Source organism: Harpia harpyja, chromosome 3 (genome assembly GCF_026419915.1).
Source record: "Harpia harpyja isolate bHarHar1 chromosome 3, bHarHar1 primary haplotype, whole genome shotgun sequence".
Lineage (NCBI taxonomy): Eukaryota > Metazoa > Chordata > Aves > Accipitriformes > Accipitridae > Harpia > Harpia harpyja.
Window position 1 is genome coordinate 51,725,786 of NC_068942.1, and position 288,358 is coordinate 52,014,143.

The following is a 288,358-nucleotide window of genomic DNA, read 5'->3' on the forward strand; positions in this document are numbered from 1 at the left end:
TTTTGCCTTTCAATACAGTTTGCACTGAAAAAAAGGAAATAATTAAAATATTAAAGAAGGTAGAATGATTGATTTTTTAAAAATATGTTGCAAATTATGTTTTTTTCTAGTTGAGTGCAAGTTTAAGTACTAACTAGTATTTTGAATACTTACCATGAGATATCAAACAGCATGTGCTTTCTATTTATATTGGTTACCAATCTCAATATTCAGAGGAAGAGAGTATAAAGTTAACAAGCAATTATTTGGCAAATTAGTACTCAACAACCCTGAGTAAATAGGAAGTTTGAAACCTATCTGTTATACAGCTACTTTAATTTGCATAGCACACTGGTGTGTTTGCTTTGCAAATACTTTGCAATGAATCATCATTTGTACTATACAGTCCAAAGAAAAGCAATCAAAATTCACAGCAAGACAATGAAATTAATTATAACTGTTGAATTCTGTGGTGGTAATTCCTCCTCATGCAGGAAGATTAATTGCATTGCACTTTCCTTGCACTCCACTAAATGATCTGATGAATGTATAATCATTTACAGATTTCTCAAATGCTGAAAATTGATTACCTTTGATTAGCTCTGATCTGCACAAAGAGCTCTGACAGAGTATCAGTGAAACATTACAACATTACAGACAAAGTAACAAATGATTTAATTACCAGTGTGCTTATTAATGTTAGATTCCCTGCAGTGATCCTGGCAAATCAGGGGCCTGTAATAGACCTGTGGGTTTCACTGAATTCCATTAGGGTTTAAATAATATTTCTCACTATTTCTCAAATCTTTCTTTTCATGGCTTCTTAATAACTCTAATTAATTCTAATTTGCACAAAAATCCATTGCATCTCCATAAACTTTTAATTAGATGTAAAGTAAGATAAGTCATTGCTTTCAGAGACTGGGGAAAATGCAAACTGCAGCTTTATATGCTTCCAAATAAGTTTTTCATTAACAAAATATATTTCTCCATAAAGCTACTTAATGAAAGTTTAGAACTAATTTTGAATTAGGCACGTGGTCCAGCTATACACTTTTAGTTGCAAACATGATAATAGTTGCTTATACATGAAGCGAGTGAAAAAACAGGATGGTAAAATGTTTAGCTAACTAAATGGTAAACATAATTTTAATACTTTTTTATGTATTGCCAATATATACATTCACTCATTTTGTTAATTGTGGTAAATAAAACACTCTGATTAAGCAGCTACACTGTACACTGAAAGACTATTTGAAAATGAAATAACAAGGGAACACTAGCCCAGTTACAGACCACGCTGAATGTTGTTGGCACAAACAAATCAGGCTTTTCTATGCTTATACTTGTGAACACTTAGATCAGTTCAGATTGGCAGCTTCTTTGGTTTTCCCTGGTTTTATGTCATTATATATGACATTAAATTATTATGAAGCAATGACAATGAAAACCCAGATGATCAGAGAAGTCAAACAGAGCTCAAATTAAGCTCTGTTTCTGCAAGTGATTCTTAGAGAAAAAAATAAATGTAGGTAATTAAAAGCTTATTTAGCACTGAAGTACTAATACATAGACAACTTATAATAATATTTTTGTATTTCAGTTGTGTAGGAAAGGAGTGACTGTAATACTGCAGGTGTTACTTTGTCATTCGTAATGTACAAGACGGAAAACTTAAAAAATAGAAATATTCAGCCCCCAGTGTGGATGATTACATTTATTACATTCACTGCTGTCAGCAGCTGAAAAGCTATCCATCACACTGAAACAGCGATGAGAGTCAGAAGTCTCTTTTTGTGGAGAAATATTGAAGTCAGATTGTTGATGTCAAAAGTCAAACTCTAGTTCAGCTATCTGTTTTATGAATCTGACTGAGACACATTGTGCCTGTGTTCAAACTGATATCTAGCAGAGCTCATTTTAGCAAATGTGTGATTTAGAAGTCAGAAAAACATTCATACCAGCAAAATATTAAGAGGAAACTGATAGGGCACTCAACTGCTTTTATATTTAAATATCACATCATTCAATAATAATGTATCATTTATTTTTCACTGATTGTTAAAAACTTACTGTCTATAATACAATGACATTATCGTACTCACACACAGTAGTCACAAAAATATTTTATAAATGCACAAAAGCATTTGAAATATGACCACTTTTACCATGCTAATGTAGACTTTTCTGTTGGTGTCGGAATATTCATTTTTCAGTTTATTTTGGATGCACATACACACGCGCGCACACACACACACACGTATATATGAGGAATGATACATTCAACTAGTTTCAAAAGGCAAGTAGAAGACTTACATGGAGGTATAATGACATAAGGATGAAGCAGTGCACATACAATAGCTGAGTGAGAAAATCCAGTGTAGACATGATGAGAAAAAAAGAATGTTTTAAGCCCTGAAAGACTGATTACACGTTCACCATTGGTATTATCTATCTTTACCGACCGCAGCTACCATTCGCTGTACTTCGATAGCATAAGTAGGATTCTTAGAAAAGCAGTACTGAATAAAAATGTCTAGGACAGTGTATTTTCAACTCTGCCTAATACTTCAGGTCTGACATCTGAAAAAGTGCAATAAATCAACTGCCTTTTTTCATTTCATTAGAATTTTTAAAACAGAATTTTACAAACAATTGGGAGGAAAACAGGTTCCGGAGAGTAAATTGTACTCCATTGAAAAACACTAAAAATAAATCAAGAAATGTACTCACAGCTTGGGGAGTACTACTTAATATGAGTATCTTCAATAGTTTACATTGAATATTTTAAAAGCATTTCTTAAGGAAGGTGCTTTGTAGCTGAGAGAAAAACGTATGCACTACACGTTATTGAACTTGCTACCGTCACTGCAGATTTTGTTCTGTTTAACAAAAACAAGCACAGTTTGTGAATTCAAGTCAGGGAGTTCCTTTTATTTTTGCTAATTTCACCATCCTTTCTCTTTTTAAGCACAGCCCTCAGGGTACATGATGTAATGGTCACCATTATAGTACAGAACAGGAAAAAAGGGTATCATGAAATGCAGAATTGAATGGTATTCTTAGAAAAGAAAAATGTATGCCAGATTTTTTCCACGGGAGCTCTACTCAAAAACAAACAAATATGCAGATAGTGTACAAAGCTTCTTGAATCATCATTAGTGGTTAGAAAAAAAAATTGGCAGAAAGAAAGTGGACGATTAAAAAAAAAAAAAAAAGCCAAAATGGAAGGACTAATTCAATGATACCAGATGTAACACATGACTGTGGGGATTGAAGGGTCATGAGTTTGAGTCAAAACTCAGCTTCAAGTTAATTGGTTGGCAGTGGGGCTGCACAAATTGCGGAGATAGAGTACTTGTTTCCTAGTGCAGGAGGTCAGCCTTCTTATGCATTTGCACTCTTTGCATGGCATCCAAGAACTAACACTTGTATTTGCTAGAAAAGAGTTTACTTGCTTGTCATCTTTTTAAGTAGAAGAAAAAGAACTGGCTGAGCATAAAACAGAATGACATGTTTAAAATGATTCAAAAGCTGCTCTGTCTTGAACTACATGTATTTCCTTCCTCAATTTTTTGTCTCTACAAACAATCCAGAAAACAAATGGTATACAATAGTTTCAGGGAATATTTTAGCCCAGCGCTATGAATTCATTGATATGAAAACCATATATAAAATACGTAATCCTAACATATTTTCCCTCTGAAAAGACCAATATAGTTCTTTCCACCTTATCCAAGTTGAAATGTTATTATGTTTAAAAGAGGAAAATAATTGCGGTTACTGACTTTGCTGGGGAAAAAAAAATATAAATGTCCCTTAAAACATTTAAACAGGCAAGTGGGAAGAAATTTTTTTTTAAAAAGCTTCTAGCTGTGTGCGTGGAAACTCTGGCTATGTGCCCGAGACGTACAGCAAAAAACAACATATGGAACTCACCAGTTCCTAAAATCCCTTTCGACAAAATTCATGCCACTCCTCACCACAATAAAATGACTCACAGAGGGGTGTGTTTTATGCCTCCCAGGCAGAACTCCATAGTCCACAATTAGTCTATCTATTGAAAGGCCAAAATACCTTATTGTTTTACTTGCTGTATAATTATCTGTTATGATGAACTGTGATTCTAAGGACTATTGTCCCTAGGCTTGTATCTGTGTGTGGAGCGTTCCCTGGCTGAGACCCAGGAGTGGACCTTCCATTTAGAATCCATGCCTGAGTGATTTCTCCAGTCTCTCCCTGGCTGGCTGAAACAGGGACTGTTTCTGCATGATTTCTTGGGTTGATGAGAAGCAATTATGTTTTAAATGAAGTCATTCATGTCTGCCATTTTGTTTGCATATTTTTCAGCATTCACCTGTTATTAGACCTGTTTTTAAACTGTAAACTAGTTTCAAGTAGACTTTTGTGTCTAATGTGGTTTGGTAATCAGAAAAAAATATATATGTAATGTTTTCTTCACAAATCACTCAAGCAGGAAATCTAATAGAGTGATTTAGAAGTAAAATAGCATTTAAGAATGTCCCAGGCATTTCATTTCTGAAGTGATAATGTATAAAGATAATCATCTTGAGATATTAACTAAGATTTTTAATGTGAATTCTTTAAATATAACCTCATATGGAGGAAAATATTGCCAAAACAGTTACTTTACACCATTTAAAGCTGGAATCTAGTATTACTGGTAGTGTAAACAAAATACTATTTTAATATTTAAGAATGTATTTGCATGTAAGGCAAGCTATTGTGTGTCACTTTTCATGATTCCTTTTGAAATGTATAAACACTTTAAACAGCCAGATTTTTTCCAAAGCATTTCTTCCTGATGGGTCTTAAATGATTACAAAAATTCCTTCACTATGTATAGAATCTTCTAAGTATTTATCGAATAATTTTCTACTTTCGTTCTCAGTGTCTGGTAGAGCTTTTCCACAAAGCAGTTTCCAAGGTGATGTTAGGTACAATGCTGATAAAAGGTAGCCATGTCATGAAAACAAATACTGTAGAAAGAGCTTTGTCAATTTTTATTAAGCTGGATATATTTTATGCTAATTTACCAAATCTTTTGTTGATTTGTCAGGCTTCTGAATGCTTTTTTTTTTTAATGAAGATGAGTGAATTTTGATAGGTGCAATTTATGTCTGAGAATCTCCTCCCAAGAAACAAATTACTTTGTCACATTTTTCCCCATGGTAAATATAAAAGACAAAAAAATATGTAGGCCTGACAGATCTTTATATAATTGTAAAGCTTAAAACACAAACCGATTTTCAGATATTTGAATGACTTGTATGTGCAGATCACTGATTAAAACTGTAAATGTACTTTGAAAAAAAATCCTCTTTTCATACTGAATAATCCCCATAACTAAATATAATGAAATTAAACCAACAATACACTTTAGTTTTTTTAAAAAATTTATATAAAATATTGGGAGGAAGTTGTGAGTACTTTTGAAGTGCATAATTTATCTGGGTGGAAAAGGGTTTTTTATTGTTGTTGTGGACTGTTTTTTTAGAAGAGACTTGTACTAAGGTGACCTCTACTGTTTAAAAAAAAGGCTTGCAAAAGCAGCCCTCTCCTAAATCATCCAACAATCCTAAATTGCCAAGACAGACATGGATACTGCTGTCCTTAAAACTATTTGCTTAATTCACTGCTGTTTGGATTACTACAAATGATTTTAAGGTTTCTTTCTCATGCATTGGAAAGTTCCCCTGCCATTTACTTCCTAGCCATTTGCGTGCAAATTCTGCCTGTACTGGGATCTCTGCCATTAAATTTTCTTCACACTGAAGGGTTTTCTCTGCTCCTGGCGGGGCAAAGTCATGACCCAGAAAAAAATTGATTCATGAATTCTCAGGGTGCAACTAAAGAAGAGAGGAAATATGCCTTGGCTGAGCTCCTACTAGTGACAATTTAAAACCTGTAATTAGTTTGGATTCAAGCTGCAAAAGGAATCTGAATTTAAAATGCATTAATTCAAACTGATATATTAACTTTAACAAAGTAGATCCCTTATTATGTGGAATCATTATTACAGTCTGTTTTGCTAACTGTTGGATTCCATACTTCACTAACTTAAATTTTATTAGAAAATGCAAGTAATTGCTGGTGAACACTTTATCTATGTGGTGGTTTTCCTGGTGAAACAGAACTTTTTATTGGGGTTAGTTAGCTTTAACACCTCAGTTATGGATTCTATTTTTGTAAATTTCCATCATCCACATGCTGCACAATGGCTGAGGCCACTTACCCCCCGCTGATATCAGGACCCCATATCCCCTTTAGCTAACTCCCTGACATTTCTATGAACTACACAGCTGAAATGTTATACAGTAATTAATGTTGATCCTAGCACACACACAGCCTCCAGTACAAATTAGGATAGAAAAGGTTATCATAATATTTTGCTAGTCTGTTTGGTAGACTTGAATTGCTCCCTGTGGGGGACAAACAAAAAAGGTATTTTTAAGATTTGCATGATGAAGGAGTATCCAGGTATTTTTATTCAAATACAGTAAAAACTATTTTGAACAGTTCGACTAGGAATAATTAGCCTTGCTATTTGCACGTTTTGATACCTGCAAGGTTGCGGGTCCATTAGGAGTAGTTTGTTTGTGGTATGTGTTTTTGCAGATGAAGCAATGTATGGTGACTGAAACTCTTAACTAAAGCTCTGTTATCTTGCGGAGTTCAAATCCAGGTACAACTAGCAGCTGGATCCTCTCGGACTGTCAGTGGTGTCTGAAAAACACCCAGAGACTAAATAATTTAGATTACACCATTCTGACCTGTATAATTGTTTAAATGAGTAATGCAGCCACTAACTGAAAGAGGTCAACCATCTGTAGAGGAAACATAGAATTTGGTTTCATTTCCAAACAAACTTTTGAAGCACAATACTGTGGGAGGTAGGAAAAAGTCTGCTGACAGATCAACTGCTTATCTGCTACACCAGGGTTAAAACTTCTATCACTTGCAGAAAGCAATGTTAATAGAAAATGCTCCTGAGAGAGTAGGTTTAGCACAAATAAAGTTTGATCCACTCAATATGCCATTAATTGTCTTTTTTATTTTCTGTGGTTTATCATGAATGTGCCTTAAACAGCTATGATTAGTATTGATAGATTCTCATTACTCATTAAGAAAGACCACAATCTTATTTAAAGATTTTTTGAAGAAGTTAGATTCATCATGGAATTGCTGAGAAGTATGGCTTGTCAGTTTTCTGACAAAAAAAACCTACAAAAATTGCTGTTAGGTTAGGAATTACAATCCCACAACCCTTCTGAAATTGCAAAGAGAACAGGTTCCTCATCCTGAAGGAGGCATTTGTGCATACGTGCCCTGAATTTTTATTATTTAGCACATGTAAATACATAATATTTGCCTTCCCACTCACATGTTAATATGCCCATTTTCATAACTAATGAAGGATTTTGCATGAGTAAGGGTTTTTTTCTGTTTTTCAATTTAAATCCCAAGGTACAATTCTTCTCACCAGTTTGTGCACAGTAAACTCAATGTGAAACGACATTCCCAATGATTAATGTCCTGTCAGTAATTTTGATAGCATATATAGCCACATCAAAGTTTTTCCCTGTCATTTTCTCTTACTTTTTTTTATTAGAGAATATATTTTATATGCAGACTGAACCTCGCTTAACACTGTGCTTAACACTGCACAAGATTGCAACTTGACAAACATATATTATTGAATGATGCCATTCATCACATTCAGAAACAGAAGTGAAGGCCAATTCCATTTAACAGACAGTGTGAGGACTGCTGCTGAATGCACAAATGGTGCTCTGTAAATGTTGCTCCACTCATTTATTAAGGCCCTCTTAAAAGAGAGCTGCTCTTTAGAGATGGAAGGCAAGAATCTAAGATTTCATACTAAAATTTAAAAGAAACATTCTTTTCCCTGAAAACATGCTCAAACTCATATAAGCTCATAGAAATCAATACAAACTGATGAGTAGGGAAAAACCATCGTGCTTTCTCACCCAGTGGTGAAATTCAACTTTGTGCTTGTACAGATACACTGTACAAGGGAGATACACTCCCTTTTTACAGGTTATGGAATAAATTTGGGGATTATCCCAAAGGAATGTTTACCAATCCTGCCCCCAAATTCTTACATAGTTGGATGCTAGGACAATGTTCACACAAACCAATATAAAAATGGCAGAAAACAACCATGTCACTGCCTGAGAAAATATTCAGCCTTTTGAAATTAGGACTGAGTTCCCCAGACCCAGATTACTCCAGTGGAAAAATCTTCATTACAGGTCTGTGAATTAATGCGTCCCTTTGTTTATTTTCTCTCTGAACTCTTTGCTGCTCGGTGTCCTAACCTGAAGATGTAAGGAATAAATTATGTCCCACCTGAGACTGCTTTGTCACCAGATGCAGATTTAAATACAGGCTTGGGAGAGCCCAGAACTGATATTCTCTAGCTTCTGGTTAAATATGCTAGCCATTCTAATATAATGTATCAGAAACATTTTGGTCTCCAGAGATATAGTGAGACAAAACAGAAAGCGATGATTTGAGAGTCACTCAAGAATAACAGCATGAGCTGTAAATCTCAGTCTTTCATAGGCACCTATGTCAAGACTTTAGAAAGTCTTGACAAGTATATCACAAGGAGGTCATATGAGGGATTGACTGGGAATAGGCATATTCCAGAGATGGACATACACTCCTTGTTTTTGTGAAGGAAGGATGTCTTGTTAATCATGACAATTTCAACTTGAAATTTTTCTACCAAAATTCAATTGTTCAAGAATTGCAATATAACATTGTGTCACTGATCCATAAATATTACCCCATCAATAACCCACACCTGACATTTCACAGAAAGGTGAAATTCCAGTCACATGCCATCAATTCATTTGTATGTCCTCCAGTACCACCCAGTCCAGATGCTAGCATACTATTATCTTAGAAATATTTAATTTTTTCTTTTTTTTAATAGACCATTTTTCTAAGAAAGTTTTATTAGGATAGAAATGGGTTATGGGATATCAGCAATAGTTTCTATGAGAAAATTTGAAATAAATATTCTTTTATGCCCATACATAGGCCAGATTTTTTTAGAATTATAATTTTGAAAATAAAAGCATAAAATATTGATTTATTAGCACAAATATGACGATTTTTACCACCATAAATACTCTGTATTACAACACAGATTGAAAATTATGTAAGTAATCAGATTCTGCTGTTCACATCGCCTTAAATTAGAGTGAGTTGAGATAGCTGGATTTTAACTAGTGTGACTAAAAGAGTCTCTTCTGCAATAGAAATTTTTTATAGGTAAGCAGAAATAGTGATCTGTTTAAAAGCCTAAGTGGGGGCTGAGAGCTCCAGGGAATTTGAAAAATTGCTACCACACAGTCTAAGCACCTGATAGCTTGAACTGCCCAAGCAAATGAGGTCTAGGGAATGGATATCCAATAAGTATAGAAAGGCAGCAGCATCTTCAAAATGGGCCATGCCAGACACGCAAGGAGTGACTGATTATGACATTCAAGCAACAAGTCTTCACTGCCAGTTCCTCAGTCTTTCTTAAATTATAAAGTTTCAATAGAGCAGGAAGTTAGATTCATAGAGGTACAAATTAGGATTGAAATTTACAACCCTTATAGTGACTTCTGTGAATATGAAGTTCTTAAAAAGAAAAAATTCCGAAAATGGCATTTGGGTTTGGTGATTTGGTGTTTGCCAACAGCAGGTAGACAAATGGTAAACAAACGGTAGGGTTTATGGTAATGGGGCTTTTTGTGTTTGTTTTTTGTTTGTTTGTTTGTTTTTCTTGGTAATGATGAATATAATAAAGATACTAGTACCTAATCTAGTAACTAGCAGCCACAAATCTGATGCACCAGAATTCACTCTTAGAATATTAATATGTTTTCTGGTGTAGATATGGGTAATTCTTCTGTAAGGTCCAAACAGAAAGCAGACTATCTCAAAAACCACGTGCATCTTTTAGTTCTAGTAGCAGAAGTACATGAACAGATAAACAAAGTTTGTTCTTTTTCATGGTACATTAATCTCTGCTAGTTTACACAGTCTCTGCCAGTTCTTGAATATCTGCTTTCCTAAACTAAGGTTTATGAACATCATGAGGAACACATGCAGTGCAGTTGATGTTTGTCATCATCTGATTTATACATCATCAAAATCATGATGGAGGAGTGTCATGTTATGGTACTGTACTGTCACATTTAAAAGATGGATATTTTAAAAGATGGATATTTTAGGATATTTTAAAAGATTTTATTAGAGTTCTTTTCTCTTAATTGATGAGTCAGTTTTCCACATCCTGTTTAGAAGGAAAATTTGAGGATATTGATGTAACATGATAAACTCAGTTTCACATCCCACCTAGTAGAACTCCTTCTTATTCTTATATTCTTACCTGTCAGACAGCATTATAAGAAGAAACAGGAGATGCAAACTGATAATTCAGGGTGTCCACCAGTGTACTACCTGCTTCATGCTTAGTTAAGGCATTTGCCCCCTGTTTTGTATTTTGAAAAGATAACTTTCTTTTAAAATAAGTTGCAGAAATGCAAATTAAAATATACTCATATAGTTGTGATGACACTTTTTCCATTTTGTTACAGTCTTCGCAATATTTTGTAATTTTCTTCAAGCATAATTTTGGAGACATTTAAATATGAGAGACGCTAAACTGTCATTTAAAAAAAGTGTTTTGGTGAAGCGCTGGAAGGCCTAAAAGACTCAAGCGAGAGGAGGCAAATGAAGGGAACCAAAACTTTCTAGTTTCACACAAAATATTTTTTTATAATTTTAATTGAATGTAATCATAGCTGGATTATTGACAGTGTGTACTAAGGCTACGAAGTCCTGGAAAATGAAGATTGTACAATCTGCTCTCTAAGTCATGTTGGTAAGACACATTTTATTTTTATATTATTTTATGCTGTAAAGATAAAAATGAGTAATAATTCAGAGATTCTATAAGAGAAGACAATTTTTTAAAAATCAATACAACAAAAATAGAAATAATATTCTGTTTCTAATGGGAAGAAATGCTGTTTTATAATTGCAGTATACAGCTGTATTTATTACAGACAACATGCCTTCTCCTTTAAAGTAGTTTAAGAACTGTGTAAGCCACTTTTAAGTTACCAAACCTGGGACCTCTTGTACAAAACTGTGCCATCACATCAGCATGTAAGTGCACTCTGCATAAAAAAGGATGGGGATTGATTTAGGCCGCACTACGGAGCCAACCCCAGGCTGAGAGTAGCTTTATTCTCTGCTTGTTTTCTCAGCTTTTTATTCATTTGCAATGAGGGAGTGTGGTGCTTTTTTGAAAATGACTCTCTTGATGAGGCCTCTGATTGTAAAGTACTTTCAAACTGGGAACTTCACCACCTTTGTTGCTGAGTGGATAACTTTTCCATTAAAAAATGTGAACCTGCTTTCCACTAGCCCCTTTCCTCCTCCTCATTATTGTTCATGTGCATCAAAAGCGACTTTCCATACTAGACTACTGACGGGAAGCTAGCAAAAAGGTACCTATGGTCCAGTGCAACCGCATGATAGCAACCAATATTTTCATTGCCAGATGGTACTAATAGCAGTCCTCTAAATGCAACCTGAGTATTTATCTAATCCGCTTTATCTCTGCAGATCTCCTATAGGCTTCCCATCCCCAGTTCCCTCTTCCTACAATACCTCTACACTGAGCATGTAGACACAAAACCATACAACGAATTTTAGTCACAAAAGTAACTGACTTAATGACAGACTTTTAGTGAGAATTTGTTCCTGGAAATGCTTTTGTTTCTCAGCTTTTTCCCTTTTCCAAAAATATGCAAGAATACACTGTATCAGTACAGACTACTACTTACTACCCACAGCACTTCCTCTCTCCTGATGCTTCTGCCCAGACTTTGCCCACATTGACTTACTCTCTTGCTCTCTCTCAGAAATAGAGTGACTTCCTTCCTCATGAAAATTGGATGGTTTTTTCTAATCATGATTTGGAATTTACCTCTCCTATACACTGACTGTTCTTCCTACTATACTATGGCTGTAGCTGTCAGATCTTCAAATCAATGGTAATTTACTAGTGAAAAAAAAAAAGATAGATACTTAACATTTTAGCAAAAGTTTGGGCAATATTTAGCACTTGAGTGTTAAAGGAAGTGAGAATTCAAATTGTCAGCACTTAGCACTTTCATTCATATTCACTAATCTCAGGAAATTATGTCCTGAGAAACCAGTACATACTTAAAATTGAAACAGGCAGTTTAAAAAAGAGTCTGCATGGCACCATATTTGTCAGTATTCAAAGTAGAGATTGATTATTTTTCTTTTTCTTATTAGATATGTGGTTGTATCTCTTAATAATTTATTGCCGCTTTGTTTGCAGCATCCCAGGACAGAATCTCTCACAACCTATTATTGGAAGACATTATCAAACTTTGTCAAATTTGGATGCGACATTATGTTATACATTATAAATTACAGCAGCAGATGTTCTTTTAAAAAGTTGTGGTTTCTTTAAATGTTCTAGCTGATGCAACTCTTTGAGTCACTGTGGTGAGAGACAAAATTGATGACAGCCTGATTTAGTGGTGCACTTTTTAACCAACAGTTTGAAGAGATTAGGAGGTTGTCAGAAAGCTATCAAGAGAGGTAAAGGGATTAATTTCAAAAGTCATTTAAAATTAAAAACTAATGGGTAGCTTTCTTCTTTGAAAACTTTTTTATAGCTGGAAGCAACTGAAAGGAAAAGCAGCCATAAAGAAACTTTTCATTTAGTATTATTTTACCTTTTTTTTTCTTAGGCAGATGATTTCTGGATGCCCAGTAGCCTGCTAATTTGTCTCAGAAAAATGTAACTTGAACATTTCTCATTGAACACATTAATCAGTTAAGTTTCTTAAATATTTCTTCATCCCTGAAAGTTTTAAACCTTAACAACAATAAAAGATGTCCAACAAGTCAAAAGACAGGAATGTGCTTGGCTTGACAGAAAAATATTTTAAATAAAATATGTAATTATCATTGAAGAAATAGCAATGAAGATCAAAAACTACAATTAAAATATTTTTAAATAATCTATAGAAAAGTAAGTTATTGTGCCGGAAATGTTAATTAAAATATGTTTATAATTACAGAAGAAAAAAGTTTCTTATCGGAAAATGTTGGCATGGAAGATAGGTTATAGATAGATTGATAACATGTGATGCAAGTCAGTGAAGTTTCCAATGTTATAAACCAGTGATGCCTTGATAATAATATTGGAATTGTTAACGTGCAGGTCCAGCATTATTTTCTGCAAGGAGAAGCTCTACTCAAGCATAAAAAAGGAGGATTTGGAACTGCCTGAGAATTTTACTTCCGGGTGATTCCATGTAGTATCTTAAATTGCATGATTCATCGTCCCAGGTAGTAGCCCCAGAACTAAAGTTGTTCAGTTCTTTCCATTACAAGAACTATTTTTTGAGCATGTTCTAGCTTTGCCAAAATTTAACAACCCTACCTGAACTCTACCCAAATTTCTACCTGTAATTTGACATTTCAGTGTTTTGCTTCAAGCTAATGTTATTTAATTATTTGTGTGTGCATACATGCATGTGTATATTTAAAAAAAAAAAAAGTAAAATAGAGCTGCTGTTTCTAAAATCAGTAGAAGGAAGAGAAAAAAGAAAACCTACCCTGTTCGGTTCACGTTGAAAAAACAACTGTAGTTCATTTGTTCAGATGCTCTAGTGCAGAGCAGCTCGTGGTCCTGTCAATAGTAACAGGTAATGAACATTTGCTGTACACATTGAAATTTGCTTAAGATTAACATAGTTACAAGACTGGGAAAAAAAATCTGCGTTCATGTGCAGTCAGAGTTCTTGCCTCTGTGTGGTCCATCTCCAATAAGGAAAGCTACTTTTACAAACAATCTTTGCTGCTACAGCTGAGGGAACTGAGGATAGAACCTGGCGTTACAGATCTCTGAGCATTGCTCCCTTTTGGCTCCCAGGCAATGTGGACGGAGGTGGGTATGGTCTGATTCAAGTAAGCATTTGCACAGAATATACAGAGATACAGCCAAGAAGCAGAGGAAGGTAGCAGAAGCTTGAACACCACATCTACAGAGGGGAAAAGGATCAGTATGAAGATACTGGATTATTTAACCTCCAGGGTATTATTCTATAGCTCTGTCTCTGTATGAAGAACATGTATGACCCACTATAGTAGAGTAAATGTTTTGAAATCTTCCTTTTACTTACGTTCACAACATAGCCCCTTGAGTCCACAAAGTACTGTTTCTCTGATTTTACTTGTTTAAAGTTGCATATGAATATTCTATAAAGCACAAAAATTAGCCTGGCCTCCCATTTCCAGCTTTGATTTTGTCCATCAGATCACACTTCATTCTCTGTTTGTCCCTATTTTAAAGGAGTGAAAGGAAGTAATATGTAAAAGAAAATAAAGGGTTGAAAGGTAAAGTACTAATACTAAGTAAGGAACAGCTATACGGGAATTGTAAAGTATTCCCTGCACATTACGTAGGAAGTGATGTAATGCATTGTGTTCTAGTCCACATTCATGCATGCGTGCAGCATATATAACAGCAAAGAAAAAAGGAGAATGGGCGGTAGGCTTATTTATCTGTATGCCTGTGCCCTATGCTTAAACACAAAAGATGGTAAAGTGTACCATTAAGTATGTTTGAAGTGATGCAGCTGGAAGCAGAGTAGTGTGCTTTCTAATAATATATCTGTATTCCTACAATTATCATCTTCAGCCTACCCTTACTGCCATGCAGCAGCTATAGCAGCTCTTTGAAGTTTTCATTAATGAAGGATTTAGCAAACTTACTTGCTATAAATTCTACTGTTCTTTATTTTATGCTTTTCTAATGCAACCTCTTTTGCATCCTGCCACAATTCACCACCAAGGGAATGTAAATGATTGCAGTGTGAAAGCAAGCATCAACTTTTAGTTCACTAACCAATAGATTATTTAGATCTCAACATTCCTTAATAGCATTCAGATTACAATAGAGTGGAGTAATAAATAGGACTTTCAAATATTTTGGCAGGACACATGCTCTCCCATCCATTATACCTCCTAGAGTGCTCCTGTATAGCTGTCCCCTATGCTGTGTTGTTAACCGCACCAAAGCAGAGGTTGCGATACCTCCAGAAACATACTCAGAATCATGAGTCGGCTCAGGGCCACCCAGCCTGTGCTGTGCCATCACCCCCCCTCCAATGACACTGCTATCATTGCCACTCACTGTTCTTGATACTTCCATACCAGCTGACTTCCCATACTGCACAGTATTTTTCAGCACTCATCATCCAAGTGCTGTGAAACCCACCATCCAAGTGCTTCAAAATATATATATATAATATACATATATATACGCCCACACTACCCACAAAGGAGTAGCAGAGCTGTAGGCAAGCAAAACTGAGCCAGCCGAGACAGAGTGACTGAGTGGAAGGCTGGGATGCAGGGTAAGAGTCCAGAATAGTCTTCTCAAAAGCAGAGATCAGGTGTAGCTGTGGGCTGGGTAAATCCTTGGCCAGAACCAGTCTGTGGTCAGAGTATTCTTATGCCTGTACTTGCCAGAAATCTGTCCAGTATCGGTTAACTGAAACCTTCCTCCCATGCCTGGCAATAAGACTTAGAAATAGCTCCCCTTTTAACTTTGCCACTGATTGAATAACTTTAAAATTTCAAGTATTGTAGGTAGTCCTAAAATATCGGGGCTGTCATAAAATCAGATACTCAAAATACTGTCAGCAGTGACTCTGAAGACTGTTTGAACCATAATGCAGTCATAATGGTCTGTTGAATATTTTGTATGGAAATTTAGTGTATTGTGTCCACTACCTGAGGTTGTTTAGTCTAAGCCCCCTTAGACATAAAATATAATGTGATAAATTTGTCCAGAATAGCTGGTATACAACCACCTTTTGGGGTGTAGAAGTACAAGGGGGTCAAGCGTGTACATGTATATAAGACCTAACATTTTCGACCTACCACAAAGGCCTACACATTAAAACCCAGGACCTGCAAATCACAGAATCTGCATTTATATTAAAACTGCTTACTCAGGTATTCGTCTATAAGATCTATGGCAACTGGCATTTTCTAGGGACATTACATTACTGTTTCACAGGTGACGTGCATGTATTTGATTAGGACCTTAGCTGACGTATGCCAGAAAAAAAAAGACTATAATAAAAAAATTAATCTTTGCCTTCTTAATGTTACAGTGCTGTTTAAAGGATAACATAAGCTGGTTTTTTAAATGTTATATGACAGAAACAGATCCAAATGGAGCTTATTGTGGAATGTAGTGTTCCTTAAAGGTTCCCACAATTCAGGTATAGAGACCTTTTCCATTCTTTTAAAAATGTAGTTGGGGGTAGGGGGACTGTGGGTTTTTAATTTGTTTGTTATGCTGAGAATAGGTGCAAGAGAAAGAACAAAGACGCTTGTATATTTGTCTGAGCATGTTTGGTGTAAACTTTTTCACATAATTTTCAGTACTCTCAGATTAAGCTAAATCTTTTATGTAATTAACAAAATATGACATGGTTTAACTCTTGAGTGGTCAGTAAGAATCATGGGTTCAACTCTGAAATCTTGGTAGCTATCTTTCTCTAATTCAAGTGACCCTTTTGTCCCTGCTACACCTTCTCTGCTGGGAGTGTTATCCCATAATCAATATACAAAGGAACAGGAATAAGTGATAGCAATTGGGGATCTGTTTCTCCACTCATAGACCCACTTGTGAAAAACTGTTTCTGGGAAAACCAAAGATAGCGAGTACAAGAGGACAAGAAATGAGGATCTGATCAGATTCCACACCCAAAGCAAGGACTGTGTCTTGAGCATCTTCCTAGCCTAGTTTTAGCAATCAGTTTCAGGTAATCAGCAACCGCAGCTCGGTAAGTCTACAGTAAAATAGGATGCTAAAGCATGTTTTCTGTTCAGAAACAGTAACTCTGCTTCAACTGGGTTTTAAATGTCTTCCTAGTCCTGACATAATCCTAGCTGCAGGCTTTGTTGAACCAACTGGTGTTTATTTTGAAACTGACATCTTAATACCAGTAATCTGACTGCTCCTTGTAGGTCATTATCTCGCCAGCAATGTACTGACCACTATACAAAGAGGTGGAAAGGGTAAAGAACCTTTAACTGATACGTTAAAAGTCATGCAGTTTTGTTTGAATTACTGTGAAAGTTGTATTCATGTTTCTGTTTTCCACCCCACACATCAGTTGTTTGTAACTATGCTAGAAAAGATTCTCTCCTGGCTAGAGCCCAGCAGATTGGTGCTCAGCTTGAGAGGAACAGTATTATTTAACTTTGAAAATATTTATTGATCCATGTTTTAATTAGCAGTAAAAAGCATTTTGTTTATTTTCAGAACATTTTCCTCCTCACATTTAAGGGCAAATTCTACTCGTTTTGTGTTTCACTTGCATAAAGGTGACATTTTCATAGATGCTTGCTTGGCACAAGGCAGAATCATGTACTTGGTATCCTGCCCTTGCTTTTTGGAAGATCCAGAATTGGCAGCTATGGTTATGCGTAGGGGGTTTTGCTCTCTCTATAATTTGCTACCCAGATCAAATATGGAAATTTTTAACCCATATTTTGTGGGTTTATTGCATTTTTGCATTTGTAGGTGTTTTTCCTGTAATATGCTTTGTTCTGACATTTAAACACAGAACAGATATGTTTTAAATGCTTATGCTTAAAATATCATTCATCATGTTTCTAAGTTTGTACAGCTCATTCCAATGAATAGTTAACAATTTGGGTCCCAAAATAATCTCTACAAAGGACCATTTGATGGAGAAGCCAGGAAAAATGGTGGCAAGTAAATCCAGGTTTAAATGATACTGCATTCTGTTCCAAAATCATGCATCTTGTTTATCTCAGCAGCATTCAGATTAGGAACTTTTAACAATGTCACTAATGTTACTGGTACTTGCAATGAATATCAAGTACTGATAGAAAGTATTAATTATTATCATTGCAGGCTTGAAAGTTGAAGCAATGTTATTTTGTAACACGAATGCTTCAAGCATTCAACACTGCTTCTGAAACAGTACAACTGGGCAAAATATTCATGAGGAAGGCATTATTTATTTGTTTTCAACAACAACAACAAAAAATCTATTTTCTAATCCGCAATTGATTTAGAAGAAGACAATGACATTTTCAAAGTAAAGTAGTGAAATTTTATTATTCATGATGCAGTTATTTACAGAAACTTGAGAAATATGTCCTTTCATACTTGTGAATATTTAAAAAACCTAATGAACTGTATGGACAGTGGGAGCTAGTAAGTTTTTGCACATTAGGGTTGTTCTTATCAGATAAATATTTTTAGCCATTCTTTATTTATTGGGAAACAAGTGAAGGCATGCGCTTTGTATATCACAAGCCTGAGCACTTCCAAAGAAGCTCGGCTGTTTTGTGTTGTGTTGTTGCAGGCCACAGCTGACTATCTTGTTTCTTTGCTGATTGTTTCCAGCGTAGAAGAGATGAAAGAAAAGTTAATATGTATATCTACTCCTCAATTTGTGCTCCCCGAACCACAACATGCTGCATTAATTCATTGATGGCTGTTTAAGTACATGTATTAGGATGTGAAATGCAAGGCTCTATTTCACTGACCAGCTCCCCTGATGGGGTGTCGATCTCTAAGCAGAGAAACAGAGCAGATGATAACTAGGGGTAATAAGGTTTCTTCCTTTCTCCATTGCTATGAAAAGGAATACAGATGACAACACAAGGTCGCCTGAGCAACCTTTTACGGAGCAGATGTTAGGTGAGTTGAATACCACACTCAGAGTGTCTGCAGAGAAGTTCCAGCAGCCCTGGGTGCATGTTTAAGAAATTACTGTCCTCAAGTGCCCATTTACAGGAGAAGATTATGTCAGTAGCAACAGTGCCAGAATGGCTAGTATGGCTTCTCCACCATCACTGCAACTTGTTATGAGCAAATCCAGAGCAAAACCCAAGGTGTTTGATGCCATCTTCAGAGCTCCTATACTCATAAACAGTGGTCTAATTGTCCAGCAATACCTTTTAATTCATGCACTTAGTCACAGTTTTTTAACACTTTGGCAAAAAAGTTTGTGAGTTTGGGTTAATTCATGAATATATTAGTCTCATTTTGACCCACAGGGTGAGAATCCCTGTAAAACAAATCAGCCCACTCAAAATTCTTTAAATTCAATTTATATTACTTTTTCATAGACAGTTTTTACACTTCAGAGAAAAAAGAAAAAAAGAATGTTGTTAGTTTCCTCACCAGCAGGACAATAACTCCTCTCAAGGCTTTCACTTGCTCATCTCCCCACTTCAACCTCAGATATTTCTAACATTCTGTCACTACCTTTGTCTAGCAGAGAGGTTCCAAAACTGCCATTCAAAGTGTTTCTCTCCCCACAGATGGGAGCAGATCTATTATCCATAGCATCACCAATCTTTGTCAGCCAATCTGTCAGCTATGAAGTCATAAATTATAGCATCCAAAAATTCTTTCTGTTCATACTTTTTCACTATTATTTAAAAAAATATTTTAAAAATATTTATTTCAATCAATATAAACAAAAATTTGAATTTAGCACTTCTTACAGTGAAATTCCTCTTATTCCACCATAAATCTCTTATGGTGGTGATGGAATGGCATAATCATGGGGATTAGAGCATGTCTTACTGGAAACAAATACCATGACTCACAGCTTACAGTTTCCTCTAAGTGAAGGGTTTAGATGAGAGAAAGGGGTATTTTCTGTCTTTGAAGGTGTTTTAGTCATGCTATGTAATTCCATGCAGTTGCACGTCTAATAAACACAAAAAGAACAAATGATGTTAAATCTGCAGGCCTATGCAGGCACTGCTTCCATTAGTACCAAAGTTTATATTCTGTTACTGCTGTCATTCCTGGAAAGGATCTTCAGGATCACTTGAGTCCAATATGCAGCCACCACACAGACAAGTATTATATATGTGTACATTTATCAAGCCCTTAAAACCTGCTAAGCAGCTTACCTGCACTGCAGGCACGGTGTTCTTGACATTCACATGTGCTCCTGAATAGGTTGGGACATCTATCTGAACTTCATCTTCATCTGTCTACACTAATCAACTCTATTAATCCCTTCCTGTAAGATCCGCCCCCAATCATCCCAGTAGTTCTCTTCACTGGTTTCAGTGTGAGTTTATCTTCAGTGACAATGGACAAGCGCACCTACACACAGTAGTAAGATAATCCTACCAGTTTCCTATGCAATGGCATTAACAGGTACATGGCTGTTCTGGAAATACCTTGATTAATCCAAAGTTAGTAAAGTAGTGGGTTGCTTTTGCTTTTTTCTCCATTCCTTGGCAAAGAACATGAATCAACTAAATCTAACAAGTCCTTCTCTTCCTCTAATTTTTCCAGATAATGATTTCTCATATACGTTTCATCACATTTCTCTAATTTCACTCCTTAGTATCTTGATGTCTTTCTGTGGAACACTTTGATTATGACTCTCTGTTTTGTGTCATTGGCAAATTTCAAAACCAAATTTATTTTTTTTTGTCAGTGGTATTAATGAAAATGCTAAGTAGCATCAGATCCCACACCAGTCCCAGGGAAAACTGGTAATCTCTTAGTTTAACTGTTTGTTTTCAGTCCAGCTCATTCTTTTCTCTCTTTTAGCAATCTTACATCTCTTTTACTCATTTTTCTGTTATTGTGTCTCTTCCATTAAGTTAATCACTAGTTAAGATAACCTCAGATGGTTTATATAGCCTGTTACATTTCTACATGAAAATGAGTGTGAAGATTGCTTTGTAGAAATGCAGTGGCTTGAAGAAAGCCTGCACTGTTCTTGTGTCCTGCTAACCTTAATTATTTTCTCGAGTCCCAGAAGCCCTCGGTTTTTCTTCCTCTTCACTCTCTTTTTCCATCATCTTCTATATCATTCTCATTTGACCTCTTTCACAGTTCCAGAGTGCTAAATTCTGTCTTCTCAGTCTCTTCCTGATCCTATCTACATTTGTCTTCCAAGCCGAACTCTTTGCCTTTTCTTTCTGAACCACGTAGCCTGCCCCTCTTTGGACAATTCCGTTGGTATCATGTTCTTTCCACAGCTTCTCATCTCTGACAGTTGTGAGGAGAAAGGAAGGAAGGAAGACAGCAGGGCAGAAATAATGAATATAAACAAACATGTAGGAAAAATAATGAAGTGCAAAAAAAAAAAGTTTATTTATGTCACAGACTTTTATGTCACAGAGAAAAAAATTTTCACCAAGTTTCTCTTCTGACATTGGTGATACCTGAATTTTGTTTATGAAGTAATATACCTGAAGACTGCATGTATTCAAGGTTTTTAAGAGTGTGATTAGCTCCTTGTGGCGCAAGTATTGTAGGACTATGGTATATTTATCAATTTTAGGTCATTTATAAAGAATCATAAATGTTGTTAAAATTTTGCAAAAAATATTTTCCTGGCTATTTCTTAAGTCTGTGAATCTTTGGCCTCTTGGATTTACACAGTGAAAAAGAAAAAAATGCCAATTGACAATTGTCTGCATATACATATATATATATATATATATAGGCAATGCTTACATGTATAGGCATATATATGCACATACTTATACATATGTATATAAATCTATGATATTCCTAAACTAGTTACTCTGAAACAGTTAGCATGTATAATGCGTATTTCTATGAGGTGTCACACAGAATTCAGAGAATTAGATAAGACACTACTATATAATTCACAGTTATGAAAGATTATGTGGCCAAAGAAAGAAAAGATCAACTCTACCTTGTCTTATTTGTATTTTGAATATAGTTGCAGTATTAAAGCCCTGGCCTCTGTAAGGATACTTTGAATAGGAGTACATTAAATATAGTTCAAGTAAAATCTCTATCAATGAAATCTATGGTTATCAAGTAATGCCATTGTAACAGTCAGTGAATGGGATTGTTTTATGCAATACAGGAGGTATCATTTTACTCTGTAATTCAGGATTCTAGTTTAAATACAACACTGTAGATGATCTGATCTATAGTTATCTTGGAGGAAACCTCCAATGTAGCCGCTCCCCTCTCCGTATTTTACTGAAACAACAGCTGAAACCACCTGAACCTTCAGGGTGAAATAGAAAATCAAGGCATTCTCAGTGGTAAACCCTTATTCTGAAACTTATTACATGCAATACTGTAACAGGAGGATTGATCTGAACTTCAAGGCATTGAATGTATTAACTCTAAACTTCTCAGAGACATACAAATGAAGGCTGCAGCTGTAATTAGGAGATGATTTCACGTATATGAATTTGGTAATTTTGTATTTCTATTACAGAGTCAATGTATTTATTGTGGTTTCTTTTAAATTGGAAACATCTGATTAACACTATATAAGTTAAAATAATTTTAGCCAGTGTAGAACGTTTGGAGGAATATCTATATTCACTCACAAGGGATGGAAGAGGGGACTGAAAACATCACACGATGGCACTGGACTACTATAGCGTGATTGTACCATAGAAGTGTGAAACACATGGAAGGTAAGGAAACATTTTGAACCTCCACTGAGCTACAGCCTGAAAGCCTTAGCTTACAAATACATATGAAAATTCTGCTTTGCAATAAACAAAATATAACCTTTTTCAAAGGAAAAAAAATGTCTATAAGAAAGAGCATGCAATATACCCATGCCACCAAAAAAAAAGTATGTTTGTTTGTTACTAAATACAGGGTAATTATTTCAACAAGTTTTCAGCCCTAAATTTATTATCACCAATGCCTGTGATCTCTGTGGAATAGAAGTTGGAAGTTAAAGCTAGAAGACCAATATGAAATTTAAAACTGACATTTTCTAAAACAATATTCACTGAGTCCTACTAATGTTGGACTCGGGCGAGTGCAGATATCCACCCAAAGAGAACATTTGTACTTGAACTGATCTTTAGCTCTTTTCTCTTAATTTTGCTAATATTTTTCACCCTGTGTTTTCTTTCCATTTAACTCCTCTACTAAAAACTAAAACTTATGATTGTTTATTTTAAATCAAGCTACCACAGTATTTGGTTATTACTATCAAAGCTAGGATTTACTTTATAATGTTTCCTGTCTAACATGTCTTTTCAGAATTTTAGTTGTATTTTATGGGGTTCATGCTGACAAGATCTCTGTTTTGGGTAGAACTGGGCCAAAAAGACATTCTTCTTGATAAAGAAGGCACTTCTAAAGATCTTAATTAATTCTGAAATATAGCCATACATGAAATACAGAATTTTGGATATTCACAGAAGTCGATAATCAAAATTGGTTAATTTTAAGTATTGAAGTAAATTTACATTCTGGACCTACCCCTACATTTGGAATATCACATCAGCTTTTACTACCTGATCCCTAACTCTTTCTTCAAAGTCTTCATTATTTTATTAGAATATTTATTATTATGTTCATTGAAAGGCAGCTATTTAATAATATCAATTAGCATGTCTTCCAGCACAAAAGATGAAACCATCTTTAAAAAAAACCCAACATCCTACTTTTATTCAGTTGCAGTAGTCTTAAAAAGAGCTAGCTTCTTCCTCCTACTATATATTATATATTTGTAAAATGCTGAAAGAAAGATAACACTGCTTACTCCCTTTTTTTTTTCTTTTCTCATCACAATTTTTCCAAGATGGTGTGAAAATTCATGCTATCTGACATATATAATACAGTCAATTAATTCTAGAGAAGCCAAAAATTATATTGGTAATCTCTCTTTTTTTTCCTCTTTGTAAAGAAAATCTCATTTTAAATCAAAACTTTCCATTTTTTAAAAGTAGTGGTTTAGTTTTCATATCAATATAGCATAATTCAGAATACTTCTCAGCATTCCCACAGTGAATGCAGAAATATGTCTTGAGTTAGTCCATAAATGCCCTCTGGTGACTATCTCCAAAAATGCAAGCAATTTTTCCTTTGCTATTATTTTTTTCAATACCCAGTACAGTAGTTGAGCCAACTAATGTTGAAATCATAACAGAAAATAGGCAAACAGCAATTTCAGAGATCAAACTCCTATGCTTAGTAGGCTTTCTTTAAGTTCTGTTTTGTTTCTCAAGCCTGAGGTTTTAAGAAAGCAATGACAATACTAACCTGATCCTACTCTTAGTTCCCATGGTCTTAAAATTCTGTTATAAGACACATATGATAGGTAACTTTAATTTATTTAAAGAACAATTTAAAAAATAGAGATGAGGCCAACAGATCAAAGGGAAAGCAATGCTGAGAATTTAGAATTCAGAAAAATTGTCCCTAAAACAAACACAAAAACATTTGGAACTATAGAAAGACTTATATAAAGGTCAGACTGGTAAATTGAACTGAAACTGATTTCCTTAAAATATTAGGTCAACTACAAAATTATTTGCACAGATTAGAGCCTATTAGTTCTTTCTCTAACTAATAAATTTCAGTATATATTATAAATCATTGTTCTTCAGGTTGTGACAAAATTACTGAATTTGCTGCCATTTCATCACCTGTGCACAGTCAACAGTTACTTTATAGTTTGTTCATACTTCATCTCCTGGATCTTATCAATCTGATATTAACAAAGAATTGAAAATTTCATTTGAAAAGCCTGTAGAATCGATAGAAAACTCTCCAGTTTATAAATATGCACAGCATGCCATTTGATTTGCTCACACAATTGGAATTTTTCCTCAGAAAGGTTCCTCTAGTTGACATCTTGGTCAAGTCTGTTCTAGAAATATTTCTGAGAGAAGGTCAAGATATTCCTTTCCAGTTTAAAAAGTCTGAAGATGCACAGAATGAAGGCAATGGCTCAGAACTCTCAGTAGTTAAGAAAACTAAGAATTCTAGAACTTGGAAAGGCAAGGGTAGCAAAATATGTCATTACCCACTGAAATGAACCTGATGGCCTAGTAACAAAAAATGTAATTTACTGTCTCAGTTCCCACAAGTCACTGGGACATTCAGTAGACCGTATCAGGCCAATAAATATATACGTTTCATGCTTTCATTAGAAACATTCTAACCAAACACTGCATGCCCTAATACAAAATTTAAAAAAATCAGGTTACTCTATCCTCATTGAATATTTTTCTCTGGGAACATCAGGCCTTGAATTTAAAACCATATATAAGGCTTTAAATTTACCGAGACTAAAACAAGATAGCCTGTGTGCATCCAGAAACATTCCATCAATGAGTTCAGGGAATGATTTTGTAGGAGTTGGTTTGATCCAAAATTTCTATATTGAAAGATAATCTCAAATTTATGATAGTCTTAAACTCACTACAATAACATAAGCCACTGTGATAGAATAAATACATAAACAAAGAAAAATTCACACCTTGCATTTCAATTTACTTAGGGAATCTGGCCAAGAGCAAAAATCTATAGTTTTTCTGTGAGTTAACAAAGAAATGCTCATCTTTTACAATGCTCTGATAATATACATAGAGAATAACAGCATGCAACAGTCACACTGAGTATGGATTTGATTTGCTACATTATCTCAAATGCATCGTTAAACAGTGAAAATCATGTCTTAATAAAGACATCTTAGCTATGCCAACAACTTAATCTTAAGAAAAAAGTTTGATTTTTACTGTGTATGACATAATACTGTGCCTATACTACTGTAAGTACAAGTGGTAACATAGATGGTGTATGTTAACTTTCACTAGTTTAGAAGTTGGGTAAATTACCAGAAAGGTTCAATAAGCCCTAGTATTGATTGGAAAAAAAAACCCCAAACCAGTGGTTTAAGTGCTCTCTGACTGTTCTTTGGACTAAGAAATAAAATTTATTTGCTTTAAGAGTTTCTGTGTTATCTAGTGTCAGGGGCTTGGGACATTGGAATAGATTCAGTGTTTGTGGGGGAGACAATTGTAATAGGCAAGTAGGTAGAGGGATCTCTAAATCTTCCAAATGCACATAAAAGTGGCTTCTGTGGCCATGAGTTTTACCACTGTCATCTTCTTCATCTTCCCCTAGTTTCTCACTTTTTAGCTAAATTCGCAAGTTTTATGTATTTCTTTATAAGATGTTTGCAGTGTCTGTCATCTTTTCCTATGTTTTTATCACATATCTACCTTAGTGTGATGCTGATGCTGATAAATAATACTGCTTATTAGATGTGGCAGGTGGAATGAAAATGTTCCATGTAGACTGTAGCCCCTGGAAATGGTCAATAGCTTTATTTTTACATTGCATGTATTTTTGGTGTTGCTGGTGGCATTGTTATAGACAAAGGAACCCTGCCCAGTATGAATACCATACTTTTATCAAGATGAATCTGGAATGCTTCCTAGGTTATACATCTGCTTGCTCCATCTAATTTACATATCAGAAGATATGCTGACCAGGGGATATGGAGAGTAATTATATGTATTACAAGTTGTTAGGCTACTATTTCTACAACTGCCAAAGACTCATCACCACCACCCCCTAAATCTAAATAAGCTTCTGGTTAGCTGGCTGTCAGAAGCAAGTTAGAATGCTTGTGTGCCAGATACAACTAGCTGTACTGTGTTTACACGCTATCGTGGACATATTGAAAGACTTGTCACAGGCTAAACATTTTGCCACTGACTAGAGGACAATAGCTTTTAAACATTCTAACATTACACGTTGCACTTAAGATTCTTTATCCTTTTTTAACAATTTCTTGTTTCTTTATTAATTGTTTTTCGTAAGCTGCGTTCATCTTGTGAATGAGCTCTGGACAAGAGCAGTGGTAGAGGCAGGTTGAAAATAAATGAGTTGCCTTTAAGGGACAGAGTCTCTTCTTACAGTAGCCTCTGTAGTTGGTGCTCCTGTCCAGCCCAAACATGCAGGGACAGTGTCAAGACAGCAAAACACCACTATGTATGTTTGTACTGTGCTTCATAAGTGAAGTGGCGTATTACAGTAAGGCCAATACTGAAGCAAGCCACCAAAGTTTTGCTACTGTGAATGTGGCTTGATACGCATCCAACAATGAAGACAATAATTATTGAGTAGTGTAATAGCTTGTACCTTAGTTTTCAAGAATTTAAAATCATTTGTCTGAATTTCAGCTGTTGATCGGTATCTGTCAGCACTCAGGTCAATTACTGGAGAAGAACGAGGTTTAGCGTGTTTCCCCAGAGAATCCGATAAAAACTTTGGTTCTTCTTTGTTCATCCTCTCCCGTCAGGAACGATGAAACATTAGCCCAGGTCTTTTATGCACACATAGAGTAAGTGTATAATACAGTGTCAGATCCAGAATGTTTAAAAAAAGATTAGCAGGGAACATGTAGTCTTAAGTAAGTGGATGTATTGCTCAGCAGTGAATGCATTTAAGAGGCAGCCTGTCACTGTGAAGTGGGAAGAACAACACCTTGGTGCATCCACTTAAACATGCACCTGTATATAAACCTTTTGGCATTGATCTGAATTTGCTCTGTATTCCATACTTCGTCAAAATTCTGCTTGCTACTAATTAAATGAGAAATGTAAAATTAAAATTCTCTGACACAGATTTTCAGAAGTGTCCATAATTTTTTAATGGAGATGCACTGGATAATTGTAGCATCAGCAGCTCAGCAGAAAGCATTGCTCCATCTGCTCACCCAGCCACATGTTGCATGTTGTGTTCAGAGCAGTAGGACACTAAAATTGTCTTTGACTGCCCGTTAAAGGACTGATAAGAAATGTGGGATGTCCAGTAGAAATCCAGGAGACCTGTTATGCCCACGTACTTGAAGAGATAAGGGCAAAGTTTACCCTAGGTCTGAGTTCAGATGACAGTCTACAGTTTGATTTGATATAGCCATACTGGGATTTCTTTGCTTGTTAAAAGTACATGCTCAAAAAACCACATTTCTGGAAAAGAGGTTTCCTCGATGATGTGTTAATATAGGCTCATGTTCTAAACTTCAGTAGCCACTTCTGAAAAACAGTCTTTATGGTCAGAAACATTTATGTAAATTTTTTAAGTTGGTAGCCTTGGCTTGTACAAAGTGAATCATAATAATAACCGTGATGAAAAACCCCATAACTATGATTTTGGATGAAACAATAGCCAATATTGAAACAATATTGAAACCTCTATTAGCGGTCATATGGTGCAGCTAGAAAACTTTCATTCATGTGATTCAGGCTATCATCTGCCTCTACCTGAACATAATGACTTTTACACAAAAAGCTTATGTTAGTTGTTTAGTATTATATAATCTGTTTCAAATCATACCTAATCATCTAACTTCTCCATAACAGTTGTGAAGCAATCATCACAGACACGCAAAGAGAAGACACAGCATTATGTTTGGTAATGAAAAATTTTTGAATACTTAGGTCAAAAGAAAAACAGGATAAACTCAACAATGAATTACTTTTAATCATGTTTTTATTAATTTCAGCTGTCAGAAATCAGTACAGAACTGTCAGACTCAAAGTTTTCCAAAAGTTCAGAGTCCTGATGACATCAGAAAGTAATTGAGATTGCACTACACAGTAGGTAAAGAACTCCTTGTTTATTCTGTATGTCACCACTCCTCTCTTTTTTATTTCATCCTTTCTGTGTATACATGAACAGATTATGGATCTGATCCTCCTGTCACTTACACCGGTAATGTGATATGACTGATTATGATGTGAAAGAAAATTTGAGGACTCTACATAGTCTCTGGATCAAATGTAGCTATATAGCTCCCATAAAAGTTCTGTAACCCTTGGGTTCACAAGATTTTCTCCTTGTTTTCCCTCATTAAATATGGTCTTTAAAAATATCAAGTGTTCAGTGTCACCATGTGATCTTATATCAGTATGACATCAAGCTTCCAGCATGGAATTTCATTTTAGAAGCTAAGAAAATTTAAACTTTCATTTCCTCAGCCAAAATGCCTTTGAATTTGAGTTAACTGAATTTGGATGTTAGCAGAAATCTATAAATTTAAAAAGCTACCAATAGTGTAGAACTGGGCTTATAGTATTGCATCTAACAAGATTTTAGCTACTCTATTAGCTATTTCTATTTATAGCTGTTTTATTAGCTATAACGAGAGATTATTAAATGTACTGCCTACATTATTTGAGAACCATCCAATATGAGTAATTGTATTCATTAATCTAAGTTGCATAATATTAAGCTAAAAAATATTAAGATCTTAGTCTAGAAATGGAATTTGGTTTTAGGGGTGACAAATACATTTTAATGGCTAAAGTACCTGCAGTTAAAAGAGGGCTTTTTTCAGACTTTACAGATTTATTTTTATTCTTCAATAAATAAAATAAAATAAAAAATTAAGTAGCAACAAAAAACAGATAAAATTTTTCAGTGTTATTTTCTGACCATGATTCTCTTCCATGATTGTATTCCAGAGGCAACTTATTATACATTATCTTACCATAATTTTTTCTTTTAAGTTTTCTTTACAGAAGTTGTTCACAAGACTTAATAATATTTAATGGAAATTATTTCTGAGTTACGTTAGAAAGTTCTGTAACTGTATTAACTAAATCCTCTTAAAAAAACCCCACATCATTACAGATTTGTTACGTATGGCCTCAGCACAGTTTTAGAAATATTTTGTCTTCAATTTTGAGAGAGTAAATTGCCCCACTATCTATACCATGATAAGAAATTGGATTGTACCGAACCTTTATAAGATATGTGCATTAGTCCAAATAACTAAAGAGCTGTAAACACTGCTGACGAGTTATTAAGTGCTTGTTTGGGATGTGTGCAGAAGAGAGTAGTTGCACTAGGAAAATGTTTTTTTCATGACAGTAATACCTAAAAGGTAATGTTTATTTTTGTATAAAGTGATCAGTGTGCATTACAGATTTAAAATGTTTGTTGTTAAAAACATGCATTTACAGGTGTAAAATGTCTTAAGAAAAAGTAGGGCTGAGACCATTCTGCAGGTGCAGATAATAATGAGAGGAATTACCTTTCCTCCTTCTCCACTTCTTTTCCTTATCAAATCTTTGCAGTATCTCGATTCATATTATCATTTCTGTCTAAATCATATAATGCACTTTTATATATATATATATATGTACCCACTTCTTCAATGAATAAAATGTAAGAGATGATCTCTTAAGAGAACCGAATACTTTAATTCCAGTATTTTAGCAGTGGTAAAATACTAAGAAACATCTGGAAGAACAGATAAAAAGAGATAAATGTTTAGCTTTGTTATGAGTAACACACTAACATATGATTAGGTTGTAATGGTTGTAACTTAACAAAACTGTTGTATGAAATATTTTGTTTAGCATTCATTAAAAACTGCTAATGTACTTGCGGTTTTCCATGGACTATATTTTTATGCATATTATTAGTGCAATACAAATATGCAAAAAAACCAAACAGTTTGGTGTTATAATGTGAAAAGAAATTTTACACCAATCTTATTTTTAATTTGTATGGGAACATTTTTACCACAAATTCCATATTTTAATAATACTATCCCAACTCTATTTTTTAAACTCATTTTGTCACTGTTTTGTAACAGAAACACTGTAAATATTATAGATGTGGTAAACTATTATACTTGTTTTCTTATAAATGAAATGATCTGTGCCAACACTGACAAAATGAATTAATGTGTTACTAAGGCAACAGTCACATTATATGCTTTCTCTTTCACAGTATGCGGTAGAGCATATGGTTTACTCTTAATGGAACACTAGCTTCTCATTAACATACCAGTAGCAATGTCAGAACTTACAAACCAGCATAACAGGGAAATGGAAAAACTTATAAATTAGACCCTTTCCGTATTATTGAGTAGGAAATGACTGATGTTGCAAGGTACAATATTTAGCTAATACAGTGCCCTTTTCTGCATCTTTCCTCTCCCCCCCCAAAAAAAACTTTTTCTCGTTAGAAATAAAAATTGAGTTGCATTTCTTTTTCTATTTTAAAATGATTGACATTTTTATGATTTTTAAAACCATGTTTCAGTATTTTTCTTTCTCATGCTGAGTTTTACATAAGCTTCCTTTTCCCTAGAACATATTAATACCAACAACATCATGGGGAAAATAACAAGTGCTCGCTTCTATAAATGGATTATCCCTTTGGTAGGTACAGTGAAACAAAGAGGAATTGTAAAATGAACCACATAGCTTCCTTGGCCATTCAGGATCATGCAAAAGAAATGGATAGAGCAAATTGTTGGGTCATCCTGTGGGGACAAAATAATGTATCAGACCTTCACTGCAGTTGTTTGCTGTTGGCTACCATATTAAAACCAGATTCCCTAACTGCAAAAGTCACAACTGTTTTATGCCCACTGAAGTATTTTATCTTTTTTACCTAATGTCTGCCAGTTTAGAAGCATCTGTGGCAGGACAGCAGTATGTCATAACGCATGCTGTAAGAAGGGATTATCTAAAAGTTTCTTATTTTCTGCTTTTAGAAAGAAATTGAGTGTGAATTCTGAGTGTGAAAGAATATGGCAACAGCAGAGTAAAAGCTGTATGTGTGAGACTAGTATTTCCAGTTTGAAAATTAATAACAACTATTCTTTCCCCCTGAAAGTAAAAAAAAATACTGTAATAATGGAAAAAAATATGCAATTATGCTGCATTTCCTTCACTTCAGTACTCTTATCTTTACATCTTAACACAGCAGTGATACAGTTGGATGACCTGGTTGTAAGTGGTTGTCTGCTATCCAAGTCACTGCAGGGGTAAAACTTGAACTAAGACTGGGTCAGTCCAGAGTTTAGCGGGAACTGAAATCTGGAAATGAAATTCCAAACTTTTCATGCCACACACTGCTGAATCTCCAGCCCCTTGGTAAGTTGCAAAACATACCAAGGAAAAGAAAGTGCCACATCCAAATGGATTCAGCATGACTGCAGTACTTTTACTGACAGTGAAATTCTCGTTTTGGAAGTAGCTCTATGTGATCCAGTGAAATTGTATTAAGTAACACTAGGAATACCACCACAATCTTGTCCTCTATGTTATTTTACTTTAAAAAACATAACTAAAGGTGGTTTTTAGAAGTTTAAGATTATTATACTGTGCTCAGGGCATCTTGATTAAAAAAATCTATGTGTCATTAAATATAAAAATACAATTTCAAACTTGAACATTTAAGGTAATGAAAGACAGAAAGTTTGCTCAGCTTAGTCTGCTGAGAATTTTCTTCTTATTTATTCTCAATTGATTTTTGATCCTCCTCTTCCATTCTTATTCTTTCATTAATTAATTAATTAATTTTTTTAAATTCTGCAACATGTTCTTCTGCTGTTGGTGCGGTTTCTACAACTACCAGTTAAGGACTATGTAGTAAGACCTAAGCTAAATCCACCTCTGTTCCTTAGGGTTTTTAGCAAATAGTACTGATACCCACCACAGGCTGAGGGCAGTGAGCTAGCAGTGCTTACAGCAAAGGCTCTGAAGTCAAAAAGCAAGAACTGTTTACACCCAGGTGTGGGGTGTGTGTGTTTGAGTGTGTGTGTAAATAAACACAGTAAGGCATACTTCATTTGTGGAATCCTATTCTTTCATTGAGAGGAAGTCATCAACAAAAAAGTGTAATTATCAGACTAGCTTAGCTTCTCTTTTTTCCAGCTGTATTGTGTATCTGCACCTGAGTGAACCCTTATCTCACCTCATCGAGGATACCTAAGCTGAGTATCAGTTTAACTTCAATAACACAAACTGTTACTGCAATTAGTTCTATACTAATTCAGCAGTGATGTTTGTCCTGTATGTATTTTTACTAACTAGAGCTAGTACATCCATATCATTTGTAGAACATAAACAGGGTACGGAGGAGGAAGCTTTGCAAACTACTCTAACTTTATGAAATACAAAGATAATTGCCCTAAGCGCAAATTGCTTGTTAACTCTCTATTCTTTCACAATCAACCTCTGCTAAAGAAGCACTCATTTTTACCATTCACCTTTGCACTTCAGCATTATAGGAAGCATATTGCCATTGAACAGCAGCACTGTGAACTTCTGCCACTTCAGTAAAAATAAAATCCAAAGGGGTGTTTATTATTTCAATGTAGACTGTGTCATTACTTGATTGGTCACTCCCTCACTGGACTACACTGCTTCTACAGGGAGAAATCAGTGTTTGTGAAGAAGTTGCACAGTCATTTGTAATTACTTTACAATACAGTAGATGGTAATAAATGTCTCTGAATGAAGTTACTGATTCAAAGAGATAATTAAAATGTATGTCTATCTGACCCCAGCACCTGCCAGCTTTATGTAGCCACTATGCTGCCAGTATCTTTGTTTTGTTTAGACAAAGAAACTCTGTGTTGTATTAACAATAACATTTAAAACAATTGCTGAAATAAACATTTGGTCCAAACTGGAGAGTTACAACACTATTCTAATTCTTGTGAGGCTCATGTACTATAACAATCGTTTCTTTTTCCAGGAAAAGCATTATTTCATTGAATTTCTATTGGTATTAAGACTTCAAGACTTAGCGTAGGCATCATGCAATTCTAGAAATCCACTTCAAGAGAGAAAATTAATTAGAGAGCAAAGGAAGCCAGCATGCTTATCATTTGATCAGGTCATTGACATAAGTGCTTCACACTTTTTTAAAGCCTTGTCTTGTACACTGGCTCAGGGGTGTCATCAATTTTATTTGAGCAAAGCCAGTTTTTTTAAGCTTGTCCAAGGAAAAAGGTGGCAACTGTGATGGGGAGAGAAAAAGAAAGAAAGATGTGTTGCAAGCTCTTTATCTTGATCTGACTGTTTGTTTTTGCACTGATGTATGTAATGAAACAAAGAGGATTTAATCGTGGCAAACAGAAGCCTATTGGCACCCAGAGGGATCTCATTTTCTCTCTTACAAGTCTTTTTCGTTTCAGGTTGCAACAACTTCTTTTCGGCCTATCCACAAGGCCGAGTTTCTTACCTGGGGCTTAAACTTGTGAGGCGTGAAGCTCTTTTGTTTTGACAGGTGCTCTTTGCTACACATTGGCCTAGCATTGGTGGTGCTAATACACAGAACAAAATTCAGATATGCTAATGACTGTAGCTACAAAAATTCTGTCTGTAATGAGTTTTATTAGCTTACTTCACTTTTAGTTCTTAGGATAAAGGAGTAAAAACAAATTGGGCCAATAGAAGAGTGAGGAAGTTGTTTGCTTCTTATGCATTGCATGGATTTCTCCAGTTTCTATAAAACTTCTGGAGTAATGGGAATATCATAAACCACTATGTGAGGATCAGATCATAACCTCTTGCATAGTATAGCTGCATGCAAAGTGTTTCAAACACAAAGAAAATGTACAAAGGAAACTTAAAATAGTCCTTTCATTAAATGGCTTTCCAACTCTTCCAGAAAGGGACATCCTTTTTTTGTTGACCAGCTGCCCTGAGCCTAACACATTATTTATGTGTTTTGTTCCTTAACTGGTGGACTAGAAGGTAATTATAATATCAATAATAAATAATAACACATTTTTAAGACGAAAAAGTGGACATTCGGGCCTCGAAGATGTGAAGCAATATCCTTGCCTTGCCTTGCCTTCCCCTCCCATCCTTTCCTTTCCCAGGAGCCTCCACCACTTAGGTACCTGCTAGGTACCTGCTAGGTGCAATTTGATGACTAAATTATAAACATCTATTTCTGTTTTGTCAATTAAATAATGTGGAGGTGAGGTACACTTTGTTCTTTTGTGGTTCAGAAGGAACGTTAAGGGCTCCAACTGTGGTTAAAAAGCCTGAAGAAGCAAGGAATATCGGGTATGGACAAAAGGTAGGAAAAAAGAAAAGAGAGAACTCACCAATATTCTGTAGTTAGTGGATAGAAATTAAATGCAAGGTACAATGTAGCAAAATCATTAGTAAAGAGTAATTCAATTATAATTTATTTCATTGTTATAGTGATTTCAATCCAGTTTTAGAAGAATGACCTTCCCAGTGGCTTGACTTTTGTTTTCTATGCTTGTCTTTGTACTTTGAAAAAAAAAAAAAAGAAATTACAGCTGTGGAACCTTGTAAAAACAAGAATGCGTCAGTTCTCTGTAAGTTATTCAGACCTCAGAGTATCTGAACTGTCTATGAGAGGTCAACAGTTCTAGTAGCTTGGACCTGATGGCATCAAAGGTTTTTATTTTTCTCACCTCTAATTTTATTCTATGAGTAACTTGGGGAAAAGTAGACATTTCATAGTCCCACTAAGACACTAGATGATAGAAAGGTACGTCCTGTCATCCTCATTTCAAATAGCTATGAAAGAGTATGTCTTTCTTAGTCTTGTCACTTTGGATAAACTGACTTGCCTACTATGATTAAAGCAATCATACAAAATCTACAGCCAACCTAAAACCAGAGTGCAGTATCACTTGTCAGAAATTGTAGGGTTTTAAGCCCCAACTTTTTTTTCTTGTAAAAGCAAACTGATTTATCTGTCTGAGAAATCTAAGGGTGTTAACCTGTTTTTTTTTTCTGGAAGGGACACAATACTTGAAAACATAATTCTGCATACACAACTGTTTGAATGGAAAATATTTGATCAGTTTTATTTACAGCTTCCAAGAGCTATGTTCAAACAGAAACTCCTACAGGGAGAAAGGCTCTGTATTAAGACTGTGAAATTTGGAAGGGAAATTTTGCCCAGGACCACCAGCACAGTACTTACCTATGGTTGAACTCTTAGGAGGTATTTTAACATAGTGCTGGCAGGTGCTCGTCTTTCAGGATTTCATCCCGATGTTCCATGCTTACTTCCATTAGGTACTTTGGAAGGCTGAAGAGTTGAGTGAATCCTGCTGAGATTTGACCTGTGGTTCCAGAGTATATAGCAGTGATCTGCTTTTTAGAATAGTTATCAGCTTCTCTCAGTGAACTGGGCAGGAAGGAGAGAGGAAAGCCTTCCAACATCACCCTAGTTCTGTTATTTTCAGGTGTCTCTATTTAAAGTCAGAGGTCTTTGTAACCTTATACAGGCAGACAGAGCTAAAGCCTTGCGATCCAGATTAAAATTTACATGAAAACATATGCAAGGAGGAGAACCGACACATGCGACAATTTACTAAAAGTCAGTGGAGAGAGACTGAGCTTACTAAGCTTGTTGGTAAATGTCTGGAGTACAGTGAAATGTGCCTCAAATGTGCTTAATGTCTATATTAAGCTTGGAATCACTGAAGTGCCTCAATGGCTTTCGCCTCCAACTTGCTCTACTGTTGGTGACCCTTTCCTGACTGTTAGATTGGTCACTAAATCAGGTTTTGGCCAGGACTAGAAAGACTAAGAACTAATTGAAAAACAGTCCAACGTTCACCAATGAATGTTTTGTTTGTTTGTTTGGTTGGTTGGTTGGTTTTTTACAGCACTGAAGCTTTTGGATGCCAGTGCTGTCAGATTGGGGGCATAGCTGCATTTCTTTGTATGAGCTGAGGATCAGGATCAGCAGAGTTGCAGCTTTATTCCACCATGTGGAATGTTTCCTCTTTTTCATTTCCTTCTCTAATCAACTCTGAAACAGGAACATAAGGACAGAAAAAGCATGTAAGAGGGAAGTTAATACCTGAAGTTTGTGGAACAGAGTTGTTCCATAAGTCTTATATAAAACAGCTTCCTACCCCTCACTGGTTTGAATTCTTTCTACAATATTCAGTCAAAAGTTCTTGGACTTGGTAAGGAAGATAACTAGGATGAGATTCTACAGTCCATCCTGTGGAAGAAATTAGAGTGGCTATACATATGATTTCTCCTGGATTAAAAAAACAATCGTCTCTATAAGACTCATCCTTGTCCTTTGGTCATGCTATTTTCCAGGTTTGTCAGTGAGAATCTACCACCTTGTCTTTGCCCTTCCTGCATACTACTTCCTGTCTGTTCCACCTTAACTCAGGCTAACACAGTGCTTTCCTTGAAGCCTCTTCACAGAAGGTTTGTCCTAGTTGTTTCACAACACTTCCAGCTTTTTTAGTGGGCTACAAAATATTTAATTTGATTTGTCTAGTTATAATTATTTGCTACTTTGAGGGAATGTTGTATTCAGCCCATAATCTCCTTGGAAAAACACAATCAATGTGTGAATCTATAGATGCATAGTTTCTGGAGTGTAAATATAGCTATTCACATCAGATTGCAAAATCCACCTTGATTTCAAGTCTAACCTACGTTTTCGTACTTTCACCCTTCAACTTTTATTTCTAGGGACTGGTGGCATAAGACCTAGAAATATAAGCTATAATTGCTCTAAGCAGTGGAGAGCCATCTTGGTAGCAGAGTTTGCCTGCAAATTGTGGGAGCTGAAATTAGGAGCTGAAATGAGAAGCTTGTAGCTGATGAGGCATCCTGCTGAAGAAAGGCATTTCTTTCCCCATATTCCTGAAGACAGATGAACTTTCAAGAACTTCACAAAAAGGGAGAGACACAAAGAAGGCATTATATTTAGGCTATTTGTTCTTTTTCCAGAGATTTGTAACCTTCTCCATTTTATTAAGTAAAAACCAACCCTAGCTTAAAAAAGCGAGGGCAAAACTGTTGCTACCAGGAAGTTTGATCACATCGCTGATTTGGCTCTTGAAGGGTTAACTTGTAAACCAGAGAGCTCACTTTTCAGGGAGATTCTAGGAGTTTAACTGACAATAGGAGTTTGGACTTACTGCTGGGATAGGAAGTTGGACGGCAAGGTTCAGCTCTTATGAGGGAATCTAAGAGTAAGCCGAGGCCAGAAGGTTAAAGGGCAGTGCTCAGGCTTCCCATCGGTTCCAGAGACTCCAAACATTCAGGCATTCAGTGGCTGGATTCCCTCATGACAATCAGATGAATGGCCAGTAGGGATGCAGAACTAAAACTGATCCTGCTTTCACCTCATTGTAACTTGTCACCCACCCTCATCCATTTAAATGGAGGTAATAATTGAAGGATAATTCTACTAAAAGTCATAGGCAAGAAGAATTAAAGAGAAAAACATAGTTTCTCAAATGTCTTTAAGCTTAATTCCCTGTATTTTGAACTGCAAACAGAAATGTTGATAAAACCAGTGCATGCTCACAGAGCTCTGATTCTATTATATCTTTCACCATGTATGTGTGCAGTAGGGTATATTTTGCACTAAATACAGCTTTCTAGAGGACATAGCTTACTAGTGCTTCTTAGACGACATAGCTTAGAGGGCTTACTGAAGCTCAGAGCACAAGCTTTAGTAAGTTACAGCAGTAAGACTGGAAGTTAGGAAAGATGAGGAGAGCTGTTGCAGCAATCATTCCGCAGTGGAAAGACTGATTAATAGTATAACATTTATTAATGACCCCAAGCAACTCGGCAATATGTACGGTCCTGCGTGCTGCTTTTGGTTAGGATGAGAAATGTGTTCTGAGTTCTGGTTTGTTACAAAGACCACGCACAATGTTTTATTTCCCTTTCCATTGTAGGTAATAAAAAGGTGAGAACATCTTTGTTCACAATTCCATGTGTTTTTCCAGTTGTTGATTTTTTCCCCAGTTCTTTCCTTTTTGACAGCATTACACCGCTTTTACTTCATTTAGGCTGTTTCTATGATGAATAAAACAGCACCATATTGCAATCTTGCCTCCTGGTCTTCTGATGATCTCTACACTAGTTTGCTTTCAGTCCCTTGTGTTTGTTTTCAATCACTGTGCCCATATATTTTTGGCTTTGCATGTTTTGGGGAATAGCTTCTATAATTTCTGTTTTCTGTTGTAGAGAAATTAGAGAAATTAAGAGGCTTCATATCGAGATCCTACATGGGCACTGATATGCTTCAAGAAAATTGTATGCAATCTTTCTTACAACAGCATTTTCATCACAGTTTTTAGTGCAGACTAATTGACTATCCCCTGCATGTTTTCACATCCTGGCTTGTTTACAATAATACACACATACAGCTCCTGTTCTAATCCCACCAGAAAGTCAAAATTTGAGCTCTGGTTTTCTTTTCTTTATTCAGCCCTCTAAAAGTTCACCATGAAACCAATGAACAAATGAAAAATCTTCATCTAGATGTTTTAACCATACCTAGAGGGGCTTCTATGCCAGAGTTTGACTGTCTTGCAAACAGCTTACTGCAATACTTGTAAAAATCTATTTTTGACTGTTTCTGGTTGCATTTGCAGAAGACAAAAGATTTATTCATCATCTCATATGCTGTGGCATATGAGAAGTTCAAGTTTGACAACAGATATTGATAACAAGGGATTTTTTTGTTTAAATGTTTTTTTGGCAGGAAGTGATGGGGGAGACATAAAAAAAAAAAGCTGTAAACACCAGATCTATATAATGAATCTTTAAAACCAAAATACAGGAAATTTAGCTCCCTGGGTGCTGAAGCAATATATATGAGACTAGTTACTATGAATCACAAAGAGCCATCTTGCCATTTAAGTGCACTTTCAGCTACAGCAGCTGTTTTGATTCATAATCTGTGCTATAGCAAGGTTTATTTTAAAATACCAAGCAGGGGACAGGGCATTCAAACATCAATTACTTAACCGAGAGGATTCAAAACCTGAAGTGCTTGAAACTGAAATGAAACACATGGCAACTATTTTGCTTCCTGTCACGGAAGGGATCCGATCCTGCAAGCTGCGTGAGTGCAAAGCTCCAGTTTGTCTGCAGTCAACAGGTGAAATTCTGACATTATTGTCATCAACCAAAATCTTTCCTTCACCTTCCACAGCACTGATTTGACCACAGGGATGTTCTCTGAGCAGGGTAGCGTAAGGTCTCAGAGTCTTTAAGTTCTTGCCATTTTAAGTTGGATTTCCTACAGGCTTGGAAATATAAAATCATTTAATGCTATTCTTTGGAGGTGTTGGAAGAATGACAAAGAACGTCACACCTTCAGTCTCCAGGATGGAGTGTTTGCATATTTGCATTCAGCTCTTGCAACTGTAATTGGAGACAGTCCACATGAGCGCTTCTCTGAGAATTTGCATTCAGTTCTTCACGCAACTTAGTTGCAGCCTATATATGGCAGAGTAAGATTAAACAAAACCAAACCCAAAAGCAACAACAAAGAAAACCCCAAACAAAACCTGTATATATATCCCTATATCCCCTCAATCCCTTTTCCAAATCAATATATACTTATCAGGGAGGAAAATACTGGCCGGTAACAACTAGTCTCTTCCAGTATTTGGTAAGTCAGCACAAGTCCTGATCTGTCAACCTGAGCAAATAAGTCACCAGTCATGCAGCGTGCAGGATCCTTTTGCCATGCCTTGGATCACTCACATGTGAGGATTGCCTGGATAAATGATTTGCAAGATCGGGCTCAGACAACACCTGCAATTGTCAAAGCGTTCAGACATACAGATGGTTGAGAGGAACTTGTATCTGGCACTCAAATTATTTTGTTAATGGTGCCATCTCCTGGTAGCAATTTGGTAAGCTAATCTTTGCCCCCACAAACTTGTTAAGTACTTATATTTACTATTTTAATACCATAACACTGAATAGAGGTAAACTAAAGAATTTAGATTGCTTTGTCTGCTAATTTTGTTTTTATTATTTAATAAAACATATTCAACTAGGAAACAAGGTCTTATTAAACAGTCGTGTATTTTAGAACATAACTTGCAGGATATAGACCCAGTGCTTTTTGAAAAGATTATATTTTTTCCCACTCAAGTTGCTTTCACTTATTTCTTTCATAAATATCAAACTATATAAAGCCAAGTAAAGGTAGATGATACAGAAGGCGCTGGGTCTGCATACCAGTGCAGATCTTAAACCACCACGTTTGGGGGAAGGAATAGTGCAGTTCAGAGTGGGTTCAAGAATGTTTGACAAACGAACAAAGGAATGGTACTTTGGAAGAGACTCATGGTATGCCTAAGTCGGTAAGAAATATGTCTTCAAATTTTGAATGGGACTAGTAACATCTGAATGCCACGTTCAGAGCCTTGCAAGGGCTCACTTTTCAGGAGATCTAAGAAATAAAGTGCTGTTGAATTTGGACATACTAAGACATCACAGTGGAACAAGTAAAATATGCAAGGACTGGATCTAATTACCTGATAATACACTGAGGAAAAATGATTTCCTGAACGTATCCAATAATTTCTCTCACTGATACTAAAGGATTGGTACCTTTGTATTGTGGCAAAGATATTGTTAACTCATTTTCTGGAGCTCTAGTTCTGTTTCTGTTCAGTTTCTGCCACAGACTTTGTTGTTACTATGAAAAAAACTGCTTAACTGAGACACATCTCAATGCTTTTTATCAACAGAAAGAATTTGTAACAAGAATGATGGTAGTTTGTCCTTTATAAGACTTCTGTAAAGATCAATAAAATAAAGTTTGCAAAGTGCTTGTATACTAGAAAGTTCAGAACCACCCAGTAGCTAATCTAACTTGTGATACAAGTCCTGTAAATGAGTAAACTTCTTAGTGACGCTCAGTTTGGCTTTTACTGTACTTAGATTTCATACACAAATTTCTGTAGGATAACAGGGCAGCTGCTTTTGCAGAAACATACCTGAATGTGTGGATAAGCTTCACTTACAAGCAGGAATGGACATGCATTCTGTGTAAGGACTTTGCTGCTGCAGATTCCATTTTGATGCAGTATTTGTTTTTCTTCACATTGCTATGCCTGGAAACCAGCACCAAACTTACTCTACTCTCCATGTGAACAATGTTATCATACCCCAAAGTTTAATCAGCCAGTACCTCTGTCTTTTCCCAAGCGTGCCTCTTTGACTGGAGGAAAGGAGTCTTGTATTTTCACTTGCCACTTATTTGCCCACATTTCTCCATGCTCATGCTGTTACCATGTAGCATCTTCTCAATCCTCCCAGCTAAAGAGAAGAAGGAGATGCAAAGGTAATCCGGTACCAAACTGGCCACTTCAGAACTGCAGCTGGTTTGCCCTGACAAATGTAAAGACCCTCTAGCAGAAAGGCTTTGCTGGAAATAGGTCTTATTCAATAAATACATAAAGCACCCCAACCATGGCCAGTTTTGGAAGAGTTCACACAAGAATCACACAGGAAGATACTCCAGGGGAAGACACCATTTCTATTCACATGTGATGCCTGATGTGCAGACAAACTGAAATGGTAGCAAGGGAAATAGGGAAAATGGTACTACAAGTAGTGTGTGGACTGCAACACAACAATTTGCAAAGAAATGGAGGATTGAGCTGCACATCTACTGGAAAAAAATAAAATTATGTAAATAGTAGAATATTTACTTGGGTAACTCTAATGGTGGATAGATGTGAGCTACGCACTAAATTGTTAAATAGAGCTGGGTATCTAGTTGTTTATGCAAAAAACTAAGCTGAAGATAGACTGTTAAAACACAGAACTGGGAGGAGATTACAATCAACATGGCAAACAACAAAGCAAACTGTCAAAGTTTTCAATTATATACTAGAGGCCAGATACCAAACTGTTTGAAAGCAAAAGAGTGGTGGGACCAAACAGGAAGAATATCAAGATATATGAAGTAAGCAGGAAAAAGAAAGAACCCTAAGAGCAATGATCAGCTCACATCAATTTGTAGGTAGTTTTATATCTTACCTTTCTTTTTGTATCCCCAAGTGTGTCTCATTACAGTTGAGCTCTGTTTTTTAACTTGTTTTTCTACTGTGCTGCTATATTTCAGAGAAAAAACACTTAGATCTAGAGATAAAAATACTGCATTTGGCTTCTGTGGATATAAGTAAACCAGATAAATTTTTACTCTTATGAGTACATTTTTTCTTTGACCAACTGTTTTAAAGAACTTTCAGGATCTTATTTATATTCAAATCGTTTACAGATTTTTTATGCAAGCTTACCTTTTTACTTCATAGAGACTCTTTGCACAATATGTTAATTATCGATTAAAGGCTAATCATTTCAATGAATGTATTTGAGTTATATACCGTACTATTCTCTTATTGGCTAATGCTTTTGAACTGGAAGTGGGGCATTCAGGACTCTTTCTGTGCAGCATTATTTTAAAATGTAGTGGAACTGGCTGCCTGTAAGTAGCATGGCAGCACCGCCCTGTGAACTCTGCCGACTAGAGCTGCCAGAAGTACTATATCGATTCCTAGCTGTCGGGCATCTGCTTCTATACTTAAAAAGAAGTTATCGCTTTGTTGTGGCAATTGAAGGCAGAGGGAACCTTAGTGTTCTAAAACACAGAGTAATTAGCAGCAGCCGTGGAAACTCTGAAACACTCTGACAACAGACAGGAGGAGACTTAGCGCCTATCTTATCATGAATTATTGTGTTTTCACATTAAAGATGTCACAGTAGACTGGCATATTACATACTTGGTATACGCCTAAAGCTTTGTAAAAACAGAGCGATCACCGATTCATTTTGAGAAAAGCCTCCCGCCTCGCTAGTGCATCTCAGCTGTCATTTCTGCAGATACGCGAGGTGGCCAGTAGGTGGCAAGGGACACAAATACACGGACCTGCTTCCCCGGCTGAAAGGCTGCGCGCACACGGCGGGAGCGCTCCTCAGCACGAAGCTTCCAAGGGCTGTAACGGCAAAAGCCAGCTCGCTACTGAGAGCTGTCCTGCAGAATTGCAGCGTTTTCAGTTTTCTCTGAGGATGAGGATTCTTTCTGAATAGTAGAGTTTAACGATAAAGTCTGCACTGAGTTGGAAATAAGTTGGTAATAAGTATCTACTGCAAAAAAACAAAAGTATGAAAAGAGGTTGGGACTGGAGCAAAATCACCCAGTCCCTTATTTCACAGTTATCGTGCAAACCAGACAACACAAGGTCTGGTTACTGGATGGCTCAGAAAACTGGCAATGCCCTGGCGTTTTTGCCTTTGATCGCTGGTTTGAGTTCAATCTAGGACAGTAATAGTTACCCGCTTGGCTCAAAAGAGATAGCTTTGGTGGTTTCAGGCAAACGCACGGTTGTCTACATCATAAAATGATGACAGCTGCTTGGCAAAGTGATTTGAAAAGGGAGGCTAAGGCTTTGTCTGAACAGTGAAGTTGCGCTACCTAAGCGGATTTAGTTAAAGTGATAATATTGTCTGGATCTAGTCATACTTGTATGCCTATTTCTGTATGAGTAGGCATTTAACCTCTATAGCTACAAAAGACATTTGTGCTCATATAAATAGGTCTACTCTAGTGGCTGTGCCGATACAGTTTTACTGGTAAAAAGCCTCAGCTTAGCCAACAAAAGAGTACAAATATTGAGAAAGGATTAGAGTAATAAATTAATAATTTTGTCACTGTTAAGGCTATGAATATATGGATAAGTCTGCACAAAACAAACTAGACATGGAGTATGTAGACCATGATTTTAAATATCTGTGATAGCAGAGTTATTAAGCACAAAAACCACTGCAGTATTTATGATGCTAGTCCTGCATCCTCTGCACTACCTAGCCTTCCCACTCTGTCATCTCCCTCCGCAGAGCCAAGGAGGTATTATCTTCATAGGCTGTCTGCTTTAAGAGTGGAGGAGCTGGTAGGCAGTCTTCTTCCTTCTGTCCAAAAGCTGCCTGAGCCTCCTTTCAAGCAAAAGCATCTAGCAGATCTACAGTCAATCTGGAAACTATGGAGGTCTGTGAGATGCAAAAGAACTGGGTGGATGCAAGGGCTTGTGCAAGGGCAAAGGGCCCCAAGGCTTTTAAAGGAAGGGCAGGGAGTGTCCCCTGCCCCAGGCACTGGAGCATCAGACACAAGATGCTTTCAGGGACAGGCAAGGTCAGCTTTGGCTGGGAGGCTGGGAAACAAGAAGCAGAAGAAATGATAGTCCTAGTACAGTCATTGACAGCTCTATCCTCTTGATCAAAAGAGTAAATTATGTGATGCAACCGTGATTTTTTTTTTTTCATATAGCACTGTGAAGGATTTAGGTGCTATCACCCATCAGTGGCACACTAGTCTATTTGTGTGTGAAATGTTTATTACATTGAACTGCAAGATTGGTTTCTCGATATTCATTGAGAGGTGCTCCACATTTTGCATAGGGATAGGAGATGCACAGGTGCAGTTTAATCTATTGTACTATGAAACTGCATCCTACTTTGTCACGGTACTATGTTAGCAACGTGCTAAGAGATTTGTGCCGAACGAGGTCGGAGACCCATGAATCTGCCATGGCTAGCTACTGCCTGTTTACGACTTCAGGCACTGTGCCTTTACCCAGCAGCTAGCACGTGGACACTCTCACCTCTGAGGCAACTGTGGTTGTAGTTGCAGGAAGTCTGTATATTTACAAGTTCTTTAAATGCCTGACAAAAAGATTTCTTTGTAAATTGATTGTAATTCCCACTTCATGCACACAGTATGAAGGGAGCCTTTGCCTCCCACAGAACCTTATTTAAGGTTGCATATTCTTTGGATGCATCCAAGTTGACCTGGAAAGGTGAGAAAACCTCACGTAGTATGCCTGCCTTTTCTTGGCTTTGAGTTCCAGATTACTGCTCTCTGCTCCCGAGTCATTCATTTACTTTCTTTGTCAGTTTGCCATCTACAAATGGAGTTAAATATAGAAACGTAATGAGGGGCTGACTGAGAATATGTACATTCCTGCATAGTTTTGAATGTTGTATTTTCCAAGTGTCATTAATTCCATAAGAAAACTAAGATATAAGTCCGGATAATGCCTGGCTGTGAAGGTACTCTTGTTTTGAGACTGCTTTTGAGGCTGATTTTTTTTAACGTGAGCTTGTTTTAAGCAAGCCAGTTCGTGTATTTAAACCTACGTTACCCCAGCTGTGAAGCATGAACAGTGGTATTTGCCTACTTTCTCACAGACAAGCGGCTAATAGTCATAAATTTTTAGAAAAGATGGAAGTATTGCGCATATCAATAGCTGCAAAAAGGGGAACAGAATTCTGGATATCTAGCAGTTTTGCTTTGTGCTCTTTCCAATATCTAAGTATGGATTCATCACCCTAATCCTACAACTTTCTCTGAATTTCCTGAAATGTGACCTTGAAAACAAACAGTCTGTGAAATTTTTCCTTTATGTTTTACTGAGTCCTGAGAATGAGGTGTATTTCAATTTTAAATATAAAATACTTTCTGATGATGCTTTTCTTGTTTAATAGGAACTCTTCCAACTTTCCGTTAATGTATATGCATATACATACATACGCATATTTTAGGCAAGGGAGGCTGTTTTCAGGCCACAATGAATATGAAAAGGCCATTATCAGACCCAAAGCAGTTAATCTTGTACTGGCTCATTTTCCAGGTGGAACTTTGATGTACAAAACTTCCCATTAGGATTAAGGTAAAGTCGAGTTCAGCCCAGGAACATAAAAAGTGCTCCTTATTAAGAGCTCCTTATTTCCCTGTGAAAGACTACAGTCATTATGTTTCTGCTAGTAGGTCTCATTTTGCCTATTAGAGGTTTTCCAGTCTGGAGCTGTGAGCCAAATGCCTCCTCTAACTTTTCACCACTTTGTGCCATGAATATTCTTGACTGTAAATGCTTTTGAGCATACTTCCTTTTGACAGTTTAAAGAATAAGGCCTGTGGATATATACATTTTACATGAGCATGGGTGTTTAACATCCCCTTAATTATTGTTTTTATTAAGATTCCTATTCATAACACCTGTAGTGATCATCTGTGGTGAGCATATGTAGAGATACAATGCCCTGAGCAAAAGTGGCAGGGTTAGAAACCTCAGCAGTCCTTCATTACTCACTGAGGACCTTAAATCCTATTTCACAAGGAATCAGGAAGCCTGAGACACCTCGAAATCCTCAGGGATTCAGGCTTGCAAGCTCATAATTTACTTTTGAGCAATGCAATTAGGGACTCTGACACATGACTTCTGGCAAACCTGGCTACAGTAGTGCAATACCCTCACTCTCCCTCCTGCCCTTTTGCAGATGTCTCCCCCTGGCAGAGCTGGCAGAATGGAATGTTGCAGCTCTAATTCACAATTCGGCAAAATAACTTAAACATTAAGATAAAAATTGCACTTAGATGCTTTTGAGTGTCAACAGAAAAGTTGAAATGTCCTATTTTCACTTTGTTGTAAGGCCAGTAACAAACAGCTGGGGGCTGAGATAATAACATCTTAAACCGCCGCAGCTGTTTACTTGGTAAATGTGAGCCAGGTCCCTCAAGTCAATTTTTATTTTTTCTTAAGAATCTGTCAGTATACTTTCCACTTATTAAATTTAGTGACCTAGCTGCTCAAAATTAACTCATGTTTTTGTATGCCTAAGTCAACAGAGGAACCAGAATGAACTACTTGCTTTTCAAAGGGTAGTTATTAGGACTTTCTGAAAAATCGGTCCCCATTAAAAGTGTAAGAGGTCATCACCAATAAGTCACTATTCACTTTGGAAGTTATATCGGAAACTATTTAAGTTGTAGTTGGCAAATCTATCGTAAATTCATATTGGAAAATAGTTTGTCTGGATAGAAATACTTCAACAGAATATGCCAATTTTTGTCAAACTTTGGCAGCACGCACGTGCTTACAGATTTTGGTATTTGCCTTAGAGGCACGTTTTCATCGTGCCTGTTTTCCTTGTAGCTCCCTTGGTTGGCACCCTGCCTGGCAGACTCCTGCAGCATGAGGCCTCAGGCCCTCCAGGCTCATGGCAGAGATGGACACCCTAGGGTGTAGGACCTTAGTGCTTGGATGCCCAAGCAAAACATTTCATTTCATGGGACCTTTCAAAATAGCAACTTTTCAGTCTGAAACTTAAGTAGACTTTTCTTAAATTCTTATTTGTGAACAGCTGACATTCAAGATTGTAGATGTGCTTAGTAAGGCAGCAAAATAGTTTACACGTCTTAGAATATGTGCTCCCTGTTCTTCACTAAAGCAAAGCAAACGTTCAGTAAGAAGCACAAATATTAGCTTACCCAGTAGACCCTCATTTCAGCATTTACTTGCTCCAGTTGCTAGGAACGAGCTAGGGAAAAAGCAAGGTGAAACTCTGCATCTCATTCAGGTGTCAAATTTGTCACCACTGAAAAGTACCTGATCTACCAAGACAGTTCCTCTGGTTTACATATTATTTGGTTGAGCTTTTTCCCATCTGGTACATGCACGGTAAACCCCAGGAATATAAGACTTTTGGTTCAGATGCCATAGGTCTGGTCATGAGGTAGAAGGTGGCCAGTGCAGTATATGGCTGGCTTCCTTTGTTGCTAGAATAAATTATAGCCTATCTTTTGGGGGGGGGGGGGGGGGAAGCTAGTATCACCAGGAAAGTGGTAAGTCGAGCAAAGTTCAGGGTGCTGAACAGCGACAGGGACAGGGCTCTGGTTTATCTGCATGAAGCAGAGCCTTTCCAGGATGTCAATAATTTGGTAGACCTATCTGAATAATACTGCACCATAATCAATGATTACTCAGCTCTGATCTTTCTCCCTTTGTCTTATGGACTGAAGTAGTATATGGGGGTTAATGTGCCTAGTGATTAATTCTTAAAATTTCCCTAGGAGTTTTCTTTTTTTTCCTTTCTCCCTAATTTCATGGGATGCCAAGCATCTGTGGCCATTAGTCCAGTAAGGGTTTGGGGTTATTTTCAGCTTATTAGGATTTTCCATGTCACCTCTGTGACTCCATTGTCCAGGATAAGTTCAGGTGTGCAAAAGAGGTGTTGATTTATCCAATAACATAAAATAAATAACCTGGTTTGTTTAACTTCTCAAACAAAACCAGACTGTCGTTGACACCAAAACCAGATGGTTGTTGCCTTGCCATGAGGTCAGGATTTACAACTTTCTAACCACTGGAGAGGTGAGATTCTAGGAAGGCTTTTCAGTAGTGAGGTGTAGAGGGGAGAGAGGAGGGAGGAAGAAGAAAAGGGGAAGGCAGAATATCCAACTAGTTTTGAAGAGATCCTGCTAAGCTGAGAACAAGGAGGTCTGATGCAGTATCTGAGACAGTGGGAGACAAGGCCCACTGACAGGAATTCCCTTCCATCCTACGACATAAAGGTGTGGATGGATGGTCACATGTGGCTGAGCAGCTGCGTGACAGTTGAGCTGTACAAGTTGCGCAAGTCCATGCTTTTTGCTCACCTTGTTTGCTGCCTGGACAAGACACTTGATAAAGAAAGTGTATCTGAATGAATAAAGAAGATGGTAGAAGTGAAAACAGCAACATCGGAATCAATCAGAAGTTCTAGCTCCCAAGTATGTGTTGGGTACGTCTCTGCACTCCACAGCTAAGCTTTGACACAATAAACAAGTCTACAGATGTATAACTATGTGTACACATGTGCTTGATACGCCTATGATATGCAGCAGCACAGCAGAAAAGGAAATACTATCAACAGATCCTCAGGTCGGTATTTACGTGCAGCATAACCATTGTTGGTTTTGCTTCCATGATGCATGCGCAGGAACTGTTGGCCTAATGGAAAACGTAAAGGCCATGGAAACATTACTACAGAGCAGCCCGAGTAAAATGTTTTCCTGAGTAAAACGAGCAAAGGAAAATCATGTAGGACAACACAATCCCAGATTTTCTTCAGTACACTTTGATGCTGATGTATCTGGAAGAGCAAGTTTCCGTTTAGGCTTTGAGTTAGGAATCAGTGAATTCATCTGTCTGGCTGAACTGCAAACAGTTCAAATTTCACAGTGCAACATTTTTGAATGGCAGCAGGGAAAATTTTAATTTATTGTATTGGCTAATGGCAGATTCTTTTTTGAAAAGCAATGAATATTTGCACAACAAGTTCCTTAAAGTGACGAAGCAACCTTCAGTGCTCCAAAGAAACAGGCAAGGGGAGGAAAAAAAGTGTAATACGCCCCTAGTAATAAAACAAGAGTTCCTTTGAAATTGTGTTTAGTAGCTAGTCAGAAAGTTTCTCAGAGTAGTCATTTATTCATACTTTTGTCTCTGCCCTGTTGGCAAACAGTTTATCAAAAGTGCTCCATGACATGTTTATCAACATAGGTCTGTGCTTAGCAAGCCCTTGTGCATGCTAAGCATTGTTATGGCAGAAATCAGCAGATGATGGGGTTTAGTGTAAGTACTCAATGTCCCTCCTCCATTAAAAGCTGCACTTAGTTTTGTCACCCAGCTTCTTAGAGATGCTGTTGCAAGCTGCAAAGTAGTTTGCTTTCTCTTCTAATCTCCTGACTAGTTTCCATACTTGAGAACAGAGTGCCAGTACGCTATTTGATAGTTTTGAGAATTTAACTGTGTTGTTGAAAATTACCTTTGCTCAAGAGTTGGTACACTAATTGTAAATAAAACCAAGCCACTAATAAAATCGTGACTCACCTAAACTGATCAATATGAAAGCAGATCGCTAAACCTCTGTTAGTGGTTAACATAGAGGAATGAGACAACAAAATTAAGGCACTTCTGTGAGGTCATGACTCCTTATGAACAGCATGATATCAGCATCTGAACAAAGACTATATGATTCTAATAATTTCCCTCAATTTCCATTTAGAAAAGCTAGTTAATTTGGCTTGACTCCTGGAGTTGTTAAAGAACAGAATATAACCTTTACATATCCATAAGTCCACCACTCCACCTCTAAGTGGACTCGCTTTTAAGTATACACACACACACACACACTTTTACTGACAGAAATTTGATAATCAGCCTGAGTCTATTTTTATGTTTGTTTTACAGCTGATTTGAGATTAAGAATAAGGCTGAATGAAAAAGAAACAATGGCCAATGATTAGCAAAATTTAGCCTTGTAGGAATGTCCCTACTGAAAATATAGACACTACAGCATGGCCGAATAGTCAACGCATTTGAACTCTGCCCAACCAGAGCTGCTTCAGAACATGTTACAAGGTCAGTGTTATCAGAGAGCTTCCTTCAGGGTCCAGCTGAAGTGGAAAAGGATTTCTTTTTTGGCAGTGGGAGTAGGGGAAAGAGATGGGCAGGAGGGAGGAGATTTATCAGTAAATTTTCACAATACTTTTAAATTTTCTATAAAATATAATTTTTTCTGTTTGAATAATGTGCCTTTTCTTCATTTCTTCTACAGTACACACTATCTGTCCAGTAGAGGTGCAAAATACCTAAGGAAAATTCTGCTGGCTTAGGTCATGTTATGTATCTGGCATAAATTTCCTCCGGACAAAGCTCTTCTTTGAAGAAAGAATGGATTTATCTACTGAAAAGCTCATGATTGTAACATAAAGCCAAGATTTGATCAGTAGAGGTTTATCATATGTGGTTATTTGCTCTTTGCATGCTTCTGCCTCTCATCCCATATATCTTTTCTTTTTTAACCTCAGTCTTCAATACCTGTATATCAGCTGCTTTTTTCAGAGATAGTCTGTGGCATAGAATAATTTTCAGCTTGTCACTGAATCACTCTGGCACGTGTTTTACGGTGCAGCCTGAACCTCTCTCACAGTTAAAGCTAAACGGGTTAGTGTTGGAACACTAAGTAATTGTTAGAAATGAAAATTAGTATCTTTAAAGTTTTCAGGGGAAGGAGAGCAGGGGAGATCCATACTACCTTGTCAGTTCAACGGAATTCAGTGGAAAAGCAGAAGCACCACACTTCTCTAAAAACTACATTCCCATTAATGTGTCCTCAACCTCCCCACTCCCCCAGTAAGTTTCAAAACTGATTGAATTTATGATATAAAATCAGTCCAAGTAGGTTCTTACAAAATATGCTTTATAGGTAGGCAGGTTAGCCAGCAGCATTTTCCTACCTATCTCCACATGGGCTTCTCAATGATCAACTAATTTACTCTACCTACTTCTGATGCCATTCCAGGGATATTTTAAACAGAAAGATGAAACAAATGAACCTATTTTAACAAGACTTTTATTGAAAACATACACAAAGTGAACAAGTTATTTAGCTTCTAAATGTACATATTAGAGAATATTCATATTAGAGAAGAATACTTTAAGAAAAGGGGAAATACAACCAACATATGCTGCAGTTTACATTACTAAGGCATTTAGGCTTAAGAGCAAGTTATACTGTGTGTGTGTGTATCTATATACACAAACACACAAACACATACACACAGGTTATCTGATTTGAAACTGTACAGTGCTATGCAATTCGTTATTTTTTGCTTTTTCTATTTTTTCAACACTAAATAAAGCTTGTATCCAAATGGTAGAAGTTGTTCACAGAACAGCAGTTATAATCTACTCTTCAAGAGTTTGCTTACAATTACAATACTAACGATGCACAAAAAACCCCCCAGATCTTCATGGGAAAGTTCTCTCTTACCAAAATGAGGCTCAAGTAAGAAAAACACAAGTTTGCAAAGGCACCGTGGAGACAGGTTTTAATACATTAAATACAACATGAATCATTCACAATAACAAGTTTAGTGTTTCTGGGAACTTTTGTAAATACAACACAGTTGGTCACACAAAAATGTTTCTGTTGATTTGTCTTGGCAACTCAGATACATCAACAGTGTAACAGCATAACAGCTTTGTTCCCATCTGACAGAAAATAATGGCAGTTCTGCAAGGCAAACGTTAAACCTGACCGTATGTATTTATTAATTCCACAGTGTTTTGACAGATTATAGGGGATGCAACTTAAAGGATGCTGACACGCTCACTGAGGGCTTTCATTTCTGTTTCTTCTAGCCTGGTGTTTTCATTATGGTTAGCACTTTGACTGATAAGGTGTGCTGGATACTGCAATCCATGTTCTCCTGAATACTGTTCCCATCGGGAGTCATCACTTTCATGGGTGATGTAACGTTCCCCCATTTTACATTCAAGTTCCCTTAAATCTAACCAGGTTTGATAGTCCTGAAATAGAATAACAGTATCAGTTTTAAATTTCCTAAAATAAATGACATTCCCTTCTACTACCAATACTATGCAAAGTGCTATTAACTCAGCAACCTAAAGGTCATGCATCCCTATTGCTCCAGAATGGAAAAATCTTGTAATCAATAAATATGAAATCTGCCTATAGAGATAGGTTTTATCTCTAGAGGATTGCTTGATAAATTAATTTTATTAAACTCTATCATAAGCGTAGTCTGGAGATGTTACAGGTTGTTTTGTAGAATGTATGGATAGTTTACAGATTTCCATAATATCTAAATGAGGCATGGCAGTAAAACAATTCCTCACACTAGACACAAGATGAATAAGGAAGAAGAAACATCTTTAAATCACACATGTACATCCTAGTGATCTGTTTCAGATAGTCAAGACAGTTGCTCCATCTCAGTATAATGGTGCACAATATGAATTCAGCTTGGGCTAGAAAAAAATCTGCTTTTCCAAACTTAGGCAATTACTGGTGTGCTCAGAGATGTATACATTTAAACATCAAGGTACTTTGGAACTCCGTGTTGACAGTCAACAGTAAGGGTGGAAACTGGTTTGGTACTCATGCTGTTTAGATCATCATGCTCTGCAGCCTCTGATCTGCCTGAAGTGTATCTCAAGTTTAATAATTTCTTTTCTTATTCCCACCCAAAGCATACATGAAGCTGCAGTAATAAAGCCAATCCTAGGCCCATGCAGACTAACCTCTGCTCACAATCCTGTATCCAGTTTTCTTTTTTCTCCTTCACCTTGTCTCAACCTTAGACACAACCCTGGTCTCATAGCCGAAGCATCAGAAAGCCCCCATGCTGTAAATGCATGGATGCCTTCATCCTTAGTGTCTCACATCCCTTGGCCCACTTCTTACACAGACATCCTCTCAGAAATCATCTCTAAGTCTCACTGCCCCACACCACTGTTCTCTTTCCTTAGCATTTCAAGGCTGGGCTTTTCTAGAAAGAGGACTCATCTCACCCATGGTGCTAGAGCTGCTGCTCTACTACCTCGCCTTAGTTCATCTCCACTCACTATTGCACAAGTGATAAAAGTGGATGTAGAGAGGTGAAGGCCTCTGTCCCATCATGTGAGACTGCCAGCAGCCTTGCTGCAGACCTTAGCCCAGATCACCTCTCCAGTCCCCAAAGGCTCAGACAAATGCATTCTGCAATGGTCGTCACGGAGAAGAGCAGTCTTGGAGGAAAAGACTAAAGAATGACAGGAAATCTGGGAGGAAGAAAGCAAGCCCAGGAGAAAAGTCCCCGGGGAAGGCGGAGGGCAGGGTGGGAGGTTGCAGCCCTTTTCCTCCTACGCCAGCAGGTCACCCTCTACTTTGAGAAACAGTTGCAGCTATAAGGTACTGGAGTAGGACTCAGCTTTCAGTGTGGGCAAAGATGACTTTGGGACTGTGGATTACGCATCTATCTGTGCCACGATTACTTTCCTAGAGGCAAAAGTGGATCCCTTGGGAGATCCCGCGGCCTGATGTCCCAGCCTGGCCTCAGCCTGTCCCCGTCCCCAGGGAGGGGCCCAATGCCCTGCCCTGGGGCCAGCCCCAGCCTGGCCTGCTCCTGGGCTGGGGCACCGGGACCGGCCCTGGCTGTTCACTGCAATGACTCTGTTTTAGGTCTTTAACTTGCAGTGATTTGGCTGCTGCCGGATAAAAAAATTATCACAGGAGGAGCAGAAGACAGTGGCTGTTAGCATCTCAAAAATTCCTAACATTTCAGTTTTTAGTTGAAAATTTCAGTTGAAGGTGGCTAACGTATCTTCCTGGAAAGCATACAACCTCACTAGTTCTTCTGATGACTGTGAAGTGAAAGCCCATTGATTAGCTTTAATAAGAAGTCAATCAGGGTAGACTCCAGGCAATGAGATAACGCAAGTCAAATGACTATAAAGGGTTTTTTTTATATACATCACGTTCTCAGTGGACAAACAAGATAAAATATTTTTGTAGCGTATTTTGAAAACATGAGAGAGTTTAGTATTGGAATTTAATACTTCAGAAATTAATGAGAATCTGTAGGTAATTTGGTGAAGGAGTATGAGGTTCTCATGATCTGAAAACATCTTCAGGTTTGTAGATTTGCTTAGATTCTACTGTGCTTAAAGATGAAAATTTGTTACATACTTAGAGCCTAAATGCATAAGAAAAAACATGGAATTGTAGCAATACCTGTAACCATGGATGGCTTAAGGTTTTGTCCACACTGTAGCGCTTTCTCATTTTCACTTGCAACAAATTATTTATCAGATCAATAGCTGAAAGGAAATAATAGTGGAAAATATCAGTTTAAATATATTTGTTTCAACTAGGACATGCAAACAGAGAGAGACAGACAGACATGGTACTGGTAAGAAGGGGACAGTTATCCCTTCTTATTCCAGCTTTTTACAAACTGCAGTCAATGTTGCTGTCCTTGAAGGTACCCATGCAACCCTTCCTAATGGGATTACAACTGTTTTACTGAACAGTTGCCTGCTAGCTAGCATATCATCTACTTCTGTGTGTTCATTTGGAGGCACACAGCAAAGACTGAAGATAATCCTCATTCAGTTCCTACTCAAGTGAAAAAAATCTCATGTAAGTGAGTACTACTGTATTCTTCAGGTACCACAGTAAACATACACACACACATATATATATGTATATATATATTTTACTCTGAGACTCTCAGTATCGCTTTTATATGACTAACAGCAGCACCTTCCCAGGCACTGAGTAGCGGTTTTTGTAAGTCACAAGTCTTGCAATACTATTCTTTTGAACTAAACATTGCTTCTACCTGCTAGTCAGCAGTCTGGTGTTTCATAAAGGTGAGAGGGGTTCTTTACAAATTTCTTAATTTCTGTGGTTTTGAAGGAGTCAATGATTCACTGAGGTTATAGGTTTGTGTGCTGTGGCTCCTGAAGAGAAGAGGCCCGTGAGTCAATGACCAGTGCATGGAACTGCACTGAGTGACCCATTTGGAAAAATCTCTGGGATGAGACTGCTAAGCTTTGAATGCATCTACTAAAACCATTAAAAAAAATTAAAAAATAAAAAATGAGGGTATCACGTAAGGTTAAATTCTATTCTAGGTGGTGCTAAATGTTCAGCATGTGTTCTGGGGGAGTTTATTGTTATAGAATAATTGACCGGCCACAAGGAATTATAATATTACTGCAACTTTCCCATTCCATCACAATATCCCTTGGCTTGTCCAAAGTATGCTGGTTTACATCTTTATTGTTTTGTTTATATCATGGTGACAGGGAAAGATGATCTTGAAAGTAACACAGAAACATGGCATCACTGAGGGGAACTGGGTCTGAAATGTGAGATGGACATTGTTGCCAGCTGGGTATTGAAGGAGCTGAATAATCATCTTGTCTGTTTTAAGAGCAGGCAATGGGACAGAATTCTTTAAATTGCTACATCTCTGAGGTTGTATTTGTGCAGCAATATGGAAAACCTTTTCTTTTTCAAAAGAGGCTTCCTCTCCCCAGGCTCATTTGCCAACTAGAGCTTCCTGTGTGTTTCTGCCATGAGGCAGAGCACAATGAGCACAATGCCCACAAAAATGGGAATGTATATGGTGGCTTATCTGGATGTATGCAGTAAGTCTGACAGACAAACCTATTCTTAGCAATAGCTGACTATCACTAAAGTAGCCCTGACTTCCTGGTGCTGAATATTATCTTGGAAATCAAAGCAATTGTGGGAACGAGATAAAACAAATCTCAGGGCTTCTGACAAAGAAGACATTGCCAGAGGTTCTGAGCCATGCTTTTCCTGGAGCAGATGGTCCTAATTTTATTTTTCCTGTTCTGGAAAAACAGGTGTTTAGCTACTGTCTCTTTTAGTGTAAAGTACAGTTCATGCTAAACTTTCTAACTCATGTTTATTTTGTTCCCTCTCAAAATGTCTGTGAAGTGGATGTGGGATCAGACAGCCAGTGGATAGCCAATAGGACCACTACTGATAGATGGTAGCATTCTGAAAACTCATTTGTTTTCCAAAATAGTGGGGTTAATCTTTTTCCTCTTTATTGGTAAGAGAAGTTCTCAAGTTCCAAGCCATGAGGAAGAGACAGGAAAATCAAGTCATATGGCACGGTTGAGTTATACAGTGACTTCTGATATAACTTGGGAAAAAGTAGTGGACATTGTTTTTATCTGATGCTTGGAGGAGGAGAACATAGTCCTTACCCACTGTGGTAAATCTGGGCATTGGCAGATATCAGCATCTTCTGCAACACTGTCACCTTACCCTTAAATTCAGCAGAATTACAATAAGACTTCAGTCTGTCTTTTGATAAATAGGCCAGTGCTGAATGTGAATTTAATAGGGTTCCCATTTGTTTATTATCTTCAGAGGTATTCAGGTGTATATGATCCTCACAGATAATTTTTCATCATTTACTATGAATCTCAGTTTGGCAAACAGGTCAAGAGCTTGATGAAAGAGTTGATTGTCCTGGGAATTGATTTCAATCAGCCAACTGTTGAGATATAAGTGCATGTTTCCCAAGATGTGCTTCTAAAACTGCCAAGTACCTACTGAATATTCTTCCTGCCATGGAGTATTGATAATGTCTCTACTATGTATCTTCTGTCCAACCCACTGGAAGCAGATATGACTGTGAGCCTTACAAGTGATGAAATTATACATAGCTATTCAGCCTCCCTCAAGTTACAGCAGGATGAAGACCCCTTTGCCCTTTTTTCCCCCTTCAGGACAATGACATACTACATGTAATAACATAATTCTTTGTATTCTTGGGGAAAATTGCCAATGGCGTGTTGAACAGACCAGAATGGCATTGGTCTAGGAACAGTCACAAGAGAAGGTACACAAAGAAGGATAGGGAAGGAAACTAAGACAAAAGTGAAAAGGCAGCTTCACTAGACGGTTAAGATTGTCAGTACTGAGCAATCATTTGTTCTCCAGAACAGTTTACACAGATAGTCCACTTGTTTCACCACTGGAATATCGCCGTCTCTGTAACAAGTTTTGGTGTTCGTTTTTAGTTCTTTATCTAGGGTTCTTTTTGCCAGGAAAGTTTCGAATATCACTTGCCTCTTAGCAATAAATAAGCACAAATGCAACTATTATGAAGATTTAGGACCCAAACTATCTGATACAATTCCATTTGCTTTAATACTCAAAGTTTTCAAATGTAGGTGAAGAGAGAGATCAGACATGAGTTTCAACAGCAAAAACCATTTGCTATTTTTTACCAGGAAAACATGCAATCCAAGAAAAGCCACTTCTCAAGCATAAGAGTTCTGATTATCAGAAGTCAGGATGCAAATGATACGTACTGGCAAGGCAACAAAGGACAGTGCTGGTAAAGGAAAGCAGAAGCTAGGGAGTTCAATACCGACAGGCTGAGTGCTGGAACTGAAAAATTAAAGGATTTCCTCAGGGATCTGGAATAGTCTGTTAATGAGAAAATGCTGAATTTAACTGGTGTTAAATTGTCGAGATTCAGACACTGGTAGGTTCTGTGGGACTATTTAAAGGAAAAGAGAAAAGATCCTGGTTATTCTCTCTGTTTCAGCTTACAAAACCACCATCCTGTCCTGATAGTGTCCTGACAACCACTATCTAATACGGTTTGGTCTGACTACAGTTCATACAAGATGTATGAACAGTAAGATTCATGTTGATGCAACTTCTTAATTAAAAAAAAAATCATATAATTAATAATTTGATGATTATGTTTTGAGTTATACTGCTTAAAAACACTGGAGATAAAAATTTGGAAGGTATTAACATTTAGTTTAGACATACAACTCAAATATGATTCAGGGGACCAAACTGGGGCACCAATTGTTAGGAAATTAAATTTTCTTCTAGGAAGATAAAGCAGTTTTGAGGAGAGGGTAGCAAATACACTGTATTTTAAAGTAAATGTTATGAATTTTCACTAGAGACTGATTATTTTTTTTTAAATCAGGTTTTAAAGTAATCCTTGTCAGACATTTTAAGAGCTTTATAAAGTTTGACAATATTCTTCTGTAAAATCAATAATTGAATAAATGCAGAGCGTTAAGAAAGACCACGTATGGTCTGCACATCATCTATGGGAATCCAACAGGTTATCACCAAGGAAGTAACCTGAATGAAAGTTCTGAAAGGATTATGGTACTGCTTTTTCTAACACTTTTATGGGCTCCTGTTTACTTCCCACAATTTAAGGATAGCATAAGCAGCCAGCTGAGGGCTTATCAAGTTCCGGCAGCTGGAGACTTTCTTAAAGGGGATAAACTAGCCAACTACTCCACTAGCATGACTACTGGTCATTTAGATAGCAGAATCCCCAGTGGGAAGATTCAAATACAACTTTAAAAAGCTGTATGTCCCCTCAATTTTAGGAAAGATTGCTCTTTAGTTGCACTTTACTGGAAAGAACCTCCAGAGTCAGGACATTCATGTTTCTGGACTACTTATGGCAGTTTATTAGTATGGCAAATAATTAATTGTAGTAGAGACACAGTAACAATTTTCACTCTAAGTATCAAATTAATTAGGATGTGACTCACATATTAACACACAAGTTTACAAAATACCTGAAAACCCTACTATGAAACTACCATTCATTTAGTTCTACCATACAAGCTTCAGCTTTTCGTATAAGTTATAAAAAATAAATCACCTTAAGAATATCAAGAAAAGCAGTCCTAAATTAACAATAAATTTATACTTGGTCCAAAATTTTTAAAGCACACCCATAATATTAACTACTTTCACAGCCATCACTTGTAAAAATTTAAGCTGATGCCATTAATATAAAACTTAAGACTTCCTAGGCCCTGGATTTTTCTGAGTATAGCTCTGTTGATTAGTGGTATAATGCTTTCATACATATAAACCCCTTCCCTACCGCTGGTCAATACAGCTTTGTTGACAAGTGCTCTAGTGTACATGCAGTTATTTTGGCAAAAAATAACCTTCAGCTAGCAGAGCTTATTATTTTCAGAGGCATGGATTCAGCTGTACTATCAAAAGAAATCCTTGGCAATTATAAGCTGCACCTCTACAAGGGAGGTTTTCTAATACTAATCTATCCTAGCAAACATGTGTAAGTAGAGCCAAGACCTTAGTTTAAACAGCTAGTTAAACATTTACTGAGGTAGAGAGCATCTTTGAGCTGTAACATGCATTTGACCTCCTGGTACTTAATGCTCACTCATGTGACTTTCTCATTAATGTGTGAAACAGAGTTTCTATTCACATTATGGTGAAACAAGTCTAAATAAATACTGGCTTGAAGGCAGCTGTGGTATTTATTTCTGACTCAAAAGCAGTGTAACAGGCACACCATGATCAGATTTAATGCATGGAAGAAGTTGCATTGCTTCTTCCCAAATTATTTAATAACATGAAGTAATGTGAAGCACCTAATCAACAGTGTGCACATCACATAGCTCTCATCAGGCTAGTAGTAATAGCTGTGTTGGTAGCTGATGAAAAAAGAATTATGAATACAATGATTTATTAAAATTCCATAACAGAATGAAACGCACCATGAATAATCCAAAGCTTGACATAGCACATTTTAGGACCATGCAGTTCAAAAGACCAGACACCACAGTGAAGACACACTAGGTAAAATACACTAACAGGCAGGCACAAAATCCTCCAGGGAGTTCTGTCTTTATATTTAGCAGTATTTATTTTTTGTAACCTGTAGCTAAATCAAAATAAATCTTTTAAGATGATGCAAATTTAGTGGACTGGGAGGTCAAAGTTGGAAACGAACAGTAATGCTGTTGAAAATAGGGTCTGTGTTTGACAGATGTGAAATTTAAAGCTATAAAATAGGAAAGAATTCTGCAAGTAGATTCCTCTGTATGAATATCTAGCAAAATTCCACAATGAAGTCTGAATTAAGGTCAAATTGTCATACAGCAATTCAGTGAATTTGGAAAGTTAAGCTGGCTTGACAATCATTGAAGACAGAACAGAAATAGCAGATTTCGTGATGGAATGTTGAATGGCTGTGACAAAAACTGGTTTTCTGCAAGATATCCAAAGTTTACCACAGTAAATACATCTCCATGGTAATGTCTTACAATTCTATTTAGACATACAAACACAAACTCTGGTTTTGGGAAGTATTCTTTCAAAAGAGAGAAGCTATTGGAAAAAGGTGGGAAAATGCAACTGCTTAGTAGGGTGGAAATCAGAATTCCCTATGGAGGAATCTGTGAGACTGTGTGTGTGTGTACACACACAATCTCTGACAAACCTTAAAATGTAAAGCAATTGAGTTTGGTGAAGTTAGAGAAGGGATTTTGTGCATGAGGACTAAGATTTGGGAACTGATGCTCGCAGAAACGTTCTGAATGGATAATTAGTTGGGAAAAACCACATTTCTGAGAGCTACAAAAATTGAAACATCCTAGTTTTTATAGGTTAAATTTTAAGGGGGAAGAGGATGGACAAAGCATTACACAAAAAAGCTAGAATTTCTCAGCAGGAAGAATTGATGAGATTAACCCAGATGTTATGACATCAGACAGACACATTATGGAGAGAAGACAGTCATAGTCAATGACTAGACCACATTCCTGAGTGGGAGAGAAGACAGAACTGTTGATAGAGGCTGAAAGACATTAAACACTCAAAAATGTTATCCTCAAATGGGTTCTGCCTTCTTCCTTGGCTTGTGACTGTATTTTTTTATTTAAAAAATTGCTAGAAAGTGCTATAGAAAAAGTAATTCTTAAGAAAATAAACTAACACAGACCACACTATTGTGTTCATGACACACTTTTCCTCCAAAATACAATTTCTTCCCATATGTTTTTGCTCTGAACCTGCTAGACTTTATTTTAAGTGTATTATTTATATAATCATGCAGTTTAAACTGTTATGGGTCACGTGTTTTTACAAATCTATTGCCTCAGCGGTGCAGTTTAGAATTTTAAAAGCCAATTGAATTTTACCTTAAGACCAATAATTGAATAAAGAACACAGAATGCTACTTTACCACTGGTGTGGCTTTTCCAGACATAATGTTTAGGTATGACCTATCTCATTATTTTTTTTCCTTTTAGAGTTTTGCTACCCTCTGCATTCCAGCTCCCAAATTAACATCCTGTTGCTTGGCAATATTAGAAAAAGCATCTACTGAGCACTAAAACCAAAGAGATGATAAACACAGCACCATTCACTCTAACTTGTGCACTATCCATTTAAATGAGAAGAAATATGTGGTTTTGCTAAAAATTAAAATATCTGAGCTTTTAATTCCTCTGATTACAATATAAATAGAAGTAAACATGGCAATAACTAAGTTCAGCTATTCTTAAACTTTTTACATGAGTAATGGTCTGAAAACAGCACTGAAATAACTACAGTTGCAATAAGTTTTACATCCACTTCGGCTCACTGGGCCACAGTCATAGTCATAAGCAAGAAACAAGAGGTTTGAGCGTTGTTCTGCTTTCTTCAGCGTCGATTTTTGCAACAGGCATGCAGAAATTCCTAATGCTGCTTTCATTAGCCATTCTGCGACAAATTATATGCCCTTTAATAAAATCGTTGTTGCACAGACACTGGCAATACACTTGGTTGATGATCACTTCCCTTAATCTAAACTGAAAATTGCATAACAAGGTAAAAAGCCCACAACTTTAGAAACATTTACAGTTCCACTAAAAGTACATACACAGAATTTCAAGCAAATGAGTTCCTGCAGTTTAAGAAGCAGCTAGCTCAGGTATATCAGCTGCATATGTTAGTAATCCTAACCTGGTACAGTAGTGCAGTAACCTCCCCCCCTCCCCAATCTATTATTTTAGGTTGTCTGTCTTATCTCCCATCACTTGCTTTGCGTATCAAGCAGGATTGTTCATACAGACAGCAACAGGTCTGAACAAACATTTATTTCTTTTTCTTTTTTTAATCTCAAATTGATATGTAATTCCTTCCACTACTTCTCACTGTTCTATAAGTGTTTCTAGGATTATCATATTATGAACATTCACAGCAACCAGTAGTGACACACTTCAGCAGTAAAAAAAGAAGAAAGTCATGCAAATTGCGTTTTATATGGTCAGAGAACCTGAGCATTTTTATTGGCATGCATAAATCAGAGTTAATACTAATCCTCTTAGATGTTAGCCTAGCTCTTCTAAGTTGACTGAATTCTCAGTTTCTGCCTGCTGTTACTGAGATATGTAATATAGTCTCTGGATGAAGGTACCACTTTTAAAATCTAGCTGTAATGTACAATTCATAGAATCCATTGTTAAAGAGTGCTTGGGCCCAGCACTGTCTTTTGGACATATGAGAAGAAAGCAGTAATGGAGAAAGAAAGAAGAATATTTACATTAGTTTTACTTATGGTAACCTTTTGACAAATGGCTCCTATTTTTCAAATTCACACAGCGGAACACTTTAAAAAGATCTTTCTTATCTGCATTAAAGATAATATTTATTTTCCATTTATTTTATCTGCAACAATGATACTTGCCTAATCAATTTTGGTTTCCATTTTTTAATGCTATAGCAATGCAGCAAAATTTTGGTTGCAGGCTTCTGTGAAGACTATGGTTGTTTATTATGTGTTAGAGTTCTCTTAAATATTTGCACACGTTTTTAAATGTCAATAATTAAATTGGACTGGATCTTCAACATTTTTTCCTTCTTACAAGTAAAAACTACTTAAATAATTTTCTTTTAATTTTAAAACAAAGAATAATGCTTCTTGCAAGAAAATATCTGTGTAGATACTTCAAGACAGCAATTTCAGTCATACCAGCTCGAAAGAAATAGCCTGATCAATGTTTATTTACAAAGATCTTGCCGGATTCTGCAGCAGCATCACATTCCACACTGCTATATAACTCCTTTACAAGCATGAGTGGAAGAACTAGTTGATGATAATTACTGCCCTCTTGGGAGAATTACTGCTGTAATACAAATTCCAGGAAATAGTTAGAAATCAAGTGTGCCTTCAGAAGTAATCTATTGTGGATCTTTTAATATGAAAATTTAAAAAATTAAAAAAATAATCATAGTCATGTGTCTTAAAATTTCTGTTGAAAAATGTTTAATGATTAAGAAAAATTGGCAAAAAGAATAATGGAAAAGATATGGCAGGCAAATATCCAATTCATTAGCTTAACCTGTTTGGGAAGCTGCAAGAGCATATGACAAGCTAAAGGAAGATTTTCAAGTGCACAAACCTAACCTGTTGGGATTGAAACTAATTCTCTGTCTGTATTTTGTAGATTTATAGCACTTCGTGCAGAGAAATTTATGAGCCCCAGTGTATTTTAGCTTGAAATGAGCTTCATGTTACCATAGTTTACATTTAAATGCACGTACCTTTTCAAATTGTTTTTATTTGCAGTGTTGAGTAAGCAACTTCATAAAATCTTTAAAATCATCTGTGTTTCCCCCCAAATGCTTCAACCACTTGTAGCATCAATTATCATGGCACTGTTCAGAATTGTAATCCAGATCAAATGTGTTAGGACACTGGGTACATATTTGTATTTTAACCATGCTATATGGTCAGAAGTAACAGAAATTGGATGGAGCCAGCACGTGCACAGGGCCCATGTACCTCCCCTGTTGTGACCTGTGCAGGAGTGTGGACCAGAGAAGCTGACATGAGAAAACCATTCCTTTATTCCCCCTACGTAATCTGGAGTTTAAGTTCAATTTTGAGCTCTAAAAATCAGCATTATCAAGTAATACTTGGACAGAGATCTATACTCCAACTTCCTGTGTTAAACATGATGGATCTTTTCAAACTTTTTTTCAGATTTTCGTTTAGCACAACAGAGTGGCTCATCAGCTAGCAATTCAAAATACATAATAAAATCACAACGTATAAGCAGATTTTAACTTAGTAATTTGTTCAAGTGTGTTCTTTCCCTCCATTCTGTATGTTTGCAGCCTGATACCCATTAACTCTTAATGAAGGCTGTGATTCTATAAAAGAAGAGAGAGCATCCCAGTAGGTGAGTTTTCTGTAGGTGCTCTACTGAATCTTCACCTCTGAATGTAGAAATTGATCTTCTGTCTATCACAGTAGAAACTTGCGGGAGACAATTTCTTGCAGCCTCTTCTGTGTTGATTGCTGTTTGCTTATCTCTAGCGCCAGATGAAGCATTGCTGCCAACAGATTCTGTCAGCTTACATATCAGAAGTGTGTGGAGGTTCAGAAGGACTTCAGTGTGTAATTGTGCAGATTTATAGCTCCCCCCCCACCCCCAACAGATCTCATCAAACTTCATCTGCCACTGAGGTAAAACAACAATGCTCTCAAAGCATTTTTCAGCTGAGAATCTCACATGGCCATGATATATACTATAGCAAGCAGTAGGCACACTTCTCTAAGCTACATTTAACATGTCAGTTAAACATGTCACCTGAAACCCAGAAAAAAAGTACTGTAAATAATGGAAATTGTAAATGCTAGTATTTTAATTCAATTTGTTACATATTTCAATTCAGAAAAAAAGATAAGAATCTGATGTTTATAAATATGTTTCCTTTGCTTTAAGACTTATGAAGCAATCTTGCAAAAAGCTAAGGACATAAAGATAATGATTAAAAACCCCCAAACCCCAAAGAAAAATCAAGCTGCCTGAAAATGTTTGTTATGTGCAAGAAAATGTTAGTGAAACCAGAACTGATATTTTTGTTAAATGCCCTACTTAGTTGTATTTAGAATTCATTTACCTTCTTTAAAGACGTTCGTAGTTAATTATTCACATTGTTCTTTTACTATCAAAAGTCTTTGATGCCATAGACCAGAACTCTAGTTTCAAAAGTCTCATTGGTTATCTCCAAGCCTTCCCCCCTGCAGAAAGTCTCTTCTATGACACTTTCTCACACTGTTCTTGAAACCTCATCTGCTTGGAATTGTTCAGTCTTTTTTACCTTCTCCACAGAAAGACTATCAGGGTACAGCATCCTACTGAATGGAAACTAAATTACTGTCACAAGCAGAACGAGAAAAAAGCTGCAGAAGCACTAGAGCTGAAAGAACAGGTACAGAAGTAAATATAAGCAACACCAGTTCCGGCAGCTGAGGTTCTCCAGAAGATTCTGCAGCAACCCAATCTGTAGGTGGCTATGTGCCTCCTTCAACACTTCCTGGAGAGATCTCATGCTAGAGGATTGTGCCATATGCAGTCTATACATGCTCTGCAGGAAATGTCTAAAGCAGCTGATAGCAAAAACCAGAGACATTACATTATGGTACATTATGGTACCTTATGGTACCTTGAAATTTCAAACCTTTTTTTGTTTCACCAGTATGTACAGGGAAAAAAAATATAAAAGCAAAATACAAATACTCTTTTTTAGCATTTATATAAAACCAGCCACAAACAGTATTACCTTCATGAGAAATTTCTTTCCATGGATTAGGTGGATACATGAAAGCGGCATTCTGGATTTGGTCATGTATGTCTTCATCTTCATTGAATGGAAAGGTACCACTGAGGCTTACATAAATGATGACACCCACAGACCACATATCCAGAGATCTGTTATAGCCTTTGTTCCTTAGCACTTCTGGAGCAAGGTAGGCTGGTGTTCCTACAACTGAACGCCTAAATGATTTCTCTCCAATGATTCGGGCAAAGCCAAAATCACAAAGTTTTACCTGTTTCAAGAAAAATGCGATAGTAAGGCAGAAGTTATTTTTATTATCAAATACATAGTTGAGGAACTTTTACCATGGTTTAGTTGCAAGATGCATCTCTATTGTTCCTTCAAGGACACTTTTTTTAAAGTCCTCTTTGAGAGGAATACCCTTATTCCACTGAGACATTAGACCAGATTACCAGTCCATTGCGTCTCCTCTATTCCTTCACTCCATGAATAAACCACGCTAAAATCAGTAACAGGACAGCTTAGAATGAAATAAATACAGTTTTGGATGGGCCTAACAGCTCAGGCTCCTGGTCAAAGTAGTAATATAAAGTAATACTTATTCATTCATAGCATAAGAACATGGCAAACAGTAAAATTGTTTTACCTATGGCTTTTTCCTAAATGAAGCAAGCTGATAAAATTTAGTTCTTGGACTTCTACTTTTACTGTATTGCGGACCCTGCCTCTCTGCAAACCTTGTCCGATTTCTTCAGAGGGACAGATTTAGCGGCTTAAAAATTCTCACTTAATGCCTCAGTATGGATCCTTCCTTTCCAATTATTGATATTGGTATTATTTACAAATTATCAATAGTGCTCCCTTGTGAATATGGGCAGCTGGGGGAGATTACAGATGAACTCTGCAGACCAAAGGTAACAGGAGCTGATACAAATACCTTTTAATGAGAAATAAAACAATGAGCCAGAAAGTGTATTTAAATATTCTGCAATCTACCTGGCATTTAAATTCATAAAATTAAAGAAGCAGCTCTTGTTCTTCATGAGCTCTATCCTAACTTTCAGAAAAATAACTGTCTTTCCAGCGACTGCCTGCAAATTGTCACTTATCTGGACCAAATCAGCCAGATAAGTAATTTGTGTTGTAATGGTGAGCAAATTAGAAACAATTGCACAATTAGTTATGTCACACTTGAAAATCTAGTTGAATATTTTAGGCAAATGACAAAAGGCAAGGATTTTCAAACGTGTCTTCTTTGGAAAGGTTTTTGAATAAGTGATCAGTTTTTTCATATCTAAAAATTCTGTGTAGTTCCTGGAGGAGATACAGACAGGTCATTAATCACTTTTTTGTTTGTTCATAAAATAATCATTGCTAACAGTTACTAATTTGAACAATTTATCTTAAGAAAGGGCATTTTCTACTTGCCTGTGGGAAAGGATCAGCTGATGCCAATAACACATTTTCTGGTTTGAGGTCACAATGAACAATATTTTTGAAATGAAGATGTCTTAAAGCAACAAGGATCTGTGAAGAAACAAATCAGAAAGAAATTCAGTTTTAAATGTCATACTTGTTTTTGGTTTTGTTTTATATTGTTCAGACAATATCAGTGATCAGAGAAGGAAGGACTGGTGTAGAGAGAAAGAGTCCAACAAGAATGTACCTTTTACAAGAATGTCTATGATGGAAAAAAAAGAAAAAGCAAAAATGTCATCTATTATTTGCTGTGCCTCAAGTTTTCTTGATGTTTCACTGTACGGAATATGATTGTTTCCTCTCCAAAGACTTTATATTCTAAACATTTTTTTAAAAACTAGGTTCTAAGTACTTGTTTACTTTTTTGTGTGAAATCGTTGGATGCAGAAACATTTGCAAAATGACCTTCGAGATCTAAATTCACTCAAAAAATTTCACAGAAATACTAAGTGATTCAATTTAAGCATTTTCTTGAGGAGAGAAAGCATAAGGAGCATTGCATGTATTTTTATTCTGATATACACACAAGAAGATGGCAACAGAGTGCAACAGATAACCATCCTGTTCCTGGGACTTTAACTCCATTGCTTTCGTCTGGTCAGGGGCTGGCAGCATTTCCCACTACATTAGAGCAGGGAATGGTGAAGAATCTGAATGAACCTGGGAAGGCAAGAAACCAAATTCTGAAGTTGGTGGCAATTTTGCCCATGAAAGCCTGAAAACTGCTACATTCTACCCCAATGTCCTGGTGTCAGCTGGGATAGAGTTAACTTTCTCCCTAGTAGCTGGTACAGTGCTATGTTTTGAGTTCAGTATGAGAAGAATGTTGATAACACACTGATGTTTTCAGTTGTTGCTAAGTAATGTTTAGTCTGAAGTCAAGGATTTTTCAGCTTCTCATGCCCAGCCAGCAAGAAGGCTGGAGGGGCACAAGAAGTTGGGAGGGGACACAGCCAGGACAGCTGACCCAAAGTGGCCAACGGGGTATTCCGTACCATGTGACGTCATGTCCAGTATATAAACTGGGGTGAGTGGGGCTGGGGGATATCACCACTCAGGGACTAAACTGGGCATTGGTCAGCGGGTGGTGAGCAATTGCATTGTGCATCACTTGTATATTCCAATCCTTTTATTATTATTATTGTCATTTTATTATTGTTGTTATTATTATCATCATCATAATTTTCTTCCTTTCTGTCCAGTTAAACCGTCTTTATCATCATCATCATTATTACTTTCTTCCTTTCTGTCCTACTAAACTATGTATCTCAACCCACTTTTTACTTTTTTCCTCTGATTCTCTCCCCCATCCCACTGGGTGGGGGGGGAAGTGAGTGAGCAGCTGCATGGAGCCTAGTTGCTGGCTTGGGTTAAACCATGACACCCAGATAATAAACTTCCACCGTAACACTGTTGTTCCTGCTCCTTTCTTTTTCCTGAGTGCCGAAACACAGGCTGCCCTGACTCTGAGGTGGCTCTCTACTCAATAGTGTATCTAAAATTAAACCAGTGTTATGGGCAGCCAAAGAATCAATACGATAATATAACAACAGGAAGAACAAGAAGAATCCCAGATCACATTGTTAACAGAATTCATACAGGAAAACAGACTCGTTTAATCAGAGGTAGTGCCAAGATCCAATTTCAGCACAGAAAATATGCACAAAAGTGCCTATGACGAACTGCAATGGTTAGGTATGGGGCTGTTGAAGAGGCTTAAATTTCTTTGTGTAGGTCTTCAACAGTTTGCTGTTAGTACTTCGCATCCCTTTCTTGTGCTTAATCCTTCAAGCATATGAGAAACTGTAGTTTGACAGCCCTTCCATCCAGTAGCCAGACAGCTAAAAGTGTCTAATTCTAGGTCCTCTTCATGGTTTCCTACCTATCAGATAATGTACACAAAGCTGTCTTACCATCCCTGATATTACATTTCAGGCTTTCATAAATCAGGCAGGTAAATTATGCCAAAAGCAAAACGTAAGAAACAGTGATAATAATTGACCTCGAAACTCCTTCTAGGTCTATAATTAATTTCTTACCTGAGTAATTAAAAACTTTGTTATTCTCTCTGGCAATCTGCCCTTTTCACTTGATAAGATCATCTCCAGCATGTCTCCATGGAGTTTTTCCATAACAACAAACACTCTTTCCGGCGTCTCAAACATACACTCCAGATTCACAACCCCAGGATGATGAAGATTCTATTAAAGATAAATACAGCACTAGATTTCCCAACATAATCAGTAGGTTTTATCATTACATAGCCAGTCTTCAGACCCCCCTAAACCAGTTTCAGTATTTCCCCTAAACGTTTCAGTATTTCATAATTTAAACCGTGTGCCTAAACTGTAGGCAACAGGCATGAAATTTCTAGGGACAATACAAGAGAATGGATGAACTTCAAATTAGTTTAACAAACATACATTTTCCTTATCGTGCCTGGTGCTTAAAACCGCAGAAATTGTAATTCATAACATGACATTGCCAATACATTTGGTCTTGGCTGTTTATGCAGATTAAGCAGCAAAAATACTAGTATTTTTTATTATTTTTGCAAAAATACTAGTGATTATAAATTAAAATAATTATCATATTATCTGGTATTTATAGAAATGTATAAATGGAGTTAATACAGTAAAAAAGAATAGAAAAATACCTGTAAAATTGCAACTTCATTACGAAGTTGACTTTCCTGTTTAGTTGGAAACCTTAGTTTGTCAATTATTTTAATGGCAACATCTCTTCCTGTTTTGCGATGTTTTCCTGCATTAATAAAACAAAAGGCCTCTATCAATTAACATGATTAATTCTGAACAGTGTTCCACTTTCACTGGGTTGTACAAATGGCCACAACCAAGTAATTCTCAGAGCAGGTTTGCAGCAAATTAAACCACTAAGTCATTAAAAGTTTTCTGTCATTTCCCTTCTTTCTACCCTTTGACAAGAGAATTTTTCTTATTATCACCTGACAAAGCTGTTTAAACATGTAAGAAACATACACATACTAGAAAGTCAGCTCTGCATTTCAACAATAAAGATGCAAAGTTAACTTTCTCATATATATATCTCTCTATATGCTTGTTCATATACCTAAGCTGTATTCTCTGCAACTGGCAGGTTGTAGGCTTAGTCCTTCGATAGTAGCTCCAGCCTAGCAAATAATGAAATAGGTGATTGCCCTTAAGCATGTGTGTGCATGTCCCAGGTTTATCAGAGCGCCACAGAGATTCTTCAGTGAGAAATTTGTTGTTAGTTCTCACTTCACACTGTCCAAACAGCTGTACCTAAATACACCCCCAAAAACTGCTGAAAAAAAGGAGGAAAAAGAGAGGAAAAATGGATGAAAAAATAAAAAAGAGAAACAATTCTAACAAACTACTGAAAAACAAAGAAAAAAGCTCACAAAATCACACCAAGAAAAACAACAGCAAGAAGAAATTTTTTTTTTCATCCATTATAGTTCTCAAAAAGAACAGTTTTCTGCACTTCAGGGCTTTCTTTAATAGAACTTATAGAGAATATGAAGCTATTAATATACACCGACCCACTGCGGGTAGAAAACTTCAAATTACAAAAAGACTTTGTCAACAAAAACCAGTTTCACTGTTTAAAGAATACTACTTACATAAAACAATGGGCAGCTAATTTCTGGAACAAAACATTTCAGAGTCCAAATACTTCCGTCATTCAAGAAATTTTCTATCTTAAGCATAATTGTACAACACGCCAAAGTCTTACCTCCATAAACAATTCCAAACTGTCCTGATCCCAACACCTCATCTGGGAAGATCTGGTATACAGTGCTAATATCCTGTTTATATAAACATAACAAATATTAAGCCATGAGGTATGGAAACAAAATTTGTATATCATTTGCTTTTTTCTAGTGGGAATTAGCATACATTTACTATAGTACATTTCAAAATATATTATCTGCCAAAAACATTCACGCAGATTTTCTTAAAAGCCATGTTAACTGCAATTGCTGTAAAAGCTGCTGAATCTTTGATAGGTTTCAGCCACTGCCATGTTCCAGGCAAGTAGCCCCCAGCACATGGTATTATACTTAAAATTTGTGAAACTTGAAGACAAAAGTTCATATGGAAATAAGGAGGGTCTTGTAAGCAACATTCTACCCAGATGTCCCAGGATCCCAGATCTAGGAATGACTGCTGGGTTTCATGAAGAGGAAGACATTACAAATTTAAAATTTTCTTGAGAAAGTTCCTATGTCAGCTCATGTCAGCCACGGAAATGCAAGTAGTTTCTTAGTTTACAGAAAGCTTTGTGAGTATCAGCAGTTCTGGGTTTTGGCATTTTGTGTTTGTCCATTGAGAGATGTAAAATGTTCCATCCATGCCAGAGAGGCAGTCTCACGTCTCACTACTTCTTAGTGCCTAAACACAGGCTAAAGCACAAGCTGTTAAAAGATTCATTTGGGAGACCCAAACAAACCTCAAATCTTGGAGCTCAGTTTCATTTTCCTGATATTTAACCAGCAGCATATATGACTAAGAGTAAAAGAACGCCAAGGAGTTGATAATAAAGGCTGTCTTGCTATTTCTTAGGAAACAAATGGACACATCCCTAGCAGGCAACCTTTTTCTGGCAAATACCAGCGCTGCCCCAAAGCTGTACTTGGCTGCAGGGAGTCCTGTTTACTCCCTCCGCCCACAAGACAGAAAACCAGCAGTGTGACTGTTTACCTTGACCGCATGTCCTGTGTCTAACAGTCCTAGTGTAAAAGAAACTCAGAATTCTTTACGTATGTGTAACAACATATGTAACTCTTCCTTCGGATAGAGTTTCATCTTCGCACAACAGAGAATATCTGATCTCTCAGTGATGACAGGAAATAGTATATTTATCAAGGCTTGTGATTAGCTCTATGAAGTTCAGCTGACAAATTCCATGAACTAATAAGTTCTACAGCTCGCTTGTCCTTTTGGTAATTAACATCCTGCAGGGATCCATAGTTAAATTCTGTGTTAAGTGAAATTACCTATATGTAACTCTTGTGTCTTAAGAAAAGGTACCATGAAGATGACTTTTCTCAAACGTTAGGAAAGCTAATTGTTTGTTAATTTCTACAAAGCAAGTGAAAAATGGCTGATGGGAACTCCTCTAACATTCCTCTTTGCAAAGCAGATCAATGACTTTGCAAGCTTAATAATAGCATGTCTAACACCAGCATCCAAAGAACACTCACCACATTTTCTTGAACTTGGCAGTTTGACACAGAAATACTGATGGATATATCCCCTGGGGAAGAAAGTAAAATATACTTTACATTGCTGTGCTTTTAGTTCAAACATGTAGTAATAGGAAATGACATTTACATTACATCAGTATCTACTGACGGCTCTAGAAATTGGACCAATTAGGTCAGCTTGTTCATCCACCAGCCAGTATAAAATTACACCAGCCCACAAATATGTGACTTGAACAACAGTTTCGCAGTGTATGGAAAAGAACAGAATTATAAATTTCATTATTCATTTTTTAATACTGGAATCTCATAATTCCCATTTATAAGCTTATTATTGCTTTTTTCCATTCTATTTTGGGGCTTTGTATCTCATGCAGGTAACACAACTGCAACTAGGGTAAACTTTTTCTTTAGTGGATTTAATAATAATTTTTATTTATAGTGTCACCTACAATGTATTTGATGCTATTCAGATGAAGGCCAATATGCATTCAAATTGGTCTGCATACTGTTAAAAGTAATATACATTTCAACTGGCTTAAGAGACATTATTAAAACACGTAACGGAAACAAAAACTTGCACTCGTGCTTTAATACAACAAACATCAGATCCAAACTCTACAAATTCAGAGCTTAGGATGTTGCCATAAGCACTCTGAACTACAAACCTACCGAGGGGTTCAATAAAACATGAGAATATGCCTATTGCTCACTGTATTACAAAAAGACGTCATTTTGGGGAGGAAAGAATGGTTCTTTGGAGCACTGCTGCTTCTGTCTCCTACCTCTGGCTAGAATCCTGTTCATGCTGACTTCATTTTCTTAGTATGGATTTCAGCCTCGTCAAAACAAGTGTCCTCTATTACAAAGCCTGTATTACACACTGAAGACACTCACTACTAGTCATCAGCACCTCTCCCAGGTGCAGTAGGTAGCATGAGTAACTTCTGCCCCATATGGCTTATTCCCTCATCCTTTCCTTAGGAATAGACTGGTTTTGGAATGGAATGTTTCAGTTACATAGAGGCTTTTTATCATTGCCAATTTGTTTTCAAATGTATGTACTGCTTTGTGTTTACATGAAAAAAAATATGGAGAAAGACATGGACAAGTCTTACACTTTGAGCAGAAGACAGAAGGTTGCTATCATTCTCACTCCCCACAGGAATTTGTTCTAAAGGTCTCAGACAACCTTAATTTTCACACAAAAACCCCAAAGATAACTATTAACTTGTAAAGAAAATTTTCAAACTTCGCAAGAGGGAGAGAAGACAGCTGTCATTCCCAGTCCAGCATTTTAGGTGATTTGTTTAGCTACGCTGGGTTCAAACCAGGGGCACTAGGCAACTAGCCTGATTGAAATGACACCCAGAATTTGACACTATTTTATGCAGGAACCCAGTCAAGAAAGCAAAGGACAGAGCTGATCTAATCTGATATGGGAGCTGTTGTGCCTGGAGATGTAATGCCACAGCCTGTTGTATTACTTGGTTTCCGAAGGGCTTGCGGTCTCATTAGCATTTTGCGCTGCATTAATAGCATCCAGATGTCAAGTGCTAAAGCGGGTGTATATTGCAACAAAAGGTCTAATCCAAATTGTGTAGACATACCCAAATTTGCTTTACACTGACTAGGCTGAGTACACATAGCAGAGGAAGCACAGCAGCACATGCCTAGCAGTGGGGAATTGTTTGCTCTGTGCTACTTTGTTATCAGTACCTGGGCTAGATTTAAACGAGTTTTATGTTTGGTTTACATAAGCTGTCATCTTTGTTAGAGAACTACCCAAAGGTATGTAAATTGGAGGCAAAGACAATATTCAGTCCTTTTGGTCCTGGGTAACATCCATGCCTTGTTGTGCTTAGAACAGCTGTGCTTCACACTTGAGCTCATTTCATCTCAGCATGAGACAATGTTTGTGGCAGTTGTACAGCCAAATGTGATGAAAGGGAGCATATCATCTACGCTGCAGTGACCTGAAGAGTGAAGAGCTGCTTCTGCAGATAGCTAGAAACATAAATTACAGTCATGATGGGAAAAAATCTATCAATTCCCAACTGGAGCTCAGAAAACTTCATGCCTCTGCAGAAGAAGGCTATTACTCATGTCAGCAACAGAAATGTGGATAAGATGCCTTACTAATGTAACAACTATTTGCTCACTAACAAATCTGCATCTTGTATATTAATACAGATATCCTATTATAAACTGGAAACACATGGATGAGAAACTGTAGTGTTTAAAATAATATGCAGACAGGTGACAAGCCACGACAGAATAGCCTTTACTAGCTGTGCAATACTTTCTTTCAACATGTGCAGAAGATTGAGCAATGTCATTTGTGATATGACTCTACTTATCTGAAATAGAGGAAATGAATAAACTTACTGTGCAGGCTGGGTCCTGACCCAGTTGATGCCCCTTTAGGGATGACGGGCATCAGGGCATGCTGTATGGCCATCTCCCACATTCGTGCCACATCAATGCCAATACCACTGGTGATAACACTGTTATTCAGTGGAACACTTGAGAGGTTTTCTATGTTTTCTCCAACATAATAGACTATATTTGCTGTGCTTATTTCAAAACAATGAGGATTGGCTCCTTGGGGCAGCAAAGTGAAAATTTTTGCAGGTTCCAGAGACAAAATTTCAGACAATGGGATTTCCTAAAATGAAAAAAATGTTTTACTTTCTATATAAAGATTATCAACATATGAAACTAAAGCATGAACTTTAACTGATTTATGATATTAGCTGTTGCTTTTAACCAGATGCTTCTTGTACAAACAAAAAGGTTCTTGTAACCTGAAACTCCATGACACAGAGGACTGTTGATAGTAAAATACTAAATGTTTCTTTCCAAGACCAAGTAGAACTTTAATTATTTAATTAAACTTATCAAAGAGAGCAGTGAGGGGCCATCAGAAAAGAGCAGGACCATCCTTATATCAACAGAACTCCACTAGAAAATTAAACCCTGTTGACTCCTTATTTAATAAAAATTATTTGCAATCAATTATTTGCAGAATAAATCATTCAGCATTAAGATTCCAAATCCACCGTTTACATAGGTGTAAACTTGGTTGTTTCATCCTGAATAACAATTAGGGCATGTTTCACTGATATATTTCATGAGAGGAAGCCGTATGAAAAATATACTTTCCATTATTAAAACTTATTGCAGTAATACCTGAGGAGCTTAACTGCCTCAGGTAAAAGGATATAAGCATTAAAACAATCTTTTACAATCAAAATCACAACATAATGTCCAAAGGACAGAATTAAAATAATACATACTATACCTAATTGTTTGGAAAGAATTTGCATTATGAATGAAAGAATGTCAGATGAGTTTCTTGGCAGAATTTGTCACTGGTACTGAATTGCCCCTGTATAAAAACCTTCCATTTCCACAACATGTATTTTACAGGTCCTTGTTAGCTGACAATTTTCTGATCTGCCTTTGTGAAAGGCAAAACACACATATGCAGCTTAAATAATTAAAACAAACATAGATCAAAGTTATAATACTAGTGTACTTTTAGTAAGTAACTATTAATTCAGCAATTTAGCCATTATATTCTGCTGGTAAAGAGAGAGGCTGAAAAATATTCCTTACTTTGTAATATTTGCTTCCAGTATCATTTTGAAAAAGTGTAATGCATTTGCTGTCCAGTCTCCAGTAATGTCGTTTCCTCTGCAATGAAAAACAAGGGAAAAATCTTTCTAGCATTTTCCAAGTAAATTAATGAAATGTTCATTTCTCAAAAGCATCACTTCCAAAATGTTTTGCTTAAGTTTGAAGAGATGAATTGTGAATGATAAAGATTCTTTTGCTGTTACAAGATTTTTATGAGGACTTTATATTTGAGTTTAGGATTTATAGGGCCACCCTCTGATGCTTCGGTAATAACCTACCTCCGTTCAAATTGTCCAAGTTTTAAAGATTTAAAATGTCACTTTGATGTCGGCATTACTTTCAGCACAATTTGTTACAGGTATGCTGCTAAAATAATTAAACTTTCTTTTTGTATCAGTTATAACACCTCAGCTCACTTCAGAAGGCCACATAGTGAAGTCTTTATTCCTGTTTTAGCAGGTTGGAATGAAAATAACTTTTTTCTATGCTAAATCTATTTTACAAAAGTCTCAATTCACCTTGCAGTAAGATAGCTAGGAGACTGCAGCTGGAAGGCAAAGCTACTTTCCAGAACCCCTAAGGTGTTAACATTATTTTTTACTTCCTTCAGAATGTCTTCATATTTGGCTGCCTATCATAATGCAACTGACGTATTCAGATTTTTTTGTGTTTTAACTGTCTCCTGTTTCTTACAAGCAGTGCCAGTCCTCAGTTATGACAAGTGTAAGGACTTCAGGAATCACAAATACTGCAAAAAAATGCCTTACATGAATGACTGTAAATTATCAAAGTATTGTTAGGATTTGATTCTGTACTATCATATAGTATGTACAGTAAGACCGGTATTTTTTAACATTTCTTACCAGTGTGTCCTTGCTTGTATAGTGAACCATCCAACCCTCCTTCATTACTGTGCTACTTCTCCTTTTTGTGTGCTTCACAGATTGTACCACTCTCATTAATGGAATATTGTTGCTGGTTGAAGGGCTTAAGAATAAATCAATAAAGGCTTTTAAAAAGAAGGTAACTTTGGACAAAAAGAAAAAAAATCTTTTAAATCCGAAAATATATATGTATATATCCAATATCCACATTTATATTTATCGTCACTATCAGACCTGGACCGGACCCTATTTTGTTTTGTCATTCCGAGTTATCTTGAGATTACAAAGAAAAGAAATTGTAATGCTACACCAGGAGAATGTCAGAGACCTTCTGAACGCGCTCCCCCCCCCCCCCCCCCCCAAATATTCCTAAAGATGAGCTAAGATGGGTAAATGACTAGGGCCTCAGCTAGGGTGTGGGAGCCATAGCTCAAGCCTGTGCTATTCATGATTCAGACCAGTACTAGATCTTGAATCTCCCATAACCTAAGTAAACATTGTCCATCAGATTACTGTCCTGTGATCTTTCTTGCTTTCAAACACACAGCGGAGTGATGACGGTTTGTGGAGTAGAAAATGTGCCAGCTGCCTAGCTGCATGTACCCTGGCAGAGCACAGCAGAGAATTTGCTGGAACCTCTAAGAGAAAGGTTCCTAAAGACCTAAAGTGAAGTCCCATTGCCTTGCACTCTCATTACCTTGCACTCTCATGTATGCACACTGAAACTTCCCACGACTCAGCTGACGCACAGTAAGTCGGGAAGGCATGGGAACTTGACAGTATGCCTGATAGCACCATCAGATAAAGTCTGGAATATCTAGTTGGAGAGGTGTAAGAAGCAACCAAGCCCATCTTCCCACTTTCCTTGCTGTTAGAGTTAACCATTCCTAAAGCAGATTCTGCATATTGGAATATGGACTCACAACCTGCTTCAATCCTAAACTGAAATGCTTAGCTATTTCTGGCAGAACTTTAAGTGGAGATGCTGCATCGTATGTGAAAACACAGTGCAGAGAGCTCTTTGTCCTGCTGGCAAAGCTATTAGTGCAAAAACTCCAACAAAAAAAGGGCAGAAACTGCCCAGGAAAAGAATAGTATCTTAAGTTTCCACAGTTATTTTGACTGCGGATGTCTGCAGATGGCCCTGCTTCACTGTAATGCATCCTGGAAATAAGAAACATTTTACGAATTGGCAGTTTCCAATCAAAATGCAAACGATGCGCTGTTTTAAAGTTTCAATAAGACTGTAACATACAGTTAACATCTCTTTTTTGCCTAAAAATGATCAAATGAGCTGCAGTTCCTATTTAACTATTCTTGTCTGTACTGACAAGAGGTTTCCTTTTTTATTTGCCTTTTATAGATCACTTAAAAATAATTCATGAATATGGAGACTACTCTTAGAAATAACTGGAGGAAAGTAGTACTGGAAATACAGGGATGGCCCTCAAGTAAGTAAAACATGTACCTTGGTTATCAATGTTTTATTAGTTATAATTGGATATTTACATTTTGAAAACCTGCAGTGCTGTCCATTTAATACAACTTGGACATTCGAAATGTTATATGACACTGATTTTGTGATATAAGCGCAGGCTTATATTCCAATGATACAAGGTGTCTATATACAGTGTCTATGCAGATGAATACGCCAGTAGGAAAAACAGTTCACTGCTGCGGAAGGTAAAACTGCATATTGTTGAAATGGATTGCTTGCTATTAGTGCAACAGGTATACGTTACTAACAGAGACCTAAGGGAAACGTGTTACGGAGAAAGGCTCCTAGTAAGCAAAATAAAAGAGGAAACTGCAGGTCAAACTGAGACCTGAGAAAGAAAAATATTCTATAGTTCTTCAAGGTACAGAGCCCTTGCATCAAGGAAATTACAACTAAAAGGATCTTAATTCATTTTAGGTTCCCTGACAATGAATAATGCCTACTTTCTTCCCTACTACTCTGTACAGTTCCAGTAAGTGAATAATGTTTTCTTCTCTTCAGACACTTCTGAGGTAAGTTACACAACTCAATTCCTATTTTCCCTTCTGATTAGTCATTTCAAACCACTAATCTATTATGTAACTTGCTTCAAACTACTACTTCACGTTTGTCAAACTTTCCTTCTTTCTAAAGGCATCTAAAAATGCAACAATTAGAGCCGATTATATCATAGCCACTTAGACAGGTTTTTTTATTTTTATTTTTGTTCATTTCAATGACCAAGCATTGCACTATTAGTCAGGGAAAAAATGCTTGTCAAAATAAATAAGTAAAAAAAAAAAAAAAAGAAAAAATTGTTCTCTATTGCTCATGCACAAATAGTTTCACAACATAATAAGAGAACAGACCTGTAACAAACAGGTGCATCAGTTTTCAGCTGCTAATTCAACTTAACAATAATTTTTAAGCTTCTCTTAAATTCCTAATGCATATATTCAGTGAAGCAATCTCACTGCAATTTCAGAACCACCACATGTCACTAGCTCTCTCCATTCTCAGTGAGAACAATGTCCATGTATATTGCCCCTTGAACCCTAGAGATGATACTTCAAAATAAATACAAAAGAAGATGGAAAGTACACTCACTCCCCAGCTCACCTGATCATCCTGTTAGACTCATCCTGATCCGGATCAGCATCTTGCATTTCTCCATTGTCACTATGGCATCCTGTCATTGACATCTCAGAATCATGAGCTATAGATTCTTCCATGTCATCTATAAAACCGCTGTTTCTTTCACTGTCATTGTCGTCACTCCCTTCTTCCATGACCACATCTGACTCAGCCCCAGGACTAAGAAGATCTGGAATATCATTTCTGAAGTTATTATCTGAAAACATACAATACTCCAATCGCAACATCCTGACACATTTTGAGCTTCAGAAAAACTCAGGTTCTCTTTGGAACTCCATTGCTTGGGTCTATCTCAACTCAGTACTCTTTGCAGGTGAAGTGTGGTTTTTAACCAGTCATTTAGAAAATCATTACAGAAAACTGGAAGTGCATCAAACCAAAATATTTTCAGAAATACAAGTTTCTATTAAAAAAAAATGCCAAAGTCAAAGCAGAATTTCTTATCCATGGACTTCTATCAAACATTCTATACTCATGAGCTTTACTTCTGAGATCTTCTGGCAGATTTTCTATACAGCTTGAACATTGTGTTCTGGCCTGATGGCTGTTGGCAGGCTACAGCTGCAAACTGAGGCTAGAAGAACAGTAATTTCAAAACTAGGAATTTTGTAATATGATGATGACATGATGATGAACTACTGAAATAACTCCCAAGACAATTACTTATAATGTGAACTATATTTTTTCGAAAAAAAGGTATTTCCTTTGCAGCAGTGTTCTCTGTGAAGACTGCACAGTAATCCATGCTATTGAAATAATGCTCCTGCCTTTAGAAAATAAATATTAAATAAATATCAAAAAGTCTTATGTGAGATAGCATAGAAAAAATACAAAGACTTAGGATTTAACTTATTTGACTATGGCATATTATTAATAATATCTTCCAGCTTATATTTAAATTATGTTAAACTTTCCAATTTCAAGATTAGATACGCCTAAACAAGATCAAAGTAAGAAATAACTTTTTATTGTATTGCTGCTTGTGAATGGATTTATCTGGAAGACAGAAAGGAAGAGAAAAATTTAAACTTATTTACCTAAGGACTTACATTACAAAACCAAACAAACCAACTCTTCCCCCTTGCCCCACCCACAAAAAACCCCCCAAAACAAAAACAAAAAACGGGGGGCATTTTGTTGAAACTCAATCTGCTGCTATACAGGCTGTGATCTAACATGTCAAAATCATCAGTCCTGTTAGTAAAGACAGCATTAGTTTTTCTGGGATGTTTACAGTGTTTCAGAAATTTGAAATAAGGTTAAAATCACATGGAAGACACCAAATATTCTCACCAAGAAACTTTTGCCTAATTGTGTGGAGGAAGGTTCCTGACAGTCAATGTAGATGATGCCCCAAAAGAAAAAGCACGCTGAACTGGCTGACAGCAAAATGTTTTAAATTGATGGCATTTCACTCAAATTGGAAGTGCACAGCTGAAAAGTTTCTTTCCACGTACAGTAGTCTTAAAATATTTGGATATAAGCTACTGATGTGTGATTAAGAGACACATTATACTTCATCTCTAGCAGAAACAGTCATCCAGTCATGAATGACACTTTACAGTGCAAGGCTCTCTCTTTGCTATTCCTACAACACTTTTCTAATATCTATTTTTAATAAACCCACAATCAGTTAAAAATAACCTCCTACATTTAGTATATATTGTGTTTATTAATGAGACCATGCTTGGAATTTTATTGCTTCAGCTCTTCCTTTACTTACTATTTTGGGGAAGATGTATCACACAGCAGATGGACAGAGTGACAGATACTGTATTTTATTTATTAAGTTTGAAAATAAAGTGAACCAAATTACTGTAAAAATAGAAAGGAGATACCAGAATGAAATTGCCTTTGATAATCCTAAGGACTCCATATCAGTCATTTAGGGGACACAATTAAGAGTTCTACTTTGATGCTATGGATACCATACTATGGATATTATTTGGTGGGGAAAAACCAAATTCTATAAATTTTAAGATGGAGAGCTTCAAGCAGTACACTTGGAGTAAGCTTGGAGTACGTGTTCTCACCCCAAGTGGCTTTGCACAAGCTTTCCTCACTCAGCTCTTCCTCAGACAAACCATCACTTCCCACGAGCCCAGCATCAGATTCACGTGTAGGAGGCAAGTCAACAAAAGTAGCGTGTTGCTTGTGGAGCAAAGGCGGGGAGGGGGCACAGAGGGTGTGTTGGAGGGATGAAATACAGCTAGCTGCCTCAGATGGAAAGAGGGAACTTCAAGGTGTGATTCAGAAACAAATGTAAATTTTGTTCTTTTAGTCCAGCTGTCCAGAAACAAGGCTTGCCTTCCTCTCTCCTCTTAGCAATTTTGATCAATCCCGTTTTGCACTCCTCTCTAAAACTGCACCTATGCAGGAAAAATTTTATCGTTTATGAGCGGATTTAGTTACTTCCTCTGACTGTAAATCACAGGGATTACCACTATCAATGGAATTAACATATCATGGTGTATGTTTAGCTCTCTGATTTGAAAATCAAGCCATAAACTTCCATAAGCATTGTTACTTGCACTCCTGAAGAAATAGTTATGTTAGGGGATGGTTAAGGGTTAAGTGAGGTATAAATGGTATAAAGATTAAAAAAAAAAAAAAAAAAAGTGACTCCAAGAGTCTGGCTTGAGGTGCATCAGAGAGGACATGCAGTAAGTGCAACATCAGCCTTCCAGAAAATCATGCACCTTATCATGTTTCAAGTTGGATACTCAGCATCTGAAATACTTTTGCCTACGCTAATTGCCATTAAACAGAAAACCTTTGTAGTAATACAGTCACACTACTATGAGAAATACTACGAAAAATATTAGTTAACATTCCTAATTTTGGAAATTCTTGATATCTCTTCAATAAAGTAGATCACCGATAAAGTTTGAAAAAAGGATGCCTAATAAGGCAATACTTTATTAACCTCAGAAGCAGTTTAGGCTGACAACTTAACATGGTAATATGCATTAGAAACTGAACACTTCACCACACTTCTCATTCCCTTATCACACAGAAAAGCGATATTTTCAAGGCAATCAACAACTCATCTACAACCACCCTTTTTGTCTCCAGTACCGTCTGCCAAGCCTACCCATACATTCCTATACTTGACACAAAACTGAAAGCACATGTATGGGAAAATCAGCAGATATTCAAGCCTTTATTTCTGGCAACTGATACAATTAGTTTTATGCCAACAGTAAGCAGTGGCATTTTTTGCTGGAGGGCCTTCCCAGTTCTTCCAGGTATGCTTTTCCTTCTCAGGAAGATTATCCTAAAACAAACACTTTTTTTCCCCAGATTAAAAAGCAATCTTGTGCTTGTATCTGACAGGTGAATGCCAACTTCTCATGCATGTGGCTTTTTGCTTTACTCTGGCATTCTGCATTCAACAGGCCATGATGACCCAGCCATTCTGCTGCTGACAGCACCCCTATGGCACAGCTGAGCCTGCCTGTCAGTGCCACCTATTTGGAAGACACACGCTTCAAGCTGATGGTGTATGAGCCACTCGCTGGGTTCCTCCCACACTTCATCTTTGACATAGAACAGCAATATTGTGGAGGAAAGGCCACTCCCAAGCAATGGAAAAACATGTCTTTGTACACGTCACAGTTTTCCATTTCTTTTTTATTTAACTGATGGTTTAAACAATGACGGAAACAATTGTTAAGGCAACTTACCTCCATTAATGGCAACTTCCCCCAGGCAGTTATTTGGCACTTTAGGAGCACAGCGTTTGTGACAGTTGAACCTACAGTCTGTTAAGGAGAATGGGATAGAGTAAAATTATTTCTCTTTTTGTGTGACACAATTATAGCTTTTCCTGCTATCCAGCCTATAAATGTCAAGCCCTACCATCTCACTCATACAAAGTTAACGTGTCCAGAGAGCGTTCCTGAGCCTGGCTGCACGTCACCTGCCAGCGGAAGGGACGGGATGAAGATGCTAGAAGTGTGCTTCCCTGAGGGGGAAGGAAGCGTTACCGGGGGTGGTTGGGTGGAGGCACTAGCTGCAGCTGAAGCGTGTGCTCGCCTCTTCTAGAGGAGCGGTCGGGAGACCCGAGTCCTTGGCTGCAAAGCCAGAGCTGCTTTTCCACTGAAAGAAGCTGATCTGGCTGCAGTATATCCACTGCAGCTCGAATGACTGACTACAAATCAAATGCTGAAGACTGAAAACTGAAGCAGCAGAACCCTAGCCAGCAACTGTAATTGAGAAAATATTTGTTCTTTGCGTTGCAAAGCAACTTCTAGACAGCTTTCAGTGGAGGGGTCCTTCAATACCTTCCTTATTTCCCAGCTAATTTTATTTCACTCTACCTTTAATTTTTTCATATGTGTAAGTAGCACTTTATTAGATGTCATTTTAACTGTTTTCTTTTGGCTTATGAACACATTTTACTTAAAGTAAGAGCTGTAACTTATTAACGCACCTGGAAAAGCAAAGAGTCAGGAAGGAAGAAATATACTAAGGACGTCTATATCCTTGTAATTATTTAACTTCAGATTGATCCAAAAACCAACTGAGGTACAGCAGTGCCAAACTGTAGGTAAATATTTTTTTTTAAAAATCAGGTTAATATTTGCTTATGTCCTGGGATTCAAAATGAACTGAAACAGACGATGCCTTCACAGAGATTTTGCTTTAGTTAAATCACATCACAATCACATCTTAAGTTAAATGAATGCAACTTTGAATTTTTGCAGGGTGTTAGTTCAAAGAAGTAACTCAAAGTATACCAATTAATTCTATGAGAGTTATTGTTTATTTTAATAGAAGGAAGGTGATTTTAAGGATCTGTTAGCCAACATTATCTAATACCACAGCATGCACAATGCTTTGTATTTATGGGCACTCTAGCTGGCTAAGGTGAGCCAGTAATCTGGGCTACAATCCAAGGGGCTTGACACACTTCGGCACCTGCTAAGGTACAACACCATGAGACTTGACAGCACATTAGTCACATTGAAAAAACGTGAGTTTAAATTTTCATATAAGCTCACCTTATTTTATTTCCATTACAACTCCCCCAAAACCCTGAACTGCTGGGACTCAGGCACATGCTTCAATTCAAGCATAAGACTGTAGATTGAACACAATGAAGATAAGAATACAGTCTTTTGTGTTAACTATTCTGCTGTAACCGCCTGTGAGCACATGCTCACCCAGTGCCAAATACAAGATAATTTACACCTGAATGAAAAAGATGCGAGTGACTGCAGATATACCACAGGGTAAGAATGAACAGCCACACAGACAGTTCCTGCAGAACAGCAATTACCGTAATTTTGGTTTCATTATCCTTAGCTTTTATGTTCCTGAAGGGCGTTTACTTACCTTTGCACTGCAAACCCTGTCTAAAGAGCCCTTTGAGAAGCTTCTTACAGTACTGGCAAACTGTTGGCCGTGTGTAAGAGTGGATGACAAAAGTGTGAGGCACTTTAACCTTGGACAGTAAGATCTTGTCTAGCTGAATAGGTCGCCCAATGTATGACTGTGAATTTGATCTCTTCTCTCGCCCAGTGAATGATTCTGATGGTGTCTTTTGCTGTGAAATACATAAAAAGAACATTTGAAATAATCATGATTTATTCATTTTTAGAAGAGTATCATACGTCATACTCACCTCAAGAACAGTAAGTCATATGTCATAAAAAGTAATGTAAGTGCTTTTACAAATTAATAGAACATGCAACACACCCCTCTCAGACTGCTTTTGAAAAACTGGATTGGTATCAAGCAATATCTTTGCCAACACTACTATCATACATTTCACATTGTGGATGAAATGAGTTTTTATTTAAGAAAAAAATTAATTTTTATGAAAATGAAAATATTCACTGAAGATTTCTCAGAAAAGCATTTTGCGTTCCAATAAAAAAAACCAAGCCATTTTTACCTCTCTTATTTTCTGTTTTGTATCAAAGGTAACCTTGAAAGGCTGTATATTTTTGCATAAACATTAAGAAAATTATTACCTTAATCTGTGTGCATGCAGGTTTTGATAGAACACAAATCAGTACTTTCTATTCCCTTTATTTATAATTTTTGCTATCACTAACCTTACCACATTCAGATTATGCACAATAGATCACAATAGGTATTTAAATACATATATATAAATACGTGTATGAAGTGAGACACACAGTCTAAGGCATGGAATCCACAGAATCCCTGAAAGAAACAAGTTACCTTATTTTCTCTACGAAATTAATTTAGATGTAAATATGGTAATTACCCCAGGAAACAACTGACCCAGAAAACTGCCTTCTCCTAAGAACTGCCCTTCAGAAACCATCAAACTACACCCAGAGTTAACATGGAAAGGAGAAAAAAAAAGTGGCAAGATGCAGCTTGATCACTGAAAACTCAGCATCTTCTTGCCATCATCTGCAAATAATCTGATACCTGAAGGCTAGAAAATGAGTCATTCCCAGTGAGCCTACACTGTTCAAAAAGTTGTAGTAGCTGAAACTTCAGATTGGCCTAACTTGAAAAACAGTTTTGCTTCAAACTAATAATGTTATAGGAAATTCTTCATCTAAGGTGGCGATTGATTATTATTCCCTCGTCACCAAAATATAAAAATACATTTCTGTACGCTTCTGTCTGAGAATCTTAGAGTAAAGAAGGTATTTGAAAGTCATTATGATGGCAGAAGAACCTAAAGAGGTCCAAGGCTTTGCCTTCGTAGTGTATTTGCCATGGAGAAAAAAAAATATTTCTTCCTTCCAACGTTCAGATAGGTTTCTTACTGTGAAGATCAATTACTTTAGTTATACTGTAGAACTGTCTGTTTTTCCAAAGAGGCATATGCAATAGATTTGCTGAACATTAGAGCTAGCCTGCTAACTGACAACAATGCCAACATCACATGCTTATCCATTGCATAAATGCAGTCTTGTCAAATCAAGGAAAAATATGCAAAATACACTGTGTGAGCCAGGTACATATGGTCACCATAAACAAATTAGATCAAAACAACTGTAAAAAAGCATCTGTCTTTTCTTTATCACAAATAATAGTGGAAAAAGTGTGAGTACATACTTTGATATTATGTGTTTACTTCCTGAGTTTTAGATCCTCACGAAGTCAACATGAACAGGACTTTGGAAGGGAGGGTAGAAGCTCAGCAGGCAGAAAAGAATGAGCCCACATATACAGCACAAATTGCATTGCTCAGCTTGTGCAAACTACCTGCAAAAGAAAGTCCTCAGTACTTGTGGACAGGACAAAATACACAGGAGGAGCCAGAAATAGTTACGCGGTCCTCTCAGTCTTGTATGTAGAATAGGGACAGTTTTGGCCCAGACTGATGCTCCTTCAGTCTTAGTGCAGTGCCTTACAAGTTACATCCTCAACCCTATGCTACGGTCAGATACCTAGCTCTGAATTTGCTCTTCAGTGCTCACAAGAACAGTTATACATCTGACATACTACATTTTAATCTAAGTATTTTCTTTTTGAATAAAGTAATGCTTTAATGGTTTGCCTTAATTCTAATCACCACCTGCAAGGCATCAGTCACAACACTTTGCTGTCTTTGTCTTGAATACGGACATTTGGTGGACTTTTCACATGTAGTGACGGTATTCTCTTAAAATGTACTTTAATTGAAAAGGAGTAAGACTTTCTTAAGGGGAAAGTGTTCTATTGCTTGCTTTCATTATGTCACTACAACAAACTGATATTTCAGTTTACTGTTCTCACCACTAGAGCTATTTCTTGACAGTCTTACTCTTGTCTGAAGTACGAGTGATCCAAGTACACCCAAACATTATGATCTCTCTTAGAACCCTATCTAATATCACCTAAACTAAAACTACTTTGTATTGTCATTCTTTGCCTTCGTCTTCCAAATTATTGCCTAATCAAAAATTACTTTGACAGCTGAATACTGCTGAAAGCTTTTAAAAGTCCTAATTACTTACATCTAGTTAACCTCATGCTCAAAGCATTTTAGGAAGTTGGTTTTGCCCAGTTTTTTCTCACCAAACCTCTTGCAGGCTTTAGAAACTTCAGTAGTGTTGCTGAAATGTACTGAGACTAATCTTAGGCCCTTACATGACTAACAGAGACAGGCTTCCCTACGGCTTTGGCTCTGACTGCTGAGATGTGCTGCCTAGATGATGTCTGATCAAACGTCAGGTGTGGTACAGTATGAGTGTGGGACAAATTATTTGCTATCATTTTTGCTTTTTCAGTTTGATGGCAAGATTTCAGCTTTAATATGCTAGTATATGCTTCTGGATGGTTCTGAGAAAACTTCAGGTTGGACAAAAAGCAAATTCTAGATGCTCTACATTGAGTCAATCCTTTCTGAAAGATAACTCTGCAACAGTCACTCATCATACCATCAGCTTTGATCAAATACTGAGTTACCATTGATAAAGCTTTTGTCCTGTTGTTTATTAAACTTGTTTCTTGAAATTTATATCGGTCAATGCACAGTTATAATTTTTGAAGGATTTACTTCAAGTCTCACTTTACACGGTTGCCAAGCAATGTTAGAGAATAGGCGACTTTTGCTAGTAATTTAGAAGGGTTCTCTACAGTTCAAGTGGATACTAAACAAAAGATAAAACATTGGAAGACCTACTGTAGGATGTCAGTCTTGAAGACTGGTCCCTACTTTAATTTTTTTAATGCGATTTTAATATTCAAACAAGCTCAGTAACAAATGAACACAACAGTTTCACCACCTTCACTTCAAAACAAGTGAAACTAAATAGGTAGGCCTAAACTCACTCTAACAAATTTTTTGTAGGCAAAATCCATCAGCTTTTTCTATTTACAGAAAAAGTATTTCAGCTTTTCTTTGCCTTTCTGCAAGCACTGGGCTGCTATGCAATAGTAGCATAGCACACCGTGTAACACACCAGCAATTCTTAATTTACAGTCTCTTCAGGTCAAGTAAGAGCTAAAGCCGAGTTTCACCTTCTCCCATACTAGAAAAGACATCAGCAGTCATGGATCTGGTCTCTCTCCTGCGTGCCCAAGCCTGATATGACGGACTCACACTCCTTCCCTCTTCCAGCCGGAGGCAATGCGACCCTCGGCTCCTGCTCAGAGGCAGCAAGGGAAGGGAAGCTGGTGACAGAGAACTTGAGGCAGCAGCAGCCAGAGCATCACTCCACACCCCTCTGATGACTGACTGATTAGGAGGAGGAGTACCTCCTCCCTCTTGTCAATGACGAGCTTCTCCTCACAGTATCTTCCAAAACTTCTGTGAATATCCCTCAAGTTTAACTTCCAGCACTCCCAGCACCAGACAGATGCCACAATTTAAAGCCCCTGAAAGAAAAGGAAACCAGGAACTATCCTATTTTCACTGCAAAAGCAAGAATCTCTTCCACAAAGCACCTTCTTCAGTCGGTGTGCCTGGTTTGTTAGAAAGATAAATTAGTTTTTCCTGGTAGTCAGCCAGACTACTGACTCAGCAAATCTGGAAACTTCCCAGGAAATGATTGCTTAACTGGATTACACCATGGAAACAGCCTGCACAGCTCCAAACACTAAACAGTCCTTTAGAACAACCATCCTAGCAAGGTAATCTGTACTTTAACAGCTCAGAATATGATTTTCCAAGTCACAACAAACACATGTGCAGATACTTAACTGTTTGGATGTCCAACCAAGCCAGTGACACTGATCACATCCAGAGACTTCAATTCAATTATGCCTTAAACTACGAGAATCTAATTGAATCCAGTGTTTGATTACTCTTTTATTTTGAAAAAAGTTTTAATTCCCAGAAGGGAGAGGTGCCAAGCTTTTCCCCTACATGGGGCATTCTACATGACTATTACTAGCTGATGCGTTGCCCCTCCTTCTTGTTCAATTTCTTCAAATTTTTGGAATATACTGAAGCTACTCATGGTTTATCTGGTGAGCTTTGTTAAAAGCTATTCAAGGACACAACAATTTGTCTACAGTAGCCAGAAGCACAAAGTCATTGTACAGAACCCTGTCATTGCAGGAAGGAGACAGTCCTCCATGTAACTGCTACCCCAAAGGTAAAAATACCTCAGCAGGAGATCTTCCCTGTCATTTTTACCTTGTCCAAATCCATTGCAAAATACAATTAAGAAACTGAAATAAATACTGATTCCCTGCCAATGGATCCAGCTGTTCTAATTACCTGGGTGAGTCTGACTGTCTTCCAGCACTACATCTATCCCTCCCAGGCACCGAAATCAAAGAAACTTTAGGGAGATGCTGAAGGGACTAATGGGAAGCAATAAAACCTGACTGCCTGGATGCAGAGTTGGCCTTTCGGGAAAAAAGACAAGGACCAGCCCTGCAATGCAGCTGCACAGGCCAGCCTAAAACATAAAAGACTGCTGTTTGCCTGACTTCTTTTAAAAGGTTTCAACAGTGTCACTAAAAATGTCCCAGGGATCCTGACAAAACTTTACTGAAGAACTTCATGTTCTAGAAGAGTCAGAAAAGAAATACTTCAATTTTGACATTTGATAATCTTACTTTAAATCATGCTTGCAGAAACACATTCAAGTCAGTAACCTTCATGCAGAAGAGAACAGGCTACACATCCTACACTGTCCTAAATATATAATTTTTCAAAACTGTTCACAAAGAAGTGCTAACATTTTGCAGGCTTAGTATCTAAAAAGTATTGCGACATTATTCTTGTACTTTACACTGAGATATTAAATCAAAACCAACACAGGTATTCCTACAATTTTGAAATGTTTGCCTTAAGAAAAGAAAAAAACTATCATGAGCTAGTTTTTTTTATTTACTTGGACAACCGAGGAAAGTGATGTATATTTAAAAAAACCAAACAGCAATAACTGTCTGCATGAAGTTTCATTTTCAGTGTTGAAGCATACTTGTTGAAACGTTTCCTTCCTATATTGAAGGCAGAGGAGAAAGCCTTAGTATGTTCACATATAACTTCTTCACAGGAAGCTTCTGTCAAACGAGGTGCTAGATATCTATGTAACCACAGGAACTACTATGTTTTTAATGCAATGCAAATGTTGACTTTCTTTTACAAATTAAACTATGTGACTGTAATTAAGTGAATTCAAGGAAACAAGTCTTTAGTTAAATATACTGAAATACCACACTTAGACCGCGATCAACTGTGTTGTCTTTCGAGGCTTCTTGCACTCTTCTCTTTAAGTCAAGTGTATGATTTAATCCTACAAGCACCATAGTTAGATAGCTATGGTCTGAAAAACACTTCAGTGTCACATGTGTAAACACATCAAAGAACCGACCTCAGTACAAGCTGTTAATATTAAACTATCCACAGATGGAAATTATTATGTACCCTGTTCCTCCACTCAGACATCAATACCAGCAAACAGTGGTTTGAATGCTCTGTCTGTAACCTGCCTTATTTTGCAAAGTAACAAGAGAAGATTACTGGGTTTCAGCAGTCACTGTGTGACTATGCTGACTTCTCAAAGTCAGGGATTTCCCAAAACAAAAGCCCTTTGTTGACCAAGGATTTGCTAGTGCCAGCAGGCATAGTAGGGCTTATATAGCACAAAGCTTTTTTCCTGCATGTTACAGATGGAAGTTCCTTCAAAAATATTAGGTTTAGTTTGATCTTCTATTATGTGCTTCATAATTTTAAGTCATAAACTATTTTCATGTAAGTCTCTTGCACTACTAGAATGCCCACATCACAAGCCAGACTCAGCAGCTCAGTTGCACCCACTGCACAGAACTAACAAGAAAGGGAAAAAAAAAAAAAGGCACATACCATGGTACAAAGGTGTCATAGCCAAGTCATAATTCAAGACAAAACCCTTCAGGGAATCTTTGCACAATTCTGGTTCACCCTATCACATATCAATATTGCCTTTTTTTTCCCCCTAATGTCTGTGTAAATGCGTCCCATCTGACATTGTCTCCATACCATCCTTACCAAATCAGGGATAACCAGCAGGTCTTTGAGCTTAACCACAGCCACTGGCTTGGAAAAAGTTTTGGCGTTGGACAGAGGAGGTCTAGAAAAACCAGCTTGGCAAGGCTTGTCTCTAAAGAGAGGAAGTTTGGGGGCAGTAGGACGTTACCAATGCAGAAAAACAAGCTTAAAAGGGAAAGCAAAACTGAACATGTTTGGGCCAGGTGAGTGGAGATAAAAGGTTGCATTGATTGCCTCTATTCCTCAAAATACAAACTGCTTTTTGGGATCTCATACCATTTCACATGACCCAGCATTAATATGAATGATGTTTCAGAGATGCTATAGAAAAGTAAAACATGTGCTTCAGGGTTTGCCACTTTTTTGTATTTTCAGTATGTGCAAACCTTTGTGTCAGTACTTAGAAACTACAAGAACTTAGCTCTGAGTGTAACTTTGCTTGGATGTACCATACACTCCTAAAGAATTCCTACTGTCACAGTTGCAGAGCATCTACAAGTCCTCAGTTTAAGCCATAGTGACTCATATGAAGGATCATAATCTGACAACTATTATTGTGTGTCTTTCCTAAAAACAGATGGGGGATTTAAGAACAAGTGGCAATTACCTGAGGACAAGAACAACCTGAACCTCTCTCCTCCTCCAAGCTGAAGAATCAAATACCCATAAAACCTCTCCAAGGGATCACAAAAAAGTTGCATTCAAAAACATCAGTAGACGTGGCACATATGAAATTTCAGAACATGTACATCTTAAGCTGACCATTTTCTCTTCTACCTATCTTCCTAGATATTTGGAATATATTAGGTGCACAACTGATGCAATGTTTAATGCTTTCCTAAATATACATCTTTTAACTTAAAATAATTAGCTTGATCATCTTTTTAGATCTCATCTAGCTGCAAGGAACTTCTGAAACAATCATATTGGGGCGAATTAGGTCAGAAAAGCTCTAATGTAGTTTGAATTAGTCACAAGAAATTCAGCCCTACAGTATTTAGTGCATGGCAGCTAGTATGGGAACTACTATTATTTTATGTCCCAGCAGTGTGTAAGGTAAGCCATTCCAAATTTACTTTCTGTATCCTACAATGTTTTAATTCAGGGTTCAGTTGGACTTTGAATGTCATAGACATGCAATGCTATAAGAAAACAGAGAACTACATTTTAAATAGTTTTTGTTGAGGTTTTCACCTTTAATACTTAATATTTTAAATAATTGTACAAAAGCAAGAAAACTAAAAAATGATACCTAAGAGATTGTGGAATTAACTTAAATTCCTATTTGGATATTTAACTTTCAGTGTCAGATTCACTGACTTCTTGATTCTCAGTTCTGTTCAGTGCATGACCCTAGATTCACCTGGTGAATCTGGCACTAAATCAATGTAAACATTACTTAGGATTGGTTTAGTTCACAGCCTATATTTTACACTTTTAAAATAACACCTGGATTTTGGACCTCAAAAAATTTCCAGGAGCACTCCCTAAAACAGCATAGGGGTTTTTATTAAACAAACGAGCACACTGAAAATATGTTCCCATAAGACAGAGAGGAATGCAGTGTATGTCACTGGAGCATGAAAGGCTAACTTGGGGGTGACAAGAACAGAACATAACTATGAGTGGTATTAATTCACAGTTAACCTGAATGTCTTTCTTCAAGAGGAAATAGTAATGTTGCCTCTGAGGATCTTCTGTCTAATGAACTCTAGCCATTAGAAAAGAACTCCTACTAATTACAACTAGCTTAAGGCACGAAGCTGCTCTCAGCTGCAACACCCTAGCTCTTCTTCAACCCCTCCCTCAAGGACTCCTTTGTTCCAGTCCAGTGAGTTGGGGAGGCATACGAGGCTCTATAGGAACTGGAACTGGGAAAAGGAGATGGGTCTTCTGTCTGAGTGTGGAAAAGGAAGGCTTCATACAGTGGGAATTTTTGAGTCACTGGAAGTGAGGACTCCTTATTTCAGTGCAGTAAGAGAAAAGAGCAGCTGTATTAAGAGCTGGGTATAAGGGAAGAAAGAGAAAATGGCCACCTACAACTCAAGACAATTTCCTCCCAGAGACTCTACTGTCCTAGTTCTGCAAAATCACTCTTCTATATATGGCCAAAAAGTCTCAAGCCAGCTCTGCTTATAACAAATCTACAGAGGCAGGCAACACCTCGTGCTTTGTATTCTGTCAGTGATATGTAAATAGTCTTTTTAACTAAAACTATTTAAATTTTTAATTATTTAGCAAAAAATAATTCCTGATTCTTCATCAAAAAGCAAAGATAATATGTAAGTAACTCTGTAATATTCCACTTACCTGTGCCCCATAAGGCACAGCATTCCTATTGAAAGCAAAGCTTAGCTAGGCTTTTTCTGAGAAATCACTTCCAATGTGTCTATAAAACTACCTTAACATATCAACATTCATCACTTCTAGAAGAATGAGTAAAACTTACCAAAATAATGGAAACATATATGAAAATAAATAGAAATAAAATTCTATTGTGTCATATAAATGCATTTTAAAGTATAAACATATATGATTAACATATTTTCTTTTTATAAAAGAAATACAATTTTGTTTTTCCTCCAATTACCTTTATTTTTTGTCATTACTACTTTTAATTACTGTTCATTTAGGGTAATCCATCATCATCCAGATTGACGGATTCATCATTTTTCAGATAGCACATACGTAGAATAAAATTAGCTTAGATATTACAAAACCCTGTTCTACACATGCTTGTTTATATTGTTCCATGGGTATTCTGTGGAGTTGTAATTCTGGGGCACACTACAATAAGAATATGTGTTTTAGGAAGAAATAAAAGTTATTTCTTTCAAAGAGAGAGATGTTTGGCCATTATAATCTTCATTTCAGTGTAACAAAATATTCCTCAGATTAACTACGCAGCATTTCTAAAAAGGAAAACATTTGCAAAGCCTGCTCTTCTCTGGCTGCATCTCAAATATATGCTGCAAGGGAAAGATGCCAACATTTCATAGTTTCAAAAACTTTTAAAACTTTAAACACAAAACAAACTTCTTGGGAAAACCCATATTGAAAGCCAAAGAGGACAGCCTTTGGCATGAAGTATCCATTACCCATTGTTTTCTCATTTAGACTTGATACTCTTTTTATATATAGCTATAACTTAGTTGTACAGTGTTCATGTTTATTTCCACAGAAATACAGAATCCTTGACTGTTTGGGTATTTTCTAATGCAACCAACTACTACACTGCACTACAGTATTAGAAGTTTATTGCTGGTGAGCACTTAAAGATCAGGTTTGTTCAGCTTAAAATAAAATGTTTATTTTCTACATCACTCCAGCAAATTCCCAATGTTCTGAAAGTGAAGTTAAAATTTTCTTCCCATGTGTCACTACCAGTAAAAAACGGCTTCAGTCCAACCAACGACCTCTATCATGCTTAAGAAATGAAAAAGCCAATTTCGTAACAAAATATTTTAATGTTAGCTAATTTTACTGTTTAGTATAAGAATTATGACCTTCACTTTGGAATCTGGACTTTGGAGTTTCACACTGGGTATATTCTTTCTAAAAGAAAAACAAATACTCTTGAGTTCTGAAGATTCTAATATACTAACCTGATTAAATTTCTGCATTTCTTCACATTGACACTCATAATCACAACAGAATATGTTCCTGATAGTATGATAGGGAGTAGAGTAAATTCAGTACATACCTCATAGCCAGGGCTGACAGGAGACTGAGACAGGAAGTTGGAAAGAAAGAAAAACAGAACAAAGAAATAAGGGGGAGGAAAAGACAGAAAATAATGTTACTTTAAGAAGCAAGCATGAATGTGAGATTATTTTATACTCTCATTCTATGTTATGGAATAGAATGCAAAAGTATTGCATTTGAGCTACAACAGGTTACAATCTGGGTTACATAGCAACCTCCTAGTTCTACTTGTTTTTAGCATTTCTGTTGATAAGCTTTACACTACTAAGTTAAGAATCAGAAAAAGGATATTGCCCAGATTTTATTCTTTGTAGGTATATTTTTAAAGCTGTACTCGAATATAGTCCCCAGTCAATTTTCAGCTCAAATGAAATACTTTATTGGCTAATGAAAACATTTATACCCAAACTGAAACTGTGTCTCTGTATGGTGGTTCTCTGTGAAAGGATAATTAAAGTACCCTTTGCAGGATTCCACATTATCCTGTCTCAAAGATTTTTCAAATGCCACAATTCCATAAGTTAAGGCATAACTTCTTCACTTCATCAGTGGCATTTTTCCAGAAGCCAGACTTACAAGCTAAATTTAACACTGTGTACTAAAGTTGGCTTCTTTCTGGTTCACACAACATCGACAAAAAGGTTCTGAAATCATAACTTAGTTAATAATTCCATCTATGAAAGTTCTCCAGGAACTCCTCTCTCAACTGCTCTGACACTACATAGTAAACAGGGGTAAAAATAACATTTGTTTTAGTCCTATTTAAAGAATTGACAGATATCTGATTGAATTCAGTGGTCCCAAACAGAGATGATATTTTGTTACCAGTGATACAAAGTGCCACATCAATACTAATAACGAATTATATGATTTTGTGAACAAGGATGATGTTTCTTAGTGTATTCACAGACTGCAGAAAAATGAAACACATTCCAAAGTGCATGCTTTGATTGCTACCACAGTATAAACTGCCATAAAACTTATCTCACAAGTACTGCAGAAGAATGGAGTCCAAAGGACAGATCTGATACAGGAGAACTGACAAAGCTTATGCACACTTAAAAAAAAAAGGGAAAAAAATTGAAACACATTCAATGCAAAAAACTCAAAACAAAAGACATATAGAAGCCATAAGTGAGAGCAGTTCTGAAAATCTGGTAAATGATACCATCATCTCCTGAAATAACAGTGAAATAGGAAAGCTATTTCATTTCTCTAGGCTAATGACCATCCCTGTACCTACTGTAAACAAATTTTCTTTGTGCATGCATGTGTGTGTGTGCATGTGTGATGTGCTGAATCATCAGCATGGGTACACTGATGATTACAAGTTCTCAGAGAAGTATAGCCTGCAGTGTATATGAAACTTACTGTATTTCTTCACTGGCCATTTTAATATTTTCAACAGTTTTAAAACATGTAGCTTTGCAAAACAGGTGTTTCATGTAAGAATGTATCAGCAAACAACACAGTCATATAATTAAAAATGCTTTCAAACTGAAACTTTTTGCTATCTTGTAACTGTACAGTGCAGGGAATATTTATAGAAAGTTTACCAGGATGCTCACTCATACAATTTTTTTAACCAAAATTCCAGAAACAATTCAGAATTAGGGCCAGCCTTGCTCAACATTTTCTGTCTTGGTCTGAATAAGTCAGCATTTCTGAAACAACCTATTGAGAATTATGAATAGTCTATAAAGATTTGTTGCCGCAGTTTTTGCAGAACTTAAGCACCTTACTCATTTATGCAGCTTTTCAATTAAAAATACAGATTCATAATGTTAACCTTAATTTCCAAGTAGCTTTAGGCTAATGATAATCAGTAGCATAAGTACATAATTATGGTTTGTAGATGGTACTGCATGTAACACCAGGTCTACATCATTTGCAATAGTGTGCTTTTAGTATGTCAAGTTTAATAAGTTTAATATTCTAATTGAGAGGAAAACATGATAATTGTTGTGTGTACTTATAAATTCTTTCCTCTCTTTTAAACCTTAAGGTTTTCAAAACTTTCCCTTAGGAGTGGATTCATTCACACACAATGTAAATTCTTAACTATTCAAGTATATTGTGACCATGAATGTTAAAAGGAACAAATATGCCAAAGATAAAAAATACGTATCATTCTAATTTACTCCAGTCATTATATTTTGTTCTCAGAAGAGTTGTTTTCATGATGGAAAACTACTATATTAATGCATATAGAAGTATACCATATATTTAAGTGTGCCTGTGTGTATACTGTACATCTAGATACATATCTACACACATATATACAAACATATACATACATTCACTGCAAAGATCTGTTTAAGGAAATAAAGGAGACTTCTCCTACTTTCTTCTGAACTCTTAGAAATGTGCTAAATATGCAGGCTCCAACTAATTAACTACAGGCTTGACTCTGACAGATACTCAGTTTGATACTGTGGTGTTTGAGTCACAGTGTTCTCCTTAGGCAAATCTTTCCTATACCATAAACCAATGGATATAATAGCCTGATACAGAAGAAATTCAACTTCCAGTTCCAGAGAAAACATGCTCCAAGATGCAACTACTCACATTACCATGGGTGGCAGTTTTAGACCTTCAAAATAACCTAATGCTTGATAAAGGGAGGAGACTCCTGGGAGTATCAGAAGTGACACATACCTTAAACCCGCATACCTTAAGCTGGTGACCTCCCTTTTACGTCAGGATGCCTTTTCTCACAGCAAGGCTTTATCATTTACATACCACCCTCCTCTGTGGCCTACAACAGGCGAAACCAGATCCTACAGCAGCAAATGTCATTGTTTCTTATCAGCAACACCCATGGCCTCTATAGTTACAGAATCCCATACCAGAAGGGCTTCATCCGGCATGCTGGGCGAGGGTTCTGCAGAAACTGTCCGAACAGTGCTGAGACCTGTTAGGGACACGTTTGACAGGCGCCTTTTCCGTACGCCACTGCAGTTGTTAGGGATTTTAAACGCACATCTCTTATGGTAATTTAGACCACATCCTGAAAAGAGAAATTTAAAACCACCTGATTACAGTTTATTACTGGAAAAAGCAAAGATTCCGCCCCCCCCCGCAAACCAACAAGAATTCAAAACCACTACTCATACTTCTGATTAAACTTTTTTCCTCTACTCTGCTGGTTTAGCTCCTATATTCTACAAATTTTTGGAGAGATAACGTTACAAGCTCCAAACAGTTATATCTGTAATCAGTGTTTTTTCTTTGATTTTTCAAAAATCTATGGTCTTAAAGTGCAGGAAATTTCTGTGATCAGCATTTGGGAGGTAAGGAAGTCTTTCACTGCAAATAGTATATTCCACTGGATACAGTCTGCCAGGAGTCAAACAGTTGTGGCAAAATGAGAAAAGATAGGTATTAAAACCTCATATGGACTGACAGTAATTTCAGTTAAATGATCTGACTTAACGTGATATAGAATGAGATACAGGCTCAGGCTCATAAGGGAAGTGTAAGACACAGAAAACCTTTTCTTAAAAATACATATAGACCAATTTTTTTGCACTTCAGGTTACAGAGCCATATCTAGGAGGCCTCAGAGCAGTCAAAAGGATTAGTTCTTTAATCAGTTAATTTTTTTGATAGTTCTTACTGTCTCTACCTACTGTAATTTTTCTCTGATGCCTAACCAATTTAAAAGCAGCATCAGAGACAACATGCACAAGTAGAATGGACAGGTCTCTTCCTGAGAGTGAAAGATCACATCTCACTGCAGCTTACCTTCACATTTGAGTCCCTGACGCACCAGCCCCCACAGCATTTCTCCACAATGGTCACAAAAGGCTGGCGCTCGATACGAATGAACAAAAAGAGCATGGGGCCGGATTTGAAAGTCTTCAAATGTAGCAGAAGCTGTAACAACAAGACCATTCCAAAAATTAATAAAAATAGTAACATAACTAATATGCTTAATTTATGTGGTACTTCATTGAACAAAGCAAAACCCCTTTTGGTCACTGTGATGATGAACTTTGAATTTTGTATTGGTCATCGTACTATATTTTGAAGATAAAAAGATTGATGATATACCTTCATACTATAATGACCACTGGAAAAAGAACAAAGCTGCTTTTAGAAACTTGTAGCAATAACTTCTCTGAGAATATTTTTCCAATAAAACACAGGAGGATAATAGCATATCAAACATTTATCAGAAATCGCCAGAGTTCAATCAAATGTGGAAATTTTTCAAAATACTCTTTTACAGACTTGACTCGCTACACCTGAAGGTATAGATACATAAGATAAACTGAACATATCCAGTAAAGAAACATTCTTTTTTTTTTTCAGAAAAGTAAAGGAAAATGTATTAAAAATGGGCCATTTCAGCTGACCATTTGGTGTATCTGATTCAGCAGCCTATGTTGGTATTGGTGAACTGATCGAAGTCAAAAATATACATTAGAGTTTACATGTAATTATACACCCAATCATCAATAGAGACAAAGACCTTGCAGCAGACTGGAAGACTGCTGTACGTTTCCTGAAGTACCAATCCTTTCAAAGTGATGCAAGCCTGCAACCAGTGTAACAGTTGCAAAAGTTGTAGGGACTAGCTAAAGGCACTAGTGCAAACTATAAAAATAAAAAATGAAAGTGTTTTAAGAACTATTTAGTATACAGAAGCCGCCAGTACCACTATACTTTTAAAAATACACTTTAATGAAATCTTTTCTTTTTCTTATTAAATACGTTAAACATATATCAGATAATCTAATGAAAAATAATATCTGTCAAATGTTGTTAAATGTTAAGCACGTATGCAAACATTTGATCCCACTCAGACTGCCATTTAAACAGGTGATTTAAGTGTGTGCTTACTCTTCACAGATATCAGTACGAATGAACCAGGTATGTAGCCACTTAATAGAAATGCTTTCTCTCAACAAGAAATACATTCCTGATTTGCAATTGAGAGAAAAAAACAACATTTTTTTTAATGGTTCAGTTCAAATGAATTCCTAAAAGATCCAAATACCCTTAGCCCCTGGCTTGTTCCTTGTGTATTAATGAAAAGAGGACCAAAAATCTGCATACCAATCAAGAAAAGGTTTTTAACTAATTAGGGTGGAGTACCAATACAGACCTATGCCCTGGACTCAGTTCCTTCTGCGCACAAAACTGCTACACTTCGGAAAAACTTTTCAAAAAATGTCCAAAGAAAAATATGTTTCTACTCTCAGCCACTCTAGGGATCTTTTAACAGAGGTATTTGGAATACCATCACAAAAGTAGGATCCAATGACTCCAATGATATCAAACCTTCTCTTTTTCATTTTTATTAAAACAATCTAAAGCACCTAACAGTTTATCTAATTCAGGATTTCATTTTCTTTTCCCAGACTTATTCTGTTCCTAGTTTTCATAGAAAGCCATATTAAAAAGCTTACTTAATTCATAAAATTAGGACTTCATAAAACAGTCCGACGTGTTAGAACATCCCAAATCTGAAATAAAATAGTTTTATATTTATTTAACAATGTTAGGCCAGGCATTTTTTTCAGCCTCAAGGGCTTCCAAACACATAAGGATACTTGTTCAAGTACATTATTTTTCTATTTTTTTTCCAGACTGCAGTGGTCAAGTTCACTGTTAAGGCAATGCTTACTCTGTAATGGCAGTGCTCTCCTTGGTATACTAGAAAACACAACTCATCAGAATGCATTTTAGATGTTGAACAGAATTCTTGTGATTTTACTTTTTCTAGGACTTAAAGTCAACCATCTTTTCTGTGCATATAGCCAGATGTTTTTCTGCAATTCCAACCAAATCAAGAATACATTGGAAGGATCAAGCACTCAAACTTTAAAATATATTTTGATGTTATTTAAAATACAAAAATTTTTATTCTCCACTTGTAAAAGCAGAACAAAATACAGGAATATTAACTTCCCTATTTAATTTCATATTGAAGATATATCAAAGGAACTAGGAAAACCCCTCCCCAGTAGATCATTGGTTTGTAGAGTTCCAGAAGGATCCATTTTTCTGGGCCTCTATATCACCAGCATGCCGCCACCAGGAGGAAAACATGCCACAGCCAGGCAACAGACAGCTCTATGGTCCTACCACATATGAATACCAATTGAGCTACGATAGCCCAGCAGCTGGATGAAATCAAATTATAGATGAAAATCATACTGAACCTAAAGAGAAGTTCTTTAGGAACTAGGACTGGAGAAGGTGGAGCAAGGAAAACAGTTCACAGCCATGCTGTAACCTCTCTGCATAGAAAATACACACTGGCATCTGTGCTCGTCAGCCTACAGGTTCAGAGGTTTATAGCTCTATGAAGAATATTGTGATTAATACCTCCACTTCTTCGCATAACAAAATGATCATGGAAAAGCTATGTATCTTGGAGCTTTCTAAAAGGTAAGTACCAAGACTGGAACACCATGCCCCATCAGCTTCCAACAGAATGCAATGTACGCTTTTTTGCTATTGTGTCTCTAGTTTAAATTTGCACATAACAAATATAAAACCAAACAGCTTACTAAAACAAGATAGTCGGTGAGCATGCATTTTTCCCCAAGGAAGAAGACAAGGAAGACCCTCAGACATGATAGCCATGAATTTTGATAACATATATGTGACTTTTAGAGATGCAAACTTTTTGTCTATAAAAATACTTTCCTGAGGTTGTTTCTAAAACCATACAAATAATAATCAAAGCACTATTAAAACAAGAGTGATGTGTAAAATAAAAATAGCGCAAATGTCAATCTAGCAAAGGATTTAAGTAGGTATGTAAGTTTATGCCTATTTCCTTGAATACCTACCTGAAGTTATACATGTATTTAAATTCTGAGTAAATGATATTTGCTAAATTGGAAGATTGGAGGAGTTTTACATGGATTTCCTGGGTGGTTTTTCAGATAGTATGAACAGTGCAGTAAAACCACAACTAAGCTTAGGAAAATCAGTAACTTCATTTTAGCTTAATAATTTAGATAATGGATTAAAAATACTTTAATATATCTTTATATTAAAATACTACTTTTTGTGAAAAGTAAATACGAATATCTCTGTAGAAGCAAATCTGAAATTAAAACCTCCCACAAGCAGTTTTGCCTTTGGGATTTGATCATTTGGGTCTCTTCCTATGTCCTGAATTCAGTTCCATCTGAAGCTGTTAAGTGGATGGAAAGTATTTTGTTGGTGAGTGTCATACTCTCAACTCCATTTTTGTTGTACTGGTCTCTTCCCACCCCCCACCATTCTTCACAAATGGTGAAGAAATAATTTATATCCTTTCCATTAAAACTGTAACTGAACATTCCAGTCTCCCCAAGAAATAATTAATGGGTTATCATGGCTCATGCTCTTGTAATAAAAAATGTTTCTACTCCCAAGGCAAAAAAGGTAATTTAGAAATTACTTTATTGTATCTTTTCTTTAGTTCGTGTTACAGATAAATGCTACACTTAGCAGTAATAATGTTAATGCAATTTTAGGGAGGCAGAAATCAAATGTAAAGAAACCTCCCAAAGTACTAAACTTGAAGTTGTTGTACCAGTTATTATAAACACACATGCAGTATTACATATTCAGGTTTTTTCATTTAAATGTCCTTCAATTTAAATGTCCTTAAAATTTCTCATACAGTACATGTTGCAAAACAGAGATGATTGATTTTCAAAGAAATTGCCTTTCAATGGAAGCTTAAATTTTGCCTAAGTGTTTAATTGATTACTGAATTAACATTGGGATTTTTTTCCTTGACAGAAAAGTAAATTGTCTGTGCTGAATTACAGCTGGATTTAAATAGCTCTGCAACAGGTTAGGCTGTCATTTTCATGGTGAACTCACCCTCCTGTATCTGCCATATCTGCTACAACACTAAGTAGGTATTGGAGTTAAAACTCAGCAGGCATGAGTTGACTGGCAAAACTGTTCACCTACCATGAACTGCGAGAACACTTGAACTATATTTCTGTGATAGGAGCAGGAGCTAGTGGTGAAGGGTCCACCTGAACTGAAGGGTCCTGAAAGTTATGCTTAGAAACTTCAGAAACCAAAGACAAAGCACAGAACGGCAGGAAACCATTTCAGGGAACAGTGAAGGACTGCTAGATCCTACCTTTGTACTGAGTTTTGGGGCTGGAATACAAGGGAGTGTAGACCAGCATCCCAACAATTCACTATTAGAGGACTTACTCCACAGCTTAAAGATACTCTTAGGCACCACCCATCGAGAAGGTTAACAAGAAATTGAACTTAACAACCAACTACTACATGAGGAACACCAATCTGTTGGTTGAAAAGGTAACTGAGGCAAGTTCTAGGATGCTTCCAGCATTATCAAAAAAAGATACCAATAGTAAAGATAAGCAGTGATAAATACCATTCTTATTCTACATTTCAACTCTCCTGGCTAAATAACTGGAACTTATCATATCATTTTATATAACGATAAATTAAAAAAGCCATATCATTTTATACTGACATGATAAATATTCAAAAATAAAAGGCAGGGAGGAAAAATGCATTTTATTTTAAGACAGCTTTAAATTTGGCAAGTACTGCAGAATACAGCAGCAAGAAGAAAACAAAACATCATTTTTTCTCCTTCCTTTGAAACTGTTTTGGCAATGTTCCACTCTGCTGAAAGGCATGGAAGTGTTTTGGGTTTTAATTTTTAAGGTAAAAATAGTGTTTTTCTAGGCTCCAGAATTACGTGTTCTCATCAGGCTCTGCAGACAGCATTCTGTTTTCTTGTCTCATGAAATGATGGTATTTCAGAGCACTATTCACTGAAACCGGTGTGTCATTAGAACTTGAACTGGAAGAACTATGTTAACCAGCAAGTTACACAAATCTTTAATCTGTATAAACATGGATAATTCATATTTCTTGTTCTGCCACCTGTATGACATAGTTGATCTTCTATGGATAAACCTAGCACAGCTTAACTTTTCAGAGCATGCAATTCCAGAAGCAGTCGTATATGAATTAGGTGCTTCTTTTAAACTTCTTCTATCACCTTGTAATTCATTACTTTTTAAAATTACATGTCTAGAAAGGCTTTCATATAACCACTAACAATCAAAGCTTTAACTTTCAGAATACTCCTGTGTTATTGACTGAAAAAATAAAAGACCTGCTGATGAAGAGAAAGATATGTATGGGGTTTTTCAAATTAAATGGAGACCTTTCTTATTAAGAAAAATGCTTCTGTAATGTCAGGCTATCCTTTTGCTTTGACAGACCACTGATGCTGTGAAGGCAATTTTCTGGCTGTACATAAAATTGTGCAGTAAAAAAAGAAGGGGTTCCAAATATGCCTACAATCATATCCTAAAAAACTTACTACTCTGCAGAAAAGTTTGCAATATTATGTTCTTAATATGATACCATTACACTGTTAACTCTCAAGCTAACTTGTCATCATGTATTTAAGCATTCCTAGTTATCACCAAAACACAGACATTGAAACTACAACAGTTTTGACAACACTATTTCATCAAGTCTGTTAATGACTTGGCTGTTAATGGCTAGTACTCCTTGTTCTGGGCTCAGGAGCAGATCTATCATTCAGCACAGCTGGAAATGAGAACAAGAAGCCATTGCAACTCACAGAGGCAAGGTCCTGCTTTCAGAAAGAGGCAAATGATTTACTGATCATTTTGAGTTCCAAGTCCAAAAGGGCTTTGAACTATTAGCAGAGGTGAGATCCTGCTATTATAAGCAACAGAGCTTCACATAATGGGAGCTGTCATCTAGCATCCACGCCTCTCATAGCATAAGAAACCATCAACCACATGATTAGCAGTATCTTCTTGCAGCTCTGAAAAGCAGACATCCTCCTGCTACCCTCTCCCATTTGGAATGCCTTTAAGAGTAATGTATCCCATTGACTTCCCGCAGGCACTCATAACCGAGTCCTTCCCTACAAGAACTGCTGGCATTCACCACTTAGAAAATAAAAGTAACATACCATTATACTCTATTCCACTTCAAGCACTGATTAAACCTTAACAATTAATGACTGTATATATAATTTCACTGGGCTAAGAGAAAGTATTTTATTCTTTTCGCTATTCCATCCTGACAATCAAAGACAGTCTCAGTTTTCAGAGTCCCATCAAAGTCAGCAGAGCTAGGACAGTTCATACAAGCCAAAGATTTGATCTCTGATCCCCATCTTGAAATCTGATTTAAAAATTGAACAAAGATTATCAGGACCCTAATAATTAATCAGGACTTCCTAAAATCTAGACATGTACAGATTTATAATCACTCGTTTCTTTACTTGTTCTGCTCTGAAATAAGGAAACTTGGATATGGACAATTTGGATCTAATGAGCCTTCTGGATATGTATGAGTACTTCAGCACTCTAAATTTTACATGCAGGAAAATCTTTCTAATCCAGTAAATTTCGTTTTGTTTTCCTTACTTATTATTGCTTTATCCCAAAGTTTTAGGTGAAGAATAGCTTAAATTATGAATGCTAACGGTTGGCAGGTAATTCAGAATCAAATTTTGAACTCTCAAGCAGAAGCGTGCTACTTGTTAACTGCAACTGCTACAGGCTAGTAACAAAATTTTTTGGAACACCCAGACTAAGCAAAAGTGGCATGCCCTCAATCCTCCAGTGATAGAGAGACAGGAAACTGAACCACCAGCTACAAGGCTGATCACACATTGTGCTTCTGCACATGGACTCTTTAGATTGGAAACACCATGAGCTTGGGGGTCCAGAAACATGAGGAGGTGGAAAAGAAAGGTCCCCAAAAAGGAGCAGTCATCTCAGAAAGAAGGGGGGCTGGAAAGATGAAGGTGAAGATCCTGCTTAGAGGTAACAGGCTGTATGGAAGTGGGGGAAAGATCCCAGAGATCAGGGAGATGGAGGTCAGGAGATGTCCATGCATTTTGGTCGATGACGCCCAAGACTGGTAGCTGCAAGCACTGGCAGAGCAGGAATGAACACAATTTTGTGCCCAGCCTTCCCTGTCCAGCAGCTACATCCTTACTGGGAGGAGCAGTGGGGAGCTAGAGAATGTAAGGCTGCAAAGGGAGCAAATGAGCCAGCATGGGAGGCATTCAAGTAAGGTAAAAGCTCTGACCTCCTTGGTTCTTAAATAAACCCCAGTATCCAGATTCCCTATGGGTTTTTGTTTACATTGTCTCACCCGTGACATGAGATTTAAGCAAGAAACTGTAGGAGATGATAAACCATTTGCAATCATTTGTCCAGTCCTAGCTCAGACTTTTATTGAGAGTTTTAATAACAGATTAACATTTATGAGTCAACATGCTTGATTCATCTGTACGTTCTGAATTTTTAAAGTTCAATTTTCATAGAATCATAGAATCATAGAATCATTTCGGTTGGAAAAGACCTTCAAGATCATCAAGTCCAACCATTAACCATGCCCCCTAAACCATGCCCTGGAGTACCCTATCCACTCGCTTTTTGAATACCTCCAGGGATGGTGACTCAACCACTTCCCTGGGCAGCCTGTTCCAATGCCTGACAACCCTCTCAGTAAAAAAATTTTTCCTAATATCTAACCTAAATCTCCCTTGCCGCAACTTGAGGCCATTTCCTCTTGTCCTATCTCCAGACACCTGACAGAAGAGACCAACACCCACCTCACTACAACCCCCTTTCAGGTAGTTGTAGAGAGCGATAAGGTCTCCCCTCAGCCTCCTCTTTTCTAGACTGAACAACCCCAGATCCCTCAGCCGCTCCTCATAAGACTTGTGCTCAAGGCCCCTCACCAACTTGGTTGCCCTTCGCTGGACACGCTCAAGCAGCTCAATGTCTTTCCTGTAGTGAGGGGCCCAAAACTCAACACAGTACTCGAGGTGCGGCCTCACCAGTGCCGAGTACAGGGGAACAACCACCTCCCTGTTCCTGCTGGCCACACTGTTCCTGATACAGGCCAGGATGCGATTGGCCTTCTTGGCCACCTGGGCACACTGCTGGCTCATATTCAGCCAGCTGTCAACCAGCACCCCCAGGTCTTTCTCTGCTGGGCAGCTTTCCAGGCACTCTTCCCCAAGCCTGTAGCGCTGCATGGGGTTGCTGTGACTGAAGTGCAGGACCCGGCACTTGGCCTTGTTGAACTTCATACAATTGGCCTCAGCCCATCGATCCAGCCTGTCCAGATCTCTCTGTAGAGCCTCCCTACCCTCAAGCAGATCGACCCTGCCTCCCAACTTGGTGTCGTCTGCAAACTTGCTGAGGGTGCACTCAATCCCCTCATCCAAATCATCAATAAAGATATTAAACAGAACAGGGCCCAACACCGAGCCCTGGGGAACACCACTCGTGACCCGCCGCCAACTGGATTTCACCCCATTCACCACGACCCTCTGGGCTCGGCCATCCAGCCAGTTTTTCACCCAGTGAATAGTGCACTTATCCAGGCCACAAGATGCCAGCTTCTCCAGGAGTATGCCATGAGAGACAGTGTCAAAGGCCTTGCTGAAGTCTAGGAAAATAACATCGACAGCCTTTCCCTCATCCACTAGGCGGGTCACCTGGTCATAGAAGGAGATCAGGTTGGTCAAGCAGGACCTGCCTTTCGTAAACCCATGCTGACTGGGCCTGATCCCCCTCTTATCCTGGAGCTGCCGTGTGAGTGCTCTCAAGACAAACCGTTCCATAATCTTTCCCGGTACCGAGGTCAGGCTGACAGGCCTGTAGTTCCCCGGATCCTCCCTCTGACCCTTCTTATAAATGGGAGTCACATTGGCAAGCCTCCAGTCCTCTGGGACCTCCCCTGTTGACCAGGAACACTGATAGATGATGGAGAGTGGCTTGGCAAGGACCTCAGCCAGTTCCCTCAGTACTCTTGGATGGATCCCATCAGGTGCCATAGATTTGTGAGTGTCCAGATGGCGTAACAGGTCCCTAACTAATTCCTCCTGGATTAAGGGGGGTATGTTATGGTCTTTATCCTTACCTTCCAGCTCATGAGGTGGAGTACCCTGAGGATGACTGGACTCACTATTAAAGACTGAGGCAAAGAAGGCATTAAGTACCTCGGCCTTTTCCTCATCACTGGTTGCTACGTTCCCTTCTGTATCCATTAAAGGATAGATATTCTCCTTGGGATTCTTTTTACTGTTAACATATTTGTAAAAACATTTTTTGTTGTCCCTTACGATAGTGGCCAGATTTAGTTCCAGCTGAGCTTTCGCCTTTCTAATTTTCTCTCTGTATGATCTAACAAGATCCCTGTACTCCTCCCAAGTTGCCCACCCTTTCCTCCAGAGATGATAAACTCTCCTTTTTTTCTTAAGTCCTAGCAAAAGCTCCCCATGCAGCCAGGCCGGTCGTTTTCCTCGGCGGTTTGACTTGCGGCACATGGGAATAGCCTGGTCCTGAGCCATTAAGATTTCCTTTTTAAAGAATGTCCATCCCTCCTGGACCCCTTTGCCCTTCAGGACCGTCTCCCAAGGGACTCTCTCAACCAGTGCCTCGAAGAGGCCAAAGTTAGCCCTCCGGAAGTCCATAGTGGTGGTTTTGCTGACCACCTTCTTTGCCTCACCAAGAATTGAAAATTCTACCATTTCATGGTCACTAAGCTCAAGACGGCCTCCAACCATCACACCTCCCACCAGTCCTTCCCTGTTCGTAAACAACAGGTCTAGCAAGGCTCCTCCCCTGGTTGGCTGACCCACCAGCTGTGTCAAGAAGTTATCTTCCACACACTCCAGGAACCTCCTAGATTGTTTACTCACTGCTGTGTTGTATTTCCAGCAGATTTTAATGTACTTCTGTTCAATTGAGAATGATTCCACAGTTTCAAACCTACAAACTATACAGTACAGTAGGTTTTATATTCATTTGAAACCCCAGCACAGAATTCTTTCTTTATGAATTTACCCATTTTTCACCCACATCGAAAAAACAGCAATACCTTAGTTCATGGATTCAGGCCCTGTTAATCATAAAATTACACTGCAGAGGTATTCATTTAGCATAGGAAAACAAAATTAAATATTCTGGAAGTTTACTGGAGCTATTGATGCAGTGTTCAAAATTAACTCTGACTACTGGCAATAAGGAGAAGCTCCAAATTAAAAATAAAGCCTCTTGCTCCTCTTCTGTGCTCATGCTAATCTAAATTAATATCATGAAGTAAACACTATGAGTCTTTTACATCTTTATTTCCTCTGACTTTGTTTTGCAAGTTCTTCACAGTTCTTTTCCAAGGCTTCTGAAAAAAACAAGTGATGGATTACATGGTTACTGTCAGAATTATACACCTCAGAAAGAAGAGGTGCTCAAAAAGAATTAGTAGCACTTGTAAAACTTATCTAATTCCTTCAAATTTCTTTCATAAAAGGTTAAGAAATTTTTTTTTACATGGTGAAAAAATGCTAATGGGTAAAAGTATAATGGAATTAAAAATACAGTCTTATGCTGAACTCACTAAGGAACCTCTGTGTACATTAAACTATTTTTAACACTCTTCAATGTGAACAATCTGCAAAAGTTTAGATATATCTTAAAAATACCCTAAGAGTTCATAAATATACATCATTATATACAGAATATACACAGGTGGGGGGTTTTTTTTGCATGGTATCATTGGATGTCCATCAGCCCTGATGGGATGTGCCCAGAAGTGCTGAGGGATCTGGCCGATGTCATTGCGAGGCCACTCTCAACAATCTTTGAACTATCACGGTGATTGGGAGAAGTGCCCAAAGACTGGAGGAAAGCAAGTGTCACTTGTACCTTCAAGAAGGGCAAGAAGGAGGACCCAGGGAACTACAGGCCAGTCAGCCTCACCTCGAGCCCTGGGAAGGCGATGAAACAACTAATCCTGGAAAAACACAACTATTTCTGGCACATGCTTCAGTGTCTGCCTGACTAATAATGCTTTCTTCCAGTCTCAGATCTTTGATATGGGACCATCACAGAAGCATGACTGCATATAACCGTTGCGTTTTCTCATCCTCACTTTAATCTTTCTAGGAGAAGACTAGAAAAGGGAGAAAGGAACCTAACAATGCTAAGTAAATGGACAATTTACACATGAAGTGCCCAAGATGACACAACCTGGAAAAAATAAATGAATTATAGCTCAGACCTGTGGTTAATTTTTTTAAATGGATTGCAACAATTCAAGAATTACTCATCATGGAAAAATCTCCAGTGCCTGGCCAGGTAGATCTGAAGGTCAAAAAGATAAGCAAATTGTTTAGAGAATATATTGTTGTTCCACTGAAGATAACAAAAGTGTTCTACTGATTTAATAGGTTTACTCAGGATTTCACCCATGCACATAAATAAATGGGATTCAAATTAACATTGAGAAATGGCGATACTAATATTCCTCACTTGACATCTGTGTTCAGTTTCTGTGAGATCGACCCAAAAAGAAGTATGGTAAGAAAGAAGAACTGACAGATGAGAAAAACCACTAGAGGCATGGAAGAGACTTCCATATAAGGTGAGATTAAAAGACTGGAATTGTTTCATATAGAGAGGAAATGAGTAAGAGTTTACCGGATTCAAGAAGAGGAGGAAGCCAAAAAAACAAACCAGGAAACAAACATAACCCCTGTAGTATAACCTTCAGCAGCAACAAACTAGAGTGATAGGAATCTTCATGTCCTAAGAAGCAGGCAAGCTCTCCAATCTTCTTTTTGGCAACAAGTTACACCTTAACTAGGTTAACAGAAACATTCTTGGGGCCTCTTTAAGAGCCAGAGTGAGCCAGATTTCAGTCAGAACGACAATGTCTCCAGGCTTGAGTCACACTACCACCCAGATATAAAAAACAGCAGATTGCAACCTGTGGCAGTTCCTGAGTCTCTTCCTCCTTAAGTTTCCGTTTCAAATTGTTATATTCCCCAAGCGAAGGAGGTTTGCTTGTTTGTCCTCAGACCTGCTTTAGCTACAAACCTCAAGCACTTCCTAAAAGAAGATGTGTATCTTACCACAAAGGGCTGCAAACATCATTTATTGGAAATAACCATGAGACTGTATTGCCATTTGCTCTTTCAAAATACCAAAGGCAGCAGTCAGCCAATGAAAGTAAATTTGATGAGTTTAATAGTGATATTGAAAGATTACTTTTTTTTTTTTTACGTAAGCATATTTAATTCGAAACCTACTGGAGCAATGAGTTACCGAGACCATGAATTCAGAGAGACTGAAAAAGTAGAGAGAGTCTCCTAACATTAGATTTTTTCTTTCCTGACATACATCCAGGCAGTGTAGAATACACTGTTGACAGGTTAACACAACTCATTTGATGGGCAAGTTATTCCAAGTGGGTTACTTTTTATTTTTCATTATGCTCCTCTCTGAATCACATACAGCTGCTCTCCATTCAAGACTCACTACTATCAATTAACGAATACACTGATACAAATGTTTGGTCAAGCGTATATGGCCAAAGAAAGCATCAAACAAATGTATCAAATAAAAGCTGTATGACAAATCAGAGTCTTCTGCTTAGCCTAGGCGAGGCTTGTTCCCCATTACACATTGTAGCTACTGAAAATGAAGTGGCAGAGGTAGTTATTTGATGGAAGGGAATGGAGTCTGGTGAAGAAAAGAGAGATCTTCAAGTTTTGGCAGTTTTATGATTAGAATCTGCATTAGTAGCAGCAACAACTGCAAGAATATGAGAAAATGAGGAAAGGAGAAAGAAAATTTAATTGAAGTTTTCCTACTCACATACTCAAAAAAGACAATTTAAATTTTTTAGAGATGAACAATTTTTTTTCTAATATACAACTTCAAGTGGTCTCCAACGTGGGGTGCACACACCCCTGGGTGTGCACAAGACAATCCATTAGCATGCAGGAAGAAAATATTAGAACTTCAGCAACACATGTAAGTTATAAATAAATGGATATACATATATTGCGGGTGTATGCTAAAAAACTTTTAGTGATGGGGAGCACAATAAAAAAAATTTGGAGACCACTGATATATAGGACTTGCCACTCTACCTTTAGGAAAAACTGAAGTGCTATTAAAGACACATGCTGTGAAATAATTTATAGCAACATTCAAGTTTCACACACCATAGAGTAAGGAAAGACCAAACAGATTAAATAAATTTGTAAAACAGTAAACAGAGTTGATTCATCCTTTGATGGAAATATGTTTTGTATTAACATGCACTTTTGTTTTCTCTATCAATGCCTTTTTAATGATAAGCATTTTGTATTGATTCAGAATGCTAATCAGATGATACCATCACATTAAAAGTCCAAAGGAGCATGGAAACATCCATTAAAATATAGGACAATGTACCACAGACTCCAAGTTTCATTCATCACCTCAAGTCTTTTGAGAAAGGTTCAGCTAAAGAGGGGGCTGCTGAAGTGTAATACCTGACTAATCTATTGAGCTGTTACTAAGTGGGTTGTGTTAGACGCAGTCAAAACAATAATATCTAAAACATTTTAAAGAACAGTAAATGTGATGTGTATCGTATTAAAACTAGTAAAAATGACTAAGAAAGGAAAAAAAAATTGCCTCACCCAAGTGAGAATAAGATATTTTAAGGAAAATAAGGTTTTTTTAAGTTCAGAGGTTTTAACATATATACCTACTATATAACATAGAATGAACATCAAGAATTAATTAGATCTGCTTTAGAAGCTGACAGGTTTTTTTTAAGGCATTAACTGCAATGAATGTAACTGTAATGAATTGTAATCAACTTCAATCCCACGTTTCTTGGAAAGCTGGCTATACAACTTATTAATGCATCATAATTAAAAATAATGTAATTGCTTATTCTACCTTAATCATAAGAACTCAGAAAATTCGCAGGTGTTGAAGTTACCCCTGTTAAACTGATGTAGCTTGAAAAATATTTCGTTTCAGTGAAATCTTGTGATAAGAATACAAAAGCATGAGAATGACTGGATCAGACCAAAATCTACTAAGCCTGGAATCCTGCCTTTCAAAGACAAGTTCCCAAAGCAGCATCAGCATCTGGTGGTATTTCCCCAGACCACCACCTCAGATGCCCGTGCTCTGCAGCAAAAGCATTCTGTGAAGCAGAGAGGAGATCATAAAGACAGATGACACCAGGCCAGTGACATTACAAGCATTTTCTGTTTTGTCTCTGTTCCTTTCCTAAGAATTCCAAGACTTGTATTTGCTTTTCTTGATTGGTACTGAGCACTAAGATGATGTTTTCATACTGTAAATTGAACTTCTCAATTTTTGGTAGTATCAGCTAACTCCAAGCCTGTTGTTACATAGATAAAAATAAAGAAATTCCCCTGACACTTTCTGTTGATCTAAACTGAGTTTCATCTGGGGTGACACTGACACTTTACTAGGCATGCTTTCCAGATCATGTATGAATGTATTTAACAGCACAGACCTAAGAACCTCTGCTAGTGGCCTGTTTCCACTGTGAAAACAGCATGTATTTCTACCCTTTTTTTCCCAAGTCATAAATAGTTATTTATCTGTTTGAGCATCTGTTCTCTTCTTTCATGAAAGCATAGTTTCTTTCTGAGCCTTTGGAAAAGAAAGTGTCTGTATGACTTCTGGAAAACCAAATATGCTATCTCAACTGAACAGAAAATTGATATTTTCATTAAACAGCACACAAATAAATTGAAAATGTATTAACTCTGAAAATTGGACAATTAAAGGTGTACAATGTAGGATGTCTGATCTATTAGCTTGCAGTGGAACACTGACCTCTCATAAAAAGGTCTTGTCCTGACAGAAGGATTTGCGTAGCTTCTCTCAAGGAGAATTCATCTTCCCTACCAACAGTATTTTTCCCAACATTTATTTTTTTATAAATACAAAATGACAGTGTTTATAGAATCATAGAATCATTTAGGTTGGAAAAGACCTTCAAGATCATTGAGTCCAACCATCATCCATGCCCACTAAACCATGTTATGGAGTACCCCGTCTACGTGCTTTTTGAATACCTCCAGGGATGGTGACTCAACCACTTCCCTGGGCAGCCTGTTCCAATGCCTGACAACCCTCTCAGTAAAAAAATTTTTCCTAATATCTAACCTAAATCTCCCTTGCCGCAACTTGAGGCCATTTCCTCTTGTCCTATCTCCAGACACCTGACAGAAGAGACCAACACCCACCTCACTACAACCCCCTTTCAGGTAGTTGTAGAGAGCGATAAGGTCTCCCCTCAGCCTCCTCTTCTCCAGACTAAACAACCCCAGTTCCCTCAGCCACTCCTCATAAGACTTGTGCTCAAGGCCCCTCACCAACTTGGTTGCCCTCCTCTGGACACTCTCAAGCAGCTCAATGTCTTTCCTGTAGTGAGGGGCCCAAAACTCAACACAGCACTCGAGGTGCGGCCTCACCAGTGCTGAGTACAGGGGAACAATCACCTCCCTGTTCCTGCTGGCCACACTATTTCTGATACAAGCCAGGATGCCGTTGGCCTTCTTGGCCACCTGGGCACACTGCTGGCTCATATTCAGCCAGCTGTCAACCAGCACCCCCAGGTCCTTTTCCACCGGGCAGCTTTCCAGCCGCTTTTACCCAGGCCTGCAGCGCTGCATGGGGTTGCTGTGACTGAGGTGCAGGACCCGGCACTTGGCCGTGTTAAACTTCATACAATTGGCCTCAGCCCATCGATCCAGCCTGTCCAGATCTCTCTGTAGAGCCTCCCTACCCTCAAGCAGATCGACCCTGCCTCCCAACTTGGTGTCATCTGCAAACTTGCTGAGGGTGCACTCAATCCCCTCATCCAAATCATTGATAAAGATATTAAACAGAACGGGGCCCAACACTGAGCCCTGGGGAACACCACTTATGACCCGCTGCCAACTGGATTTCACCCCATTCACCACAACCCTCTGGGCTCGGCCATCCAGCCAGTTTTTCACCCAGCGAAGAGTACACTTGTCCAAGCCATGAGACGCCAGCTGCTCAAGGAGCATGCCGTGAGAGACAGTGTCAAAGGCCTTGCTGAAGATTACCAACTAAACAAGTTTTAAAAATGTCTTCTAAAACCTTGACATGAGTAAGAAATTATTAGAGTTCAGAAAGCTTACTTAAAAACGTAAAGGTAATTTTGTTCCTATGAAGAAACATACTGCTTGCTTTCTTGCAATCCATGTTCACAAAATCTTGCAATTATTTTAGATTTTCTGATGACGACTAAAAACTTATAGAAAGACCCAGGGAAGAATAGCTAGCATGGCCTGTATTTCTGTAAGAGCACTAGAAGCAAAGTTGACACATTAACTGCTTCCCTACTAACATTTGCCTGTTGCATATCATTTTACTCTGTGTATACTGTCAGTGATGCAGCCAGAGAATGTGAGGAAGTGGTGTTGATAGGATATCTGGTTTTTTCATCCTCTTTTTACCTACTCTCTCCTGCAGCAGAAAGAATGGTAAGGCAAGACGGGAGGGGAAGTTCTGAAAGATTCTGCTTATGCAGAAAAACTAGAAATCTTGAACTCTGTATCCAGAAGGTAACAATTATAACACTTATGAGCTAAAGACAACGAAGCAAAACATAAACAAAGAAGGAAAGAATCTTTTAGTCTTAAGAACTTCAAACACAAATTCATCTATCTGAAATTCATAATCCAAGAACGATGTAGGCTAATGAACAGTGAAGGGTACAAAAATCAATCCACTCTAACCAGTAATGAAATTTCTACAGAAATAAGAGAAAAGATGACAGCTAGAGATGATTAAAAGGCCATAGAGAAAGAATAACTGTAAAAGATATCATCTTAGACAGGATAGAGAAAAGATAGTTGTATTTCTCAAAGACACCAGAAAAAGAATGTGTTAGCATAGCTATGAAGACACCAAGAGAAGGATGCTTTCAATTACAACGAAGCAAAATCACAAACTGTGACCAACTATATAAGTACTATAAAATGGTGTTCAAAGATATAACATCATAAAGTTTATCTCAAGGAGCTGGCAGTCAAACTAACATTACAATCCAGTTATATTTTGATATATGGCATTTACTGTAATTGTATAGTTATCCACAGCTTTTATTCAGTTCAATATATTTTATCATATACAAGACAGTATAAACTGTACTGAATCCAAATAAAATGTCCGCATCTAATGATCAGGTGGTGTACCCTCTATGTGATACTAAAACAGAAACAGCTTCTTAACAAAAGCAGTGGATCAATTCCTGCCCTCAGCAGCTAGCAAGGGAACGTAAAATAGCTGCTATTTTACTTTCTTGCTTCAGGAATACTGCCAAGTTGAGCACAACTGCTCACAGCAAGCAGATGAAAGTACGTTCCTCTAATTCACACAAGATGCTAACACTTCATTGGCTGCCTTCCAGAAGTGGGCAAAAATCTCTTACATCCCAATGTAATTTTGCCCCAGTAAAAACAGATAGAATTTTTATAAGCAAACTCATATTAAAACTGTAAATATAAAATTGTTTTTTACTCTAACAAGAAAAGACTTGGCAAATTTACACAGCAGTTTTTAATAAACTTTCAAGAACAAGATATAGCATAGGACATAAACTATGCTGGGAAGAACATAAGTCTGAAGGCATCTAAAGTAATTGTTTCATTGAAGTTCTTGAAAAACAGAACTCAAAAAGAGTATAGAAGTACAGTCACAGCAACTCTCATTTGTCAGCTTGTTCTATAGACTCTGTGCTTCCATTTAAGGGAAAAAACGGCAAATATAGTTCATCCAAAAAAGGTCACAAATACACAGATGAAGTGGTGGTGGTTGCATCTACAGACAGCTTGAAATAACTTGAATACATCCTTCATTTTAGAAGGAGGTTAACTCATCTACAATCCAGATCTCATGTAATAACTTAACGTAAAACTTCTCCAGAAAGAAAGGGTATGAAGGACTGTACCTCTCAATCATTAATATCTCTTTATTAGCATTAACAAATGGCACTTGAAATAAATAATTTTTAAAGCCTACTCAAAAGAATACCGAACAGCTTCAAAAACTAGGAGCTAAGCTTAAACAAGTGAGTTTATCAGAGCTAGCATATTCCATTCTGTTCAAATTTATTGTGAATTTTACATTATGTTATTTTGGTGATTCACATTTGCATCCTTTATTTCATGAGTGGAACAAGAAAGTTACCTTTTCATAGGTCCGGTTGAAGCTTGTAGTGAATACTACGTAATCATACACAGTTTTCAAGTTAAGCTCACCTTACATAAATTTACTTCCTTTTCTTGAGCAAAACAGTAAGACCGCATTTTAGAGAGAGAGACCTACAAAGATGCAACTTTTGGTTTCTCTTCCTTTGAGTGTTTATGAATGACTGACTACTCATTTACAGCCATCTTTGATTATAACTTTGACTGCAACTTCTGTACTTTGCTTCCTGGTTTGGGCTACCTACTAATTTTTTAGAGTATTCCAATCAAAATATACTTCCTACAAATGTAATGTGATAACATCCTTTCTCCAAAGATTCAGATCCTTTTTCAGTTTGAAATGCAATTTAACTAAGTAAACGTCAGATTCAGTAAACACATTAGCGGAGACTTCCAAAGCACTAGTAAAGGACTTTCCTCTTTTGTGCATCAGGAGACCAGATGAACTTTTCTAACATTCTGAAGAAGAAATTAAATAGAAAATGCACAGCTAAGAAAACAGCAACATGGCAACCAATACATTACTGACAGAATGGTATTAGTGATACTGTTCAGTTAACGCCCAGGAGTGCAGCCTGACAAACCAACTGGGTTCAACATCCAAATTTGTGGTTTTAATACATTTCTGAAGTGTCCCCATATCTCCTATACAAACACTACCAGAATCCCATACAGTCAACTGCAACAAAGTGTTAAAATAGATAATATTTAAAAAATAAAAGGAAGAAAACAATGTAAGAGGTAAAAATAAAACTGTATGAGGGCTACTAATAATGAAAGTTCCTTTTTCCTCTTCTAATGTGCAGCTGACTGAATCTGTAACTCAACATACCCTTTTGCTTCCACTCTCATAATAATGCCCGACCTTTCACTTCCAAAATGCCAGAATCTACATTGGCACTGAATGATGATTCATCTGGCTGACTGCAATAGCCTGTGCTTATCTCCTCTGGCCCAGTCAGCAGACAGACACACAACATTTATTAGCAAGTGAGATGATTCTTGCACTCCATTAAAATCCTACTGCATAACGCACCAATGCAAAATGCAAGTAATAATGTTCATTATGACTATAAAAGCAGAGCAGCTGCTGCATTCTGAGCTGATTAAATTTGTGTTTCACCAGAAACCTCTAGCTCTACCACAAACTATTTCAGTTGTATTGTATGACAACAGCAGGTACAATTTTCTTCCCTAAAATGGACTAAAGTGCTTCAGCTACAATGAGCAACTCCTCTCAACTATAAATTTTTCTAGATAAATTTTCATGTTTCAAGAACCTGTAATATAAGCTATAAACCAGAAGATGATCATATTTATTAGTCCTTAAACTTCCAAGGACATAAGTACAATAAGAAAAAAAAAAAATAATCACAGGTTGTCCAGCCTTTAGAAAAGACTTTGTAATTAAGTAAACTACAATGAAAATTAGAAAATGCACAGCATTAGGATATGAACTGATTGTATAACCCCATACTACCAGGACTGACAGTTCAGTTTACCCTGACCAGTATCGACATGTGCAATAAAAAATGAATGCAGTGGATCAGTACAGCTTTTGACATCAGATATCAGTGCCTCAGGGGATGTTTACCCACAGCGTACAGTTTTCAGCAGCAAAGCTGCAGCAGTAACACTATGTTCTACTGCCTCTTTCAGACATGCCATACAAAAATAATTGCCATAATACAACTTGAATTTATATAAACTTCAGAATATATATTCTGTTTAGATATTTTTAATGTAGGCTAGAAATAAAACACTTCAACCAGTTCAACACAAGCATCTGAACTTATATTGCATTCCTTTTGTCCTTCCCACTGCTCGAGTGTTCAATAACATCCACTGTAGTGCTCAAGGCCAATCTCTCCTGTTTTCAGAGGGTTTTTTCCTCTCTTTAAAATAAATTTTCAAGGCATATCCAAATTAAGTATCATGAAAAAAATTCTTATAGCCCTGTATTTAGGTAACTTTTTTTTTAATATTAAAAAGGAGAGAGAACCCATCTTCAGCTAATTTGTGATGCACTATTGCCAACGTCTAAAATAATTTGAAACTATGTCTGAATATATTTCAGTAAAAACCCACCTGCATTAGCTTGAATACTTCCCTGAACATTACAGACTGTTTAGATAGTTCTTTCTCTTCTCCAGTGTTGCAGAACTAGGAATACTTTCCTCCCCTCCATGACACAGGGATTTTATCATTGCAGAAATGAATTGCTGCATTTAGTTCAGGCTCATCTGTGGGAGGACACTGATGCTCTTGAGTGTTTATGGAGAAAATATATTTAATTTCGAGTATAACTTGAGACAGCTGACTGAAGTCTTTCATTTGTAATAGCATAATCACCAGTCAGGCCGTGACATATTACAAGTTTAATTTGCTGTCCTTCACATTTAGAGAGAAAGTAAGTCTTCTGAGCACAGTGTTGTCTAGTTAAAAACTCTGAATTGTTAGCAGATGAGTCTAACTAAATCCAGCAATTTCTGCAACGTGAAAGTTCATGTGCAGTTGGAGGAGGAAGCCATTCCCAATTTTATAATATTGGAACAGGTACTGTGTGGCTGATCTTTTACTTCTCTTGCTGTAGTGTTTAGGAGCTGGTATTACAGCATGTCAATATAGAAAACATGTCTTAGCAATTACTCTTCACAGAAAACTCCTGCAGTAGGACAGGAGGAAGACTGAAGGCAGGTGCAAGTTGATGAAAGCTGGGATTCCAGCTTCAGGAAACCACGCTAAGGAATCTGGTATGACAATGCAACTGAAAAGGTGCAAACAACTGACCCACCCCTTTTCTTGGGTTTCAGCTGTTAAACTCCTTGAGACATCACCAACTGATGACTGAGTGGTCTCCACTCCTCCTCCTCTGACAAACCTCATGTTGTCAAGGTTTCATAATAAGATCTCTTTGCATAGGTAGGGGGTTAACAACCGTTTTTGGTTGGTTGGTTTTTTTAAAGCTGATTTCAGTGTTTTATTAAAAAAATCACAACCATTGGTCTAAGCAGCTTGCATCAATTAAGTACATCACTTTTAAAACCTCATACATGCACCCATACTAGCAGAAAGGCATTTACGTGTGTGTAATCTACAAAGACAAGTTGCATGAAGAGGTATGAGGAATGAAATGATATTTCTTGCTGACATCATACCCTTGTAATTGGGGAGGAAAAAAAAGTCCTCAACTCAGAACTACATGAACTAGATACTTAAGCAGTGGTTCTCCATGAAGCCCCATATAATTTTTGGATTATCAAAGTAATACCAGAAGAAAACACTTATCATTTTTGGAGAAAAAGAGGGAAGAGGATTTGTAAGTAAAGTTTATTAGTCTATAAGAGGAGTTGTGACATCTCACATTTTCTTTTCCAGTACCTTAGTAAAGTAATAAGCAATAGAACTGGTTTGCCTTCAAAGCTCAAATCTGGATAATCTTTTAATGTATTTGTTGTTTGAAATAACAAAATCATAAAAATCCTACAATTTTCTTTGAGGTTTTGTTTGTATTATATAAGAACCTTACAGTCTTACATGCCAGAAAAGACAGTGTATCTGAAAATAAACACCTATTTAGATTTACAGAATAGTGTTCAAAAATGCATTACACTTTTCTTGAGGATCTAAAGGTCAGAAAGTAAGAGAAAACAAAATTTTCTGATTGCACGTACTATTGCAATAATTTCTTACATCCATTATCAGTATTTAAGGTGCTTATATTTTAAATGAAAACATTTTCTCTTAGATTGTTAGATCTGCTATTAAATACTTATTTAATCTGATACTAAAATATTTAAAAAGTTTTAAATATTGTTTCACGACTACTTTACTTCATTCTATCTGAATGGTCTTTCTAATATTTATAAACTGCTCCCAGCTATAAAATCCTTGGCATCTGTTTAGGTCATGTGCAAGAAATGCCTTTTGTTATGCAAAGATCTAATAACTTGTAGAAGATTTTATATAGTGATGTTCTGAAATTCCTAAAGGATCACTGTCCTAAGTGATAGGCATAAAGTAAAAGAATCTAAAAAGTGGTACAAGTAACTTCAAAAAAACCCACAGCCCTTCTTGTCAAGAAGTGTCTTTATTTGTAACAAAAAGACTGGAACATTAAGCCACTAGTAGCCAGAGGACCTAGAGATATATTTTGGTCATCTGTGGTGATCCGATGGCTTGATAGAGATTAACTGAAATCATCCTTACCAAAACAATTTTTTGAATGAAAATGCTGAAAAACTGTTGTTAAAGGATATTAATTCTCTTTCTCAGTTTTGTTTCTTAAAGCATAACAGGAGTAAAAGACATAACTAATACCCTACCTAAATCAGCTTTCTTACTCATGTGGGCATGCCCACCAAAGAATAGTTCAAGAGCAGAGCACTGACTCACACAAGAACTCAGGCAATGGGCAAGAAAAGAGAAGGTAAAGAACAATGAACAAGGAGAACTGATATTTATACATGTTACAACACAGACCTACTTGAAGCATCTGAGGTGCATGCTTGTAATCTCTTTTCAGTCCCATTTCACCATATTGTGCTATGATGATTTCCACAAGATTAAGAGAGAATACCATTTAATTAAATACGAAGGAACAGTAAGCTTCACCTTCTTAACTAAAGCAGCAAGAGGAAGACGAGGGAAAATGTGGTCACGTTGCTGAATGGGACAGGCAACCTGGTGATAAAGGCTAGGGAAAAGGCCAACGTACTCAACACCTTCTTTGCCTCAGTCTTTACTAGCAAGACCAGCCTTCAGGAATCTCAGATCCCTGAGACCAGAAGGAAAGTCTGGAGCAAGGAAGACTTACCCTCAGCAGAGAAGAATCAGATTAAGGAACATTCAAGCAAACTGGACATACATAAATCCATGGGGACTGACAGGTTGCACCTATAACCGCTGACCAATGTCATTGCACAGCCACTCTTGAGCACTCTGCAGCGTCCAGTTCTGTACTGTGTCCAGCTCTGGCCTCTCTAGTCCAAAAGAGACATGGACTTAATCTAAATAATAATCTAATCTAAAAATAATAATTTGCCATCTTTTGCACAGGGTCAGAGTACATTTCTGGTATACACCATCAAACATATAGGATAAACATTGTGTGAACTTGATAATTTGATAGCACTATCATTACTTAGGGCATAATTTTTTAAAGTACTCTGTACTGTTCTAAACCTATTGCCTCTGAAGCTAGTTTAAAAATAAGTGCTTTTACAAAGAATACTTTGAGAGCTTTGCTAATATAAGATACTATAAATACACATTTATTTGCATAAGAACTAGATAACAATTTTTCATTGCGAAGGAAGGAAAGGCCCAAGAAAGAATTTGAAATCTTCTGGCAGAGAGGAGAAAAATGATTACTTCAATTGTTCAATAAAAACACGGAAACAAAATCATAGTCTTTGGGCCATACGGAATTAAGAAATCAGTATACCTTGCAGGAAGAGTCTTAAGATCCCTCAACCCTGACTTGTAAACAAAAAAAGCCACTTCATTTTAGTGAGGACATGAGTGATGGCTGTAGTTAAGATTACATAAATTAGTGTCCTGGTTTCGGCTGGGATAGAGTTAATTTTCTCTCTAGCAGCTGGTATAGTGTTATGTTTTGGGTTCAGTATGAGAAGAATGTTGATAACACACTGATGTTTTCAGTTGTTGCTAAGTAATGTTTAGTCTAAAGTCAAGGATTTTTCAGCTTCTCATGCCCAGCCAGCAAGAAGGCTGGAGGGGCACAAGGAGCTGGCACAGGACACAGCCAGGGCAGCTGACCCAAACTGGCCAACAGGGTATTCCATACCATGTGACATCGTGCCCAGTATATAAACTGGGGGGAGTGGGCCTGTGGTGGGGGACACGGATTGCTCCTCGGGAACTAACTGGGCATTGGTCAGCAGGTGGTGAGCAATTGCATTGCGCATCACTTAAAACTATGTAGTCGAGTTTTGCACATTTGGGGAAATCTCAGGGGCCAGCACACCTGGAGGCTCGTTCCCTGCACTCTGGGTGTGCTGACCCCTGCAATTTCCACACATACAGGAAACTCGACTGCATAGTTTACTTGTTTTGTATATTCCAATTCTTTATTATTATTATTACTATTATTATTATTTTTTTCCTTTCTGCCCTATTAAACTGTCTTTATCTCAACCCATGAGTTCTACTTTTTTCCGATTCTCTCCCCCATCCCACTGGGTGGTGGGGAGTGAGCAAGCAGCTGCGTGGTGCTTAGTAGCTGGCTGGGGTTAAATCACAACAATTAGGCACTTTCAAAATCATGTGAAACAGCTTTTAGCACTGGACTGGTAGTTGCTCAAAGAGATAGTAGTACTTCTCCCTTTTATCTTCCAGAAGTAGCTTTAGATATACTGGGAGCGGGGAGAAGAGGGGAGGAGATGGTGGACAGGACACAAAAAAACCCAAATGAAACAAACAAAACAGAGACAGAAAGAAACTAATTCTATTACTAACTACTGCTAATAGGATGATAAAACTGAAACAAGAACTATTCTCAGGTATTAGAACTACTGATCACTTTCAGTGAAAACAAGTTAATGAAATCAAGAATTAAAGATTCAGAAATGCTACAACTATGCAGGTATGATCACACCCTATTTCCTGTAAAACTATGAAACAGCATGCAAAAATTATAATATACTTAGTTCTCAATACATCATAATCTTACACGTGTGGTTTGCATTGTAAATTTATTCAAGATACAACAATTTTCTTAATCTATGAATTTCCTCCATTACAATTACCTTCAAAAAGATTTGGATCCCCTAAATTCTCTATTTTCTTTTTCTTTTTTAACCCATCATGACACACTGCTACAGTTGCACAACTTTTGATACAGTTGATACAGTCAGTGAATTGCAGAAAGGCAATAGTCCATCACAGAAGTGAGGTAAATCAGTAACAAGAAGGTAATAAACAAAGATAAATTTCTTTCATGAGTTCATCATAAATAAAGCCAGATAAAATGATACAGCTGATCAATACTGTCAACAACTGTTTAACAGAATTATTAGGAAGTGTATAATAGTGCACTTTGGGGATTTACCTTTAGCTAAAATTTGGTTACTAGAACACAGTACAACAGTTTTTTGTGACATTAAAAATTCCAGACCTTCGGCCAGCAATGTATACGTTAAGCTGGAGGGTGAGAGGAAAAAATATACGTATCTCAGGCAATTGTAGGTACCACCGACACTTTCACACAGTGCTGATTTAATAGCCTTCCTCTAAATATTGCAGAGTTGCTTATACTTGACCACTTTTGTGGAGAGACGCTTCACCTAAAAAATAAAACCATAAATCTCCTAATGCTTTTAAACAGTACAGTTCTCCTTTATCACATGCAAGTACTGCATGAAGTGCTACTCTTGAAGATTTAAACAGCTACTTGTCTAATTTTTGCAAACTGGAAGATATGTGGTCTCCATTTCAAAAGCATATAAACAATACATCAAATAAAGCACTAAATTCCTTGCTGATTTTTTTTTCCACTGCATCTGATTTACTGATCTGGAGTAATAATTTTCTGTGGGAAATACGAAATAGAGATTACTGGTATCTTTTCAAAAGGGAAAAATTTGTTTCCTGATATGGAAAAGATAAATGATAACTTACAGGAATGACTTGCATTATTCTTTATTGTACTTCTTCCTATTCTAATCAAAGAGTATGGAATAGGGTCCTATACAAGAAAACTATATTTAAAAGCTCAGTTGGCTTAGATTATGTGACCTAACTCTTACCTCCACTCTTTTCAGCATCCATCAGGACTTTAGCTTTCTCTTCACTAATCTTACAGTCTTCCATAGATTTAATTTCTACTTTTATATGACATAGGTGTCTCCCTATTTTTAACCATCTTTTCAGATGCTCTAACTGCATGTTCCAACTGCAAAAATAAAGCCCTTCAGCCATCTTCTAAGTTTTTTTTATCAAATACCACCTTTACATCTTTATAATTCCAGCATTCACTCTACTGCATATCCTTGTAAACTTTACACCATTCCTAGTCACGTACCTCATCAATTCTTACATCAAAGTTTTTGACAACTCCTATTGACACCTAACGCCATCCCCAGACTTCTTCTACATTCCAGTCACATAATTTGTGCTTATTTCCTACTTAAATTAGAGTAACCCACTCTTTATGGCCACTCCGCTGGCCAAACATGCTCCTTAAATCCATTTGTCATTTCACTGTCTCCAAAGTTTGGCCTTTCACCTCATGATTCACTCATACTACATCTCTTCTTACATCCCTTCACCTGCTAGTCACCTTCAGACTATAACTTTCATTCTCTGGCTTTGCATGGACTTACAACTTGTCTCCTCTGACTTTTGTATTTCCTAGGCTCTAAATACTTATTTTCTTTTGTTCCACCTTTTCACCTTACATACCACCATTTACACCTGTCACACAATCGATAGTCCTGTACAAGAAGCATCCAGCACTCCTCTTTGACAGCCATCCATAAATAGTATATATTTCTATAATTTCATTTGCTTCCCCACCTAGAAATTAACTTTTCCTCTTCCCTTCCTTTCCTAATTTTAAAAATAAATCATGTAAGGAGTCAGAGCAGTCCTGGCAGGCATTGTTATGTATGGCTTTGAAAAAGCAGTTACTTTATTTCCAGTGGACATTTTCATGGCACTTCATATAAGGTAAAAGCCAAAAATCCTTACTTTAAAAGGAGCCAGGTCACTGTTAGCAAGAATGGCCTTGACAATTCCTCCACAGGTGATTATGAACTGACTGAATCAACTAACAGAAAAATGTACACTCTATCCAATATTAAACATTAAACTGTGGATACTTCATGAAAGATATGTGAAGACCAATTCTAATTTTCAAGCTACTCTGTTGATTAAGTACAGGTTAAAATATCTATTGTATTTTGTTGTTACCTGTTATGTTTTGTTTCTACTGTGCTTCTTTGAAAAGGGTTGTGCTGCCACACAGGATGATTTTTTCCTCTAAAAATGCAGAATATGTATATTTTATATTGCTCATTAAAATTAACCCATTGCTTAACTAGCAACATGGACAAAATATGGTTGTTAAAAAGTATACAGTGCAATAGAAAAAAAATAAAAGAATTAATAGGCATAATATGCCTATATATATCTAAGAAAGATTTTGACCCAGCGTAGGTGAAAGTCCACACAAACAAAATTTCCTTTTTCTTGAATCCTAACTGGGACAAAAATGCTGTGGATGTTTTCAGCTGCAAGCATAACAGTAATTTTTATTGCTTTTTAGTTACCTGACAAGACAACTTCAACTAGGTCTCCTTCTTGGATATCTGCAGCTGTTTTCACCAACTGGAGAATGTTTTCAGAGGTAGGGTCATGGCGGAAGAGCAGAATTTTGTCATACATTCCGTAGAAACCACATTCGGGAAACTGCAAATACAAACCCGTGAGAATTTACTACGCTGTAAAATACGTAACTGTAAAATACAATTAATATATAATTAAATTTTTAGGGCAGACTAGACCATTTCTCAGACTAGAACCAAACAGGATATATATTTTTTCATATATGACAATATTTATTACTATACTCTGAAAATGGCTTTTCCCCCGAGCAAGTAAGCTCATTTGCCTTTCTCTTCCTCTGAACAATGTGGCATACACTAGCAAATGAGAGAGAAATAAGTGCATCCCTTAGCCACCACTGATAACTTTTCAAAGACAAGTTCCTGAGCAAGGTGATCTAATTAGACCTTCTTGGAGCAGGTGTTTGGACTTGATGACCTATGTAGCTCCCTTTCACTCTATATTATTCCATGATTCTATGATTTCTCCCGAGATTACTGCCAAAAAGATGCCTTGAAGCCGGAAGAAATGTTTTTCAGCTCTGCCTAAGATGCAATGCCTAAATGATTGCTCATTAGGAAATACATATTTCTTGAGACCGAAGTTACTAGACACTTACTACTACCTTAAGTTACTAGACACATAAAACAATGTTTCCAAACTTAACCATAGTCATTTATTTCGATGCAAAGAAGTTGGAGTTTGAAACCAGATTAAACCCTGTCGAAACTAAAAAAGATTTTTAAAATCTCAGAGATTATAAGCTAAACTTGAGATTATTATCTAAGCACTTTTTTCCTTTTTTTTTTGCTGCAGCACAAAAATGTGAGTTAATTTTTTTCATGATCCCATCTTAAAGAACTAAGATTTTGTTTTGAAAACACAGCCAAGAAACCCTTTTTCTGATGCAAAAGATTCAATTCAATTTTACATCACTGAACTACTCCATGTATTATTTGGGAGTTTTATCAACATGGAATGAAAGAAACACAATAATAAGCATAGCTCGAGAGATAAACTGGCAGGTTTTGAGGTTATAATTACTTTGAAGGGAATGCAGAATAGAAGGAACCCAACAGCAAGTACTTTAAAACAATATATGCATTACTGATTACTGGAAACTTTTCAAATTATCCAAGTATCCCAAGAAAGTTATGCGCTTTTTTAAGCTTTAAAGCATGCACTGAAAGGAGAGAGACAAAATGGTCAGATGCCTGGTTTGAGTTTTGTCTGTCTTATTCCAAAATATACCACAATTACCAATCCACTGCTAATTCTTGGCTGGACACATTACCTGCCTGAAAAAGAAGTTGCTGTACATAGTTATTCATATAGGTTTTATACTGAACAGAAACAATTTCCAGACTCTGAAACATAAAATATTCTCACAGAAGATCTGCAAAATTCTGCTATAGTGCATGTGTTTAAAGATGCAGAATTTTTGTTCATGTGCACTGTGCACCACATTAAAAATCCTAGATAGATCACCTATCTATATGATATGAGATACTATTTAAGGCCATCTCCTTGAGCACCTTTATCATCCACTAATCATGAACTGAAAGAGTTGGCAATCTATTACCAAACTTTGAGAAGGGTGGCAACAACATCAACACATGTATTTCTAAACAGGCATTACAATCACATACATTAAAAAAGATCCATATTTGTAAAACTTTCCTAGTAATCAGTTAACCATTCATATTCACAACCTCAGTTGAATGAATAGTCACAGTAACAGCAAGGTATACTTTACCATGTTCATAAAGCTGAAAACGGCTTACTATGCCATGTTCAATTCACATTTCCAAAGTATTTCTCACTGATGATTACCACCTCTATGTGGACCAAAAACTTGCTCTCTAAAAGTCTGGTCTGTTGCCTTCTGAAAACATTATGCATAGTTTTAGTCTTGTTAAGAAGAGCAAAAAAGTATTCTCTATTTTCATATTTCTCTGTAAAATAATGAGCACTGAATAACCTGGTTCTGTAAAAGATATGCATTACCACATTCAAAAGTTACAGAAGAAACACCAGGTGGAATAAAATTAGGAAAGATGGATACTGAATTTTTGTTTATTTAAAATAAAACTTGTCATATAGGCCACACCTCTACTGGAGTTGTTAGCCAGCCAAAAGTCACATTTTGTCATGAAATAACCAGTGAAGTAATGAAATGCTGCCATATTTGGATGATTCCACTGTGCAGGCACCTTCTACTTGCTTCATACTCTCCTTAGAAAAGTGCCTTTTCCTGGGAAGCCAGGAACCATTCTTGACTGTACACAGGCATTATTATTGGTGCCTACACATCAAAAGCATTCAATTGTTATTCGATTACCAAAAAAGATGTAATTAAGGCACTACATTAACTTTAAATTATTTTAAAAGTTTACCAGGAAGGTAAAATGGCAGAGTTTTGGAAAGAAAATTTAGACAAAACCAGTCTTCATTATGCAAGAACACAAATCTTTGCATCTTTCTGTCTTCCTGTTACTCTATAGCTGTATTTTAATGCTAAAGTAATATCCTCTATCATCTTAACTAAAGGAGAAGGGGTAGAAGAGACTTAAAGTTCCAGCGTAATTGAAATCAACTCCTAAATATAGTAACAACAGTAATTTTCACCTAAGGGAGGAATTTCTGAGAAACAGTGCAAAAATCCTAAAAAAAAAGTTCTCTTACATGGAATATTCTTAATCTCGCATAAAGACAACATAACCTAAATAGCATTTTCTCCCACAGTTCCAAATGTGAAGATGAAATATTTCAAGTATCACATACTTAAGATGCAGTAAATATTAAGGACTAAAACTGTAAGAATAAGCCAAATAATGTTGAAGGACCTTAATTGTCAAGGTATTGTTTCCGAATTTCATTAAAATAATAAATTATTCAACCTAGTGCCAAAAGCATTTTTCTAGTTCAAGAATGAACTAAATTCATGGCTTAGACGTGAAATAGATACTCGAGCTTTTAAAGAAATTTGCTTTACATTAAGTGTAAATGGGAGTGAATCAAAGCTTTCAGGAGGAGATGTAATTTGAACTGCAATTACTCTCTTCATCCATACAGGTGCTAGCGTAGCCTAGGTAATAGAAAAGCAGGTGACACAGGCAGTAACAGACACCTGAGTGTCTTATAGAGCCATTCAACATCTGACCTAGCAGCTGAGCTGAACCCAAAAGCTTGCTGGAGCCACTCAGATGCGTGTATCATGGTGCTCCATGGCTGGAGTAGCTCTTCCCTCTCTCCAGCACTTGAGCTGGCAGCAGGCAGATTCACTCTTCTCCTAAATGCTTTAAATTTAGAACGTGCGTAAGAAAGCAATCCCAGTGGGATTATAATTTTAATTAAACAGATTCCTAACTTGCTACAGTATACAAGCCTGATGGCATGCCATAAGAGTGAGAATTTTCTTTTACACAAGCAGTGAAAAAATTACAACTATCTTTCAAAATGGGCATGGTTGATGCTTTTCAAACAATGAAAGAATTTTCTCATTTCACTGGATTTCAGTGATAGTACAGGCATTTCCCTCTAAGCTCATTACGACTTTGTTTGTTCTCTCTTTATATTCCCATTCAATTTGTTCTTTCAAATTAGCTCTATTTTTTCTACCTATAAAAGCATTTGCTATATTACATGTATTATATATGTATATGTATAAATACGTGTGTTTTGAGGTATCATTTATTATATTCTGTAGAGAAAAATGAATTCAATCACAACATTTTTTCATAAATTACATACAAGATTCATCTTCTGGGTTCGAGTTAGTTTTTCTCAGATAAACTAATCTCATGCCATGAAAGCCATTTTGATGGTGCGATTCTCCAAATAAAACATTGTGTAAGGACCAACTGTTGCAACAGTGACAAAAATACTCCCTCAGCTAAGCTTATTCCTGCCAACAATAATGTTGATATGCACGAACAAAAGTAAACAAAAAGCAGCCACGTTGCTTGGTACTACAACACTATAAATAGCATTTATTTTTGCCAAATACAGGGCAAAATAGGAAATGTACATATATCAAGATACCTAAAAGCTAACTAAAGCCAAGCTAACTAAACCCAACAGTATTGGATCTAAATTCTCAACACTAATAAAAGCCCTTGTTTTGGTGTAATAGCTGCTTAAAGTGGAATTACCAGGAGTAAAATGGTCATTGTAATTTCTATAATGAGGAAATACAATATTTCTGTAAGAATGGAAAATTGTTTGCATGGGTGTATTGGTTTTGTGTGGCAAGGTTTTGGTAGCGGGTGGGGTTACAGGGGTGGCTTCTGTAAGAAGCTGCTGGAAGCTTCCCCTGTGTTCGACAGAGCCCATACCAGCCGGCTCTAAGAGAGACCCGCCGCCGGCCAAGGCCGAGCCAATCAGCGATAGTGGTAACGCCTCTGTGATAACATTTTTAAGAAGGAAAAAAGTTGGGACGGCAGTATTCGGCAGCCAGAGAGAGGAGTGAGAACATGTAAGAGAAACAACCCTGCAGACACCAAGGTCAGTGAAGGAGGAGGGGGAGGAGATGCTCCAGGCACCGGAGCAGAGATTCCCCTGCAGCCCGTGGGGAAGACCATGGTGAGGCAGGCTGTCCCCCTGCAGTCCATGGAGGTCCACGGTGGAGCAGATATCCACCTGCAGCCCGTGGAGGACCCCACGCCGGAGCAGGTGGGTTCCCGAAGGAGGCTGTGACCCCGTGGGAACCCCGCGCTGGAGCAGGCTGCTGGCAGGACCTGCGGATCTGTGGAGAGAGGAGCCCACGGAGCAGATTTTCTGGCAGGACTTGTGACCCCGTGGGGGGCCCACGCTGGAGCAGTCTGTGCCTGAAGGACTGCACGCCGTGGAAAGGACCCATACTGGAGCAGTTCGTGAAGAACTGCAGCCCGTGGGAAGGACCCACGTTGGAGAAGTTCGTGGAGGACTGTCTCCCGTGGGTGGGACCCCACGCTGGAGCAGGGGAAGAGTGTGATGAGTCCTGCCCCTGAGGAGGATGAAGCGGCAGAAAATAACGTGTGATGAACTGACCGTAAACCCCATCCCCGTCCCCCTGTGCCGCTGGGGGGGTGGTAGAGAATCCGGGAGTGAAGTTGTGCCCGGGAAGAAGGGAGGGGTGGAGGGAAGGTGTTCTGAGATTTGGTTTTATTTCTCATTACCCTACTCCGGTTGATTTGTAATAAATCAAGTTAATTTTTCCCCAAACTGAGTCTGTTTTGCCCATGACGGTAATTGGTGAGTGATCTCTCCTATCCTTATCTCGACCCACAAGCTCTTTGTTATATTTTCTCTCCCCTGTCCAGTTGAGAAGGAGGGGGAGTGATAGAACAGCTCTGGTGGGCACCTGGCATCCAGCCAGGGTTAACCCATCACAATGGGGTTTGGAAAAGGATCTATTTCTGGATGCTTAACAAGTCATCAGTAGTCATCAAGGCATCACAACTGTCCATATACACATCCGTTGTCTTCTCAAAGTGTGAAATAAAATGCATCTTCCTAAACTGCTTTCAGTGTGGTTTAATCTCAGGTGCCTTAGTCTACAACTGGAACAGGATAAATGACCTTCACAGCGTAATAACTTGTAAAACTGCCACAGTTTAATTGTGTATTTCAAGTGTGTGTCCCCCTCCCCTTTTTTCAATAGAGAGAAAGATTAGCTCTCTAACATAATTTTTATCACTTACAAACTATTTGGGTTCCAGATTTGCACTTTAGCAAAATTTCTGTATTAATATAAGTCTATCCCCAGTCTTGATGTTGTTATTTATTACATATTTTCCAGTGTAAAGAGAAGAAATATTGGACAGCATGTTTCTAAGACACTTAAAACTACAAAATATATTCAGTCTACGAATGAAAGGTTCAGCACACCTGAAGATAAGTTGAAAGTCTGGTTCACCATAGACACTGAGTTCTGGAAAAGCTGATGGTATTTTTTAATAAAACCACTTCAAAAAAAACCCAAAACCAAAAGAAAATACAAATAAGAAGGAATGCAATTACTATTGAAGAGAATATCCAATGTGCAACGTGAATCCTTTTAAGAGCCGTATTTCTATTTTCCAAACTTGTACTTTCAACTTTGCTACTTAAGGTCAATTTATGAAAGATGTGTAAAACCACTAGGAAGATACATCATATTAGATATATCCTCCATAAAAAGGAAGGTTCTTTAGCCTAGACACATGCAGTCCCTGTCTGGGAGCTGGGCATAAATAATTACAGTCTTTAAATACATAAACAGCTGGTGCTGATAGGAATGGAATAATCTGTTTCTCCTCTGCATGGAACATTAAGGATTAGCAAATCTAAAACACTGGAACGTATACAATACAGGGAATTAGACTGTAGACAAGGAAGGCTTTGCAAGAATAAGAATTTCTAAAAAATCTTATTGTTTTCCTAAGAAAGGGAATGTCTATTACTAGAGAGTTTTCTACCAGATCAAACAAATGTAAGGAATCTGACTGCTGATCTCTCGATGTTAGGATAGAAGGATAAAGTAGATAACTTCATATGACTTAATGATTATGATGCTGAAAAAAATTACTATCTAGAATAAATGGGGACAAAATAAATGGCTAAATGTATATTACTAATTCTTATATTATTCATTTACTTATTTATTAAGTACAACTCTCCCTGTCCACAAGCAGTGTTAAATCTTGCTTATGCCTATCCACAGTGATATTAGGTCAAAAAAAAAAAAAAAAAAGCTAACCTTAGCATGACTGTTTTCAATAAAACTGTCATTATCATAGAGGAAACCGTATTGTACGTCCACAGGTCTTGTTCATTAATTTACTAAATCAACAGTGATTTAATACAAGAAAATTTTTTGAAAAATTAAAATAGAAACTATCCTAAGATAATGTACAAGTATTAGCTTTGCTGTAAGAGCAGCTAATGTTGTCCAGCCTTGCTGTGTAGATGCCATTCATTATTATATTAGTGCAATAGACTTAGAGTAGAAGAGCTGTATCACTCCCTCATTCTATATTACTGGTAAGCAGCCTGTAATGTACCAGAGGGATTTCACAGTACACTACAGGAAAACTATTGTAAAAGCTATACCACATATAAACAACTACTACTCTCAAAGCAAACTATTATCTAATTTATAACACGCTCTTCTTCAAGAAAGGAAATACAATGTACTATTTTTCATCATACTGCCAATGACATTTTAAAAAAATTAATCACTCCCACGAAGAAACAAAATTCTGGCAGTAAATAAACGGACTGTTTACCAGGCTTAAAACTTCAGGGAAGATCTGGATTCTGTGCCCTTTCCAGGGCTGCACTGAATTGACTTACAATTTGACTATTAGCGATCAGTGTAACTATTTACAAAGCGCACACATAAAATTTTGCAGGATAAAAGCTTTCAGTCATCAGTGTAAAATAGCATTCATGTAGACAAACAATTATGTCATAGTAAAGTCAAATTCAGACAACTTGATGAGGAAAACTTGTAATTTAGAGATCATCTGCATTTAAAAAACAGCTTTCATGGATCCAGAGGGGGACTGTTTGAAGTTTTAGCAAGATTACGTTTCTGGACCAAGCTGCAAGTTATTTCTTACTTGTCCACTTCATAAAGGAAAATGAAATATTCTATTAACAGGATAGTGTTCATGACTATTGCTTGCAGTGATTGCAAATGTATTACAATTCTGAATACAATTCTGAATGTTTACTGTTGGATAACAGTGATTTAAATTTTTTAGTTTGTTAGCTTTTAAACTATTAATATTTACTGAATGTAGATGCAGTGATCGTTCAGACTGTGAATACTACTCTAGTATGATTTTAATCAGTTACATCTCCACAAGAAATAAAATGCATATACATACCTCTCAAGAGGTGTGATTACCCTAAGGTTTACTTTTAAAAATTTCAGCAACAAAGACCTAAATGTCAGTTTTCAGCATTCCCACTCTTGCCTTTTCAACAATGTTTGTCTCATATTATGCCAATAGTTTCTCCTTACATGTACTGTAATGTTACCACAATAAAAGTGTATTATTTGGGAAAAGCATAACAGGCTTTTATTCCAAACATTGAGCCTTAAAAGACTGCTACCTAAACATTCATGTAAAACATGTTTTATATGATATTGCAGCAGCTTTTATGGTAAAAAACAGGAAACTACTAGCATTTGAAGTCACCCGTAAGCAGACTGAAGTTGTGTGCTTCTTTCATTTCCTGAAAATATCACATAACTAACTGTCACCTACCCATAAGACTTAAAAAAAAAAAAAAAAAAAAAATTTTTAAATTGCTTTTTCAGGTTGAAAAAACCTGGATCTCAAATAATAATTTGGTATTGCCCAGCTTGTGGGTACAATGGCAGCAGACTATCCATAAAACACAGGGCAAAAGGAGGCTCGGCACTAACGTTTCCTCACCAGATACCAAAGCTGAAGCAATCATTGAAGTGTTTTTATCCTTAGCAGCTATAAACATCTCAAGAAAATTCAACAAAATCTTTCACCAATAACTGTACAGAAGCCAAATGATTATGCAAATTCTGGGTTTGTCTTCAAGTGATACTACAAAAAAATTGCAGACTCATATTAAATTTCAGTAACTAGAAACTCTAAGTATTCAGTAATTCATTTAATCCATTATCCATTTCATCAGCCAATAGTTTCAATGGCATACCTCCATCCACATGCAGACACAAGCTGAACTACATACGTCCATAATTGTGCTGTCTTATTAACGAGCGTTCTCAATACAAGGATCAAAACCAAACTGCTGAAAAAAACTTGGTGATATTTAAAAACTCTATCCAATTACTGTGACAATCAAATGGTTTTATTATTAAAGAAACAGAACTTTAAAAGATCTGATATATCTAAATGTTAGCATATTGCCAATCTGAATTGGGAAGCTTTCATTAATTAATAATAATTAATCATATAAATAGTTATTTGAATGGAGAACCTATTCAGCCTTCCTCTTTCTGTAGTAAAGCATAATTTCTAATAGAAATTAACTAAAAGGAAAGGTGAGACTGTCTAAGGTGAGACAACTCTCTCACCAGTTTGGTTTAATAATTATGCATTTGGAAGATTAGCACTGTAGATACCTCAAATGAAAAACCAATGAGAAATAAATTTCTTCCACATAAAGAACTTTATCTGGAAGAGCTGGAAAACACGTACTCTAAATATTGATGCTGGTTTCAGTGTAATTACTAATGTAATCCAATAGTCAGAAAAGAGTGTTGCTGTGGTCATTTTGCAAAAATACTTCTTTCAACATACTAAAATTGTCACATTTTTGTAATGAAACAGGCATATAGGTTCTCAGTGCTAAAGGTGCAAAAGAAAAAAAAAAATCCTCTTCTTGTTTCTGTCTTTTTGTCTATTACTACAATTTTGCACATTTCCTGTAAGGGATAGTTTCTGTTGCTTTATTCTAGGAAGTAATGAGAGTTGTCTTTTAAACTTTTTCAGTCCTCATTAACTTTTTTCTTTACATTAAATTGAACTACGTATCTTTTAGTGATAACTGTTTTTTCCTTCTAAAGAGTAGCTATTTCTTCCTTCTAAATTAGTTAGATTTTTGCAAGCCTTCCTCTTAAGAGAAGTCCTTAGTAATTACCGTAACAGCACCAAGAACCTTGATAAAACCTGGAAGTCTTTCACAGCACAAAGATAATGATCCAGCACACGTAAGGACTGTGGGCTAAACAATATTTTCATAGCGTGTGGAGAAGTTGAGTCATGCTGAGTATTTGTTGACCTAACTTAACTTGCTAGAACAGAAGTTAGGTTGACCTAACCTAAACAAGGTGTTGACCTAACCCTAACTCGTTTAAAAAGAAATAAATAAATTAATAAATAATCTTACATTGATACAACTGTTTTAAAATAAAGATATAAGTGTACAAAATTTTTTAAACAATCATATTAACCAAGATGAAACATTCTTCTTTTACGTTCTTAAAATAACAATGCATTTTATTTTTAGAAGTCAGGATTTCCTTTCTCTACAGAGGTTACAACACAGCAAATTCATGATACTGAAAAGCAGAGAATTTTTGGCCAAGGGGACTGCCTAATTTCTCATTTAATTGTGGCAGTCATTATTAACTCACTTGCAAAACTCAAGAGATTTTTAAAAGGCTCTATTTACCAAGCGCAAAGCTATCATGAAAATATTAGTCTTTCCTTTATGCATAAAGAAAATACTACAAGACTTCACGGATTTCTTGTAAAAAAAAAAAAAAATCAATTAGGATTCAAAGACTTTCTTCACATGCACCACTACAGTTACTGCAAACTAACACAAACTCTGGCGTTTAAATAGAAGTGCACACTATAGCTACACAGAATTTATATGGTAACGTCTGAGGAAGAACAGGAGCTAGTGCCTGCTCCAGCAGCAGTGATATCTCCACCTCATTCCAGGATGTTTCTTGCTGTGCTTAAGACATCTCAGAAATGGTGACTCTCTCTAGATTGCCTTTGCACTTGCCAGGCAGCCAAACAGCAAGAATAGGCAAACCTGCCTATTTCCTTTCCTTTGTTTTCTTCTTTCTTGTTTCTTTTCCCCTGGCAATCAGCTTTTAGTTGTACAGGAAAGAAAAGTAAGTATCAGAAAATATAAGTAGTAGTACTAACCATCTTGATACTGTCTGCACTGCAGTACTACCCAAGACAGGCTTAGGTCAAGCCCATTTGTCACAGGTATAGAGAGGAAGACAAATGATCGATGAACAAAGATCTTTCACTGGAAAGGTAAAGAAGCAACAGAAAAAACCTTGAAAGGTTAGGAAGAGAGATGACCAGAGCAAAGAAAATACATGTAGAACAGAAGCATCAGACAGACCTTGAGGTCTTGTGAGCCTTGAGGAGAGCAGCAGGGAGCCAGGTTTACAAAGGTTAAAGCAGTGAATGGGAACAGCAGTATAGGTCCTTGCTCCCTTTTTGCCTTTGTGTTCCCAATAAAGTATTGGTAAGTTTGCTTCCGATCTAATCGGTAAGTGAAACAGAGAAGTTTCTAAGATTATACGCACTAAACCAGCCAGGAACCGTTCTTTGGATCTGAGACTAAGTGGCAGGGAAACGGCTCACTGTCATACAGCTGACCTCTTTCTCCAGAAACAGGGAGACGACATTCCCACTGCTTATTTTAAACAGTCCCTTACACATGTTAGGACCCAAGCCATGTCTGGGCATCACCTGAAAGAGTGTGATTTGGCACAATCCAAACTATATCAGGAAGCACACAATTAAACAACTGAAAAGCTTACATGATTTTGGGCCAGTGCTTGAGCCTCTGTTCTCATTTTGGTTTATTTAAAGATTTATTTGTAGATATATCTACTCCAGAGAACCGTCAGCATTTGGAACATTCCTAACATCAGTTAAACTACTTCACTAACACTTTAATATGGGTAGCGTCATTCCCTATTTACAGTATTTATTCCTCTTTTTTACTTTTTTTACTACAATCCTTGATTAATTACATGTTCTATAAAGCACAGCATGATACCTTCAGCATAGAAGTTAACAAGCCTTTTCCAAGTGGCCTGTGAGGAAGGAGCAAACTTATTCTTGTTCATGATGTAAACAATATTTTAGATAACAAATATGTGCGTACAAATATTTTGCTAATTCTGTTCGCTGCAGTGATTTGCTTCATCTCTCTCAGATCAGAACAGAGTACTTTGCCCACACACGCTGATTTGAACTGGCATCAAACTACAACTTTTTCTGCAGCTGCCATCTATGGAACAATGATGATCACAGAGGAAAAATACAGCTGAGCACCCTCACAGAAATATCCGTGAAACAGATGAAACATGGCCACGGTGAAATATAGGAACGTGGCTATTTTAGAGAGAGCCTGACCTCTGAGCAACCTTTTTGTCAGCCTCTTTCAGTACAGGTTGTTCTCTGTGGCCATTCAGTGAAGGAGTTGCTTCCTTTGCACAGTATCTTTAAAGAAACACGTTCTCTTGCTACCTATGCCTTCTGCCACTGTGCGTCGGCTTGCCTTCTGTCGCTCAAATTGCTCACTGCCAAAAATATCGAGTATATACCACATTACTCAAGCTGCTTGTATGCAGACTTTAAAAACTCCCAGTTCAGGGCAAGAGGCAAGAGATATAAGCAGAGAATCAAAATAAAAGTATCTTAACAACACTACACAGCATTTTTTTCAAATCTAGAGTTTTACCCAAGAGCAAACAGAAAGCAAAGCTGACACACCAGAAGCATGGCTCAAAAAAGTTGTTAAATTTTACTTGTGTAGTTGCAATTGAAAACTTCAGCAAAATCATGGTGACTTTGTAGATCCTGATTTCCGGTAATGTTGCTTTAGTGATTTTAAAATAATCTGCAGACTGGGTGCAGGGGGGGGAAGTTTTCTCTCATTGCTCCTGAACTGAGTCCGGCAAGTGGCTGCTGGCTGGGGTCAACCCACCACAGCTCAATGCAATTAAACATGAAAAATCTTAAAATAATAACGCTTTTCTCTCAAAGAGAACTTCAGCATAATTAGTGTAACTATTTGTGCTACCACAAGACACTAATATAACTTTTTCCATTTCCATTAAAAGATTGGATTTATTTTTCATTAAGACTTTTGTGGAAATACTTCATTCTGAATTACTGCATGTAATGAGTTACCAAAAATATATGTTGATTATGTCTTGGAAATTGATTTTCACTAATACCATGTAAAGACTACCTTAATTTAAAATAATGTCTGACTCTTAAATATAATTTATCTTCTCCAAGAGTTAGCTTTTTTACTGATACTTCCTCAGTATTTTGTGAATATTCTATTACAGCTTCCAATGCAATGAAGATGACGCAGAGTCAAATGGATGTAAAGAAAGAATAAGTCCAATAACTCAGACATTGAGAAGACACTCAAATAATTTTTTCACATACAAATTCTAAAAGTTCATGTGCCATGCAAATCAACACACACTTGTGTAACTGACTTCTCTATCATGTAGATGAAGAGGTTAATTCAATAGGAGTATTTAGAAAAGTAATAATAATAAACACACAACAATGAGACTCAAAAGAGAAACTGGCCATCACATCCTGTTGGAGCCAAAAGTATTATCACATACATATACCACATCTGCATATGCTCCATAATTTCCTGGAAAATTTTCACCGGCAGAAGCACTGAGGCACAGCACTAACAGTCTGTGTCTTCTTGGTTATTTCATACTGAACGTTTGGGAGCACTGTTCTACTAACACCGATCCATTAATGCCACATTTTTCTAACGCAATACGGGGACCTCAATAGAAAGGCTCCTACAGTTCCTGTATACGTTCTCTGTGCAGCCCAACACTGTCCACCCCACGACAGAATTATGGAGCTTCCTGCGAAACGTTTAGGAGAAGAACGTGACAACAGTGTCAGATTGTTGACAGGCATCCATTTATGTAGATGCTTCATGAACAGATTGCAGTTCTCACCAAGGAGGTTGAGAACTGGAGCAGAAACTTTCATGCCCTTCAGGGAATAGGCAGAAAAAGCATGATGAATCACTAACAAAATCGAGTATTTTTTCTAGTTCCTTTAATCAAAAAAAGATTTAAGACAGTGACTAAAGAGTCCCTTGCTCACAAGCATGCACTGTTTCTGAAGCTCCAGTCTTACTAATTCTATGCCATGTACTGCACCTGGGAAAACAAACTCCTAATTTAAGAAAGATGAAAAGAAACCAGTTCAAGAGCCAATTCTACACATTATTTTAAAAACAAACAAACAAACAAAAAACCTAAAACCCATTTCTGTGAGAGTCTACCACCAGATGTGTTTTAGCTATCTCTGAGCAAGAATTACATCAATTCAGGAGACTCAGTCATGTACATAACTCAACAGACTACACAGACATAGAACAAGTGTTTTTGATCTCTAGATCTCTTACCTTTATTAGGTCTGTCTAGATCTCTTACCTCATACACAGAAACTTTGACTGCACGCAAGTAGTTTGCGTGTTGTGCAATCTGTAAAAAGATCATTCTCACTTCTTTATACTTCTACTCTGCTTCCAAAATACACTTATTTTCCTTCAAGGTAGATGTCAGTTTAGGTAATTGCTTAAAGATAAATTCCAAACTTTTTTTTGCAAAGAAACAGGAAAAAAAAAGCTCTGATCCAGACTACTGTTTTAATTAAAGCATTCCCAAATATGTGCTTTCCTCCTGAAAAAGCAGAACTCCCTTACGTTTTGAGTAGTGTTAAGAGAGATTTGGAAAATTACTTACTCTTTCATCCACTCACAACATTAATTCTGTATTTCAGGAAATACAGCAAGAGCCATTTGAAAAATATTTGTAAAGGGCGCTCTCCTACTGAATTTGATAGAAATGTGAATGTTTTTTTAAGTATAAGAAGCACATTGGTTCAACTTTTAGTACTAATAACTGATTTGCTCCTTGGTCAGTTGTATATTTTACTTCCATTTATTAATAACTAGGATCCTTATTAATAAAGGATAAAGAGACACTACCAAATAGCAGGCTTACTGGGCTCCCTAATCCTATAATGAATATAATCAGGAGGGGATTATAGCAGAAGAAAACGCTGAGGGTGCTTATGTTGTACACCAGTTCAGCATGAGCACACATAGAACCATGCCCGTACAGGGAGTCATCTGACTAACTTATAAATAAGAACTCATAGTGTCATGTTATACACATTAATTCCCCATTCAAAATGTGGCTTAGAAAAGCCAAAATACTAAGAGGAAACTGTCCAGAACAACCAGTAAAGAATATTAGGACAGAAACGTCTGTGAACAATTGTTTTATGCAAATTTAGCATCTCTTTGCAGATCCGAGTAAGGCATGTCATGGGAGGTTTGGGATTCATTGTCCGTGACACCGAAGAGGATTTTCCTTGTGAAATACCTGTTTGGGGATAGGAAAACAGCATGATTTTTTTGTTGTTGTTATGACAAAAAAATGGCAGCTTTTATATAATAATACTAGAGATATATATAGACTTCTAGATAGTGAGTCACTCAGGAAGAGGCCATTTGGGTTTCTAAGCCTTCCTACCTGAAAGTTTCAAAGCTGGACTGTACAACTTTTTGAACACAGTCCTAATCATTAGGTTAGGACAAGATCACTAAGGAAACAGAAACCACTGAAAGATGAATGGGATCACAAACAGATCACAACAATTTTCTGTCTCTGTAATTGGCACTCAACAGAAACTGGCCAGTTAAGAGATTAAAAATTAAAAATCCTCCTGTGAGCAAAGGCATAAACTAAGATTCCCCCCCCCAAATGTCAGCCATATTGTTTCTTAACAAAAGTGCTTGTAGCTGCTGTGTTTCAATTTGCACGCAGTAGGTCCTTTAATAACACGTACGTACTGAAGAAAAACCTCTCAGCACACTCAGGCATAAAAATTAAACGTATGTTTAAGTCTTCTGTAAATCTAGGAACACTTTCACAGAACCAGGAAAATAATTTAAAGATAAGCACATGAATAAACCTTAAGGTTAATTAAATTTTTAAAATTCATTTCAAAAAAATAAATGCACTAAACACAGAAATTGCCAGGTTGCAAAAGGAGCTTTAAAGTGTACGTCTCATACATACAGAAATATAATGTTCAAAACAGAAAGTTGATAGCAACAGTTATAAATAGAAACTTAAGAGTACTAGAAAACCACTAAGGAAAGCCAGAAGATATGCAAAAATATCACTGTCAGCATACTTAAGGCACATTAAAAGTTTTGCTAATACTTTAGGAACAAAAAGAACTGTAACAATTCTACCATCCATAAATATTTACGAATCACTTTCCTTTTTTTTCTTTTTCCCCTCCACATCTTGGGAAAAGGCAGTATTAGGTATTAATGAGGAAACACTTTGTATTCTAACACCAGTTGCTATGGATGTTGAAGAGGACTCACTGAAGCTGTACACTTATATTGGCAAGTCCAAAAAACTTTAAAGCAAAACTGAAAGAGCTGTAATGTCAATGGTTGGGTTCTGGAGCAATAAAGAGGAAGAAAACTAATGTGCTGCTTTTTAAAAAGGGAAATGGAGCTACCTGCATAACTGTAGACTTCTCAAAATAATGGAACAAAAGATACACAGTTCCACAAATGAAAACACGAAGGACAGTACTACTAGTTAACTACCACCCTGACTTATGGAAAAACTAGGTAACTTGGTAATGTAATGAGGAGACTGCACAAGCATAACTTAACAGCAACACAAAGTCAGACTGTAAAATACTATGTCAGGCCCCTGGAAACATGGAACACAAGCTGCTCTGATGTAACAGGGACTCTATTCTGAAAGGCAATGATGAAATTTAGCTAATATAGTGGATAATTAGATGAACATGCGCTCTTAGTGAATTGCTTTTGCCATAAACCGGGGAATACCAAAGAAGTATATGGATTTATTACCTCTACTTTTGGCACTGATGCAACTGCAACTGGCAGTCTACTCATACCTAACATTTAAAATTCAAAAAACTAGGACACTGGAGAAAGGATTCAGGGAAGAATGATAGAATAATTAAGGAACTGAAAGACATGCTCTACTGTACGTGGCAGCAGGTGATCAAACTGTTTAATTTCTAAAGGAAGGTCAGGATGCGATTTGATCACTTCTGATAAGCATCAGTACAAGAAAGTGAAATCTGATTATCTATTGATCCATCTGCTTTGCAGACAAAGAAACAGCAAGTTCCAATTTCTGACAGCTGAGGCTATGTAGAATTAGACTACACAACAATTATTTTGCTGGTGTCCCCCCCCCCCCTTTTTTTTTTCTTATTTTGAGTAGCTAAAGCAAGTGCTCACTGAAAAACAAATATGGTAGTGCTATTTCTACATTACTGGATTTTTGTTTCTAAAAGAGACACTCTGTTTGAAAAGGAATTAATTCAGACAACTCCTGTGGCCTTTCTTATACAAAAAATATTAGAATTAATTACCATAATGTCATACTCAGCAACAACACTCACAGTCAAGCTAAGCTAACCGGAGAAAGCTAACAACTTGAGACTCTTCTCAGAGCATCTTTTTCTTTTTTTTTTTCTTTTTTTTTTTTTTTTTTTACTCATTTTGGCATTGGCAAGACCTCTAATGTAACCACTCTGTCTAATTCTGGATGCCCAGAGACAGTCCAAGGACAGCACCAAAAAAAAAAAAAAAAGTCCTATATAATGTGATATAAAATGAAAGATTTAAACAGCTAAGCAATGATTAGGGGAAAGAAAATAGATAGAAGGAAACTTTGACAGTCTTTAGTTCTGTTAGTTAGCCAGTAAAGAGTTTATACACAGGGGATTTAAGTTAAATATTAAGAATTAAGGATAGTTTAAGAACTGGCAATGACTTTTTGGGGAGGCTGTGGCATCTCCGTCACTGGAGGTTCACAGAACAGGTTAGATAGAGAAGAAGGGTGCAGATACAGCTGATCCTGAGTTGAAACAGGAGGAAAACCTACTGGATCTTTCTATCCCTGTATCTACAACTCTTCTGGAACATGTAAAAAAAAAAAAATTTACTTTCAGTTCAGAGTAAGAAAAATAAACTACATAAGGCAAGGCACATTCCTACAGCTTAATGTTCCTTTCTGTAAGTCACATTCCTGTGACCTTCCTTTCTGATTATCTAAAATTCCCATTTTAAGTTCAACTGGAGAAACACTTCCCCATTTTTTATCCTGAACTGTTGTTTAGAGTTCTTCTGCAACATTACGTAGCTGCCACATTTCACAAGGGAAGTTTTTGCATCTCAGTGTGGGTGAATACATGTCCACCCCCATCCAACTAGTACTGACAGATTATTTGACAGTTTAATTTCAGTCAGACCTATCTGCCTCAAGAATATTTTTAAACATCAAGACAAAAGTTGCCTTAGAGTTTAATATGTCTGGGATATGCATCTTAGAAATCCTATCTCTAACAGATGAAACGAACACAGTCAACCCTAAATTCCTGCATGGGTTTGCCCATCTTCAACTATCCACTCTCATCTTGCAATACTTAAGCGTTTAATTTTTCCAGTACAGAATTTCGCACTCACTAAATCTCATCTCTTCTCATACAATGGGATCAATATTCAACAGTATTGTTCTCAGGGTCAACAAGTGACTGGAACTTCTGATGGCTCTGCCTTTCTGACGTTGGATTTTAAATAGGTTGCCTATTGGTTTTGATGGGATTGAAGCTCTCCTGCTGCTAAAAAAAAAATTGTAAATGCTTTTGTGAATATATATTGACTTAATCATGTCTCTGAATATTTTATTTCAAGTGCTGGCCTGCCTTCTTGCAAAAACAGCATCACTCAATATATTTTTAAAAAAATCTTTTTACATGTACTTTTTATTCATTGTGCAGTGTTACAAATTTCAGTTGCACAACTGTGTTCCACAATTGATGCTGGAATTTTAAGAGAGCATGGGTTTTTTTAGGGTCGTCTTCTTAACAATGGCTAAAACAAGGCCATAAAATAATGATACAATATTATGATTTTTTTTTTCTTATTTAAAGTCAGAACTGTTAACTTATAAATGCTGCAGAAAAGAAATTTACACCTAGAACAAAAAGGTAAATCAGCTCCTTGAAGCTGCTGGTTCACAGGGTAATTTCATACAGAATACCATATTAAAAATACATTGCTTACAGCAAGGAAATTATGGCTTCCTGCCTTTTATAGAGAAACTGAAGTCTTTGGCACAAACCACAATATTTTGAAGAGTACTACAAGCAAAGTCAAAATTCTGTTTCTGCCAGGGGAAAAGCAGCTGTCACATTAAACTAAGAGAACTTTTCAGACTTTCATCTAACATGTAAAGAATCCCTTCTAAGTTCTAATAACAAGCGAGTCATTGTAAAATAATCTCATTTGCTTGAAGTCTCAGCCATTTGGCATCCAGCCAGCCAGGGGTGAGGAGCCAGACACTTAATACAAGAAGTTCCTAGCAACTAGAAGTCTGCAGGGAGCAGGAGATTGTATTACCAGCAGCTGAGCGAACAAGATCTCAGATATTAGAGAGGAATATACAAAATTAAGTTTTCATGGCCCCTCTTAGTTTTTTGCAATAGATCAGAAGCAGGAAGATGGGCGGTAAGGTTCACAGCCAAAGAGGGCAGAAACCTGTATGTCATGTAAGCTGCATGACCCTACAAACGTGGAGTAAAAATGTTAGGAGACTAACTTCTGATGAAAGGAAAACAGGGAACAGCACAGCCGGCCTCATTCATCACCATTTTAAAATCCAGTAACTCAGTTAAGCTATTTGAATTTTCTGCTCGTAGCTAAGACAGTCATCTTTTCTAGCAAGACAAAAAAAAAAAACAAACCCAAAACTTTTGTTTTGTTGGTTCAACTTTCAACCCCCCCCTTTCTTCCCCACCATCTTTTCTTACACAGCAAAGGAAAGGGGCAAGTAAAGTGACAAGTAACTAAAAAGAGTAATTCCATGTTTTCATTCAAAAATAGTGGTCGTTAATCTATTTAGCTCTGACCGCATTCATTTTTCCTAAGTGCTGCAGCGAGCCACGAATTCTCAGTGCACACCATGAGGAACAGACTTCTGGCCAGTGCAGGATTCAGAGAATATGCCAAAGTCCAAACCAAGCCAGAGCAGCTGCAGCTGGGTGCTTCTGCTCTACATCCTTTATGCGTGATACTTACCCAGCATTTCCCATGCCCAACACTGAACGTTCAAGGTGCTCCATACACAAACGTCTACTGCCGTATGCTCACTACCCACATGCAACCTAACACCCTTCGCTCCACCCAGCTCCCAACATTTTTACCCACTCCTCAAGCACTGAAGGGGTCACATAAAAACATTTAATGATCATTTAGAAACATAAATTTAAGTATTTTCCCATGATATGTTCAACTGTTTTGATTCTCAACTAGTGGCAGCGTTCTTACTATGCATCACTAAGTCATGAAATAATGGATGGATGTGTTATTAAGATTATGACAAACACCTCCCTTTCATTCAATCAGATCCTCTGTAACTGCAAAGAGAATATTTGGGGTTTTTTTCCTTGCAATGTTTATGAAAGTACTTTAGAGATAGTATTTGTGCTTCTTGAACAGCTTCTCTTTTTTCCTCACAGCAATGAATACTTCTACTCAACTAATTATGTATTATCAGCAGGTAATTTCACCTCAATTATTTCTTGCCTCTAAAATGGTGACTGCACAACTGTGTGAGAGCAAAGCTATAAACATTTCAAATAAGCACTGATCTGAATACAGTGATCCAGCATGCTATCTTGAACTGCCAACATGTATGCCTTCATAACAACAAATGACATTTCAGAAGTCTAAAGCAATCACCAAAGAATGCTTCATGGGTTATGTCACCTTTGATTCACTTTATGCAATGCACCATTAGAAGCACACATTGATCATTAATTGCTATACTCCAACAAGGTAAACAGGCACTTGAAGCTGGATATAATGCACATCAATCTGACTTTTTGGAATTTTCAACAGGGTAAAGTGACCAAGGCCATGATTTTTAAAAGCATCTTGTAATTGCTCTTATGCATGGGAAGTTAAAATTGACTTTTAGGAACTAGATTCTCTTTGTTCACGTTCATTTCTTATTGTTGTGCTGACCATTCGCAACCTGTACCACAGTAAAACCTACAATGTAATAAGAAAGCTAAAAGAAAAAAAAAAAAAAAAGTCAAATGGAAAGACTGAAATATATAACTGTCTGTTAAGAGGATGAATGCAAGCAGAAGTTCTGTTCTGTATGATCAATTATATTTTCCTCACCAAATGATTCACCAGCAACATCATTTCTGCCAGTGTATCACCTATGCACAGAACAGAAAGGGCTGGGGTTTTTTTTATTATTCACAAATAAACTTGAAATCTGGTAAAATGAGAACAAGAAAATCAACAAGTAGCAAGAAGAAAGCTTAAAGAAGTAGAAACAAAATGTCTGTATTATTATGGAGAGTCAAATCTGAATATAGACCAAATTACTGGGGCCAGAAACAGTTTTGCATGCACGGATGTGGATTTCATATCCACAGACAGGTGCACATTCAAATTATGTGCAAATTTACATTGTGCATATTGGTTTCTGACCATTCCCTCCTTCCCACCCACTGGTCCTTCTTTGGACCTATCTGATTAGAGACTGCACATCCTCTTAGCCCACAACCACAAACCTGGCTGTAGCAAGAACCTCTGTTTACAGCCTACAGAAGTCTGTGCAGATAACTTCCTTCAGAAAGCCAAAAAATTCACTACTCAGAAAAAGTTACATTGCAGAAAAGCCACAAAAACTGATTATTTCTCATGATACAGAACAAAATACAGATATGCAAGGTGGGGCTTCTAATTTAAACCACTTAAAAGACAAACAAGGAGTAGTCTAGAAATATTCTTTGCAACCGTTTATTTTCTTGTAAAGGGAAGAAGATAATGATAATATATCTATCATTCCTCAGCACCACTCAAAATCATTCCAAGTTACAAACTTGCCTATATTTTGTTAAATCTCTTGTCTTAAATACAGGCCAGTTCTGTTTTTGCTCTGAAGTTTTTACAACCACAGAAGTGGAGGAAAATGACCATTCTGCATTGGTTGTCTCAGAAAAAAAAGTCTGGGTGAGGACAAATCACCCATAGTTTGGTCTGCCTACTGCGTTTAAGAACCAAAGAGTCCATGCCAACTTCCCCATACCGCAGCAGCCACCTCCTCCTCCCTTGCCCCTGAACTACAGCTGGCTTTGAAAGAAAAGCACTTGATTTCAACCAAAAGCCCACAAAACCAAAACAATGGAATCATCTGATCCTGAACGGAACCGGTTGTATTCATGAAAAAGCTGAAAGAAAGAAAAGAAAAAAGAAAAAAAAAGAATGAACTGTGCTGTTAAGAGGGCTTTTTAAACAGAAAGAGAAGTCTTCACACTGGTATTTAAAACAGTAAAAAAAAAAAAATCATTCTGCCAATGATTACTTCTGCCAATGATTACTTCTGCCAAACTGGAAAAAAAATCCTTGTGGTTAAAATGAAATATGCATAAATATACCAGAGTGACAAAAGACTATTTTTTTGCTTTCAGAGCACTATAATTTTACTTAAATAGTAGGTGTTCTTTCTAAACAGAATGGCATTTCAAAGAGACATCCAGTCCTGTATTTCAAATGCAGCAGTCATCTCTGAAACAGGGTCTTTAGGAAAATTTCAAAATAGCAAGAAGCAAATTAGTGAAAAAAAACTTATCAACTGTATTTTGAAGAAAAACATAATCATCAGGAAACAAATGTACCTTTCCCTCCCCCCCTTCTCCTTCCTCCAAAGTCTGTGCCTGCACAAAGATATAAGAAGCCACTAAACCACAGAGTCCCACGCCTGCCAACCGCACTGGCTAAATAACTCACCATGTATCAGTATCATTTTACATTAATGTCTTCTCTTGAGATTTGGAAATAAATAAAAATGTATACAGCAAAGCGATCACTGAAATTAAATTAGAACATTATAAAATCTAGATCTTTTAACAATTAATTATTCTTTACTGAAAAAAGTGAGTTTATGTCTTTATACTAGCATATAATGCATCTCTTTACAGTGGCTTGAGCAGATCATCAGGTCAGAGGGCTTTTCTCCCTAATGACAAAAATAGCAAGCTTACGACATAGATTATTTTTACTAATTGATTCTAATTGTTTAACCTTCACTACTATGATTAGAGGGAGAAGAATAAGGAGGATATAATATGGAGGACAAATTTAAATTACAAGAACAGTAGGTTTGGCCAATGCCAGTGAACGAGTGTATGAGAGGAGAACAGGGCACAAAATTCCTTGAACATTGATTCCAGAATTGCAATGAAGGAGAACCTGGGTCTCATACCCAACAACCACTTCAATCTCCCCTACCCCTAAAGGAGAGCAGAAAGGAACATTTTAGATTCTGTCTTCCAACCAGGGTTCTTTGCAAGGCCTGAGAGTGAAAAAGGATATGTACTTCACAATTTATATCCACAATTATAGTATATCAAAGGCCATGGATAGCAGTTGAAATTCAAACACTTCTTAGGCTGTTACTTTTACCTACCTGTTCCGTATATGTCGTGCTTACTTTTTTTAAATATCAGTTACTTCCTTTATGCATTGCTACCTAGTCTAACAGGTAAGATATCCTCCAGTGCTAAAAGAGAAAAAAAAATTTTTTTTTTTTTTTAAATACACTGATAAAATCCTAGCACACCAGACCTGGCTAGGCAACGATATCTTTTAGATGGCTTTTAGCAACTACAAGGTGCTGCAAATATCCTAGGAATGGATGAGACAGAAAAGTGGAGGACAATCTAGCAGTGTTACAGACTGCTCAAAGGAAAAGAAAATGACAGGCTAGAAAACAGGATAGACACACATATGGACTAAAACCAAAGACTTCCAGCACCTGCTCCCCAATTTCTGATACAAGCCATCTACAATTTTTCTTTCTACCACTAAGATTTTTTTAATCTTTATATTTTTTTTTTTAATTAAATGCAGCAGAAAACTAGGTTTCACTAGATTCTTGCTGTCATCTCATATATTTCACATGCGTTACCAGTACAATCCAGAGATACTCCTGCCCCCTCCTATCAGGTAGAACAGAAGGTATAAAATACAGATTTAGACTGGCAACTCAGGAAAGAGGAGCATATCATGTCAAGCAACCTCTTTCACCCTTTTGAACACACCATAAACTCCTTCAGAAACAACTCTCGTGTTCACAATTACTTATTAAATTAGACGTCAACACTGCCTCATCATATCTGGTGGAAACATAGTTAGGTTGTTAAACAATCGCTGGCTCTCCCCACATACTACAGAAACTGGATCATAAAAGAATGTTTTGAACTAAATTTTAGAAGTCAATTAACAAAGATGATTTCTACTGAAATCAAAAGATTCGTGCTCGTTTATAGCAAAGCAGAGCCCAGATAGAAACACGTTTTTTAAGAGATGTGATACAAGGATACAAGGCCGGATGTTAACCTTGATATTGTAACTTTACAGACTTTTACCAAGAAGTACAATGTTGCATCTAATCTTAACCAAGTATAAAACCTAAGTACAAAAATGGAGGTGTGCCTCTAAAAAAAATCTGTACCTTAGGTTCTAGGCATATTCAGTTGAGAGGGATCTGTTTGTGCCACAGTAAAAAGCACTGGTAAGACTTCAGTGAGGGTATGATGCATAATCCCTACACTCCACTGTCAATAAATAAATAATCAAATTGAGTATTTGGAAAGAAGATAAAACTAGCATGATGAAGGAAATGGATAGTGTATCTTACAGGATGAGACTAAGTTTTGTTTGGTTAATCTGTCTCAATGAATCTGAAAAAGATAATAGTAGTTTACACATATATCAAGATACAGAACAGAAGGAAAAAAACAAGGAAAACCAAGATACAGCCTAACAAAAGTAAACATCAGGTGACTAGGAAGAGAGTTACGCTGCATATTTAAAGAAGATTCCTTAGCTTCAAAGAAATTTATCTTTTGGATAGCTTTTCCAACTAAAGCACCAGGGGCAGGAAGCCAAATCTTCTTAAAAGTCAAGTTTGACAATTTCATGACACAAGTTAAACGATATGATTTTCTGCAACAGCAGATGATAACACAGGAGATCCTTTCCAGTCCTAGAATCCTATTTGAATGTAAAGGAAAAAACACATCCATGTTGCTAGTAATCGTACCAAAATACTAAGGTATTACTAATCTGTTAATCAGTTTTATCCTCTTAGAAGTAGGCATAATGAATAAGCTGCTGAGGCAACACAAAAATCTTTTGAGCCAAGTTGATATATAGCTGAAACCTGCTGAAATCTCCCAGAGATAAATTTTCACAGTGTTTTGTACTATCTTGTGGTAAAGAAATTGTGTAGAAAGCATTAACTTTTACTAATGTGCAACTAATTTAATATGTATGATAAATAATTCAAATAATGCAAGCTTCCCTCCAGAAAATTCTTATAGATTAATACAAATATGAAACCAAACTCATTAATTCTATTTTCATCAGCCCAGAAGTTTTTTTCCTATTGACCTTAGTATTTTTTGTAACATTTTACTATATAATATACCTATCTGTATTATTATAATGTCTCTCTGTTGTACCAATATCTATATATATTATGAAAATTCAGTCTAGATATTTTTATAACAAGCTACTTCTGTTAACGGTAAATGCCCAAGTGAGTTTTTCATACACAAAAGATTTATTTCTGAGGTGCTGTCTCTCAGGTACACTGGAATTACAATCTAGACTGACCTATCAGCGCTGGCAAATGAGCTGCTGGCAAAAAGAAGGGGAAAAAAAAAAATTAAGTACTGCTGCAGTTGTGATGATGTAGGAATTCAAGCAATCCTCAGTGTTGCACAAGCAACAAGTACTTCTCTTTCCCTCTTTCTTCTGGATGCTAACAAAACTTATTGCCACTCCCTTTGCTAATATTTTGATCTGTCCACAGGTGCCAACCTCCTTTTCACTGAAACTGTAACATGGATTACCATAACTAAGAAAAGTTCAGAACAACTGTTCTCAACTGTACTAGTTGTAGAGCCACCACTTTTGTTTTAGCCCTAATGAAGGGCTGGCATGATTTTTCCAAATGTATCAGTTAACACAAAAAAAAAAGTCACCTCTTCCTACCACAGAAGTCAAAGACCACAGTTTTAAATGTTTTCTGCCTGGTTTTGAATTTTATAATGAAACAATATAGATCTTTCCTTGGGCTTTGGAAAGCCTCCAGCCACCTCTGTAACAGAGGCTACCTTCACCAGGCTTAAGTACTTCTTTCCAATAAAGCCTCATTGCTACCACTGGCATCCATACCTTCTGCGGTGTTTCAAATATCACGCAAATTGTCATTATCTCCCGCTTTAGGTTTTCTACTCTTCTAGTCTGACAGTTCTTCAGTCTTACAGCTTTTTCAATGGGCTGGAGATTGCAGTTTCCCATATCTATAGGCAATTGCTACAAGACTCTTTCTGATTAATGGTCTCTTTGTTCTTCTGCATTCTTCATATGAGAGTGAGTTCATCTGCTTATATAATTTTAAATACTTTAATATTTTATTCTTAATTTATTTGTAATTTTAGTAATTTGTAATTTTATAATTTACATTTATTTTTTCTTTTTAAAATAATTTATTCCTATGTAATTATTTTCATAACCGCATATCTTGCATCTCCAGCGAGTCCTCTGACAACTCCCCCACATGCTTATCAACTTTAAACTAAAAAGACTCAAAGTAAACTAATACAAATCAATTTCATTGGGATTGAGGGTTGACAGAGCTGCATCACCACATTTGGTCATATGTATTTGCAGAATCAGGTCTTAACATTATACTTGAAAAATGCACACATTGTTAAAGAATAAGCTAGTGTTCATTTTTTAAAAGGCAGCTTTCTGCATTAACATAATCTTAGTCACTGTCTTCAAAAACAGTTAAACCAAACTTACAGAAAGAGGTTACAATAGCACTAACACATCCTGCATTTATACCACAATGAATGCAAATGTAAGTGTTTGGCAATAACAATTCATAGAAACAAGCAGCATTTTGTCACAACTTGAGAAGCAACAATAAGGGAAATCAATCTTTGGGGTTTTTAAGTTTTTTTGGAAATTCAGTTAATATTGTTTTTTAAGCACCTCAAGCTAAAGACATTGCAGTAACATCTCATACCTTCTGATTGCCTTCTGACTGAACGGTGTATTTGCCTGCTAAATCCACCCGACACAATACCTAATCACTTGTTGCCAGAAATTCCTCCCCTTGGGAACTTCCATCTTTAAGCAAGCAAAAAGCAAAGTACTGTTGCATTTAAGTCGAAGAAACTGAAAACCAAAATCCAGAGTTTGAATTTCTAGAAAGTAAAATTTCCCATTCCTCTTTTAAATTAATATGATCTCTAGGACATAAGTGGTGTAGTTTAAGGAATATTCATTTTGCATTGGTATTGGTACATAATCGGCATCACCAGCAACCTGGAAACCACTGTTATGCAAAGTCCTCCCTGTTCTTGTCCTGCTCCTCAGAACCAGGCTCAACAAGTGAATGTCTACAGAGCAGTTAACGTGATCAATGTATGCCACTGTAGAACAGAGTCCACCAACACTATATCTAATAATTTAAATATCACCAGACACAAAGAGTTTTAGGAAAAGTAAAAATTATTTAATCACAACTTTAGCTGAGTGACAACATGCTTTTGCCTCACAGAGCTAAATACCCAGTGGGTGTACCGCACACAGTCAGTCTTGACTTTATTCAAACATTCCCAGCAGAATATTGGCGGTAAGTTTTAACACCACTCTCTTCAGCCCTTTCTTGTGGCTGAAAAAAAGGTAAACGTGTGGTTATATATACATATGTATACATATATGTATGTATTTACATCTTTATGTATGTTTGTATACACACAATAAAAATAAACCAATGCTTAATATTTGTAAGCATTAAGTGAGGGATGAATTAAGGAGTTTACAGTATCACAGGACTAATATTTTCCTTTGGTAAACCATCACTTGTGCAAAATGTTAATTCATTACTGTACCTGAAATATGCAGTAATGCAAAGAAGAAATTACATCTGCTACCCCACTGAGGACAACTGCAAGTGATACCGAAACATTTTTCCACATAAAAAATGTACCTACAAACTGTCTTTACTAATATTCCATTCCAACTGTGGTTGGAACCACTATGGTGACAGGAAAACAGTATGTTTAGGAGCTTTGAAGATCCTAACAAACACAAAATGGTTTCAATATTGACCTGATTGACCAGTATTACTAAAATACTGCCTGAAAATATTTTTCCTTATTTGGTTTCATAGACAGCTGCAGCAATACAGAAGGCTAAATAATGACTGCATGCATCAGTTTGCTGGGTAGTTGTTACAATCTGTGGCCAAACAGATACTCAACTTTTTGTCTTTAAATAAAAAAAACTTAACAATGGGAAGTGTAAATATTCACCACATACCCCCAGCTTCATCCAGTTACTTCCCCTGAGCCCTGTATTAACTATACTTTCTATCAAATATACGTATTTCAGCATTTCTCTGCCTAATCACATCAGTGAATACTTCTAACAACTTTATTCATATGGAAGGCACATTCAGTTTATGAAGATTTTATGTAAAAGTACAAGACAACAAGAGTTCAGTCAGGCAGTACTCTGGCAAACAAAATCTTTACTGAGGTTTATTTCAAACTTTAATACTGAAATAGAATTCATATTCTTAGCTTGTAATTCATGGAAGTTTTTCTTTCTGTGGATTTGAAAGACTCAAATAAGAAAAACAGTATCGTCACCTTCTTATCATGCAACTCAAAAAAACCTGTCCATCAGGTTAACCTGATCACAAATGCACGAATAACATGCTCCAGTTAACACTAACATCCTGAGTTTAGAGACCGCCATTAGCCAAGCTAGACTATGCCAAAAGCCCTCCCAAAGTCTCCACAATAGCAACCAGTTTCTATTTTGGAGTCCTGGGATGCAGAGGCCAGTCTTCGAGCAGGCAGCACTGAGTCTCCTAACCAGAACTATGCTGGGAGAACACGTGCATCACCTTGAATTAGTGTCATAAAACCTAGAACATGATGTACCGTGTCAAGTGGGCTGGCCCAGTCCAACCTCCCCGAGACACCTGCATCTTTCTGGTATGCTGATGCTTAGGCCTGTTACTTCACACAACAACATAAAAATTTACACTGAATATAAATATAAATGTCAAGAAGTTTGAGCCAGAAGGTTCAAACAAGTTGCCATAAGAGCAGAAGGAGGGAGCAGTAGCAGAGTCCTGCCTAGGAGACCTAAGCCGCTCCACTGCAACCTGCAGCTTAGACTTGAGAAGGAAAGGTAAGGGTCCTTCAGCCACAGGATACTGGAGGAAAGGACCAACTCCTGTTGATCTGCCTCTGCTGTGTAAAAGCACCGCACTAATGGCATTTCCTGTTGTCTCTTGCTTGCCACATCTTTGTAACCAAGCCAGAGACGGCATCCCCTCCATTGTACAGCCCACAGCTCTCATGCCACATCAATGATCGGGGAAAGAAAGGCGAAGTTCATCAGAAAGCACTTGTGTTTTCTGGGCACGATATTTTGCGGATGACCCATCTACCAGCTGCCTGAGACTCCACAGCATCAGTCAATATGCATCTTGGAAGCCCAGTCCTTTCTCACCTGTCCCACCCACCAAAGCAAGTGCCCACATAAAGACCCATTGAAGCTATGCTTCCACACAATGCTAAATACTTGCAGAGCTAGACCACCAGTATTTCATACTATTATATCCAAGAAATTCTTTCAAATCTAAAGCCATACAAGAGTCCATGGTCTAAGCCAATAGCGTCCACAGCCCCACATCACATCCTTCTATAATACACGTAGGTTTCCACAGGGATTTATGGTGCTTGGCACTTATCAGAGGCATCTTCTAACAGCATGACTGAGATAGGACAAGAGAACAGTAAGCTGTGAGGTTTGCTGGGACCCCTTTGGAAGGCTGGACTATTCAGAGTGCATCTGATGTAGGCAGGATCTTGTCCATGCTTCATCTAGAGGTGAAACTCCACCTGTAGAGCTCTATTCTCCACTTGTCTTCCTAAGGGAACTATTTACAACGCATAGTGTTAACTATCAGTGAGAGAGGACAATAGCATAAAGCGTGGAACACACCAACACAGAATCATTCAGGTTAGAAGAGAGCATTGGAGCTCATCTAATCCAACCTCCTGCTTCAAGCATGATGGTATTGAGATACCCTCAGAATTACCTGTTGGACCATCTGGTCCAAAACCAATGCAGTAAAACCACGTATTACCCTACATTCAAAGATGTAAACAAACAAAAAAAAAAAAAAAAAGAAAAAATCAAGCACCTTTTTAACATGCTTTTTGTTAAGACAAGACAATGACATATTTGTATAATATTAGATTTCACTCTAAGTCATCGTTCCATTATAACATTTCTGTTTGCATTGGTAGCTGGCGAATGCATTTCTTACACCTTTTTTTGTGTCAGCGATATAGATTATACACCTCAGCTGCAAAAAAGATTTTAAGTCTTACAACAGTATGAAATAGCTTGGAAGAATAAAGTCAGTTCTATTAGCCAATAGCAGAAAACATGGACTTTCAAAGCACAAGCTTTTAAACCTGAACACATGGGCAACACAAGGTAAATAATCTGTACTCTGGACAGAAAAAAAAAAAAAAAAAAATTCTGATTTCTTTCACTTACCAAAGTCCCCTCTCAATGGTCTGACAAATGATAAAGTGTTTTTCTTTTTAAAAGCACAGCCTAACAAAAATTATGCATTATATTGACTAATTCCCCTGTAATCTTTCCCACTGTATTCCTTCCTTACAGATTTTAACTTAGCATTCTAACAAAATCAAGTCATTAAAAATATCGGAAAGATCTTTATTCCAAAGTGATGGACAGAGATTAAAATTATTTTTTCTCTGTAGGAGTGTTGAAAAAGACTACACTATCTTGATAAGTATATTACACTACCAAATCTGGAACTTGCCTGAATTTTCAGCTTTATTAAATTTAAGGTGGCCATATACTAAACAGGAATGTCTTATCATCAGTCACCCCACTCCTTACAATATATGTTATGGAAAAATCAGAAGCAATTTCTGAGTGTTTTCATGCAAAGACAGAGTACACCTGAAGAATATACCCTCATAATCTTCATGAGAAACGCAGATGTCATTAAATGTCTCTGTAATGAAAAGGATTGCAAATTGAGAGGTTAAATACTGCTAACTCAAAAGTGTGAATAAATGACATATTATCTAGCCATATATCAAAAATCACAGAAGTTTTCAAGACCCATGGTCTGACATCAGAGGCTTCTGCAAAAAAAAAATACAAAAACCCAAACAAACAAAAAACTCAGCACCCAACCAAAAATCTACTCCAAAAAAATTACATATGTAATCTATAAGTCTTAAAAAACAAAACAAAACAAACAAAAAACAACCCCAAAAACCCACCACAAAAACCCCCAGCAACCCCCCACACTGTTTTTTCAGGGGCCCATGGTTTAAAGTTTTTGCTCAAACAATCTCCATATCATAACAAAAATCTTACCTTGCATTCCTGCTCTAAAACTGGTAAAGAGAAAAACAAATTGCTAAAAGACATTAATAAAGAAGCACTGTGTAAAATGTTAAGTAACTTGAAAAGTTTTAATAAATATTCATGTTGGTCTATCCCCTGCCACAACAAAAAGAAAAAAACATAAATATGCTTTCAGCATAAAACAATCATTAATTTCAAGTGGTACTTAATTAGTGAGTCTGGAACAAATTTACATAATTCTCATTACAATATAAAGCACATTTATTTCAACCTTCTAAGTAAAGCTAACTGTGGGTAAATTAAGGGTTTGACCATCCTATGTCAGCATGGTGATTAATGCTTTATCTCCTGTTTTCCAAAGTTTCAGTTTCCTGACACTGTACCTTCTGCAAAGACTCACAATCCTACCTAGCAAAACCAGCTATACATCGACAAAAAATTGCCAGTCAATTCAACATCTCTTAACAGCAACACTACTTTTAGCAACTAACGATGATCTTATTAGTTACAGTTTTCACACGTCTGCATTTAAAAAGCTGTCGTGATGCTATGTAATTCCCTGTCGTAGTTTAACCCCAGCCGGCAACCAAGCACCAGGCAGCCGCTCACTCACTTCCCCCCAACCCAGTGGGATGGAGAAGAGAATCAGAAGGGTAAAAGTGAGAAAACTCATGGGTTGAGATAAGACAGTTTAATAGGTAAAGCAAAAGCCATGCACACAAGCAAAACAAGGAATCCATTCACCACTTCCCACAGGCAGGCAGGTGTTCAGCCATCTCCAGGAAAACAGGGCTCCATCACATGTAACGGTCACTTGGGAAGACAAACGCCATCACTCCGAACGTCCACCCCCTTCCTTCTTCTTCCCCCAGCTTTAGATGCTGAACATGATGTCATATGGTCTGGAATATCCCTTGGGTCAGCTGGGGCCAGCTGTCCCAGCTGTGTCCCCTCCCAACTCCTTGTGCACCCCCAGCCTGCTCACTGGTGGGGTGGGGTGAGGAGCAGAAAAGGCCTTCGCTCTGGGTAAGCACTGCTCAGCAACAACGGAAATATCTCTGTGTTATTGTCACTGTGTTCACCACAAATCCAAAACATAGCACCATGCAAGCTACTATGAGGAAAATTAACTCTATCCCAGCCAAAATCAGCACATTCCCACATGTTACGCCCTCATCCAGGATAATTTACCTGAATGGATTTGGATTTATGGCCCCACAGTGCAACATTCAGTTTATATTTGCTGATGTTACCAGATGGAGGATTCACAGACATGCCCTGTATTCTAATATCTGAAGCATTTTATTGCACAGTGTTAACAATACTTTTACGTATGTGAGAGGAAACCTGTGTCTTACCTTCCATTTTCTAGCCTGCAACATCAGGCCACTACTTCCACCTTCCCCAATGTTTTCCTTCTTATTAGTCCATTACCAATTCGCTAACAATTAGGCAGAGCTGCTCCTTGCAGATTTAGTATCGTATGCTGCATTGTAATACAGTTTACCATAATAGCACTCATCTCCATAGCTTACATCATGTATTCAGTCATTCCTGCATCTTCCTCCCTGCTGGGATCACCCAGGACTACTGCTACTATATGCCTCAACCAACCAATTGTTCTACTTGGCAGTTTCTGCACTATATTCCAAAGACAATATATGCCATGCAATATATACCATTATGTTTTATTTCTTAGTTTCCAGAGGTTTAAGTTTCCATCCTATATTATGAGTATCACTGAAATATTTCAGGAGGATATAAACTAATATTAAAGCGTAGCATCTTTCCAAATGCAAGCATAGAGAAGGAGCACCAAAATCCAGAGCATGGCTGTTCCATCTTTGTTGATCCACATGGAGCAAATAAAAAACAGCTGGAAATATACACACTGCCTATGATTTGGCATGTCACGGAAGTTGCCCTTACTTTAACTCCTACATTGCAAAAAAGGGGCACAACACTGCACTTGCTTCAGATACCCTCAACTTCTTTGTCTTAAGACATTATTTTACAAAAGACTCATATATAAGTACAAAGAGCTTATAGTACTAATCTTTATTTGAAGCACATGTATTACAAATTATTTAATTCATTTATTTCTGCATGCGACTAAAATCCAAGTTTCATCTAAAACATACACCCACTACAAATCTGATCTTTGTATTTCATAAAATTGTTTGGGATTTTTCACTTCATTTTTATCTTCTTCGAGTGTTTCAACAATTACACCAAGACAGCAAAGCTTTATAATAGTCAAAGCTTTGAAGAAAAACACAGTCACTATGAAAAATAGCAAGCCTCTGAAACAGAAAGACAATTTAGAAACACGTTCTAGGCAGTGATTAATATCAATTTACTGTAAGCTTTCAATGCATGAGTGGCTAGTTTACTGTCTGTACTTTGTCCTATAATAAACTGCCTCAAAATTTTGTCATTTGTTTCCTCATAAAATTTTCCATTTCTCATCTGGCACCAAGGACAGCCCAAAATTTGATAAACTGTTTTGCCAGTTTTTGTACACAAAATCCCATCTTCACTGACATAGGTTTATATCGACTTATCTTCACCTCCTGTACAGCTATGCAGATTCTGCTATAAATGTAAATGTATCTTGTGACAGTTTTACACTTTGGCAGATTGCAAATGCTGTCAGATTAGAGTTGGTGTCTTTAATGAAGTAAATAAGTTACAGGGAATCACTACAAGAAAGGGCAGTGGGGATGAATACCCACATTAGTACTTGATGCTGAAGCTCTCAGCAGCTGAACATTCATGCCTAAAGGCTAGGTGTTGCTGTTCATCATATTAAAACTCTGGTTTACATAAAGCAGTGACATACTTGACTTCTGCTTTTATCACTTTTTTAATCCCTGTACAAAGGCTCCAGTAGTTCCTCATCAGGTATATAAAACAGAAAAAAAACCAACCCAACCCACAATATAAAAACATCCATGCATGCAAGGGCAGGAGTGGTACTAGGATCAAAAAGCAAGCTATTCTGGGGGTTGTTCTTCTTTATTTTAATACCAAACTCATTGTTAGCCCATAGCTGAAGCTCTGAGAATACTCTTGCAAACTGGCAAATCTTGTATCACTTCAGACTGTCATTAAGATTATGACAAATATTTATAGCAACAGACAGGAGACAATGCAATCTCCTGTGACAGCCGCAAGTATTAACTCTTAAATGGGTTAAAGGCAGTAAAATACAAAGAGAAGAAATATATATGTGTATATACATATATAAAAGCACTAAACATCTTTGATGACAGTTTTCTATTTAATTTGAGGCAAAGTTGTATGTAACAACTTCAAGTTGGTGCTTAAAGGTGGATGCTATGAACACGTTCCATGCACTTACATTTACCTTAAGCAAATGCTGAGGAAATCCCCTAAAAACCCAGAGAGTAAGCAAATCTCTACACTTAAAATATGGACAGATGGATGAATGTATTCAGAAATTGGTTTCCTATGCTTTCTAATTCCAGAAATGGTTGTACTGGCACACAGCAGTGCCTGAGGAGAGATCTACATATAAACAACTTTGGACCAGCAATTATCCAAGAAGGCCACATTGGGGGGGGGGGGGGGGGGGGGAGCTGTGAGTATGTGGAGTATGGAAGGAAAGGGGGACAAGTCAGTATTCCCAAATGGTTTGACTTCATGCCTCTTATCCCCCTCTACTTCTGGTTCTTCTCTCCCCCAACCCCAACACCTAGTATGGCGTGTTTCCCAGTCAAAAATAAAACATTTATTTTCAGAGCTCTTCACTTGTTTGGACTTCACGTATTTGTACACTAGCTTAATATATCTTACCATCTTATTCTCATCTTGCACAACTCTCTTCCTTTCTGCTTCTAATTCTCAGGTTTCTTTCAAACAGTTGCCCTACCTGACCCAGTTCCTATCATTTTGCCTCACTTAGTATCTCTTGAGATCAATTTTCTTCTGTTCTCCACGAAAAGACTATGGCAGATGGAACCACGAAGTTCCAGATGCAGGCAGGTCCTCATACTATCACTAGGCTCTTTAATCCCATCACCATTTCACCAGAGAGCTGAGCACCACCGCAGCTTCCACAGCCAACATAGCTTCCTGCATTTCCACTTTGCCAAACTAATCATTAGAAGGAACCCTTGCTGACAGTGAGATTGAAGATGCTTCTAGTTAGTCACTTAAATTCTTCTCATAGGATAATTCTGCTGTAATTAACTCAAGAAAAGCATCTACGAAAATATTACAGTATTGCAGAATCATTGTTATAGCGCTCATGTTACCCTCTTATCCAGCAACAGTTAAGGCATGAGTCAGAAGGGAGATCATCTATTAGTCTATCCAAGGAGCACAATGAAAGTCACAAAACTTTTTGTAACATAACATAATTGCAAATGGTGCAGTTTTTATACAGTTCCTCAAGTAACAACATACTCCACTGAAACACAACAGTTTCCATAACAGGGCCAGCCTACCTTAACATACACCTTCCTATTGACTGCAGATCTTCTCTATATCACAAACATCTGGCTACTGCTGTTCTCAAGCAAGGAACTGTAACCCGTTCATTTTCAATCAAGAAATTCTAATTTAGCTTAAAAATATACAGTTTAATGTTCTGAGAAAAATCAAGTGGAAATTATATCAAATTAGAGAGGTATCTATGTTTGGTGCAGACACTAGCCTTGAAGTTGTACACCTAAGGAAAACCAGACATGACTTGTATGAAAACAAGAACTTTCTAGGAACACATTAATTTTAATGCCAGTGTTTAGGCAGAGTTACAGTTACCATCAACATTAATTCATTCCAAAAGAATGACTGGACAGGAGGGAAGAACTGGGTGAAGTCACTTTAAGAGCAGACTTTGTCACTGTTTTAGCCAAATGTGCTCTCCAATGGAATTAAAAAGAAAGCAGTTTTCACTTCATCCAGCTTTATGAATTCTCAAACATTCTCTCTCTCTGCAGCAGAATAAACCTCAGATGTTAGAGTTTTACAAAAAGAAAAATACACTTCACATCAAAACAGCCAACAGCTACTGATCAGCACTTTCAAGGGGTTTGAGAGCCTGTGTTTTGGTCCTAGTGCTCCCCAACTTAAATAACAAATTTTAATTTGTTACTATATTCCCACAGTTTTTCTACAGTGCAATTCCTCCTTGTTGAGAACCATCAATTCCTGGCTTTCTGTTTTCATTTAAAAAAAAAAAAAAAAAACCCACACCAAAAAAAACCACAACGCACAACACAACTCTGTCTAAATCAGTGTAAAAATATCCTTAAAAACAGATATTAGAGTGAAAAACCATCTGTCAATTATGGCACAATAACAGTTTGTATTGATAACTGCAAATAACAGTTCTGCTTTTGGGTCATTTTTCACACATTTTGATGGCTTCTATCACACACACTGGCAGGCTCGAAAGTTGAAAGGTATGATAGCAAAGCTTTAGTGAAATCAGAACCATCTTTCATTCTGCAGTTTTAGGCCTACTAGAGACAGTAGTAAATGCTGATCTCCTCCAGTAAGTTCATCTACTAATCAGGAAGCCGCAAGCAATTTTACTGAAATCCTGCTAGTCTCAAACTCATTTTTAGGTACAAGGATTTTAAGCCACTGTGAATATGATAGGTGGTTCTCATTAGTAACTTCATCTGCAATCTGATTTCCTTAAGAGCTAATGAAGAAAGCTGAACTACACTACCAGCCATTTGCAAGCAAGAGGGTTGGCAAAACATTCCTTGAATTCAACATAACACTAATTTTAGTTATTTTAACTTCAACGTTAAATACATGTATAAGTAAAAATGGTCACAGAACAGTTACCAGACTTTAGATTGTAAGTTTACTATTCATTCAGTAATAACATTGAGAACCTTATTTAAATGAAAAATCAAACCCAGTGTTGGTGAGAAATCTTTCACATTTCAAAACAGTGACTCTAGCCAATAGCTAGATTTTCTTAAAGAAAAAAGTCTATTAGGTTTGCATAGAATTTCTCCCTTTGCAGTATAAAATCTGAAACATGTACGTTATATAAAAAATAAGCAGCCAGAAAATTCTGAACTGGAAGCAAACCACATCTATAAACATAAAGAACCCTACCGTAAAACAAAGAACTACTCTTAGTTTTCTCCACCCACAACTCACACCAATTTAGTGTCATAATCTATATTAATACAAAATGTCCAGACTTGTAATCAGTAACTGTGAACCAGTGCTGAAAAGCAACTCAGCGAATCCAATTCTTTCTACACTTGAGGACAGATAATTCCTTGACTCTACATCTACCAGCATCTAGCTCACAGATTATACTCACAGTCACTTTTCTCCCATCAGCACAGAAAGCGATCTAGTTTTCTGGATGAAAGATTTGAATAAATAATGCAGAGTTGTTTAACGCAAAGTATTCATTACACTCAAGATGAAGAGCTCAGTCAGCAGCAGATCAAACGTAGTAACTTCAACAACACAGTGGCTTTATTAACACCGTCTTTTTACCCCCGTAAGTTTAAGAATGTGATCTGGTATGATTTATTGACAGTTATCCATCCAACTTAAATACCAGTCATGTAATTTGCACCTTAATAGGAAAATATGATAGTCTATAACAGGATTCCTTCTGTAATTTCCAATTTCATTGTAATAATTAATTTTAAAAATAACTAAGGATCCTCCTTTAGAAGCTGCTGTCATGTTGATAATCCTTCAGTAAACAAATAAGACTCCGAATAAGATCATTCCAATAAAAAAAAAAATACAAAAATCTTACAAGATCTTACAAAAAATTACCCTCAGTAGGCAAAACCAAGGAAAAATTTAGCCGTGACAACGGGATTCAGTAAACTGTCTAGTCTGTGTTATTAGTTGTATAGCTGGTGTTTATACAGAAAGTATACAAAAATTGAACATCTGCACTATTAACTACGCAGTAATGCTAGGTTTTCCCTTTTTCTTCAAAAGCCCATTTGCACCTAAGAACATTAAGCACATTTTTCTCCATTACCATTTTTGTTACACAATTAGTATTGAGCAGTGCAATACCAAATGTCTGCCTGTTCTCCACAAGCGAACTTCCCAGCGTACACTGCAAGCAGCAATCAGAACATGCACAGCTGGAAGTCAGTGCTCAAGGCACTTCAGTAGTTTAATCAATCCATGTGCATTTTAAGTGAATTATCTGCACAAGAATGGTGGTATATTCCCAGCAGTAGTTACAGTGTTATTCTAAGCAAACAATAGAGAGCAAAAAAATGTTTTCATATTGGGAAAATGTAAGGTATGGAAAAAAATAACACAATCAATTCTTTTTCTTTTTTTCTTAATATTCTAGGTGGATTATCAGTGGTCCACTGACACTTCATTGCCTCCAATTCCTCTGTGCATTTGTCTCATAGTCTGTGCTGGATGAAAAGTTTTAGCCATTAGAAGCCTGTAACTACTACAAGTTATTAAAACACTCAGTTTATAGGTTGACAATACAAATGTGATACATCTCTATCATTGGTTCCAATAACTGCAGCCATGAAAATGCTGGACTGCTCAACAAACACTGAAGCTTAGTTTTCAGGATGCCGATATTACATAATCTTAAATTGGAAGCAGTGCGAAAAATGTCTTAGTCACTTTTTGTTTGTTTGTTTGTAGATTTTAATTATTTTTTTGAGTATTTTGCAGTGTTGCAGCTACTTAGCTGAAAACTCACCAAACAATACAGGCAAAAATGTTAACAATACTAACCATTCCATACTCATATGTAAGTACTTTCCAGTACTTAAAGGGTGGCTACAAGGAGGACAGAGGCTCCCTCTTCACAAAGAGCCAGTGGAGAATACAAGGGGCAATGGGTACAAGTTGCACTGGGGGTAAGTCCTCTCTACAGTGAGAGCAATCAATCACTGGAACAACCTCTCCAGGGATGTGGTAGAGTCCCCACCACCAGAGGTTTTTGAGATGTGACTGGACAGCTGCTAGACAATCTCATCTAGGCTCCCTTTCCCACAAAAGGTTGGACCAGATGTCTTTCGAGGTCCCTTCCAACCTAGGCTGTTCTATGACTCTATGACATAAAAATCTGACCATCAGAAAAAGAAAATAAAAGAACATACACAAGATATTGTCAGTACTGCCAACAACCAACCAGTAATGATTTTGAAATCACAGGATCAGTTAAACCAAATGAACCAATAAAGCAATTTTTCATGTTTTCTGCCACTAGAGAAGGATAAAATTTTAATATAACAAAGTTACTTGACTCTTTTGGGTTTACGTACACTGGTTCTTTTCTACCTGCAAGTCTGTTCTGTAGCTGTCCTCCATCAATTTGAAATGTACTGGAACCATCATGTTCTGCAGGAACCCATTCAAAGTCTACTTGTATTCAGCAAGGCTGTAATAATGTAATAACATATCCAGACTCTTTTGATTATGTATGATGGAGGAGAGGTTCACCGAGATACAATTTTTATTAAACCAAACTAAGTCAGAAAATGAAACCATTACTGAATAGCCTGTCATTCTTGATTTTTAAAACATATTTTGTAACATACTCAACTGCAGTACAGGTAGCTCCTACAATGAAAGTAAGCTCTGTATCACTTTGGGACTGTTAGCAACACAGACATAAGCCATTAAAAAGCTGGTTTGGGTTACCTTTAACCTGTGTATAGAACTTATTAGAACTCTATTGATTTCTCATTAAAGCATCTGTGCAACTTACTTGGTTGGAGGCAAATACCTTTCATCAGAAAAGCCATTTAATCAACTTAAGTATTTCTTCAACCTAAATATTTGAAGAAGAAAAGCACAAAACTTCGAACTTGGTTTGCTTTAAGTTAGCTATATCAGGTAACGCAACAAGACATAGATCCAACAAGTACTGTTTGTTAATAAAAACATTTTAAGGCAATTATTTGAAATTAAAATAAAAATATTTCATCCTTATTTTTAAAGACTAACAATTACATGTTACAAATTATTCAATAAAAAGTTATTTTTGTAAGAGTTACAATTACTAAATTAAAGCAAATTAAAAATACTGTTCCAACTGGCAGCGTAGCAACCTATCTGCCAAAACTGTAAGATTTTCAGTATCTAAACAAACAGAAAGAAGTTCTACTTAAAATTTAACTACGTTCATTATTGTCCAAAATTTGCTAATCAGTCCTTGGTGATAACAACTTGTACTGCCCTCTTAGTGAAATAAACAAACAAAAAAGGCCTCTGATTTAGATACTCTTTGTTGTTGAGAGAATTCACATAAAGCTTTTATTTATAGACACACACATATGTACATAAAATATTAATGAAGTAACAGTGTTACATGCAGACATTGCCTACTTTGTCTCTTTCACTTGTAAATACATTTTAAATGAGCTAATTGAGACAACACATTTGCAACTGCTGTTGCTTTTTCTCCAGCTTTTATGCACAATTCAAATCTTAAAATAGCTAATCTACAGCATTCTGGGGATAATCTATGGATACTGTACTTAAAGTGCATTGTTTGAGCATCTGGAAAGCTAAAAATCTACTAAATAGCCAATCCCCTAAACATATGATTAGAGAATAAAAATCTTAGATCTGTTCATAGAACTGGCGTGAAACAGTATATAACGCAAACTGTACTTATTTCTGCCGAATATGTTTTTTTAAAAGTATTGATTTTACTTAGTCTTAATTGAAATCTGGTCTAGAAATGGACATTTACCTCATCAAATTAACTTACTGAAAATTTAAATTATTCCTGTTAAGAAACTATTTAGGAAATGTGATTTTTAAAATATTAATTTAGCTCCAAGAGATTGTATGATATCAGTCTGTCTTGGTAACATCTTTGTGCAACATTTGAATTAGATGCCATTTGAGGGGCACCAAAATATTAATTTCCAGACATCAGCCTATAGTCAAGGTTCAACTAGTTTTAAGCACTGTTATTATTGTAACAACACCACCACATTACGGATAGATTCTTTTAACATTGTTGGGCTTTTTTAAGAAAAAAATGTATAATTTAATGTTTTATTCATTTTAAGAACAATGTTACTGAAATTACTATGAAGAATTGGGTTAACATTGAAATACAGCTGAAGAAAAAAAAAATCTCTTCACAGAGTTCATAATGACAAGATGACATGAATTTTATTTAAATTTTGCTCACTGGGACAGCCTCATGAGATGCATATCATTTAAATGAGGACATTTGGATGACAATTGTAAAATTTGACTATGAAATGTAATGACTAAGCTCTAAACTGCATAAACTTACAGACATAATTATTCAGCATGTACCATACAGTATAAGAAAATTAAGTGAGAAGATACATTAATCAAGTTTAAATACAATGATAGTGTGGTACAAATGACATCCAGCAAGTGCTATAAATAATATTCTGCAAGCAGTACAAACTAAACTGCTCAATGATCTAATATTTATTGAAAAATTTCTCAATATATTTAGAAGAGTTCCTAGTCATTTGATACAACTCGGCCCCCACCACCACCGCCAGCCCAGGAAGGTGACTACTGTAGAGGTCATACAGGCCATTAGGGCAAATCCTAGCCTAGGTACTCTAAATTGCATTGTTCTTAAACTTACATCCCCCCATCACTATGCAGAAGAGCCTAAGATTATTTTAGGTATCTCTCTTGGGTATCCTCCCAACCCTATAGCTGACCTGCTTACAGTGCTACATTTCTACTACACCAGGATAGAAAACCTGTTAATTGTACTACCATTTCTATGTATTTTAGCTTATTGCAACTTGACATTCCAATGTGAATTCCTTCCATGTCTGCAGATATAACTTCACACTAAGAAAAAAATTCAATTAGCCTCAGAAGAGCAGCTATGGCTTTGAAAGTCTTCGGAACACCTTTTTAGTTTTTCCTATGTGTTTTGATTCTAAAACAGTGGTTCTTGGCTTTCACCACACTAACTCCATGTTACAACAGATGAAAGCATTGAAGTCCTTATCCATGTAATCATAATTGAAGGTAAAGAGGCTACCTATGTTAAATATGGGTACAAACACATTTTTAAAGAACATATAGGAAGACCGGCTGACTAACTTGCTGATTGAACGTTTGCTTGACTGTTTACATAAATCAGGGGTAAAAGGCAGAGGGATCAACCAACCCGAAACACAAATCTCTTAATTTATGGGTTAACTTCAACTTCAGTGGCAGCTGGTTACACTACCTATGGAGATGAGGCCCCTGAAAGAGATGTGATTTTCCAGTTGACCTGTAGTATAGTTTTATGAACCAATGCTGCAGTTTACCTTGTTTCTTTTTAAACATACAAATATCCTCGTGATTAAGGTATCTGCTAAGAAGCTGTGAAATTAGCATATTTAGTTTCCATTGAAAACATTAATATGCAAATTGATGAATATCAAACGAGAAAAATAATGGAGTTCACCTTTGTGTAATCAAACATTCTGGGAAAGACATTCTTTTTCTCCTCAAAAATGGAAAAAAAGTAAAGGCAACGTAGGAATAAGGCTACCATCAGCCTGCCAATGTAAGTAAAAAAAGAAAATTAAATAAATTTACTACTGATCACCTTTTGCTAGATGTTATTTGCAAATGATAATATCAAAAGTACAAAATTTGAGTTCTGTAAAATAACTTTAAATTTCATGGTAAAAATCTGAGAAAGCAGTTCAGATTTTGAATAACAGGTTTAAAATGCAGTGTATTTACAAGGCAACCTATCAGTAAATGGCATACTCAATTACTCCTAGTCCAAATCTAGCAGGACAAGCAATGATGGCTCATATCCTGAATTTCTCAAACTATTCCTTCTAGAAAAGTAGAAAAGACAAGACAAGGTATCCACAACACACCACCACATAAAAACCTAGCAAAACATAAGCAGGATTTGGGAAGTCCCCACAGCATAAAAAAAGAAAAAAAACCCAACCAAACAAAACCACACAGCGAAACACTTTGGAAAAATCTTTTCATAGACAAGAAAGTTTGCACTGTACAGTGAAATTAATATTTAAAAACAAAGTCTATCGTCTGAAAAATAAAACTGAAACTGATAAAATGTCTTTGAATATGGATACATACCACCTTCCTGAATTTTGACATTAGTGGTAGTTCAGGCAAGAAAACATGTCTTTTACTTCCATTTTTCCACAAACTCAGTCAACTATTGAGGTTCTCTTCAAGGTTTGCTGTGTCCATTAACGTACCTCCCAAAACCAGACCTGCTATTCCTACACCTTCATTGAACTAAGGTGATCCACGTGGACCAGCCATAAAAACGACCTTGTATATTTCATTTAAGCTTAAGAAAGTCAACAGACAAGTTCTTGTATTGACACAGTAACTCCTTTGCTTAAATTCATTAAGAGACTAGGACTGCAGGACTCTAGGTAACTTGGTCCCTTATCCATTTCCTGTTTCTCCCCAGAGTTTACACCAGAATTTGGGTTGCCGTGTACAAATGTGAAAGAGTCACACACTATGAACTCCAATTACAGGAAATCTTGTCCCTGTCTGTCTTTATATATATATACATATAGGTATACACATTTGTATAACATTCTATCATTGTACTTTTACACTTCAGAAATCCAGATAGCACGATGACAAGTCTTCAGCAATATCCAAAATGGATACTCAGATCTGTAATTTACCCATACCTTGTGTAGGTACGCTATAATAGGTGTGTACATGAGAAAAACAGTATTCCAAAACTATTTTCCAAGGTGAATATGGCCCAGGAGGTATAAAAAAATACTAATGAACGATTGCTTCCAAAAGAAAAAAATAGAGTATGCAAGAAAAAAATAAAATTGCTGGGAATGTCAACAATATTTAAGTAATGAAACTGAAGAACATCCAAAGTCCTCACTACCTACTACATCTTCCATCGTTCATAGGGTATGAACTAAAAATACTGTTTTGCCTGACAAGCTAATACTCACCTTTCAAACTTGTGTCACTTTTTCGGTAAGAGGGGGGCTGGAGGGGGACAGGAAAGAGAGAAAATGAAAGCACACACTGTCGTTCGTACACATGTTGCTTAGCAATACACCATATGAAACTAGCAGAAACAGTGACATTGGCCCTCGGCTGAATTTACATAAACACTAAACGTGCGTCACTGAAAGAGGTGTGAAGCGCAGTGTCAGGTATATAACCTATAACGACAATAGAGACACAGTAACACACAGATATGTGTTAGCGTTCTAAAATCTAAACATAAATGTCACTTCTTTATAGTATAGAAATGTTTAAAACAGCAGTCTTTCCCTTTTATGATTTGGCAACTGATATGAACTAAAATTCAAAATAATTTTCTTTTCCTGATAAGCACCATAAAAGAAATTAATTGTATTCCTATAACAATGATTAAATATACATCTTTAAAACACGTTTCCCACAAATAAGCTTTGCCCTCATAGCATTAACTTTTTCTACACACTTCATCAATCACCTATTCTTATTCTGAATAGAAGTAGTTTTAACATAAAGACTAGTACTATTACCAGTAACACTTCTGTAAGCTTTGCCCACTGATCTCAAAGCACACAACTGTAGAAAGAGTGAGATATACTTGTCCTTTCCAAAGGTGTAAAAATAAAGACACAGAGTCGTGTAACGACTCAATCACTTAGATGAAAGTGTCAAAGAGTAAAAACAGAGACAAAAATATTGAAAGTAATGGTAACTTAACGTCAGCACTTTCATACCACATTTCACACCACAGTCCATATATAAGGTCAGTTCTATCTACAGGAATATGACAAAACACAGAGATCAAAGACTTAGGGGAGAATGGTTTATGTTTTAAAATTTTTACAGGTTTTAGACACACTTTTAAACACATTATACACATACACTTGTTTTATCTGTGTGTGGATATTCCCTTCTTCATTAAAATGAAATCTTTAGAAAACAGTTGAGGAAATTTCCTAAGCAGTTTCCTAAAACACAGTATATAAAACAAATGTTCTTTATCAAAGTGGGGGGGGGGGGGGGGGGGAAATCAGGAACCAAAACATTTTTTAAAGATTCAATATAAAATAGTATATGTTTTGATCCCGATAACATGCAACAGCCAAAAAAGATAACAAAAGATACAATAACTTCATATTATAATGCCTTGTTGCCACATAGCCAAACTTTTGAAGAACAATTACTTTTCAAGCAAACAGTGATTCAAAAGTTAAAAGGTCATCATGTGACACTAATTCTACATTAAATACACGAAGTAAGAATGTAATCTACACAATGAAAAAACAAATACTGCTCTCTATCTGTAGATAAAGGCATTTTTTTTTTTTTTTAAAGCAGTGTTTGAGTAGGGGGTTGTATTTCATGAAAATGAAAATTCATATGGTCTATTTCTATTTTCACTTACTGGTTTTCACATACATAGCAATTAGTTAAACAGCTGAAAACCAAAAAAAACCTGCCGGATTGTCTTTTTCAGCTGTGGAACCATATTTGTAAAGCACATGTCACTGAGTATTCAGTCTGATAAGACAGATGATTATCGGTGGTCTTTTTGGGGGGTGGGGACAAATAGAAATGCATAAAAATCCTCTTCCTGACAGCCTGCCCAGGGCCACTTTGAGTGAAGTAGTACACAGTGACAGTCATCCTACCACCTTGTGAGCACACAATATCCTCACTGGCCTTCAGAAGGCAAATCCCTACATTACTGCAGAGTAGGCATTCCCTTTATTTCCTCATCTGAAACAGCTGTAATTGTCTAAGTCATACTCTTTTTCTGATAGCTGACCAACTGAGTCGGAAAAATGATGCAAAACTTGAAATACATCAGGATATAAAAAATGCTGCAAATTGTTGTTGCATCCTGAAACTTTTCTTCCTGAACAATTTAGTCTCTATTCTTTACGGATACTAATAAACATAATTTTAAAGCAAGAATGTTTGCTAGTGTTTATGTTTAGGTGTACTTATTTCTTCCTCTTCCTCTGAATTAGGATGGCTCAAGAGAGGCATAATAAAACTCCAAAATTCAGAGAAACATTTCATTTTCTATTAATCAGCCAGAGGAAACATGAAGTGAAAATAAGAACATATTACTGAGTTCAATATATTAAAATAATCTCAGAAAAAAGTCATTACACATAGTGAATTGGAAACTGTTGTTGACAGATATATGACAGATACTCCTAGCTAGCCAAAAACATAAGGAGACTTTTCATATTCTGTTCGGAAGCAACAATTACAGAAAATAAACAGGAGGCTTTTATATACATTATCACAGTGAGGCATCCCAAGTATTGAGTTTTTCAAGCTTCCTGAAAACAAACTCTGAAAAATCTAGTATTCTTGCAACATTCAATCCGGGCCCAAAAAACCCAAGTCATGATGAATTTTGACTGATGGATAACAAAATGATCCATGTTTACATTACAGCTTAAACAACATGTTTTACTTTGCAATTGGGATGGACTAAAAATACACTAAAGGATCAGTTACAGCATCAAATGTGATTGTGATAATTTAACCATGCTTCATTATCTGTCCACACTCCAGCTAGTTCATACTAAATCAACCTAAGCAGACTTGAAGTAAGTGGTATCTAATACTCAGATACACATGACCATCATCTTACCCTACCAGTAGTATCTATCATGAGGCAGAAGATGACTGCATTCTTCCCCACAAGAAAACTGTGCAGGCAACTGTTGCATAGCTGCAAGGATCTCATGAAAGAGGTGCAGTTACAACGTACCAGAACAACTGATTTGGCTGCATTCACCACTCACTTTATTCAGGCCCATAGTTCCAAAACCTTTTGGTGTATTCTCAGAATACAGTATAGAAGACTCAAGATGACTACAAGAAAACTATCCTTGATGAGAGAATGAGATTTACACACGCAGCTCTTCGCATGTTCCAACTGACAAGTATAGACAACCCTCTCCCCGTAACTGGAAGTAGCACTCTAGCAAGAAATGCCTCAGGCTCCTTACACACAGAGTCCACAGACTTACAAAAAATTTGTAAGCTCTTTTTATACAGCATATAGGGATCTTCCGGAATTTATGGCAGGAAAGTGTAGAAGCAGAACTATCAACAGGATCAAAAAGGCATTAGACAAATAAATGGACCACAGGTCCAAAACAGATCCTAAAATAAGAATGGATGCACCCTCTAAAATCCGTAATCAATGATGGGGAGTTGGGGGGCGGTGTAGGAAATAAGCTCATAAGAGGGGCCAGGCTTGCTTTGCCTCCTTAAAGAGCTTCTCCTAACTACTACTGCTGGAGACAGGAGTACTTGGCTAGAAAAACAACTGGTCTGGCTCATGAGATTTTTGATGTGCTGAAGTCCTTATGTCCAAGATGCAGACTTGGTGTAGTATGGAAACGAGAAGAAAAATCAAGTATCATTTTATAAAATTTAAAAAACAAAACAAACTTTTTAATTGTTCACCACTAGGGCTACAAATGCGATCGTTATTTCAATCCACTTCCTACGTTCCTCCCTTAAGCAAAAACAAGTGATGGCAACTGAGGAGAAAGGAAATAGAATTTCTACTGCAAGTGTTTTGTTTTAAGTAGAAGAATGTCAGTAATGGCATGCACATTTTATGTCCTTCATGAGGCAGGTGATTTTTCAAACATTCTGTCTTGCGCAGAAAGTACTTGCCTCAGGGGATAAAAGAAATAATAAAAGAAATTTCCAAGTCCTGCACATATTTGCGGAAGGGACAACACATTTAGTTGCCTAGTAGAAGTAAACTAAATTCCACCATGAAGTTCCAGATCATTGGATTGGAAGAGTGATGAATGAACTTGATGTGAGATTATGGGGTTGAATTCAATTTACTAGGCTGCTCATTAGCATTCGTTACCATGTATAATTTGCTTCCATATATAAAATGCATTCATTTAAGATACTAGTGCTCTTAAACCTAATGCATACAATGTATTTTTAAATTAGAGGATCCAAGCACAAATTAGAACCATTTCTGAATATGAATCTGATTAATGTAAAAAGAGTATAGTTCATAAGAACCATATGACTTAATTGCAAAGTCCTTGTCCCGGCAGCGATTTTCTTCTGCTATGATGTTCAACAAATGATCCAGGAAAACAGAAACTTTGATCACCTGAACTACTTACCCAAAACCATTTTGGCAAAAATATTTAATTATAGCACTAGCTCAGAAATTTTCTAAATGTGAAGTGTTTACAGATATCTTCTAAACATACAATATTTCATCACTGAATGTAATGACATGACAAGCTGCAGGATGAAAACAGAAACAGTGTACTTATTTGTCTAGATTACTAGGCCAATTGGCAAAACTGTAAGAAGGGTTTAAGGTTTCCAAGCCTAATGATAGCCCACAGCTATCAGTACAAATAATTCCCATTCCCTTTGTATGTTTTTGAACTAGTACATTATACATCTGAACATACACACAAAAAGATTGTTAAGTTTGCAAAGCCAGACATTTTAAATTTCAGAAATGCCAAAATTAAGGCTGCTTTGCAGGACCTTAATACTGATAGTCATTACACTTGTAATCGTACTACTTCTGACCCCTCCATCACTCCGTGCCTGGGACTAAATGGTTTGTTTTCTCCTTGCTATTCAGATACAGTATGGAGCAACTTATTTTAAGATGCTGATCAGGTTTTTTAAAATAATGTTTGAATACATTTTCTCAATTAATTTTGTATCATACTCATTGCTATAGTATATTAATCTTTCAAAAAATATTACTGTGACAACAGTCATGAAATAAGAAATATGATTAGGTCTGTTTGAATTCTCAGGAACTTAGTCAAAGGAAGAGTAAGCAGAAAGTAGTTGTCTATGCCCAGTTTGATCTTACATGTATCTGTTCATTTGTTTAACCCCAGCCAGTTGTGGTTTAACCCCAGCCAGCAACTAAACACCACGCAGCCGCTCACTCACTCCCCCCCACACAGTGGGATGGGGGAGAAAATCAGGAAAAAGAAGCAAAACCCATGGGTTGAGATAAGAATGGTTTAATAGAACAGAAAAGAAGAAACTAATAATGATAATGATAACACTAATAAAATGACAACAGCAATAATAAAAGGATTGGAATATACAAATGATGCGCAGTGCAATTGCTCACCACCCGCCGACCGACACCCAGCCAGTCCCCGAGCGGCGATTCCCCGCCCCCACTTCCCAGTTCCTATACTAGATGGGACATCACATGGTATGGAATACACCGTTGGCCAGTTGGGGTCAGCTGCCCTGGCTGTGTCCTGTGCCAACTTCTTGTGCCCCTCCAGCTTTCTCGCTGGCTGGGCATGAGAAGTTGAAAAATCCTTGACTTTAGTCTAAACGCTACTTAGCAACAACTGAAAATATCAGTGTGTTATCAACATTCTTCTCATACTGAACTCAAAACATAGCACCGTACCAGCTACTAGGAAGACAGTTAACTCTATCCCAGCTGAAACCAGGACAGTTTTCCAAAGTACTTCCCATTACATGTGGCCAATGCGTATAATGCAAACCCAGAAAGTAAAGTGGCACATCCTCTGTGTCACAAAATATAAAGTAGGGATGTGGTTGGAGCCACAGCATGAACAGTGGGAGAAAATGCTTTTCACGGCACTGCAAGTTATAGTGATGAAGGGTAATCGAGAAGCCACAATAATTTCCTCACTTTTGCTCCTTCCCTACACCCAAAATAAGTCTGTATTTGTTACGTGGTGTTCAGTTCATTCAAAATGAAGTACTTTGTGTAGCTGCAGCTGCAAGCTCCTACACTTTTGCAAGCCAGGTCTCATGGTTTGAGATTGGATGCACAGAAAGTGATGGTGCAGTATTAGTGAAAAGTTACTTGGCTTGCTCCACAAAGCAATTTAGCAGCAGGTATGGGGATGAATACAATCCCCCAAAATGGCATCCAGCTTTATAAACTATGCCATTAACCCTTCTCTTTTTCCACTTTTTTCCCTGCATCATTCACCACATACACTTCGAAATTTGCAGCAAATGAAGATGATTTCATGTTGGCAACAGCCTCCTTCACTATTCAGTCCCAGTTCAACCCCAGAGCTACAGCCCAAAAGTTCACACACATCTGTATTCCTCTGGGTGCATTCCAAGTTTTGGCTTAGTTTAGTACTGAGGTATGTGGTGATACTCTTCTTCTGGAGACATTTCTGCTCATCTTTGTTCATTAGAAAAAATGAAATGGGAAATACTTGCTTTACCAGTGAAACAGCTGGCATGGACCTATCACTTCAGATCTACTAGATCTTCACTACTTCAAAGTATTTGTGCAGTGAGCTGTACAAACATGATTTCCTGCTCTACTATTGCAAATAAATTAGGACATAGCATGTAAGTGGTTCCAGATACAGAGGTTGCATAGAGAACCAGATGTCAACAGTTTTACAGCTCCACCCTAATTGGGTTCTCTACTCCTGTAAAGGTCAATCTCAGTTTGTATATTTTATAAATATCTCATCCACAGATTAAAAAAAAATTAAATTGATATTTTTATAAAAATTAAAAAAAAAAAGTTGGCTACACATCTTCATGCTTGATTTCAGCCAGTAAATTCCACTATGTTCTTGTTCCCTAGATTTCCCTCAAAAAACCCTAGTAACTCATGAGATGCTGGGGAGAAGCTCCAAAAATTTGTTTCTTCCATTGGTTATCTCTTGCAACTACACTAGCACATGCACTGACTGGTAAAAATTTAATCTCCTGTTACTTGTGTCTCCTAAAACTGATCGTCTAAGTATACCTACAGCTTTGAAAGAGCTGTTGGGGTTCCATGAAAAGAATCCTAAAGGTAAAAGACAAAAAACATCAGGTTCCCCAGGAAACAGATTCGTTTTGTGGATACACAATCTGAAGTGCCCTCAAGTGCTGGCTGACATTCAGGAAGCCATGAAAGCATGCATGTGCAAACACAGCATACAGTTGATGGAAAAACAAGCACAGAATAGCCTAACTTTGGAAGTGTGTGGCAAATTAAAAAGTTCACAGACAACTATTTCTCCAGGCTTGGAGATCAGATCTAAATGACCACTTCCATCCGGTCTCAAGTGTTTATTTTATTGTTGCTTAACTTATTTTAAGGAATGCAGGAGACTATCCTCATCCAGACAGAAATGTAGAAAATCTGTGCCAGTTAGAGAGCAACTAAGGAAGTTAGTTAGCTCGTTTATAATCAGTAAAAGAATTGTTCTAAAAATAATGATATTCTTAAGATGTATAGTCAAACCACAGTAAAGTTTTATAGCTTCAAAATCTAACCAAGGTAGAAGTGCAGCATTCTCTAAAACAGTTTAAACCAAATTTGTTCTCCTTGAAAAATGCAGTCAAGATTAAAAGACAACACACATTCTGAACTAAAATTGTGTGCAGCATTTTCTTGCATGTTTTTTAGCATACTGTTTCCAAGTTTAATTAAACCTTGTACATTCCATGAAATTTCATATTTATGCTTGTCTACAGGAGTAAATTACATCCTCTTAACAAGAAGAGTTGTAAATAAAAATATAACTGATATTCTTTTGTTATGCTCCTCAGCTTGAGATTTAAAAGTTTCTCAACGTAAACTGATCTAATAAGTTGAATCTTTAATTTTGTTGCAGAGTTTTTCTTCTACAGTCCCTTCTTCATAAAGGCTACAACAGAGAAGCCAATATGCTCCAAAAAACTCTACATCTAAACTAGACCTGTATTTCTGCAGTTTAAAAAAAATTGCCCTTGTTCTCAGTTGTAAAAATAAATATTCTCAAAACATAAATACATCCACAGCTATTTTTTTCCTCATCTAGCTCCCTACTTTTTCCTCTAAGTTACCTATTCCAACTGTATCAGTCGCTGCTTACTCAACTGACTGATTTCTCGTTTCATGACAACACAGCTTCTGCTTCACTATTACCCCAAGAAGGTCACGCAAACTGTAATTCTTTTTTTAATTGGAGAGAGAAAAAAAATGGGTGTAATCAGAAATGATTAGAACCCTAGTTCAGATTCCCTCCACATTTCATGAGACAAAGAAAAACCAAATTAGGTTTAGTGTATGATGAGCAAAAGCACACCCCTTCAGCTGCAGCTTTTTCACAGGCATTCATGCATACTAATATCATAAAAACAAAATGCTAGAGTTGAAGACCCAGAGTATCTGGGTTTGGTTCAAAAGATTTACTATTATAAGCACAAAAACATGACAAACAGTCTTGCTGTATCATAAGGTGTCCAATATACTGAAACATGAACCAATTTGTCCTATTAAAGCACCGTAATTTTCTGCACATTTTTAGACATGCCAATCAATTTAGTTCAGAAGATTCTGGAAAACCATTCCAGCCTGTTGCTTTCAACCACAAGGATTTTTCCAGCCTTTGAACAAGCAACCTCGTAAATACCAAAAATTTAATTCTTAGTTTTCAACTGAAATACAGTATCTCTTCCCATGTGCAGTATCTCTGTGCCCACTGCTGTACTGCTAAACCTAACCCAACAAGCCTTATTCATCTTAGAGATTTCATAAACAGTTAAGCAAAAACCATGGCTGCACTTTTCTGAATCTTGTCCAATAGGAAAAAAGAAGACCACTCAGAATCACTGAGACACACATTTGACAAATTTTAGGATGCAGGTGTCAAGCTGCCTGAGTAGGCATTATTCAACAATCATCCTGTTTACTTAATAGTTCCTACAGAGAATATTATTGATGGATTAAAAGTTGTCACTCAAATGTCTTTATGTAGTCCTGAAATTGACAGGTTCATAAAACTGATTTACACTTTTTGATTTTGGGGAGGAAGAATCACCTTTTAATTTTTATATATATGGATGGATTTCTGTTGATACGTCCTAATTACATTCATCTATTAAAAAAGACCTCTCTATAGAGTTTGTACAAATTACCATTGCAAAAATATGTAAAAATAGCGTATTTTCATGTTTGGTTAATATGAAAAAAGTTCTGCCAAAGCTTGGTGAAAAACTGTGTAAGGTACAGACATCCTTCAGCGAAAATACAAATGATTTCCACATAATCCAGACAAGATAATCTGCTGTTTTGGATGATCCATAACTTCGCTCAAATCCATAATGTAAAACCAAGTAGTGGAAACTCATGTGGATAAATATAAAATTCATCTTCACCTTTTCTTAAATTTTTCAGACTCTTTTCTTGGTCAGCTAGGGTTGAAATATAGATTTTTTTTTTTTTTTTTTTTCATTTTTCTTAAGAAAAGGGGTCAGCAAGGCCATTGTGACACTTTAAAAAATTGTAAAATATATTCAATAGTAAAAATAATGCAAGATAAACTACTCATTTATTTCCTACTAGTAGCAAGCTGGTGCTTGCTGGTAAGAAAGGAAAATATATATGTAATTTTCAAATCTTTAAGTGGGACCAAGAAAAGAGGAAAATGAGAAAATTTCATTTTGAAAGTCATGATACTACATAACTTTATAAACACACTGAAATTCATTATTTGAATTTAAAGACATTTTTGAATACTCTAACATAACTACACTGAAGATGCCTTCAGATTTATGACTCATATCTGATTTACTTGTAGCAATCCATTTCAAAAATGGGTTGGAGAATGAATTGAGGAGCTGTAGGAACTTGTAACAAAATATAGCAGTATACACATTTCTAAGCCTTATGCTTTTTTACACACTATTAATTTACATGTTTGAATATTTTTCTCCTCTCTGGATGAAGTGATTACATGCAGATCACTCTTTCATTCCCCCAGAAACAGTCTGATTAATTTTTAAAGCACCATTTTGTCATTAGTTACGGATTTCACAGAAGCAAAGACATCTGAGGCACATTAATGTAGCTTCAGAAAGCAGCGGGTGGAAGATAAACAGAGTCTGAAACTCTGGGACATAAGGAAGTCTGCACACAAGGAAACAGAAATGTGAAAATAAATACAGGTAAAGTGGTAGAAAGAGATCTTTACTTTTTGACTTTTTTTTCCCTGGCAGAAGAGAACAAATATCCAAAGACAGTAACCCCTTCTAAATCACGTTCTTGTTTCTACAGCTGCTAGCTGAAATTAGTCTTTGTAGCAATAGTGGCTCACCTACCTGTCTGTACTACAAACTGGCACACAATCATTTAGCATCTTTGTCGGTGACATAGATAGTGCGATTGAGTGCACCCTCAGCAGGTTTGCTGACGACACCAAGCTGTGTGGTGCAGTCAGCATGCTGGAGGGAAGGGATGCCATGCAGAGGGACCTTGACAGGCTTGAGAGGTGGGCCCGTGCGAACCTCATGAAGTTCAGCAAGGCCAAGTGCAGCATCCTGCACATGGGTCAGGGAAATCCCAAGCACAAACACAGGCTGGGTGATGAGTGGATTGAGAGTAGCCCTGCAGAAAAGGACTTGGGGGTATTGGTGGATGAAAAACTGAACATGAGCCAGCAATATGCACTTGCAGCCCAGAAAGCCAACCATTATCCTGGGCTGCATCAAAAGCAGCGTGGCCAGCAGGTCAAGGGAGGTGATTCTGCCCCTCTACTCTGCTCTGGTGAGACCCCACCTGCAGTACTGTGTCCAGCTCTGGGGCCCCCAATAAGAAGGACATGGACCTGTTGAAGTGAGTCCAAAGGAGGGCCACAAAGATGATCAAAGGGCTGGAGCACCTCTCCTGAGAGGCTGAGAGAGTTGGGGTTGTTCAGCCTGGAGAAGAGAAGGCTCCAGGGAGACCTTATAGCAGCCTTCCAGTACCTAGAGGGGGTCTACAAGAAAGCTGGAGAGGGACTTTTTACAAGGGCATGTAGCGATAGGACAAGGGGCAATGGCTTTAAACTGAAAGAAGGTAGGTTTAGATTAGATGTAATGAAGAAATTCTTTACTGTGAGGGTGACGAGACACTGGAACAGGCTGCCCAGAGAAGCTGTGAGTGCCCCACCCCTGGACGTGTTCAAGGCCAGGTTGGATGCAGCTTTGAGCAACCTGGTCTAGTGGAAGGTGTCCCTGCCCATGGCAGGAGGGTTGGAACTAGGTGATCTTTAAGGTCCCTTCCAACCCAAATCATTCTATGAATCTATGATAACTGAAGACATAGAGCAAATATATATATGCCATGAAGAACACAGGTGCCGCATTTTTTTTTAAAACAAAAATTCAACCAAGAAATCCAAAAACCTTTTTCCCCCCCCTGAAGATTTACTTCCATAAATATATTCAAGGCTTTTTGTTTCCTTCTTGTATTTAACAAACATTATTAGTTGATCATTACCTAAAAACATGGACAACGGTTGCCAATAGGCTGTTCACTTTTAGTAACACAACCAGTCAGGGAAGTCCCCAACAACCATTTATCCTTCTCCATGCAATTGCTGCCCAGAGCCTTCCTGGGCTGAATGCACCAGACCTCATTTGCACTTGGAAGCCCTGGACCTAGCTAGTACTTCAACACCACTCAGGAATCCTTGACATCACACATAGCCCAAATAATCAAAACTCAATGAACATCAGAGTATAGATACCACATACACCAGGGGGGTAGGGGGGAGGAAGTCTGAAAGTAAGACTGTAACAACTGAGAATGTTGCCTAGAACATTTACACAAAGACAATAGACCAGAGAAGGAAGGTCAAGTGAGGAACAGAACTTAAAGTCCTTTTTCATTTTTCAGGAAACATACACCTATGCTTCTGCAATCTTAACATGAACTAAATTCGAAGAAATGACAGAACTTTAACTGTAGAACAGAACACTTCCCTTAATATTGATATAACTCAGCGTGCCCAAGTAGATTGTTTATATTTTTGTAAGTGACATTTAATGGTTTTGTGCTCTGTTACTCTTCCTTGCGTATTATATCTGTAGTAAATCACTAAATTAGATCTTTAGTAAATTATGTCCCCAGGTATGTATCTGGAAACACTGTTGATAAAATTCAAAATTGTTTCTGCAAGCACAAATAAGTGAGTAAAATCAATTTTCTGACAGAAAGTAGAACTTTCCTGATATAGCCATTAAAAACACCAATGTTTACTGAAGTGCAATCACGGGTAGAAAAAAAGATATTGCCTTCAGCTACATTTCTTTTGGTGAACAGATAGTTACTGAGAGTCAAGACTACATGCTGAATATTTACTGTATTAGTTTATTTTTAGATGGTTTATTAACTCGATAGACTACTCTTTCTATACCTCCAATCGATATAAATTAATTTCAGAATTATACTTTCAAATACTGCAGGTATCACAAGAAACCTCAAAAACTCTATCAAATCCTGCAAGAAGTTATTTTTCATCTTTGCATCCGTGCACTATTCATAGAGCCAGTCCAATAAGCTAAGTAAATACACAGTATTGCGTACAACAGCAGCATGGTCCCCTCAGTAGCATGGTCCAGAACTCTTTTTTGAACAATTCTCTTTGACAGGATTTAGAATAAAAGTTGTAGGATTTGCATAAATCACAATACAAGCAGACAAGCAAGTGCCAGTCCAAACATATTTGATCCCATAATAATAAATCAAATTAGTCTATCAAATTTGCGGACACCTGCCACAAATTGCTCACTGAAACACTCCAAAAATCCTCAGGACAGGAGTCCAAGCAAAATGGCTAAATTTCCAGGAGTCTGACTGTCAACAGTTGACACACTCCACTAGCATGGCAGAAGCCATAGTTTTCTACTCCTGTTCCTTAACTTATTACACAGAATAGTTGAGGTTGGAAGGGACCTCCAGATGTCATCTAGCCCAACCTCCCTGCTCAAGCACGGCCACCTAGAGCCAGCTGCCCAGGACTGTGTCCAGGCAGCTTTTGAATATCTTCAAGCATAGAGGCTCCACAAACTCACTAGGCAACCTGTACCCATGCTCAGTCACTCTCACCACAAAAAACAAAGTGCTCCCTGATGTTCAGACAGAAGGTCCTGTGTTTCAGTCTGTGCCCACAGACTCTTGTCCTGTCACTGGGCACCACTGAAAGGAGCCTGGCTCTGTCTTCTTTGCACGCTCCCTTCAGATGTTTGTACACACTGAGATCCCCCCTGAGCCTTCTCTTCTCCAGGCTAAACAGTCACAGCTCTCTCAGCCTTTCCTCATAGGAGAGACGCTGCAGTCCCTTAATCATCGTCATGGCCCTTCACTGAACTCTCTCCACTATGTCCATGTATCTCTTGCACTGGGGAGCCCAGCACTGGACACAGCACTCCAGGTATGGCCTCACCAGTGCTGAGTAGAGGGGAGGGATCACCTCCCTCGACCTGCTTGCAACGCTTTGTCTAACGCAACCCAGGATACCATTAGCTTTCTCTGTGGCAAGGGCACATTGCTGGCTCATTTCTGTTTAAAAAAATGAGGAAGTGGTGACAAAACTCCACAGTAAAGATTAAACACACAGAAACATGTACAAAACCCCAAGAAATAGGATAGAGAGATGGCTACTCATAGTAACATTACAGGAGAAAAACAGTTTGGTAGACCTCACACAGAACAGCTTAATACACAAAGTATGGAGAATAAACCAGATGACATGGATGTTCAAATGCATAATTGAGACTTCATTAGCTTGTGAAATGGCTCAAATGACTCAAAAATGAGCCACATCAGTCTTCTAAATAGCCAGCAGACTAATTCAAAGCACAAAACTTAACTTCTTGGGGATTTGTGAGAAAAGTACAGCAGGACACAGAAACACATCTAGGTTAGTGGCTTGGTCTACTGAAGGGATTCTTTCAGGTGCAAATGCCCCTTGCATCCATTCTTGGAGTTACACAGTACACAGTGAAACAACATCACTGGTGCATTCAGCACAGCTTCCCCTCCAGTGGAACCAAGTTGGAATTCATACACAGGAGCACCGCACATGCAAGGTGGACAAAAGACATCTACCATACCAGAAAAAGCGTTCTTCTCAAACCTCCCTGAGCAGTATGCTCCATGTCCACGCACACAAATCCGTACAGAAATCTGCTTCGCATCACTCACAGACGTGCTGTACGCACCTAGGACCAACACCTGGTGCAAATTTCCCACAGCTGATAAATACGCTATGCGAACATATGCTCCTAGACCTGTAACAGGCTGCACAAATACAATCCTGGTGCCTTTCTCTTTGCATTTTACTGGTCACTAAGGCACCAAATTGTCCCTCAAGTTCTTGGAATGCATTGGTAAACATTATTAGAAGGTAAAGAAAGTAGTAAAAGGCTCTTCAAATTCTGAATACAATCAATACAAAGGAAATGACTGAGAATGAGAAGGTGAAAAGCACTTTGGCAAAGAGCAACTACAGCATGAGAGAGTTGACATTCCTCAGAGACAGGAATTCGAAGAATAAAATGAAAGCAATGGCCTTGAAGTCCTCAATAATCTCAGAGCTGAGAAAAGTCTGAGGAATCCGAATCTGAAGTTCCACTAAAAAATTAAACAGGCTGAAGAAAAAACAGTAAGTGTACTAAAAGACTGAACAAGGCAAATCATGTGGGTTTGATTGACCTCAAACATAAAAAGACAACATTCAGAAAGTGGAAACTTAGTTTAATTAGGAAGATTAAGTACAAAACAACACTATAAACATTTAAGGCCAGACCAAAAGAAAAAAAAAAAAAGCACAAGACTGCATTAGTTAAAAGTATCAGCAATAGCAAGTAATAATTTGACTACAGTTGTATACTCTTAGACAAATGAAAGTTTGCCTGCTACTCTGTAGAGAAATCAGTGATATCAAAAAGGCTAAATTTTCATATGTTTTTCTTCATCAAGTTGCATTAAAGACATCGCCAGAACAAAGATGCCTAACCCAGGCCGGAGAAAAAAGAAATCAAGAGTACTCATGCAAAGTAGATGTTTCAAAAAAAGGACGACTTTGAAGAACTTCATATAGCAGTTTATAAAACAATTCAAAGCAATTCTATTAACATTTGGCAACTGCATTTGAAAACTCATGAATGAATGCAATAAGGTAGGACTTAATGGAAGACCATTAGATATAAAAATCAGGGGAAAAGAGAGGAATCTAGAAGTTACAGACTGGTCAGCTTTCATCCTAAAAGTACTGGCTCTTAACTATCAGATTACTTTGATGAAGGTGGAAGACAGGAGTTAGGTAGCAAACAATCTAAATATGCTAAGAACAAATTATTACAAATGAAATCTAACTTCTCTGACAGGATAACATGAGCTGTAGAGTTAAAGGTGAAGCAGCAGAAGCCATGTATTTTAACTTTAACATGTTTTCAGATACTGTTTGACATGATATTCTCAAAAGCAAATTTGACATTACTCATCTGAAATTGCCTTAAAAAAAGAGACAAAACTGATTGGACAGCTAGACCCAAATGGAGTACTTAGCACTGTCAGAAAGCAAGGAAGCACTGAAGGAGGCTGAGAAGGGCAGGTTCCAAAGTAGAACCTGGTCTTGGTCCAGTTCTTTACAAGGATTTCAATAACTATCTGGATGATTGGTTGGAGAAAATTCATACCAAATTTTCTTTCTATATGAAACTGAGACAGACAGCAAACTCATTAAGAGACAGGAAGAGAATTCAAAAACATCTCAAAAAAATGGAGAAGTGACTTGAAGAAACGAGGATGAAGTTTTACAGGGATGTGTTACTGAAGAAACAGTTTGAGAAAAGTAAGCGTGAAGAACAACAGGTTAACTAGCACTTCTTCAGAAAGGATTCAGGGATTACATGCTGAATATGAATGAAGACATAAATTTTGAAAATATCAAGAATAACAGTAGGAAAACTGATATTGCTTCTCTAAAAACCATTTCTTGACATCTCATTCCACCTCTAAAGAATCATTAAAGAAATAGATGCAGGCTCATGTCTGGAGGGCAACTATTATGTTAGCTTATTCACATAGGCTTGTTTAACAAGACCTTAATCCCGTACTCAACAGCAGACTGGTAAAACCAAATTACACAGATGAAAATTTTACATGGAAACAGGTACCTTTAGAATCTATTAACTTCCTCTTAGCAGCTGAGAGCATTGTAAGAGTCAGTTGATTTAATCTCATTTTTGGCCTTTGTTTCATTTACCTGCCAAGTATGCAGAGTTATTTGGTTAGTTCATGGACTGGGACTTGGCAGGCCAGGGAGAGTACCACGAACTCTGTAAAAATATTTGATTTCTTCAATATATAGGCCAATTACACCTAGTTAGATTTTGCATGATCAGAACTATTCCATCATATAAAAAAAGTTCAATTTCATACAGCACTGTAAATCTCTCCCTCTCTATCTCTCACCCTAGAATAACAGTTCCATCTGACAGTTGCTACAGTGCAGATCAGTGTATACTAGGCAGTTAAAAGTGTATTCATGTTTTTTAAAATGGTATTTTTTGTAAGCACAGGTATAGCACATCACTAACCAAACCCTCCTCTTACCAAAGACCTATTTCCTTGTGAATGACAAGTATTAGGAAGAAATTATTCCTAGAGAAAAAGTGTTGGGTTGTTTGTTGTCTTTTTTTTTTTTTTTTTTTAAACACAGGCCCCCATGAAAATTCTTTTTTCATGTATTCTATCAATTATTTAAGCCCATATCTTAGAAGACATTTTTCTTGGTACGTCGCTTATCTGTTACCTCATGAAAGAGCAGATATAATCTTTGGCAATTTGGCAAGTGTCTTCAACTAGCAATTGCAAAAATCTTGTAACAAAAGATGATACGTCAGCTAAAAAAAAAAATCACGTCCAACCTCAATGATTCTGTGTGATTCTGTGACAATCTGCTTAAAGTATACAAGAAAATAAAGAAAAGTATTTTTCTTAAAACTTTAAAAAAAGTAGTATCTTTGGCATCAACACAAACGAAACCGTACTATTAAAAACACATAAGCTAAGCAACTAGGTTTAGTTGCAGCTCTCTCATTAGGCTAAAACTAGCTTCTACTTGTGGTGTAAACAAACTTGTAAAAATAAGATGTATGTCCTTACTTGAAATTCTATTTTTATAAACATCCATGAGCAACAAAAAAAACCACCACAAAGACAGAAATATAGTCATGCTTATTTTTCTTTATCAAATACAGTTTCTAGAAAGGATTTTTGAATTATTTCTTTGACCATAAAAAATTGATTCCGCTGGATCTTCTATACTATTATGGATGTTACAGTGAAAATTTCAAAAAGTCAAACACACACTGCAAATGACAGCAAAGCAACCTCATTTTTCACATACCCCAAATTCATTGTCTCAGCAATATCAGTCACTTTTTCATTGAGCTGCATTAGTCTGTGTAACAGATATCATGCTCTCTCTCTCTCTTAGAGCACAGCCTGTATCCCCAGCCTCCAAGAACGCAGCCATAACACTCATCTGCAGCTGAAGCTGGGAATGATTCCCAGTCTAGCATAGAAGAAACCTATGTTAATGTAGCACAAATAATATCAGTGGTAAGTTATGCACTTTCAAAATATTCCAGAATGTTTTCCACATGCATTTTAACTATATTGTGTCCCTCGTTCTCTAACAACCTTTTAGCCAGTCTGCAGAAAGCAATATTATGTAATGAAAATTTAGGAGAATAGTGGGAAGTAATTGACAATTTCTTTTAGCAATCATGTATTAATATAATGTATTTGCTCATCTTTATTTATGCAGTATTTTTTACCTTATTCAAGATGTTTTAGAGAGTATTGTCATTAGTCATTTTGCTTGATTTCTCTGAAAAGTCACACTAACTTTAAAAAAAAAGTAAAAGTCATCTTTAATTTTCATGTTTCACTAACGATATAAGTGGTTTATATTATTTTATATTTATGACCATTCAGGTAAAAGAATATGTCCAGCATATGCTTCAGGACATGATTTTGTTATTATATGGATTCCAAACAAATATATATGTACACAGATAACTTTGATAGCTGTTTTTTAATTAGGCACCCTTCATTTTTTGTCCAGCTTTCCCAACCTAAGTCACTGCATGACAGCCTTCAGTACTTACTTTCTAGAAGAACATTTACTTAGAGAATTTTTCCTTCACCTATTTGTTGTTGTGTGATTTTAAAAAAAGCACAAGTTGTCACCATGTCTTGACATGAAACTGCAAGAACAGAAATTGGACCTTTCATTATGAACACTCTTTTGCCTGAAGAATTGTTCTACAGAATACTGTACAGTTACATTTTCTGTATGACAGCCCTGTATGTGCCTACTCCCATTTTCCAAGCAATAAGAGAAAATTAATTCCATAATGGAACTTGGCAAAAAAAATCCTAGTTTAAAAATTTTATTTCAAAAGCAGTTCCATTAATTTCTTGGAAAAAATATAGAAGCATCAACCTAGTTAATGTTTACAAATCTGACATTTGTCCTACGACTTTCAGTATGCTTGGGGGGGTGGGGGGGGGGGTGTTGTACTATATCCATAGTAGTCCAAACGTATACTGCAGCCACAAATATCTGTACAGAGTTGTCCTCATCTATAGATAACACTGCACAAAATAAAAAACTATCACTTTACTACATAAAATAAAGGAATTAAAAATGAGAAGTAGGAATACCCTATTCTTGTATAACTAAGCTATACACACAATATTTTCTAAAATTAACAAAGTTTTAACTACTATCATTATACTTTACCAAAATAATCCTAATAAAAAGCTTCTATCAGTGTAAAAAGTGTAAAGACATACTTTAAAGTGGGTTGTAATCCAATCTAACCATGGTTTTCTGGAGCAGGTGAGGTTGTATATATACATGTAGGAAGAAAGAATTATTATAAAGTGTCTTTAAAGTATCATAGATACTTTTATTTTCTGAAAACTCTTGTTTAGATGCACATTTACCCTTTATATGATATCTTCATTCAAATTTTGCCATTATGAATCTCAGACAACAACACTTTGTTGCAGAGTTTTAAGGGGTTCTGTTCTTTTGATGTTTTCTTTTTGGTTTGCAGGGCTTCTTTTCTAAAAAAAGGAAAAAAGAAACCCACACAGATTGTGTTGTCTAAAAGTGCATATTGGAACAATACAAAAAGATGCCAACACATCAATCTGTTGTGAGAAGGGGTGAGAAAAGTGATCTTGCTCATGTAAGAAAAATGCCAGTTAGGATCTGCCTGTCATGCAAGAGTCATAGCCCAGATCCTGAGATGCTAGGAGAGACAGTATGATGAAAGACATTTAGAATAAATAACTAATTTAGGAAAGCTCATTAATATTCTATCAATATTTAAGAACTTGCATATAACTAGGGAACCTACAAACAGCTCCTTTAATTTTGTCTGCTGAGCCAAATTAGAAGGCAAAAGAGAATCTAAGGATGCACAATGATTTGCATCCATTTAACCTCGTAATAATAAAGCTTGACTTCCAATGCATTTGTCTCACAATTGTTTGTAAATTCTGATGTAAAATTTTCTATGCTTAAGCCAGTTGAAATATCCGTCTCCCATATGAATTCTCTGCAACCTAATAAGCCTGAGCCCCAGAGCAGCCTACCTTCAGTCAGGTTACTTGGCTCCTTGTTCTACCCAAATGTTGGTCTCTGAAAAAACAGAACTTTCTCTTTGATATTTCTAGTCTTCCATCAAATGTAACTGAACCCAGCCAGTGAGGGGCAGGGGCGGAGGGGGGGAGCAGAAATGACAGAGCAACAAACATGTAAAGTCTTAGACTCAGAAAACCAAGATCTAGTTTCTTTCAATAGTGTCTGCTCCATCCGCCTGTCATTTGTTCCCATTCCCCCACAGACCTTTCAGAGCAGCTCTGCAGTAAACTGGACCAGATAACTGATAGAGGAAAAGTTAAATACATGCTTAAGTGCTACATACATAATACTCAGTTCAAAAGAAAAACTAAGTGTTCTGAAAACCCAAACATATACATACTGAGCAATTATTCTAATCACTATTATATGAAACAATATAAAAAAACCTGAGAAACATATAGTTAAACAGAAACTCTGACTTACTAAACTGAAAAGCCTTTGCTGCCAAATTTTTAAATACCAAGAAAAATTGTAAACAGTAGAAAACACTAGAGTACCTAAGGGAATGGAATTACGTTTACAAACAACAGAAGATTATAATTTCTCTTTTTTAACTTTTTTCCTCCTTACCTATCTTTATAGGAAACCCAAGCATTAAGATACAAGCAACTTACTTAACATAATTTCTAGCCTTTTCCCTAGAGGTTTCAAAGATAATTAAAAAAACCACAGAAGTTAATTTTGAAAAATATAAATCCATAAAATACTATGTAAAAATAGTACTTGACTTCCAAAACAAAAAGAAAGATTAAATGGCATAATAAAGCACATAAGGGAAACTGCAACTATTTGCAACTTTATGGAAATTCAATATAAAATAGATAAAACAGATTCCAATATGAATCTGCAAACTGTGATCGCCAATATTACCACCTAAGAAACTGCAGAGGAGGAGTAAATTTTGAGTATTTTATTGCACAAAACTACAGACTGCTAACCAGAAAATGTAAATTTTACTTACTAATGGAAAGAGGGGTTTTTTTCCAATTTTTATCCCTTGTAGCTGCAGAATCAAACAGGTTGGAAGAGACCTTGGGAGGTCATCTAGCCCAATCTGCTGCTTAAAGCAGGGTCAACACTGAATTCAGATGAATTAGAAAGCTCTAAATTAGAAAACTAAAGGTGTATGGGTCCAAAAAATTGAGTCAACCGCAACATTAAGAGTTTACAGCAGCATCTTTCTGATGACTATGACAATTGTATGCCCCCCTTCTGATAATAATGGGCTGCTAAAAATAATTTTCCAGTAAGGTTTTAACTGTTATAATGTAATTCCTCACTTACACATCAGTGAAGTCACAAGAAATGTGAAGCTGCAACAAAAAGGTTTTGGCCGCTTTTTCTTGTTTCACTGGCAATGTGATAATGTCACAAATCATCATTTCTACTCTTCTTTTACCACCCTTCTTTCTTAGGGGAACACATCACAAACTCCTTGTTTCAATGAACAAAACAACCTCTGGGATAGAAAGTCTTCAATAAAATATTCCCTGTCATATGCTTCAAAACAGAATGTTTCACTGAACAAAGATTAAAAAGAAGAGAGGTCACCTACCCTTATCATGCTGATTTTTCTGTATTTTTCACTACGAAAACCTCAGTGACATTTTACTCTGATAATATGAGAGCTATTTTTGGCTCCTTTAAAAATCAGAAAACTATAGAAATTTCCAGGGCACCAGGAGCTGAAGATGACTTTTCAAAAAGAAAACAAAAAAACAACAACAAAAAAATCTCTCCTTAAAATTAGGAATTAATTTGCAGGATTTTTTTTTAAACAAAGAAAAAATAATAAAGTAAGAAAAAAATCTTATTTTTCTATATAAAAAGTAGAATTTGATGTATTAAAATGTTTCAAATGAATCAAAAAAAAGTTATGTGAAAGCACCTTGATTTTTCCTGCAAACTGACATGTTTTTATGCTGAGAAACACCTGACACACAAATTTGTATATCCATATTCTGATATAACCACAAGAAGGAAGAATAAAAGTTTCAAAAACATCCAGTAACACTGTCATTTCAAAGGCTCTTGTATTGATAAAAAAAATTTATCAATACAAGAAATGATTCATCTTTTCCTTTCCTGAAAGAGGTAAGATACACTTTCTTGACATTTGCTTTCTGTTGACATTTTAGTTACATTTTTCTATCTAACCAAAAAATCCATTAAAAAAGTAGTCCCTTCCACAGTATATCTCTGTGGAAATTACTGAAGAAGAATATTAAGAAGTTACAAACAATAAAAATTTAACAATAGACTGGAATGAAGGGCAACTTCTTTGTACCACAAGAAACTATAATAAATACAGACCCAATTGTAGAATTAGCACAAAATACAAGTATTTGACCCAAGAATTCATTCATGGAATTCTAACAAGACTTTCATGATCAGAAAGATACCTAGAAATGTATTTTACACCCCATACAAATTTATCACACAATTTAAAACCAATCCTCAAAATATACTGTAGTCAATACTACTATTAATTCATTGTAATCTTTTTTAATCGTTATTTACAACTAGCAAGTATCTATATACTAACAATCATCATAGCCTAACATTTTAGAAACATTCTAAGGATATATTACATAAATATTCATCAATATTTCTGGTTGTATAACACATCTTTGTACTGTAAATTCTAAGATTGGTCAAAAATCACTTACAAACTTCTACATATGAAATTCTTAAAATATTTTACACAGAGTAAACAATACTGTTAAGATTACTCAGTCAAAATCCTGCTTTATTCATATTTAGTCCTCCTCAGTATCAATATGCCATTCAGAAAGGGAAACTAATATGTTAGGGAAGGAAGTAACTTGTTCAGTGGTATCCATGGCCAGCAGGAGTCAGAGAAATGATCAAATACACGTTTCCCAGATTCAGTATTTTCTGTATCCACTAATACCACAGTTTGTAAAGCCAGCACAGAAATGCCCTTCAATACACCTGAACATGCAAACTTCAGTGTTAACACTTATATTATGCTTATGTTTACAATTCTAATACAAAGGATTATTTCCTCAATACAGACAAAATAATGTGTGCATAGAGAAAGCAGTTCTCTCATAACGCTACATTCTCTTACATAAGCAATTCTTTATATGTCTAGAGAAAGACTAAAAATACAGATTATGCTCATTTAAAACTTCACGTATTTTCCAAAATGTTGCAAAGGTGGTAGATCATTTAAGTCGTGAGGATCTGAATGCAAACTTTGGAATCAAATAATAGCATCAGTCTTAGATTAAAAGAAATGAAATAGTTATTAATCTTTATAAATGTATTTGTCATTATCATGAAGTTCAGTCTTAAATACTTTTTTTTTTTAACTCTTGTCTTACTGTTTGTCTGTACTCATATAAGCATGATATCAACATGTCAAGTAACATTCAACATTCATTTCTGATTGAAACACTTCAGGAGAAGAAGGGGGTAACAATCAAGCCACACTAGTGAGAGATTTTTATGCACTCCTATTCAAAAGATGGAAATTAAGCTTTGACTTGCCCTTTGTGAAGCCTCTCTCTTGTTATATAATGATTTTTGTTGTTTTCAGAACCTCCCTCCTGTACTGCTAAACAGAGGGAAAAAATGGTGACATTATTACTCAAAAATTGATTCCTTAACAGCAAAAAACATGCTTCCTAAATTAAAGGTAAACAGTGCAGCTTCACTCATCAGCAATAGATGAGATACACTCAGTATTTCAGGGAGACCCATGAAGGGTTTTTTTTTTTTCTTCAGATCCTTTCCTGAGGCATCTCCAAATAGATTCTGGCAAGTTTTTACATATTGATTATTTACCCCTCAAATAAGGAAGCAGACATTTGAGGACCTTTTAAACTGACCATATGAAGTTTTTTGCTCTTAGGCCATCTTTGAACAAACAGGCCTGATTTTCAGCAGCTTTAGAAGTTTAGAAATTCTTGTTTCACACTTCAGCCTTCAAAAGGGATTTCATCCTTATTCTCTTATCTACATTATACCCAGAAAAGTGAAACTTGTAAGACTGCTACAAATTTGTTTTTCCTCTTGTAACAACATAAAGCACTTACTTCTGGGTAAACCAAGGTATTTAACAAAATTATGCGACTGCAGTATGCAATGTTACTTTGAATGTTACCAAAACGTTGTTAACGTTCTTAAATTTAAACATATAATTGCACATACAATTATGCGCCACGTGTGTACGCATAGCACGTTACGATAATGTTGAAAAATCAGCAGCCAAATTTTAGCTTAGACTGTATGCCTTTAGTTTACTCAATGGTTGTCTACCAGTCCAGGATATTAACTTTAGATGCCTAAATTACATAGTGTGACTATTTGATAAGAGCCTGTTAAGAAGCGTAGGAAAAATGAGCAAAGGTGGAAGAGGAAGAGGAGGAAAAACACGAAGTAATACAACAAACAGTAACTTTAGCTTTGCCGTCACCTTGGCCTTCCCTCGAAGCTCTAACAGCAAGGTGGGGGTCTAAATAATGCATCTTTTTTCCTGCAGAACATTTCTAACATGCACACGTCCTTCCTGCGAGGACAGATAAATCAAGTATGTCCTCATCAGTTCACTTCTCAAGCAATACATTATCTTCCTTCCTTGAGAAATTACACATTGTTCCACTTAAAGCAATCTTTGCAGCAGATGGGCGTATTACTTCATTTTATCATTCCTTCCTTTCATCTCTGCACAGACAGACCCCTCACCATTCCACCAGGATAGATAACTCAGCAGGTCCCTCCCCTATGTAACACTATTTTTTATTTCTAAGCCATAAGATTTTAGGTCTTTATTTCATACCGAAAGGGCTGGTGGTTTTTACTAACCACGGGTTTCCATGAGGAACTTTTGTGCTTATGCGCACAACCTAAGATGGATTTCTCATTCTTCAAAGGTACTGCTGATAAGCTGCTGGTTTTAATGCTGAGGTATCACTCCGTATGGTTTAAGATGTGGTGTAATAGCCAGCTGTCCAGTACACCTTGACTGCAAAGTACTGAAGGGAGGGACTGTTTCTCTGTACACAATACAGCATATAATAAGGCTCTATCATAATGCAGGCTGCTTAATATCTATTAGGTGTTAATGCAACAAACATACACACATAAACAAAGACCCAAAAGCACCGTTAGAAATAGTGTTTTCCAGCTGTTTTCCAGCTGTTTTCCACCTCCTCTTTAGTAGGTATACATAACTATCAGCTATAACTTTTAATTTTTATCAGATATAAATTTTAGTTTTTAAATATTCAAATCGGAGACAAACAAGAGACTACAGATACAACACAAAGCACAAAGACAAAAACATAGATTGATTAAAGCTATATACAGGCCATGTCAACTGCTGAACAAATTTTAGCTGTGTCTGATAGGGGAATGCCACTACTTGATCTCGAGTATTAGTTTAATTATTGACAATGATGAACTGCATACTCTGAGAATCACAAAAACATCGGAACCTCTGGAAGTTATCTAGTGTGAATTCTCACAGCAGGACTATCTCCAACATGAGGTTTTGTTTACCCAAGTCCAAAAACAAAGGATGAAGTAAGTTTCCACCACCTTTCTGGGTACCTGTTCCAGTACTGCACTACTCTCCTAGCAAAGTTTTTTTTCCTAATGTCCAACATGAATCTCTTTCAAACCATAATTTGCAGTCATTGCTCTTTGTTTCAGCCTGTGTCACTAGCTAGAAGAGTTTAGCTCTATCACCTTTGTAACTCCTCCTAAAGAACTTACTTAGTTCACATCAAGAACTAATTCAGCACCAGAACATAGCTCAGAACCTCCTCGGTTGTGTGACAGCTGCCAAATAAAAGAAATCAAATGGAAGGAAGAAAGAGAAGGTTTACATTGCATGATCATTTAACCTAGATTAAGAACTGAAAGTCAAGCCACTGGCATTTGTTTGTAGGTTTGAAAAATGTGTCATTCTCTGGGTCAAGTTCACATGGCATGAAAACAAAAAGCATGATCATAAACACAGACTGAATATATATGTTTCTGGATGTAGAACACAAGTATTTTATTTCCCAAATTGTTTGATTTTGCCATATTTTCTGCCTAACAATCTGTTAGCTGGTTACCTGAACTCTTTCTGCTACAATGACTTATCAAGCTTCTTGTGACAAACAGGCCAGCAGACATTCTGTTATATGAGAAGGATAACATACAGACAGCAAAGTTTAATTTTCCTTGGGGAATGAGGATAAAAAACACATAGCCTAGAATCAAGAGATCCTCTCCCCTAATCTAATCCCCCCCACCCCCACACAAACACACACACAAACTCTTAGCAGATTGTTTCAATTTTCACTCCATTTTTTTTTTTTCCCTAAATTTTTTGTGTAGGACAGCCAACGCTTTGGGAAAAAACACAGTGAAAACTATGTGGGTTTGGAACTGGACAGACTCCGACTCATATTCTACATACTTTGCAGCATTCCTTCTTTACAGGTAGGTATAATAAATGTACCAGAACAAATGCGTAAGTTCACATATATTGCAAATATCTGAAAGGTTGCATTTTATGATTAGTGTACAATTTTCACATTTTCCTAGATGTAGTTGATTTTGCATGGCAATATGAAATCCTCAGACTGATAAGATCAGCACTTACAACACTAGACAGCATGGTCAGCACATCTAGAGTCACATCACGAAAACAGACAGCAAACCTGTAATGCAACCCTTTAAAGCTGATGCAGAGGGGGACCGAACTCCAGAGTCAAATGTCAACATTATTACAGCTACACTGAAAACAGTGTTGATAACTCATACTGTCCTCCTTATCAGTGGGGTTTCCTTCACCCCATGGACCCTCATCCCATGGCTCAAAAGCACAATTTAAAAAGTTTAAATCCCATAAACAACCCTTTGTGGCCGAAAGATCTATGGGGCTTTCAGGACTGTTTCAGTCTGAATATAGACCCTAGCCTAGCATCCATGAATTACATAAGGATATACGGTGCTGCAAAGAGGGAGACCATGGTATACTTTACCATTATGGCCCACATACATTAGTAATTCCTATTTTTATGTAAAAGGATTTCTCAGGTGGTAGGAAAAAGATTAGGCAATATGGAAGTTGCTGGTTTTAAGGGTAAGTGTCTTTTAGGCAAACTGCCTCATAGCCAGAATGTTGCTCCCAGTGCCAGCTGTGCCTTGTCTGCGCTTTTTCAACTGACAAGATGCTAACAAAAACTATTTCTTACACTGTTTCTCAAGGTTGATTTTTTTTTTTTTTTTTTTTTTTTAGTAACTTCAAGAGAGAAGAAACAGAACATGCTTTCAGACTGCACAGGTCATGTTCAGATATGGTTCTTTTAAAGTGTACAAGATAGAGGTTTAGAGTTGGCAACCGTGGTCATGATTTGCAGCTTCTCTTTGTACGCTTTGTGCTTAAAATTACATTGGAAAGACCTTTTTATGCTGACCACTAATAAAAGCCTCTAAATGCCTCTTTTCTTTGAGGAAACAGCCAAGATCCAGATTAGATGAAGTATGTTCATGTTTCTTGCTTTTTAAAAAAAGAATAAAATTTGGTATTTGACAAATTTTGATCAAAATAACCAGCTACGTTATAGCTTTAACGTCACAACACTGTTTCTGAGCTGGTTCTGACTGCAGAAGAGGCACACACAGCACACTATGGCTATGTAAAAGCAAAAATCACAATAGCAATATACATGTTGCATGGTGGGAGAAGTGAAAGCTTACCTCTTGACCAAGTTTTCCTCAGCTGAAGAAGAAAACAGAATTACAAGGAACAAGCAAAAGGAACCCACAAATACATGGAGGAAGAGAAAGCAAAAGACAGCGATATACACTGCAATTTATGTTTATGTCTGTGCATGTATCATTGTAATATGTCCACACTATTACCTCCACATTATAGCATGATACACTACGCTACCTTTCTAACCTTCACATGTTGTTCCAGCAGATAAAACTAGAAGGGGATTTAGAAAGCAAAAATCTGCTTCGTGAAGTAGCTGACTTGAAGTGCATACTTCAAGATTTTATCCTTTAAAAGTTCAAAGACAGATATGTACAAGTTATTTTAAATCTTATACACAGTTTTTGAGTGACAAAGTCTGTCATCATCTTAGACCGTTACATGGATAAAAATATTTAAAAGGAAAGTCCCAAAAAGCAAGAAACCATTTAGCAGTACTAAATGTCTTGTATGCGGAAGAAGAAAATTGAAAGCCTGTGAAAGAAATCTGGCTGGGTCTGCAAAATTCTGGACATTCACAAGGATGCCACAAGCCAGGAGAAAGTAAACAAAGGTGATGTCTGGGTAGAGCCCCAAGAAGTTCACACTGGGCATCCAAGCTTATGCCAGTTGAGTGCCCTACCAGCCAAGCATAGAAAGGCATCGCATCAAAAGTCTCCTCTCACAAAGTGGTAAAACACAATGAAGATAATGTGTATGGAAAGAAAATCACTGTCAAAGATGAGGTAAAAGATATCTCAACAAAATGGGGAATTTTTTTTTTTTTATTCTCATATAACCTACATTCTTTTGGGGTTAATGAGAAAGGATAACAAAATTCAGGTAGCCTTTCTAGCAGAACCTCTACATTCAACCCTCTGTAAGAGACGTTGAAGTCTGACATTGAAAAATGAAAAAAGTATTTTACTCAAACACACCCTAAAGCAGATTTCAATTCAATCCCAAAACTGACAATCTGACATTATGCAAGAAGCATATAGTAGCTTCAGAAGACAACTTGAAAGAGTCCGCCTCCAATCGGCAAGAGCCAAATACAAGTCAACTGCTAGCACTGACTAAAGACACACATACAACCACACTGTTGTATGGGGAGGATTAATCAAGTATTTCTAGAGAATAGATCACCTACACTTTGGATAAACACTTGGGAGAAATATTTTATTTATATACTTAATTGCATCTGTATAACTGTAGCCATATTACATAATGTCAACATAAACCTATCTGATGTCAACCAGAGGGCAAAGTCAAGAAGTTAGTGATGGCCTGTAGCACTATACAGAAGCAATTTTAAAAAAACCTACAAACACACGTGTTTATCACAGGTTGCTTGAGATGGACAACTCTCAGTCTCACTGTACTTAATTTGTCTTTATGAGTTGTAATTTTTAATTTCACACAGCCACCTTAAAAATTCCACAGATGTCCTTAAAATAATTGCTAGCACAGCGTCACTAAAAAAAAAAAGCAAACATACATTTGGCAAAAGTTATTAATTTAAATAGTTTCATATACAAAATACAGTAAAAATAAGAAACTAAAAGTAACAATATGCAGACTTCAAGAAGTGTGCTTCTTTCCTTGCAGGTAACCACAGTATAACACACATGGTAACCATACAGCCAGATTTCTCAAAACACAGGGTGGGGGGGGGGGGGAATCTAGATAAGAGGAGTTTGGGATGTTTGTGAGGGATTTCCAGAAATCATGGGAGAATGCCTGGGGACAAAGTCTGCACAAATCCATACACGGATTTGACACATACCAGGTATTTCACACATAATCCACAGCACAGACCACCTGCGTACAAGCAGTACACCCACTGCACCTTCAGGACACACTGGGCTTACTGTGCATTTTCAGGTCATCCGTGTGGTTTATGCCCAGTAAGTCTTCTATCAGACAGACAGTCAGACATCCGGTACTTCAGATTCACTGAGTATATCATACTATGTCCACATAACCACTTCTGTCTGGGAAATGTTGCAACTTCATTAATAAATTCCACCCTTTCTCTGACAAAAGAGCTGCATCTCATCAGCAATGAGAGAAGCAACTCATACGCTTATTCATCTACCTTTTTAAAATCATTATGGCCTGGGGGAAGCATCAGTAGGACTAACGCAAGATCAACACAAGACTCCTTTTGTAATTCCTTTAAAAATTAAAATGTCAACTGCTTTGGTTACAAGCCTGTCCTCTATCTAAAGCTCCTTCTTATTTCTTATTCTATGAGAATTCATTTGATAGCCTTTAATCTTTGGCAAGGAATTTTTCAAGTGCTCTAGATAAGTTTGTAGCATTAGACCCATTTTCTTCATCTGGATCACTGAGGGGATAGATAACAAAGTTAGCATTTCTTAAAAAAACCACACTTTCTTTAAACAAATTCAGACCGACTCCCTTTCATCGAAGTTATGCTCTTCCTAGTGTTTTCTCACATGTGCTCCAGAAGTAATTTTAACTAATCTACAAACTAATGTTACATACACTGACTTACAGTTTCCAGGGTGGAGAATAATAAATGTAAAGTCAGTAAAAGATTAAACTGCAAACTTCAAAAGTCTCACTTGAGTTTGAAAGAGTGAGATTATTAGAAAAGTACTTTCACTTTGGAATATGTTTATATACATCATGACAAGGCACCTCGCATTCCTCAAATGAAATTTAACAACTTGGTGTTTTCACAACACAGGCAGAAGGAAGCATTCAGTGCAGAGAAAGACTCATTTAAGGGGAAAAAGTTTAACATTTTGTTACCAGTGTACACCAGTTAAAGACTCCATGAGAATGTAACTTTAACAGATCAACAGAATATCTGTACTAACTTTTCCAGAACATATGAAGACTGTGACTATAGCCAAGAACATAGCAAATATATGAAATGTCTACATCTGTGTGTTTGATTGAAGGTATATGAATTTTGGTCAGCATGGTAAAACCTGTCACAGTTTCTCTGTTTAACCCAAGGCTAAAAATTTTTCTTTCTAGTATACTATTTACCCTGAGTCTCTATTCCACTCCAAAGGAAGTTATTTCATTACCACCAGACTCTTGTTTATTTTAGGCGAGTTTGTAGAATTTGGGAAAGAAAAAAAAAAAAAAAAAAAAAAAAACACACAACCACCAACATCATCCATATAAAAACCATGTTTTCCGTGGCTGCTTGAAACCCTTGCAGAAAAGGTTAAGCATATTTTCGTGTCAACCTTTAGAAAAGCTCCCTTCTTTGCTTAAACCCCAGGTTTAGAGATTCCAGCCTGAGAAAATAAAACTAAGCTTATTTTTGTTTTCCTATTTTACTTATTTAAGAGTAAGTTAGATTTCTCTTACGAAGGACAACCAGAAGCACATGTGGATGCATACCTGTTCCTGAACATGTTTGGTTCAATTCTCAGGAATACTTTAAAAAGGCTCTTGGTTTGATTTGCGACAATTCTCCTAATTTAACACCAAATACCTCACATAAAGATGAATGTGGGCACAGTATTCCAGCTGCAGTATGCCACTTGAACCACCTTTTTATTACGTTTCTTTTTGTCCTTTTCCCTTCCCAATATGGCCTACTTTCCATTTATTGCTTTTTTTTTCCCTACTGTGAAATTTCAGAATTATCCAAACCAGTGAACTATCTACAACACTACTTTTATAAATCAGTCTGAACTACACATGGTCTATGCAGACCAAATTTTGTTTCCCCTGTTTCAGATCAAATTTTGTTTCTTGTATTTGTTGTCTGTGTTTCCTATTCCTTGCAAGTTCTCTGCCTTCAAATGCTGAAGGCCTAGCCAACATCTGATCTTAACAGCTGACCTAAGGGCTGTTTTATAAAACCCACATTCTCAAGTCAAATAATGTTGTATCATATATTTACTTGAGAATTCAAAGTTTTCAAAATTTGGCAATGCCACTACAGTAGCCCAACACATCGTATGTGAGGTATAACGATGACAAAGAATTTCAACAAACAGAAAATATAAATAACTAGATTCCCCTTTGAATTAAAATTGTATGCATTTGTATAAAATTTTGTATAAAGATTCCTTCCTTTGTCTTTTGCTAGTAAAAAGACTTTGGTAACATGATAATTGCAGACAATTAAAAATATGCCACATCCCTACTTAATGCGCTTTGCATTACACTTTTGCCCTGGAGAAGTGGTTCTATTGTGTGCAGCTAACCCCAGAAGGGCAATAATTCAAACTATTTATCTTCAGAAAACAAAGACTGTATTTTACAATATCCTCCCACTGTTCTTATAGGCTGACTCTTCCACAAGCCAAACACTGACACACATTTTGCAGTTGATCCTCATTTCTTCTCAACCACATCATCATTTAAATGCTAAAACTCCACTTCAACTGAAAAAAAAATAACCCCACATGAACAAGTCTCAGGGTTTTCATGTCACTGGTTCTAAGACAAAATACACAAACTCAAAGGAATCAAATTTCATTGTCTTCAGAGCTGTTCTTAACAGATTTACATGTGTTTGAATTCATGCCTGAAACTGCTATGTACCATTTCATGTTCAGATTTAAGAAAATTTCCATACAGCTATGTCAGGATGAGATTCCTGAAAGAATGCCTCTCATGGACAATGGAGAAAGAGACACACTTTGCTCATTCCATTTTTTACATCATATACGTTAGATTATTAATATAATTACACTCTCTACCAAAATTAGAAAACCTAACCTTTGCACTTCAGATGCTGTTTAAAGTCCAGTAGTGTAAATACATGCAAATACTTGTTTGTATCTAAATATAAACTTCTAAATTATCCATAGCAATAACAGTTTTATATATGTGCATGCATGTGTATATTATATATAAAACCACCACATAAAGACATAGAAATGTGGTGGGTTTATACATATATACACACATGCATACATAAATATAGATATACACACACATTCTATATTAACATTCTATTCACGCCTAAATATGCTCCACTCCGCACATTTTGAGAAGCTTAGTTCAATTTAACGTAGAATTTTGAGCAGCACTACCTTAAGTTGGTATATAAATCTGTGCAGAATAACGGTCATAAATATCTTGAATCAGGTATACCCACATTACCACGGAAGAGGCTCTATAAACAGATCATCTGACACTGATACTGAAGAGAATTCATCACAATCCTAAAAATAAAGTTGTGTACCAAAGGACTGCTTAAATATTTAACAGCACACCACAGAGAGTTGATTTTAGCAGTCTAACACAACAGCCAAAGAGAAAAACAAAATCACATTTTCTCATCCTTATATACTGCTTAAACAAACCAGACGAAACAGAAACTTTGGGACAAAATTGTTACCTGGTAGGCCACCACTTTACAGACCCAAAGAAACTTGAAAATAGTGTAAGAGTTCAATAAAATATTTTTTACACTATAGTCTCCTGCTTGATTGAGATAAGCAAATACATCTTTCTCATAAAATCAAGAGGAAGCAATGCTTCAAATTATTTCAGGAAAAGAGAAAATCGTGAATCTACAACACACAAAAAGTTACCTTGGAACAGTTCTAGAATCTACACAATTTTTTTGAAAAGAGGGTCTCTGCCAGTATGCCGAGTAACTTTGTATATGCAAACCATCCTGTCATGTTTAGTGAAACAATGTGTGTTTGTGAAGTCATGTATACAGACATACTTGCAGGCTTGAGCTTAAAACAGAGATTCTGAGGACTAAATAACATACGAGTTAATCTCCAGAGTGGAGGAGGTAGAGGCCACCATCTGACAAGAAAAAAAACCCAAACAACAAAGCTTATCTTTCTTCCAGTTTTCCCTTTCTTTGAGCCACTTCCTTCTCAACAGCCTTGGAAAAGCAGACATTTGGGCTGTGAGAAACCATGACTAGAAGAAAGTTCCTCATTCAAGTGTGCTCTGCAGAGAAGCAGCTAAATGATGCTCTCTTTCATGTAGTCACGAAAATGCAACAAATTAAAGTGTTCAAAATTTTTATGTCAGTACTTAAATAAATCTGACTCTTTGAGCACAGGCCAACGCATTTAGTTTTCTTTAGACAATGGTCTATTGTTAGGAAATTAGGATTAGACTCAAGTTTATAGTAAACCCATTAAATTAATAAACTACTCAAGCACAAAAACATAAACAATGCATGCAACAATCTTAACATTTCCATTATTGCTAGCACAATAACTTATGAATGGTGAAATAATAAACATATTTAAGTTGTTTCTAATGTATATGTGACCAAGTAGCAAGTTTTGGCCTAGCTTTGAAAGCAAATATGGTAATGTTAAACAAAAGGGTACGCCCTTCAGAATTGAATTCAATAAAGCAGGTAACCATTTCTTAAACTAAGAAAAATACAAAATTTAGAAATGAAGATGCATATTTCATACTTTTTTGAAAACACTTCAGTAGCTGCTCTTCAGAAAAAAAAAAAAGGAAATTCAACTATTTAACAAAGTTCAGATTGATGGGATCTACAAACAGACATAAGGCAAAGCCGTCAACTTTAACAAAAGATAAAAAAAGCCCTGCCTGAAATTGTTTACCTCAGTAAACACAAGGGGGGAAAAAAGCCCAACTTTTTCCATTACAACCATCCCGACTATTTAGTCTTTTTTTTTTTTTTTACCCTTTGCAATCACTACGCCACTTTTACCCGGGCCCTTCACTCAACAAACACCGATAAAGTAAAACTTTATTTTAGTGTACAACACGACTGTTAGGACACCGAAATCGGAAAAGGCAGAGGGCAGCGGAGGTTCAGGCGCAAGCGAGGTGGATTCTGGCGCCCCGCGCCAATTTTACCAGAGTCCTGGTGAGCTGTGCCTAGCGATGCTACCGCTTCAGAAGAGCGGCGGCGAGTGCCACCCCCGCAGGCGCTGCCACCTTTGCTCCCCGGGGCCACCGCAGCGCAACGCGGCGCTCCCCACCCTCCCGCCCAGTGACCCACCGCCGCCCGCAGCAGCTGCCAGCGAGGGCTGACTCAGCCCCCTCCTGCGCCGCGGCCACCTGCCAGCTCCCGGGGCTGGCACCCGGCGACAGCCTGCACCGCGGGCCCCTCTCCGCCCGGCGCAGCGCCCAGCCCCGCGGCCTGGCACCGTCCCCGGGGCAGGCAGGACCGGGGCCGTCGCGCTGACACCCCCCCCCCCCCCCCGCGGCTCACGGCTCCGCCGGGCTGCCCGGCACGGGGCAAGGCGTGCGAGGCGCTGGGCGCCGCTTTGAATCCTGGGCTCTCGCGGTTGGTTTTTCCTTGTTGCTGTTTGCTTTTTTTTTTTTTTTTTTTTTAGTGGAAAGTTTCCTCTCCCAGCAAAGGCCGGGAGAACGCGCAAACTGCCCAGGGCGCCGCGCGCTGCCATCACAGCTGACAGGTTTCTGCCTCCCCCCCCCGTCCTTCCGCCGCGTTAAAAAGGAGGCAGATAGATCCGGCTGGGGTTTGTTTTTAATAACAGCTATTAGTACAGCTAATTGCATCCATTGCCAACAAAATAAAAGTCAAGCTCGCATGCCAGCACCCCGCACGGAGCCTCCTCGGCACCGGGGCGGCAGAAGAAGAGCGGGGGGCCGGGCTGAGGGAAGCGGGGTCGGCGGCAGAGGAAGAGAGGCGCAGGAAAAGTTGCGATCGGTCTAATTAGCCCCGGAGCCGAGCCGCCGGGAGGCCGGGGAAAGGAAAGTTCACAGCCAGCCACAGCGCCGGCGGGCAGCCGGTCTGGGGGGGGGGGGAGGGCGGCGGGAGTGGGGGTTCTTCTTACCTTCTGGTCGACGATGGAGCAAGCCATTTCCCGGACGTGGGCGAGGCTGAAGTCCCCCGAGGAGTCCTGCAGCAACAGCACCGGCTCCCGGCTCAGCCCTATCTGGAGGTGGAAGGCGACGCCGCCGCCGGCAGCAGCCCCCGGCGGCGGCATCAGCGGGCTGGGCGGCCGGATCAGCGGAGGGGCGCTCATCGAAAACTTCCCGCCGGAGCCGCCGCCCCGGAGCCGAGGGGTCAGGGACGGAGGGGGGGGAGACGGGCGCCGCGGTGAAAAGTTTGCGGCCGCCCCGGAGGCGCCAGGCGAGTTCCCCCGCGAAGTTTCAGGGAAGTCCCGCCGAGCTCCTGCCGGGTGAAAATGGCGAGGGGGGGGGGGGGCGGAGGACCGGGGAGGATGCAGACAGGAAAAGGCGGCGAGAGAGACGCGCAGGGTGAGGGGGGAGCCCGGCCCAGCGCCGCCGAGGTGGTGCTGCCGCCGCTCCGGCTGTTGGCGCTGTGCGCGGCGCGGGGGCGGGACGGGCCGCGCCCTCCGCCGGGACGGGCCCGCCGCCCAGCTGGGCTGGGCCGCGCCGCTCCGCTCCGCTCCGCTCCGCCACCAAACGGCGGCCGCGTCCCGACAGGCGGCAGGGGCTGATCTCGGCGCCGTGGTCTCCGGGCCGCCTAGCCTACGCGGGGCCGGCTGGTCCCCCCGCGGCGGGGCTTCGCCTCAGCCGTGTCTGGTCTCCCCACCCGGCCCAGTCAGCGGGCTGCCGTGCTGGGGGGGGGGGGGGGGGGGGCGCCTCCCTTTTCCCGGTCACCCCCGTTGAGCAGTACCTCAAAGCCGCCTTCATCCCGCCTCGCCCGGTTCTCTGCGCCCTCCCGGGCCGCAGGTAGAGGCAGAGCCGGAGGAGAGTCGGGGTTTTCCCTCACCGGCAGGCAGCGCGGTGGCCTCTCCCGGGCAGGGTGGCGGCAGCTGCCCCCGAGGACGGAAAGAAGTGACAGGGGAGCGGGATCTCCGGCCTGGACCCGGCTCTTCTGCCTGACCTCGGCCAGCTCCGGTCAGCACCGTGGTGCCTCCTCCTCCAGCAGCCCCCGTAGGTTTGGGGGAAGAAACAAGGGACAGCTCACGCCCATCTCTTCTCTAAAACAGCTTCCAGTTTCAGGTACAGGCTGTGCTAAGGAGGAGCTCCCTGCCACCTAAAACCAGGATGAGTTACTCTTCCCAGCTCTCGGGATCAGCACAAGCCCCACCTGTTTGTGCAAACAGCACCGACGGCAGGCAACGTTTAGTCTAAAAAGTCTATCCCTAATCTCCACTTGGAAATCTGTGAAGGCAATGGGAAACGTGAACTGTAAATATTTTAGGTACCGACGAAGAAACTCTTAAGCTATATATATGGCACCTGCAAGGATGGCGGTACTAAATGTATGTTTGTAAGTACAGCGGTTGATCAAATTTACAACCTGTTTCTTTACAAACTGCTTTTTTGACCAAATGTACAGCTGCAGCATTGTTTCATTTTGATCAGCTGTCTTATTAGGACTCGTTTTACTATTGTCAGCTTGTTTCCTGCCTGGGATTTGCACACACACGCAGCACCTTACTGTCTATAAATTTTTGAATCCATTTATTCTTTGGTGAATTTTCTTTTGAAATCGTTACATTTTAATCTGCACCTTCTACAGACTACCAAATCTGCTGAAAATGTCAGCACTCTAGAATGCGATGATTACTAGTCCCACTTAGACTTTTTATTATCACATTAGCAGTAATAATCTTCAACCATATTCTTTGACGTTGCTGTTGAAAATCATACTTAAGTTTGCTGTTGTCTGCAGTTTTTCCTTAGGAATGAATCAGTTTCAGTACAGTAGTGTACCCCGGCTATGCTGGTTAGTGTTGTGATGGGCTGTTTCCCAACAGCTCTGCTTACACTACATGTTTTGGTGCTTGGATATTTTGGAGAATGTACGTTTATACTCCCATGTCAAAGCCTGTGGAGGCATTGTAACTACTGCAAGCTTCCCATGATCCCATGGCCCAGCCAGCTACTCTATACAGGAGTCAGCACAGGAGGACTGTGAGGTCCCTGTGTGAATCTGTAGCAGGAAGGGCATGTGAGGTCCAGTTGCCATCCCTGGATGGCTGTCATCATAAGTTCAAATGCAAGGCCAGAGCCACATCAGGTAGCCGGTGGTAGTTTTTCTCTGAGTGCTGTAGTTCTTACTTCTCTCCTGTTGAAAGAGATCCTGCAGCCTTGCTTCATTGTTCAGGTGATCTCTGAATGCAGTAAAGTGTCATAAGTGTCATCAACTACTCCCAGAGTGCTTCTTCCTTACAGATCACTGTGGGAAAAGCAGATGTGGCTCTGATGGTAATAGGGGCAGTGAGTTATCCCCCTCTCTCCTGACCTTGCCATACTTAATTATAGGGTCACATAATTGAGCATTTCACAACATGAGTCACATGATGACATTTGCTTTCAAGGGAAAGAGTGGAAAAATGACAGCCGTATATGACCTTAGCTACTATACACTGTGTTACAACTCTTTTGCAACTCCTAAAATAACCAGAGGAGAGGTAGCAGTAGCAATGCTGAGAATTGTATATTCTTGGTTTTCTCATCTATGTGAAATCTAGTGATAGAGCTCATAGGTTGTGACTCGCCCACAGATCCACATCCTCTGTGCAGACATGGGCACAAGCTTTTCTTCAAAAAGAAAGATTACAGTATTTTTAAAAAGTTGTAGGTTGCTGAGCCGTTCGATTAGTGTATCAATCAGCCATGTCGAATACACCTTTGTGATCGTAATAGATGAGGGCAGGACTTCTTCAACACAGTCAGCCAGTCATATACAAATGCTATTTATAAAAGGATTCCGTGAAATCACATGGTGTGATCCTGAGTACAACCTGCCCTGTTGTACTGACTGAAATGTCATCTATTTCGTGATCGTTTCAGATGGGAGAATTATTGTGCTGATGCCAGGGAGGGGAAAAGACCATCCACAGCAGTCTGTTCTCTTCCCTGTGACCTGATACAGTGTGCATGCCTGGTTGAGCCAATCTGTACATTCACAGTTGGAAAAACTGCTGGAAGTTTAGGTTTCGCTGCACCTGTACAGATCAATTAAGCAGTACATGAACTTGCAGGGAGAAAAATGAGTTTGCTGTGCATGGCTACACAGTTTATGCATCTAGCTACGTACAGGAAGAGGGCAGTCAGCAGTCACTGTAACATTACATCATGAAAACCTCTCCCAGATGCCCCCAAGGTACAGTTGCTGTAATGTTACTTCTAATTACTCTGTATTAGTACAGTATGAAGGATGAATAGTGGTTTCTGTATGTTCTCATGGTTTGTATACTTGACCCTCCACTTAGATGCCTTTCTGAAACTGTTACCTTTTTTTTTTCTTTCAGCTTACTACATTGTATAGACAGAATTCTATTCTATTCATTGGGAATAAGAAAAACATCCCCTTCACAAAGTTTTTGTTGCTTTCTGCTTTTCTCTATCTGTGATGTAACTGATCATTTTTGAACAGCCAGTTATACGTTTATCTTTCTGGTCTTTAACACAAGTAATTATATGGTACATAGTTTTAATTCAAAAAAATAAAACACCTAGCAAACAGTAGTGCAGGATATACCTAAACAATGGAGAATATTCCATAAAGCAGTTTCTTTGACATAGGTGGTGTTAGTTTTTAGGTCAAAGTTGTTGACCTAAAATTTAGTTCTGGTACATTTATGTAGAGAGTAGAACACAGACGATTACAATGAGATGATTACTACTGGTTTTGTGAGGCAGATAGTGGAACATCACATCTAGTTCTGAGATCAGTATTTTGCAACAGGTTGTTTGGCAGTATACTCAATAGTATAGTGTATCTTGGCAAGGAGAAAAGAATAGGAATAAAGCAGAGAAAGCACTAAGAAGCAGCAGTCTCTGGAAGCTGGATAGAAAGTGAGACTGGAAATAAAGCTCAAATTTTAATCATGAAAATGATTAGTCATTAGAATGAATAAGCAAAGAAAGTGACAGATAACCTTTTTTAATGTTTTCAAATTTAGACTGAGAGTTTACTCGCACACAAGCTTTTTGGGCCCAGTACAGTGGTAATTTCTTTGTTTCCCAAGGTCAGAGTGGAAGATAATTGCCTTTAGATGTTTGTTATGTTTTTAATGGGATGCAAAAAAACCAGGCAGGTTTCATTACCTGTGACAGCACACATGAATTCAAAGATGCAAACATAGTCATCTTTCTTTCTCCCTTGAAAGAAATTTATCTTTTCTTCCTCAGAAGGAAGGCATCATCTGTCCAGGAAAAAAAGTGGGTTGGCATAAACCCTTTGTTCCTTAGGTCACTTCCACTTGTTCACCTCTGCTGGACTCCATAGGCTGTTCCACACAGAGCAAGAGCCTGTGGAAGATGGACTTTTCCAAGCCGCTGCTGAAGATAACTTTTCATCCTTGAAAATTTACTACCTCAACCTGCAACAACAGATCAAATGTTAAAGTAGGCAAAGACACTTTTTGTTGCTGAATCAGGCCAATACCCATTTTTGCATTCTACCACTGAAATTTTTCTGTTTCCCTCATCTCACACATTCCTGAATCACACACAGACCTCTAGGCTGACTGCTTTGATGAGGCATCCCAATGCCATATTTTCAGTCTACCTTCTTGGCATATTGACTTGCATCCAGAGCACAGTCCATTATAAGCTGCAGACTTCTTCCTGCTAAGTAATTATTTTGTTCCTGTTTCTGTATATCCGAAGTTGATTATTCCTGCACAAGCATCCTGCATTGCACACATCTGTATAGAAACCCATCCTATTTTTCTAGGTCATTACACCAATTTATCAAGATCATTTGAATTCAAATCACAAGTGCTTCCACGGCATTTGCAGTCTGTCTCCTTTTTGCATAATCCACAAATTTAAAAGGTATGCTCATTATTCATAGAATCATTTCAGCTGGAAAAGACCTTCAAGATCATCAAGTCCAACCATTAACCATGCCCCCTAAAGCATGCCCTGGAGTACCCTGTCCACTCGCTTTTTGAATACCTCCAGGGATGGTGACTCAACCACTTCCCTGGGCAGCCCATTCCAATGTTTGACAACCCTCTCAGTAAAAAAATTTTTCCTAATATCTAACCTAAATCTCCCTTGCCTCAACTTGAGGCCATTTCCTCTTGTCCTATCTCCAGACACCTGACAGAAGAGACCAACACCCACCTCGCTACAACCCCCTTTCAGGTAGTTGTAGAGAGCGATAAGGTCTCCCCTCAGCCTCCTCTTTTCTAGACTGAACAACCCCAGATCCTTCAGCCGCTCCTCATAAGACTTGTGCTCAAGGCCCCTCACCAACTTGGTTGCCCTTCTCTGGACACTCTCAAGCAGCTCAATGTCTTTCCTGTAGTGAGGGGCCCAAAACTGAACACAGTACTCGAGGTGCGGCCTCACCAGTGCTGAATACAGGGGAACAACCACCTCCCTGTTCCTGCTGGCCACACTGTTCCTGATACAGGCCAGGATGCGATTGGCCTTCTTGGCCACCTGGGCACACTGCTGGCTCATATTCAGCCGGCTGTCAACCAGCACCCCCAGGTCTTTCTCTGCCGGGCAGCTTTCCAGCCGCTTTTCCCCAAGCCTGTAGCGCTGCATGGGGTTGCTGTGACCGAAGTGCAGGACCCGGCACTTGGCCTTGTTAAACTTCATACAATTGGCCTCAGCCCATCGATCCAGCCTGTCCAGATCTCTTTGTAGAGCCTCCCTACCCTCAAGCATATTGACCCTGCCTCCCAACTTGGTGTCGTCTGCAAACTTGCTGAGGGTGCACTCAATCCCCTCATCCAAATCATCAATAAAGATATTAAACAGAACAGGGCCCAACACCGAGCCCTGGGGAACACCACTCGTGACCCGCCGCCAACTGGATTTCACCCCATTCACCACTACCCTCTGGGTTCGTCCGTCCAGCCAGTTTTTCACCCAGTGAATAGTGCACTTATCCAGGCCACAAGACACCAGCTTCTCAAGTCATTAGTAAAGGATTGAATAAAACGGGGTGACATACAGACTCCCATGGAATTCCATCACACCCATACTCTTTGGGTGTTATTACCCAGCTAGTTTTGTGTCCATTTTATAATGTTTTCTTCCCAGCCTGATTTGCTCTGTTTGCTCAGAAGAATTGTTTATGAGACCGTGTCAAAAACCTCATCAGTCAGAAGACATCACATCTACTGCTTGTGCTCTGTAATAGGAGGAAATATTATTAGTTTGGCATGATCTGTCTTTTACAACAAATCAGTGCTGGCCTGATACTGATTTCACTGTTATCTTCCAGGGTTTACATTTTTTTTATTGTTCTAGACTACTTTCACACATCAGTAATGCCCTAAATACTTTTTTTCTGCTCTGAATTTTCCAGTATCTTACCTGTTCACTAATCTTCAAAGGTAAGTATATAATTTTGTGATTGCTTCAGTGAGATATTTAAATAGCCTGTTATTCTAGGTTTATCAGACACTATTTGAAAAATTATCTAAATACTCTGTAACTTCTTTTGCCCCCTACTAGGTTTATTTTTTTTTTATTGTTATTAACAATGTGACTGCACTGGCCACCTGCTTGCAAAAAAGGCATTATGAATGACAGCATTATCCAATATATCTTTTCTGTTGGCAGTGGATCAATATTTCCAGAAGATACTTTTCATCATATTATGATCTGCAAATTGCAGATAATGTATTGTCTATTCCAACTAACAAACTTGAGCGGAAACCTCATCTTTTACAAGGAATGGCTCTCACATGTAGATGTGATTTACATATTCTTCATATAGACTTAGATTTTAACACTGAACTTTCAGCCAAATCTGTTTATGTTAAGTATATGTGAACTTTTACTGTTTCTACAGTTCAATACAGACTGTCATATTTGCATTCGTACTAAGCAGCAAAACATGCTTTATTAAAGACAGATCTACAAAAGTGAAACCATTTTTGGTTTCTGCTGTTTTCAGATGCTGAAATGATGTTTAAAGTGGACTGCATGCTCCCATAATTTCCCTCCTGAAGCAGACACCATTTGGTTCAAAAGCAGAGCATTGAAAAAAAAAAAATAACCAAGGAAGAGAGAGAAAAACCGACTGATGAATACAATGGAATGAAATTGGGAATAAATGTGGAGGCTGTGATGGAAAGTAAAAGGACACTAGAGTTGGAAATGCAAATCTGGATCTGGGATCAGTATCATGTTAGGGGCTGAACTGGTAAGTTAAATGGAGTGATATCTGAACACTGGCAAAATAGTTTTACGGATAAGCTCCTGGGCATTTATTTGGAGAGAAGCAGCAGATGTTAGCTGTAGAACTGGTTAGGGATTTTCTGATGAGCTACTTATTTCCATGAGAAAATTGTAACATTTTAACATCTAAATGGTTGATGTGAATACTGACAGTAAATCTCCCAAATTGTTTTGTTTGTTGTTTTGTTTTTGCTGGGTTTTTAAAAAAATGTTTCCAATTGTTAAAATTGCTTCTGCATTTCTAAAAGGAAAGTTTTGGAGTATTATCTTCCATGACTTTCTGCTAAATGTTTTAGATAATTAGGACAAAACATTTAAAAACATTAAGCTTCAAAACTCAAGTTTAAAAATCGGACACAACTCAATGTAGTATTTTTTATAAATGGATCACAAAAAAACCCACATTTTTTTTATTTTTTAATATCTTGGGAATGGAAGTTAAAATCTGATTGAGGCTGGAAAACTGTTTTCTGCCTATGTAAGCCTATCTCTGGGCAAACTGACCATGGACGTACAAGATAGTTGTCGTGGTTTAACCCCGGCTGGTAACTAAGCACCACGCAGCCGCTCACTCACTCTCCCCCCACCCAGTGGGATGGGGGAGAGAATCAGGGAAAAAAACTCATGGGTTGAGATAAGAACAGTTTAATAGAACAGAAAGGAAGAAAATAATAATGATAATAATAACAATAATAAAATGACAATAATGATAATAAAAGGACTGGAATATACAAGTGATGCACAATGAAATTACTTGCCAACCAATGCCCAGTTAGTCCCCGAGCAGCAATCCCCACCCTGGCCAACTCCCCCCAGGTTCTATACTAGACATGATGTCACATGGTATGGAATACCCCAATGGCCAGTTGGGGTCAGCTGCCCTGGCTGTGTCCCCTCCCAGCTTCTTGTGCCCCTCCAGCCTTCTTGCTGGCTGGGCATGAGAAGCTGAAAAATCCTTGACTTAGTCTAGGCGCTACTTAGCAACAACTGAAAACATCGGTGTGTTATCAACATTCTTCTCATACTGAACCCAAAACATAACACTATACCAGCTACTAGGAAGAAAATCAATTCTATCCCAGCTGAAATCAGGGCAATAGAGTAACATTAAAATAGGATCTGAAAGATTGCAGGATAAAGCTTTCTTATGTCAAACGTCTGCATGTTCTGTTTCTTCTCTTTGAGCAAAAAGTGTGCTGGTTTGGGAGGGAAGAGGTTTTTTGGTGGGTTTTTTTTCTCTGTGCTCCAAGCTGACCTCACTATACTTGAAAAATTCTGGGATAGGACAGGCTCCATTTATCCCAAAGTATGCTTTGAGAATGTTTGTTATGGCTTGACGATAGAATAACTGATGCATTCAGATAAGCATGAGTATCTTGGCATTGTTTGTGCATATTTGTGCAAATTGTCCTCACTAGCTCTCTGGTTCTTAGGAGCACCATACTTCTGGAACAAGGCGGTCGTTGCTGCTTAAAACTGCTATCTGAGAGATGTGCTTCCCATTCTGAGGATACTGGAAATGAGTGAGTCATTGTACCTTAAAAGAAGACACAGCACAGGTTTTATTCAGAAATTTCTTAATGCTACTTCTTAGATGATTTCTGAATAATGTCTTCTGTGTGAAGGACACTTTTTTATCGCTTATGTAGCACCATTTCACTAAACAGTCTCCTGAATGTCACTGTCACACAATTCTACACAATTCTGGGCTGCAGTGACCTGAAATTTCTGGGTCTGAGAGTCAGACTTTGCAATAGTATATAACAGCTGTTTCCTCTTCAGAAACGATTACATGATTTTTAGTATTTAGCTGGGGATAGTTTTCAACAAGCAGCTAGTATGTTTGCTCTGTTTTGGTAATTTTCATGAAACTAGATTTATAATTCAGTTAGTAAAATATGTATGCTACTGAAAATCAGTTATACTGTATTTTAGTTAAATTTGTTTTTTATTATAGCAAAGTTCTTGAAGTACTGTTCACTTATTAATACATATAAGCATAACCGATTTACAAACTTTGTTCTTTTACACATCAGGAACCTGTTATATTGTTACTTAACACTAATATTTTTGTGCCTGCTGTCCAGGCCTCCATGTCATTTCCACTGAAATTCTTTGGCAGTTCAAAAAATAATCCAGGTCCTGGGAGTGAGAGTACTGCCCATGTAGAATCAGATATGTATGTTGTAATTTATGCATGATTTTGACCTGTAGGAATGGGCGTCATACTATTTCTGTGAGCAGCTACAGCCTAAAGGAAAAGTTATAAGCTGTTAACTATCCATCAACAGTTGTCTCCAAAGCTTATGGAGTCAAAGTAGAGAACATACAGAGTGACCAAGGATAAGTAAGGATGGCAGAGTTTTATTTGTGATTTAAGCAATGTCTGATAATATGGAAGGGATGCAGGTTTACAGGCAGTTTTAAAATTGAGCTAGAAATTTACCTAGGAGCTAGATATTTCTGAAATGACTACTGACTTTCTGCGCTGGTATATAAAATGATGCTTGTCAGACTAGTTAGTCCCACTGCACCTAGTTTTACAATACTTTTATGCGGTTTAACATTTTTATCCACAAAATTTGGCATACAATATAATTAGAATAAATTAAATTATGGTTAACCTAAATTATTTAATGATTGCTGCATGAATACTAAGACCACATACAGGCCCAGGTATTACTTAGGTGGGATTATTAAGACAATAGATATAAAAGAATCGCTAAACACTGCTCCTCTATTCTTTTGTGCGAGTTTCCTTACTTGTAATGATTTAATGAGTTAAGAGAGGCTGCCCACAGGAATAGGGAATCAATAGCTTTAAATTGTCATTGATCTTTTAATGTTTATTGGAGTTGGCTGCTGCTGCTGCTGCTTTGGTTTCACTGCATGAAACTGAAAAGCCAGAGCTAAGAATGACATTATGGGGAAACCTAGTATTTTACGCAGGAGGGGAGAGGATGAAGGAATGGAATGGTGCAGGGGATCCCAAGGAACCTGCAGGAAAGAGGAAGGTAAGAATGGAAAGAAGGAAGATTCACAGGAAAGGAATTTATTACAAGGAGTACTACAATTGTGCATCACAGTTTCTTACTTGAAAAAGTTTGGATTTAAAAATTTAACCTTAACAATTCAGCAGGCTGGGTTCTAAGATAATTAGAACTGTATTTTCCTTTCATTTAAAGTCACTGTCTTGCAATCTTAACTTCATTTTATCATAGCTTTTTTAGTTTGGAATTCAAATTAAGAAATACTTCATTTCATTTTCATATGCAACAAATAAAAGACTGGTAGACCATGTAACCACATGCTACATACTACATGACCACTAAAAGTTGTTCCATACAAGCCTTGTAAATAACTTAATGAAAGTTCACTCTTACACCAATTGCATCATCTGTTTATTTAGGATAATCTCATAGAACTAAATACACACAGGAAACAAAACCTCTGTTCCTGTGTCTTACTCCAAGATAGGAAAAATAACTGCACATAAAAAAGACTTAATTGCAGAATACTTCCTTAAGTAATAACAGAAAATGCCCTTTCATTTAAACCACAATTTAGGCTTAATCACAGGGGGAAAAAAAGTGTATCTTTTCCTTGTCATAGTAGACAAACATCTCAACATGAAGCCCTACACAGTGCTGCAGCATTGTCATCCTGGGTTATATAAACAAGGAAATCATAAGATAGAGTAGGAAGACATTTCAAACAGATTAACTGTGTTTGATTATGCTTAAATTTAATGGATCTTGACACAATGAAGCATGCAAAGAGAGTCTTAAAAATGACTTGATTAGAATAATGTCTTTCAGGGATATAAGAGAATATAACAATGTGAAATTAGATAGAAATATAGACAAACAGGAGGATATAGAAATAAACATAAGTAAACTGATCTTGATCAAGCTGAATATTATCAAGAATAAAGGAATTTTTAGAAAACAGATGACATTAAAAAAAACCCTGAAAGTTGAAATCAAACTTATAGAAATAAGGCATATTTTTTCATCTTTCCCTTTGGAGTCTCTCAAAGAAAGTGGAGAAATTCATATGTGGATATCTTCCAAGCATGAGTGGATGATTTTCTAAAAGTTATACATTTTGTACTACACATTATTAGGTTCAACAAGAAAGTATCAGGCTAACATTCTGGGTCTGTGTTGTAAAGACAAGATAATATATTTGTCTCTGAAATCTCCCTTCTAGAGGTCTATAAGGCAGATTTTTTTCTCATTTCATAAGAACTTGTTACCAACAATTTTCTGCTAACTCCAGAACTAGGAGAGAAAAATAGACAACTTTGTGAGTATCAAGCCTGGGTGTGTATATCTTTCTAACCACCTATAACCTATTTTGTCTTTTAAATATAGCAAATAAATACTTTTATGTTCCAAGTATAAAACTCAGTCCTCTAATTGGTTTTGCATAGGTGGCAAGATTAGCAAAGAGCTTCTCTGGATTCTTTGTGAGCACAAAGATCCAACTGTAGACTTGAAAATGCTTTGAGGATCACATCTCATAGCGAAGGAAGCATAAAAAGGAGCCTGTAGAGCCTAGGGAATTTTCCATGCAATCTTAAACTGAGACAGAGTAAAGAACTTAATCTGAATTTATGATTCTGAGAGATGCTTTTTAGTTGTCACCTAAAGCAAGAACAACCTACGTTTCAAGTATTTTAAGATGGCTACACCTTTTCCAGACAGCTACACCTTTTCCAGACAGAGATAGTGCTGAAATAGCAACCAGTATCATCAGATCCTGAGATGACATTGACCAGCTGCAGCATGCATTGATGACAAGCGTCATGCACAGCCATGTACCTGATGTCATCATGTCCCTCAAACCCCTGGTGTTCACCAGTGACCAATTCCAGCTGTGCACTGCATTCACTCCCCTACATTCCTTTCCTTCACTTTTTCCTAATAGCTGTACCATCTGTGAATGGGTAATAGGACTATCTGCAGCTCTGCACAACAGAGACAGAGAGGAAAGCAGAATAAGACTGGCCATTAGTAGGATATAAAATATGATCTGAGCTACAGAGATGCCATTGCCTGCACTGACCCCCATGTGTCCATTTGGTTTTGAGAGAGGTACTCGGCCTTAAATATAAACTTACATGGAATCTGTTCCTTCTGCCTAGAATGAATGAAGTCAAAAGTACCATTTTGAGTACGGTGTTTATCCTCAAGGGGAAATTTGCTCTATATCTTTCTCTGTACAACAGTTACTGGAGCAACTCCAATCTTCACTTGGAGGCTCAGCCAATAAGGCAAAGAATAGGCCTTCTTCAGTGAGATTCTGCAGGGTACCAGGGCACGTATGTACAGAAAGAACAAGGACAAAGCTTTAGCTCCTTATACAGGCTGCTCTACTCCTTCTTTTAGTAGGTATCCCCTGAGTCAGGCAGTTTCCTTTCTGTAGGTGGTGGGAGCTGGAACTTGGTGCGTGAATGTCTACGGACAATCAGAAAATCTGGTCTTCAGGATACCATCAGTGTCACTATATCTTGATAGTTTCAGCACAGCTGTGTAGTAAGACATTAGAGGTGAAGAAAAGGTTGCTAAATATTTCACCTTCAGATCTCAAATTTCTTTCTGTTCAATTTTTAACCCGATTCTCAATAACTTGTTTTAAAAAAATCTTTTTAGTCACTTAAAAATGGAAAAAGAAAACCCAGTTAAAAACTGATAATGCACCTGAATGAAGAAGTGTATATCTGTAAATATATATCCCTAATACCAAAAACATAATGATGGAATGCTGCGCTTGCAGAGAAATGATGCTATGGTGCAATAGGGGTCAGTTGCACTGGCACAAGAAAATATTATTTGTTTGTTAAAGCTTATTTGTTTCAATGAGCAAACTATAGCCACCTTTGCAGCATACAGCACAAAGAAGGTTTTAGCTTTTTCCTGTATTACTGATCATGACTAACAAGAGTCTTCAATAACCTTTGTGATGTTAGGGTTAGTTTTCATGCATTATGAAAGCAACACACAGTACAACTTCAGGAAGCTGCTCCAAAACTTCTAAAGAAAAGCCACTTCCTATTTGTTTAATTCAGCAACTGTTGAATTATTTGAATTGTACAGCTGGAAAACTATTTTTTGCTTTCAGAAGGACTGTTAAGTGGGACGATCTGAATATAGGGATTCAAGCTTTTCTATGATGTGGGCAGATAACATAACTTTGGGATTTAATACAGCCTATGGGCTATACATTTTTTTAAATACTTTTTGTACCTGTGCCACCACATTATTTTCATATTCTAGTTATGGGTCAGGATGAAGACCCATTTTTAATATTTCTAAAAGTAAGAAAAAGTGTTCTTTTTCTTCATATATTCAGACCTACGTTGGAGACAAATCTTTGCTAAGAACACAGATCAGTGGAATTCCACTGGCTACTTTGCAGGTATTAGAGTAGCAATATATTTTAGAATTTTTTTAAGTATTCATCTCATGCTATCTGAGTACCTCACTGTTTTTGAAGTATATTTTTACAACAGCTTTCCAAAGCAGAGCAGAACTGTTATTCCCATATCAAGAGTCATGGAATGGAGCACATTTGTAATTCATGATACTTTGTGAAAACAAAGATATACAGTCTTGCTTTAAACTAGTATACATATAAGCTTTATCCTTTGCAGTTAGACAGCTACAGGGACACAAATTAATTTATTTAAAGCCTAATTTCATACCAGTGCACTGTGCTTCACAGCTGAGACAATTTCTCATAAATTATGGACCACATTTTTCTGTGATAGATCAGGGAATTTAATTCAGGTGTCAACAGTATCAAATTAGCTCAATAACCACTTGCCCCCCACCTGCCTCCTGCCAAGAAAGAAGGAACATGCTCTCCTCTGGAGGAGATTGTGCGTGCATGTGTGTTGGTGCAAACCTTCAATTGCTTCTTTCAGTTCAGACTTGAGCACACAGCATTGCAAAGAGCTCTTTATAAATGTCTAGATAAATGTGTTACAAGGGGGTTTTTTAGAAATTTGATTTATTTGATGAAATAATAGTTTTAGGTAACTATATCTTCTTTCTTTAAAACACTGAGCTGTGAAAGTCCTCACAGATATAGCAAAGAACAGGCATTTGTCTAAAGCTTGCCGCATTAAAATCCTAGGTGGTCCTGTTTGGCTGGTCCATATTAATTGCAGCAATGATAGTTGGGGTCAGGGGTTCATGGAACAGCCGGTCTATATTACTTTGACCTAATCTCAGGTGATGTGGTCTAGGAAATAGTTAATTATATTTATCAGCACTCCAGTGACTCACATCTTTAATATTAGGGTGATTGATCTTTATGCTTTGTAGACCCTTGCAGCTGTTCCTCATCATAAGCTTCCTCTCTGTATTCACCAGAATAGTCAAATACATTCAGTTAAGTTTCATAAATTATGTGAGTCTTCAACCAGCAACACAGTATCTCAAAGTAAGCAAATACAAATCGTACTGGTACAAAGCTGTACTGGAAACTCTTTAGGCATTATGGAGGGGAAAGAGAAGAGCAAATGATGAGAAAACATTTTTTTTCTCATTTCAGTCAATCCCCCCTCCCCCAGGGGTTTCAGTCAAAGTTTCAAATATGTTACCTTTTCAGACATTTTGCAATAGACAAAACATACAAACCATGAATTGAAAATATCAGCCATTAATATATTTAAAGATTTGAAGTACATTTAAAATACAGCACTTCATTAAACTGAGCCAGTAGTTGGTAGATTACATATGTGCTTTCCAATGAAAAATCATCTGTTTTTACAAAAGCCAAAACAATTCAGTGTGGAATGCCAAATATTATATTCATTACAAATATTTATGTTAATTCAAGAGGATGTGAACTCTGTGCAGAAGTTGAGAAATTGAATTTTATGTTTTCCACAGCAACTGTCACTTAACTGCATTGTAGCCACAGCAGCATATACTCACAGCATTGTTCTAATAAAATGTTACATCTCTGCAAAGGGGCTCAATGCCAGTGGCTGTGAGAACCTGCATTTTGAATTTCCTGAGTCTGGCATATTTCAATTTTCGTCTATAACACTAGATTAAATTAAAACTCTATGTTGAATATAGTGAGAAGCTGGATTAAGCTCTGAATTCTCTAGTTAACACTCATAAGTGCTTCTTGAAATAAGACCACTTGGATCATTTATCCTGTATACTGGTCATGAAGATAGATGGTCAAGATTTCCGCCAGAACTCTTTGTCAAAGTTTTATTCTGCCTGGGATAAAGTTCAGCTGTTTTAACTGAAGTGTTTCATGGCAAAGGCCTGAGCGTACTTCCCTTATTCCTTTCAGGAATACAGTAACACATATTTGGAGGGATAGGGATCCCATGATGTTTGTGAACATTATCCCACAGATTGCTATTTGCAGAATAGAGACAGGGTTTTATGATCATTTTGAAAATGTATTTTCAAAATATTAGCTGGGTCTTTTTGCATTCAGTGGCTCTGTTTTTAAGTGTCGCTTCATTTTAGTAAAACTTTGGAAGCTCTACATAAATATTTGACAGGGATTTAAAAAATATTTCTTAAACGTATTTTAAACTTTAAATAAACAAATTTTCATTCATATGCATGCATATTCTGTTCTTTTTCCACAGTACTACATATTTTTAATGACAAAAATGTTCACAAAAAGTCGATAAACTTCAACAATCACACTCATAAGTGCATGTAATATAAATTACAATAAATTCATCCAATTAGGGTTTATCTTAGATATCACACATAAGCAAGAAGTTTGGATAGCAGATTTTAATGTCTGTTCATGATAAACAGAAGTTTAAAAAGTAGTTTGAAAGGAATCATTAGGTGATCTTGGCTGAAGAATGGATTGGACTTAACTGTATTCTGCTTAAAGACATTTCCACAGACAGAAAGCTTTCTGCAAAAGAAAAAAAAAAAAAAGAATAATTTCATAATTCTTTGAGATCTTGTAAATATTCTACATTTGAAAACAGCAGCTTTTATACCAATGTGATTCTTCTCTAATGAGTTTCTGGTATTTGTGAACATTGTACAGTTTTACTTTTGACATTAAAAACTTCTAAAACATTCTTTCTAGATTCAGTTGACCTTTTTTCTAATTCCGATATATATACATATTGCAAAGAACAGCCTACTCAGGGTAGCATTTGTCTGGCAATTTGTCCTCCTTTAAATTCACTGCTTAATTCGCAGTGAATTAAACATCAGAGATGTAGAATAAAAGGAAGAACCACCATGTTTCCTGATCAAAGTTTGATACACAGGTTACTTTGCATCCAAAATCTTCATAATACTGGTGTAGTTCTGCCTTGGAGAAGATGGTGGTTAGGAATAAGAAGACATCATAATGAAGGCCAATCAGTCATCTGTTTTGCAACACAGCTCTTTATTACATACAGTTTTTAAATAACAGACCAGGGACTTTTTTATTCTTTCTGACTACAACCGGATCAAATCAGAAGATACAAATTGTGATCTGGCCCAGTTCTGAAACATAATAAAAAATTCAGCATTGAAACATATGGACTGACAAATCACTGTATTAGAAATATTCAACTATGTCACATCCCAGTCTCTGACGCTTGAGACTGTATAATAGACACAGGAGAATTTGTTAGCATGCTTGGCTCCAAGAATTGCCTTAATGTAAGACAAGGCATGGCAGCTAGATATAACTATTCTGGAAAAATTGGGAATTAAATTAGCCACAATGAGGTGAAGACAAATTTAATAGTTTATGTGCAAAACTTGCAGATTCCAGGTTTATGTCAGCATACTATGACCTACAGACAATTTATTGAACTCTAATGTAAGGAGAGAAATAGTTTCATTTACTTTATTTTACAAGCAATTAATTAAAAATTAAAACTATTATTTTCTCTGTCTTCTGCTCCAGGCCGCCTTACCAGGATCACCTCCCTAGTTACAGTAGTTTTACTCAGTATTGAAGAGACAGTTAAGCCAATGTATGTTCTACAACAATAATGGTTCCATGGTGATGTGATGATTAAGGCAAGTAGGCATTCTATTCTCAAAAGAATAAATGCACGGCCAGGATCATCTTTGGTGATTGTAATACCATCACTTCAAATGTACACTCCTTTCTTCATTCTGTTATCTTTCTTTCATATGAAAAAAACATTGAAACCATTCAACAGGACTGAGAATATTTGTTCTCATTTGATGCTCACATTTAAAATTCCAGTCTTTGTAATATCAATAAAATTATTATTTTTCTTTTCTCCCTTTTAAAATTGTCTCTATTCTGAAAAAGATTGACAGTCACTTCAGGAACAATTGGACTAATAAGATCCCAGATATCTAAGTCCTTGCACATTAAGCTAGTTTTTTGCTCTAGTGTTCCTTCGCTGTTCCAGTGCTATTGAAAAGTCATACAAAATCCTATATCTGGTCCACACTAATGCTGAACGACTTTATATCCTGCCCCCTGAACTTTTTGAACTCATGAAACTGGAGATCCTCTTGTCCGTTAGTTCAGATGAATCCCATGTTTCTTAAAGTACTTAGCAGAGGCTCCTATAAATAAGTTCCTCAGATAGTCAGTGGTGAGAGATATGCACCTCTGTGTGTTTTATGAACTGAGTCACCCTCTGGAGCTGCTTGTCTTTCTCCATGGTCTATATGGGGATGCTGAAGTAAACATGTTCTCCGGTCCTACATACTGATAGCATTATTTGGGGAATTTGTGCCAGCATTCAGACTTTTAAAAAGTTTTGATAGTGTTTTCAAAATGGTCTTGTTTGTCCAGTCACACTCCCAATTTCAGAGCGAGCTAGCTGCTGTATTTCAAATAATGATTTTGAAAATTCCAGTAAGTATCTACTTCAAATTTTTTTCCTCATAGTTCAATGACTTAATTTCCTAAGACTAATGGCTCCCATTTCCACGCATGTGTTTGTGATTAGATTTTTGGCCTAAGCCTCTAGAGAACAGGAAACTTGCTTTTGACATCTACAAGTAAACAAGAAGCCCTGGGCTGCTTTAGAGCTCTGGCTGGGCAGAGCCTCTGGAGGTGGTGATACTCTCTGCTGCATTTGTCCCTAAGCAAGGAAGAAACTGCTTAGGCCAGGCCTTGTTTCCACTACGTGTGTGTAGCAGCTTGGAGCATTTCAGTTAAAGCAGACCTTGTTTGGAGGGAAAAAAAAAAGTTTTCATTACCCTCTGCTGACAGAACAGGTGACAAAGAATGAACTGAATGTGCCAGGGGAAAGAAGGTAGTACAACAGTTTGTGCAGCTTTTCAGTAAAACGACTCAAAATACTGACAACCATGATTTGTGGGGGATTTTGGTTTTGGCTGTTGGTTCTGCTTTTGGGGGTTTTGTTGTTGTTTGTTGTTTTTTTTTTCCTAGACTGCTAGTAACACCAGACATTTTCCCAGTGCAGTTTATTGAAACTACACAAACAAGGTCACTTCTGGGTTTTTAGGGGTTTTTTTTCAATTTTCAGGAACTTTATTACTAGAACAATATTTAAATAATTTCATCAGATAATATTTACTGAGAATTCCACATAGCAGGATATTTACATTGAATTTGAAGTACACAGGATATTCCATAAATTAATTTTAATTCAGATATCCCTGTTCATCTCCTTTGTGTTAGTCTTTGTAATGTATTACTATGTATCCTTTTGGGGGCTTGCTGCTTCACATAACTGGTGGCATACTGAAGATTTGCATTATATGAAAAACCTCCTGCAATTTTCTGTGTTGTGGTCCTGCTGAGTGGTAACGTGAAAAAGAACAAAAACATGCAAAGGAAATTAATTCCTCAGGAATACTCCGCAGTTGATTGTGGCAAACGAAGAGCATTGAGGATACATTCACTGCTATCATGCTGCAAGAGAAGTGCAAAAAAAGTTATTGTTGTATAGTGTTATCCCTAAATACACAATCGGAGCTTTAGTTCTAGATCTGTTTGACATATTTGGAGCATGTGACAAGATCTTCAAAAATTTTCCACTTTCTCAACTAGCCTTCAACACTTGTGAAATAAACTGACTACAGAGTGCCATGTTAAAACTCCATTCTCTCTTCCTTGTCTTTTTTTTAACACTAATATGTTCACAGGGAATAGATTCAAGACTCTGGACTGAATCAGGCTGACAAAGTCTTGAAATATTATTAAGTAGTGAATGTTGTTTGTTTTGGCCTACTTCCCGAAGTCTTTTATTCTTTCATTGCTTACCTTTTTTCTATATATTCAAGGAAAGGTTATTTTTCCCACATGAAAAGAAGTGACCAAAAATATGGAAGATGGCTGAGGTTAATAGTGCTACTCAGTTCTAATGAAAAATCATGTCTTTTCATCAGCGTTAAGCATCTTTATTATCCAAAAAGATAATTGTCCTTTTCACATTTGTACAGTGTCATTTTGTTATCTTGCATAGCATGTGTGTATGTAACATGTATGCAGTAAACCATTTAAATGAAAACTGATTAGCTAGAATTTTTAATGATTTGTGCAAACTCAATTTTTTAATCTAAGGAAGTTCCACTTTTAAAAAGCCCTAAATATTAGTGATTCATTTCTTGTAAAAGTGGCTACTGACTGAAGACTTAAACAGTTCATGCTGATCTATAATTAGTGTCTGTATTTTTTATTATATTTGTAATTAGAGGAAACCTCTCAATGTTTTTTAAAAAATGTATCTGAAGGTGGATGAATGAAGAGATTCTATTGCATGTTATGTCTATATGTGTGAGAGGGGAGCAGCAAAAATTACCACAAAGAATAAAATGCTACAGAATTCCAAAGAAATGCCGCGAGCATTTGCCTCAAAAAAAAAAAAAAAAAAAAAAAAAAGCTTGGGAGCAGCTTTTTGTTCTGATTGCTAACTTAGGCATGGCAACATACACAAAGATAATATCTCCTATTTTATTCCTTCTGTGTACAAAAAAGAGATTTTTATACTTTTTGATAAATAAATAAGATTGCATTAAAGACATAGTTGGCCTCAATAGAAATTCCTCTTCTACTCAAACCAAACCAACTCTTGTGATCCAAACTATGATCTCAGTGCAATGACCAAGGCGGGAAATAGAGAGAGTGCGGATGAAACACTGGCAAAGTTATGAGAAGTGCTTTTTTCTGTAAGGCTATTGCTACCAAGTATGCTTTGTATGAACACATATTAAATGCAGAGCTGGTATCATCACCTGTTGTTAAAGTTTCCTGCTTTTTATTACGGTTACTTTTCTATTATCTGTTGCATACAACTTTATTTAATTTATCCATTTCACTGAAATCTTTCATGTTTGGCACCTGCATGAGAACTTATTTTGTTTTATTTTTTAATTCAGCCAAAACTAACTGCATGGTTTCCAAGAATGAAGCTCAGGGAACTAATAGCATGTAAAAAACTTTCTTGCTCTTTTCCTTGAAAAACTCTACAATTCACGTATTTATAAGTAGAAAAGGAGATTTGGCAGCTTTTTTATTCATATGGAAGTCTTCCCATTTCCTTAAAACATGGAAATTTGTTCAGGTAACAGGCCTTTAGGAAACTTCAGTTTGTACACGCTCAGTAGATGCTTCATAATGTTCAGTGTTGTTTCCATCACCGCTTGCATCTCTCACGGCTCTTATTACTGACAAGATTGGACTTTTGCCATCTTCACAGTGCGACTGAGCAGGCAAACTTTAGAGTACATGACAAAAGCCAGGCTTCCTTGCACGAGCTTCTCCACTTAGGGAGACAGTCAGTATTAGGCACTGGACTGAAGAGCATAATAGATATTGATGTGTTTATGATCGTCTGTTACTGGGTTTTTTTCATGATGTGACATAATACCTTGGTTTGTGATTTCCAGATAACATAAAAAAGGAAAACTTCTCATTCAAGGCTGGCATCTTAGAACTGGGGTGAAGGGACTCATAGCACCGTAGTCTAGGAGAAATAATGAAGGCAGAAGAAGGGAGTCAGGTGTCTAAACTGTGAAACATTGAAGGTGGGCAATGAATTGCCGTTAAAACAAAACCAAAACTGAAACTGATTGCACAGGAAGATTGAAACAAGATACGAGTGTATTGTTTTCAGGGAAAGTTGGAGGATAGATAAGAACTACAGAGGAAGATTTGACCTGACTTGGAATGTGGAGGGAGAAGTGAAATAGTCTGGCAGATGTATTGACATGAGAAGCCAGGGAGAAGGTTGGATGGAAAATTAAAAAAAAGGAAAACCAATGAATGCCAATATTGGTTAGAGGACAGAAGAGTTAACTAAGGATGAAGATAAACCACCTGGAATTTAATGAGAGGTGGCTGGGGGATGTGAGCTGCAAGACAGCAAATAAGTGGAATAATTAATATTCATGTAGTGAGTTTGAGCAGAGAAACCAAGAACAGTAAACATGCTTGTGGGATGACTCCACCCACTTTGTTCAGTGCTGTGTGACCAAACAGCAGATGTCTAGGGAAACCAACTAGAAAGTAGATGCTATTCTGTTTTGTGCAGAAGCTGGAATAAAGCGTGGAATGGAAAGAACACAAAATACAGTTTCATGATGGATATGGGTAAACCTGCCTGGAAAATTGTATTTAGATGGTGATTTTAATGGCAATTTGTGTATGATGTTAGTCTTTTTCCTTTAAACCATCGATCTCAGAAATTGTCACGAGTTGTGCAATTCGACTTGCACTCATCACTGAAATGAAAATTAATAAAAAAAATTTCCACATCTTTGTAATGCTGTAACACTTAACATGCACCACCACCACCACCAAAAAAGTCAGACAATTCAATGAACATTTGCAAATACTTTTGAGCTTAATCTCAAAGCATCTCAGTTTTCCCCTTTCTAAAATGGAGATAATATCAGAAAGTCAACTCACCAAACCTTGGTCAAGATAAAGTGGCATTCATGACATTATGAAACTGAGGAGCACGCAAAAAAGCACTTACAGAAATTAGTAAGATAGGCCTTAGAGTAGTTTGAAGTTGTAGCTGTGTGCAATGAACAAGGCATGGGGTCACGTACTGAACAATGGAAAGAAAATGAAAGGTTTTGTCCCTAATCGGTAACTGAAAATTAGCTATCCTATGATCTGAGAGAGGGGGGACTTCTCTGCTGCAAGTAGGATTTTATTACTCAATCTTGCAGTAGAAAAAAAAAAGTCATCATTTCTTGTGTATGTTGATCTTGGTTTAGCTGACAACCTTACTGCTGGAATCTCTGAATTTGTAAATGCTTGACTGTAATTTCGTGGTTCTTAATTTTTCAGTGACATGTAACAGAAAATTGAAAGTTCCTTTATGGAAAAAAAATATATCCATTGCCTTAAAAAGAGGAAGATTTATGAAAAAGAGAAATAAATACAAAGTTTCTTATTTCAAATTCCTATTTTAAGATTGCTAGTTGTGGTTTTTATTTTATTGTGAATATTATTCTGAGCATTCCAGTTCTCTGTGAGTGTTGTTCAGTGTGTTCTTTCTTTTTTTATTACTTTATAATTTGCTTTTAGTATTTAATATGCTTGTATTAAACTTTCCTTTTCTTCTTGGTATATCTTCTGTAAGGATATTAAATGTAAAAATATATGTATATGGAAAGACTATTGTATTATTAAAAAAACTTTCCAGATAATAGCATCTTATTGTTTCAAAAAATTAAGACAAGGGTTTTGTTGAGTTTTTAAAAGTTTGAAGTACTATACCTGCCATCTACTGGAAGTACAAGGACGATGCATTTAAGTTGTATTATGTTAACTGTTCAGCCAATAACATTTATCATCCTACTACTTTATTATTTGACTTTGGTAAAAAAAAAAATTAACTTTAACCTGCATTATTTCGTTTATTACTTTATTAAAAAATGGCAGTTTTAAAATTTAACTCAATTTTTCAACTCCTCAACTTTCACAGATTTTTAATTAACCCACAGTAAAATCTAAACAAATATTAAGAATCAAGTGTAAGAAATACATTGGTATTTGTTCTTCTGCCACATTCTACATGACCATTCATTTTGATGGATCTGTACAACTTGCAGTTGGAGTGGGGGTGAACTATATACGGGCAGATAAGTTTTCAGATACTTATTTATGTATTTCCTTGGAAAAGGATAGTTACAGTATTTTAAAATAACAGCTTACATAAGTAAGTGCTTTTGTTGTTGTTAAAGTTTTTTTCTTTTTAATGTGGGGCACATTTTTAAGGAACTGGTAAATTACGTTAGGTCCATTTTCATCTCTTCTTGACTCTTAGTTCTGGTCCCATAAACCACAGTAATTTCATTCCAGCGTGGTCACTTAGGCTGATTAAAAATCGGACAAAGTCATATAAAGGTGAAGAAGTCCATTAGTCTTATGTTGCCACTGGATTTAGGACACTCTGAGTTAAATATCATTCTATTTGGTTAAGTAATCCAAAAGTACTTGGCAACAGGAAAAAAAAATATTAATGATTATTTATGGCTGCCGCCATAAGATATGAATTTCCAAGGTTGCATACAATCCAATAGAATTCATTTTGATATAAGAAACAGTATTTTGTCTGTATATTAACAGTAAAGGCTAAGGTAGATTCTTTGGTAAGCTAGGTTTCCATCAGATCAAACTGTGAAAAGGAAGAGAAATAATTAAGTGTAAATTTTCCTTTTTAAAATCTATTGTTAAACAAACCAAGACAGGCCTAAAAGGAAAACAAAAAAAGTCACCAGTTGTCATCAAGGAAGTATTGCTGAATTCCTAGGAGATTACTGTGGAAATAAACCTTTTCAGCCCTGGGAAGGTTCTTTTACAAGACTAAAATACTGGATACCATTTAATTTTGGGTACTACTCAGCATCATTTTTGTTGTCCATTACTAGGCACTCTCAGAGTATTACATTCTGAGTAATTTATGGGTAAAATTGTTATCCTTTTACAGAACTGTTGCTAAGCAAGAAATTATACATTTATTCTTCTCTGCTTTCTTTTATTTTATTAATGTCTATTAGTACATATTTTATCACTTTACTAGAGAAAGAATGATTAGGCAGTTAAATTCATTTTCACTCTGTTTAAAATTGAATTTCTTCTTTCTCACACTAGGCTGGGAATCATTTGAAATCTGTATGCCAAAACCAGACAACCTTGGACAATAGTTACTTTCAGTGGAAAATATAAATGCTTTAGGCAAAGAAGATCTTGAACTTTTGCCTTCTGTTTGAACTGTATATATGCTAGTTTAATTATGGAAGAGTACATTGTGTCTGGATTCTATAATATTTAATTTAAAATTTATTCACTATAGTAGCTATATTATGTTGGCATTTTCCCATCTTTCTAGCTAATCAAATGTCAAGTCTGAAACCATAAAATTTCTGGAATCTTTTGAAAGCAGGTTAAAAAAAAAGAGATAATTCCTTTTTTCCCCAAAATGGAATTTTATTGAAAACTTTAAATCTAGGAAGAGCCATTTGCTTATTAAAATAAACTTATTCATTGTGAATGATAAATATATTTTACTAGTGTCATTTAGTAATAAAATATGTAAAAGCACTTTTGAATAATGTCAAATTCACTTAATCTGAGAGATGGAGTTAGGCTCCTTGCTGAGGCTGGGATTCCTCTGTGCGAAGCTAACCACATACACCTAAACATCTGAAAACCATAGACATTTCATAAATGCTTTGTGTACGCTCCCCTGACAACCTCTAGCTCAGCTTCAAACTCTGTTGTAAGGTATTCCCATTTTTCAGACATTTTAATACAGGTAACCCTAAGGCTGCTAGGCTTTTCAGAATGAGCTATACATTTTTTACCTTCTTTCTCTGCACAGTCTGGGAAAAAGATATTTCACATAAGCAATCTTCATATTTTCCAGAATTACTTTTTCTCTCTCTCTTTGACTTTAGAGAAGAAAGAATTGAAGGGGGGTAGAGGGGGTTTTGCTTATGGATTTTCTTCCCAGATCTGCATAGCTCTAGGCCAGACCTGGTTAACTATTAACAGTTTAAATTGAACACTTCACATGCATAATAAAAACCAGGTCTCTTGTGTTGCTGCTGAAGCAGAATGGCTCTTTTTATTCAATAAGTGCTTTGATAGTATTCCAAATTCATCTTTCTGCGTTTAAGTAGGTTAAGCGGTGCCTGAAGGATGATTCGCACATTATTACAAACAGTGGAGCAGATAGTCTGCAGCAAGAGAGGAAATATTAAAAGATGTTTTTCTTTTTTAAGGAAAATGTCATCCAAAGTTTAATATCCGTGTGGAACAGACATATGCTCATTCTACGTTTCCCCATCAGAATTGCTCTTTTACTTTATGTCAGGCAAATTTCTGTGCTATTGGCTTCCCCACAGATGTTCTTCTACTGCCATCTGATAGAAAAAATCTCACTGCTATCTACCCATTTAATTCCCCCCAAATGTTACTTTAAGGTTTTGTAATCTCTTTGTTCTATAAATCTCTGAAGTTACTTTTTCATCATGGAGATCTACTGTGTGAGACATTCCCAAGCATGCAAGAGTCTTACCAGTTAGATTTATTAAAATCAGAGGAGAAGCAAAACAAAATGCTTCCATTAACTTAATGCATACAAATTTTTATTTCTTCTGAACTAAACTAAACTAAACTAAATTAAACTAAACTAAACTAAACTAAAGTTAAATTGTATAAGCCTCTTTCCATTGAATGAATGGTTTCTTTCCTTTCAATATCCCAGGTTCTCTTCTTCAGTAGCTTTGAATTTGGATTCTAGAAAAAAAATCAGTAAGAAAATGCACAGTTTTGTTTTTATGCTCCCTCCCTTTAACACTGTAATTCTATCAATGGGGTTTGGTAAATTACTTTATCTCTGACTTTAAAAAAAAGTATGATTTCTTGAGGTTGCTTTTGTCATAGATGAACTTTTTTTTTTAGATTTCCTTTTATTTTGGATAGTTGTCTAACAGCACTTACTTACTAAATTAATGTTGTGATTACTTAATGTAACTATCAACACAGCACAGAGGTTTTCAGTGCTAAACTTGTTTTGTTGGAGAAAGAATTTGGGGCAGTGTAACCGGACTTTCCCTTAACCATTGAAGTTACTGAAAATCCACCTCTGGGTTTTTTGCACAGATTTTCTGCATTAAATCTTTACAGGATAGAAAGAGAAGAAATGATTTCATTAGTGTGTTTTTTAATAGAGGAAGTTAAAAATGGAAATTTGATTTATTCATCAAGGTTTTCTACTAGAAGGAATTATGTATTTGCTGGAATGTGTGATCACGCTATTTTTATAAACTGGAATGCTTGTAGGAGCCTTAAAAGCACACTGCTGAGATCTCTGCTACCTGCACTGCATGATGCCTTTCCTCACCCTTGACTAAAGATCTGAAGACTTCTCTAAAAATTAAGAAAATACAAAAAGATACTTAAAACTAAGATTGATCAAATAAAAAAATAATTTAAAAAAATGGAAATGCTATTTTAAAAGTATTCCCTAAAGAATTGGGTAAGCATTCAAAAAGTCATAAATTAGTGAGAAACATGTATGTAACAGAAGGGAGAAAGAGATTAAAGGAATCTGTAATATCTTAAATCAGACTTTGGCCATTTAGTTACGCCTGTAGAATAAGCATTCTGGACTGACTCTACAGAAAAGATTTTTTCCTGAGGTGCCCGGTAGAACATGATGAGCCTTTTCTTTGCTAAAGATAGTATTTCCCCTGTTAAGGCCATTCAGAACCAAATGCTGAAGATTGCACTTCTTTCTGGTATGTGCCATCTATAAGATGATAAAAAGGGTAAAATCATATTAATTCCATGTACACATTTCACCAACTTGAGTGGGTGATAAAGGATTGAAGAAAATTAATGACATGCTAAATGATTTTTGGAACTAGCAATGGCATGCTGGAACAGCTGCATTTACCTGGTTAGTAAAAGAGCATAGGAAGAGAAATGGGAAGAAGGCAGAGGGTTATGTTTTGCTTACAGCCTGAAGCCTATATGCCCAAACTGAATTTCCAGGTCTCCCACACTTGTGTGACTTTGAGCATGTCAGTTAATCTTTTGTACGCTCCAGCTTTGAACCATCAGTGATGGCAATATTTTTCCTACCTCGAGAGTTCCTGGGGAAACTTTGTGGTAAGAAGTTCTATCTAGCAATAACAAACCAAAATTAAAAAATTCCTTTGTGGCTTTAGCCAAATAAGAAGTAGTGCTCTTTTATCATATACATTTCATTTCAGTCTAAAGCATTTTTAAAAGATTAGGCATAAAAATACCACCTGGATAATCTTGTTTTGAATAAATCATTTATTTGTCTATATTCTTATTAATCACCACCTTAACTGCTGGTCAAAATTTCTGTTTCATTTAAGTCAATTATTCATTATAAGGTATCTAGTAATGTGGGTCACTAACTACAAAAAAATTATTAAAAAAGGAACCTAATGTTTCTCTCTACGTTGTATCTGGTCTCCTAGAAAACCATTTCCTTCTTTAGAACAGCTTTCATACAGAAATAAGATTTCTTTCAGCAGTAGTGTATCTAGGATAAATGACACTTTCCACCTCTGTATTTTGTTGGGTGCCTAGAAGTAATGTAGACAGCCAGCATCCGTGCTACACATGAGCTCTTACAGAGAATCTCCCAAACAGAGTGAAAAGATCATTAACAGCCCAGATTTCAATCTCCTTTATGCAGCCCAGGTATCAAATGAGTAATTTGCTGTCCGTAGCTTTGAGAAGCTCAAATATAAAAGCTACAAGAGACAGGATAATGGTATCTTAGTGATTACACTGTTTTTCTAACTACTTCCAAGGCTTTTGCTCTCAGTTCTGCCTTAACAAAAAGATAAGCCTGAAAACGAGCCAGGTCCTTATTAAAAGCATAGCATATGTCTAGGAAAAAAAGGTCTTGCTGTTCAGATTTATGTCTTTTGGCAGATTTATAAGGTGTTTATGTACAGTAGATTTGATCCCATGGACAAGTGCTGAAGGCTTTGCTTAATTTCATAAGTGTTTAGAAATTCTGATTAAAAGAAGTTCTTGGTAATAAGATTTAGTAATGACACTTTTCAGGACCAAAGAAGGTGGTGCTTTTACGTTATTACAAGCATGTTTCATGACCACAGCTGGAAAGGCCAACCAGTGAGGAAGGGATGGGTTACATGTTGTCCAAACTTTGACATACTATTGCTCTAACAAACATATAATTTATCATTTTTTATTCAGACATATGCTCAGTAGGCAGTGGGGTAAGATCATGAATTCCAGGCATGTAGCTCTTATAACTAGCTTTGTTATAGGCAGGGATTTGTAACAAGTCTTTGCCAAAATGTTTTTAGGTCATAGTAATTAAACCAGAATCAACTATAAACATTTCTTCCAGATACTTTTAGCTAATAAGAACAATACTTCAGGGACTTATATTCTAAGTATACATAATCTGGATATCAGAAAATATATGCAAGTTTAAGCAAAGTAATTCAGAAGGGGAGACCACGTGAAATATATTAATCCTGTGATGTACTGCTTTGTTTGCCATAGGGAACTGTTTTCTTACTATTGTTGGTAAAGGTTGTGGAAACAGCCTTAATCACATGGTTAAATGTTTGCTTGTGACAAAGGATACGCAAAATGACATGTTAAAAAGGATATAATGTATCTTGCACTGAAGGTTTGCTACAGCTCTAAATTGCAGGTTTAATATTTTTCAGGAAATCAGAGGCTGTTTTGTAGATTACTTTTTATTCTGTAAAGACCAAAGAAAAAATGCTTTTAGATATTACTGTTCTCACATTGCTACCCAAGTGACTACTTTTGTTCATTCGGTAAACTTGTAGATGGATTGTAGTACTACAAATAATGGGGATGTTTAAAATGAAATGTAGAATCCTCGCTGGAATACCTAATTATTTTAAAAAGATCATATATGAATCTGAGTTTTCAGATATGGATTTTCTCCTGCTGTATTTGTTACAGTATTTCTTTTCTCTTATTGCTCTCTATATGTCTACAAATAACGGCATAAACCTTGAACATGTTCAATATGCAATTTTTCAATCTTAATAGTTCTAGTATCACTTAGAAAAAGAATATGTGGAAAAAAGCATTCAAATGCCTTTTGTTGTAAGACAGTTTCAGTATTTCAAATAAAATTCCCGGAGAAATGCACAACAGAGATGGCCACTAAGGCAAAATAATTTCACCACAATGTTATTCCATTATGTTTTTGTCAAAAGCTAGTATTCTTTATCATGCAACTGGAGAAAACATATCAAGGCCCTCTTCCTGTATATATTTAAATGCTTGTAGAGCATTTCAACATTTAAAGCATTTATTTTTCAGTTTTCTTTTATCAATATAGAACAAAGAGCTACATAAGGAATGGATGACAGAAAGGGTGCTGGCTAACATTCATTTTTAAGACTGGGACAACACTAGCTTCATAAGCCTTCCTTTTAGAGTTTTTGTTGAACAAATCTTATGATATCAGTAAGTTATATCTAAAACAGTGGAAACTGTTCTGTGTTTCTCCCCCCCTCTGCTAACCCTAAACTTCTCTATATTTAGTCCATGTGGTTGGTAGAACAGCACTCCTACTCAGCTCTCCTCAGACACCATTCCTTGTCATTCATCACCAATTTATGCACTTTGTTGGTAATGGTTTCAGCTTACAAGTCTGTGCTCCACCATAATAGGAATCTGCAGAAAGCCCGAAGTCTTGTTAAAAAAAACATGTAATATCTCAGTTTAATCTACTGCTCCATGTATGATTTCCCTGGTGTGATGCTGCAGATGTCTCTAGCAGTTTCTCAGCAAAGCAGGTTGTTTCTTTAGAAGCAACTGAAAATGTGCTCTGTTGAGAGTAGATATGTCTCTGCTATTCTAAGCCATTTTATCAGGGCTTTTTTTCCCCTCTGTTTATGGTTCTTTAAATGTTGTCTCTAGACTGTTAATGCAGTTGTGTGGAGAAGTAGGAAGAGAACACTAATTCTGATCTCAGTGAAGTCAATGGGAATTTGGAGGTTTTGGGGAAATACAGTTTATTACATTTAGCAAAAAGGGTACTTTTATGGAAGGAAGAACATTGATAGTTGCTTAGTGACAAACTATGGGCCTGAGAAGGCAAAGGTACAGTCAAGATAAATAAAGATGTGTAGTTAATTAAAAGTGTATTCAGCAATCATAAATCACAGCCCTACTTTCACATCTGCTACTACTTGTATCAGAAATCAGTTATAAGAAGTCAAATATAAGGAAAAGTATGAACCAGAGAGGCAGACATCAAAAAAGCTGCTAACTGCTCTTCCTGTATTTTAAATGTGAAGGGCACATAACACATACAGATGAGTGTTCCAGTTCTTTCTCCTAAGGGAAAGTATGCTACCCAATAACAAAGCTAAGTGAAGCATCATTCTTCTGATAGATATCTGTAATACTTATTTTTGCACTGCATTTTTCAAAATTATGTGGAAGATTGATAACTTTAAAAAAAAAAAAAAAAGAAAATATTTTATTTCGTAGGGCCCTAATTTAATATGAAATAAACTTGCATATAGCAATAAAATTACTATGATTCACTACAGAGTCTTCTGAAGAATTTTAAATCTCTTGAAAAGTCTGATGGTTTAGAGGTAGCCCATTTTTTCTTATTACCTGCATCATCTGATTAACTTTAAAATCTTTGTGATCTTTTCTAAATTGATATAATTTTAAAGAGAGATTTTTGTACTTGTAGGTTACATTTATAAAGTTTAAGAAATGACAAGGCTTATAATAAACCCAGACTTCAAAACTAGGTTTATAGATCTAGAGACATTCACCATAAACTCAGTCAGACTGGGAATTTTTCTTGGGTCCAAGAATTGAATACTCATCAACAGTTATCTTATAAACTACACTGAGTAAAAGATGAGCAAAACTTCAGAGACTAAACTAAGTTAACTTCAGCTATGCTGTTGACGGTACCAGTAACAACATTTATTAAAACAATTGATGATTGATTATAAAAATACTAAGCAAAATTCATCAGGCTACGATGTCACCAGTGCCTAATATTGTAAAACTTAACCAATAATTGTACAGTCATACTGAAATTTAATCTTAGTCTTTAAATATCTGTAAATATTTTGTCATAAACACTTCATGTTTCAGCTAAAGCAATGTGCTATTTCTTTTTTAAGCAATGCAAGTCATAGAATTTACTGCGCATGTTCAGTGTTGAGTGCAAACAATTGGATTTACAATGAGAAATACATGCTGCAGTTTGCAAATGAATTCCCTGAGATGTGAAGTCTTTTATATGTGGTGAACTAGGTCCCAACCTCTGGGTCAAATGTCGCTGTGAATTATAATAATTGCAAATTATGGTAAAGACTAGAGTAAGGTTTGAAACCTGTCAGTACATATCATGAAGTAGAAATAAATTGCAGCTTGTCATAAATGACAGATTTCTGTTAGGTGCTTTCTTTCACTTTGACTGCATCAGGCCTTTATCCACCCAGCAATTAACTTTATTCACATTAATATTCAGCAGTGTTGACAAGACTGACACAGTAAAACTCAGTTTGTATAAAAGTAAAGACAGTTTGATGTAGAGTTATTATATTGTCTCATAATTCACTGTTGAGAGGTAGTTCTTGATAAATGAAGAACAAAGCTATTGACTCTGGTGTTGACTTACTGTGCCAAAAAGGACTCTGATTTTCTGTTTTTCAAGGTACACAATTTTTTGTTTGGAAATAAACAGTAATTTTATCTAAAGCGTTAGTAAAAGTAATATTAATACACTGGTATAATCCTGTTTATTATTTCCATATATTCACTGGTTCCCCAGATCTTTTTTGAATATTTAGAATAATTATGATTACATATAATGTTAAATAAGGCCAATCATATATTTAAAGCATGGTTTTAACTTTGCTGGGAAAGAAAAATGTGTGTACTACTGCTACCCCTGCTAAGGTTATGGCTACACAAAAGGAAAAAATAACTTTTCAACTAAAGAGGAAAGGAAATAACTACTGAAAACAAAAAAGTCCCTGACAGTTGGTGTATCCATGCTATATAATATTACCCAACAAGAAGTGAAGTTAATCATGAGAGAGAGCAGGTTTCCCAATGTTTAAAAGAAGTGTTACAGATGTTGTCAAGAGCTTTAACAGCTGCTCTTTTTAGGTTTATAACATTTACTCAAACTGCATTTACAAAATTGCTGATGCACAGTTGAAGCCATTACACAGACACAAACTTTAAATTGAAGTACAGATACGAGCTTTCTTCTGGTACCATTTTACTTTCATAGCGTCTTTTATGGAAGAATCAGAAAGCCCTTAATTAATCAAGCCTTATCTCAGGCACAGCGTTTGAGTTAGATAAAGATAAGATATTACATTACAGTAGTTGACAAGGAGACTTCTGTACAGCTTCTCACTGAACGTGGCAATTTTACAGCACCTTTCTCAACAGGGTCTCTGAATGGGATGGAAACGATAATAATTCATACCAGCATTGCCTATAAGTTTAGTCTCTTTTCTTCCCTGTTCTTTCCCATTGAATCTGTAGATTTAGGTAGAGGAAATTTACATGAAAGAAGTCTGGTGCTCTGTTGCACTATAGCCTTCTATTACTACTTCAATATAATGAGACTGCAATACAGGTAAAACAAGAACATATTGGAGAGAACTTGTGAATCCTCCACAATATATATTACTATGTACTAAGCAAAAAGGAGGTAAATGTCATGGCAGAATGACTAAAACCTAGTTTATTGTTATTTCTTGGTGTCAAAGGGTTTCCTGCAGCAAGGCCAGCTGAGAGCAAATTGGAGCTGCTCCTAAGCTGTTGTAATGTACACCAACAGCTTTGTATCCTAATAATAAAGGAAGAGTTAAGCTTGCTTAAAAACTACATTGTTTCTCCTTTCTATTTCTCATTGTATGCTTATTAAATAAGGAACTGAGTTTACTTTCTGTGCCTTTTAAGAGACCTAAGTAAGGTTTGTCATGCCTCCAGAGTTAACTTGGCTGCTGAATCTAGGAGTTGTCAGATGTGCTACTCCTGTCCAAACACATGGTCCTCTTACCCAAGCGTGGTGGTGCTTTTCCGCCTGGACCACCCACCCCTAAAGAAGAATTTCATATTGAGGGAGAGTGCTGATGATGTCATTCTTACCTTCAGGACCCCAGGATGAACATGAATTCTTTGCTCAAAGGAAATTTGTCCCTTCCTTTCCCACATATCAGGCTGTTAGGCAAAAAGAAATATATCATCACTCCTTATTAGTCTTGTGAATCTAAGGTGAAATTTTATTTTGGCTAAACTGTTTGATAAATTTATAAATAGTTTTATGATGAATTATATGAAAGAATTAATTTATGATTAATTATATTTTTCTGATAAGCTCTTTACTACAAATGCTCACCAACCTGTATTATAAATTCTGCCTGAGGCTGCAACGATTTCATTTTGTGAACAGAAATAATTTTCTTGCTATTTTTCAATTTCTCATGTCTTTAGCATTATATCATATTTACTTATTCTCATTTCTTCTGCTGAGTTTAATCACAATTTTCACCAGCGCTGAAGAACTCCAGAACCCACTAGAACTTGTTTAGAGATGGAGGCTGTGAAAATGAGACTTACACTAGTGAAGAACAGACATAGGCAACTGCAGCCTTTAGCTCTCAGTCGAGTTCAGCATACAAGCAATCTCTGCAGTACGTAGTTGAACCAGATTCATAGAAGCCAGCAAGCCAACTGGGGCTTTATCTTGGCTATTATGAGCCACACTGGACCTAGATATTTATCTCGGTGTGAGTTCTGGTCTGCTGTGAGTTGATTAGATTTGATCAATCCTTTTTTAAATGAGGAAAGACGAACTGCAATGTTATAGTAGTACCGATGATGCATTCAGGGGTAGGCAACATATTTTTAAATCTTCATTCTGCCTGCTTTGGAATAATACTTTGAATAAAGGTCTCTGGAACATGGACCAATTGTGAGGGTCCTGGGCAATCTTAGATGAAGCTCTCAGTCATTTTCTTTTTCTCTTTTTTGCTTTAATGTGGATATATGTTCACACCTGACTTTCCATGGCACTGCAAACACTTCTGATCACTAGGTGATAGACTTAACCCTCTGATTTTCTCTTCTTGGTCCAACAATCACAAAACTATTGATCCACATATTGCCACATATCCACCCAGAATGCCTTATAATCTCTGTGCCTGTTCTCTGTGTGCACAGAACAAGAGAAATGAGAGTGGGCTGCTTAGATGCAGGGCTGGTTTCCCAGGTCTTCTGTCTGCTAAATAAAAGTCCTAACCACACACTGAACAAAGCAGGACAACCTTGTTACCTTCACAAATCTTGTCTTTGGGCTTGAAGGTTCCCTTTTCTGTCTGCATTTTACAAATATCTTTAACTGTCACTTTAACTTTAACTTCAACTTTAACTTAACTGTTGAGTTCCACTTTGGATCTGATGTTTGAGTGTCTTTCTCAGGTTAACAGGAAGAGGAAGAGAGAAATACTAAGCACCAGAGAAATACACAACTACAAAAAAATCAGGAGATGGGTTGACTGGACTAAACTATTTTAAAGTTCTTTATAATGTAATGGCTATTAGAGCAATCCTTTTAAACTTCACACAGCCTATCCTGTAAATCTTTTTATAATCTTCAAGACTAGTATGGTGGAAAACAGCTATGAAGGAAGAGCACTTTCATTTGGATTTTTCTCTATTAGTAAAGGTATCATAATTAAGTTTCTGTGAGTATAATCCCCATACTTTCTAATTGTTATCCAGCTGTTATGCCAACAGTGTTGCCCATATTATAATCTGAAAAGCATTGTTTGTATTCTGTAATAGTGTAAACATTAGAGTACACAGTATGGTTCTTCAAGAGTATCATCAGGAGTCATTCAGTTTTCCCTAACTTCATTAACATTAAACTTTCATTTACATATTTGTATCTCTGTTGATTCTAAAACACTTAGACTTCACTTTTTCTTGGGCTTCCAGCACCAATATAATACCTTCTTATCTTTCAGGATTTGAATGATTTGCCATAGCTTTCTAAATGTATTGATTCCCTTAACTACAGGGCAAGCCTTCGACCATACTTGCATGAGCATTGTCTGCCTTGCTGCTTTCTTTTCCACATTGAAGTAACTGTGAGTCAACAACAAGACAGACCTCTTTGTGACTTTTTGTGTCTGCTGGTTGACATTATGCAACTCTCTGTTCACCTAGGGAATGGTATAGTTCTTGGTTTTGTGAGTCCCTACTGTCAATGGCTGGGTATGGCTGCTGTAAAAAATCATCACTAAGACCTTCTTATCCATTCCTTGTGCTCCTCCTTCATCATCAGGATATTGTTGGCTAGAATTTGGTTTTTAGTGGCAAACTGATTAAGCTGTAACTTAGTTAAATTTCATAAACCACAAACTGGCTGCAAGCCTAGAAACACTGAAACTTTTGCCTAATTGGAATCAATTGCTTCTCTATTTATACTGGATTACAATGTTATTGGCTCAATTTAGTTTGTGGGAAATAAATTGTTGGCGGTTTGGCTGAGCAGCTGTAACAATGAAAAACTGAAAAAAAGATGTGAAGATAACAGGCACAGCCTGTTTAGCATTGCTAAAGCCATTGACATTATCATGGAGAAATGGCTTCAAGCCAAGAGAAGCTCATTTGGACAAGATGGAAGAGAAGAATTGTGGAATGTTACTGAATGTTGCAGACTCAAAAGATATGTTTATACTGTCACATTGGCCCACTCCCTGTTTAATGCCAGGGTCCTAATCCACTATTGTTCATGCTGCATAGATGTTAATGTGCACACAAGCTCCATTCTGGGATGAACTAAATATTTCTCTTGAGGGGAAATCCTACCCATGTGATCTCTGTAGCCATAAAGGATAGAGTATGCTGGTTTCTTAACCCTGCAATATGCACTAAGAACGTAAGACATGCTAGCTACTCTTAAAGGACCTCTTCTTATGACTTTGGAGAGATCTTATGATCTTTCTAAGAGTATTAAACCCATATGCCCATTCCCTGTATAATGTTATAAGAATAAAACTCCAGCAGCCCCAGCAAGGAAGAACTTTTAGCAGCTTACTAAAGGAGACAGGTTGGCTTCTCTCCCTCTTCATCTCATCAGGACTTGCTAGAACTCTCTTTTCCTGCAGTCCGGCAGAGCTCTGCAGAAAAATGAGCACTGATCTCAAGGTTCTGCTTTCCAACATAAGTCCGTGCACACTTGCCAGTGGCTGCTATGTCATCTTGGACCCCTTTAGTAATTCTTCTCAAAGGCTGCAAAGCAATAGATGTATCTGGGCCTAGGCAGCCACTTAGACATTTGTGAAGTTGGGTATGGGGCATCTGTTGCATGTCACACACATTGCTTTCTGAACAGCAGTGCAGTACATGTGTTAACAGGCATATCATGTGTCATCAAACACTACCAAGAATTGGTGTACTTGTTTGTTTTAAATCCACTTACTGATACTAGTGGAGAGACTTGAGCTCTGACTGTTTTAAGACTAACCTTTATAGTAAAATGCAGGATTTTGCATTAGTAGGCTGCCCACTGTAAGTCCTGATGATGGAACAAGGGAAGAGTGAGAGAAATCTTTCTCACGCGGGCGAGGAAGGACTGGGGCAATAGAGACAGATGTGTAGAGACATCTGCAGTGAGTGCAGAAAAAAGAAGTTACCTATGTGAAGGTGGCCTGGAAGGCAGTATGATTATGCATCTACACATGGTATGAAAGCTTTCTTGAGGCAAGTTGTGAAGAGCACAGCAGGCCAAGCGATATGGATGGCTTTGAGTACAACAGAGCCAAAGCCATCCCTGAGGACCTGCCTGCCTTCTGCCAGGCACCTAGGTTCATGCTTGACCTCTCTCCCTGGAAGTTCCAGATTAAGTATCTTAATGGAGTGCAGGCCTGCCTCTGATGGAAAATGCCAATGTTTCAGAAAAACAGAAGTGTTATATATCTGACATGAACGTGGTAAACCAAGGATTTTTTACTATTACTGACTGTGGAAAAAAAAAACCAAAACAAACAACCTACATCTCTGGCTTGAGCTTTCAGCTGAGAAAAATCAGAAACCCATCCTACAGGACATACGTGCTTCTTTGCTTTGCTTCAATATTGACGCAACGGTATATTCAGATTTCATAGGTTTTAACCTTAACCTTAAAAAGAAACCCAAGCTGTTGAGGTTTTTTCAAAACAAAACATAAAGTAATGCAAACTGTGTTTGCAGACAGACTGAAACCATGACTGCAGTGTATGAGCATTTCCCATCTGTCATTAATCTCATTGTGATATTTAGCTCTAAAGCCTGATGATGTTCTGCTAGCAATCATATTCGCTGTCTTAGAAGTAATTATTTTAGTGTACATACCACAGAAGGAAAGGAGGTGAAACTGTTGGGAGATATTAAGACTTTTTCATTGAATAAAATATAGAAGGAAGGACTGAATTAGGACAGAAACAAACATAAAACAATTGAGAGAAGAAAATAGCAGGCACAGAAAAAATAGAGAAAACTGTAACTCTTAAAAGGAACCCTTTTCTCACAGGGATCTTGCATGTGGCATAAAGGCACTGAACGAAGGTAACAACAAAAACTCAAAGTCTGATATCTTCCTTAATCACTAGGCTTGTCACTAAGAATTGAGAGCAAACCTGAATTCATCCGCAGCTGGGAGGTAACTCAACTATCCCCTTAGAAAAAGTTTAACATTCTTGCCCTAGTCTATTTGAAACAACAGCACTGCAAGAAGTCTTACGTTTCCCCTGTGCACATTAATGTGGTATTCTGTGAACTCTGATTATGATTACTACGTACTAATACTATTAATTGCTCCTATGCTGAAAGATGCAGCAGATGTATTTATCAAATGCTTTTAGCCTGCACATCTGGACAGACCTGTCACATCTTGTAATTCCACTCGCCTGAGCAAATGTTGCAAAGAAACACACAGCCACCTTATTTAAACACCACTGAAGAAAGCTTAAAAAGTGAGGGGGAAGTGCCTCTTTTTTGGTCTCTACAGCTTCCTGAGGAGGGGAAGTGGAGAGGGAGGTGCTGATCTCTTCTCCCCGGGATCCAGCAACAGGACATGTGGGAATGGTTCTAACCTGCACCAGGGGAGGTTTAGACTGGATGTTAGGAAACACTTCTTTACCAAAAGGGTGGTCAGACACTGGAACAGACTCCCTAAAGAGGTGGTTGATGCCCCAAGCCTGTCAGTGTTTAAGAGGCATTTGGACAATGTCCTTAATAACATGCTCTAACTTGTGGTCAGCCCTGAAGTGGTCAGGCAGTTGGACTAGATGATTGCTGTAGGTCCCTTCCAACTGAAATAGTCTAGTCCTAATTCTATTCTATTCTATTCTATTCTTAGGTTTTCTGTTCTTTTCTTTTTTTCCGAGACATTCCCTATTTTCTCTGTAAGTGACTGTTAGAATTCATAAATCCAACTTTGGGCATACCACTGAAATGAATACAACTGTATCAGCTTACCCCGATAAGAACATAAATATGGATATCCATCCATTTTCAAGTGTATTAGCTTCAAGTGTGACCATGCATACACAGTGGTTCAATAACACAGTGGTTAAGTGATCAATTTTCATTGTACTTTTTTTATTGGGCAAAGTTTTACAAAAGATGAGGAAGGCTTTTAATTTTATTGAGTAACATTACAGCTTCTCTTTACAATACATGTCACACAAGAAAATAAAATTTGGAGAAGTGGAATGATAATAAAGGTATGATCAAGAAATCTGAGTCTTTACTTCAAATACCAATTTGAACACTTTTTTTTTCCAAACTCTAATGAATATGTTGCCATCTTAAAGATGCCAGCTCCCAAAGTACTGCAGGAACAAGAGTACACAATCAGATAAATTACGTTTCTTTTTCTAACACCTTCTCACTTGTCGTGGTTTAACCCCAGCCAGCAACTAAACACCACGCAGCCGCTCACTCACTCCCCCCCACCCAGTGGGATGGGGGAGAAAATCGGGAGAAGAAGCAAAACCCGTGGGTTGAGATAAGAACGGTTTAATAGAACAGAAAAGAAGAAACTAATAATGATAATGATAACACTAATAAAATGACAACAGCAATAATGAAAGGATTGGAATGTACAAATGATACGCAGTGCAATTGCTCACCACCCGCCGACCGACACCCAGCCAGTCCCCCGAGCGGCGAATCCCTGCCCCCCACTTCCCCGTTTCTGTACTGGATGGGACGTCACATGGTATGGAATACACCGTTGGCCAGTTTGGGTCAGGTGCCCTGGCTGTGTCCTGTGCCAACTTCTTGTGCCCCTCCAGCTTTCTCACTGGCTGGGCATGAGAAGCTGAAAAATCCTTGACATTAGTCTAAACACTACTGAGCAACAACTGAAAACATCAGTGTTATCAACATTCTTCGCTCTGAACTCAAAACATAGCACTGTACCAGCTACTAGGAAGACAGTTAACTCTATCCCAGCTGAAACCAGGACAGTATCCACCCCTTATTCTATACCATTGACGTCATGCACAGTTCCCATACCTTTAGTTACATCCTGATCAATCATCACTTTTCCATCCCTTTAAGACATATGAGCAATGATATATATATATATGTATACACACACAGAGATATCATTCCTTTAGTTCATGGGTCATGTTCATAAAATGTTCATTGAGTTCATTTAGTTTCCGACTCTGGGCTCCATCTGTCATACCAGTCTTTCTGGGCAGGAGGGATGGTGCAAAGTCCTCTCAGTCGGTAGAGCAGAATTGGGCTTCAGTGCAGTGTGACAAGCAGGTGACATTTGGCGCAGCAGGAGGATGGTGTGCACCGTTGGATTGTTGCATGCTGGAGTCAGTTCTGGTTCCATCACTACTGCGCTTTGCTCAGTTTTATCACAGTTCTTTTCTTGCTTGATCTAAGTGATTCTTACTATAGTACTATGGATATAGCACATAATTATAGTAAGGATAATATACAGTAGCAGGGTTATATAGCAACTAATATACAGTTTAATTCTGGCTGTTCTCACCTAAAATTAAATCCCCTTGAGGCACACATCGGACTTCCCCATCTTTTCGCATCACCCACCAAGTGCACCCAGGCCCTTGAGCAAAAGCAATCCCACGAATGGGTTTACCTTTGCCTGAGGCAGGAGTAACCCAGACTGTCTTCCCTAACATATTTTTTATGTGCACTACAGGGACTTTATCCCCTTCTACAGTATGTAAAAATTCCGACTGGGCAGGGCCACCCCGATTGGCAGATCCTCTGGTGTTGACTAACCAGGTGGCTTTTGCTAAATGTGTATCCCAATGTTTGAAAGTTCCACCCCCCATTGCTCTCAATGTAGTCTTTAACAGTCCATTGTATCGCTCAATTTTCCCAGAGGCTGGTGCATGATAGGGGATATGATACACCCACTCAATGCCATGCTCTTTGGCCCAGGTGTCTATGAGGTTGTTTCGGAAATGAGTCCCGTTGTCTGACTCAATTCGTTCTGGGGTGCCATGTCGCCACAAGACTTGCTTTTCTAGGCCCAGGATAGTGTTCCGGGCGGTGGCATGGGGCACAGAATATGTTTCCAGCCATCCAGTGGTTGCTTCCACCATCGTGAGCACATAGCGCTTGCCTTGGCGAGTTTGTGGGAGTGTGATATAGTCAATCTGCCAGGCTTCTCCATATTTATATTTCAGCCATCGCCCTCCATACCACAGGGGCTTTAACCGCTTGGCTTGCTTAATTGCAGCACATGTTTCACATTCATGGATAACCTGTGCAATAGTGTCCATGGTCAAGTCCACCCCTCGGTCACGAGCCCATCTATATGTTGCATCTCTTCCCTGATGGCCTGAAGCATCATGGGCCCACCGAGCCATAAATAGCTCACCCTTATGTTGCCAGTCCAGGTCCACCTGAGCCACTTCAATCTTGGCAGCCTGATCCACCTGTTGGTTGTTTTGATGTTCTTCAGTGGCCCGACTCTTGGGTATGTGAGCATCTACGTGACGTACTTTTACAACCAGATTCTCTAGCCGGGATGCAATATCTTGCCACAGTGCGGCAGCCCAGATGGGTTTACCTCTGCGCTGCCAGTTGCTCTGCTTCCATTGCTGTAGCCAGCCCCACAGGGCATTTGCCACCATCCATGAGTCAGTATAGAGATAGAGCACTGGCCACTTTTCTCTTTCAGCAATATCTAATGCTAGCTGGATGGCTTTCACCTCTGCAAACTGACTCGATTCACCTTCTCCTTCAGCAGTTTCTGCAACTTGTCGTGTAGGACTCCATACGGCAGCTTTCCACCTCCGATGCTTTCCCACGATGCGACAGGATCCGTCAGTGAACAGGGCATATTGCCTCTCATTTTCTGGCAGTTTATTATACAGCGGGGCCTCTTCAGCACGTGCCACCTCCTCCTCTGGCGACATTCCAAAATCTTTGCCTTCTGGCCAGTCCGTGATCACTTCCAAAATTCCTGGGCGACTGGGGTTTCCTATGCGAGCCCGTTGTGTGATCAGTGCAATCCACTTACTCCACGTGGCATCAGTCGCGTGATGTGTAGAGGAGACCCTCCCTTTGAACATCCAGCCCAGCACTGGCAGTCGGGGTGCTAAGAGGAGCTGTGTTTCAGTACCAACAACTTCTGAGGCAGCTTGAACTCCTTCATATGCTGCCAATATCTCCTTTTCAGTTGGAGTATAGCGAGCCTCGGATCCTCTGTATCCCCGACTCCAAAACCCCAGGGGTCGGCCTCGGGTCTCCCCAGGTGCTTTCTGCCAGAGGCTCCAGGTAGGGCCATTCTCCCCAGCTGCAGTATAGAGCACATTTTTAACATCTTGTCCTGTCCGGACTGGTCCAAGGGCTACTGCGTGAACAATCTCCCGTTTAATTTGTTCAAAGGCTTGTTGTTGCTCAGGGCCCCATTGAAAATCATTCTTCTTTCGGGTCACTTGATAGAGAGGGCTTACAATCAGACTGTAATTTGGAATATGCATTCTCCAAAACCCCACGACACCTAAGAAGGCCTGTGTTTCCTTTTTATTAGTTGGTAGAGACATAGCTGCTATTTTGTTAATCACATCCATTGGGATCTGACGACGCCCATCTTGCCATTTTATTCCTAAAAACTGGATCTCCCGTGCAGGTCCCTTGACCTTACCTTCTTTTATGGCAAAACCGGCTTTCAGAAGGATTTGGATTATTTTCTTCCCTTTCTCAAAGACTTCTTCTGCCGTGTTGCCCCATACGATGATGTCATCAATGTATTGCAGGTGTTCCGGAGCTTCACCTTTTTCCAGTGCAGTCTGGATTAGTCCATGGCAAATGGTGGGGCTGTGTTTCCACCCCTGGGGCAGTCGATTCCAAGTGTACTGGACACCCCTCCAAGTAAAGGCAAATTGTGGACGACACTCTGCTGCCAGAGGGATTGAGAAAAACGCATTAGCAATGTCAATTGTAGCATACCACTTGGCTGCCTTTGACTCTAGTTCGTATTGAAGTTCTAGCATATCTGGAACGGCAGCACTCAGCGGTGGCGTAACTTCATTCAGGCCGCGATAGTCAACTGTTAGTCTCCACTCCCCATTAGACTTTCGCACGGGCCATATGGGACTATTAAAAGGTGAGCGAGTTTTGCTGATCACTCCTTGGCTCTCCAGTTGGCGAATCAACTTGTGGATGGGAATCAGAGAGTCTCGGTTGGTGCGATATTGCCGCCGGTGCACCGTCGTGGTAGCAATTGGTACTTGTTGTTCTTCAACCCTCAGCAACCCCACAATCGAAGGGTCTTGAGAGAGACCAGGCAGGGTAGACAGCTGTTCCGTGCCCTCCGTCTCCAAGGCAGCTATACCAAAAGCCCATCGATACCCCTTTGGGTCCTTAAAATACCCTCTCCTGAGATAGTCTATGCCAAGGATGCACGGAGCCTCTGGACCAGTCACAATGGGGTGTTTCTGCCATTCATTCCCAGTTAGGCTTACTTCAGCTTCCAATACAGTTAACTCTTGGGATCCCCCTGTCACACCAGAAATAGAAATGGGTTCTGCCCCTTCATAACTTGATGGCATTAAAGTACACTGTGCGCCGGTGTCTACTAGAGCCTTATACTCCTGTGGGTCTAACGTGCCAGGCCATCGAATCCACACAGTCCAATAGACCCGGTTATCCCTTTCCTCCACCTGGCTGGAGGCAGGGCCCCTCTAATTCTGGTCAGAGTATCCAGTATTCACTTCTCGTAAAATTGGCTCAGAAGTCCCTTCAAGAGGATCAGAAATAAGATCAGCCCTTCTACTCTGTTTGGAAACCGGAGCGGCATTTTTCCTGGTAGAATCCCCTTTTGTGGTGTTTTTTCCTCGCAGCTCACGTACCCGTGCATTTAGGACCGAGGTAGGTTTTCCATCCCATTTCCTCATGTCCTCTCCATGATCACATAAGTAAAACCACAGGGCACCTCGCGGTGTGTACCTTCTATATTCTTTCTCTTGGGCAGAGGAGCGCTCACTCCTAATAGCTGAGACATTGGTCCTTACAGGTGGGCAACAGGACATCTCCTCTTTGAATTGCTGGAAATCCTCGGACAGCTTCTCCACAGCCGAAATGCAGGCTTGTAGGGAGGAGGAGAGATTCTCTTCGTATTGACGGAGTTGGCGAGCCACTTCATCCACTGTCGGTGCCTCTTCGTCTTTCCAGGTCATTATTGCCAGTGAGTTGGCATAGGACGATGGTGCGCTCCGTACAAACTTCCGCCACATGGGTCGTGTGCATTGGACTTCGTCTGGATCTTTGGGTAATTGTGGGTTGTCCGGATCATGATGAATTGTCTCTAGCACAGCTAATTCCCTCAGATATTGGATACCTTTTTCCATGGTTGTCCACTTGCTTGATTGACATATAACATCTTCCTTAAAGGGGTACCTTTCCTTCACACTTGACAGGAGTCGCCTCCAGAGGCTGATGGCTTGTGTCCCTTTTCCAATTGCCTTGTCAATGCCACCTTCCCTGGCAAGCGATCCCAGCTGCTTGGCTTCCCTACCTTCTAATTCCAAGCTATTAGCCCCATTGTCCCAGCATCGGAGGAGCCAGGTGATAATATGCTCACCTATACGGCGGCCAAAATCTTTTCGCATATCCCGCAGCTCACTCAAGGATAGGGACCGGGTTATTACCTCTGGTTCTGCCTCTTCCTCCTGTTCCCGTGATGACCCTGGTTCGCCTTCATCCTTCGCTAAGCGAACTGATTTTTTTGTATATTTCTTTTTCTGTACGGGGGCAACTGATACTGGTGCAGGTTGGTCCACTGGTTCAGTTGCAGTACCGCTCGCCGGGTCTTGGATAACCGCAGTGTCTGTTGCCAAGGTTTGGGTAGCTGCTGTGCTCGTTGCTGGGGCTGGAGGGACCTCAGTGCCCGTTGCCGAGGTTTGGGTAGCTGCCGTGCTCATTGCCGAGGCTGGAGGGGCTGCAGTGCCTGTCGCTGAGGTTTGGATAGCCACAGTGCTCATCGTTTTGTTGTTAGGTCCAGAGACCTTCTCTTCCCCTTGAGGGTACTGAGTGGTGTCGAACAGGGCTCGATAGGCATGGGCCAGGCCCCAGCACGTTGCAGTAATTTGTATCTCTCTGGAGCTGCCGGGGTGACAGCATACCTTTTCCAAATATTTTACTAGTTCTTCTGGATTCTGCACTTGTTCAGGGGTGAATTTCCAAAACACTGGAGGTGCCCACTTTTCTAGGTACTTGCCCATACTACCCCACACACCCTGCCACTCATAATTATCCAGCCTTGGGGCAGATCTCTGGGTGATTTTCTTAAATAGTTGTTTAACCTTAAATGAGAGCTGAACCACATTCAGAAGCATGCTAATTCCTAGCAGTAGGGCTAGGACCGTGCTGGTCCCAACATCCCAAGAGTATTCAAATTTTTCAAAATTCTCAAACACCATTGTAACTGGACTGAAGGAGAAAGGAGAGGGGAAGAAAGGTATCCCACCCATAGACTGGTTTTCCAAGGAGGAAAGGTAAATGGTATAATTATTAATAGTTTCCCACAGATGGCTTCCACAGTATAAAGGTGACAATGCTGGGTGCAAGTACCGGATTAATCCCACAGCCGACGACTTTATCATACCATAAACCAGTGTTATACAATACATCAAAGCGAAAACCTTAATCCACCTCCCACGGATGATAAGCAGCAGAAGAGGGACTACATACAGCAAGCGAGGTGATACATAACAGAACTTTAAAAACCAGAGCAACAACTCTAAGAACACATAAATCAACATAATGACCAGCAACTATTAGACCGATATAATGAATGCTTATAACAAATTTGTTTTAACAAGCTCTGGTCAGGTTTGTCGTTATCTCAACCCTTCGTGCCCCACGTTGGGCGCCAAAAAGGACTGTCGTGGTTTAACCCCAGCCAGCAACTAAACACCACGCAGCCGCTCACTCACTCCCCCCCACCCAGTGGGATGGGGGAGAAAATCGGGAGAAGAAGCAAAACCCGTGGGTTGAGATAAGAACGGTTTAATAGAACAGAAAAGAAGAAACTAATAATGATAATGATAACACTAATAAAATGACAACAGCAATAATGAAAGGATTGGAATGTACAAATGATACGCAGTGCAATTGCTCACCACCCGCCGACCGACACCCAGCCAGTCCCCCGAGCGGCGAATCCCTGCCCCCCACTTCCCCGTTTCTGTACTGGATGGGACGTCACATGGTATGGAATACACCGTTGGCCAGTTTGGGTCAGGTGCCCTGGCTGTGTCCTGTGCCAACTTCTTGTGCCCCTCCAGCTTTCTCACTGGCTGGGCATGAGAAGCTGAAAAATCCTTGACATTAGTCTAAACACTACTGAGCAACAACTGAAAACATCAGTGTTATCAACATTCTTCGCTCTGAACTCAAAACATAGCACTGTACCAGCTACTAGGAAGACAGTTAACTCTATCCCAGCTGAAACCAGGACATCACTAAACTGATTTAATTTACTATAATTGAAAACTTTTTTTTTAATAACTTGTATTGAGATGTACTTTATGTGTTGGTTCTAGTGCCTGTGCATTTTAACAGCTAAGTGATAAGCCTCTGATGAGACATTGTCACACTAATGATTATTGCAGAAAGGAAAAAATAGGACAATGTCATGAACCCTTTCCTCACTTTTCTCCCCTTCTTCCTTCCTTCCCCCTCAGCCAATAAACATGTCCTGGAACCTGTTAAACAATTATAATTTTATATATTTATATATTTTTATCTCTCTCTCTCTCTCTCTCTCTCAGTGTATATATATCTGTCTCCGCAGCTTGAAAAAGACATTTAAATCATGAAACTGCAGATATATGCTAAACATTCTGTGAACAGTTTCTTACTATTTATTTAAGAAATTTTTACTTGGGACAAAAGTGAAAACTTACCTACTCATTTTGTACCTTTACAATTTCAGCTATGCAGCTGGTGACAGGACCCTGAACAGACTCTGGTCTTGAGATTCAGTCACACGGTTACTTAAAACCCTTCAGCCCACTGAGGAGGCTCATTTTTGTATTCAGTAAAACTATGTTTTGTTAGATTGTTAGAACTAGCTTTTGAGACAGAGAGGACTCATACCTGCTAGGTGGGACCTGAAAGAAACTTTAAAGCAGACCACAAAGTGACACAAATCGCTCCCTGTGAGGCCGACTTACCTTCCCTGTGTCCATGCTGCCCCAGCCAGGTGGAGAATCTCTGTTGCTGTTGCAGCAGGAGGGCAAAGCTGGTAAGTAACAACAGGCGCTAGTCCAGCAAATGAATCATTCCTGTTCTGTAAGGTTTAAAGGGACGTTCACTGGCGGGATTAGGCATTCAGCACATGCACTGTCCTTCAGGAAAAGATACATTTCTCTTTCTTGGTTGTCATGATTTATGCTGCGGTTCTTACAGTTTAAGTTTAAATTTCTTGGCTTGTAGTTAGGATACTGGTGTCAAATAGGCCAGATTATCTGTTGCTGCTAATTCAATCTGAAATGTAAAAATCAAAGGTACTCAGCCATTACTTGCTAATCACTGCAGTGGTTTAACTGGTAAGATGTGGGGCTGTCATTCATAAAAAGTGAGGAATAGAAGTTACCATGTTAATTTTCAAAACCCAGCAGCCCTCACATCTGCATATATTTACTAATTCAGAACCTGTTAAAATCAGGAATAGATTTTCTTTGGTCTTGGCAAGTTTTGGATTACCCAGTTCAGTTACTGGGTTTTATCATGAGAGGAGTTTTTAGATGTAGATAATGTAGATCTTTTTTCAGATTTCAGTAAGTAACAGTAATAGATGAAATGGCATTTTTCTTCCCCTGTGAACATAATTGCTTTTTTTTTTCCTCAGAACTTGTTGTAATTAAAAACTCCACCATATTTTATATTAATACTTTACAGATTTTTAAGCAATAGCCCTGCTCATTCTTGTGTGTGTGTAGTGGCTGAATCCCACAGTTTATCAGGTAGGAGCATGAGATTTTCCACCTAACAAAGACTAGATCTGTGTGGTCATTGATTCTTGTCCTCAGGAAGGAGGCTTTCCTGGAGAGCAGAGCAATAGCAAGTTTAGCAAAGAACTCATAAAGACAAGACTTAACTGTCACAGAAGAGAAAAATATAATAGGAGGACAGCAAAGAACAAAATCCTTTCTCAGGCTGGCATTTGTACGGACACCTGCTAGCTTCCAGGATGAGAATTGCAAGTAATGTTATCACTAATATTATTTTTTATTTCCCTGCAGAATGTAGACTAATAAAGTTCAAGTTCCTTTATTACTCCTGTCCAGTTTGACTTCTTTCCTTATTACAGTTTCCCTTTGCTGTCCTTTTCCTTTATTTACAGTTATTCCACAAAATCTTAATCTACCAGGTGAGCCAAGAACTAGAAACTTTTGAGATTGTTTGAGGTAGTTCTTTCCAGCCAAAGCACAACTCTCCCTTAAGCCAGCTGGGAGACAGTGCTCCACTAAAACAGCCCCAGTTCGTAGAGTCATAGAATCATAGAATAGTTTGGGTTGGAAGTGAGCCTTAAAGGTCATCTAGTCCAACTCCCCTGCAATGAGCTGGGACATCTTCAACTAGATCAGGTTCCTCAGAGCCCCGTCCAGCCTGACCTTGAATGTTTCCAGGGATAGGGCATTTACAACCTCTCTGGGCAACTTGTTCCAGTGTTTCACCACCCTCAGTGTAAAATATTTCTTCCTTATATCTAGTCTGAATCTACCCTTTTTTAGTTTAAAACCATTACACCTTGTCCTATTGCAACAGGCCCTGCTAAAAAGTCTGTACCCATCTTTCTTATAAGCCCCCTTTAAGTACCGAAAGGCCCCAATAAGGTCTCCCTGGAGCCTTCTCTTCTCCAGGCTGAACAAACCAAAGTCTCTCAGCCTTTCCTTATAGGAGAGGTGCTCCATCCCTCTGATCATCTTTGTGGCCCTCCTCTGGACCCACTCCAACAGGTCCATGTCTTTCCTGTGCTGAGGACTCCAGGGCTGGACGCAGTACTCCAGGTGGGGTCTCGCCAGAGCGGAGCAGAGGGGCAGAATCACCTCCCTCGACCTGCTGGTCACGCTGCTTTTGATGCAGCCCAGGATACAGTTGGCTTTCTGGGCTGCGAGCGCACATTGTTGGCTCGTGTCCAGCTTTTCATCCACTGGTACCCCCAAGTTCTTCTCTGCAGGGCTGCTCTCAAGCCCTTCATCCCCCAAGGAGCTTAGCTTGACCCTGGATGGGAACATTAAATATTGGGTGCTGGCTCAGAAAGTCATTTAAAGGGGTGCAATTAAGCAGTATAATAGGCCTTTGTAACTTTTGGCCATTAGGCAAAATGGATGACAACTCACCATCTGCCTGTTATGTTGTCTTTTAGTGTTTCATATGCATTACAGAAGACTAAGTACAGTAGATTTTCAGAAAAGGGTACTGAGAGTGGTACAAAGTCTTGCTACATAATTTGAATGTTCTCATTTGTGTTGAAAGTATCCAATGTGTCTGTGAATAAGAAGTCTAGTAAATCATGTTCACTCTACAACCAACCTCTACAAGTTTTTATTTTGTGCTTGCTTTATCTAAAAGATTTTTTAAGTAAAAATCTCCACAAAGCAGTAAAAAATATAATTCTGGTACATTGTATTCTTAAATTTAAGAAAAATGAGAAAATCTTAGGACATTAGAAATTTTGTAGCAAAAAGTTATTATGCTGCAGCTAAAGTTTGCTGGTGGGTTGGTTTTTTTTTGAGTACTCTTCTATAACTGTGCACCAAGCACAATAAAATTACCTCTATTCAATTGAATATTCGCTCTTGTCAAAGGTTAATAGAGTAGGTTCAAACTCAATCAGTGTAAGAGGCTTTAGCTTTGATGGGTTTCAAGGATACTTTCAGCTTGTCAATGGAAAAGTATGAATCTCACTTTGGCCTTGAAGTAGCATTAGGAAGTTTTTGTCCAAACTTTTGTGCTTAATAAAGTTCTTTGCATTCAGAATGTCACATCTTGATATCTGTTCATTTTCCTTTTGTGTCACCTACTTTTTCTCCTCTGCAAGGCATACACAATTAGTGGGATAGTTGGAACATCGGAAAGTTTGAGCTAGGATTTCAACATTATGAGACCAAAGTGCATCCATCAAAACAAAAGCTTTGAGACCAAACTAAACACATCACAAGCTTGATAATGAGTACACGCTATTATGAATAACCATGGTGAGTTCTCTGAAGCTGTATAGACTAGGTGTTTCATGTTTGCTACTGTTATGAGTCATGGATAACAACAGGACCTCTGACCATTGCATTCAGCTGACACATTTGTTAAGCTATTGTTTTACCAACTGTCCTCCATATCACAGCCAATATGAACCCAGCATGATCATGCATAGTTGTGTGCAGTAATATGCCATATTTGCATTTGAATCCTGCACAGACTTTTTGGAATCTTTAATAGATTAAATATTGTTTGTCTTCATGTTTTCAAGAGTATGAGAATTGCTTATTTGACTGAACCTCTATAGCTGAACATCTTTAGAGGTTTTTTTGGCTGGATTCAATCTATTTAAACTTAATTTACAGTTGTGGATCACAAAGACTTCTTTTTACTAGGGCTGTAAAGCAGATAAAAAATGAGAGCAACCAGGGTTGAAATGGAAATGCATCAGAGCATAAATAATCTGCTTTTCTGTGTAAAATGAACAATGGGAATTTTTCTGCATCAGTTTAGGCAGAAAGATATTTAGTTATGTGAAAACAACAAAATGAAATGCAAAATGTTGCAAAGTTGGTAATAGATTAATACACTGTAAAGAAACAGCATTGAAAAGAATAAAAGGAATAAAAGTTCAAGTGCTTAACTGAGTTCTGAGGCAACTGTAAGCACTCAGGAAAAGCTTGGGTATCATGACAGATATTGCAGTGAAAATCTTGTATAATGTTCTTGTTTCATGTATAAATGGTCAAAATAAAGAAAAATGTTAGAAACAACATTTGAAAGGTAAGTTAAGTTCAGGCTTAGTCTTATGAACAGACATCTCATTTTCTGTTTCCCAAACATCACCTCAATTTCTCCCTTTATTTTAAGGTGATACTGCATAAGAGTTTACCTATCACTAGAAAGACCATCAAAACCATGGTACATGTAATGCTAAATAATCATTTTTTTAATGCTGTTTTTCCCAATCATGACACATCTGTGTTTGTGTGGGTGAGTTTATTGGCAGAGCTGGCTTTATGTGGCTATAAATCTTATCTCAGTTTAGCTGTCGTTTCATGAATCAGTAATCTGATGATTTTTAGGAGGAGCTTTTAGCTCCTCTGAATACGTAGGGGCATACCTTTAGAATAATCTTTTAAGTGATGCTGAATGAAGACACCAAATGTGGTAAGAACTGAAATTTATGGTGTGCATGTAGATGAAGGATGACGAAGTTCTCAACTGTAAAAGACAGAGGGAAGAAAATGAACCTCCAGTAAGGATCTGTTGCTACCCAGAAGTCACAGATCTGAAGTCACTGTACCTACAGTGGATAACTACCCAGCGTTTCTATCCAGTAACTGCAGAGTGCTTTGTTAACATTGTGTGTTGTGTTTTGACACAAATGCTGAGAGCTCTAAATACCTGAATTGCCTGTGTTAGCACTATTAACATAGGATATTTTAAAGCGGTTACACTTTCTATCAGAATGAAATCTTGCAGAATTGAAAATGGGGTGCTACAGAACCTCAGCCTTTTGTCTTTTAGGCTTCCTGCTGTCTTTTTAAATCTGCAGAAGTCTGAAAAATTAGATACCTGCAAATAATTGAAGCATTTTTTAAGCATTTACTTGGGTTCAGTGGGGAGATTCCCCTATTATTGCAAAAGAGCAGATTTTTTTTCTTGGTTTCTTGTTTTAGATTAATCATACACAAAAGGTCAAAATGGATCCATGTGAAACAGGTTCATGTGAATATCACTATTATTTTATTTTATAGATTCCAGAAGATTGTAATAAGATTAGAGGCCTCATTTTCTTATTTTGCAGTGTAGACTATATTTAAGGTTTATTTTACCTGTTAGCTGAAATATGAAAGCAAGTACAGGAAGTATTGGCAAACAACCTTAGAGAAGGGCATACGTGCTAGAGAGGCTTGAAATCACTGGTGAATACCCCTCTGCATGCAATCTGTTACATTTCTGTTTAACTGTAGAATGGTTTCAGACCATCATAAAACTTTTTCCAGACTAATTCCTACCTGATCCTAATCTATAAATCAAGGAATTTAATATATTATGAAAGATACCCTCTTGCAAAGCTTTTAAAATGGCATGCTGTTTATCAGTTTAATTATTCTTCTTTCATATGATATAATTTAATTTTATCCTACCTGTCATGGTTTAACCCCAGCCAGCAACCAAGCACCATGCAACCACTCACTCACCTTCCTCACAGTGGGATGGGGAGAGAATCAGAAGGGTAAAAGTGAGAAACCTCATGGGCTGAGATAAAGACAGTTTAATAGGTAAAGCAAAAGCCACACACACAAGCAAAGCAAAACAAGGAATCCATTCACCACTTCCCATGGGCAGGCAGGTGTTCAGCCATCTCCAGGAAAGCAGGGCTCCATCACGTGTAACAGTCACTTGGGAAGACAAACGCCATCACTCCGAACGTCCCCCCGTTCCTTCTTCTTCCCCCAGCTTTATATACTGAGCATGACATCATATGGTCTGGAATATCCCTTGGGTCAGCTGGGGCCAGCTGTCCCAGCTGTGTCCCCTCCCAACTCCTTGTGCACCCCCAGCCTCCTCTCTGGTGGGGTGGGGTGAGGAGCAGAAAAGGCCTTGGATCTGGGTAAGCACTGCTCAGCAGTAATGAAAACATCTCAGTGTTATCAGCACTGTTTTCAGCACAAATCCAAAACATAGCCCCATACTAGCTACTATGAGGAAAATTAACTCTGTCCCAGCCAAAACCAGCACACTACCCTAGAACATAATGATGAAAGCTGCATCCTAAGATTACAGATCTTTGATTTTTGTTGGCTTTTTAAAAAGCTAGGACTTATTTATCATAAATAAAAGTTTTACTAGAGTAGTGTGGATAAAATCTGACTCAAAAGACATCAATGCTTGAATAACTCAAGGAAAGCAAAATCAGATATATAAAATTAGAGAGTTTTTTAATACCTGCAGCGTTATTTTACATACCACAATCAACTACAGCTGGGCCCCATCAGAAGGCAATGTTAGGTTCTAGAAAATAAACTATACATGTAATCATTTCACCAATACCAGAAAAAAGTGTAATTGGAATCTAAAACCAGCCAGGGACAAAAGATCAGTTCATTAGAGATTCACTGACTGAAAAAGGCAGGTAAAAATCTTCTGTCTGATACAGATGTACCTCCCAAGCACTACCAGTGAACAACAGACAACATGCTAATCACAAGGAAGAGATGTTTGCATTATTAGACTTATAAAACATGACCATGATCACCAGAAGCTTTGAAGGCACAGATCATCAATTATTGCACTAACTGTTCTGTTTGTGTCTCAGGCTAAAAGGAAAGAATCACTCAAGCAAAAATGAGACACACACAATTGCTGCCTCAATGACAGTTCAGTTTTAGCATCTCATTATTTATTATTTGTTTTGCTGCACATATGTGACTTTAAGTTGAATGTACTCATGTATACTCCAAGATGCTTACTGTGCAACACTTGTGAAATCATTATGCACATTATTCTGCAACTCCAGGCATGAAAGCTGCTTCTTAAAGTTCTGCCAGCTTCTTTCTTAGCTTTTGTTTCCAACTCAAGTAAGAAGTACCAAAGCCACCCATTTTAGGGTTTGGAAATCTCTATTTAGATTTGAAATCCAAGTGTTAGCAAGCAGATCTCTAGGAGGAAGATACCTCCATCTGAACAAGTGCACCTTTTGGCACATCTTAGAAAATACTTTTTTTTTTTTAAGCCCTAACCGATTCATCATTGTATTTCTTTTCTGAAAAGGACCCAACAGCAAGATCTTAGCAGTAGTATTTTCCAAATGATAAAATAGTGATCTAAGAAAGTTCAAAAAGGACATACCATTGATAGTAGAAACTTCCTTGATTATGACTACTTCTCAGAATGAACCAAGAAAGATAACATGCAGACGTGAAATTTAACAGTCATATAATATATTTAACCTTTTTTCTAAGGTTATAAAAAATATCTTTCACAATATAATGTATTATAAACATTATAATATATACTAAATATATAGAAAAGCAGTAATAGTGCTCTGGTAGCAGACGTTATCTGTTTTGCTGTCTTATAGCTAGAGAACTATGGTCCTTCCCTAGCAGCACATCATGCTGTCTCTTAGTTTGTATCATTGTCTTTAAAGTTATACTTGACTTTGAATAGTACAACTTTTTTTTTTCTTTCCAAAACATAGGTCAAACAGATTAAGTGTGTAGAAGAAAGTATACATACCCAACTCTAAGATATGCTTTCTATGATATGTGTTAGAAAGACCAAGATGTTTATGGGAACTCATGTGAGAGAGACCCTCCACCCTCTCAAAAAGTACATTTTTTAAAAAGCAGAGACTCTTCTTGCCTACTTTTATTTGATGAATGAATGTCTGATTTTGAAGAGTGGGTGGTGATACATCTGTATATAGAATCTTTTTAATTGTCCCATTCCAGCACTAACAGTCCTTGTTTGAAGAACATCGGAAAAATACAACTCCTATCATATCCAAATGGTATTCAGGCTCCAAAGTCTGAAGAAAATATTTTCTTGCCTCTAAGTTCCTGTTGTTTCCTTGCAGAAATTTCTTTATAATGAAATTGTAATTTAAAGAAAAGCTATAGTGTTGCAAACATGCAGAAGTGTTACGTTCATTTGGTTTTCTTTTCATATCCAGCAACGATATCACGGTTTTAAACGTTTAATTCTTTAAAATTTGGGGTTCCATGTTTTTTAATTAAATTCTCATTTTACAACTTGAATGATGGATTACATATATCTTTTTATTTATAATATACTTACTATTCCAAATAACACAGACATACTGGTGATCTACATCTATGTAGTTAAATAGAGATAAGTATTACATTCACTAATAGCCTTACAATTTATTATATATAATGGTTTGATAATACCAAAGATATTACATGTGACTTAAATGTTTAGAAAGAATTCACACTTTGAAGAGGTATCAAAATTAGCTGATATTTTTTATGACAGTAAGTTAAACTTTTTTGACAATGTAGTTACTTACATTTCAGTGGTGAATTGGAAAACAATCCTACAATTATCTGAAAGACTATTACTCTCTAATACTCTAAAGTATACCTTTAAAAATGACCTCCTAATATGAAGGAAAACTCTACGTGAAATGTGAATCTTCTTACTAATCAGATTTCCTTCTACTTCCTCTCGTTTGAGATACGCACTGAGGTGTATTAGGTGATTATTTTTTATCTATCATCTCCCATATGCTTTTTGAGGCAAAAGGTAGATTTTTTTTTTAAATGCACAGAAACAATTGAAACGGTTCAAAAGAATATTGAAAGACCGGTCATACTGATTCGGATCAAAGTTTCACCTAGTCCTCTGTACCTGCTTCTGCCTGGACCTGCACAGCACCTGGGGTTTCAGGCAGAGCCATCCTGCTGCTGAGTCCAGGCCAGACAGATAGATCTCAATCACTTATCAAAACCTCTGACTAGTCAATACCGACTGTTAGGAAAAAGACTGAGCTGGCAGGCTGCTTCTCCAGGAGCAGGGTAGGAGTCTTAGACCCAGGGTCACCTGTCATGTGCTGGTAGAAGCTCACTGGTCTGAAGGGGAAAAAAGGACTGGCTATAAATGGATGTCTGGGGAAAAATAACAGGGCAAGCATGTATGCTCAGAATTCCCTTCTTCTACTTTCCCAGGCTGAAAAGCCTCTCAGTTTAGAGGATTTTCTGAGCGTTATGCAGCTTGTCACTGTGGTGTGGTTTATCATTTACAGAAGTGTGAACTTACCGATAACAGAAAGTTTGTAGAGATGTCTGTGACAGTGCGACTGGATCAAAGAACCCTGCAAAACAGAGAGCAATGCATAAAGAGGAAACTTATCTTTATGTTTATAAAATTGGAAGTTCTAGGGAAAAACACTTCATTTGTAATGGATCACACTTTATTTTGAAGTCATTCTACCCCTGTAGGTTTGGACTAACTTAATAAAATATCATAAATAACCCTTAAATGTGTTATTATACAACGTAATTTAGATTCTTCTCTGAGTAAACTAAGTTTAAAGGTTCATCTACTGTATGTATATCAGAGTAGTAGTAATTCAAGGCATAGTTTATCAGCATCAGCTTAAAGCCTTTTTCCTTTTTAATTGTATATTTGGAAAAAAAAGAGCATACAGTAGTAGTATAGGATGTACAGGTGATAATGTCTACCTTTCCATTGAAATGCCATATTTTAATTTTTTTTCTAAATTTGCCAAACAGTCACCCTGGGTAAGGTTTGAAAAAACAACATTTAGAGAAGATGGGTTTGTTCATCTCTTAAACATTTTCTGAGAAACTCCAGCTCCTCACAGTTTTGCTATATGTACTTGTAGTTTTGTGGTGAGAGTCAGCGTGGAAAAAGACATGTGATTTTCACCATCCATGTATAAATGCACTCAAATCCAGCCAGTGGCTAAATCTGTGAAAAATCTCAGTTCACAGAAATTCTGCAGAGAAAAGTTCTTAAAGTTTGTCTGTACAAGGAGAACTTTTGTATTCACTTTCTAAATGGACAGTTTCACGACACTCCTGAAGATAAATTTAAAGTCATGACAGGAAAAGAAAAATTGACAAAACAAACCCAGAAAAGATCTAGGGGGCTTGCTGGTAAACAGGAAGCTGCCTTTGTGCAGCTTTCATACAAAATTACTGTTCTCTCTTGTTTACCTTTAAGCACATAATCAATGCATCTGGGTACACTAGGTCAGACAGGAGAGACTAATCATGCTCTGTAGCCAAAATTTTCAGTGGTGTTTGGGGCTGAGATGGTTGTTTCCAGCAGCTGAAAGTGACATTTCTGAGTTTTGACAGACAGCTTTTTTCATTATACAGTCACAAAGGGACCCAAGTTTCCAAATAGGAATGGGAAATAATTATGCAGAGAAGGCAATATGCTGTTCCTCCTTTTAAAAGACACAAAAGTGAGAAAGAAACCATGGTGATGAGGGGCTATAGGCAAGAAAATTAAACCGGTGCAAAATCAAAAAATATTTAAAAGCAGGAAAAGTGTCTGTGATCCTATGCATAGCTGTTTCGCTAGCCAAAGTATTCAACTTCTCTGCATTAAATAGTTGCTAAATTACCTGAAAACTCTTCCCAACTAGAAATGGGCAAGTACTATAATTTGGAGCAGATTTGTAATAGCATACTTGGGCACTGATAATGCCTCCCTACTCTGAGTGAACCTTGTGGATATCATTACTTCCTACTTATCATTTTGCTGAAGAGTTGCTGCTGAAGCATTTTAATGACATTTTATCATGCTTCACAATTCCCCTCCAGCATGCAGTATGATGAAAACACAAAAGAAGTAGTGAAGAAGAGTGGGTAGGAACTGCAAAGAACAAAACCAAAATATATTGAATTTTACTGTTTAGGATTCTACACTACTTAATTTTGCTTAGTCTATTTTGCGCATTGTCTTATATAGCTAGTTGACTTTTAATTGTCCAGCCAGTAAGCTGACAAATAAAACTTTTTGTGTCAGAGCTTTATAAATAAACACTTGTTCTTGGTTTGCAAAAAAAATTGAAAAAATCCCACATATAACCTGAGAATCACAGAATGGTTGAGGTTGGAAGGTATCTCTGGAGATCATCTTGTCCAACCTCCCCCATTCAAGCAGAACCCTGGAAGAAGTATATTCTGCTCTCCCCTCATAGAATTGTTCAAACCCATTTCAGTGACTTACTAGAACAGTACTGTAAGTAGCTAGATTTGACTTAGGGGTACTACCGGTGTCTGTTATGGACTGAGTGATCTTTTCATCACTCTTAAAATTTTTTTGAGCTAATGAGTATAATTGATTAAGGCGGTGAACCCAGTACATTCCTAGTATGTCAGATGTCTTCATTTGAATTCCCTTTCTCTAACTCATTAAATATTTAAGTAGTACCTGCAAGATAGAGCAAATAGGTCAGCATGAGCAAATGAGACGAATGTGTCCTTACAGTACAATATAGTGGACATATTGATGAAGACTCGGAAGGGCCTGAGGTTTTCCATGTTGCGTGTGAGAGATCTAATCATTGGATGGTTAAATAAATGACAAACTACCATCAGTAAAATAAAACTATCATGTAGTATTTATTAGAGTCTGAAAATGAAATGTTTAGGAAGTTCTTTTGCTCGTGTTTCAAATTTAAGTGCTGTGTCACTTCTGTTTCCTCTGAACTTGACCAGTAAATTTGAATTGAATATGCTGAATAACTCCATTGCCTTGATTGTGTTTTGAAGCAGAGGTATATTTTACTCAGAAGCTACGTTCTTCTCTAACGAAAAGTTTATTCATGTATTTTTTAAATTATGCACTACTGTTACCATTGTGATTTATTGTTATTCCCCACTTGCATTATTTTTTGGTTACTCTTAGAGGTATGTTTTCAAGTGTACAGAGATAAGCTAAAGGAAGGCCTCTGCTATGGTTTTACCAGGCCTGAGTAGTTTCACAGTTTCAGTTGATATCCTTCAAGAACAACAATATCACTCACTCACAGTGATAGAAATAATAGTGCAGATAGAAATAATAGAAACTTGAGATCAGTTTCGCTTCTGGTTAAGTTCTGTGAATCTGCAACACTGAGCTGGACATTTCATAAGAACACTTAATATTTCTGCATAGATTTAGTAAATATCACTTTGGTATAGTTGTCTGACATTTCTATTCGCATTCTTGACTATAAGCAGTCCATACAGAAGTATAGCTGAGGAATGGAAGAGAATTAAACCTTTCTTAAATATATCCATTTGTTCATTTAGGGGTCTCTAAATATCAGTATTGCACTGATGTGAATTTTGATCAAGTGCTCTTTTGCAAACATTTTACTGCTGTATTTTGCTGTCCCTTCTTTAGCCCATATGCCAGTTTGAATTCTAGCTCTGCAGAGCACGTATTTCTGCGACTTACCGCAACAGAAAATGGTCTTTACTCTGCCAGTAGGGCAAGAATTATACCATTTGTTTTTTAATTTATTTCTGCAACAACAAAAATGAAAGAAAATATGTCAACTAGCAAAATAGGTTCTGATAGTCTAGGATGCAGGCTAAGAGACAGCACACACGAATCTTCAGTGTTGTATTTCTGTTAGATTTACATGAATTCTGAGCTTATAAATCACTCTTATGGCTTATTAGAAAGTAAAGCATGGTATCCTCAGGTCATCATATGGGCACAACTTCACAGATAACACAAGCTATTCAGTAAATACACTGACTTTTGCAAACTGTAAATCATCTGTGAGCCACTACTGTTCTACTAATTACAGTAAGAAGCTGTGCTCATTAGCTGTTCTCATCTGGTTCACTGCACGAGCTAAATAGTCCGTAAATGAGCCAGCAATTATTGCTGTATTACTGCTACCAGCTCTGTTCATATCAAAATATCTTCCTCCAAATGTTGTGCTTCTTGGTATTATCACGTTAGGAGTTTCACAATTTCATGTTGAAGCGGTTAATTGGGAGATTGTTCTTGGAAGATGGAGGAGCTTCTAAAACTTCTGTAAATGACTGGCTGTCATAAGTATCTTCAGCCTGTTTATGACAACTTCTTAAACCAGGCAACTACATGAATACATAAATATTGTTCTTAATGAACTAAGAAAGAAAATGCACACCTTGCTATTTATCCTCAGTTCTTCTAATAGTAACCTTTAGTTAGGTACTAGATTTAAACATTTAATTATGAAGGGGAAGCTTTATGGATTTGGTAGCATTCATAGGCAGTGTGATAAATTAGTCATATAAGAGTTGTTAGTAGTATATATACTGCATTAGTAAAAGAGGAAATATGAACTTACTGTTGTATTCCCACTGGCATCTTCTACAGCAAGATTTTTAAGGCAATAACCTGTGTGCCAAATACAGCCTGTATGACCCATCCAAATGTCCTGCAGATGAATTTTCAGAGAGGGAAGTGTGCTTTAGACTCAGAGGGATAGGTAGGGGATATGAGCTTCCCTGTCCTTACCTCCAGTCTCACACATATACTAAGCTGTAAACACTTGTCCGCTGTTGGTTTGGGTACATCATCCTCTGTTTTCTGACTTGCTCTCATTTTAGAAATTCTGAAGTTCCTTGCTGTAGAATTTATACTGAGTCTGCTTATGTTGGTCAAAAGGCCACCCATTTGATCTCCCCATTTTTTATCAATGAAGTTCAGACTTTGTTCTTTTTACTGCCTGTGTGGTTCAGGAAAGTTTTGCCACAATACATAATTAGAACCATTTTTCACATGGGGCACTTTCTGATGTTGCTGAGAGAGAAAGCATTCAAAGAGGAAATAAATATTGATATTAAAGATATGGCCTATCTCTCAGAAAGTCGAAAAGGCACGCACTAGAAGCAATTCCTGAACTACAGCATATTTCGTGAACTTTGTAAACTTGATGATTTAAATAACATGATAGTAGCAGGGTAAAAACAGTAGTTACAATTTCCAAGATGTTTCTATAAGAATGTATGAAGTTGCAAAAGTATCTGTCCTTTAATATGTGATAATTGCTCTATACAACTTCAAACACCACAAGCACCATTAATTCAACTCAACTGGCAGACACAAATGGCTTTTGCTTCTTAGTTCTGGGCTTAATCCTGCTGGGCCAAGGCTTAGGGAGCTAGGAGCATTAACACAATAAAGCTGAGACTACCATGAGTAACTGGATAATTACAGTTACGTATTTTCAAAACTAGCTCCAGGATTGTGGTGTGCTTCCCTGAGGTGCCTTTACAGTGCATGATCAGTGACACCTTTCCCTACTTGGAAGGTAGGGACTGCCAGGCAGTGGCTGCTGTCCTCCTGTGGCTGCTTCTTTAGGCACCAGGAACACCTCAGGTGCAGCATGAGACAGGATTCTTCCAAAGGACCTTTTGGTGAGTGAAGAGGAAACGGGAGAAGAGCATCAAGAGGTGGTCATTTGGAAAAGGAAGAAGAAAGAAAGTATTTTGAAATATAGTGGTGGAAATACTCAGACTACTGAGGTTTCCAGGATTCCTGGTTTCTTAGAATATTTATTCTCTTTTTTTACATTTTGGCAGCTATCAGCCAAGTGAGCCAAAGGAAGATCATTAATTATGGTTGTGGTAACTGCACTACTCTTAGGCATCATTTTAATTGAGGATTAACAGAGTGAAAAAACCCAACATCCTACATAATTTATATTTTCCTAATATGATTATCCTGCACTTGCAATAGAATTATATGCTATACATATTCTGAAGCCACAGAGTCCCATTACAAATAGGAGAACAGGTGGAAATGGTTCTCTTGGACAGCACTCAAGTGTATCCTATGTCTAATATTGGTTATATTGCCCTAATCCCCAAACCTTCTGCTCCATTAAAACACAGCAAGACTGACTGACTGGGGATCAATAGTTGCCATCATTTCTTTCTGTGGTGATCATAAGTGGTTGTCAAGTGTCAGAAAATCAAACTTTTGTCTTTCAGATACTTTTGAGGCTTGTAAAACTGTTTTCATCCTGCATTACAATGAAAGTAAACCCTTCCAGAAATAGCATGAAAAATGTAATGTGAGAGGAAGAGGTGTAATGCAGAGGAAACAGAAGCCCAGAATTTAGGGCACCTTGCTGGATACGGGAGTTCTTATGGAAAATCTCATACTTAACTCTCCGACGAAATTACGTATTTATGAAATCATGTACATTATATTGAAGATTATATTTTTAAATTTAAAGCTTTGGGTTTAGCGAAACACAGTTTTCTGATGAAAAACATGTCAAAATATTCCGAAACAGCTCTGGCTAGGACATCTTCTTATCAGGTGATTGTCCTGGACTTGTTAGACATTATTACCCCTAACGTGGTGGGTTGACTCTGGCGGGATGCCAGGTGCCCACCAAAGCTGCGCTATCACTCCCCCTCCACAGCTGGACAGGGGAGAGAAAAATATAACGAAAGGCTCATGGGTTGAGATAAGGACAGGGACATCACTCACCAATTACTGTCACGGGCAAAGCAGACTGGACTTGGGAAGATAATTAATTTAGTTTTTTATCATTCAAATTAGAGTAGGATAATGAGAAATAAAACCAAATCTTAAAGACACCTTCTCCCCTCCCTTCTTCCTAGGCTTAACTTCACTCCTGATTTTCCCTACCTACCCCCACCAGCAGCACAGGGGGACGGGGAATGGGGGTTGCAGTCAGTTCATCACATGCGGTCTCTGCCGATCCTTCCTCCTCAGGCGCAGGACTCATCACTTTTCCCCTGCTCCAGCATGGGGTCCCTCCCACGGGAGACAGTCCTCCACAAACTTCTCCAGTGTGAGTCCTTCCCACGGGCTGCAGTTCTTCACAAACTGCTCCAGCATGAGTCCCTTCCGCAGGCTGCAGTCCTTCAGGAACAGATTGCTCCAGCGTGGGTCCCCCATGGGGTCACAAGTCCTGCCAGAAAACCTGCTCCAGCGTGGACTCCTCTCTCTCCATGGGCCACAGGTCCTGCCAGGAGCCTGCTCCAGCGCAGGCTTCCCACGGGGTCACAGCCTTCTTTGGGCATCCACCTGCTCCAGCATGGGGTCCTCCACGGGCTGCAGGTGGATATCTGCTCCATCATGGACCTCCCTGGGCTGCACGGGGACAGCCTGCCTCACCATGGTCTTCCCCACAGGCTGCAGGGGAATCTCTGCTCTGGCGCCTGGAGCACCTCCTCCGCCTCCTTCTTCACCATCCTGGGGGTCTGCAGGGTTGTTTCTTTCTCATATTCTCACTCCTTTCTCCAGCTGCAGGGGTTCGTTTGCACAGCAACTTTTCCCCTTCTTAAATATGTTATCCCAGAGGCGCTACCACTGTTGCTGATGGGCTCGGCCTTGGCTGGTGGTGGGTCCACCTTAGAGCCAGCTGGCATTGGCTCTGTCGGACATAGAGGAAGCTTCCAGCAGCTTCTCACAGAAGCCACCCCTGTAGCACCCCAGCTACCAAAACCTTGCCACGCAAACCCAATACAAAAGTAAACTATCACAAACTACTAGCATCTTTGACTAAGTAGCCTGATTTTTCTTTAAGATGGAATTGTTGGCATGAAGGGATAAGATAGCTTTGAAATAATTTATCCTTCTTTCTCAGATGAAAAAAGCCAGATGCCATGTAGTACTCACATTGACATCTTTTTTAAAACTTTAATCAGAAAAGCAACTGTGGTGAATGTATTATGTAAATGTTGTTCTTTGAGAACTTAGGATACACAATTTATACAATGAGGAGTTTTAACCTGTTTTTTAAAAGTACATTACACCCTTAACTAACTGCTGTTCAGCAGAAAAACTAAAGCACAACTGGTGCATATCAATGTAAAGGGTATCTTCAGCCAGTAAGTAGTCATCTATTTTGATAAAAGGCTCTTTGGATTTAGCAACCTTTACACTCATTATTGATTTTAATGAACATAGTTCATTTTAATGGAAAAGAATCCAGTGTGGATGGTCCTTCCTTTTGTTGTCATTGTTACAGGCAGCAACAAACAAATCAAGGGAAGAGGGATACAAAATCAGGGCTGCAGTAAAGCAAAAGGTCATACGCTGACGTTTCATGTTAATTCTGGAGAATTATTAGCTGCACAGTGACTGGCACACTTAACAGTACCTTCATGATTCATTTGCCAGTCACTCTGCAATTATTCCAGGTGCTGCTGGGGAAATGACTCTCAAGTTTTATAGGAGTAATCAGCATATAAATGTTGGCAGGATAAAACCTCCAACACGGGCTTCAGGTGCAGCACTCAAAGCAGATGGAAACACTTCAGTCAGTTCTTAAAAGGGGTGGTTATATCTTGGCTGGAAAAAAAAATGTTCTGGTGGAACCTTGGTTTTTATCCTAGTCTTATATGAAAAATGGAACAGAAAGTAGAACTTAAGAAACTTTTTAGTATTCAAAAACAAAGAACTGATTTCTTCTAAACTAAGTCCTGTCTGTTAGGAGCAAATAAGAAATCAGAACAAAGGATGTTGGAGTTCAGGGGTGTGTGTATTATTTTTATTTTTATTTAAAGGAGTGCCCTGTCTGATCTTTCTAATTGCTTTTCTTCAGTAAAACAATCAGTAATGCTATGTGGCTCAGGTCAAGGGAGTACAGACAGCACAGTGTTGTTTAAGGCATTTCTTGGCATTTCTGAAAGGTTCTAATTCTCTTCCAAAAGGGCTGAATCAGTCTTAAAAGATAACATAATAAATACAGTCGGTCAGGCTACTTTACAAATGTCATTGACATAAAAATATAACAACTTCAGAGCAAGGTGTTTTCTAGGACTTAATGATCAAAAAGCAGGGTGAAGGGCTTAATTAGTAAAGTTGTCAGAAATGTTTGGTTGAAAATTTTCCTCTCAAACTGTTAGAAAGAGAACACAGTTTGACCTAAATGAAATTTTATACCTGGAAAGTACTTCTTTCACAAGATTTTTAATGAAAATGCCTGATACCCAAAACATTGGAAATGTGGAAAAATGGTATTTTGATTCTATATGCTTCTTCCGTATTCAGTGAAAGCTCCAATACATTGTCTGATTTTTCTTTATGATATTGATTATGAATCTGAATTGGATCCACTGAGGTAGACATTGCTTCACTTCACAGTATGGAATGTCTTAGAAGAGAGTACAAGCACCTAAAAGCAACTTAGAAATTAAATCCTTTTTGCTTTCAGTTTTTCTCCAAAAATCAACAATTGCCCAATTGGCTCTAAAAATTATTTAGACAAATTAACCTTATTTAGTTACGTAACACCACGAAATAACATAATGCCACTATTCCTCAAATAGGATTTTAAGGTAGCTATAGATCAAAGAAACATTGGTTTGTTTTGCTAAACTGTAATTAATTCATGCATATTCTTTTCAGCCAGTGAATCTTAGGCTTAGTTTGGAAATTAACTTCCATGTTCTTTTTAAAAAGCATCTGAATGAGTCTATTTTTAAGTATATTTCATTGTGTCCTTGGATCATCCTTCTTGTATTAAGGGGAGAGGATACATCCATGGGGTTCTGCACTGAATAAGCACTAGGAACTTTATGTAACACAATAGCATTGCCCTACTACTATTAGAAACCACAGTATCAGAGAAAAAACTTGAGAGGAATATATTTACTGACAAATGAAAAATTGAACTGGACAGAATAGGATGAGTATAAGAGAGAATAGTTCTAAAATCTCTCTGCGGCATAGGTGACCTGGTCCAGTAGGCCTGAGGTCTTCTCTTCCCTACAAGGACTGAAAAAAAATTGGGATTTTGTGTCTTTCTAAAGCTTTATATCACTCATTTGTTATCTGTGTCATGCTAACTGCTTCACTAATTATAAAATAATATAACCTAGAGTTCTGCAATGTAGAGATTCTGTGAGAGAGCACATTTAAGCTCCTAGGCAGTCTTGGGGTTCACACTGTTTCCTGTACCAGTATTGGTTTTGTAGCTGTGGCAGTATTTGACAAGACGGACACAAATTCAGTATCCTGAGTGCTGCTCAGGCTCACTAATCTTAGAAGCACAAGGGATCCACAGACTGGATCAGCAACTTGGTGACCATCCATGCAACAGCATTCAGGAAGACTCTAACCATATACATTGATGTTTTTCAAACACAGAAAAGTGGTATCAGAGGAATGCATTTTGCATTTGGCTTAAAGACTTTAAAGGAGATGGCTATTCCAATTTATTTTTTTAAAAATAGTCTGAGTTGCAAATTGATTACCAAAACCTTCTCACTGTCAAGGCACAACTGTCAACACTGTGACTGGCAGTTCTATGGAACACAGCTGTCATAAGATTAAACACTGTAAGAAGATTTCTTGGGCATAACCTAGACAAACTTTGCTTCAACAGACCTTCATTTCCCATACCATTCTGTATTCTCTATTGGTCACTTGAGAAAAACCTTCATTTTTCTATGAAAAAAATATGAATATTTTTACATTTTCAGTTCTGAAGATGAGCGCTCCGAAAGCTTTTCATGTGGCTGCTTACACAACTGTGAAGTTATGAAAGCCAGGATAGCCTGTCTATATGGTTGCAGTCATCTAAACACATCAATATGCCACAGCAATAAGAACCCTGTTAGAAGGCAGTTACATCCTCACAGTTGTGCTTCTGTGCAGAGTTAAAGGACAAGTGGGAGCTTTGCAGTTACAATGCAATGTGTAGATGGGAAAAAAAAGTGAACCACAATGAAAGTCCATTATAAACTTAGTATATGAGAACTTTGAGACAATGCATTTGTGTGACTTTTCAGTTCCCACAAATGGTATTGCTTCTGAAACTGAATGGATTTACAGTACTGCTGGAAGCATCTACAATTATAAGCTCTAAGAATTTGTCAACAATGAAAAAAACTGCTAATTATTCGTTCTCATTTTCATTACAGGTCCCAGTGGGAGAAAAAAGTTCAGCTGGAGAAGGATTAAGAACCTAGGGTGTTATTTCAAAATGCTTGGAAAGATTGTGGAAGTAGAACATGAAGCTAGTGTTGATGAGGAGACACTATGAGACTGCTTGTTAGCGTATGATGAAAACTGCCTTATATGTTCAAAGTTCACATCACTAATTAATACACAGTTTAAGTGCCAAAACAGATGATGCCAAGTAATCTTCAGGCTTTCTACACTCTGAAGCTGATCAGATTACTGTAGGTTGAATTAAACATGTCAAAACAATGACTTTTTTTAATGAAATGACATTACCTTGTCATCTTGATTTGCTCATGCAGTAGCAAAGCTTAGTCATTTGGATCAAATTTATGTGGTCTTTTTTCCTCTAAGGTATTTCAGGCATGGAATACTACTAGTGTCTTTGAATCCACTTGTCATTTCACAAAGATCTTCAGGGACATTAAGGGTATGGGGCTAACACGAATTATTTGTAAGTTTTCTGAAGTACTTATCTAATATGAAACCTTCTAAGTGTTCTAGAAAAAATTCAGCCCATTGTTTTTGCCTGTGTATGTGTATCATTCAGTGACATTCTCTCTTCTAGTTCTAGCAGCTACAGTACAGAGTTGCTTCAATGACCTCTCCAAGACCCAAGGACAAGAAAGAACATCTTGTCATTAAGATGGTCTTCTATGAAATCTCCTTAGGAAACTTTGGAAAACTTCCTTTGCATTTACCAGATTTGTAAAGAAATCAGTGAGGTGTACTAGATTACCAGATAGTTTCCCAATTAATATAATGCTTTACTACTAATATGGCATTTTAGATACATAAGTAAATGGTCTCATTGTATTTAAAGTACAACATTTTCTAGTTATGTAGTAATGAATCTTTCAGATTACTAAATGAAGACTTCACTAGGTATAAATTATTTTCAAATAAATTTATGAAAAGAAGCCTGTGATATTTCTAAACATTTTGTAATAAATAAATATTTTCTACAACTATATATATTTCCCTAAAATTAAGTAAAGGCTTTAGAGCAGAGCTTTATCACTTTTTTTTTTGTGTACAGGAGCCACCATCACTAGTTGTAGTCACTAGTATCCCTGGCCATGACCAGCTCTTACTTCTGTATTGGGAAAAATGGCTTGTGTATGTACCATACTTTGGCAACTGCTGCTATAGAGATTTTATAGAAGCAGCAAATTCACTATCGATATTTTCAGTCCTGATAGGGTATTTTATTTCTGACAGGACTGAGTAGTCTAGATAGGACTAATTAGTTTTTCATCTTGGTAGGATATTTGTACTTCAAAAGAAACAACTAATGGGATAAGGAATTATATAAATTGGGACTACCTTTCACATCAAAACACTACCTGTGTTTTCATTTTGAAATTTATGGAGGAAAACATCTCCATAAAAAGCTTGAAAGGAGGCACTTATTTTTAAAACAGTATAGAGCATAACCTCTTGATGACATTCAGCTGTGAAACAATTGCTCTAGAAGAGAATGGGACTATAAGGCATTTTCAGAGTAACATCCATGAAGTGCTGCAAAAGCATTTTAATTTTTAAAAGTTTAATCATCATCTTTAAAATCTTAAGTTCAAATACAATTTTTATTTTTCATATGGAATCGATAAATGCAGTTATTACAGAAAGGAAGCCTCTTCTAAACTAAATGGTATGATGCATTGTGAGGTCAGAGAGGGATGGGAAATAGGCATTTGCATTTACATTAACTTCCAACAGAAAATTTCTGCACTATAATGATAGCGCACTAGAATATACATAATGTATTCACATATACACAAAGTTTCTGCCCTTGATCTTCTGAAAGAAAAAAAAAACAGTATAGAATAACAAAGTCACCTCCTAGTGCTAGCAATATTGCTGGGGAATGGAAAAAATGTTGCTTAGCTGAGAAAATCAACTATTTATTTCTGCTCACATGAAATATAGGTAGGTCAGTTTAGATCGACGATTCAAATGGGATGAAGACTGCCTGCTGTTATGGAGGGCTGAAAGAATCTGGCATGCCATGAGCAAGGAAACATATGATTGGTTTTGAATGTTCATCCTGACTGACCAAAACTGAAAATGCAATTTAGAGTTTCTCAAACTCTGTGACCTGCAAAAAGTAGCAAGAGTATGGGGGGGCGACTACTGCTCAAAGCTTTTTCCATGGCACAAAACCAGCATCCCAAAGTATGCCAGTGAAAAAAACAAGTATAGGATGTGTTTACAGACTCCTGTCTCTCAGAGACATCCCTTTAGTATTAATTTCCAGCAAGGATTGTTTTTTTCAGTCTGTGGCAAGAACTCTCCATGAGCTGTTAACTTCATGTTAGGTCAGCATAAGTTGTTAGGTAAGTGTTTAATTGTAAAATGGCAAGGTGGACTGCAGATTTTCAACAAATTTCTAAAAATGTGTTTCCTGATGCATAATTAATTTACGTGCTGAAGAGTGCTCACAATTGAACATCACAATAGTGAAGCTGTTGACCAACAGTCAGTTGTCCACATGTGACTGACAACTCTTCTTGCTAACTAGACTTGAAATGAGAGCCTAAAAAAGTGTTTATCAAGGTGACAGCAATCGAATAAGAGACTAAGAGATGCCTTTAATGTTAAACTAGGAAGACTGAAGATCTTTCTGAACAGCATAATGAAAGAAAAACAGAGGTACTTTAAAATACACAGCCCAAAGGATAATGGATTTTGCCACTATAAGTGGGAATACTAGCATTCTGTCAGATACTGAGATTGGCATATTCTGCTTTTTTCAGAGTGCTTATAAACCAACATCTAATTCTGAAACATAATTAAGTCAGAGAGCAAAGATATTGAGCTGTTTTTTAAAAATACTTGACATTTACTAGTGTATAGCTTCTCTCATCAGGATTGCTTTCCTCAAAATGTTTGCAAGCTGTACAGGAGCAGAAACATTGAAATGCACCAACATCTAAGTGACAGGAGCCAACTAACTTAGGGAGCAACAACATGAGCATTAAGAAACTTTAAAACATAAGCACAAATTACAAGCAACTTTTTAAATATCCATCAAAAATATATAGAAATTTGTGCAAAGTGGAATGCAAAAGATACATAAGCAAGACCAATTAAATTCAAATTTTCAAAGACATGTATTACCTCTGCAAAAATTCAGATCTGTGTGTCCCTGCTACTTTTCCCGAGGAATAGCATTGTCCTTTACTTAATCTCAGAGCCTCAGCAGGAGAGCAGGAGAGATGGATCCTGACTGAGAAGACAACTCCTCTATTCAATCTCATGACTTGTCAAAAGGGATGGGCAGGTCTGTCACATGATCCAGCTTGGACCACAAGTCTTATTATGCAGTCTTATGCACTGAATGTGCCTCCTGGGTGCTGTTTTTGCTGTTTTATTTAAAAACTTGTCACCTTACTGAAGAAATTATTGATAAAATTATCACCATTTCTGTGGCAGTAAGACTTTGAAGGAGCAGGAAAAGAACAACTTCAGATTTAGAATGAATATTTTAGCAAGATACTGTAGAAAAAATGTATCATGTGGGTGTTGCTACTGATTAACTTAGCTTGGAGTATTGTTTCTGAACTAATCTGAAGTGGAAGGGAAAAATGGGTAGTCATCTGTGTGAAAGTGTAGGGATTTTGTTTTGTATAGCTATTCGAAGAAGCCCTTGAAAAAGAAAGAAAAAAAGAACAAGTAATATATTAGACATATTAGGTGACTTTGATCTTCAGTTTCGGGGAATGATTTGTGTTGATATTCTTACGTTGCTTGCATATATGCACATGTACTGCCTGATCTGATTTCTGTCTTGTTTAATCCTATCTACACTGGCGGAAAATCCCTGCTGCTAATCTGATAATGATGGGAAAAAGTGGCATTGTTCAGACTTTGCCCTTCCCTTGATTCCATTAATTGTTATTTCTGTAATAACACAAGAATTCAGTATGCCGTATCAGCAATACTGTGTTTTAAATTTTAGGGAAATTAATATTTTATCATCTGCCTCACTGATCTATGAATAACAGTTCTTCTCCACTGTTGTGTTATACTCTTCTCAAGTGTGTCATATAAGATGCTGATTGCTCAATATTTTGTGTATGCTGTGCAAATTTATGGGTAACCTAAATCAACAAGGTTGTGCTGTGTTGCAGTTGTACTAGATGGTCATTGTAGGTCCCTTCCCACTGAACTTCCTTTCCTTTCCTTTCCTTTCCTTTCCTTTCCTTCCTTTCCTTTCCTTTCCTTTCCTTTCCTTTCCTTTCCTTTCCTTTCCTTTCCTTTCCTTTCCTTTCCTTTCCTTTCCTTTCCTTTCCTTTCCTTTCCTTTCCTTTCCTTTCCTTTCCTTCCTTTCCTTTCCTTTCCTTTCCTTTCCTTTTCCTTTCCTTTCCTTTCCTTTCCTTTCCTTTCCTTTCCTTTCCTTTCCTTTCCTTTCCTTTCCTTTCCTTTTCCTTTCCTTTCCTTTCCTTTCCTTTCCTTTCCTTTCCTTTCCTTCCTCTCCTCTCCTCTCCTCTCCTCTCCTCTCCTCTCCTCTCCTCTCCTCTCCTCTCCTCTCCTCTCCTCTCCTCTCCTCTCCTCTCCTCTCCTCTCCTCTCCTCTCCTCCTCCTCTCCTCTCCTCTCCTCTCCTCTCCTCTCCTCTCCTCTCCTCTCCTCTCCTCTCCTCTCCTCATGTTGTGTTTTTAAGACTGCTATTAGGCATAAGAACACAGGATACCATAAATAGCATAAAATTAGTGGATTATCAGACAACACACAGCAAGATATGACAGAATGTGGACAACCTGGAATTATTTTTTCTGTACCCGCTGGTGGTTATGCATTACCACTGCTTAGAAGCTTTCCCTCAGAGGTGGTTTTCTCATATGATTTTGCACAAACACCCAGGAATAGGAAGGATCTTCATTTTTCCAGATGGAACTCCCTTCTACCTAATGCATTTCCCTTTGAAGAGTAGATGGGAGAATGAAAATAATTTGAGAGTGTAGCGAGGCCAGAAAGGTATACCATTTTCCAACCAGAACTCCAGGTCCTGTGATAATACACCCTTTATAATTTTTTGTGAAATGCCATATCAAATGTTTTGATTTATTCACCTAGCTGGGGTCCATTCTCTCATAACACTGGTCAAGCACTGTTGCAGGTGAAAAATGACAATGAGGGAATCTTCTGTGTTCAGTAAGAAATGTCCCTTTTATATGGTCTTCTTGTTCCTCCTGTGCTGAGAGAGTTTTGGTACAGTTAAAAAAATAATAGACTAGGATACTGAAAGTACCTAGTGAACCTAGTAAGTACCCACTGAACTAAACTTCCCAGTTTTCTCACTGGCCAGAGAGAGTATTGATACTTTGGATGCATCAGTTGTTCTTAGGAAAGATCACATCAAATTATACATGAATTAGTCTACATTACAACCAATATTTCTCAGTTTAAGCTTTATATAGACAATTTACTTGAAGACTGCATCACCTACATGCCACCGCCACCACCACCACCTGTCAGTAGATTGCATTACATAGACTGCGAGAAAATCTTGATAAACTCTTACTATTTAGTTACCTACAAAGGCTACAGTCCATGTGAAATATCCTGAGATCCTCAAGAAAATTTGTGTAGGACCAAGTAAGGAATAAATAGGCCATCTAGAGAAGGCTGACTGGGAAACTGATTACACTTAATCTCTTCAGCAGTTAAATTTATAGCAGTTTATCTGCAACTGACTGTAAGTCTAACTGGTAATGGACCATCCATTAGGAGTGTAAGTAAAGCCCTCCAGTTGCTCAACGTGCACTTACAGGGTCTGGAATAGTTCTGATTGAGTGCCTCTTGTACCTGTGCCTCTGGCCTCCTGTCATTTCATCCTCAGTTCCCACTCAGCTTCTGACCAAGGGTCCTCTTGACAGGTACATTCTTGACTTATTCCTTTCTTGGTTGTATTGTGCATCTTTGAAGAGGGAGACTATAATAATAAAAGACACAGAACATGAATGTCTCTTTTTGATATCATGTTTTCTACCACTCCATGTTTTGCAGGTCTTTCACTTAAATGACATAAGGCCTAGTCAGCAGAGAGTGTAGACTGTATTATTTGATCATTATGTGAGTATTATTTGAGCATAAAAGTTGGTTTCCCAAGGAAGCAAAATTATCAGAAGAAGAAAGACATCCACTGCTTACTGCAGATCGTTGACATGGATATTTGCTGATATCGCTAAAAGTCAGCAAAAGGCAACTGATGTTAGACAGGAAATAATCACTATGCAAATAGATTATAACACACTCCCACGGTATTTCTCCTGGCATTTTACTGAAGTTTCTCTAAACATTCTTGTGCTAACCAAGGATTTATAAGAAAGCCAATTCATACTTACTTAAAAAATTACATGGTTGAGCCAATAGAACAATATGTTTTTCAAATTAGCTTAAATGTAGCTCATATTAAACTATAATATAAAGTATCTTTCCACGTTGTTTGCAAGCAAACACATCTCTCCTGGATGTTAACATACTTCAGGTCACCAACACTTGATAGAAGGTGGATAATACTGTAGCATGGACACAGTGTCCTATCAGTGATGAAAGAAACTTATTGTGAGCTTATGCTGCTGCCAAAGAAAGTAAGAATTATAGCTTTTTTATATAACATAGTATAATGTCATGTGTAAACTTATAGACTCTAATATATAGGTTTGGTTGAAATTTGGATGTTGCATACATCAACCAAACCATGGAAGAAGTGATGATGGAGAAAAAACAGTCAATCAGCCTACTAGATGAGATTCTTTTTCGTAACAGGAAAAATAAATCATCTGCTTTATTTACTTACCGGTAAGTTTGATAATGTTTTACTCAGTTCCTTATTATTATGGTTTACATTACACTCGCCTTCTGGGAGGCTTTTGTTAGAACAACATCCCGAATGTAAATAACATCTTGCTATAGTAAAGCCAGCAGAACAGATGATGTATTACTGCTTAAATCAATATAGCATATATAGGTTCTGTCTTTCAAAAACTCGACTGCTCAGATCTATTGACTCAAACTCAAATAATTTAATAGACTCCCACTTCCCTCTTTTTCTCCAGCAGACAGAAGGCAAAGCACAATAATAAAAAGGACAGCCTACGTCCTTTGCCAAAGCATATTTTTTACTTTTGGGAATTGCTCCTCTCTACTTAGTAGTTGTGGAATACCCATGTTTTCTCTCTTGTTAGGCTTTACTGGCAAAGGTGCTGTAACTGCATTGCAAAAAGTAGAGCATAGAGACATCATTGGTTCCTTTCCAGAAATAATATTACCTGTCAGGTCTCTGATATTAAATTGAGTAGTTGCTTGAGGGTACCTTTAATAGAGCAAGTACAACTACAGGAAGTTTTTCTTGTGTTTGATTAAACACTTTTTTCCTAAGTGAGCTCTGTGCCCTTTTGTCATTTTTTAAAGATGCCTCCATCCTTTCTACTAAGAAGGAGTAAGTATGCTCTTAAATTCTTGAAGTAACTTTAAAATTCTCCCCTGTTATTAGGATGTTTTGATATCTGAGGGGAGAAATAATATTTTAAGTCACAGCAACTTGTATTACTTACAAATTCTAACATTGTTAATTAGAACCTGTCTAGAGTAGGGACAAAATTCTGGCATACCCATACAGGATAGTAATGTAGTCACTTTCTCATTGATTTAAGCCCTCGGTTATGGTAATTACATATTGGACAAGTCTCCCAGGGAATGTTGCTCACACTGATTTTAACCGGACGTAACCTTGGGAACACTTGTGCTTGTCAAGCTGGGTGGAATTCAACAGACTCCAGAGATATCTCTAATTCTAGCCTCTCTAACAAAATGTTAGAAAGCAGACATTATATTTAATATTATTTCTTGTATTTAATTTAATATAATTTCTTCCTTATATTAACAAGGTGTCATTTTAAAGGTAAATGACACATAAAATGAAAAATATAAGCCTTGCATATATGCTCAGCTGTTAGGAAGTATAATATAATTAGGGATATAAGCAAAACAACACCTTGGTACAGTTTCCCCCCAGCTTCCTAAAGCCTCCCTGAAAGACTCTACCTATGTCCTTTATTTCAAGGCCTTTCAACTCTAACTCTGTTGATCCACTCCAACTTTTGCTTTCTGCTTCTATAATGAAGTAACACATAGCAACCTAGGATATTGAGTCCTGCTACTTGCGACTGCACAAACCAGAGGACAAGCAAAGAAGTGTCCACAGGTTATGACACCTCATATTTTTCTCTGTTTTTGTTGGGAATTTCAATATTCCAGCATGCAATGTTGATAGAGGAGAGCAATCTGTTCAGCAGTACTGCCTGAAGAAACCACATTATTCTACCAGCCTTCCACATTCATAGATTCAAGAATGCTCTGCCTCCATCTGCAGCATGCATTGTTTCATTCACCTGGAAATTTGTAACCATAAATGCTAGCAATAAATAGGAAAGGAATTACATAAATTGCCATATCTATCCGCTTGTCATATGTGGTCATAGGTTTCATTTTCTTTCTTATAACATAAGTGAGGAACAGTTCATTGAATGTAGCCTACAGGATGACTCCATCGGACTACTACCTTTGATTCTGAGGTATTAAGAAACAGCTAAATAGTGAATGAACACTAACAGCCTAATGCTTCCCACATTGACCATGTATGGCCAAGCATTTAGAGGCAGAAATAGTTATACTGAAACTGCTTAGTCCATGAGAGAATGCCATACTAGATCTCAGCCTTCTTTGCAAGAAAGATGGATCGCCTTGTTTTGTGAGATGAAGTGATTTGGGTTTTATGGTTGGTAAAGTTTTTTTAATGTATTTCTGTTTCCTCTACTCTCTTTTCACATTATATTGGAACTTAGGGATTTCAGTTTACTTTGGCCCACATTTTGGTTATAAATAATTTCATTCTAATTGGAAACTATCAGCTGGTACAGCTGCAGGAGTCTGAACAATAGCAGCTTATCTCTGAGAGTCAGTGTCATGTATCGTAATTCTGGGGCTTATTTTTTTTACTAAATAAAAACGGGCAGTTCACATCTCACAGCTATTGCTTCACCTCTGCTAACTCAGAAAGGCACTGTTCTGTGATTTATACTGAGGCACACTTTCTCAGTTTCTTTCACAACTGTCTTGTCTAAAGACTTGTTAAAAATGAAAGCTTGGATGCCAAGTAGCCGATTAGCTTGTCCACATACCCATGATGTCATCTTGCCTTCCAAAAGGTTGTTCGCAACCCTTTGGATGGAGAACAGCTACTATCGTGGGAGGTCCCATTCCACTGAAACTTTGCATCACATATAGCATATTTTGCTGCTGCTAAATATAAACAGCCTGCACTTTTTAGAGGTACTGGAAACATGTCCATATCTCCTCTAGGGCTCACTGTTACAAAATTTTTTCAACACATTAACTTTAGCATGACTCTACATTCATCCAAGACATACTGTCCCAGCTGCTAGAAAACCTTAGTAAAGACAACCAAAATTACTCCTTTAGTTTTGGGTAGTTAATTAAACAGTAATTTAAAATTAAAATGTAGTCTGGTGACTTTCCACTATAGCTGATAACATAATCTGCTAGACCCACAGTGTATACATATGTTCTTCTCTCTACTTAGAGGATTCCTGTAAGAAGCCAAGTTAAATGCTTTAAATACTAGTTATTGTGTTTCTCTTCAGTATGCATGTGCAGCTCCTATAAATTGTAATGGGTGTTATGTGCAGTTATCATGGGCAGAATATAACTAATATTTTTTAAAAAGACCCTTAACACCCCCTCATTGGCATTTGCTTACATTTACACACATGGACACATAATCTTGGATTCTTATAGGCAATCATTTTAATGTTACTTAGGCTGGCATTGTCTCTAAAGTAAACAAAGTGATGGCAATTACTAGTGAATGACGTGTGACATGGCATATCACGAAATATCTGCTACTTAGCTCCAAAACAAGTCCAATTTGATAATACTTAAATTTGATTAAATCTTATGCATTTCCATTAAAATAAATATCTAGAAAAAGTCACATTAGAGAAATTACACTCTGTTGATTGAAAGCTTCATATTACTATGATGTAACCTCAAGCACACAACCAGACTGACACAGTAGTAACTGGAATCAATATTGGTTTTTAAATGATTTTGCATAGCAATAGGAAATCCATTTACTACAATTTCAATAAAGTTCTGACACAGAAATCTGTCCATTGTGCTAGATCTTAAATCCTGGTTTTTTTGTCAGAGAACTCAAACTATAGATAACATTTCAGCCATGAAAAGCTGAGGTACTCAGAGATATGTAACTTGTCCTGGCTGAACCAGCAGAACAGTGCCAGGAACAATGAGAAATTTTTTGAGTCTTTGCCTGGTTTTCTTACAGAAGTCTATTAATTTCTATCAAATTATCACTTGAATTTCTACATAATTTAACCTCTGTAAGAGACCTTCATTACCTCAAAGATCCCTCTCCGTCTTCTGCATATATAAACAAGGTTTAGTAGGAACCTGATTTTTTTATACTCTACAACTAATTCTTGAACATATACAGCTATGTCTCACACACTTATGAACTGTAAGTCATCTGTGAGTCTCTTTCTTTGCATCTGAAAAAGAACTAAATTCAATCAGTCCCTTATGTTTGCACCCTCAGCAAGTTTGCAGATGACACCAGGCTGGGTGGGAGTATTGATCTGCTCGAGAGTAGGAAGGCTTTACAGAGGGATCTGGACAGGCTGGATCAGTGGGCCGAGGCCAACTGTATGAGGTTCAACAAGGCCAAGTGCTGGGTCCTGTACTTGGGTCACAGCAACCCCATGCAGCGCTGCAGGCTTGGGGAAAAGCGGCTGGAAAGCTGCCCGTCAGAAAAGGACCTGGGGGTGATGTTTGACAGCTGGCTGAATAGGAGCCAGCAGTGTGCCCAGGTGGCCAAGAAGGCCAATGGCATCCTGGCTTGTATCAGAAATAGTGTGGCCAGCAGGACTAGGGAAGTGATCATCCCCCTGTACTCGGCACTGGTGAGGCCACACCTTGAGTACTGTGTTGAGTTTTGGGCCCCTCACTACAGGAAAGACATTGAGGTGCTTGAGCGTGTCCAGAGAAGGACAACAAAGCTGGCAGAGGGTCTAAAGAACAAGTTCTATGAGGAGCGGCTGAGGGAACTGGGGTTGTTTAGTCCAGAGAAGAGGTGGCTGAGGGGAGACCTTATCGGTCTCTACAACTACCTGAAAGGAGGTTGTAGTGAGGTGGGTGTCAGCCTCTTTTCCCAAGTAACAAGTGATAGGACAAGAGGAAATGGCCTCAAGTTGCATCCAGGGAGGTTTAGATTGGATATTAGAAAAAGTTTCTTCACCAAAAGGGTTGCCAAACATTGGAACAGGCTGCCCAGGGAAGTGGTTGAGTCACCACCCTGGAGGTATTTAAAAGACGTGTAAACATGGTACTGAGGGACACGGTTTAGTGGTGGACTTGGCAGTGTTAGGTTAATTGTTGGACTCAATGATTTTAAGGGTCTTTTCCAACCTGAATGATTCTATGAATCCCTGATTATTCCAAGACCTACTTGTCTCAGTTTCTCTTTTTCAGGTACACATACAATAATACTAAATAGCTAGCTCTTTCCATTACTCCACTGTATCCTTCCTTCATATACATACATTTGCTGTCACACTGCTAGTACATTTTGAATATCCCCCTCTGCCCTAATGGGTACATGTGCCCTGTAGAATTACTGGTTACTTTTACTCCAACTGTGGTTTTGGGCACATAAATGTATAAGTAGGGTTTAAGTGTTCTCAAGATGTTCAGAGGAAAAAAATTTTCAATTTTTCTCTTGATCCCATGCAGCATTGCTGGCTTTCGTTTAGTTCCTTTCTGTACATATATGGAGTGACTGTGGTTGTTTACCCCTTGTGCAGCCCTTCTCTGCACATATACACATTTCACAAATGTGCCATAGCTTGGTGAAAGAATACAACAGAAATAATTGTGTGAACATGAAAAATCCTAAATTTGACTGTTTTTATGGAAACACTATTCAATAAATGTTGTACTTGTAATAAAAGTGCAGAGTGCTACCCAAATAACTATTTAAATAACTTCTGAAAGAACATTACAGCTGGTTAAATAATGAATGTATATATTCATGAACAACATATGAATACAAAACTATTTTGATCATATTTGCAGACCACTGAGACAAATTGTGCCATTTGAATGTCCAATCTGGAAGCTTGAATACCACATGCAAAATAAAGTACTTTTGAATATTCATAGTCCTCCATTTATTAATTCCTGATTAAATTAATCTTAAAAAGTGAGACTGCTTCATAGAGCATAAAACCCATATTTCCTCTACCACTGGTTACCCACACAGCTGCCAATATTTCAACTAACAATTTGTGTGAACTTTTATCATGTTTAGTATTTTCAAAGTATTAATTTACTTGTTCTAAAAAAAAAAAAGGTGTCTAGATGCCTATGCTACAGCAAATATTGTGGTTCTTGGCCTGATGCTCTGAAAGATAAGCAAGTTACTTCTAGGTAGTGCACATTCTTCTCACCTCGTATTCAGAAAACTGCCTGACACTGTATTTGTTAAGAACCTTATTCTTTATGTTTAACTTATTGCTACATTTTTTTAAAATATGCAAACAGTTACAGTAGTTTTATACACAAAACCACAGGTATCATTTCTAGCTGTCAAAATTCCAGGGGCCTGCGGTGGTGCTGAATTGAACTGATGTCCTGTGCTGACATCTAGTGGGAGCTGCAAATCACAATACTCACTGGTTTAAGTAATTGGAGCCTTGGCTTCCAAAATTATGAAGTTGTGAACACCAAAAATCGACATTTGGAATATTTTTCTTTTTAAAAAAAAAAAGGTTTTACATGCATTCTACAAAATCTGTATCTTAAGCAGATGTGTGAGTGGATAAAGTTTATATTTGTTATCCTCGAGGTCTTAGGTGTCACCATAGAAAAAGAACAAAAAGGTTATTTAGGCCAGATTTAACAGACAGATGGTCACTCACCTCTTCTATGAGATGTTTCTTTTCTGTGTCAGCTCCCCTGTTTTCTCTACTTAATACTGTCTCTAAGAATAATCTTTAGAAATAAAATATCATTACTGTTATATTTTATTAACAAATAATTATTTTTATAAGTTATTTATATAAATCACTTTTACTTTATATAAACAATGTTTATGTATAAATCTATCAATAAATTTAAGATCAAATTGCAATCTAAATTACTTAAATCAGGTTTAAGAAATTTTTATTTTTAACCAGCAGCCCAAACTAATTTGGCTGTGTTTGATAGTTTGTTCATAAAGTATGACTCTGGATTTGGGTTCCATACTTTGCTATCCCCCCAGCAGAAGATGTGAAATGAAAAGGCTTTGAAAAATCCAACAAGGTAAACACAATTCCACCTCACACTAAGCAGATTATTCATGTGAGGAAGAGCCTTTATTTTGCTCCATTTTCCTTTCACCCTCTCTCCACTCTTAACACAGTAAGCCAATTCCTAGGAGAAAATCTCTTTAAAACACGCAAGCTACTGTAATGCAGAACAGGCTCATAGGAACATGAACAAATAAGCCTTTCCTTTGCTTAACAAAAGAAAGCCCGTTAGTGTCAGGCATCATCATGTCTGTAAAAACTATTGTAGCCGGTTACCTACGTAGCAATTTTCTAAAAATACATCTCTCAGCTTCCTCTCAGTTGTATTCCTGAGGTTTGTACTTGGCTGTCTGGAGAGTTGTTTGTTATTCTGCATACTTGTAAAACAGCGTCTGTTAAATAAGAAGAAACTGCCATTTTGCTTCTGTAATATTGCATTGCAAAATGAAAAGGTTTTAATTTTTATGAACAGTTCTGTAACAGATATTTTTCTGTGACAGACATTCTGTGAGACTGCAGCGGAAATGGTTGAGCAGAGATGAATAACATACCTGAAAAATAGTCTAGGATTATATTAATCTTTTTCAGTGTCCACCATTTGGAAACCATGGGATTTTTCTTAAAACGCAAATTACCTTCAAGACCAAAACTCTTGAAATGTGATTCCAGTTCACAGAATAGCTACGAGTTGTGGAGGCTTAAGCAGAGTCTCAGAAATCTTCTCATAAGTTGACAATCTAATGAAATGGAGATTTTAATTCCATTAGAGCACAGATAAAAAAAATGACTGGCCTGGCTGAATGGGGAGCTTTTGCTAGGACTTAAGAAAAAAAGGAGAGTTTATCATCTCTGGAGGAAAGGGCGGGCAACTTGGGAGGAGTACAGGGATCTTGTTAGATCATACAGAGAGAAAATTAGAAAGGCGAAAGCTCAGCTAGAACTAAATCTGGCCACTATCGTAAGGGACAACAAAAAATGTTTTTACAAATATGTTAACAGTAAAAAGAATCCCAAGGAGAATATCTATCCTTTAATGGATACAGAAGGGAACGTAGCAACCAGTGATGAGGAAAAGGCCGAGGTACTCAATGCCTTCTTTGCCTCAGTCTTTAATAGTGAGTCCAGTCATCCTCAGGGTACTCCACCTCATGAGCTGGAAGGTAAGGATGGAGAGCATAACATACCCCCCTTAATCCAGGAGGAATTAGTTAGGGACCTGCTACGCCATCTGGACACTCACAAATCTATGGGACCTGATGGGATCCATCCAAGAGTACTGAGGGAACTGGCTGAGGTCCTTGCCAAGCCACTCTCCATCATCTATCAGCGTTCCTGGTCAACAGGGGAGGTCCCAGAGGACTGGAAGCTTGCCAATGTGACTCCCATTTATAAGAAGGGTCAGAGGGAGGATCCGGGGAACTACAGGCCTGTCAGCCTGACCTCGGTACCGGGGAAGATTATGGAACGGTTTGTTTTGAAAGCACTCACATGGCAAGTCCAGGATAAGAGGGGGATCAGGCCCAGTCAGCATGGGTTTACGAAAGGCAGGTCCTGCTTGACCAACCTGATCTCCTTCTATGACCAAGTGACCCGCCTAGTGGATGAGGGAAAGGCTGTCGATGTTATTTTCCTAGACTTCAGCAAGGCCTTTGACACTGTCTCTCATGGCATACTCCTTGAGAAGCTGGCGTCTTGTGGCCTGGATAAGTGCACTATTCACTGGGTGAAAAACTGGCTGGACGGACAAACCCAGAGGGTAGTGGTGAATGGGGTGAAATCCAGTTGGCGGCGGGTCACGAGTGGTGTTCCCCAGGGCTCGGTGTTGGGCCCTGTTCTGTTTAATATCTTTATTGATGATTTGGATGAGGGGATTGAGTGCACCCTCAGCAAGTTTGCAGACGACACCAAGTTGGGAGGCAGGGTCGATCTGCTTGAGGGTAGGGAGGCTCTACAGAGAGATCTGGACAGGCTGGATCGATGGGCTGAGGCCAATTGTATGAAGTTTAACAAAGCCAAGTGCCGGGTCCTGCACTTCGGTCACGGCAACCCCATGCAGCGCTACAGGCTTGGGGAAGAGTGGCTGGAAAGCTGCCCGGCAGAGAAAGACCTGGGGGTGCTGGTTGACAGCCGGCTGAATATGAGCCAGCAGTGTGCCCAGGTGGCCAAGAAGGCCAATCGCATCCTGGCCTGTATCAGGAACAGTGTGGCCAGCAGGAGCAGGGAGGTGGTTGTTCCCCTGTACTCGGCACTGGTGAGGCCGCACCTCGAGTACTGTGTTGAGTTTTGGGCCCCTCACTACAGGAAAGACATTGAGCTGCTTGAGCGTGTCCAGAGAAGGGCAACCAAGTTGGTGAGGGGCCTTGAGCACAAGTCTTATGAGGAGCAGCAGAGGGATCTGGGGTTGTTCAGTCTAGAAAAGAGGTGGCTGAGGGGAGACCTTATCACTCTCTACAACTACCTGAAA

The 288,358-nt window shown here is 37.5% G+C and overlaps 1 protein-coding gene and 1 long non-coding RNA gene across 7 annotated transcripts; one reads left to right on the forward strand and one right to left on the reverse strand.

Annotated features, from left to right (window-relative positions):
* Nucleotides 1-51,684: 51,684 nt before the first annotated feature.
* Nucleotides 51,685-206,503, reverse strand: PRKD1 (protein kinase D1). Of its 5 annotated transcripts, XM_052782528.1 has the most exons (20): nt 128,696-129,109; nt 128,048-128,122; nt 126,885-127,023; nt 99,249-99,380; nt 98,351-98,511; nt 95,500-95,523; nt 85,232-85,442; nt 83,578-83,655; nt 79,856-80,060; nt 77,239-77,362; nt 76,355-76,432; nt 75,122-75,401; nt 72,734-72,786; nt 71,263-71,335; nt 70,181-70,287; nt 69,564-69,725; nt 67,474-67,572; nt 66,049-66,316; nt 54,868-54,953; nt 51,685-52,661 (listed from the first exon to the last, which is right to left on the reverse strand). In XM_052782528.1, the coding sequence occupies exons 3-20, from the start codon at nt 126,997-126,999 to the stop codon at nt 52,443-52,445; spliced, it is 2,475 nt and encodes an 824-aa protein (XP_052638488.1). In that variant the 5' UTR covers nt 127,000-127,023; nt 128,048-128,122; nt 128,696-129,109; the 3' UTR covers nt 51,685-52,442. The 5 variants fall into 5 exon arrangements, 4 of the variants coding, with proteins under 4 accessions (XP_052638488.1, XP_052638485.1, XP_052638486.1 ...); XM_052782525.1 differs by lacking the exons at nt 128,048-128,122; nt 128,696-129,109 and adding an exon at nt 206,013-206,499; XR_008234484.1 differs by lacking the exons at nt 51,685-52,661; nt 128,048-128,122; nt 128,696-129,109 and adding exons at nt 64,021-64,134; nt 206,013-206,503 and having other exon boundaries at nt 54,882-54,953.
* A 797-nt stretch (nt 206,504-207,300) lies between these two features.
* LOC128139725 (uncharacterized) lies at nt 207,301-215,163 on the forward strand. 2 transcript variants are annotated; one of them, XR_008234486.1, is made up of 3 exons: nt 207,301-207,413; nt 213,029-213,277; nt 214,746-215,163. It is a non-coding gene; the product is annotated as an uncharacterized LOC128139725 (long non-coding RNA). The 2 variants fall into 2 exon arrangements; XR_008234485.1 differs by having other exon boundaries at nt 207,319-207,421.
* The last annotated feature ends 73,195 nt before the right edge of the window (nt 215,164-288,358 follow it).

Coding starts and splice junctions, on each gene's coding strand:
- PRKD1 (XM_052782525.1), bottom strand. CDS start 206,204: ATGAGCGCCCCTCCGCTGATCCGGCCGCCCAGCCCGCTGATGCCGCCG. Junction 95,524..98,350: donor TGCCGGATGAAGCCCTTCTG/GTATGGGATTCT, acceptor TTCCTGTCTCAG/TCTCCTGTCAGCCCTGGCTA. Junction 67,573..69,563: donor CAAAGTTTTTAATTACTCAG/GTAAGAAATTAA, acceptor GTTTCTTCACAG/ATCCTTGTTGCTTTAAGACA.